We start from the raw sequence: 288,358 nt of genomic DNA, 5'->3' as shown, positions 1-288,358 counted from the left end.
GCACCCAGTGGGGCCAATTCTGGCAGCGTGCTTTCCTTTCAGCTCCAAATGACAGCGTGAGGGCATTGCTAACCGAGGAGAAAATTATAAAGTTCTAATCACTAAATTTGGGCTCCAAAGCAAATGAATCTGTGGCACTACACCAAAGTTAGAGAATTAAATATGTATTTTAAAAATGCCTCTCAGTGAGTTAGTGCTCAGATGACTACAGAGCCACCCTGATCCTCAGTCCCTGAAATTCAGAGGTGTCTAGCACTACCCCCACTCATCATTTCTCTTTCCTCTTCCATAGATCTACTGGAAAGTGGAACATTTGACTCACCTGGCTGCTTATCTTTGTTTGGGAAGAACCACCTGAAACAAAAATACCAAATGAAGAAGTTAAAACTATTCATTTGAGAATATTTTTTGCCCTAGCAGGTAAGAAAAAGGTTGGAATCATCATAAAAATACTATTTCTCACATACTAGTGTTTTTCAGAGTTAAGCAAAAGCACACAAAATAAACATTTCCCTTTCCCCAGCTTGCCCAGTCCCTTTGAACATATAGATGCTCCAAGCTCAGCAATGCCTGCAGGACACCAAGTGTTCAGGCCCCCACATTTACGAAGGGCTGAAAGGAGGTTTAAGATGTGAGGTTATCACTTCTACAGCAGAGCCAGGAGAAGGGACCATGCCACAGCTTCTTCTGTCACTGAAAAATCAGTCATTTTAACTTAAAACCAGCAAAGCAGATGGTATAGACCTAACCAGGCACTGCTCTGGTGGCAGCGACTGCTCACACACTTCTTCGCCCTGGGAGAGCTGCAGCAGGAACTGCCTGCAGACATTCAGACCTTCAGCCAGTCCAGCTGAGCTGGGAAGAGGATGTTTGCCTTCGCCTCTAGTGAGCCACCTGTAATTCGCCTTTGAAAACCTTGTACTGCAAAGCAGACATACCCAGCTCTGCTGAGGCTGATCCCATCTTCCACCACGCAGGCAGATAACCGAGCCCCAGCAGCGCTGCCTAAAGGAATGGACTCGACACTGGGTGAAGATCCGAGGAGACTAACTGCACCTACACCTCTCCTGACCGCAGGGTAGACAATCATGTGTGCACAGCCTGGACACAACTTGAGCATTTTTCCAAGGAAAACAGAATCCATAGGTCTCAGACCACTAGACAGCTATTAAATAAGCCATCAGGCCCAATAAGGCAGGGTATTTGCAAGGCACCAATACGGATACAAAATTAAGAAGTAGTAAGGCAAGGTAGAAGAGGCAAAAAATATGCTAAAACCATTGCAGATACAGTACCAGGTACTTTTCCTGCTTTGCCAGTTCTGGGCACTAAGGTTTTCGGAGGAATTTCTAGTGCTGAGGTTGACTAAGTGGGGCTACATTTTTGTTTTGGTTGCAAATTGGGAGCCACTATTTTTATCCACAAGTCCTCCAAAGCATCTGCTTCTCTCTTGCTATTTAAGACTTCCTTTTATAAAACCTAGTTAGAGGTATATCATTATTTTTAAATGTTACTCTTTGCAGTCACACATTTTATCATCATTACATGTGTCATTATCTATGTGTTTGAACTATGTAATTTGAAGATGAGGAGATAAAATCCTTGCAGGGGGTCTGATAGTTAGTTACTTCCCCTTGAGCAAATATTCTGGGATAATACCTACCATTTGGTACAAGCTAGCGCATCCCCAATGAAAGGAAAAGCAACCCTTTTACAGGTCACGCTTTAAAGTCACCTAGAGAAAGAGACTGTTTGGAAGCATCCAAAGAGTAGGCTAAATCCCCAGCAGAGAAGGAGAATACCCCACTTTTTCCTTGCTTGTAGACAAGGCACAGCCATCTAGAAAAATCTGTACAAATATCGTTTGCTTTCACGGGAAACACTGTATTCACAGCGAGATCTATTTCTCCCAAGGAGTAAAAGATGGGGATGTATCAAACTGTTTCGTGGTTGGACTGTAAGACAGAAGACAGTATGTCTTATTTAATGAGCTACATGGAGTCACAATTACAACAGGCCTGACAGAGCAGTAGTTGTGGACCAATTAAAGGTTCATATAATGGGATGTAAATGCAACTCAGGTCATTTAATTTAGGAGGCCACTTTCCGTTTGCTGTTTCTGTAACTGATCTACCTTGCTGCTACTAATGGCTATGGGGATTTTTTATTGCCTCATCACCGCCGTCCCCAAGTGACAGGCAGGTAAATGAGATCTACTCCAATCTCTTCCTATAGCTGGCCAAACACACCCTCTGGTTACTCAACGGATTAGGTATCTCTTCAGGTTCTGGGGGACTGTAAGGCACCAGTAGTGGGATAGTTCCACAACACAGGCAAAGCAACAAGAAACCAAAAGTCTCAACCTCTGGGTCTAATCCGAGAGACAGACGCACACAGGAGCGATGTCTAAAACTGCATTTCCAAGGGAACAGTCAGATGTGTCATGCAACCAGCAACAAGACATGTAGAATTTCAGTTCATGACAGCAACAGCCCCAATTTGACCTAAGACTGAGTTTGACTTGATACTGTACTTGGATTAAAAGCTGCTACACTGCCCAAGAGCGGGTCAAGTGCACAAAGTAGTGAGCAGAGTCACACATGTAATGAATGGTTTGGGTTACGTTTCACACCTGTCAAGGACTTCTAGCAAGAAATTTTGTCCTCTATGTACCCTACCCTAGAAATCCTAAAGAGAAAAAAATCTACCTTCTTCCACCCTGAAGTCAAAGCTGTAACGAAGAGAGCAAGATAAGCAAAGGCAAATTTTAGAGAGAAAAGCAATGTCAGAAACAACCTTACACAGTTTGTAGGTAAGCAAAACATGGGGGGGACAGTAGATCTTTTCTTCAATTGCTACTATCCAAACCCGGTTCACAGCTGCTTATTCAAAAAGCAGCTGCCACGTGAAAGTTCAATAAGGGAAAACCAGGTCCAGTGTTCTAAGCTGTATAACGCACCCAAGGAATTGCAATTTTGCATTCATTACCACAGTCCCACATGGACAACCATCTTCATTCGGACTCAGCCCACCCTGGCTTACATCGGGAAGGTGCTGAGACCACGGCGGGTGCACGTGCAGCTCACCCGGGCTGCCCAGCCCTACCGGAGCTGCCACTGCCTGCCACATGCCCCCCGGGGAGAACGTGTGCGCACACCTACGCATTCCTTCTGCATTATTCCATGGGAGGTTCGTTCCTTTGGCCACCGATTCACTGAGCTCCAAGCAAAGCAGCTCTCTGAGAGTCAGCGCAAAGACAAAAAGCTTGACTGGCATGTCAACAGATTTGAAAGAGGTTTCCTGAAACACTGCCGTCATGTATATATGACTCCAACCCTTCAAACAAGAAACACTACCCCCCAAAACAGGAGAATTGACTCTGTATATTATTCTAGACACACAAACGTACAAGTACCTACAAATGAATTTAGTATGAAAGAGACATTGACACACCTGACAGAAGTCTCCAGCAACTGCCTTTCCCTCTTCCCTTCCCTCCTAACAGAAAGCTGGCAAGTGTCCATATCAGGTACCTGGGAGACAAACCTTCATCCCCGTCTTCTCCATCAGATTGTGACTGTCATTTGCGAAGTCCTTCTCCAAGTAAGTGGATTACAATAATCAGAACTGCTGCATTTAACACTTATTAAAATATAGCTATGTAGGCATGCAAAATTGATTCTTCTTGGCCAGCCTTTTAGCATTGCTCATGGACATTCATTCCTTGGGCATCTAACTGATCCCAGAGGAAAAACACAGCCTACCTTCATTTCCCAGCATTGCTACCCCTCAACCACTCTGAACCAGGCTCTTTCTCACTGTCATCAGGTTTAGTAAATAACATTAATCATTGTGCCCTTCAAACTTGTCAGAGCTTTTCTGCCCTTACTTTTAAATTTTAAACGGTTTCCCCCCTTGTAAGTGCATGGGGCTAGAGCAATATTTTAAGCCTAAAATTAAGGCTTTCAAAAAATTACCTGTGTCATCGGCCAAGAGCTTTCAGTATTGCAAGTTCACTACTGAAATCATGAGAGCAGAACGTGACGTTTTACGGGCAGCGAATGGAAGCGCGGAGAGAAGAAGCGATGTTCAGAAGCTGACAGAGGAAGTGCACAACAGAGCCTGGAATTTATCTCACATCTCTTGGTTCCAGTCCAAATGCTTAAACCACAAGATCATCCTTCAGGCCCAGGACACCAGCAAGATCTTTAACTCTCGTGTTGTAAGATCCTGAAGCATTTTCAGTAATTGTTTTGTAGCAGAGGTGGCCTCCAGCCTAGGACAGGATCCTGATCTGACTGCCCAGTGTTCGAAGACAGAGAGACAGAGTTTGGGACCTGTCTGCTGGAAGACATCCCAGACAGTTTTTAATATCTGATTTGGGCATTTCACACCCCGGACGTGACGTAGCACTCCACATATTTCTGCCTCAGATGGGCTAATGAGAGTTTGCTGGGATCTGAAAATGGTGAATGAGATTTTTCCAGACGCAGTATCTTACTGAGACAGTGTACCTCGCCGCTCCTTCCCTGTACAACCTCAAAGGGGAAAACAATGAAATAATCAGAACTTCAGGAAAATACTCTGAAGTAGTGAGTAGGATTTTGAAATAATTTGGAAAGAAAATAGTCAGGCACAAACCAAGAAGTTTTCTTGGAGAAGATTTGTGGGGAGGAAGAAGAGAGGTCTTCTACTGTCCAATACATTGCTTTACAGCAAGTATAAAAATACTGTAACCTCATTTCTGTTCAACACAAAGCCAGACAGAAAATAAAGTGAAGCATGCTGATTATCACAGCAAGAGTGATGGATAGGGAGGGAAAGACGGAGGAGTAAGAGACATGTGTCTACATGCTCAATACCAAAGCAAGAAGGGTTGAAGCACAGCAGATGTATCTCTGAAAGCAGCCAGTATTATTGGGGAGGGTGGGAACCCTCATGGCGAGGAGATGGGCAAGCTCTTTGGCCTGAGACTAGAGAAAGGACAAGTGAAACAAAAGGGGTCACAGCTCAACACATATCATAGAGCCACCGAATGGGGAAAAAATTGCCTCTTTCAGCCCAAACGACTTAAAGAGAAATTGTTCCACCACTTCAGCTTTTTGGCTGCATGTCCCCTTAGAATAGAGTGCAGTGAGCATTTCATCTCATCGCCGTTTTCTAAATCTAGGTCACCTCAACCCGTGGCTGTGCTGCTAGTGATACCTCTATGATTTGCCACAGCCCTGGCTTGAAGTAAGTCAGCAGCAACTTAGGGAATGCTAAACAGCAGGAAGCACCTAACTAGCAAATGGAGGGGCTTCTTATAACCCAGTCTGTGCACAGTCACTGAAGGACATGGATTACCTACCTTCAGTGATGGCTCACTTACGGAGAAAAACCTTTGGGCTCACAATCAAAAGCCAAGAAAATCCACCTCTTCAGCTGCTGGACACAGCAACAGGAGAATGCATCATTCATTACCACCGTGCTATTCCAGAATGGCTACAAAGCTTGCCCCTGGTAAGAGCAAAGAGGGACGGAACAGACTGAGAAAGCGGTTCACACCCTGTTGACCAGCTTTCTAGAGATAATCCCGATGTCTCTGAGATACTTGCAGATCTAAGACCAGCGTAATTGAAGTAAAAAAGTGAAATCTGAAACCAGCCCTCACAGTTCAAGAAGTGTAGCCCTTTCCCTTTCCTTGCTCGTGTGGGATCGTCCCTTTAAAAGGCCTAAAGGAAGAATATGTAGAAGATGGTCTCATTTGTCATAGCAACGTCTATTGCTGCAAACTGGAAGACGGAGAAGTGCTTCAGACCTGGTTTAGATTAGGAAGAGACAGGAGAAATAAAAAGAGCATCTGACACCAAAATAAAACTATTTTGGTCACTGCCATCTCCCTTATTCTAAATGAAGCAATTGTGGGCTACGTTTGTTTTGCATTCATAATTAGCAGACAGAACAGATGGCAAAGGCGTCACTTAAAGCCACACGTCCGACAAAATAACCCAGGCTGCCAGTGCAATTTTTCACTAGGAACAAGGAATACTTTCCCCTCTTCTTCCCATTGAAACGTATCCCAAAGAAATGAGGCCAGCGAATGTTTGCATCAAGTAGGGGATTCACCGCAAAAAGGAATCCATTGTGTTTTGGAGTGTGTTGATTACTGGCTGAGTGAGGAAGAAAAGGGCAATAGCAAATGGATTGCTAAGAGAACAAAAAATAGGAATGGAAACTAGCGATACATTGCCAGCAATATAACCAGGGGCTCAAATAAACATATATACTCTCTCCTTCCTTTAGTCTTGTGGTTCAGGCATAGGCTGGAACTCAGGGCATCTGCGTTTCATTTAAAAGACAGCTGAATAGGAGAATCTTTATCAGTGAAGGTATCTGTTGTCCCACGCCCACACCTGACTCCTCCTGTATTAAATGCCCTTAGCCTCTCAATTCGTATCTCATTTAAGGATACTGGAAAACTCATCGACAAGTAAGCAAGGCACAAAGTTTAATACGGACAGTTCATAACCATGGCCAAGAGAGACCTATTTCACTAGAAATCTGGAGTGTGAAACACGTGCGTGGCACTCCCGTCCTATTTCCTCTGCCACAAGCACAGGCAAGGAATGAGATAAAAACAACCCGAACCAGATACTACTTGCTGAAAACATTAAAGCCCTGTTCCTTGGTCTATTGGATAGTACTGTACTGTGTTTGGTTTGTGACACCCAGAATACAGGTATGCGAACATCTCAGAGGAAGAACTTCTTGGGAGAATCTCTCCCGACAGCCCATCTTGTGTGATAAAGTCCCTTTGTTAAGTTCTTAACCTCCTACAAAGCTCCAGCAATTTAATCACAGTGAATATCTGCGCCTGTTGGAAAGAAAAAGTGGGGACAGATACTAATATAGTTTTGTTCCTTTTATAGCCTTGTGAGGTCCTCCAACAGCCTTGCTGATGGACTACAAGAGGATTTTGGCATACCGTTCTCTGAGCACTATGGATAAGCTGTTCCTAGCATGCATGACTGAGCAGCGTCAGGACACAGACTGACGGGCAATATAATAAACATCATGAGCCTTGCCTCACTCATACTGCAAATGTGCTAGCAATTGTGAGCTTCCATAGCTCTTACAGTCTCGAAACCTCCTCTCTGATACTATTAAGATGCTAATAACTGTGAGTCTTGTCCAGCTATTGCAGCCACAGGCCCCTTCTCTCAGATTCTGCAAATGTGCTAATAATTGTGTGCCTCAACAGCTATTGCAGCGTAGAACTCTGCTCTCTCTGATGCTGTAAACACACTAATACTAATGAGGCTCAGAACTACAGAGGCTACAGAGCCTGCTCAGCTGATCCTCAGCAAAAGAACAATGCCTAGAGAAAGAGCACAGATCTCTAGGAAAGAGCAGAGGCTTAGGGAAAAAGGATAGGTATCTAGGAAAGAGTGTAGACCTACAGAAAGAGTCCCTACAAGAGAGTCAAGTCCCTAGGAAAGCATGTAGACCCAGGACAGACCTCAGCAGGACCCAAAGCTACTATTTCCACCTCCTCCCCCTGATCAAAGACCCTTCTGAGAAAGAAAGCCTCTCTGGGGAGGAATACATTGACTAAACCCCATCAATCTGCCAGGCATCTCCAGTAGGAGTGGGATGGACAGGCTGCCTTAACACTCACCCTTCCAGTGAGGCTCATGGCATCCTGATGATTCTTTGAACAAACCCCTTAGCAGTTCTCCCTCAGGCCTTCCCTTCCCTGATTAACTCCCCGTTCCCCCTAAATGCATGCCTCAAACTGCTGTGAATTAGAAACCTCCAAATAATGTCAGCACAGAGGCACTGCTATTCATGCAACAGGACTAACGCACGCTAACAGACATGTCTCTTCCTACAAGGCAGCACAGTAACTTTCTTGGGCAATCACAGTGGAAAACCTCTCCCAAGCATTGCTGCTCCACTCACCATCTACTGGTGTAGGAAAAGGCTCAGAAGTTTCAGCAAGTTGCACAATATTTTCACATATAGTATTAAGAACATTCAACTTAAAACAGAGAAAGCACAGTCACAGTATCTTATGGGTGAAAGGACTTAATACAAAGCAGATATATTAATGCAAGATACAGCTAATTCATCTTCCTAAACCAGATGGTCCTAACATATTTGGACACCTTGTTCCTATTTCCTCTCTGTTGTATAGTGGAGACTTGACTTTGTTTTTACTTCTTTCCACAGTTATCTGATCATGCATAAGCAGAGAGCATTGTGCAAGAAACAGGCTCATCCAAAACATCAGTGTGGCTTCCCCTCAGCTTCAGCCTCAAATGACATTTGCTTTTTGTTACCTCCACTAGCTCTAAGCCGCAAAATCCCCCTGCTTTTGCCAGCTGCTCGAGAATCCAAGAGAAAGACCCCTATATGCTAAGCCATCAGGACCCACAGCCCAGAGGCACAGCGTAACACCCTCCAAATTTAGAGCTGGACATTGGTCCACTGGCACAACTTTTAAACATTCAGCAACTCCTGTAAATTAGGAAACCTCTCCACAAATACTCCTAGAGCTGTTTTGCATCTGCTGGGAATTCCCTTTAGATTTGTAAAAGAGGGAATAGTTGCTACCAGTATAACGCCCCCACCATATCTGTGGCTTGCAAAGAGGCCCATGAGAACTGCACAGGGGCTTCGACTCTCGCAGGTAAAATTCCCACTGCAAGAAATCTGCCCCAATGGTCTCAGGCTCATTCCACAAAATGACTCAGATCCTTGCACAGAAATATGGGCATATGAGGTGCCCAAGAGAGAGATTCTCAAAATATCAGACTCAAGCCTTAGCTGCCCAGTTTGCTGCCATGCATCAAATGCAATGACCACGGCCAACTACAGGCAAAGCCCTGAAAGCAGATCACACCATCCTCCATTTCTGCAGAAGACCAGTGGTGAGAAGACCAAGGAAACAGAGAAGACCGCGTCGCCCATCTAGGCTCTCCAAACCTTAGAGGTCAGTGCCTTGACCAGTTGGCTGTCAGCTGCTTTCTAGTGTCACTGCACTTCCTGCTGAAGTTGTGGAAAAAAGATGGAAAGACTAAGCGCACTGAAAGATGGATCACAGCTCCCCGACGTGCTGCCTGCGGCACTCACCTGGCAAAGGGGAAACCTGGGCTCCCATCCCTGCTTCAAGGACTGTGTATACGTTCTGCATTAAATAGGCAGCAATTAAAATGCACAAACAGTCCTCAAAGCCATAATCTCAATGTAAATAGTCACCAAAATAAAACATTTCACTAGTCAAATCATTAGTACAATCACTGGAGGAGGCAGGAAGGTGAATACCCGCCTTAAGACCTTGCTTCTGTCAATAGTTATTCATGCAAAGTGGAACAGCCTTAACATAGGCTGGAGTTCAGCACACATTCCTGTGAGCTGGATGTGGTTCAAATTTCCTAAAGGTAAGGGAGGTAATCGAACCGGGGCGTCCCACATCTGAGGCAACCGCACTAACTCCTGAGATGCTTGATGGAAAGAAGATGCTACCATGACTGCTGCTGCTGCCTACCACTCTTCTTTCATCTTGCCAAATCCTTCAAAGCTCTGCATTTTGCTTTGTGAAAGTTCAAGGCAAACCTATTTTGTTAATCATCAGGAGAAAATGGTGTGGGGGGTAAAAGTTTCCCTTTTGGGGGGGTGGGAAATGTAGACTTTCCTCCCTTAACTTCCTGACTCTGCCACTGATCTCCCTTACTCCCTCCCCCCTAAAAATAGCCCATTATTCATATAATCCAGGAACAGATTAATCCCACCGAAGTCAAGGGTAGTTATAAGACTTCTGAAAACTCGGTACACTTCTAAATTAGGCGCCAATGAATTCAGCAGATTAACAGGTGTCAACATATTCACGCACAGGGCTTAATAAAAGCAAAAGGCATTTGAGCCCACAATTCAAGAGTAGCAGAACAAAGCTGGTATGCATATTATATTATATTATATTATATTATATTATATTATATTATTCATCAGCTTGCAAGCCATATTATCCTGCTATCTACACCCATATGTGTTACTCGCTATGTTACACAGTGGGCATATGTGCATTCAATATTTAATCTGCAATAGCACTTGGGGACATCAATTAGATATGTGTTATATCTTTTAGAACATACATAAGTAGAGAAATAGAGAGAGATGAATCTCAATGCCATGAGAGGTATTTCAAATCTCCAAAGGTGAAGCCCTTTGCAAATGGATTGGCTGGGTTAATTCACCTTTATGTACAGGGCTCCTGTAAGTCTTAAGCACTGGCTGTTACATGGTGTCCTACCATTTCTTCATGGTGGGAATTCTACCTGCTATGTATAATACCTCTCACTTACACAGCATTCATTTTTGCCCACAGGCGAGATTCTCAGAAGTACCATAAAGTATGCAGTTACCTCATTCCTACTGTCTAATCAGAATTTCAAGAGAATGAGGTAATCAATCTCACCACCGATAAATTTATTCCAATTTTCCTCCTTTTTTTTTTTCATTTATTCAGTTAAACCTATTTACATCTCTGGTCTTGTATTAATGCTATGCATTTATGGCACTTCGAATAACGATTCCCACAGTGAGAGGCACCTCTCAATTCCATCTTGAATTCCAAACCTCCTGCTGCAAAGACACTAACTTGAGATGAGATGTCTGCAGCCAATTACCAGCTCAGGAAAGAAGGGCCGCGTACCACCACGAGCAGTGCAGAGGCTCCTGGTAACTTCCGCAGAGCTACACGCGGCACCTTCGTGGCATAGGTCAGGTAGGCTGGAAGTCTCTCTCTTGGGCAACTGGGCTGAGATGCCTTAAGAATGCCTGAGAAATTCTCACAGCCTCTTGAAAAATCAAGCTTTTTACTGATTGTTGCATTTCCGAGCATGTCAGAAAGCCTCAGGACTGCGTATTACCAGTCACTTTTGACAATGTGACTGTGGTACTGCTTGGGGCTTGCAAAATAGAGATAAACATTATCCCGACATTAAGACATACTTTCTGATAACAAGTTTAAGGTTCCTTTGGCTTTCTTTCATCCTGTTACTATAAATTCTTGCCCAAATTTCTCAGGAGGGCAGAACTCAAATCCATTTAGATGTACCCATGCAGTAATAAATAAAATAACAATTAATAGGTTACTTAGATAAAGGCTTTCCATCTTAGGACAGAGGCAAGTATTAGTTAATTAATCATCAAGTTGGCATTAACTTATCTTTTGGCACCTACAATAAAATGTAAATCTAAAAGGAGCAATACGAGGGGGAACAAAGAAATAAGCAGCCAACAATAGTTTCGGAAATGGATGACAAAATCCAAATGTTCTGCCTCACTGCTGCTAAATTAAGCGCAGTGTTATCAGTGCAAAGATTAAAAAAAGAGAGATTTTCCTCTGAACCTTAAGTCACACTTCTTAGCCGCACAGGACATGACAGCAGTAGAGAAGACAAGAGAATTCACTCACCCTGAAAATGAGTGGAAATAAAAAAGGATCTGTTCAGTTCTTGATTTCCCCAAACACAGTTCTATAGAGTAGAAAAAGAAAGAAGGACATTAGTTTATTGTACGCAGCAGGCGAAGAAGCGATCCCCCATGCTCCTTCCCTTCCTAGGCACCATCCAACCCACCTTTGCCTTGCTCTGCCTTCAGCCGTTTCCCCTGCAGGGCACAAGGCAGGGGATTACAGCCAACCTGCTCTTTTTTTATACTGCTAAGTGAAAAGGGCTCTAGCGAGATCCCGGATTTAGCTGAATATTGTTCTGGGAATTATTTTTGTGCAAAAAGGATGAGAAAAATTGTTTTCCCACCTTCTGTCAGAGTCTCTCAGCTGCTGAACAAAGATGAAAGACCCTCACGTGGAATTGACTTTTCTCCAATTGATTTTGTTTAGCTTCCTTTTGAGTAAAACTCACTCTGTCAGAGGTCAGTTCCAGAAACTCATGCATAATGTTCAATGTATGCATCAATTTGAGTATTAAGGGATGCACAGTTCTCCCATGATTCCTCTACCTACAGCTGAACTGCACCTTCTCTGCCTCTTGCTCTGTATGCATTATGAAAAATCAGTTAGGTTCTTATTTGTTCTGTTATGATTTTCTGGGATTTTTGCAGAAGCAAAAGAGGTCTCTCAATATAGCATTACTGATTATTACTACTACACCAGACTGGCAGCCTCAAGTCAAACGGATCCAAAGCCCATCCAAGCCCAAATACTACAGAGTTTCTCCAAGATCTTGAGCAAGCCATGTACTCCTCTGGTGCATCAGCTCCCCACCTATTATGGCAAGACGGACAGCTCTGCTCTCGTTTGTGGTGATGTGGTGCTGTGGGGTGCTTGAGTACTATGGACCTGGAAGTTACCTAGACACTAAGACGGAGAGAGATGCTTTGATGCTCTTGGGCTCAGAAGACAGATCTGCTGTAATGATTTAATCCCAGTTTCTACCATTGACCCGTTCTTGGGAAAATCACTTAGTCAACCTATAGCACCATGTATTTCTCAGATAAACATGATGATATATTCCTCTCAGAAGAAAAATGTTGAAAACAATTAATGCTTTCTAAAATGCTGCTAAAAAGAAACATATTGCATCTGGCACTTTTACCCCAAATCTAGATGAGAACCAGCAGGGGAAATGATTATACACATTTCTTCCAAAACTACAACTAATAAACATTCAGCTCACTTCCACGTCAAACGTTTTGCAACCACCTCTGGGTCTTTATTTGATCAAAGTGACTGTGCTCCTTCCTGCCCAGGCACAGGCAAATCACTGCCAGCTAAAGGAGACAGTAGGATGGATGTGCACTTTGCTCCTCCAGAAAGCCATTTGCTTTCCAAATGAACTGGGAATAAGGAAAGGTAGAAAGACAGCCTTAAACTATCTTTACTGCTGCCTTTAATTCAAAATATCCTAAATGATATTTGCCTACAATGACCTCCCAGGAGTCCCTCTATCATCCAAGACTCTCTAGAGTCTATAAACCCAGTGTTGCCAGAAGACATGAAGGCACCTGCGACGGCAGCTCCAGCAGCCGCGTGACACCTGGGGAAATTCAGGGTGTTCCACAAAACCAGGTTCAATAAGCAAAACTCAATGTATTTCTAATCAGCAGGGCTACTTAGGCACAGCACAGAGCCCACAGCTTCTCCAAGAGACCCTACAATGTCATCCAAATGAAAATTTATTATTTCCATAGATCCATATACCACCCGTAATATTCTCTTTCCTTCTGTTTCCCTTTTGCCACCAAAATAATATGAAGTCCAGCAATTCGGCATGTTCTGATTGAATACACAAAACCTGCCAAGACCTGGCCTTAGCTGCATCAAAGTCCATTCAGAGGCTGCACTTTTTCCCCCTACTTGTCCATCCAGTCACAGAGACTCACAAATCCACAGTAAGGAGAGGTAAAATGTTTCTGGATCTCTAAAGGAAGAGAGGATGCAGTTTTAGATGTCGGGATTTTTTTTTTTCACTGAATCTTGATTCATTAATTTCATTTCAAGAATGAAGTCAGATTTTTTTTTTTAATGTGGCTGGTTATTTGACGAGTGAAGCATTAGATTTGTGAGTTGTTCTGCAAGCCAAAACATGCTCCCTTTCATTCATAACACTGAGCTGCTCTGCGTTAAACAGCCGATTATCATGAATGAAGTGGGTGTAACTTCCTTGAAATCCTCCAAAGACCTGTCAAAGCAGAGCTACTGCAGCTCAGTTTTCTCCTTGAAGCGTACAGATCATTGGTTTAATTGTTCCACGCTGATCTTGAAATATGCTTTCTTGGTTCAAAGCATTAGGCGGTATCATTTTTTGAGGAGGAAAGGGGAAGGGTGGAGAACGGTGCCTCGGGATAAGAGAGAAAAGTGGGTATACGTCTCAACCATCAAATTTAGATTTTCTTCTGGAATCTAAATTGAGCTTCATCCATTTTAAAGTGTGTCAGACAAAACCTTACAAATCAAAGCCCTGGCCTGTTTTGCATGGATAATCAAGAGCCTCTGGCTCTTTTTGTAAGAGGAAACGTTTAACCCTAAAGAGAAGAGGATTGATCTTGATGGTTAAAGTGCTGGCCAGTGACTTAGAAAATTTAAATTTGACTCCAGGTCTGCCATCCTCCATCCCATTTCAAACCTTTCAGTGCTGCCCCAGTGTCACGACTGTTACAAAGGAACATGCTCATATTTGCAAGCTGTGATGGTCTTTCAGCTTAGAGACTGAAAGACTTCACATACACTAATAAATAAATATACTACAATCTGCATCTATGAACTTGTTTAGTAGGAAGATCTTTCGAAGGATGGCCATTATCCTTAAGAAAAAGACCTGCAGCATCTCAGCTATTCATCTTATTACACTTTCGGACACCAATGCATGGATCTTGGCCAGTAATAAATTGTGATAGTGCCACTGGCCTGGGTGGACCCAGTAGATATCTGATCCACATCTGATGTCTTGCCTAACATTTTTAAAGCCTGGCAAGCTAGAGATGACTACAGGAAACTTAGACACGAAAAAGAAAAACAGGAGTACTAACACACTTCCAAGGGTTAGTCTCAGAATAAACTGGGGAAAGTGGCACCAGTGAAAACTATTACAATTTTTGTATTTCAGCTCAGATTTTCTGCTAAATTTCATTATCTCACCCATAACCAAAAAAAACCCAACAAATCTTGATGTTACTTTCATGACAACAGTTTTTACGCATCTCTTAACAGCTATAATACTAACAAAGGCTGGCGCTTTTGGAAAAAAAAATATTTGTCCATCATTTTGGAAATCTCAAAACTAGTAACACATCGCAGCTCCAGAGACAGCGCTGCTTCCCACCTGCTCCCAGCTCCTTTATCACCTCCCCATAAGGAGGTGATTCCCCCCCGGGAGCGTTCACATTTGACTGGAGACCATACTCCCCTGAAACACCGTCCCCTCTCCTTAGGGCTCCAGTGCAGAACGCTAAAGGTGCCCACAGCAGGGCAGGTTCTCTACCAGCTCCATCTTGTCAAAATCCACACCTCTTCCTCGCTTATCAGCAACTAGAAATCACAAGACCATGTCCTGAGGGATTATTCTGCTCCCATTAAGGTGAGCAAGAATTTTGACACTGGTTTAAAAAGCAGCAAGAGCCGGCTGACACAGAAGCAGGTCTGACAGGTTGCATTTTCATTCTCATTACTATTACAGGCATGAGGATTCATTTCTATTTATCTTTAGCTGGCATTCGGTCCTGGATTTAAACTGCATCTGTGGTTGCATTGCTGTGAAATGTATCACTACTTATGACTCACACTGCAAAGGACACATTTGTAAACTGACCCACCATTGACAAAATCCTCTCTTTCTTCATTTGTAGGAGGCGAGATGAGGCATAGGTTCCTTGTCTGATTCATTTCCTGAGGAAATTTTTACTCTATGCATCTTTTTCAGTCCTTATTCAGTCAGAGCGTAGTGAAGTGATTAATACAAAATCCATGCTTGACACAGAGTGGAAGGAGGATTCAAATTCTTTTGAAATCAGCGCTTAATTAATTGCTTAGAAAAACAACCCATTGCCAAAAATGTGTGGGGTTGTTTTTTGGCTTTTTTTTCTTTCCTTTTATATTTTTTTTTTCCAGTTGAGAAAGCTTTTTCAGTCAAGAAACTAATTACAGGCAACGGCACACAGCGAAATGCAAGAAGGACAAATCTGGCACCTTTTGAAATCAGCCCCTCGGAAGGAAGAATTAGCAACCCGGGCAGAGCTCCGGGCTACTCCAGCTCTCCTGCGTCTGGTGCTCGAGCTAATTCACTTACAGCCAGCTCTGGTCCTTTCTCACAGCCCTGCAGAAATCCTAGGAGAGCTGGATATCTAACACCTCTGACAAACACAGACAGTGATCAGAAAATTAAAATTGCCAGAAACAAAAGATAACACAAAGAGAGCCCCGTGGAAACTGCAGTAAGTTTCTTGACAATTTTTATCTACCTGATTATTCATATCAAGACAGTACTAACCAAGTCCAGATCGGGATGGGGTTGTGAACAATCCCTGGGGCTTGGAAGGCTGTTCAGAACTTGGCACTCGGGATCAGGCTCATTTCTCCATCCAATTAGGGTGGACAGTGTTAGCCTACAGGATTAGGGAGGAAAATGAGTGCCTCCTTTCCCTTCATTTCTTCTCCCTCTCTCCCTCTCCACATTCTTCTCCTCTTGTCTTTCTGACTGCGAGCACTGAATGATGGGATTTTTGACATCAGAGGAAAGTCATCCTTTCTCCACTCCCCCAGCTCCTGTCCGCTTCCTCCTTATACACGTCTGTTCGTTTACGTACTATATCCCCACTCAAAGAACGGGATCAGCTGATCCAACCACCGCTTCATCTAACTAAGCATCCTAAATCCTGCCCAAAGTAGACCAGACTGACTGGTTCATTCACCCTGGCAGCCTGCTACCAACAAGGCTTTAAAGCACATTTTGTAACTGCAACATAGCTGGCACCGACTATAGCAAAGTCATTGTTTAGTCAAGGTAAAGTGACCTCTATTTACTTAGACAACTCAGCTGCCTACAGGGAATAACTGGATTTGAGATAAGTGAAAATTTGCTGGGAAAGTTTCACTTTGGCTGGGCTGATGCTTACTACAATAAGCCAAATGTTTGGTCAGTTCATGCCCTTTCTCCTGCCGTTTCTTCAGCCCTTTGATTTATTATCTGCGACTAGACAGCAAATGACCCCATCCAATTTCAGCGAGTCTGTGGTAAGCCAAAGACAGAAGAGAGACTTGTTCAACTAAGTATATTTTCTGATCTCCAATAAATACCCCCTTGATTATCATAAGCTGCCAGGCACCTGACATAAGTTGTTTATTCATGTATTAAAGAATAGCATTAACCGAATCCAGTCTTTTTCTGCATGCAGCTTCTCATTTTCCTCCTCAAATAACGAGAGGCATCGGTGCAGGAGTGTAAGTTAATTCCAGCTGCACTTTAGGGGCTGGTGACCGGGACTGTGCGCAGGGTCAGGATAAGGGCTGGTGGGAGCTGAGCACCACCCCAGGAACCGCGTATGCAGTGACTCAGGCGTGACTCTGAGTCATGGCGCTTCTCCCGCTTCCTCCTTTCTCCGGGGGGGCGGAGGTAGGAATTTCCTGCTGGCCCGTCCTTGTAAATCACAACGTCCTGTTGCAGCAACGCTGCTGGGAGAGTCAGGGAGTGGGAGAACTGGAGCCGCTGCCCTGTCCACCTGCTCTGGAGAAGGGGAGATGGGGCGCATTGCCCCACTCAGGCACGTACGCTGGGAAGACGGCACAGAAAAACCCCAGCAGGACGCTGGGTCCCCTTGCTATGCATCGTAGTTCAATTACAGAATAGCCCTGACACCTTCAGATACCTAACAGCTTGACTGAAACTGCATACTGTCGATCCAGCAACCCAGGAACCCAACTGTCCTCTTACAAACACATGAATTACCCTGATATAACCCAGGTAATTTCTCTGCCTTTCTTCAAGACAGCACCATAAGTGAGAAGAGAATCGAGTCCTAAATGTTTGCATGGCATCTCCTACACCTGTGAATTTGAAGGTGAAAACCAAGACATTTGGTGAAGGTTCTGGGACAAATTCAACCATTAAACACTACCCTGTGAAAGTCTCCCCAGCTGTCCTTCAAAAAAGTTCAACTTAATTACAGTTGTAGCTGGAAGGATTTCACTATCACCAAAGAACTCAAATCATGGATGAGCTGTGCTCTGATAACCCTGAGAAAAGCCAACCTATAACTGTGAGAAAACAGGACGTGTATGATTAGGAAGGAAAGGAAAAGTATCAGCCTTGTGAAGACCCCCGTCCGGAGCAGATCTAACCTATTCACTGGTGAAAATCGGTGTTTGGAGTAAGAAAGAAAACGAAGGGTGGAAAGGAAAAGAAGGATGCTGGCAGAGATGGCACTAAGCAGAATTCCTGGTCATAGACCAGGGATGCTGAGACAGGACCACGTTTAGCTTGCACCAAATACATCTGCAGGATTAAAAATGAGCCCAGTACACCATGGGAGTCATTCCTTCAGACTCCACACAAAGAACCGGACTGACAGACAGCACTGATTTACTCCACGGGCTCACCTGATACAGAGCCACGTGGTACAGTGCTTAATCACTTTACTTAGAGTAACTGTTAAGTACCACACAGTGACAAATAATATTACACAATAACACTAATAGCACCTACCACAAGAGGATTATATCCCTTCAACTATGCTGGTACAGTTATATGACTTGCCACCAAGCGTGGACACAGTGGGTGGGACTTTTTAACCTCTATATATTTTCAATCACGCACCTTTACACTAGTTTCATTTCATCCCTTCTAGGGCTAACTTTGCCTTAGCTATCACAGGGAAAATAGCACAATGTTCAGCCAATGGAGACACGAAGGCATGTGCATGCAGGGAGATCACTGCGTCAGACCAGGACTGTTAAAAGCATTTTATGACACTGATACCGGAGGGGGAGTCTGTGGTTAGTCAAACCAGAATGGATTTTGGCACATTCTTTAAAAAGTATGGTTTTTGAGAGAGATCAAATGGTTCCAATCGGAGTTTCACGTCTTATCTGGAAGATGATGGCTCTTAGAGCATCTTTTGGAGCATATCATAGCTGGGCATCAAAGACTTCTACAAAAAATTTTCATGAGAGCTCTTGCGTCTACAGACAGAGGTATAACCAAAGCAATGACAAGGAAATTAAAGCTAAGTAGATTTTGACCAAAAATAAGACAGTCATTTTTAACAGCCAAAGGCAATTAACCCCTGGAAGCGCTTCTGAAGGACAGTGGGTGTTTTTCCATCACTCAACGTTTTAAAATCAAGGATAGATATTTTTTATCTAGACAGATGCAATTCAGCCAGGGAAGTCTTATGGCCAGCATTACACAGAAGGTCAGAGCAGACTCTGATGCGGATCCTGGCTGCCTCCACAACCTACCCAGCCGTTCACCCACTGACTCCCCAGCGCTGTTCCTGCAGTACATAGCCTTGTTGTTCACAGTCAGTCTGTTTCCCCACGGATGACCAGACCTGACCCTGCTTAGATTACAAAAGCTAAAGGGTTCAGAAGTGAGGAAAACAGGAAATCCAAACAGTGAAAATCTCAGCAATAACGTTTCCTAACAGAGACCTTCAGATCTCACTCTCAGCCAACAGCTGTCTTCGTGACGTCCAAAGAGGACGATGTTCAGTGTGGCAAAGACTGTCTTTCTGCCATTTATTTTTACCCTGTTTATTTTTCTATACTGCGACATTTTCCTCCTTGCTAAAATCTTGGTCATAAACGAGTGCGTTAATCCAGACCTAAGCAAACATACACAAACGCACGTACTCCATATGCTTCAATTACATGGGCTCATAGGATGCAATTCTCCCTATGGAAAACCAAACCAATACCTGTGCACCACTTAAATTCCCCTTTGGGCCACAAAACGGGACTGAATGCTGCAGAGCCTTTTTATTTCAAGAGAACTAAAATGAGATGACCTGTAGCTTAATTTATTGCACCACAAAGCCTGGGACTGCAAAGCAACTCAAAACATTATCCGGTGGGGAAGCGTGAGCAAAAGCTGAAGGGCGAGGAAAGCTTAATTTTGAAGAAAAACATCATGTTTGTTTGCTTTCCCGTTTCTGCATTTTAAACCTTACCCAAATCTCCTGACCTAATATCATATCATATACATGCAAATCACAAGTATGGCTGTGCTATTCACGTGAGCTCTGTGGGCCAAATCTGTGGGTGGCATAAATTGGTATAGCTCCTATGCCATTGGGTCGTAAGGGAAGACCTTGTCCTAGGTCTTTACAGAGAGCGTTACGGGAATTTCAGGAGGTTGAAGAGGCATTTTAAGGTCTGGTTGGTTTGCATTCAAATTTTAAATTTCATCCACTTTTCTAGGTGAAATTTGGCTTTTCTCCCCGGCAGCACAGGCAGGGCAGGTTTTTGCCATCACACTGCCATCTAGTGATGCGAGTCTGCAAGGCAAAACAGCTGGCAAAAGATGGCTGACCAACAGCAAGTGCTTCGGTCAAGTTCTGAAAGGAGGGCCCAGAATGAAATTCAATTCAATTAAACAAAAAAGAATTGCAGAAGGCACACCCAGTGGTGGCCCTCAACCATTTACGTGAACGATAAGCATTATGGTACATAAGATAACAAACAGCTTACAGCAGAAGGGGTTGCATAGCAGCTCATCCATTATCCAGCTGTTACCCATGGTAGGGGACATTCGGGACATGCAGTTTCAACTACAAGACTCAAAGTCCAGCTGCTCAGCTGATACGAGCTGCTATTGCTCTACCCATTTATAACTGCCAAGCTTACCTTCAAGCAAAGCCTGCACAGTTTTTTACAAGAACGACTCTCCTGCACATGCTTAAATGCCTTTGGCCATGTTTCTTCCAGCTTTACTGGATACTTTCCTCAGTATAACTCCCTCCTGCCTTCAGCTCAGTTGTATCAGGCCACCTGGGCCAAATTTATTCTCTTTGTAATTGATTTCAGTGGTTTCCACCATGGACCATTTTGATAGTCTCTATCCACAGCCATTTCTATGGTCAATTAGCATCCAAAAAGGATTTACTAAGCAAGCACGTCATATTGCTTACAGAAAATCCTCCCTATAATCCCCATGCTCAAGGACTGGACAGCAAAGTTAAGGCTTAACATATGAAAGTGCAATGAACTGACCTTTATGAGTTAAAATCCCAGTCCTAATGTTTTACTCATCGTGAGGATATTTGTCCTCAGTGGTATGTGTGTCAGAGGGCGTGAAAGTGAGAGTGTCTTGAGGTTAACAATTGTTCATACTCATAGTGGATGAATCATATGATAACACCACAGCAACATCCTGTATAATTGTCGGGAGCCTCTATTTCTGGCAGTGTGTCCCTAGTCTGTCTCATGAGTAAATGTTATTTGTGCTTTACTATATAAAACCAAAACCAAACAGAATTATCCAACAGGACACTATTCTGCAGGCATTAGCCAAAATCACAAGTGCCTAATTGAGCCTTCAGTTACCCACTTCAGTGATGAATTGTGTGATGAAGTTAATAGGGCCGAGATGGATATCTCTGTTCTTCATCTGATTAGTACATGAGCAACTCTCCACATGTGAGTAACAATATTTGTGTTTCCTTAGCCACAATTGAACTCGGTGGGACTATCACATACATAAAGATCTGGGACATCGCTTGCGAGGCAGAGGGTGCTAAGGGAACAAGCATTGTATTGCAGGTCAGAAGATTTATGTTTTCCTTCTGGATGACTACAAGCAAGTCACTCCCTCCTTTTCTCCCTCCCTTTTCTCTCTTCAGACCTACAGTCTGCAGGGTTCTCTGCTCTTTGAGCTGCACCAAGAGGACACCCAACCTGCTTCCCCAACCTAAACCCAGACGTACCTGTGGAAAGCAAAGCACACCACGGCAGGCAATGCCAGAGCATCACAGCAAATCACAGATTTACAGCAAACTGCCCGGGATGCGGCAAAAATACCACGTACCTGTACCACCCCCAACACACAAAGGCACCGATCCAGCTTGGATCCCCTGTGTGGGAGTTTCAAACATACATCGCTCTGCCCTAAACACCGCGGTTGCCTGGGGCTGTGGCACCAGGGGCTACAGAGACAACATACTGGGCCCCTTTTGGGTGCGTACATGGCTGCTGTCGCGCGTTCCTCCCTCGGGAAACCTCTGCTCTAGACACTCCTGCGAAACGCACGCATAGGGCAGAGGCCAGCGCTTGCTTGGTTTGTCGGGTGATGGCAGGATTTTGGCCCACGGTTTGTGACTCCGGTTCCGAAGCACTAACAAAACACAACACGCTGGCAAACGTAGCTAATGGTTTATCCATAATCACAGAAGCTTCAAGGGAACTGTGGTTGGAATCCTGGGAAAAATCAGGCTAATGGTGCAACAACTTTTTCACATGGAATAAAACTAGGAAAAACCTTTAAATCCTGACAAACTATTCATTCCAAAATTTCAGAACACATTAGAAATAACTTTTTGCTTTGACATTTACTAGCTCTACTGTTATATTTTCATATATTAAAAAAAATTCAATATCGACATAGAATCTTTTTAATCTAGGTATAGTGAATACATATTATATTTTTTAAAATAGTATCTATTTTGATGAAATGCTAAATGTGGTTCAAATGTATTTTTTTCTGAAGGAGGAGAGGGACAGATAGAGGAAAAGCTTCCTCCAGAGAATTTCAAAGTATGGGCCTGCTTCTGAAAATAGCTAAATTATAAATCCTTTGCAAGAATTATCTTCTGTTTAGCTTTATAAATAACATACTTCTAAAATGCCACCCAATTTCACTAAATGATTACCACTATTATTTTTTCATTTTCATTTTCATTTGAAATTCTTACTTTCGGCATTTTAACGACTACTTGCAGGTAGAAATTTACAGGATATTCACACTAATAAGAATTAAACTTTTCAAACAACCTAGGGGATTAGCCACACATCTTCCATTAAAACTAGAGTACCCTCAACTGCTGTAAATTCTCATGAGATTAATTTTAACAAAGTCTATTTAAAATTAACGTAGAAGTGGGCCAATATTAGAGTGTGGGACCTGAAACCCTTTTCATTGTGGTGGAAGCAGATGGGAATTTCTATATCTGCAGCACCGACAAGGCACCGCTCTGGATTCTAAAAAGACTTTAAATTATTTAATTTCATGTTTAAAAAAAAAAAAAAGGAAAAAAATCCCAAAGCAAACCCAAGCAAACTACAATCAGACAAACAAGTAAATGAGAACCATCAGCAGCAGAAAGCAGAAACACTTTATGAAGCCATATTTACTATTTTGGCTTCAAATCTTTAGATCATTTGCTCACATTTTGCTGCTTTCAAATCCCAAGCCTTAATGTGAGCCTGGGTCTAACACAAACCCCAATTCAGGCAAAGGTTTCAATAAACCCCTCGCTGCAGGACCAGCCGGGCCTGAGCATTCCTCCCTACAAAGTAAGAAAAAATCCCGTCAAATTCAAAAAATATCTTCACTGCTGCCTCCTCATTTCCTGGCTGCAGCCGAGATCGGAAATAGCTACATTTCCTGAGCAAGGCTGTTCTCCAGGGAACGACAGCCCGGCTGCAGCAAGAAACAACCACTGGATGCTGGGGCTGGACTAAGGCGTCCCAGCGGATTTTCAATCCAGGCTGGAGGAGCAGCACTGCAGCATTCCTGCTTAGGGGGACACCTAGGAAGATAAGGCGACAGGGGAGGGAGGGAAAGTGGGAGGAGACATAAGCAGCAAAACAAGATGGGAATATAAAAACGTGTTTGAGAAGAAAAAAAATAAGAAAGAAAAGAGGGACGGACAGAGGAGCCAGACTTTGCGTTCAGTGAAATCAGATGTCGCTCCACAGCCCCCCCATTTTAAAGGAGAGCCTGTGCTCTGCACACAGGGTATCTATTCGGTCCTGGTTACTCGAAGGGGGTATTTTCCTGCAAAGCACAGTCACGTTCAACAAGAAAAGCTATTTATTAAGACAACGTGAAGGCTTGATTTCAGCAGAGTGAGAAGAGATTTAACAGCCCAGAGGGAGAGGGGCAAGATGGATGAACACAGATTACTTCTGAGAAACTCTGCAAAGAGGTGGAGCAATTCACAATCCAATAAACCCCACAGGGAAAGCCTTATCTTTCCTTCCCGCATTGGAAATCCATTCTTCCTTGGCTCTTTGTGGCCAGGCAAGTCTCTCATCATCCAGAGAGGTGTAAAGTCCAAAAAAGTCCATATACCTTTCAGGTAGTCACCTTAAATTGCTCTCGTCAATAAAGAAGCTAAACAGGATTTCAGAGTTTTTACCACATTATCTTTGCAACGCCTATGGGAAAAGAGCGCTCATGGTTACAGAGGCCGAGAGACAGCTTGAGTCATGTTCATCCTTTAGCTGTAACCATCTAAAAGTTGAGTTTCAATTCTCATTTAGGTGCTTTATATCACAAATATAGAGATACAGGCACCTGTGGGGGTAAATCAACCAACCCTAGAGCTGAGGGAAATTCCAGACACTACCAGTGAGCAGTGAGCACTACCAACTACCCCTGAGCAGCAGCTTGGTCCAGACAGCTGGATTTTAGATGACTGACTTTAGTTGAGAGAAATCTCACTGATAGAGGCAGTTTAAGGAAAACATTAAAAAAATAAAAATTATATATATATACATATATGAGGGCCTAACTCGCACTGTAATTAAATACTAATCTCCAAAAATAGTCATCAGTGACCTAAGGTCACACAATGAGTTTGCAGCTGTGAGCCACGAATTCCTGAGAGCCAGTCTACAAAGAAGCAGGCTTGGACTTGACCCCTGCATCATCCTCCGAAGAGGATGTTGGTTGATAAAACTGTGCCGAGTTTAATTGTTGAAAATATCACCTCAACCTGACCAATACATTACTCAATCAATCTGCTGAGCCTTCACAATTTTTACCCACAAAACATCTTTGCTTTGGTAATTATCAATCACCCTTATGCAGAAAGGTTCCTCCAATTTTTTTAACTACTCAATCCTTTGAGAGACAGATGAATTTTAATGATTTGGATTATTAACCTAAAGGTTGATCCAGACTAGGAGGAACAGAATAATTTGTTTAATCATTATTATTATTTATAATTATTTAACATAGGGGAGAAAAATATCACCTTAAATGTCATCATGATGCTTTTTAATTGCCTCAGATGAAATTCAGAATAATCATTGCTCTGTAAATGTATACAGATCTAATTTTAAATACCCTAAGATGCTGGATATTTATCTGGAAAATGCAAAGAATGCATATTCATTACTGTATAGGGAGTTACAAAGACAGAAAAGAATTGATCAACCATTTATTGAAAATTAATTCTTTTCCCAATTCACAACCGGGCTGTAATTTGACATGAGGCAGAAAAATAAGCTGAGACAGGTAATTTTTCTTATTCATTCATTCCAGGACTTTAGTATGTGTCCTTTATGAGGAGGTATGTTTTATGGATGCATAAGAACATACTTTTGTGTGGCTATAATTTGTAATACATGTGTCGTGGAGTTATCTGCATTTAGAATGGTCACACTGAGGGATACCTGGCATATGGGGAATTTCAGTATATGGGGAAATATGAGGGAAATTCAGTATATTGGGTACCCAGGCCCATGTGGGGAGTATCAATACACAGGAAACACATGAGACTCAATAGTTTCAAAGGATTTTTTGTTGTTGTTTTAGTTTGGTTTGGGGGTTTTCTTTGCATTCAGGTAGCTACTTCAAGGAGATGCACATGAATGCAAAAAAGTAGGTTTTGGGATGAAGGACAACTCTGTGTAGGGCCATCATCTCAAGGGAATGAATAGCATAAAAATGGGTATGGGATATGGGATTACACAGGGAGGATCCAGACCCATGCGTGTACAAACACACCATAATTTTGCGATAATGCGCCCAGCGTGAGTTACTATCAAATTTCAGTGAAATGGAAACCATTTGGGTCTTTTTTGCCACAATGGAAAGATGGTCTGTTGTAAAAATGCCTCAGAAAGCAAACACAAAGAATTAAGCAATCGTCTTTTCATGTTTTAAGATAATGGCAAGCTTAGAGCCTAAAGACAGTCATGCCAGTAATTCCGACTCCAGCACTGACCCGATGCTTTGGGAGAGAATACAGTTTACTTTGCATCGGAGCTGGATGCAGAACGGTGAAACTGAAGTAATTTGGAAATGCTGTAACCAGCTGAGCTAGCAACATGAAGAATAGTTTGTATAGAGTTAGAAAAGAATAGTCTTTCTTAAATGGGAGTGATGCTAAAGTTTCAGTGGTACGGAGCATTAGGCTACACCACATCGATAGGGAAAAGATCTTACTGGTTCAGAGAAACAACTTGATACCCTCATCATAATTCTCCATTAAAACCAAACTCCAGCCCTGTAGCAGACACAGTCAGCGTCTGATTCGCTGGCCCTGATGTTACTCCTTTGAGCCACCCCCAAAGCCACCCATAAAATCTGGCTCCAGCGTGAGGTGGAAGAGCCCTTGAGACCAAGGGTTGCAGGCTGCAGCAGCACAGACAAGGAAGAGCTCAAACCATCAAGCAGGGTCCATCAACCACTGCTTCAACGACAGCCCTGCCACCAGGCTCCACGCGCAGAAACATCACCGGTGTCTCCCAGCCCGCCCTGTTCATTCCTGCAGGGTGCCAGAGTCTGGGATCGGTTCACAACCTCACTTCTCCCCCAGCGAGACAGTCCCCACTGTGGTACCTACCACCACCCCACCCTCTGGCTGTAAGGATGCGCTCAATGACAGCATCTCTGCACTTCAAGAAATAGTCTTTATGCTGACAGAAAACCTTCTACAGTAAGTAACAATTAAAGACATAAACAAATAAACAAAAACAGAAAGAAAGAGTTCCCCTGTAAATTAGTAAAGGGTCCAATAGTCCAGTGCGAGGTGAGAGGGTAATGGACTTCGCTACAGAAAAGCTCCAGGGTTTGCAGAAGTTCCAGGAGGTACCCTACATTTTGCCCTGGTCTGCCTTATTCACGCTTCATTTTCCAAAGCCCTTTGTTTTCTAAGCTGAGTTAGATCAAGGCCTCCCCATTTCCCATCACATCCATGTCTCCATGCCCCTGCTGCTGCTATCAGAGCTGGGGCACAGGCACTCCAAGTGCCTCGTCTCGGGGAAACATTTGCATTTTCATTGGCACAGGTACAGCATTCAGAATTCTTTCAGGCCAGGCCAATTAAAACAAGCTGAAAACTGCTGAGTGAAGCAGTTTCAGCAAGGATCTGCTTACATTCCCCCTCTGAAAAAAGCAGGGGGCCCACTTTCTGTAACTCTCTCCCTCTCTGCACAGCGTGGGTTTTGCTTTTTTTCCCTTTTTCTTTTTTTTCTTTTCTTTTTAAGGTGGAATAACTTGTGCCCTTTACACGGTGGCTCTAAGAGATGGATGGCAGAACTTGGGAATGTGGCTTCATTTTAAAACCAGAGCCCAGTCTGTAATACCAAATTGAAGCATGGGAAAAAGGAAAAAAGAAGAAAAAAAAACCACTAACCCAAAATCTGGTAACTCTCCACAGATTAACACACTTTACCTCCTTCACAAACCTTGCATGGTATTTTCTTAAAAAGGAATAGAGCCACATAATTAGCAATCAGTTGAAGCCTAAGGCTTTTCTACCACCACAGAGACTATTCAATGCCTACTGGCTCTGCTAACACACTCTTATTACTCTTGGGTTTCTTTTTGGACAGCCTCTTTCAAACCTCAGATGTGTTGTAAATGCATGACAGGTTAAAAGATACCATTTTTATACCCCTGAGCAAAAAAAAAAAAACCAAAAACAAAAAAACCCAAACCAAAATCCCTTCCTATTAGTGCTGCTTTGTTTTATATTGATAATCCTTCAGTGCTAGAACAAGGCACAAGGTTCTGTGAAGGATGAACCACCTCGGAGGGTCGCAGGGAAGGAAGGACACGACAAGGGCCAGGTTTCTGCACACACCCCTCTATCCCAGGAGGCAAAAATGTGCTAACAGCAGTGGCCTTACCAGAGCCAGCTCTGCTAGTCCCAGTGACCGCTCTTCCGATCACCCCCATGCCAGGATCCAATGTCAAACAACGACTACCACAGAGAAAACACCTGCAAATGCCCTTGCATCAATCTGGGGAAAAACGGGCTAATCCAGCAGAACAAACCGCCGCACATGGATTTGCATTTGTTTTCATCTCTGGGAACGAGGCTGTGTCACTCTTAGACTCGGGCTGTATTGATGTGAAACACGTATTGCATGTAAAATTCGGATCCGTTCGGAGTTGATCTGGATTTCAAACAACCATAGGACCCAGAGGAATCTGAATCAAAATTTCTTTCTACCCACTTCCACTTAAAATGATCTCACCTTGATAAATAAGCACTGGGTTTATAAAGCAACCTACACAATACAGTTCCCGTACACCCAGGAGTTGCTACCGTGCAACTAGAAACTAAATCATAATGCAACATTGACAGATAATCTGCTCACCTAATCATCACAGCATTACTAATATCTTAATAAGAGAAGCGCAGAAGAAACAAAACAGGTGACAGCTGGAGTAAACAGTGAAAGATTTGAGACAACAGAAATACCAGATTTCTTAGATCATCCCTGAGAGAAGACAATTCTCTTCTGTTCCTTTCTATTTGCTTTCAGAGCCCTGTTCTAGGCACACGCTGGCCCAAGGGACTCAGAAACTAGGACATCATGACTATTCTGGATCAAAATCCTTTTCTTTTTCAAAGGCGGCCGGGGTGCCCTCTTCAGTGACCTCAAGCAGCTCAACTTGTCACCTGCTACACAGGTGACTACAAAGGCCATTTATTGATTTAATTAGGGCAGACAAAGAAAAGACATAATCAATCCCTGAAGTACATGGAACACGCAACGAGCATCCTGTGATCCTAGCTCTGCCTGTTTAGAGCATGTGGGATTACTGATCTTTAAAAGTGTGAGCAGATCCCCAACTTTAGCAATAACAGATAACAGTATCTGACATTCACATGGCAACTTTTATGTTGGCATGTCCTGAAGTACTTGAAAAGACACACAGCTATACACCTCTCCCTCTCGTCCCGCTTTACAGCTCCACCTCCACAATGGCCTGTCTTCTCAAATAACCTGCAGGTTGAAACGACCCCCATCCCTTTTATCCAAAAGCAGTAACATTTTTTATCTTTCTTGCTTTCTTTCCCTCACCAAGGAACCTCGTTTAGTCTCCATTTTGGTTCATCTCCCCACAGAAAACGCAAACAATAACACGGAAACGTGTATTAAAATATCCTCCATGCAGAGAACTCCTCTCAAGGCATAAGCAAGGACTGGACTGAACAAGCGATCTTCAATGGAAATCCAGGTACCACAGAAAAGAATATAAAGAAAATCTTTGCGACTGAGCTATCTTGGCGGGTCAAGGTTACCACCCACCTGGGACACTTGGTTTTCTAGTGACATTTGCTAAGGGCATCACCCATGTTGGGATTCCCCCGGTCGTGCCCTCCTAGGCACCCTTTCTTCATGGCCCACAGGGGAACAAAACAAAACAAAACAAAACAAAACACCAAAAAAAAAAAAAGAATAGGGGATCAGGAAACACTCACTTGGTCATGTCCTGAGCAATTCCCAAGATGCGAATGAGCCTAGGCTTCCTGCTGTCCCCTCAAATATGTTATTTTCCACTCCCACCTTTCTTCCTCCTACTTATCTCCCTCCCCGCTTGCCTTCTGAGGCTGACTGAGTCAACCGGTGCAGATTAGATGCCAAGCAATGCAGTCTCTGTACAAAGATTCAACTCCCACAGACAGACTAGAGAGATAAAAGCAGTCTAGTCAAACACTGTCCAGAGACAGCGCAGGGAGAGCTGGGGTCCCAGTGGCCCTGCCTGGGTGATGTCTTGAACTGGTGATACTCCAGCAACCGAACTGCAAGTACTAGAGGCGTAGGCACTGCTTTCTAGTGCAAAATACAAATGAAATGGGTCAAAATTTCCAAATTCTAATTTCCAAATTAGATCAACCAATGGAAACCCTGATTCAGGCATCAAAGACCTGCTGCTCAGAGGCATGATGAAACAGCCTCCTCTTTACACCACTTTACCGGGACCTAGCGCTCCCAGGCAGATAACGACAAACACTGTGCCAGGTACAGGAACGCTCATATTCCCTTGCTACTGATACACTCATATGCAAACACACCTCTACCCAGTGGTAAATACACAAAACCATTTCCCCTGCCATTGAAGAGTAGGAATTTCTACCATTTAACGATGCAGATGAACGGTACACAAAACTGTTAGCATTACTGCAGCTACCTGAACCCACACAGAGAACCTGTGGCAGTTTGGAAGGTAATGTCCCACGGGAAACGTGGACAGAGCCTACCTCTGCAAAACCTGCTGTAACAACCCATACTGTGGGTAGGCAGAGCTGCCGATCTGCAGCCATGCCATTCAGTCTACCCTTGTAACGCTCTCCTGTCACTTCAAACAGCACTGTTTTCCCCTTGAATGATACATAGGACATCATGGCATACGCCGGGGTAAACAGTTCAGTGGCAAAGTGCCTGTCCCATCTGCAGACCTCCAAATGACCCTGAATGCAGAGGTACAGAACAGCTTTCCACGTTCGTTTGGCCCATCTCTGGTTACATGATAAGAAATGAAGTTGACACAGCAATATAAACATTATTACTGACAATGTTAAGATAGACGCTGGGTGCAGGTCAGGCCGTAGTATCCAGGGGATACTCTATAACAGTAGCTGTCATATTTATCTCTGGCTTCTTCAGAGCCAGTTTTAGTAGCTGGAGACAGAGCACACAAAAGGACTATTCAGTGCAGTCCATGATCTGAAATAAAACAGATGCGTTGTGGAAGTTTGCAAACTCCCCGGCACAGAAGGTTGGCAGATCTCCGCTCCGTAACTAGGGCCCATCTTCTTGGCAGCATCAGGAGCCCTTCCGTAGCCCTGGTGCCAGTGGTACTGCTCATGCTGTTTGATGAAGGACAGTCTGGAGGACAAAGCACTTAGCTTGGCACTTAACGGGGATGCAGAACTAAACCAAGGCTCAGAGGCCACCCGAGCTTTTAAACGCTTCCACAAATTTTGGCTGGTAAGGGAAGGTTTCTTTTGCTTTTTCCTCTGTTCTGGCAAATTACTGAGCAGAATGGGAAAGCCCATTGCAGCAAAAGCTATCATCTGACTTGCTGATACTTTTACTCTATGTAAAAAACCCGAGAGGTCAAGGTGCAAAGAATGCATACAGAGGTCAGATTTCAGAGACTGCAGCATGGCATGAAGCACTTTTGAAGATCTAGTAAAAGAAGGTACAGTAAATCGGGTATAAGATCAAGGACTGATTTGAACAAGGTCAGTTGTCTATCTGGAAAGCATAAGAAAGATTCAAATCCTTTAATTGGGAAAAAAATTACATCCCAGTTTGACATGAATTTCATACCCATTTTAAAACCAATCCAAAAATGCTTTTGTTCGTAGCTGGTATTTCAGGAATGAGTACAACCAAAGGCACCTGGTCTGGTTTTACGGACTGAAATGCTTTTGGAAAGGAATCAGATACGATTTGGACAAAAACAATGGAGACCCAGACACGGAGGCTGCCCTGGGAGAGTATACCAGCTGTCTGCTCAGTTTCAAACCTCTAATCATATTCTTGGAGAGAAAGCAAGGGGACCTGTTAGGGGTTGCTGAGCTCTGTGCTCGGGGCCAGGTCCAGACGGTGGAGCCAGCGAGCATGAGTCCTCCCCACGCAGAGGCAGCTCCATCGCCTCAGACTTAATTCTGGCACCAGGACAACAGTAAATGAGACGGAGCCTCTGAACAGACACCAAGGGCTGGGAACAAGGCAGAGGGATTAAAAACAGCAGCACGAGCAAAGATGAAATCCTGGAACTCAGGAGAACAGCAGGAGGAAGCTTGGCAGCGCCCAGATAGGCGAGGCACCTGCTGGCACTGAACGCAGAGGACTGCGTTTAGTAGGCAAGAGGTCCCACCGTCAGCCAGCATAAATCAGCCCTGTGTCTCGCTGGCAGCCTGGCCGTGCTCAGGCACAACAGTTTTACGGCCCCGCTCCAGTGCTGATGGCTTGATCCCACAAACAGAGGCAGTGCACTGCCTGTGTTAATGTGATGTGCAGGATGGACAGCAGAGGAATCCAGGCTAGTGGTAATGAGAGCGCTGCCACAAAGGAAAATAAATCCTTGGAAAGAAACGTATAAAACTACTACCATGCTCTCCTTCAACTCTTTAAATCCTCACCCCTGCTTGCAAACTACCCAGCAGCATTCAATGGCTGGCAGACTGCAAACTCTCTGCTCTACAAATCATTTCATGAGAACCTGGTATTCTCCTTTTCAACTTACTTGGGCCATGTGTTGCCTCTCTGTGATGAGTGGACACTACATCTTGGCTTGCACACATCTCAACAAAGCACAGGCAATTAGTTGAGACCCCTTGTTAAGAGCATAGTCTTCTTAGGCTCCACAGCAGATCAGCAGCACCTCCAAAGGTGATTGAGCCCATCCCATCGACTCTGAGAGCTTTGTGCAACTTACTTAGGTACCGGTGTTAACCACCAAAAAGCAGGTGGGGTGAATTAATCCAGGCCTGTGCACGTGCGGTTCTGATTGGTATATAGGGCGTCCTGTTGCTGCTACTAAGTAGTAAAATGCCAAACATGGCTCATACCAATTCCACCTCTCACTAATATGTTTTGTCAGCTCATCTTAATCTGAAAATAAACCTTTAAGCGCTGGGAGGCATCCTGGTTTCTAATTATGCTCAGTCTGATTTTGTGGTCTCATATGCCTATTTAGTCAAGTTAACCTGGCTCACGCTGTTGCTAGCTTCAAACATATGTACTTGAAATCAGTTTTTCCACTCAAAAAAGATAACGTCTACAGTTTCCTCCCCTCAGATAAGCTTAAGAAGAAAAGAAAATGCAGTATGTCCCTGCCACCCAATATACACGTGGTTCTGTATCCCATCTCCACAACAGCTCCCAAACCAGGACACCCCACACAGAGATCTGGCATCTTTCTCTCCAGCACATTTAAAAGCCTGCACAGCAGTGTCCTGAATCCGTCCCCTTTCTGCTATTCCCTTGGCTCTCCCCATGATCAGCAGGAGAGATGGACACTTTCAGAGCAATACTCAATCTGCCTGAGTCACCTTTTGCACCCGTTTATTTCTCTCCACTCACAGGACTGTGACCCAGGTGGCCCAGACACACGCCTAATATTAGACAGAACCAGTCTTCGACTAAGGGAGTTTGCACATACAGTACACAAGAGATATACATAAACTATAAAACACTATGCATCTAAAAAGTTTTCAGTCTCAAAGTAAGCAACGAATATAAAGCACGAATGGTTTACACTGGCACCTGGTCTTCTCAGCAGCTGAATATGCATAAACCATGTTGAAGTTAACTAAAGGATTGATCAAAGCACCAGGAAGCCATCCTAAAACTGAGTTCTGGTTATGGGAACTGTAAGGAAGTTAAAACTTCTAAACAGGAGAAGTAAATCCCAACTGCCAGATTAGGGAATAAATTCTCCTGAAGCCACCAGCTGCAGAACTGGCCCTATTTGAAATTCTTTCAAAGAAAGCAAATTGCATTCTATTTCTTAGGAACTGCCCCAGATCTTAGCTGCATATTACTGGCATCCAAAGACAGATATCATAGCACAGGATGCTGCAAGGGGTGAATCAGAGAACAAAGAATTCATGGATTTCTAAGCCAACACAAAAGATTTTGATAAGCTGCTGTTCATTACCACCATTATTATTTGTATTTTCAGAGATGTCACAGTGTTCTCAGCACTTTGCAAACAACAAGCCAGAATTCACAGACTTTTCCAAGCAAACTACCTAGTGCAGTTAATGCAAAAACCCGAAGGCCATCCAAAAAAGCAGAAAATTTAAAGCTGACTCAGTCTGCCTCATTACAAAGCACTTTCTGAAACTTTTTTTTCATCGACCGTTTACTTAGTACAAAGCATTTGATCTAGTACCATGTTTAAAATCGTTTAAGCCTTACAACTGTGTAATTCCTTTCTGATACAAGTTAATTTCAGTTGTGGCATTTTCATCACCTTTAAATCCATATGCAGGGTCTGACTGAGTTACCATGGATGCTACTCTCAGAACTCTGACAGTGACGCCAGGGAAAAGGTACTGACCTGTCGTGGTGGTGACGTGTAATGCACAGCACTTGTGTTCCCTCTGAATACAACTTGAACCTCGCCTCAGTCTTCCTTCCTTTGCGGTGGCATTCCCTTCTCATCCAGCTGCCAAAAGGAGATCTGAAATTAACAGAATTAACATCCGTCAGTTATGCCTTCTTTTTTTCCTGCTCAGCATCCAAAACCGTATCTTAGATAAACAAACAAAACAAAACACTTGGCCTGAACCAAATCCTGGCTCCAAACAAACCTGGATAAGACATTTGTGGCTGGGCTCTGTCATATTAAACCCAGTGAAGTATATTTGCCTCAGATCTGTCCGTTACTACGATATCTGGACCCCAAACCATTTGGTGGGTTGGGTAATGGCTTTTGGCATCTTTCAGGATGCGGCCCAGGGGTATGACTGCATTCTGGGGTCAGGGACACCCCAGTTGTGTCTGAGACCCAGAACCACTGAGCAGCGCAGAGGACGATTCACTCAGGTTGGTTTTACACGAGCAGTCCAGCTATCGGGATCAGAGCATCTCTGTGACCCTGTGCCGTAGCTAACTGAAGTCAGGACTAGCTTTGCGATCTCTTTCTCCCCATGGAGATGCCCTTAGGCCTGGACAAATCTCACTTACCTTTAGGGACCTGCCTGAGGTACATCAGGTGAGGGACGTCCCCAAGGCACTCATGTGAGAGAGGTACCTTTGGCGATGTCACGCTCTCACCATTAGCTACAATGCCTTAGCGCAATTCAAGCCAAATGGTCTAAGCCAGACAGTGCCTCAGATCCAGCTCTTCCTTTGTGCTGGCTTATCCTGGCTGCTGTTTGGCCCACACCCAAAAATGCAGTACCTGGGGAAGCCTGCATCACAAGCCAGGCTTTCCAAACAGCATTACCTGCGAAGCTGTAAGGACACGTGCGTATCTTCACTTCTCATACAGCACATCTTTCCTTCCCATTGAGTTTCCATCAGTGCTCTAGCTTCCAGGAAACACAAGGGATTTGCTGTGGCATGTGGGACTTGAGGGCAAGACATATTGCTAAAATCACAGAGGGTGAGAGGCTGCAGAGCTCTGAACGGGCTGCCTTGTCTTTTCGGTTACCACCGAGCTCAAATTTTGCCTAAAAGGGATTAATTAACATTGGACAACACCACAGCGGTTCCTCATCAGCTCTGGAGCAGAGGAGCCCGTCACTATTGTGATACAACATTAAAGGGCTGGGCCCAGAACGCTATTCTGGCAGGAAGACGCGTGCACCAGGCCAGAATCTGAGATGTTGGGTGAGCTGGTTGTAACTCTGGTGGAGATACTCCAGGCTTACCCCGGTGTCACTGAGATCAGCCCTGGCCTGCAGCCTTTGAGGAGAGCTCCATCCTGTCGTGCAGATGGTTCGCCTTCTAATTTGGAGGGGCTGAATGACTTTTCAAACCTTTGATTCCTGACTGATGTATTCACTTCAGGAGACACAAAAGTACAAAATCTCAGCATGGAGTGACTCCCGTGCTTTCTTTTTCTTTCCTTCCCACCCCCGGACCCCCGCCCCTTGTCTTTTCTTTTCTTCTCTCCCTGGACAGTTTTATAATTTTGGCATGCAGCCAGAATGTCTGTCCTTATTAGCTTGGGCTGGCTGTGAAACACCTGCAGCCCATTATAGCAGAAGGATGAAAAAAATCAGTTGTCATAGGTAAAGTAATGACCACTTATTTCTTTGTTTTAACATGCTAAAAGGACAGTTGAGAGGAGAAGCAAAAAATGACATAGCTTCACCATCACACCTGCCATTGACTGGACTCAACTGTAGGCACTGGGTCATGGTTTTATCTGATAAGTGACTCCAGTAAATTGCTGTCACTTCACACCAGCGAGGGTTCCAGTTTATTTAATATGACATGCACTTGCTGCATTTGAATAGTGTCTTATGCACCTTTTTCTAATTTATGTCTTTATTATGAACTAAATAGGCACTAGGAAGAAACTTCCCTCTGGGCAGGTTATAACTAGACTGCCTACTGGCATATCCCTCTCATAGCCCAGCTGGTACTGGCTGCAAATACTGCCAGATCCAGCAGAGCCTCCATAATGGCAAGGCAAAAGGGCTTCAGATCGGACAGACACTTCTGAGTCCCACGGGCTCCCAACCAGAGGAAGGGCTGCACATGCAAAACACTGACCAGGGTATAGGCAGTGATGCAGAAGTGGTACTCGGAGTATCACTGGAACTCTTGGTTCTGGCGCTGTGCAAAACCTTTTAATAATAAACACAGAAATTCCTGTGATCTAGGTACACAGCAACACTGGTGAGACAGTGAGAGGTAATACTTACTCCCCCAGCTCACAGCCTAGAGAACTCCATCTTACCTCAAAGACCAGCTAATTGTATTTCTGCAGGACTATCCATCTGGAGATGCGCCCTACTTATGATTACAAAATCCTGCTTCAAAAGATGTATTTGTACACAAGGATGGCTGTTACTCAGAAGAGGTGCTTGATGCCTGCTAAGATGTTGACAGTAAAGAGATCAAGACGTCCTTCAGATCCCCTACTGTTTAGCAGTGCCACAACCAAAACACACCTGGACTGAAGGAAAGGCCACAATCAGACCTCCTGGTACATATGTCTCACTGAAGGTGCGTGCATCATCGTAGGGGATGCCAGAGAGAGGGGATCCGGGAGGACAGCTAGAGGCCTAAATAATTTATCATGCTCTTGAACTCCGACAACAAAGTAGGTAGCTTAAATGCTGCTCCAACAGTTTCACTACTGAAAGCAGACTCGCTCTCTAAGGACTAGATGGTATTTCAATCCCAACAGCCCATTCAGTGAAAATGCCACCGTCGGGACATCAAGAAACCCAGAGTTCCTTCCAAAACTTTGCTGTGTTTTAATCAAACTTACTTGTCTAGCTGCAAGGCAGTTGAGACATTTACCCCAGCAGCCGACATTTTTTGTTCTGCATCAAGTTAACTGCAGCCATTTTATAAAAAAAAAAAAATAGGAAAAGAAAAACTTGTCACCACAAAGGACTCTGCCAAATATTCCCACTGCTCTCCTGGAGCACGGCAACACAAGTCTGCTGTTGCACACAGGTCTGACTATTTGCATTTTTAATAATTCAAGAGTTTAATTAGTATCATGGCCTTAATCAGAGGCTGAAAATACAGCTGAAGTCATCAGAGCTTAATTAGTTTTTAAAAAAAAAAATCTGCAGTCTGAAAATGTCTCTACTAACATGAAAGTCTGTCCTTAGCTTGAAGCTTTGGGTTTCAGCTGAGCTTTTACCTGTTGCTTCTGATTTCCTGTGCCAGCACACCTTGGAGTAATTCAAAATCGCCAAACAATACTGAGTCAAATCAGTGGGCTTCCCTGTTTATTCCTATAAACTGTATACACCTTTCTTAAACTGGACTCAGAAAAAAAATGACCAGATTGAAGAGAACATCTTAAATTAATCCAGGTATATCCCACAAGCTGCATGTGAATTTCCCCTCTACAGGAAATACACCATTCTTAGAACATCAACAAGTATTCGACCTTCTTCAGTCAAGTCAGCAGGAACACAGTCCGGAGAGAAATAACTATGTATGGCCAGAAAAATCCCCATTTAGTAGTGGAACTGCCCTGTGTGGGAGCTAACTCTGGTCCCACTGGTTGGGTGGAGAAGCACAGGAGTTCTGGTGCTGCTTCCCTTCTTGAGTGCAAGGGATGGATGTGGTCTCAAGGGGAATTACCACCGATTTGGGCTGAGGGAATCTGAAGCCCTGGCAACAGCCGTCCATTTACTCGCTGGACAGATTGATAGCATTGTACAGGACATCCTGGATGAACTTTTTCAAACAATATGTGATTTAATGGTGGGATTCATCACCACCCAATGCAGTGGAGGCCAAATATATAAACAGGTTCAAAAATGGATTAGCAAAATGCATGGAAGATAGGTCAATCACAGACAATTAAATATGGTAATCCGGATGCAACTTCCAGTTCAGGAAGTTAGTCGGTCTAATGCCCTTACACCTCTGATTTACTTGTAAAAAGGAAGCCAGAAAAATTCTCCCCATGCCAAAACTGTCCCTTGGCTCCAAGCATTAGCTAGAATCACAATAAATTCTTTTTTTTGGCAGGGGGAGGGGGATACATTTTTCTTTCAGTAATGATATTACGGCATGCTATTTATTTCCCTCTGCAGCTCCTGAACCTCTGTGTAACCTCCCATCTTCCTGTCCCCTTAGGAATATCACAAATAAATTAGTGAAACCTACTGGAAGGTGATAGCAATCACAGATACCACTAAATTCCATTTAGCAAGGAATTAGGAATCCAATCACTTATGTACGTAGGAAAGGTCTGACTGGATCATACTGAAAAAACATTCTGTCTTTGAGAATACTGGACCAGAGGAAGATGCTGGAAACTCAAGATGGAAAAATATAAGTTGGTTTGCCCGCAGAGAAAGTTTCTTGTAACCCCAGGACAGTTACTGCTTGATTTATTCCCAACACATGCCTGTGCAGAGACTAGTTTTATATATATAAAATACACACACAGAGTACATGTCATACTGCACTGTTATGTATCCCCATCCCCTTTGAATCCCGCTAAACTCCTGCAAACTCTTGACCTAAAGAGCAGCTTATGGCACAGGTTATCCGCTCTCTGCTCCCTTGTCTTCTTACCTGCTGCAAGCATTTCTATCCTTTGTCTGGTTTTGAAGGTGTTTAGGGGGTTTGCTGGAGAGCAGAGGACAAGATGACAAACGAGCTAACGTACAGCAATGGAATGTAAGTGAGTCTCAGCTATTTTTAATTAAGAAGCGATGACAGCTGACTAAATTCCCTGACACTGCAGTTAAAGGCTCCCTGACCCAGACATTATTGGACACACTCCTAAGACCAATATATATTGGTCCCGACGGTGCTTCTATTATTGTCCCCGCCGTCTCGACAGATGCAGGACTAACAAAATCTATGTCTATTATCAGCATGCAAATAGTGAGATAAACGTGTGAATGCTTATGAGCAGGAGGAGGCAGCAGGTGAGAGGAGGACAACGAAGGTCATTTTCAAGGGAGTGCTGAAAGTGACAATGTTTGGTTCCAATAAATGTTCAAAAGGTTTGGACAAATTTAACTGCCATTTTCATTTTTGGTTGGTTAAACCAATGATAGATTGACCATGAGAGAGGCAGAGAGACAGAAAGAACATTTCCCGCTGTAAGGCAGATAAAAGATAAGAGGCAAAGCAGTATGGTGCCTTGGACTGGCTTTTCTCAGCCCACAGATCACAGGGAGGGCTCAACTGAGAAAGATTTTCTTCTAATTCCCAGACCAGAGAGCCCAGCAACCTGACGAAGTGATCTGGATTTTGAAGGATAGGGATTCACCTGGCTTCATACAAGGACTCCTTAGCAAAAATGAGAATACAGTCAAGGCATCCAGCTCCCGCTGTCACAACAGATTGGCAAGAAACTGACTTTCAACAACAGACTGTCTTGGAAAGATGTCAAGAGGAAAATACCAACCACAAAAAGACAATGCAAAAGTCACTTTTGTTCCCAGGGCTTGCACAGAAATGAATCCAGCAGCAGACGCCTTTACCTTGAGCTCACTGGTTGGTTTTAGTAGGACAGACAAAGAAAAGATTCCCTTCTACCCTTTCCAAAGGATCATGGAGAAAAGGGGCAAACTGGCACACGCGGCAAAGCCACACAAATCACGTACAAACTTGGCGTGAGCGAGACAAATACATTAAGGAACATCATCAGGAACTTTCCAGCATGGTTGCAGGGTGGGAGGGAGAAAGAGGTGCTTTCTGCTGTTGCTAAGACAGTTCCCCAGCCTTGCTCTCCCCCAGCCCAATCCACAGGCTTTCTCCTCTCATTGGCTCCCCAGCTCCATCGAACGACCGTGACAGCTTTTCCTCCTCCTCGCCCTATTGGCTTTTGCCTATGGGCTATTATCAGGGGAGAGCAAATTGGACACGTAATCAATAGTTTGCAAGAAGGAACAGGGCTGTGCGATGCTACATTTGCATTAAACCTCTTGCCGCCTATGTCTCTGCATTCAGATAAGCAGGGATTAGCCGTGCTGGCCATGCTGGCAGAGGTGAGCGGAGATGGCAGAATGATAGCAAAGCAGTGCTGCAGTGAGCTGCCGGCAAAAGGCAGCCACTGCACACTCCAGTCCTGAACTTCAGGCCAGGCTCTACCTGATGAGAAGCTCAGATCCCGACCTTGCAGGCAAAGCAGCATGATTCAAGGACCATCAGCATCCCGCCTGAGCACTGAGCAAACTGCTGTCCCCAGCTTGGGTAGTCATTAGGCTGCAAAAATAAGGAAAAGGTGTATAGCAGGGGAGAAATCTTGCCTGCAGTACCATAAACGATGCCCTCTCCAGTAAGCTTTTAGAAAGTTGCTTGGTCTGAAGGTATCTAGAGGCCCTCTAGGGCAGGCAGAGAGCATGGAAACGCTCCACAAGGCCAGAGAAAGTTTCCCTGGCTTGAACCAGGATGATCGGTGACAGTCAGATACTGCAACAGTGCTGCTTGCTTGCTGCCGGCCTTCAGAAATTCGGGAACAGTGGTTCCTTCCTCTTGCAGCATCCCTGTCAGCTTGGCCCTCCCCAACCCACCAAAACTGTAGGCAGCAAAACACAGCAGCAGCAGGACACCTCCCCGGTCCTACCACAGACCAGGTCAAGGTCTGGAACCAGATGCAGAGAAGAGGCAGATGAGTTGGAACAAGTTTCCAACTACAAGCAAAGTGGGCTTGAACTGACACCATGCATCGGTGAAACACCAGTGCAAAACAACTAGATATTGCCAATGGCTTGAAAACCAACTGTGAAATAAAACTTACTTGTCGGTGATGGGGACCTCGGACAACAGGGCATAAAGCGCATGACCAAGTTGAGTGTGAGGAACTACTGAACTGTCCTCAGGCCTTAAAGCTTTGCAGTTGAACTTGCCCAAGTAAGGCAGCTGATGAAATATCCCCAGGCACATTGAGACGCTGGTGAAATAGCAACCCTTTGGCTATTTTCTTTCACCACACAGGTGAGTCAGCATCCGGACTACGGAAGAAAAACTGGTGTTTCCTTTTCTGTTCAGGACTGCAAGTGACTGGCAGAAAGAGCTCAGTCCAGTTCCTAGCCTGCTCTTAATAGACATGTATACAGACTACACGAGGTCAATGAACCCAGCTGTGGTTGGATGCACATACATTGGATGTATCCTGTCCCCTAAATACTAGATCTTCCTAGCCTGGACAGTCCACTTGCTCTCTGTCCTTCACGTTACGCAAAAGTTCAGTTAGGAAGAGTTATAAATCAAACTGTTTTCTATGGAAATTTCCACAGCTAATCTATTTGTTTATTTCAGGGGTGAGGGCAGTTGGACACAAAACATTGGGTCGGTTAAAAAAAATCCTAGAGTCTGACCTGAATAAATCCCTTTTTACGAAATCCACGGGGAGGTTTCTTCAATATAAGATGAAGCTTCAAGTTAAAAGGAGGAAAGAGAAGAAAAGAGCGCGCATAAAAATCAGGTTCAAATCCCTGCTTGGCCTCACTCAGTAAAGACTGTGAATTAGGTCTACAGTTACTTAAATGGCTTCAAGTATTTTGGGATCTCTCTCCAGTTTGTATGATCTAAGTTTCATCCTGAGGCACAACAGGAAGAATGTTGCAAGCTCTCAAAAATGTTCATGACTTCGGACAAATACATTATACCCAGCTTCAAAACAAATCTGTTCTCTTTTTGATCTTATGTAATAGTCTAGATGTCTGTGTTTTGATTCCTCCCAATTGTGCACTCAAACTGGTACAGAGCTCCATGAAAGAAAATTAATGGACTGGAAGGAAACCTGCACTTTTTTTATATTTCTAAACCATGTGCCTCTTTTACAGATACCTTTACAGAGAAGAAAAGCATGAAATTTAGCAACAACCGAGATGATAAAAACGAACTCCAATAAGAACTCCTATCATGAGTTAAGCCTGCTTCAACTACTCAAGAACATAGAGCTTATGAACGAAGCCTTTTTGATCAATAAAAGCTTTTTAAATAAAATTAAAGTTCTTGCAGACTAATTCAAAAAGCAACCTGCAATGGAATAGATTTGGTCCCCGACAGCCTGGGATCAAACTTGTTTTCTCCTTACTATTAGTGCCTACACAACAATGTTTATCTGGACCCATCGCTGCAGATGGAAAAATAATTAGATTCTTACCATGAACATGTGGGAAATAGCCAACACAAAGGCAGAGCTGGCATTATAACCTATGCTCCTATGACTATCATGGTGGTCGGTTCGCTTTTGAGCGCTCACTGCACCCAGGGAGGAAGGTGCGCTCTCTTACCTGGCAACATGTTCAGTGCTGAGTGACCGCGTCGTACCTGTCCTCACGAGAAAGGCAAAGAGGATGAACGTGCACTTCTTCACCTCCAACACTCCACAGGCACAACCTGGGGTAACAGGAATAAAACATACATAAATATAAGGAATAATATGACGGATGACCGACAGAAAACCCCAAGCCCAGGTGGAGTAAAAATTGTGTCCATAGTGCTATTTCCCCACCCCATTTCTGCTTATCATGATGTATCTGCTTCTGGTCCAGGGCTTGGACCTCAGGGCCTCCAGGCTGCCATTTGCCACTTGTCTGGCATAGCTGATAGGGAAAAAGGAGCCAAGAAACCTGAGAGCTATCTCTGAACCAACAGCCTGTGCTCACAGATTCAATATTGTTTTCATATCTCCAGTTTGAAGGGTTTTCATAACTCCCAGTGTATTTCTTTTCAGATTTGTCTTGTCTTAAAAATTACTGAAATGTCAGTCGTCTTGTCGTTTTTGTTATAGAGACGAAACTATTTTCCATATGCATTTCAGAATTTTTCAAGAGAAAAAATCCAAGGATACAGCCATCCTCACTTAGCACATTGTATAACTGTCCACGAAGGGATTTGATTTCTGTCTATCTGCTTCTGGTTTGTTTCCCAGCTCCATTTCATTAGTACAATTTCTCAAGAAGTTCATATCATTAATAAAGCCAAACCGCAGGAATACTTCTCATAACTGCTCTATTTCTCTGATGCCAAAAGCTAGTAAAAGGTCTCCAAACTTCAATTTTGTCTTTAAATAGTTCTATGCAAGGTAACTCAATGTTATTAGTCCCATTTTGCTATTAAACAGAGGCACAGAGGAGTGCTAAGAATTGTCCCAGGCCATAAAATAAGTAGAAAAAGACAACCAAACCCTGAGTCCTGATGCACAGCCTCTTGCTCTGTCCCAGTGGACAACATTCTTTCCTATGATTACTAAAAATATTGGGGTCTTCTGTGAAACAGGCTGGGATGCTAATTTTTGAGGTGAAATGACCAACTCAGCATGGGAAATCGTATAAGTGAATATAATACTCTCAACATCCTGAACTCTTGTACAATAAACAGCTTAACAACATGTTTCCCACAGAGACACCTGTATTTTAGTAGCAGATAAGAAATGACACATGTATATACATAGCCATATTTTCTTTTTTCTATCTATACACACACATATATATCCATATATGCACAAACATAAAATACATGCGCATATATATATATATATCAAAGTTATTAAAATTAGAAGGAACTTTGATGTTGGACTCAGCATGGTTTGAAAAAATGCTAATTACACCCCGGCACAGCTGTGGGAATGAACTGCCTGCTCTGTGCACAGCACTTTAGGCACATAAAATGCAAAGACCTATTTGGATGAGAGCACGGAGTGCCAAGGCGTTTCCCTCAAGGTGCTGCTTCTCCGCCATCACACCTATCACCTGCCCACGAAAATGAACTTCCCACATCTCCACGGGTCAAAACTTGAGCCCTTTTCCTGAGCATCTGCCACCCCACGATACTCGTTCACTATCACCACAACACCTGGCTACCTAACAATTAAATTTTTTGTAACTGAAGTGCAGACATATCTAAATAAGCCAGGAGGAGATGGCTAGATGCCTTTGGTACTAATACTAGTGCTCTCATGAACGCTGACTCTTAAAGCAAAACAAGTAAAAAAGAATAAGTAAACTAACAAGTTTCTAGACTCATTTGTTTAGAATGACAGATCGACAAACAGTAATTTTTTTTAATTTTTTTTTTTTTTTTAACAAACAGCTTTTTATAACTCATAACCCAAAATAAGCCCTGACCCAGCTGCGGTGCCATGTTAAACAGTAATTACTCTATATAAGGCTGACCAAATGGGAATATTTGTGGGCCAGCGGAATGAAATTATTTTAGGACTTACACAAACTTTCTCTGGGAGTGGTAAGACTAGCTGTGGGTAATGTGGCGTACCTAAGAAACAAGCGGACACAGGAGGGTTTTTTCTCTTCTTCTTCCAAGCCTCCATTAGAACTCACTGGGTGACATTAAATGACTTTCCCAAATTTCTGCTCAAGGGAAAAGTAAAAAAATAAAGAAGTAGAAGTAAGATTTGTTTACCCCTCTATAAAAGAGGCTTCACTATGTCACTGTACATATTTTGAGATTCTCCCTCAACCTGGTTACCTGTCATGCCTGCTAAACCCCACTCAAACATATGGCAGAGCATAAGTAAGCAAAGGTGCAAAGCAAGACCCTTGTAATATTTCATTATAGTGGGGGGAAAAAAGGAAAAAAAAACAATCAAGCCTCATCTCCAGCTCTTACCTACCATTCACGTTGCTTCACCATGACCTACTGTGCAACGTCAGCTACTGAAATGTCCATCATCAGGCATTTTCCTGGCGAGGACTGTCACAGGCACCTCTCTTCCAACCCAGCCCACACACTACACAGATGGTCCCTTGCCACTTCGCTGCCACAAAGCCAAACCCTTCACGGAGACTGGCCTCACAGCAAGTTGGACTTTTTTGCTTGACCTTTGCTTGAAATGATGCTAAACTACATCAAAACACATTGCAGAGTAATTTTTCATCCTGTCTACACTAAGGATGTGCTCGCACTCCTGATCTTTTGCCAATGTTTGGGTCCACTGAATCCGTTCTGCTCAGGATAAAGGAGGAAGAGCTCATAAATCCAAACTCTCTCGTCCTCTCAAAGACTCCGTTCATCCTTTCAAAGTGCCTGATTTTGAAGCAGGTGAGGCAGCGCAGCCTGCAGAGAAAGGAACAAAAGTCCTCTAACCTGGGGCATGTCCTGCCTTGTAGGAGGGTGGGGATCTCTGTGGGGAATCCTAGAAGAAGAGGCTGACAGATCTTTCAGAGTGGCAACGCTCGGTTCAAAAAAACTGCAAAAATTAGTGGCATGCCATACTGGTGCAAGTGGCAGTTTTCCAGTTTCCAAAATATCCCTCCTCCTTATGTCACGGTAAAACGGAGCAAAAATGGAAAGTGGTTAAGCAAGTAGGAACATTGCAATTCAAAATAGAATCAGAAAGGATTAAAGCAAATACCCAGACTGTTCTAACCTGTGTTTACAGCCCCAATACTGTACCAATTCCTGTTATTTTCAGGGGGTTCTTCCTGTGTTGTAACATTCTCTCTGGGATTAAACTTGGCCCATGCAACATATGACTCATCTGACTACAAGTCCCTGGGCATGTGCTGCAGGTTTTGCAGATGCTTGTCACTGACAAGGCATCCTACAGCTTCAGAGCCCAATGCAGCACATTACACGTGGGTTTTTGTTGGAGGGGTAGGAAGCAAATGACAGCATCTGCCTAACGCTAAATTTTCAGCCTTAATTAAGGACTTCAAAAAAAAAGTCAATTTTCTGAGCAGGATGGTGGGTGGAAAATAAAATAAAGCTAGTTTTTAATGATCTCAGTGAAACTCAAGTCCATTTCCTAGTTAATATGCACCCTTGCACCCAGGAATTTAAAAATTCGTTGCTATGGAACTCACGTTATCTGCAGCACCAAGCACCGACAATGGCCAAACTAATCCTGGGCAGGATCCTCTGCCTTCACTGATGTAAAACAGATTCGCTGTTTTCAGGTTTGCTTTTCATTCTACCTGACTTTCTGCATTCCAGAAGATAACTTCTTTTTATGTCTGCCTCTTATTAGTTCTTTGAATTACCTACACGTTACGTGATTATTCAACACGGAGTCCACCCTGCTGTTCTTCATTCTCTTTCAATGACCTGCACAAGTGCCAGTACCATACTGATACTGACTTAGAGACACAGCGATGCCTTTAGAGTTACAGTGTTAAATTCACAGGTGAGATCAATTTTAGCTGCCGCAAATCACAAGCTGTAGCAGGAGGTAATTCAAGAATAAAAATTCACAGAATAGAAAGAGAGGAAGAAAGAGAAAAAAGATAACCATGCAGAAGCAACAGACTTGTGTAATACACTGCAGCCTTATAGTACAAATATTGCACAAATATAGCAATGAGCTATAAAGCTTCTAAGCTCCTAATTACCAGTTCAATTCACAATTGGTAAGACTCTTCTAACAGAAAGGAGCAAAAAGCTAATCATTTCAGTTGACGGATGCTGAACATCTCACCTATAAACAGCTCCTCCTTAGGCTGTTTGCCAGTGGGAAGGAGCAACCATGAACTGGGAGAGCAGCTTCTGTTGTGCAGTTCAAGAAGGGACTTCACCACTATTGGTAGATCCTGAAAGAGAAGGAAATTCACGCTCAATAGTGGAATTAGATGTGCTTTCCGCATTTTACTGAGTCATTGAGTGCTGGAGAGCCCAGCTCTGTTCACATGCTGGAAGTTTGAAACATGCCTCAAAAGAGAGTGAGGCTAGGCCTAGAGAATTCAGGTATTTCAGGACATTGGTAAGTGCACAAGAGTCCAGCTGACCACAGTGGACATGCCTGTCAGTACAAGTTAATCAAAAGCCAGAGCCTCTGAATTAACGCCTGAGGCCAGAGGGGCTGCGCTGCCTTCTCCAGTGTTTGCCTACGGAAATCAGCAGAGTTACATCGGCAGAAGGTAGGGAGTTCAAGGTATTTGTCAGTCTTTCAGCATATACCTTACCTGTAGAGAAGCAGAGCTTCCTAACGCAGAAGCTGTGAGCCCTCAACTCAAAGCTCTGCTGACCATCAGGAGAGGCAGACTCCCACCTTCGGAGCCCTGATCTACTCCTTGATGCTCCACTGCCTAAGGGCAGCTCCACATTCATATTTCTGCTTTTTCTGGCTAAGACCGGACGCATGTGAATATCATCCTTAGTCTCTTCTTGTTTAGATACATATGAACCTGCAACCTTCCTTTAAACGCAATGAAGGTACACGTGACACAGAAATTACAAGATAATTAAAAAGAACCACAGAAAACAAATATACCCACCCTGTGTTCCATTGGGTTGCTTTAAAACACAATGCTGTGGTTTCTTCCTTCTCTCTCAATCTGTCACCAACGCTCAGCTACATGGGAGAGAACAAATTTAAATTAAACTCAAATGTTATGTTTAGTTCATCACTAACACCTTCTTAACGGTACTGAACCTTTTATATAGACACTTTGTGCTATAACCCCAAACTACAGGGCCAATAAAGACGCAACAACTGAGAGCAGTTACAGACTTGGGCTATGTTCTGAATAAAAATATAAGAAAAGAGTAATAAAACAGCAACAAAACAAAAAAAAAGAGTTCTGCAAAAGTTACTGAACCTCACAAGCCCAAAATCTTTGTTACAGTCTTTAAATCTGAGAGATGCATGTGTGTGACAGATGGCAGTTCCTGCAGATCAAGTAATACTCCACCTTGGTACCAATATTGTATTGTACGAATATTCATTAGTTAATTTCTATAATAACTGTGTTAGGTAGGATCATTAACACCGCCCCTAATTTTACTGATAAGTAGGTTGAGACAGAAGGGTGGAGAGGATTGTCTGAAGTGAATAAGTAAGTAACAATGAGAACTCCAAAGCATCCTCCCATCTCTGAGACCATGTAGGGTTTTTTTCAACTTAAAAAAAAAAAGAATCTTTGGCACTGTTTGACCCAGTGCCAACTGAAGTTTGAAGACTTAAACGAACAAACAAACAAAGGACTTCAGCTCACACCCTAGGTTCATAGCTAATGAAGCATTTATGTCACACTAAAAATGTGTCTTAGCTTAAGTATCCATTTTTAACTATCAACTGAAGTGAAAACATTAATTCATGCAAATCAATATTCCCTAAACAATAATTTTCCTTCAGAACATTTCTTCTTTTTTAACATAAACTCTTATCGAACATAACCCATTTAAAATATTATATCTGCAGAGTTCAGCAATTAGCTCTGTAAATTGTTTTCCTTGAGTGTATGGAAGGTTACATTACATCGTGAAATATAAAGTGTATGCCATAGTGAATGAAAACCTCTCTTTGAACGATGATTATCTTTCCAAAAGGCTGGGAAAAGGGCCAGATTACCAAAACGAATTCAAGCCAGCTATTAGAGTTCTACTTGTACATCTAAAGTCCCCTGTTATTTCATGCAAGTATCCACTTTCGGTGCAGCTTTGGGGGTTTTCAAACGTAATTGTTTATACATAATACCCACAGACACGTTTTCCTGAAAACATGGCCAGAAAAATCCAATCTGAGGAATAAACAAGCAAGCAAACAGGAAACGCATGCAAAGAAAAGCACAGAAATAGAGAAGGGACAGTACATAAAACAGCCGAATGAAGGCAGGAGATGGCACTGAGGGCACTTCGATGCTACTGAAAGTGAGGATAAGGATGAAGAGGCTACACGTCGTCTGTCCACTAATCCAGAATAAATGAGATTTGTAGAAAAACAGTAGAGGTTGTAAAAGACTGATGGAAGTCACTTAAGCCATCCTTCTACTGAAAACCTAGCTAACCTCAAAACTGAATCTGGTGTTGCCCACTCGAGCTCTCAAAATCCCCACGAACAGCAATCCCACAGCCTTGCTGGGCACCTGCCCCAGTGCTGCACCACTCTCCCAGGTTTGGTCCCCCCTCCCTTAGATCCAATCAGAATTTCCCTTCTGGCAGCTAGGACAGACTTTTTTCCCGTTGTTTAAAGAAGGCTTCATTCAGCTCTTCCTCTCAATCAGGTGGTTCACAGGAGACGCCCATCACAACATCCTCTTCGTGGGCCTCCCCATGTTGATCCTGACCCACAAGCTCCCAACCCAAACGCCTCATCTTACATGTTCCCTTTTAGACTGAATAGCCTTTAATGATGCCCTAGAGGGCAAAATGAGAAGGAAAGCTTCTCATGGAGAACAGTCACATAGGGCCAGATGCTCAGCAGATCCAAATCGGTGAACTCCACTGCCTTCAATGCAGCTATGCCAATTTACATCAGTTGATGATGTGACCTATATAATGCAAACGGGCTTGAAGCAGCTAAGGAATGCAACCCTGATTTATTCCAAATACATTATATTTAACGCTGTCACTTATCTTTTACATGCCAACATGCAAGCTCAGGAGACAGACGCATTTGGATACTCTCAGCTGGGAATCGTGTTCTTGCAAGGCTCCTAGATGATGCACATACTGTCTCTATTTGTGTTCACCCTTTCAGATGGCATGGTGCCCACGAAACAAGCTGATTAGCACTTGCCCTGGGCTATCAAGGCAAGGCAATGGTATGTTTAGATCAGCAAACTGCATAACAATATAAATGTCATCTATTCTACAAGAAGCTTTGGCAGTATTTGCATCTTGTGCTTCATTTCATGTATGTGCCAAAAAGAAACTCAAAGACTTGCAAAAAGAAGACAGGCATGGGATTCGCCAGCCCTCCCGGCTGCCAAAACATGCTGTATAGCAGTGGGTGCCTCATTATAATCCCCAAGGACCATCTACCGGGTGTCAGATTGTATGTAACGTGAACACTACTGCTACATATATATGTATAGTCTTTTTTGTTCGGCCAGGCTCATAGGCAGAAAACGAACCACAAACAGCGCGTCTGGCACAGTTCAAGACATGATCTGTACCCTTGCCCAGAAAAGATGGCATCCAGCCTAAACAGAAGAGCCCGGGGTGGTCACTAGCTGGTTGTGCAACATCTTTGCTGATGGGGCAAACTGTAGCAATACCTAGCAGATACAATGGATAATGGGCTAAGGACACCGAGTTTGGGACACTAGCTGGAGTGCACGCCAGGCCTCTAATGGCCTGGCACTCATTAGCATTTGATTGTTACTGGAGACCTATATGACATGAAATGATGGTCTCGCTCCAATTCCTGGTGAGCAAATGTCAGCACCATTATCACAGCAAGCATCCATCTTAGTGGTCTTACCAAAGAAGCCAAGGACTGAATGGAAAGAAAGGCTGATCTATGTCTCATTGTCAGCGGAGGGGACTTTCCAGGACAGAGCTGGGGTGAACTTGCACAGTTCAGAAATGGTGCCTGTACAAGTCCTACTAAATTCTTCAGCAGATGGGACAGGATGCAGAAAGTGGTGATATGGTTCAGGAAAGATGTACCAAAAGAGAGAGAATGCTGTCGGCCAAAGGTAGGAAAGACAACTCTGCAGATAAGCAGAAAAACACCATGGCATGACATGCTAAATGGATAGTGGAATAACACACCCAGACCGTCAGAAACAGAAACTGCGTTGTAAGTACATCACTAAACAGGACACTGTAGCAAATTCAAGGAATGTCTGCTAGATTTCAGAGGTCTTTCTCTGCCATTTATGTTTTGTTCACACACTAGGAAACTATAGCAGTGTCAAAGATAACCCCTAAACCTTTCTGCGTCAATTAATCCAACAGCCCCAGGCAGAGCACTTGGCACTTTGGAGTCTTCCAACAGTTTCCTCCTATAGCAAACCCAAGAGCTTTCTGCATAGTTTGTGCAAATTCACAACCAAATACTTCATCCTGACTACTTATTAATGACTATTATTTGCTTTATCAAGGTTTTATGTTCAGAACAAACATACAAACCACTTGAACTGACTGTTGTTCCAGCCACTGTTTATGAGCGAGGCTCCCATCTCTCTGAGATACTGCTTCATTTTCTGTATAACCTCATAGCATTTCTATTTCACGATACAAGTCTTTGGTCCATGCTAGCACCATAGCACAGACAGCAGGACTACAGAGTGACTCTCCTAAGCAGATTATGCAAAGTGTCACTTAGCATTAAATTTCTATTTGAAAATGGAAGTTTTTTATTCTTGGTTATGCTAATGAAAATCAGAAAAGATCCTTCGTGTTTCTAATATTAAAGTGGAGCCCTTAACTTTTTGAGAATCCTTAGTCATGCCCTTCTGCTATTGCATATTCCTCATAGATTCATATTTGCAATACTTTAACAACTTCTTTTATTTCTGAAAATAGAAATCGGTCTGAAATGCTTTTGTTTGGTTAGCAGTATCCAGATGCATTAAACTTCTATTACATAAAAGGATTTGTACTTTATGCTAGAGTTTTCAGGAGAAAGATATTTAAAAGATTATGAAATATGCTTGTGGGGAAAAAAAAAGTATGTTGGAACATATCCATCAATATTTCAGTATAAATTGTTGAAGCACCAGAATTACATGGTGCAATTATCTTTCAGAATGTATAGCTCCTACCACTGATCTTTACGTTTAACAGAAAAAAACGGTGTAATACTTAGTAAATGAATGAATGTTAATTAAGATGTTGGGAAAAATTCTGTCATAATTGAATAAAGAAACTAACGCACCTTGTGCATTTGTTTAAAAAGTCTCTGCTACTCTGACTGTATCAAGCATAAGCAGCCTTTTATGTGATATACTTGCCAACACTAATCTTTATACAAAGTCTGATTCTTTCTGACTATTGACCGAAGATCAGATTGGGACTCACAGCAAGCAGTGCCACAGTGGATATGAAATCTTTAACAAAATCAGCAGTACTTAAGATGAGCTAGAGAACTGGAGTCTGGCCCTCAGAAAGCATTATGTAAAAGAACTTGGATTTCTCTCAAGGGTTTTGGTTTTTTTAAGAAAAAACAATTACAGACAATTCTGTTAATATGTCACAGAGTCAGTCATTTTTTGTTTGGTTTTTTCCCCTTATATTCAGCCTTTGCAGAAATAGTTCCTCATTGCCTATCCATTGATCTACCTATTTTCCAAAGTGTTTGACGAATCAGTCCGGGGTTTGATCACACACCATGTCAATACTAGGTCCATTTATGGCATGTATATTTAAGATGATAAACAGGGCAGGTTTTGCAATGGTAATGTGGGACATAAGAAGAGCCCGAACAAAGAATCCCATTGACATTGCTGTGTTTTGGATCAGGCCCACTGTGAATTTGAAGGCGGAATAAGAAGCAGGATGGCTATTCCCTTCCAGTAAATATGCAAAGTTCTCTTCTCACATACAATGGAAACAGTTTTACACTGATGTAGATCATGGTCCATGGATAATCAGCCCACTATTCACTTCCCCAGCTTTGCGGAAGCGTAATCAGGAAAGCATTATGAGGAAAAACCTGCCCTGCAGGGATAGACTTGCTTTAATAATGTTTATGACTTGTCCATATTGTATTTATGTCTGGAAGTTGATTTCTTGGGTTTTCCCACCCTTCCCCCACTGTCAGCCCCAAAGACAATTTGCAAGCTGGATCCTTTACCGGGATAAATAGGGGAAGAGCCAGTGACTGATGGACAGTACTCTCCTCTCTATATTCTCAAGATCACATCCAGAAACAATGCTTGATTTTATCTAACGCACAGGTCAAAGCTCATCTTTTCCTGAAGTGACTGGTCCAAAAACAAGCCCATCTTTCACAAATTAACAGGCTTGGACCGAAAGTGCAACGCTTCCTCTGGTCAGCTGCTGGCCTCCTGTCACACTTGTCTTGAAAACAGTCCAGATTCATGCCACAAACAGCAATAATAAAAGAAAATGATTGAAGACTTCCCCAGTATCTGCCAGGCTCACAGTTTTTACTGAGCCTTACAAACGTGTCATCAATACTAGTTCTTTTAAAGTCATCCATCTCAGTCACCCAAATCCATCACAGGAAACAAATCCCAGAGAGGAACCGATCTGCAGAGCAATTGCAGAAAGACAGGCTGTGAGAAACCCATGCAGAAATTTGCTCCGTCTAATGTACTCTCAGACACGTTCTGCAGGCAGAAATCTGCTGGGTTTGCTTTTGCTGTGTTATTCCACTCTGATTTCACTGCTCGCTTCTGCAAAATCTGCCTCAATCTTCCCAATTTTCCAATGCTTTCAAAAGTCACCAAACATTGAAGCCTGATTTGTCTGGTGTGGCACGTAAATTTGATGGCATTCAAAGGCATGCACTGAAATGAAATTTCCAGGGAGGAAGACCTATAGGAACTGAGAGGTCATAGGACCTCATGGGCTTTTTGTTACATTTCACTGCTGTCGAAGTGCTTTGAGCACTGCTGTAAGCTATGGAAATTCCCAGGTACCACTAATTTTGTGGGTGCCTGCTTGCTTAGATCCAAAACGGACTTTATCCCGGATGGCTTAAGTCATCAGGCACAAAACCTTCCAGACACATCTCCTATCCATAGGGCTACTGGCCTCACCTGGGCTTGGAAATGATCAACACTCCTAAAAATAGAGCACAGCCCATTTTAACACAAACACCCCAAAATGAGACAAGGCCATCTTCATCATTTTTGGACCCAACCCATGCTGCAGCATGGATCATGTCTAGGCTCCCCAAACTCCAGGCTGCTCTGTGGCTCCTCCCAAGCCCTGGAGCAGGCTCCTGCTTGCGCACAAGCACTGCGGAGAACAGGCAAACCTGAGCCTGGGGGTGCACTAAGCATCGCTGCAGAGGTTGCAACCAAAATGAGAAAGATGGCTTTTGTTCATGGCCTTGGGGCACTCCCTGACTTCTGCAAGGAGACAGAGCAGCAGTCACTTGCCATGGCTCTGATGACCTCTTCTTGGCAGCAAGTGTGTGCACGCAACCACAGTCAGGTGGAGGGGAGCATCTACAGCTCTTGTGCCTCCCAGCTGCACCGGACTTAAACCTCGGTTCCATTTTATAACACTAAGGTTCTTCTAGAAGACATAAAATAAACAAGTAAGTCATGTTTTCACTCTCCTGTGCACCACTCAGCACCTGTATTTGTCGACAAGAAAAGCCCCTGAAAGCCACAAGGTTTCATTTTTATTTACCTCTTTTATCTTTGCTTATTCTCCATGAAGAAAAGTAACCCAACCTTGGTTTAGTATAAACCTAGCCAGAAACAAAAACCCTCTTGAATTCCTCTTCATTATAAATGGATTGTCAATGTGTTAAATAAATCAGTGAAAATGGAAATCCAAAAATAAATAGCCATCCTACTGTTGCTATGACAACTCAAATTTTTTACCTGGACAGAGATTTTATGTTTCACAGTTAGTAATCACTGAAAAGGAGGGTCACATTTTTTTTAATCCTGGCACATTTCACCACCTACCCCCAACATTAAAAAAAGGGATTATTTTTGGTTACTTTTTAGCAAATGAGGGAAGATCAAAGAGAGGAGCTATTTTTCATTCCAGACAGGAGGGACGAGATACACATACCATTTACAACAACACAGCTTATAACATCTACTCAGCCTAGAAAGGACAGAGAGCACAAAATATTACAGTAGGATTTCAAAGGCTTTAATGTGGCCCTGCTATGCAAAAAGCGCTGCATGTATAGAATAAGATTAACATAGCTTAAAACCATATTTTGGCTCACACGTTAAGGCAATTTCACTGTGGTAAAAAGCAACAACATCTCAGATCGTCAGCAGGGAGTAAGTCTTTTGCAACTTGTGCCACCGTTCATGCCAGTGAAATGTGTGTTTCAATGACCCAGCAGTCAAGACTGCAAAGTTAATACGCTGCCTAGCCCTGAAAATGGTCGAAATCAACCCAAGCCCTCAAAGTCCATGGCTAGGGAAGGCCCAAGCACTGAAGAATCTGGGCTACACATTACAGTGGAATTAACTTCTGGGTTATATCTGCCATGTGTGATGGGAAGAAACACTCTCGTCCTCTGGGATGGTAAATAGAGGGAAACCCAGCAGAGAGGTAAGAGCCACTAAGGGGCCTGCTGGTATCACCTGGGAATCCCTCCGCCAGCCAAGAAAAGTCACATAAAGGTCTTTTATTCCATTTTACCTGCCGTAAATAATCCACTTAGTACCGCCTTGTCTGGAGGCTGGTGGGTGGATTCACTAAGAAAGGGGTCGGATCAGAGACCGCCACCATCTCTTAGCTGGTCCACATTTGCAACCAAGCCTTCCCCTCACCCCGAGGGGTGGCAAAAAAGCCAAATTCTCTAAAAAGTTCAGAAATTCAAAACGCAGTTTAAAAAAAAAATGAATATCTTTAAAATAGTGTCACTTTGGTATGTTTCCATTGGCCAATTTCTTTGTAAAATGTTTACAGTAATAAGATGAATTTTCCAAACAACATTGTCTTGACCAAAATATCTTCTTCAGTTTGAAACTTTGTAACTTGTTTCCAGAAAACCATTTAGAATCGGGGGTAGGGAGGTTGCAGCACAGAACCAAACTACTTCTCCTGAAAAGTCTCCATAAACCAGCATTTTGCACAAAAAATACCTTTTGTCAGAAAATGTCTTGACCTGCATTAAACAGAATTAATTAATCCCAGTCAAAATCTAGCTTAATGGCAATAAAATGCTAAATACTCCCCAAATCAGACACAATATCCGCAGCAGTAAAGTGATAAAATTCTCACAGAATCATACACAATATATCTGGCCATGTTAGATTTTTTTTTACAATCAGATGTTTGCACAGTTTTGTTACTAATGTATGTTCTGTAGCCAGTAACTCTTATTTTATATATAGATATGTAGACACACATACACACACACACTGTGATGGTGAAAGTGCTCTAAACAAATATGGGTGTTTGCATCCTGCCTTGCCCGAAAAGCAAAGCAGACTGTTCAAGCAGCAGCCGGTGAAAGCAAGCATTCAATTCTACTCAGCGGCTCGTTTTCCTCTAAATGGGCCTCTCAGACTCAGTGACAACTCTTAGCTGCCTGAGAAAAAACACTGGAATAAAAAAAAAAAAATAAAAAAAAAAAAAAAAAAGGAACCTATTTTCCAGTGCAAAGTAATCCCTGTTCCATTGCCATGGCACCAGACATCCGTCTCTTTCTTTCATTGACCAGACGAGGTCCTCCTCAGCCCCTAGCTTCTTTTAAAAAAAAAAAAAAAAATTTATTTTTTTTTTTGTTCATGCGTGTGTGTGTGCCTGAATTTGTTTCCTTGGTAGGAAAAGGAGTCATTAAAGTATTAGTTTAGGTTGATTGATTCTTCGGGGACAGCAGAGGGTTCTGGGGCTTTGTAATCTCTGCCGTGATCTCAAAACAGAGGCTCTTCAGCATGATACAATATTGAAATAATAAAAGGAAGATGCAGCTTGCCCCTCACAAAGCCAAACAGCACAGTTTACAGGCTGCAAGTCGAACGTCTTCCAAAAACATTGTGATTTCTTCAAGGTATAGCGAACATTAGTGAAATAAAGGAGTACAATGTAATCTCTTTTTCTTTTAACTTTAGAGCAGTTTATACACATGGTATGATGCTGAAATGCCCTTTACCATGGCAGCAGCTGAGAACCTGGCTGTAGATTGCAGCAAAATATCAGATAAGAAAGGCAAAAAATAATTCACTGAGTCAGTTTAAAATGAAAAAGACCCGTGGCAAAAAAACCCCAATCTATGTTCAACGAAATACCAGTGCTGAAAAACATACAAATACTGTGGAGGTTACCAAAACCACCTAAGCTCTCCCCCCATATTTTTGGATACCCTCCTATCCTCTCCTATTTCCCGAGCTCAGGAAAACCAAAGGATTTCCAGCTTCTCTGGGTGAAGAGAGTAGTACAAAAGTGCTGGGTCATGACTCAGCATCTGTTGCTTTCTTTCAGTAGATTATCGTATTGGGTAAGTTTAAAAGACACATCTGATGGCGTGGCAGTGGCACTGGGGAGCTGCAATTCGCCCTGGATGCAGGGGAAGTTGCAGGTGCTTGGCTTTTTCAGGAGTGAATCAGCACCTTGGCAGGATCAGGCTCTTCGGTGGCAAGAAAAGAACACACACACGCAACTGGATGTGCTGCATGTGCTGGCTTTTCTTTAAGGCAGGAGAACCTGTGTGCGCTGATGGCTTTTGTAGGAAAAACAAAAGAAAATTGCTCTCTCACACAGAAGGATGCATCTTTGGCTGCAATTTATGTGGCTCTTTATTAATGAATAATTCTAAATAACCATCCTGTGTGCCTTCCCTCCAACAAAAGTCCTGACAAGACAGATGGCTCAGAATTGCCTAATGCCATGGTTCACCTTTTTATTTCATAAAAAATCAATTTTCTGTGGCATCCGCAGACCAATGCAGGAGGAAGCAGAGAAAGGGAGCGAATGTATATGCAGTGCACACACAGACTGCGCTGCTGACGGCGCACGCGCCGGCACACACACACACAAAATTGATTCCCCGTGGCTCCTGCAGTCTGATCAATTTTGCATTCAGTGCAGACCTAGAGTGAATTTATTACTCCTCGGAAACTTTCTAGCAGAAAGGGAGATGGATCCATTATGGCAGAGCCCAGGGTTTCAATCAGACATCTCCTGCAGGTTTTGACTCATCCCTTTCCACAGTGCTTCCCCTGAAGGTAAGAGGGCACCTGATTTAGGACCAGCAGGTTCAACACTAAGGGTCACTCGAATGTTACTGGCATTATGGCATTTCCCAGAGGCACTGTTTGGCGCGGAGGCCCCATTATACCACACAAATTTTGATATTTAGATTGCAAGACACAGCAAGAGGAAAGGGAGAAGGAGAAACGGAGAGGTGAGGTGACTTAAAACACACTAATGACATCAGCAGCAACAACACCGAGACACTCTGAGTCCAAACCACCTACCAATCTGTAGCCCATAGCCAATTCCTCCTACCCAAGGCTATCCTTTTCTTTGACATGTGGGCCAAAGTTACCTTGCAAGGTTCTGGATGCTTTGGCATTTACATCTCTCTTACATCAGCTCCTACTCCAGGAAGGAAAATATGTCTCCCCCAGTTGACACAACTGTGAAACTAACTTCTGTCTAACACTTCCATGTGTGACAGGAGCACTCACAGCAAGCCAGAAGAAACCTTCTTCTATGATAGGGCTCCATTTCAGGGCCAGGATTTGTAGGGCCTTAGGAGAGGATATTTTTCTCTTCCAGGAGCATCTGGGCTCCAGGAAGATTCTCTGGCTCATTTTATATGCAACAGTGGGTTCAAGATCCATGTTCAATCTCTTTCGCCATGTGCAACCAGGAATTACAGTAAATTGAGCCCAGAAGGGACAAAAGAAGAGCGAAGACACTTCATGTCATCACTCTCCCTGGAAAGGATGGGTAACAGTAAGGGAATGCTGCTTCCTTAAGCTGGGGGGGCATTATGTGATCTCTCTTCGCTTTTAGTTCTTTCTTTCAGTTTAAACCCAGTTTGTAATTCAATACCTTCTCCAGAATATTTTCCTGCCTCCTTTAAAATGTCTGGGTAGAGGTTATGAACTCCAATGTGATTACCACTGCAAAAAGGAAAAGGAATACCGGAATACGACGGAGCAAGATGGCAGATGTTAGACAATTAGTCAGGAACATGTCTGTAGCTTTATGATTAGATACAGTTTCGTTTCTGGAAGATGAAACTTGGAAGTGGATATAAAGTTGGCTGCTTACCCCTACCTCTGGTTAGAGCCAAACAAAATCTTGGTACCTACACCCAGAAAAATATTGCAATACTTCCAGCCCAGAAGTTTCAAACCTGATCTCCCATTTAATTTTCTCACCCCCCCATACCATGATGGATTTGCTCTTCACTAGCAAGACCATGCATGGCAGACAGATCAGGCACCTGATGGGATTTCTTTTTGCCTGTTGGCTACTTGTGGCTCACACGACCCCTCCTGAGGATGCTCTAGGATTGGCTCTAAACTGCCTTCTACCCATCATGACTTTTATGTAGACAAATAAAATTTAAAGAGCTCACAAATCAGAACGGCAGCGTTTAACACCTTGACTTCTCTCATAGGCACAAACGACGATTCCAGGTGCCAGACAGAGGAGCACCAGTCTCCCCCATTGTCAGTCCTGCAAGATGCACTAAAAATAAAGCCACATCAGATATAGCTGAGCTGCACCCGGTTGCGCACACCCGACTTGGCTCCCTTCCCCAGCGCGCAAACGACTTACGCCGGGGTGAAACTGATACACAGCAAAATTACATTCTGCTATATAATTCAAAAAAAAAAAAAGGTCTTTCACCCAGGACAATGAAAACGATACCCCTGCCATAGGATTTACCAAAGTCCTATTGTCTGTGCTACTCCACACTTTCCTCCGTAGCCAATTCCACAGACCACCAGAAGAGGGGGATCACATACAGTACTGACCAAAAGGTGAGTTTACCACCAGAATCACTTTTCCTTTAACAGACTTTTTTATTAATTTAATTCTGTCCTTTCCCCCTCCAATTCCCACTGGTGACAGAAAAATTGTAAGGAAAAACCCTCCTTTCCAAGAATCCCTGCACCACGTGAACAAAGCTGCAGTCAGTGAGGTAAGGTGTTAACATCGTAATTTATTGTAATTTTAGTAGGAAAAGTGTGGTTTTAAGTTAAATCACACTACATTAAAAAAAATAGAAATATTTATTTCCCGAGACAAAGCAGTAACAGAACAAAAAGGAACAATAATGGAAAATAATGGGCCTCTGAGCAGCTTTTATGGATCTGATTCAGATTCCACACATAAAGCTGCAATGAAATAGTGCAATGCTGACAAACAGCCTGGCTGAAGTAAGCTGGTGCAGAAATCATTCCTATTGATCTTTTTCTTCATTTTTTGGACAGAAAATGCAATCCAGCACACAGAAGGAACTGAGTAGAAACTTTACCAGTACTACCTGAAGTTGGGGAGAACCCAACCCCTGGATTGGCCCAGACTTCACATACCCCACAAGCAGTCAAAGTCTTAAAATATACCATCAGAACCAAAGAGAAATCTTAGCATTCAAGGAAAAACCTTCAACTCTAAAGCCATTAGTAGACTATGAAGAATTTATCAGCTTTTCCTGCCCCAGGTTGCAGTCCCATGAGCTGTTCTTTAGGTAGCAGGTTGGCTGCAATGAGTTCCCACTCCCTCTCTGCTGTCCACCTCCTCTCCCTACGCCCATGTTCCTAACTCAGACACACCAGGACACTCCATCGTAGCCAGATCCCTGCTTTTTCAAACATCCCAAAATGCTCACTATAGCAGTGTACCCACAAGGTATTCCAACACCCTAAAGGAACCCAAAGAATTGCAGTCATATTGACAGAGAGAGCTCTCACTTTGATTTACAGTTATCTATCTTTTTTGATTTGATGAGCAAGAACACTGAATTTAGCAGATGCTAGCATAAGAGAGAAGTGGATCAGGCACCCAAATCCTGTCGGCTCCCACACAAATCCCTGTCATAGTCCGTAACTTTTTCCCCATCCCTTCTAGCAGGTCAATGCAATGCATTACTATGCATTGACTGAAAAAAATCTCTTAACACACTGTGGGCCAGATTCTCTCCTGATGCAAAGCAAAACCAAGGAGGGATGTATGCTGATTTAGTCAAGGTGAGGCCCAGGTGCATCCCAAAAAACCCTACCGAAAAAATGAAATCTATTTTCCCTGGCTTACTTTCACAGAAGAAAGAAGCCGGCTTCAGAAATAATCCAGCCGGACCCCTGGGGAGAAGGGGAAAAAAGCAAAAGCAAAGCAGGCTCCTTCTGGCGTTCACAGCAACCGCGGGACAGACTGGGGGCAGGGGGGCAAGTCTGGCCCGGGAAGGGCTGGGACCCGGGACCCCAGGCTGGACGGGGCACAGCGGCTAACCTCCGAACAATCGGATGAGCAATCTTTGTCAGGAACAAAAGACATCTGCTGAGTAAAACAGGAATTGACTCAGAACAAGGACAAAGCCAGACAGTATCACATGACGCGCCAGTCTGTTCCAGCAAGATGCCAGGGTCAACGGCAACTAATGCACCCAATAAGTCAAGAGGAATCAATAATGCTAAATAACTCAGGGTCTTCTATATGAAGCAAATCAGTGCAAATGCAGTTAAAACGGGCTCTGCGCGCCGCATGCTGCAGACTGAAATCTGATTGAAGCCCGTCATGTGACACGTCGGCATTGGCAGTCTGAGGTTCCCACAGCTGCGGCAAAATGTCTTTTCAAGCTTGATACTCGCATAAGGCAGGTTTGAATATGGATGTTTGCTATCCATCTTTCTTTTTTTTTCAGAGACCTAAAATGGGGAAAAGAGCAAGGAGACACTGGATTTTTAGCAACACGTACATATTGCCCACGCAAAGAGGCTGTTTAATAACAAACCCCGCTTCCAAGCCACCCCCTCACCATTAAAGTCTATTCCAGTTTCTAAATGCTGTCTGTGCATTTGTGTGTGTATACTCACAAGAAATACATGCCTACCCAAATCATCCATCAATAACCAGCCAACAATACAGATGTTGCAAGCAGAAGCGACTGCGCCAGGAGGAAAGTCTGAGCCTAAAATTTGAAAGGGTCCTCATTCGAGTCCCTAAAACGCCACCGTGCTCTGTTTAACTTTGGGTCGGGTCACTTAACCCCTCTGTGCCTCAGTTTCCCACTTGTAAGACAGGACGCCACCACTGCATTCTGCCTTTGGGATGCTATGAGAAGAATACATTAGCAAAATAGGACACACCCTGATATTACAGTAATATAGGCCAGGCAAGAACCTAGATTTACCTGAGAAGAATTATTATATGGCTTAACCCAGTTATTATCAAATCATTTTACTCAAAGTTAACTACGACTCAAGAAAGTATCAAACTTACATTAGCTAATATTTCAAGAGGTCTTACTCTTTCTCCATGGCAGATTTGGCATGCGGATGATTTTGCATCATCATTCTGCAAAATGGCTCACTTATTTCAACCTCTCATTCTGAACTGGCAGGTGATACCCTAACTATTGTCCTCAAAGATAACACTAAGAACAAATATCCCCTCCTTACTTTGGATTCAAACTCAGATTACATCCCTCAGGGAAGCAAGCTCAGCTCCTCACTTTGTAACTTATCTGACCACCTGTAATTCAGTACAATGATTCCATTTCTATATATTGAAAAAAATGAACACTAATTTTCCCTGAATAAATCTCACAAAGATGTGGAAAGATTAAATGCCCCTTGGAAACACTTTAAAAATTCTAAAATTTATTGTGTTTTATACTTTGGCTTTTTTTTTAACTAGATTTTCCTTCTAAAACCTCTTGCTCCAGTTGACAAAGTTTGCAGAGAATGTAATATTTAGAAGTTTCATTTTCTACTTTTTAACACTTTATCTTTTATTACTAAAGACTGCTATGTGCATCTTTCTGTGCATGTTCAACAGTTCAGTCCACCTTGGCAATTTCTGGAACTATAATGCGAATTTTACTGATAGATGGCACAGCACTGGAGGGAAAACCACAACCCAAAGTACATGAATGAATTCTAACCAGTTCACACCAAGAAATACAGGAAAGGGAGGCAATGGAGAGGGAGGCACTACTCAGCAATCCACATCTAAGAAAGTAACTGAATAGAAGTAATCTGAATCACAGTGTAACAAAATAGCACACATTACCACTTTCCCTGGCATCTCTCTCTCAATCATCTAACTGGTTCATTTAACCTGTTCCGAAGTGCCTCTGTGGAAGAAAATGCAAATTTTTATGCAAGTAAAAATGACTCATCACTTAAGCAGGAGGATCTTCACCCAAGTCAGCAAATAAGTTGAAAGTAAAATTGGTAACTTAGATAAGCTGGAAAGCCGTGAGCACAAATGAGCATACATCAAAGGGTGGCAGAGAAAACGCATCTTAAATATGTTAACGAGTGCCAAAAAGTCATGCCTTGGCCTGCAAGAGTATACAGTTCAACACAGAGACCTGCTACCATCACAGCAACCAAGGACAGAAAAACAGATTTCCGCAACCTGCAGCAAAACTCCCTCCTGTGGGAGCCAGCATGCATGTGATGGAGTTCTGCTGTCCAGAGGGCAAGGTAGGAAGGGCTGAGACTTCTCCCATTTGCTTTCCCACTTCCCCATCAGTTCCACTCTCAAATATCACAAAGCATGGCTGGCCTTGGTCATTCATACACATTTCTCTACCGCACAAGGAACTGAGATTCAGGTAGAGAAAGGCAGATGAATGCTTCTCTACACTCCAGACATAATGAAGCACAAAACACCGCACAGAGGCTTCTATAGAGCAGGAGAAGAGAAGGAATTAGGGAAGCTAATACCAAAGAGGCCCCCACACTACTTTGAGCTCTGTAAAGCAGCTAGGTGAAGTATTTCAGGATGAACAGGACTAAGCGCAGATATTATTGTTATTATTTATTATATAACATCCCATATTGCTGCATTTTCAATTCACCCACAACCACCTCCTGGAGCACTTACACTGTCACTCTGTTCTTATGTTGCCCTAGTTTTCCAGCTTTCTTCTATCTAGGTAAATACAGAGGCCCCATCTCCGAAGCAGCTGAGTACCTATTATATCCTGCTGTTTCTCCCTCGCACTTATCCTATTATGCTATTACAGCTGGTGTAGGGTCGTGTGTTTTCTATTTTGTGACATAATATTGTGGGCCCAATTCCACCATCACTAATACACCATATAATAAGGGTGAGACACGCAGGAGTGCTGGTAAGAGCCCTTCATGTGGAAGGAGTCAGGGCTACAAATGGTTAGGCTGCTATCGCTCCGCAGGAACCAGGACCTGCTCATTCCCACAGACACTGTTATGCCTTCCCTTTATATATAAATTACCATTGTATATATAAGGACAGTACCGAACTAAAACAACCACCATAGGAAATACAGCCAGTTACTATGTGTAAATAGAGACAACCTGGATGCTTATCAGAATGAATAACCTCTCTCTCTCTCTGCCTTTTAAGCAGAGGGAAAAATTATTTCAGACTTCTGTTCTTCTCAGCTCCTTCCACCTTCTGCAGCTGAAGGTACCTGAGCCCCGACCAGCAAAACGGGAAGTGAGCAGTGCCAGTGATATATGGGTCTTTCCTTCTCCTGGACTCTTTGTGCAGGGGAATTTTTGTGACCTTTTGTCCTTAAAATCTCCACTGATATTTTTGTTCTTGGAACGAAGTCAAAGTGACCCTCTGGGATGCTCAGCAGTGGTCACTGGGTCCAGCAGCCATTTGTTGTGCCACTTTGAGCCAGCGTCCACGAGGGTTTTGAGCCTACATACACTGGGCACTTGAGGCCAGGCTAAATTTCAGCCTACTGCCAACCCAGCACACTGTGGATGGAGAATAGCTGATCAGGAGAAGCTCCAAGCCAGATTAAAAAGCATTGAAAAGAGAGAGGATTTAGCAATTCAGAGTTCTCCACTAAAATAGCAATGCCATTTTTCAGCCTAAGCTGGTGTCTCCTTGACATCAGCTTATGTAGAACAAAAAAGTAACTCTCTGCTGCACATCGAATAGCAAGAAGTAGCAGCTACAACAGCAAACAACGGAAAGTCAAAGAAGGGTGTATACCTGTGAGCGCAGGTACAACACACAACAAGGCAGGAGGACTGAGCAGAGATGCAGGATCTGGTGACAGCAAAGGCTTCAGCCTTTCATCTCTGCCTGAACAAAATACAGCTCAGGCAATGAGTATGACTTGCAAAATTATCACACAGTTCTTGTGACCCATTCCATAAATATCCGGGGCTTATTATTTCTATTACTACACATGTAGAAGGTACTAAGCATGACTGGGTGGTAATTTACTAAGCTCAGTATCAACAAAGAGTAAAAAACTTCAGATGCAACAGGAATTAATTGCTTCAAATTAATACCATCTTCTGAGCTGAAGCATATGTTATTTTCAAGAACAGAGTAGGTTCCTAAATCTCTTTTTCAAATTGCTGCTTTCAGGGATTTGCCGATGGTGACAGAGAAAAGCCGCTGCAGTGCTACCACACCCAGATCTCAGCTGCTTCAATTCCAAGCCTTGGCAACAAGAGCAAAGGTCCTGGACCAAGACTGACATCATGGACAAAGAATGATGAGTACATTTCTATCCTATTTAAAGTGATCAAATGATTGCAAAATAGCACAATTATCGATTAATTAGGGCCTTTTGTCAAAACCTTCATTTTTTTAGTAAGGACTATAATGATAATATAAATTATATTATAAATATTGTGTTGTATACATATCTTCTGTTATGGTTATAGCTAACCTTCTTATCAGAAAAACAGAAGAGATATGCAAGTTGATGAAGAGCAAATTCTACTTTTAGGTTCCTTCTCTGCCTTTTAAAAGAGGCTGCTCTAATCTGTCTCCAGTGCCACTGAAATAGTGAAATAAATCAACAAGGCTAATTCTTAATTCTGAAGAGTATGGAAGCTGCTGAGCCAAAGGGGACCAGAAGAGCATTAGAAGAAACTGTAAAGGCGAAGGAGGGACATTTGTGGTACACAAGGGCTTTTGCTCAAATCAGCACCATCCCTAAGCTCAGAGGATTATCTGCACTGAGATCATTCTGTAAACTTAAATACAATAATAAGAAAGTCCTTCATAATTTTAGTTCAGTGTTATGTGAATTAAGACACCATCTGTCTGGACCAGACTAACCCAGGGAATGGGCTGAGGTATTCCTGTATCTCTTCCTGCGAATGGTCTTAAGGACTAAACCGAAACATGGCTCAACTCTCTAGGAAAACTCAATAGGAAATGAATGCTGTTGACCTGGCGATGACGTTCCTGGCATAGCTGAAACAGGCTCCCTGAATAACAGCAATGCAAAATGCAGTATCAGTTTACTGAGAAATATTCCAAAGAGTCCAGTGCGTTTCAAAATAATGAGATTATCCCAGGGAGCTCACTTTTGTCTACTGTACCATTTGGTGGCTGATTTCAGCCAGCAGCTTCTTGTTTAGAGGGGTGAAAACCCCACTGAAAGTAAGTAGATATAGGATAATCCACATATTAGGAAGAGTTTGATCCAAAATCCATTGGAGCTCCCTGAAAGACTCCTACCAGCTTGTTGGCTGTTGAATCAGCTCCCATGAAGTTAAAGCCTTTACAGTTAAGACTCTTAAGAAGGAAATAATTTTTTTAGTAAAGATTGCCTGGATTTGACTGAGATTTGACTGATGTGAAAGATGTTAAATCTCATGTTATTTATCCAGAACAGTCCTACTGGCAGCAGTGACACATATGGAAAGTAGAGTCATTCCCCTCAATCACCCCGTAAACCAGACTGTCAGCTGCGTCAGTCACGATTTCAACCATGCCATCCTGGGTGAGGATCCAGCCCAACACTCTTATGGTGTAATGCTGCTGAATTTTTGCCACAAACTATGCAATTCTACTGAAACATCACAGCTTAACAAACTGTACCTTAACATAAATTTCCCATTCTTTACTTTTGGTTTGCACTTCTTGCCGGTGTCAGTCAATCTTTTACTAAAGCCAAAAGCAGTTCCCAACACAGCAAGTTTTGGACTTCACTGAAAGCCATCCAGGCGACATCAAGAACAAATTCATAACTTACAGTAGTTTCGTAACTTGAGCATCTTGTGTTTTGTTCAGCAGTTCATGTGGCAAGCACAGCCTCGTAAACCGAAGGGCAAAACCTGCCCTGCATTCTAGCTAAAGGATTCAGTAACAGCACAAAGAAGAATGCATTTATAAAACTCCTGCTTCTTGAAAGAGCAGAGATTTTAAACCTACTTAGGCAAATTCCAGTTTGTACAACTATCCCATCTCTTTTTGATTCTTTATATATATATTTTCCAATTCCCTACAACCTTTGGGGGAGTTCTGCGTCACTGTGATCCACTTTCCATAATATCATACATTCCTTTGCAACTGCTCTCGTATCCTTGTTTTATAGCCTGTAGTGGAGAATCCCACTGAATTGAAATGACGTTACAATGACAGACAAAGCAGTGACAGATGAGAATTAGGTTTACTGTTTCTATTTCTCTTGTAATAAAACCAGTTACTATTATAATCAATGCCCATCTTTATGGTGGATTAGTTCGTGAAGACACCTAAAGTCACCTCTTCTTATAGTCAGCCTGTAATGTCACAGAAACAAAAATATATTAAGAGTTCCTACACTTTTTATCTACAAGTGTGCGGCCTAGGGCTTTTTAGCTTGCTAGTTTGTCATAGTCCCTTGTCCGGCTATCCTGGGACAGCAGCCAGGGCCTCCAAAGTTAAACCAACAATTCTTTCCAGCCTGAGCTGCAGGGTCTAAGAGTTAAGACAGACCCACGTCCCCTGAGATCTGGGCACTCAAGGGATGCACAACACACACTGACCAACAGACTATGCCCTTCTCTGGACAGTAGAGACTGCTGTGGGGCATCTCTGTTGAGTTTCCACTAATTATGATGACTACAGTGCTGGCCAGAACCTTCACCTAGAGTTGGGGGACTTCAAGCAAGTCTTCAAGCAGCACTGTGTCACATATCTGAGCTAACTCCGAAAGACCCATTATGCCTACATATCTCAGCACCGCTCCAAGGAGAGATATCGTCTCAGGACTTAAAAAATATAATGTCACATTAACCTGGCATAATTAGCCTCTGCATCAGCCAGGCTGGTCCTACTTTGAGCTTCCAAACAAACCAGTCTGCAGTTTGTTCCATATATGTTACAGATCCCCACCGAGCGGAATAGCCAGCTGGTGAGTTCAGGGGCCAGATCCAGTTCACGAGGCAGAAAATCTGGTCCCTGGGGAGGCTGGCTGATCAACAGGCCAGACAAACTACTATTTCTGTGTGCCTGCTTAAGTGCGTGAAAGGGCAAGATGCAGGTCAGCAGCACTTATTAAGCTGCCAGTAAAACGGAACATCCATCAGACGCATACCAGTGGGTTACACAAACATGTGTTTGCAGAACTTGACTCACGTGTAAGTTTCAATAACTTCAACTGGACCCTTCACACCAGCACAGTCACACCAGTGCAGAAGTATCTGTAGGATTACGGACTAATCATGTGCATAGCCGGCCCCCATATGATCTGTACATTAAGGGAAAGATTAGCATTTGATGTCTGTTTCAAATTGTAAGCAGCCCTGCTGCAATTAATCACAGCTTGGTTGATAAAGCATACTGCACTGAAATGACAACATGCATCCTGGGAAACTAACACTGTCATCTTTAGCCACAACAAGTTTATTTTAAACCTCAGAACAATGAAGGTTTGTCACCGAGTCCCTTGTCTGATCTACTCTTCTGAATGCAGCTTTCTAAACAAGTAAGAAGCAGATGGCCAAAAAGACCATTTACCAAGGTTTAGATTTCTCTATCACCTCCTGGACAGAGGCTTCCAAACCTGGGATCTGTGTCCTCAGAAACAAAATATTGTCTTAATGACTGAAACCATGAGGCCAATATATGGAATGTAAACATTAAAGAACACTCATTCATCAGCACTCAAGGAAGAGGGTATATGCTATGTGATGCGTTACCTCTCTTTACATATTTAATTGCTGAACACTCACAACATGATTTTACTAACTACCGAATTAAACTATATACTGGATTAATTACTGCTTTTGAACTAATGCTGGCATTTCTTCAAGTGTCTCTCTCCCCATTCAATTTTTCTTTTTATAGCATTTTACCCACTTTACCTACAATAGTTAAGTCCATCCTGGAAAGTATACAAAGCTACATAACCACTTTAAATCATGTGAAATGAACATAAATGACTGCTTTTTTCCCAATATTTTAAAACTTTATCAAAACTGAACTCTTTCTCCCTTTCTTTGCAAGAAAATATTTTACAAAAACCTCTCCCAGGATTTAACTCACTAACTTATTACAGTTTTCAATGGAAAAATGTACTACTGAAAAACTCCTGATCAGCTTTTGCTTTAAATTAGGGTCTTAGTTTTTATCATGGGCTGATACTGAATACACTGCTAAAAACTGGAAAATCATTTCTCCTTTGACACAGTTTCTTCAGGTGTAAAAGAAAAAAAAAAGGCTCTAACTATATTTTACGGGCAGCTATGACAATGAAGAAATGTTCCACGATCTAGACTTATTTCCTAAAACCCGTCTTTACATCAGAAATCAAAGAATCATAGAATTGTTAAGATTGGAAGGGACCTTAAAGATCATCTAGTTCCAACCCCCTGCCCCGGGCAGGGACACCTCCCACTAGACCAGGTTGCTCAGAGCCCCATCCAGCCTGGCCTTAAAAAATTCCAGGGATGGGGCTTCCACCACCTCTCTGGGCAACCTGTTCCAGTGTCTCACCACCCTCATGGTGAAGAATGTCTTCCTAACATCCAGTCTGAATCGTCCCATCTCTAGTTTTCATCCATTCCCTCTAGTCCTACCATTGCCCGATATCCTAAAAAGTCCCTCCCCAGCTTTCTTGTAGGCTGCCTTAAGATACTGGTAGGCCACTATAAGGTCTCCTCGGAGCCTTCTTTTCTCCAGGGCGAACAACCCCAACTCTCTCAGTCTGTCCTCATAGGAGAGGTGCTCCAGCCCTCTGATCATCCTCGTGGCCCTTCTCTGGACACGTTGCAAATGTCAGATTTGTACAGCCAAATTCTCCCAGAAAGCTAAATCCAAACGCTTTGCTCCAGAAGCACAGGCCGATCATCGAAGAAAGACTGAGTCGTGTGATTTATACGACCAGTTGCATTTAAAAAAAAAAAAAAAAAAAAAAGACTTTTGGATGTCAAAAAGATGCTGTCTTGTTGTGAGACCCCTTCTTCTTCCCCATCACAGGCTTGTCTTGTGTAGACACCGTGAGGACTCTGCCACTACGCTGTGTGGAAAAAAAGCAGCAGCACCACCAGGCAGAGAAGTACAGGCAGAAGGTACCTTCTGCAGCTCCAGCCATGGGGAATTTAGTAGGTATGGCTAAAAGAGGTTGTGTAAGGGAAAGACCAGGCAAGTTTCTCCTGGGTGGAGCTACAAACCCATAGCTTATCCTATAGGATCTGTAACAGAAATTCTTAAGACATTTAATGTTTGGAAGATTATTTGATCTACCAGATATTAATATGTTGCCTGATAATTCAAAGAGGGAACACATGCAATAACTAAAACAAAAAAAAAAAAATCCCAATAAAAGATAAAGTATGCAAATAGAAAAATGCATATTTATCAAATAGGGAGATAGGGGCAGCGTGACATTTGCACGCAAGGCAGATTTCAGGACCTTTAGATATGAGAATGCTGTCCAAAGAGAAAAAAGAAATTAAATTAATCAGATACGTTACTCCACCCAAGGTTCTGACCCTTTCTTGGCTTGGTCTCAACCTATGATATGTCCACAGCCCTGCCCCAGCCAGCCTCCCACAACAGAGCCCACGACAGCATCGGCTGGTCGCCCATCTATCACGTCCATCAACCTGGAGCCTAACGAACGGCTCCACAACAATTTAGCCTCACCTCAGTCAGTGCAGCTGGAGAGTCATCCTCTACCTAGATCCCACACCAGCATGCACGGTCACTTGGTGAGCATTAGTCTGAATCACTGTCTCATACCAGAGATGAGGCTGCTTCTAACGGATTTGTCTAACATCATGCACAGCAATAAGGAGCTGCCAACAGAAAAGGTGGCACTACATACAAGTTCAGTGCTCAGAGGTAAAAACCGTCCGCGTCTTCAACAGGCCACATTTCAGAAACCTGCTCCTCCCACTGGCCTGAGTTAATGGGTTTGGATGGTCATAATTTCCCAGCATCAGGCCACCTACGTCCACCAAATCATAGGATGATTCAGGCTGGAAAGGATCTCAGGAGGTCTCTAGTCCAACCTCAGGCTCAGTGCAAGGTCAGCTCTGAGATCAAACCAAGTTACTGGGGTCTTTATCAAGTTCCTCGTCCACCCTGTTGCTTTCAGCAAGACATAATCCTCCACTGATAATCATCACCACTATTTGATTTCCATTGCCCACTCTGTGTTGCTGAATCTTAATGCCAACCAGGCATTTTTCTGAGCTGCAGCTTGTACCTGAATTAATTTTTTTTACCATTTACCTATTATTTATACAGAATTCAAAACGTGTAACAAGAATAAAGGAAATCACTTGACATGATGTCCTAACTCAAGCAGTTTATCAGCTTATTTCACAACAAAACAAGGCAAATGAGAAAGTTAAATAAATGACAGAAGAAGAACCACAGATACAGAAAAAATACCACACAGTTCATTCAGATATGTGCCTGCTGTCTACCTAATCTATCTACAGCCTTGACAAACATGCGGATATATTAGAAGAATAAATCATTTCTTGTGGTCAATACTGAAGAAGTGAGGTTTCAGGAAGGACCTGCATGTTGAGAGGATGTGACTTGGCAAGGACTGGAAGGATTTTCTATGCACAGGTGGGAACGTGAACCAGAGCTGGATATCAAGGTATGTATCAGCAGCAGAATGGAGGGAGGTATAACCAGAAACGAAGTCGGAGGTAAATTCTGTAGAAAGAACATGACTTGCAACGGGTTTATTGCTCTCTCAGCACTTAAACCTAACATTGGCACGTTCCTTAGGCACTCGCGGTCAGATTACACCCTCATTCAGTGCCCTCTCAGCTAATTACACCTTCTCTCTACACAGAATATTATGTAGTCTCTTAATCTCATTCCCTTATCGTTTTGCCAAGTAATACAGGATGAATCTGGATAAGACAATGAAAAACTATGAAGGATGTTAACAGTGCAGAGCTTGATTTTTGCTTTGATAAAAGCCTGAAAGACCTCTGAACCTTACAGAAATGAGTGCTTGTTCTGTAGAAACTAAAAATACAGACCAGGACCTACAAGGTGACAAGTGCCTTCCCTTAGACTTCAGTTCCTTCTCAAACCACAGACAAAAAACATTGAAAAAACAAAGGAACAAGTGGCAGTTGAAAACACAATCTGTGTATTGCCCTTTTTAAACTTATAACTCACATCCAGGGGAAGTCCTTCATCACAGGCAAAGTCAATGGAAAGAAATAAAACAATGTCCATGATTTTCAGCACATGCACATTTCCACATGGATTACCCTGATTCAGAAAAATGTATTCACAGAAATAAAAGTGGGAATTTCACACACAGGCTGGAGTAAGCAGTTGAGTAGACTTCAAGCATATAAATAAAATTCACGTTAGACCACAAATAATTTTCCTACTGAAATCACCTTGTGGTGAAGTGATGCCCTGCAAAGCTGAAATGATGTTCTGAAACGTGAATTAAGACTGATATTTGAGCATATGAGGCATTTCTGACACAACATCAAAATATAGCAACTGCCTTGAGTTAGAAAGAAAACAAAAACTACATAAATTTTTTTTCTCTTTCTTGTCAATATTGTCACATTAAAGTTTTCTGTTGTGCTAACATCCTAATGGCTTTCAAAGTTCTGTTTTTGTTAAACTGTGTCACATGTTTTGAATAAGGAAGAATGAAATCTGCCAGCACAAAACTGCCTCAACCTCAGGGAAGACCAGTGCAAGCAGGACAGAGTCCCTGAGAGTTTTACACAAGAACTTCAATCTGCCTCACATCCTGCAGCTGAAGCAGATCTCCAATTGGTGTTGAACACTGTGGCACTTTCCTCAGGTAAGAGTCTGTCCCCTTACACCCTCTCTATTCAGAATCTTTTCAACAGACATAGGTAACTACAGATTTGCACTGATTTACTGAAAACCAACATAATCTTACCCATTAGTAGAATAATTGCCTGGCTAGTCTTCCACTCCACACTTCTCTCCCAGCTTTCCCTGGCTAAATGAGTCCCTCCAAGCAGGCTTTTCCCAGTGGAAGGTAATGTGTCTGTCCATGTCTTATTTCAGATGCTTCCCCTTTTAACAGGGCTGTAACCATCCTATTTTCTACCTGTCAAGCTGAAATCGCTTTGTTCCTATTGAATAATACCTAACTCTATAAACAAGCATATGGAAACCTGTGACAATCCCTGGGGAAGATGCTGCCCATGACATGCAAAGTCTACCTGGACACAAAATCCATTGCAATGTCCTGGTTCTGGTGGTTTGTAAAACTCAAAAGGCCAGTAAATGCAGCAGGTTACCTAATCAGTGATTTAAAGCAACCATGCTCTACCTATGTGCATCTAAAGTGGTAATGGGATACGGATTGGGAATTAGTAAAAGGTTAATAATCCCATGGTTCAGCTTTTCCTGATACAACTCACTAAGGTTAGCTCTTCTTGCATTTTGGACTACAGAAACTGGCCATATTCATGAGCGTGTAATGCCACATAGGCCAGTGGCAGGGTGGGAAAGAACACACTGGCGTACAAGAAACATCCCTCAGATTCATTACAAAACTTTACTGACAAAATGTATACGGGCGAGAAGCACGCAATTCTAAGGACTCAACAGCGAAGCTTCAACCAGGGGAAAATGATACTTGCCTGCACCTCAATGCGGGATGGAGTCTCTGGAGAAGAGGTGGGATCCTTTTCTTGTGTCTTGGGTAGGTCTTTCATGGAGACTTCTGGCCCTGACTCTTGCCTTCAGAAGAATCCAGATGACCCTGTCTCTTTCTTGTTTATGAGCAATTCCCACTGAAGTTACTCCTATAGGGGGGAAAAAAGAAAAAGAGAGAGAGAAATTTATTCCTATGTAGAGCAGGACTTATAAGGGTTATGCTTCACAGAAATCTCACAGGAAAAATTTACACAGGTGCCTGGGTCTTGAGCTGACACTGTACACAGAGGACTTCCACCTCAGATTACAGAATGGATCGGGGGTGGGGGGAAAGCCTTTTCCCCCCCCTAATATTAAAAGCAACATGAGCACAAGTTGTCTTGATAAATAAGGAGATACAATTCATTTAAAAAATTAAACACAAAGCAAACCTTTCCCTTCTCTACCCAAAACAGTTCTCTCAATCTCACGGCTGTAACTGTTCTCCCTTCAATCCCCGATTCACCCTTTTTGCAGCAAAATACATCTGCAGGGCCAAATATTGCCGCCTTTGCTCTGAATAAACTTCTTTTTCCTCCCAGGTAGACCTAACATCTCAGCCACCACCACCACACTCCCACTGACACTGTGGAATGTCCAGACATGCAAAATTCCACCCCAGTGCTTTGGAGACGATAATATTTCCCTACCCAGACCTACCTAAAGAAAAACACATCAAGTTACTCAAATATTTATTCCTAGATTCTGGAAGGTCAGACTGATCTCACTTCTACAAGCGTGAGTCCGGAGTGGTGACTGAAACTCAGGATTTACACCCGCGTGTTTGCAATCAGCATGAAGCCACTCAGTGGGCATCTATCATCAGAAGTGTAAAATGAGAGCTTTGCATGCATAAAGCACTGCCAGATAAGCCCTCAGTCTCAAAAAGCAATGAAATGAGCCAGGCCCGATTCCGATGCTGCATCAGTATTCAGGGGTGGTTTCGGTGGGACAGCTCAGTATTTCCACTGGAGTAAGGAAAATCAGGATTAGGCACCATCTGCCTCAGAGTCAAGCGCCCAGAATTGCTCTACACATTTGAATCCCCCTCCCCATTTCTTTACTCTCTTACACATTCCAGGTTTTCCATTCAGCTCCGACGACAAAAGATTTTACAAAATGACAGTCCAGATTGAGAGAACAGAAATGACAACCTCTGACAAAAGAGATACCAAACTTTTATCAACGATAAGTGCTCCTTGCACACAGACACTGCTCTGCAATGGTAAATATAAGGCAGATGTCGAATGGAAATTAAACATTGTGCTCCCAGGGTGGCCTCGGCTGCATTCAGAGTTTGATTTAAAACAAGGCCAGAGTTCTTTCATCATTTCTTCAAAAAGTTTCAATTCTAAAGATATTCCAAACAGACACATACTTGACCTAGAACTTGGCAATGCAAGACAATATATATGTGTAAAAAAGACTAATGTGGAGAATAAAAGGCAAAGCAAGTTGTCTGTAGGACGGACTAAGAGACTTTGTTCACCAAATCACTTATATTTCAGTGCTCTGAGAGTTAAAAGTGAATTCAGGTGAAATATCTTTTCCCGTTTCTTTCAAAGTAAATTCATAGCAAACATTTATCATTTGGGAGACTCAGACAACTAGATAATCTTGAACATAACCAAACCAAGGAGTCTAACTATTCAGCAGTTTAAGGAGTATTTCTCTGCAAGCTTTTTAAGACTTAAACCATATTTACATCTGTGAAAGCACTCTGCCTGTTATTATTAGACATGATAAAATAGCACTAGATATTTGCAGTGGCTTAGATATTCAGACTCAAGAAGCACATATTTGAACAGTCTGTAGTGTTTTCTTTTTATAATTTCTGATAATATAATAGCTCAGTCAAAAGACTGCAATAATAGTCTTCTAAAAATAAAATCCCAAAACTGCTAAATATACTGTACAGTTAGGAGAGTAAGTATAAATTTAAGGGTTGAAAAGATGCTCATATTACAGAAACAGTTAAAAGCATAAAGCAAATTGCATTTGCTTCTCTTTTACTTTGTTAGATTTTTAAGACAAAAAATGACTGAAAGTGAAATTACTAGCTTATTTACAACTTGAATACGTAAATATGTTTCTACTTTTCTTGGAAGCCATATTTTAGAAATAATTTCTTTTTCTAAGCAATTTCATATCAAATGCAGTAAAACAAAAAACTTTTGAGGCCATGACTTTGTAACCTCCCTAAAGTTTTGAACACCGGAAAAGCTGGCCTGTTCACACAAGACAATCAAACACATACTTAAATGCCAAGTAAAGTCCTCTATGCATTTTTCCCCCCATGAAAGGAAGAAATTGTGACAAGATTTTACTTTTAGATGACCTGACAAAGCAGCACTTTCTGGCACGAGCAGGACAGTCATTCCCCCTTCATTTCCCAGTACAAGATTCAATCATCTGAAACACAAACCTCATTCTACACTGAGATATTTTCAAATAAAACCAAGTTGCAAACAGTCTCTCTGGCCTTTTTAAAAATCATTTTCAATTGCTTTAAAACATAAAATACAGATGGATGGATGGATGAATGGACAGCTAGAGAAATGCTTTCAGTCATGCTTCCTCCCCCCCCACACCTTAAAATTGAAAAGCATCAGTATCCAAATAGCAACAGGAAATTTTTACCTTGTGGCTAAATAGCTCACTGTTCACTTTGCAGCTGCCTCTATTTTTTTGCTGGGCAAAACACCAATACAAAAGCCTTTCCTAAGAAACCAAGCTTTTGACATAAGGGCAGCGACAAACGCAAACCTACAAAGAATTTTTCCCCCGTCCCGTCGTTATAATTCCTAATTTTGTGGGATGTATTGCTGGGCTGTTTATCATAACAGTGTGCAATAAAAAGGACGACTAACTCTTGCAATTTTCTCCCTACTCCTCCCCTTGACAGGGGCCACTGATAGGGAAAGAGGCTCGGAAAAGCAGAGCAGTGAAAGGCTAAGAAACAATAGGCAACCATGGCTTTGACAATGCAGCCCTGAACCCTTTTTGCTCCCGCTGTGACACTTGCATTCAAGAGCAAGGGCGGCTGCCATCATAAGAATGGACAATGGCATGAGGAATACAAGGGAGAGGGGGGATAAAAAAAAAAAGGAAATCAGATGAATTCAGAGCTAAGATGGCAGAGCTCTCACCTTTTCCGCTTTTTTCGAGTAATCTGGATGGAGACGTCCCGCAGAGAAGAGATAAAAAGGGTGTGCTGAACTGTTGGATGGTTCTGAAGACTTCTGCATTTGCAAACGCATTTTAGAACTATTTGTAGGGGTATATATGCTGCATGCCATCTCTCTGTCTCTGTCTCTCTCTCTCTCTCTGTGTCTCTCTCTCTTCTGTTTTATGTCCTGCTATCTCCATCACACACCTCTAATAGTATGAAGACTTTCTGCCCATGTAAGTAAGTGAGAGTGTGTGTTCCTTAATGTTTGAATCAAGACACACGTCTGCATGCATTTCTAATCTAAGGAGCCTATAGCAGTTACTACAACTATCAATTAGTCAGCAATAGCTTGAGATCCCCATGTGTCTGGGTGAACAAAGGTGAGAAACACATGCAAATAGTACTACAGCACCTGGGTCACGTACAGTAACTTAGCTAGCAACAAATAATTGCATCTGTTTCTGCCTTTTCGATGCTTCTTGCTCATTGTTATGTAAAGTTACAGGTTATTAATGTGAATAGTAACACAATTAGACATGGCATTGTATATTTTCATTTGAACAACGCAATAAAAGGAAATTAAGCTTAACTAGATGGAAATAAATGGTGACTTAAAGGCTTAAAACTAAAAGATTCTCTGATCTGTAGCAGCACTTCCATTTTTTGATCAATTGTTCCTGAGTTAAAAATGCAAATGATGTAGATGTATTTGGTCATTTCATATATATTAGATAAGAAACTGATTATTCCAAAGGAGACAGAGAGGATGCCTAATTTCCTGAAGTTAAGCCATAAAGAGGGTAAGCTAAATCTGTTCCTACTTTTTTTAATTAAGCGACTGTTACTTTTAAGATCATTTTAAGGGTGTTTTTTCAGATGTCTTAGACTTAAGCCAAACAATTAAGAAGAAAGATACGGTACCTTTTACTCTCTCCTTCTTCTTAACCTCAAAAAATGAGCCTTACCTTTAAAAAACTGTCAGAGTCAAAACGGACTAAAAAAAAATTTAAAAATGCCCTGAACAAAATCGAAAACAATAAAATGAAAAAGCTCCAAAATCCAGCACCACCCTGACTCCACCACAAGAAAAGACAGAGCTAGGTCGCTATCCATGAGCAGAGAGCATTTCAGAGGTGACAACACAGTCTGTGGACAATGTTATTTACACAGATTTGATAAGAGCGACCAGGGCTCCAAACCGTAATTTAATTTGCAGAAATTATACCCCACGTTTCGAAGCGCAGGGAACTCCGAAAATTAAGCGGTTTGACAGAAAGAGTTTGTTGCTGAGAAGTAAGCATTTTTTCCTCACATACAATATGCCCACAGAGTCCTGCAAGGATGCACGCTGCACAACCCTCTATCGTTAGCTCTCTTTCTACTTATATCAGCTTCCATGGGAGGCTAATTAGTGACACCGAAGGAAAAACATTCTTCCCGATTTTGGGCTCCGAGAAACTGTCAAGTTTATTTAGCTGTAGACGGCATAAAGAAAAACAAAAAAACAATCTTAAATTTAAAACAACAGAAATACCTCCTTAAAGAAATAACTCCCCAGCTCCCTCACCTTTTAAGAACAGGCTAGTGGCTAGAAGATTACAGCCGGCCACTGCTAACAACACAGAAGGTGCTCACAATGAAGCAAGATTAAAGAAAAGCTGCCGTAAAACAATGTCTTTGCCCAGAGAAGCCCTGAGCGCGAGCGTCCCAGAGCTGACTGTACAGCGTAAAATAAAGCAATAACGGGCTTTAAAAGAAACGGTGCTAAATGGGTGTTGTGCTGACCCGCCATGCAGTTTCATTTCAAAACTTAGCTGTTGGGAATTGCAGGCGCTATGGAGACAGAAGATTTCCAATATGCCAAGCGCAGAGTTTATCGCAGGCTCTTTGCTCTCTGAAAGAAAAGACACCGCATAGAGGACCAGCACAACACGGAGAGCAGTGGCCGCCTCTGCAACTCCACCAGAAACAACCACGCTCACCGTCCCTTTGCCAGAGGTCCTACCGGGCAGACAAAAGCATAACAAAAACTACAAAATAATCTCGCCCTTCGCTGAACAATGAGACCTTAAAATATACGTACGCCAGGGTATTACATGCAGAATAGGCAGGGGGAGGGGCGGGGGGATGAGAACAACATTTCCCATCAATGCGTTTTATTTCTTAGTGCCTGAAAAGGCTGTTTCCCACTTTAATGTGAATTACTCATCTCTTTTATCGGGCCAGTCTGTTGCCTGCAAATGTACATCTCAGGTGAAAAGGGGCATTTGTTTCGGAGTTCAAACAGAAACTAATCGCTCGATACTTATCTGGGGTTGAAAAGTAGTTAAATAGAATAGCAAAGACTGTAATCATTCCCGTGGCTATCTATCCACTAACTGCACTTGGGCACGCAGGTCCGTCAGACGGTCAGGTAGCTAAGGGAGGAAGGCAGTTAAACCAGAGAGCCGGGTATTTTTACTACTGTATTTTATGCCCAATTCTTCTAGATCCTAGTCTAAGTCCCAACACCGTCGCCCCTTCAAACATACCACATTCTGCTAAAATAAGTCAGCTTTCTTTAAAAAAAAAACAAACAAAACACCAACAGACGAATAGACACCGCTAATCAGATGTAATGTAATCGAATGCTCTTCTTCATCTAATCTGCCTACTCTGTGTAATCTAGCTATTCTACCAGCTCCGGCATTTGTAATAGGCATGACGTTGATTCACATCTCGTATAATGTTATTTCAGTATTTTATTTTTAAATGAGACTACAAGTTGGGTGGCTACTTTGCATTCAAAACTCTTCATCAACTCTGTAAACGATATCATGTGTAAAGCAAAGCTGATCTGCACCTTCCTGCCACTTTTTAATTGTTACATTTCATAATGCTGCAGACAATTCTCAGTGCACGGCACAAATTTTTAAACGGACAAAAGAGCAACAGGAATTTAACAACTGAACTGCTCAAGACCAACAGCAAAAAATGAAAACCACACAGCTATTTGATAAGATCTGCCTTGAGACATAAACTGGAAAGAGATGAAATCTTGTCAGCATACAACACTGATCCATTTTTATGTTTTCTAAAATGCAGAATGATTTCCTTAAAAACAAGCGTTTAAACAACGTCTGCCTAGGTTTTCCCCAAAGAAAAACAAAACCTCGGCTTATTTTACAGGACAAGCAGGATTCACAGATTAACGGACAAATCGGTCTGCTAGGTAAATGACAGCGGTGGAAAGAACAAACAAGCCTTCTCGTACAAACAAATATATTTGAATATAATAAAAATGTTGACAACAGTTATGTGATTAAAGCAATTGTTTTTTTCATTTAAGGCCTTACCATTGGAATAATTTAAAATTAAGTGAGAAACATCAGCCCCTTGGGTTTTGCAGAAGAGATTTAATTTGTAGAAATAGTTGTGGGTTTTTTTAAACGTAGCTATTTTCAACGTTGCAAGATAAAGCTTTCTTTTTTTTCTAATTTTATTTTAAGAATAGACCCCATTTAGGATTTCACATTGTAAATCTCCCTATGTCTGAATGCTGTTACAAGGTTTGACAATGAAAGAATAATTCATGTCAGACAAAAAGAGCCCTTCAATCAGCTTCATGCAGCTTTTCTCCTGCAGGGCTATGCCAAAACGAATGTGGAATCCTGAACTGAACCATCCATCACATTTCCCGAGTCTTTCAATTAATGACACTGCAATCAGATCGATGGCGTGTAATAAGAAAAGAGCTTTGCATTTCTATACCTATTAATTCGCTGAGTAACTCCAGTGGTAAAACGTGACCAGAAAGGGAAAAGAAAAGAAAATTTCATCCTCCTAGCAAGATTTTTGGGGATGTTTAAGCCACTCTGTACAAGCCTTGGTTCTACATCCCTGTCTCACCCCAAGAACTAAGTGCTCAAAGCAAAAATCACACAGGCTTTTTGTTTGCTTGTTTAAAAGCAGGACAGTCTCCCTTCCAGACAGGTATTTTCTCTTCTGCTGCTAAGCACACGGAGCACTAAGTGTTTTCTAGGTAGACACTCTAGGTTATAAAGAGGAGTCCATTTTTCTTCCAGGCTCAGACTGGTCAGCCCGCACCAGAAATGCCCTCGACGAAACCTGAGCCATGGAGGATCGCAGTCACTCACAGGGCAGGACTCTGCAGACTCGTTCTCCAGTGCGAAGGCAGTAATTAGCGACAAAATTTCCAGCTCACAGAACATGCCAAGGATGGAGTTACCTCACGCAGTGATTAACCTCCAACAAAACGAGGTGGGGGAGAGAGCTGGGCAGGGGGTGAGGGCAGCCGGGACAAAAAAGTCTACCAGCAACCACGGGATGAAATTACAGTGACCTCACGTCAGTGAACTGGCATAAGATTTTGGATCAATGACAAAAATTATCGAGGCTTTGCAGAATGGAGCTGCCAAGCACATTTCAATTCCCTTACTGCAAACGTTGTGGGTATTGTTTGGAGAAACTGAACGCTACAGGAAAGTGAAAACTGCAATTAGCCAGAAGACTGCGTTTGTTAAAGTGATTTAATTCGGAATTGTCTTTTGTTTTAAAAGGTAGCTTTTTGGCCTTAAAAAGCCTGACTTACAAAATACCCCCTCTTTCAATATTACGCAGCTGCGCATTTCCTAAAAAGCTACAGAGTCTCTCGTTTCTGGGTCACGCGGGGAAATAAGAGCTCAAACCAAAAGGCTTTACCACCTTGCGGCTGCCGAACAGCTTAGAAGGAAGGAGTGATTTGGAGGACCTCCCAGGAGACAAGGGTGGGTCACAGGCGATGAGAGACACAACTTGCCTACAGAAATGATCCCGTTGTGTTGCTCTGGACAGGCAACTGGACATGAACTGCCCCTGCCAATGTTAACCCCTTCCTCTGGATCAGATGAAGCGTTCCATCTCCAGCACTGATACTGATTTCAGCAGCTTTGGCTTTACCTCAAAGGAAAGAAGCTGCGGCTGTGATAGGAGACGGACCCAGGTCAAAACCTACAAGACCTTCTTTTCGAAGCAAGAGACTTTCAGTGAGGTTGTGTACTTCGGAAGTCTTCAGAAAGGGAAAAGAAATCTTTATGAGAGAAAACAAGAAATGGAACAATAGAAAACAAGGGAGGTTTTTAAGGTTCACTTCATCAGTCCTTTCAAATATCAGAGAGTGCTTTTAAAGGATCGTTTCTGGCTTTGCCTCTTAGCACCTTTTATGATCAAATTTCATCAATTCTGAATTTCAGCAGCACCCTGAAAAAAAGCCTTGTTAATGCTGCATCTGAACGTGCCCATCCTGCCCCACAGGGAGTCAGACATGGTCTGCAAGCTTGCGGGCCAAGAAGGGGAACTGAACACACCACGGCAGTAAGGGAAATGGGAAAATGCCCATGAGCTGGCTTGCAAAATAAGTGCAACTAAAGCACAGTGAGCGATGCCCACTCACTGGTAGACAAAGAACAATAAATAAATAAATCATGCAGAAGCAAAGACAATTCATTTACAAATAAAACATGAAAGTTGAACGCAGGCTCAAGAAATAGAAAAAAAGAAATCCAGGATGAGAAACCTGTAAAACTTTGACTAGGAAGCCAAATGCAAAATATTTATATTGCATGGCACTGGATCTTTCTCTATAGAGCACCTAACTGCTCGGTGTCTCAGGGTCCCACCACGTTTCAGAAGAGCAGGTTTCAGAGCACAGTTGCAGCACACGCACCTCAGTGACCTCCAAGGCACACTCGGGCTAGAAGTCAGCCCAGATCAACCTCTCCCGACTCACAGGGCACATCACATCGCCAACAACCCCAACTACTTTTTGTGCTTATTGTCAGCATTGACACACAGGGAGGTGTCTTTAAGCCCGAGCAGGTTGCGGGAGTTGGGGGTGGGGGGGATATTTCTGACGTTATACAAGATTCTCACAGCGAGTATGTGACTGGAGATTTACAGCTCTGAACAGCGCCCTGCACTGCCCAGTTGCAAAGCACAGTATGTGCTCCACAGCTTAATAACCTACAAATGTCTTGTCTGCTAGCAGGTCAGGGAGAGGGGAGAAAGGGGTGCTGCCTCGAGCCATTATTTCAGCACTGGCTGCCTTCCAGGAACTAACAGAGCTTCAGAAGGCACGGGCAGGCTTGCTTACATCTGCTTCCCTCTGCTGTAGCTGCAGACAGACTTACACACTGGTATTTTATTTCTTTTTTTTTTTTTTTTTTAAATGGGTTTGGACAAGCTTTCAGTAGGTATTCTCAGGGTTCTTTTCTTCATCTCTCTCAAAGGAGCTTTGGGAGCGACCACTGCAAATGAATTTGATAAAGAGAAGGCTTCTATAATTGTTTGTCTTGTTCGGTGGCTGGGGCAACGGCAGCATCTGGCCTTGTGGTAATGCATCTGTCTACAAAAGCTGTGGAGCTTTGGTTAGCCCCTGTCGACAGAAAAAGTCAGCTACCTGCCTTGCTGCCATACAGACAGGCACACAAAAAGTCCACATGGACTGTTCAAAGTCATGACCAAATCTCAGCTTTGGGAGTCAGACCTCGTCCCATGTGGTGGGATGCACTTCTGGAAATTTAGCTACAGAAACACAGGCCTGGGTTCAATCCCTACTGATCACAACACTTAAATAGTCATCATTCAATTTCCTTCTTTCTACTGAAATAGTAACTAAAAAGACATCTTCGCAATGTTCCTGGTGCTCTAGCACGTGATTAATACTACAACTAAATTTCAGCATTAAAACAATCAATTCAACAAGGACGCTGCTAGTCAGCCACCACCCATAAAAACTCCCCTGCGTCGCCTTATCTAGGAATCCTACCCCTAGCTTTCTCCAAACCCCTGTTCAAACTGTAGCACTGCAATCACTCCTTTCCATCAAAATAAAAGTATACTTCGGTACCTGCATTTTACAAATAATTATTTGACTATACAATATTATCAAAAGGTAGATAAGAAAATTAAAGGAAAACCTGAAGGTAAGTGAGATCATAGAATCAAAGTATGGTTTGGGTTAGAACAGACCTTTAAAGATCATCCAGGTGCTAAAACATTCCGAGGACGCGTATTGGATTACAAGGCTAGAAGAGGTCAGGCGTGGTTTAAGTTCTCAAGTAAGGGTGAGGATTTCCAAAAGAGGCAGGGACGTATATGGGACACTTCTACATTTCCTAGGCACCTAAATGAGACAGAGAGGCACAGGGTCCTTTTGAAAGGACAGTGTGTTGCCACTGGAACGAAAAAAGGTTGAAGACCATTGGTTGAGGAGTCATGAAGATCAGGGTGGGGTGGGGTAGGGTGGGGGGTGATCCCAGCTTCACACTCCTCATGATGCCATGGAATCAAAAAGAGCACTTTAGTTTTGTTCTGGGCTCTCCCCACCGGCTGATCTCATCCTCAAATAAAACAATAGAATCACATATACAAATATTGGCAGCGCTCAGCCTTGTTTTTCACTGCAAGCCCAAAGGGCACGCGGCAGTAAAATTGCGAGCTCTTCTGAGCATGTCTAATCAGCTCTGCCTGCCAGAGTTTCAATCTCTGGTGGCCAGTTCTGTTCCCAATTTATACAAAAATGCAGCTTCTAGTATGCGTGGTGTTCTGAGGACAAGCTCCGGTCCTCAGTCCCATCTGAAACAGGAGAACACCACACATGGAGGGAGTAGGCACCGAATGGAGTTTATTAATTGGCTTCTCTTGATCTCCCTGCTGGGAACTCTACCCAAAACCATGGGGCTTGGTGAGAACAGCTCTCCAATGGATTTATTTTTCCACCGTGCCTCCTGGAGGTATAAGCTTGGAGATGTAGCACAGAAGGTGGAAGACTAAACCATACCAGGACTCCCGGCTGCTCCAAAAGTCAGTGAAATTTGGAGGCTGCTTCATAGCAGAAAGCAAGAAGAACCACCCTACACACTCCTCAGTCCCACCCAGCTCAAAAAGGAGGGGACAATAGTCCATCGTCACCCAGACAGAAGACATTAGCTCTTGCTCCCTCATCAGGGGTGTTTTCTCAGTCATTTAATTAACACCAGTAATTCAGTAGTGCCAACTTCTTTTAAAGAAGAACAAGCGGGCTTTTTTGCTCTTTTTTCTTTCAAGAGTTGTGTAAGTGCCTACAGATGCTACAAAGACTTTCAAAAATATTCAATAAGTGGGCTCTATTTAAAAGAAAAGAAAAAAAAAACAGTAGTCCTAAACTACTAATTTTTAGACATTTAAAATTACACAAGATTAATCTTCTACAAAGTGTCTAGCCCTTGTATGACTAACATTGGGGTTTCCTACAGGGATGTAGCAGCCTAAAACTGATAAAACCCTTGAATACCCTATGTCATTTGAAAACAACACCTTTCAACACATTTCAAAAGCCCTAGCAAGTATCTCAACTGTCCCACACAACTTTCTGACATACAAACTGATGTGTCTCATTAATTCCTCTAGCATCTCAGGAGTGGAAACTTGGGAGAAAAAGGTTATGCACAATGTTATTTATGCTACTTAAGCAAATCTCTTAATTTCAATTGCCTAATCATTTTCTTGTGTCTGCTACCTTGGTTCTCACCTTCTTCGTGCTCTTCCTCGTCTACTACACTCCTATACATACACACACATATACATATACATTTGGTCTTGACAGATATGCAGATAGCTCTTACAAAAAGGAGCTTAGTCTTAAATAATGCCAGGATACAGAAAAGAAAAAAAAACCTATTTACATTTCTGCAGGCTAAGAAATAAGTCTTATTCCCTCAAAAGCTGAGAAGCGGGATAATTTGAGGTACTATCAGATGCTTACCAGATTTATGCCAATGGTTAGTGAGCCTTAACTGCAAACACAGACATATCAGTGTTCTTGTAATTCAGCTGCTGCATGTTTTAAAGGGAAGTCGCCTCTTCTCCAAGAGTACACGAGTCACATGTAAACTGTTGAACCTGGAGAAATAAAACTTTCCTGATGGTCACAGTAGTTGCCTTATGGAAGACTTTATTACCCTTACATTAGCCTATAAAATTACCATTATTATTGAACTCAAAACTAACCACGGGTGTTTCGACTCAGCAGCCTTCTACAGCAGAGTACAACAGGCTGACCATGCAACTGTGCGTATGATTCATACTTTCAAAGGCAGAATGTAAGGATTATATACTGCTTTGGCTTGCTGGAGGATGTGCATGAGTTTAAACACCTGTGTATTAGAGCTCAAGAGAAACAGTTTTTTGGTTCCCGCCAAAGTATTCTGAGACCAACCATATCTGGTCTGAAGTGGATTTATTAAAACTTAATATTCTAGTGGAAATCTGATAAAACTAATATCCTCTAAACAGTTTTTGGCATCTAAGTCCCCACACAGGAAAGATGACCCTAGGGAATAAATACAATTTAGCTTAAGCCCTTATACAGAAATCAGAGGCCAACTACACTAGAGCAGTTTGATACAACTCCACTGTCTCTTTCCTGGACACTTTCAGCTATTTATACAAGCACTAAAACCAGCTACTGGGCTACTGTATGATTTTCCAAGATTTACAACTCATTTTCTTTTAGGAATTCACCTTCAGAATGTTTGGTGAGAAGATACTGTAAAAACAGTGTTACCCCTCTGTAAGTCATATTACCTATGAGCTTGCTCAGACCTCAAAGAAAATGCCTGAAGAACCCCTCATAAACCAAGTCTAGCCTGGAATAAGTAGGTGGTTTCACTAACAGCAGTGAGGTTTTGGCCCATTTTTTCAATTGAAAATCTGGTACAATGAAGCCTGAAGAACTGAAAAAAACATATACAAACCATGATCAGAGACTTAGGTTTCTAAACCGTATTGAGGTTGCAAAAACAAATTGACATCAACATATGGGGAAAGTCTGAAGTTGCAGCAAACATTCGCATATGTGAGAAACTTTGGCATGTAAGAGTCCCCATTAAATTCAAATATACAATGCACAAGATTAAAGTTATTCAGAGGCATTAGTGTTTGCAAGATCAGACCCCGAGATTTCTCTGTGTAATAACAGTTACTTTAGGTTTAATCTGTTATTGCATTAATATCTATAAAGAGCATATATAAATACAAATCAGATGGCAGCTGCAGTCTCACTAAAGAAAAACAAAAAGATTGGAGGGCTAAGGGGGAACTAAAATTTCCATGATGGCAATTTCCAATGCCACGTATTTTGGTATTATCACCCTGCTCAAACTGCAGCTATTTTTTTTTCCATACACAATACACACACATATACATATGAGAACGAAAAAGGCAAACATATGAATTTGAGAAAGAAGAGAAGGACAACACTGATGGGAAAAATTGCTTCAAAATGGACAGATTGCCCTTACACAGGCGCAAGTGATAGTCTTAAGTATGGCAACCCCCCTCAGATTTCTGTGAAAAGCCTGATGTGCTCTACTTAACGCTTAAGAAAACTCACTAGGGAATAATGACCTCTAATTTATTTTGACTACAGCGATCTTCATCTGTGCTTCTGTTAATCTCACTCTGAAGATTTCAGGGCACTTTTTAACTAGACGACTGACTCATTCTCTAGCTGCCCGGTAGTTAATCTGCTCAGATATTTCCCCAAATAACCATCTGCTCTACCTTGTATTTGTTTCACTCTCTGACCATCTTAGTTCTTGGTCTGTCCTGCTGGCTTATTCAGCACTCTTTAAATTTCTCCTCTGGCCTTATGTCTGGTTGCTTATGTTTTGGACAGACAATAGAGGTGATACAGGCCATTATTCATGAGAAGCTTCAAGTGTAACGTGAGAAACATCTCATCTCCTGACCCCTGTTAGCATAAGAATTGCTGATAAAATTCTGGACTGAAAGAGAAGAATCTTCTGGGAAAAATATAGGCAAAAGTTTCACTTGAGAGATGTGTTTTGTAAGAAGAATCCAGATTAATTCTCTGCCTAAGGACCAGATCTAACTCCTAGTACAGATACTGGGAATCTAGAGAGGTAGTGCAGAAGAGAGCTTACATGCTTGCGAAGTTTTAAAGAGAAGGATATTCTTCACCACTCCTACAGCTCTTTGCTCTTGTATTATTTTTTTTATCCAAGGATCACAACGTGATTTTGCACACTTCAGTGAATTAAGCCTTACAACGCTTCTGGAGAGGGTGTAAAAGTAGTTCTATTGATTCCACTTCTGGATCACCTAAGTTAAAGATCGAAGCTGGATCATGCATTTTCATGCATCATCAAGTTACCAAGTTTTAACCAGTTTCAACCAATTTTAACAGAGTTACATCTGAAAGAAGCTGGGGTGACGCAGCAGGAAAATCACACATTCTGAAAACACTGTCTCTGTCATAGGATCATCAGACACTAAACTGAGAGTACATCTGATCACAGAAAGCAAATTTTGGTAAGAGTAGAGCATATATCTGCAATTTAGAAGCAAAGGCAGGAACTGACCCACCCTACTGTCTGCTGATCCACCTATGGAAAACCCATAGACAGACAGATGCATTCGTCCCGAAGCAACAAATGCCATGCCACTATATACCTACATAACACGCTTAAGGCAAACTTCTTTCTAAGAAAAATTTTCAGACTTTATTGACTTTACCCCAATTCATTCAATTTACAGATGTATCGTCAGCTCCAGCAATTCTCTATCACATTTGCTACAGGAATCAACGCTGTTAACACCGCCCTCATGGAGAACAGCAAAACACAATGTTGAACTCCAGTGGAGTAACCTCAAGGGTATCAGATAGGACTGACAAGCAGTCACATCCATGGGACAATTTTCAGCAGAAAGAGGTGCTACCCTGCTTGCTGAGACAGGATAAGACAAGCGTTTAGGAAACCCATTCCATCCTGTGTCCCCTGCAATTGGGATAAATCACGTGACTACAGTTTTTCCACATCTAGCTTTGGTGAATCTTATCACAGTTACTTCTTCCTTTTCCTTGTTCGCTTTGAGACACTGTATCACTCCCAAGTAGCCTCATAAGCAAAGCTTTGATGCTGTTTGTACTTCCGCTGGGTATTATTTCACACCAAAGTTGGCACAATTGGCATCAATAGGGTTGCTTTAGCAGAACTAGAGCACTAGGCCTACCAACTTAATTTTATTTTTATGAGACATATAGACAAGATAACGTGTCATACCTCAAAGTGGCAGAGAGATGTCTAGTCTATCAATTCACATGCTCAGCTTTAGCTAGTGGAACTGCACAAACCAAAACTGAGATGGTTTATGTGCCGATTCACCATGTAACAGAACATAGGACCTGCACGTGAACCTTGCTGAAGCTCTTTAGCTGAACACTTGTCACATCAGAGCAAAACCCTTCAACCTGTTTCTGCCCTCCACAAATACTTAAAGTTTGATCATGCATCCATACTCAACAGAGTAAGACCTGGCATGGATGTAAGGGATGCTAATGAGTCAAAGCAGCTTGTAACAGACGGTCCCACTTCGTCTAACCGGAGCCCAAAGGGTTTGTCATCCAGCCGTGCATGAGATTCAAAATGCAGGTGCACTCCCAGGATACACTACAATTTTAATATCATATTGTACTGATTATATTTAAATATTACCACATTCATGAGGGGGAGGTGCTACCTTCCTCCTTCCACAGTTGGGTGAAGTGAGATGCAGAGGGGCATAATTTGACCCAGGATATAAATCATGTCTGTGTCGGCCACAGACCACAAGTTCACAGCTTTCAGTGAGTTTTCAGTGCACTAGGTGTTACTGGCTTTCACCAGAGTACTCGATTCAGCACAAACTAAACCAATACTACTTTAAAGGAAAAGTATTTAATAAACGGCAAACAGCAAACCAAATGGGCAATTAATATTCTTGGACGGATCAAAGGAAAAAATCTACATGTACATACTCAAACTATTCCAAAACGAAATCTAAGCATACTGAGAAATGTTTATAGATGTTCAAACTGCTAATGGCATGCAAGAGGCTTATCTTTCAAATATCACAGGTCAATGAAAAGGAATATGTGAATTTCCAAATGTTCCTTGCTTGGCTGATCCATCAATATGATAACTAATACATACTTAAACTCCTCAATGTACTCCCTGAAATTAAAACAACCAGATAGCTCAGCAAGAGCTTAAATAACCATTATCAATGGATTTCAGATAAAAATCAAGAAATAATTTCAGAAAGATCACCCAACACAGTCAAATGAAATAGCTTTGGAAATGGGTCAGGGAAGTGTGAGCTGGCAACCAATCACATTTCGTATGCAGAGGCAGTTCAGCAACAAAAAGTCTCCTCAGATTAAAAGCTTGACAAAGTTGGTCCAAGCTTTGCTCCTCACTAATTGATGGGGAAAAAACCTTCAGTAAACTACCAACTTTCTACTTGCCACTAGTGTTCACGATAGAGTGGATGTTTGCTCAGAGATAGGGTTTGGGTAGAGGCTGCACCTTTTCTCTCCTCATTTTGGTAAATCGGAAGCAGTTACTTAGTGGTTCTCAGCACCTCCCAACGCACACATGGCACAAGCACAGGGCAGGCACACTCCCCTCCTTGACCCATAACGTGTCCCCAGTAAATGACAGCACCGTAGGCAGGATTGCTGGGCATCCTTGTGCCGAGTACAGGCCAACAGGAGCTCGGGGAGCCTGTTCCATTGTGTTGCCTGCACAGCCCACAGCACAGCAGTGGCACTCCTGATGCAGGAGTTTTGACATACAAGTTGAGTTAGGCAAGACGACTACCTCTGCATTAAAGCTTAAGGAAGGAAACAGAAAAAGCCTGGAATGCTTACATAGGTTTACAAGTCACCATCAGTTTAAAGGTATTTAGGATCCTAAAGATAGTGCCAGGAGCCTCACTGAATCTTCTGCAACACTGGAACACTAAATTCCTGTTTATTTCAAGAGACACTAGACACCAAGTCTTTCCTTTGTTGTTTGCTTTTATCTCATTTTCAACCTATCCCTGCCATTATCAGCTGAATGCCTTTCAAATTCTGGCCCTTAAGCACTTTTTTTTTGTTGTTTAAAATAGGACTTGGAAGTCCAAATCATTTAGATGCTCTTGTAAATGCTATCCTGCTCTCAGCAAAGTAAAAGGAGAGTCCTAGAAGTCTGCAGTACGGAAAAGAAACTCACAGTATGGGAGAATCGAAAGAATGCCATCAAGGAATTACAGTGCTGTCTGCATGATAACACTTTACAGGTTTCATGTGTGGAAATGCAGAAACACTCCCACTTTCCTTTATAAATGGTGGTGTTATTTTAATTTTAGTATCATTCACAAGTTCCAACTGGAATTAGGGACCCTCAACGCTAATGACACACTCCTGCCACTCGTCAATCCAGGTCCTTAGGAAAAATATCAAACATTACTCAATTCACCACGCAACACAGGAGCACTGGAAGAGCAGTCTCACTAACTAGTTCAAGGGAGGGCATTTCCAAACAAGGCAATTGAAAGCACGGGTCAAGGTTAGCACTGAATTCACACACGTGGAGTTTGAGAGGAAAAATCCTTCTCTCTGGGCGTCTCTTCCTGTTAATCTTGTTTCGGTGCTGGCTGGCCCAGCTGCCTCTCCCGCTCTCCTCTCTCCTGGGCGGAACCCTGCAGTTCTTTGATTTCCTTTCATATTTGCAGCTATGTCATTTCTGGCTGACCCTTCCCAAACCTCGGGTGTTTTCCTTTTGGAGCTGCAAGAGTATTATGTATGCTTATCAAGAGACCAGCCTGGAACTGGACTAGTCTTAAGGCTTTGAGGGTCTTTAGCAACTTTTTGACAATTCTGAGAGGCTGGGGAAACCAGGAGGAAAGATGGGAGCCACTTCCCCCATAATTTTAGCCTTTATTTTGCTTTCCCCAACATGCACCCAGAAGGATAACACCACATATTTTTCTGGCTGTAGAGCCATTACTGTCTTGGATAATGGGACAGTTCCTCACAAACATCAGTTACTGGAAATTGTGTACAAAATTGTCCTGTCTCCACTTCCTGCTCTTCTCTCTCCCTCCACACACAGTCTCTTCTAAAACGAGCACAAATGACTATCATTAAAGATGAAGCTTGTGGGTTGTGAAGTTTTGGCTGCTTTAAAAATCAGACAGACCAAGTCATCTCAGCCCAGCTTAAAGTACAGAATCACAGGCGATGGCCAGGCCACCACAGGCTTTCGCAGAGAGGAGCCCAAGCCACACATCTGCACTACGGTTTGAAACCTCGGGGTTTCATTTGGGGTTGCTCAGACCTAGACTATACGGTTTAGCCTCTTCTCCCAAAGGAAATGTGATTCCTGTATGGGTGTTGCATTTGGGGGTTTAGGGGAGCTATCAGGATACCTTTTGGTTACTGGGCGAGAAACCCCTGATAATTAGTATTCCTCATCTTGCCCAATTCCCAGCACATCAAAAGTACCATCTTATCAGCTGCTCCTGAAGCTTCCCAGCAACCCACTCTGCTTGTGCCTGGGCAGGACTGGTCAACAGTACCACACAAAAACCTCAACTGGAAACACTACGCACACCAGAAGACAGATCATGCACAGAACCTAGAAACACCACCCATAAAAGCCCAGAACACCCTCATTTCATAAAAATCAAAGTTAAATGTCCTTTGTTAATGTTACTAAAGCTTACTCATTTAAACACGGTGCCATCCATATTACACTCAGAAGCCTACCAACACCATGCAAAAACACCACTTTTAGGTGTTAGCTTCTTTGAAGGGGCTGGAGCAACATAAATTAGTCCTAAACATCTTGGATTTTCCAAGGAGAAATATTTCCATGAACAAATGAAGAAAACAGACTCCCAGGGCCCCTCATAAATTCTGGCACAGAAAGGCATGTGCTTCCGTTGAGTACATTTCAGAACAATATTTCCTGAGGCATTTCTGAACGGTATTGATTTACATGCAAAAGATTATGTCTGCAGCCACGCAAAAGGACTGGCTGACAAAGGTGAAAGAACAATGCATCAAGAAACAAATGTAGACCTTTTTTCTTCAAGTTAATTAAAAGAAACTAGGTCTGATTCCCTTTGTTTGACACCAGTAGGATACCATTCACTGCTCAGGAGTTAATCCTGATTTACTGCAGCAAATCAGAGCGATACGCGCACAGCATATGAGCCATTCTAAGTTGCAATCAGACAGAGACTTCAGCACAATGCTCCCTACATCTGCAACAAACTCGGATCAAATTTTACTAATCACCTACCTCTTTTCAATCCATTATGTTGACCATTAAGATAATCATATGAATTTGTAAGTCTGAGATGGGGGAGCCATGTGAGCCTCCATGGTTGTGTTTCTATGGAAACAATTCCCCTGGCATCTTCAGTCCACATTCGGTATTCCTGTCTGACTGTTTTGTCTCATTCACGCACTCAAAATCCCCATTTTCCAAACAGTCATTTCGGGAGGGCTATGTTTTCTTCTTTTTTCTATTCACCCGTTGAGCTGGATATCACAGGGATGATGAGGTATCTGGCAGGTCACTGTGCCCCACTCCTGACCCAGAGAAATCAATAGGGCAGCACAGTATCCACAAGCCCTTTTAGTGCTTTTGCTTTTTTGGTGCAACTGGCAAGGCTGAAAATTAGTCCTAATTACGTTTTAGAGGTTTTGCCGCTTTCATCCCTCAGCAAAGATCACACATGAATTACAATGGAAACTGCTATTTGTAGCAACTTCCATCCAGAAGCTACTGCATTCCCATCTCCTTCCTCTGCTTCACCCATCTCATAAAAGCAATCACTTATGTGAAAGGTGGCAGCTCCTGAACTCCATCCACAGCCAAATCACAGCGCACTTCAGCCCTGGGACAGGATAACTCCCTACCCAGCTGGAACAAGGAGCATGCAAAGGAGCCAGAAATTAACTTCTCGGTTAAAATTTGGCCATAATGCTTCAATTAACACTCCATCCTTATGAAAGGTACCACATCCGAAGCAACAGGGCCTCCATCACTTCCCTTCTGAGACTATTTCACAGTACAATGGGCTTCACACTTCATTCTCCTAAGAGTCAGAGCACGTTTTTAATTGTTCAGTCTCACTGTAATTCAATCCCCGTGGACCATCGGGAACAATTCGTTCCTTGTGTCTGCAGAGTGGCCACCATCTTGATCAACTCAGCAAGGACGGAACTAAGGGTTTCTAAGGTTGAAAACATGAGCTGCTATACCCTATTCCAACATGCTACACTCACTAATTGGGGTATTTACAGACTGCTCCTCTGTCCAAATGTTGCACAGAAGGAGGCATGTCGTATCCATCCAGTAGTGGATTACACCTGCAGCTTCTCAGGACTTCTCATGGCAACATTCCTCCATTTTCTGGGACTATGTTAGACTTTTCTCTACTGGCTTGAAAGCTCTCTGTGTTTCTGCAGGAGCAATTAAAGAAAAAGGTAAAAGAATTGTCCTTTCAGTCCATCCTTTTGCCAACGTTCAGCTGAAGCATTAAACAAAATCTTTAGCTTTCTGGAACCAGCTCTGCTCATTAGCACTCTTGCCCCAGAATGGGCATTAGCAAAGGCAGAGGCCCTACAGAAGGAAGACGTCCAAAGGTCTTCTGCATTTAACCACTCTGTGTTCTGAATATACCGGGAATTAACTTGCAGGAGTTAAAACAACGGTTGCCTCCCTAAACTACTGCTTCCACGCTTGCTGTTGGCAGTTTTAAAAAAGCGCAAGGCCCACATTTTTAGACAGTATAATTTGGCACAGATCCCTTAGCTCCATTGTTTTCACTGGAACCGTGGTAAGTTACACCAGATGAGGATATTGCTCTAAAAAGATTTTGCTTTAAACAAACACACAAACAAAAACAGGTTTAGACAAGACCGGGGATTTTGAAGCTGCATTCCTGTCTCCAGAAACTTCCAATGACTTGCAGTAGTCTTTGCTTCACCAAGCCACAAATTTGTAACGCCTTTAATCTTTCCATGTAAGTCAGTTCCTCTACTCCCTTAATCGTTTTTGTTGCTCTTCTCTGAATTCCGTCCAATTTACCACACAGTACAGACTACATTACATCTGAAAGGCCAGAAGTATGGTGTACAGAAGCTCATTTTCAAATTCTATGACCTCAATTCTTGGGAGGATTTCAGAGACCAGACACCAGGCTATAAATGAAGAATGTGTGCCCGTATAGCTGGGTAATTTAAATGCATTTTCTGTGAATAAATCTACCCAGTACTTTCTTGATCTGTACAATCTTCTGCCATAGGGGCCTAACATAAAAATACTTCAAAGGCTCTAACAAATTCCCTCAAGATGTGATCTTCAGCATTTCAAAAGCTGAAAGACATAGACAAGGTTTAAAGTGATCATGATATATTTTCAAGGTAACACTCTTCAGCAACTCCTGTTCACCCATTTCTTGAAAGTGAAATTATATCACCTCTCTCTATATATATCTTTTTAACTTATTGACGATCTTATAAGCAATGCAAAGATGAAGCGAACTTGACTTTTGGTTAGGGTTTACTATACCTCATTATCTTTAAATGAAGCACAGCAATGCTTCCTTCCTTCAAATACCTACTAGACAGTTCCAAATGGAAATCCCCTAGCCACAGACCCTCACCACTTCCCTTGCCTCTTGCAGAACTGAGAAAGTTTAGATTTGGATTCAAGTTTCAGCCCCGATCTCTCTTCCCATGCTGAGCTGAAACAAGACCCTGCGTAGTAACACTTTTGTGAAAGATGATTTTTATGTTACACCTCAGTCCCATCTCTGATATTAATTATACAGTTTGAGCTTTAAGCCAAAAGATATTTTGAAACTGATGCTCTTGGCTGAAACCAAGATTCCTCATGTCCTCCAAATACTTTCATAACAAACTCTCCTCGACTGCGGCATATTTAATGAGAATGCAGATGATCAATTGCAGCCCGCCTTGCACGGTTAACTCAATCAACAAACTACTAATGACTCCAGCATGTTACAGCTTTTCTGGCTAATGAGAACCGTATTGACCAGATTTTTCCCGTTCTCCCAGGATCAAACGCCAATATGGAACGAGTTCTTGTACAACTGTAACATTAGCCTGCAAGCAAAACGCTGACCAGCAATAGCAGGACACAGCCTGAGTGTCATTAGGGAGCAAAAGATCTCCCAGACGTGTGGGCCGGCCTTTCCGAACCCTGCCATAGCATGTGTCTGTCTGCCGAAACCAAAGCCCTGAGACACAGAGAGCCGCAGCGCGAGCACGGAGCTCCCACCTTGGCGCGCAGCGTTTCCAGACAGAAAAGCCTTTTGTTCCCGGCACGCCGGCTGCACCGCCGCCTGTCCCACCGCTCCTCCTCCTCCTCACCGCCTTCTGCTGCCATTGTGCTGCAGGATAATTTGTAGCAGGTGAGAAGTAAATACTCTCTGCTTCCTCTTTCTTTCACTTCTGTGCTGCCTGTTCCTGCAATTTATCCTCACACTTCCATTTCTTCTTCCCTCCTCCTTCAAATGGAAGTCAGTGGACCATTTTCTGTATGGAAATCTAACAACTGACCATGTTCTAAGTGAAGAGCAGTATTTATTGCAGAGCCGGAAGAACTGAGATGGGAAACAGTTCGTCGGGTGTTATCTTGCCTGTTACCAACCACGATTAAATAAAGATTTGCTCCCATGGAAAGCAATGGAAAGAATTCCAGTGACTTCAGTCATCTTTGGACTCAGGCTTTGTTTCCTTGTAAAATAACCTTCAGTTTCCGGTACGGTCTGATTTCTAAAATCACCAATTTCTTAAATAGACTTTACATTCTGTACCCTGGAGAAAATGCTGCAGTCTGACCAATTTCTCTCCATCAAGAGGAGACCTTGGTTCCATTTTTGTCTACACTACCGTTTCGGTGGGTGACAAGTCACTTCCTTTCCCCAGTCCTTCACTTCCGTCTATCTAACAGGGAAAACACAGAATGCTTTGTCCTCCAGAAAGTAAAACTGCTACAGAAAAAAAAAATACAGGTATTATTTTGCTTTTGATAAGGTTCACACTGCACCACCTGAGAGCGACGCATTCTGCCATCCCTGGCTTCAACCAAACCAAAGCAAAAAGTAAAAACACATTGGGTAAAAAGGGGAGACAGAAGGAGTAACTGGCACTTGTGAATTAACTGGAAAACAATTCTCCAAAGCTTCTTTTCAGACTAAGCTAATTTGCCAGTATCATTTTGAACAAAAATCATGGAGAATGCACACGGTTCATCAATAGGGATTGTGTTCCTTCCTCTTTAAGAACTGCTCCTACGCAATTCTCTCCACTTTAAAAGGCTTAAATATTAAATATCATTCAGCCAAGTCATAGTGGGGGTCCACGGTTGACTTCATTCCTCTCTTAACAATGTCCTCAGGCCAGCCGCCAGGAATTCAGACACTTAATAACTTCCCTGGGCTGAGAACTCTTCACCTCAGGCATGCTCTCCTCTTATCTACAGTGGGAAACGTTCCCATTCATTTCATGGTCCGCTTTGACCACAGCACTCCTCACTTCACTGACTTTCTCCTGCGTTATTCTTCAGGTTCAAACTTCCCAGCCTCACCTGCAGGTCCACACACACCCTTATTCTGGTAGCTTCCCACTCCCTCTTAAACATAGCCTTAGCTTTCACCCTAATACATCTAAACCCTTTGTCCTCTCCTCCTACCCTGCCGTACCACCATCCTCTCCCTTGCAAAGGCTGATCCACGGAGCTCTATGACTGTGCTATGGTGACCAATTCTGATAAAGAATCTTTCACTCAGCCTTGCATTTTTAGTGCCAAAGGGCCTTCTTTCAAAACCTTGTTTCTAACAGTATGTCACCCTCTTCTCATATGCATTCAGCTTTGCAAGAGCAATTCCAGTGCCTTGTGAGTAGAAGCTGGAGCTCCACATTTTGCAAGCAGGTTTCTGCACTTCCCTTCGAGCGTGCTGGAAGGTCCCGCACAAACACTGAGCGTGTGTCTCTCCTCCAACCACTTCACACTCCTTTCCACCCTCCTTTTATTCCAAAGGACACAAGCCAGCTAGCTAGAAATGGCCACTGCAGATGTGTTTTCTCTGATTTCCTCAGTTTTAGTCTCCTTCCTCCCCTGGCCCTTGTACAAAAAATTTACACAGAAAAAATCAGAATTTGGTCCCAAATTGTGTCATTTAAGACCATTCTTGTCCACTGCTAGCAGATGGGAGCTACTCCCTACCAGCATGGTTTAAGAAACATCCAAGTCACTCTAGGCTTTATTCTCATGGGCATCCAGAAGCCAGTTCTTGAAATATAGGACTCGATACTCCTGTGGCTGGGGTCTAAAGTAAATTAAAGTTCCAGTAAAAATAACTTGCCACTGCTCTTGGTTTTCTTTTGTAAATGGAACAGGGCATTAGCACAGCCAGTTTTTGTACTACAGGACTCCTTCCTCAGATTGCTTTTAAGTTCATTAAGTTCCAGCTTCAGGAAGAAAATGGTAGCATTTGATTTATTAGTACAGGGGAAGAAGGATGAAGTAAGCAATAAATCTAGCAACAGTGGTATTACTCCAGCTCACTGCAAGCCAGTCCCAAGGAGCACCCAGACTCCAATCCAAGATTAGCACATATGGCTGATGTCCAGGGCAAGTCCTCCCCTTGCTCTGTGCCTCAGTTTCCCTGCGCAGAATGAGATGATGCTAACTGTGAAGCTGAATTCTGTTATATTTGGCAGAGACATAAAAACATAAAATCATGTACTCGCAAGCAAATCCATGGAGACAGTGTTATCAAGCAACATGCTTCTATATAAAGTATGTCTCTAGGATACGTGCAAAAGAACCAGCGTGAAGGCATTAGGATAGTCCTACAGCTATGACACCGTCTTAGCCCTCGAGGTATTTTGCTCTGCTACCCACTCTGCCACAGATTCCCTGTGCAAGCCTGGGCAAATCATCAAATCTTTCCCCATCCGTACAACGGAAGAACAATCCATCCTTCCTTGTTTTCTTTTTCCTCTCAGGGCTACTGGCATTACAAGTTCTTAGGGCCAAAAAGTAACTCTCTCTGGATATGCTTGCAAACTGATCTGACAGAGCCTCAAATTCACCTGCCGCGCTACCGATACAAACGATGGGTCAGCAATACAGGTAATATTGGATAGACACTGACTTAGTGGCAGAAAAGAAGGGAACTGCTTACCTAGAATGCATTATTTGTGACTTCAGAAGTAAATATGAGAAAATTAATGAATTTTCTGCCTGTTTTTTTTTGTCCTTTTTTTGCCTTCAAAGAGTGGAGAGGAATGACTAGAAGGTTCTCTGGACAGATCAATGAAACTAACACCCAACAAATGACCTTTCCTCAGTGTCTTATAAGTACCTGTCAACTTCAGGAGTGCCACCACAATTGAACGGAGAGATTTAAAGCCCGACTATTCATTAGAGAGCAAACTATTATTCTAGAGACTTAAATGAATTGGCTAGTGGCCAGCCCTCCTTACTGTGTAGGTACCACTGGTAAAATGGAAAGTGGCTGCTATTCGGTTTGCACAAAAGCACAGAAGAGAAAAAAGTCTTTTAAGAGGAACAAGAACTAGGCTGTTCAACTGACGATGGTCTGACATCTTCACAAGATGGCATGAAGAGTAAGCAGATATACAGCATAATCAGGGAACCATGAAAACAAGCAGAAGTCTGTAAGCACCAGGGATAGCCTCTATTTTATGGCATCACTAACAACCAACCAACCAAGCACACTATAATGAATGCATTCATAAAATAAAGAAGCTGGGAAGGTGTCTCAATAACTCCAATTTTCTTTTATACAGTAGACACTACTGACTTGCCATATGCAGTTCTGAATTAAAAGCCAAATTATCATCCTCTCTGATATAGCTCACATTTGCATTAAACGCTAACATTTCAAAATAGGAGTTACAAACCTCACCATTAATCATCTGGTTTGTATCAAGTGATATCTTACCTTTATCTCCCTAGAGTCTTTTCTCAGGATAACCTTCTTCTCAAGTTCCACTTCTCAAATCGCTATTTATGATGACTAGGACAAAAGTAAAGGAGACTAACACCAGCTCTGTTATACAACACGTGTCTGTACAGTACAACCAAGAGCAGCACCTCAGTTAGCAGCAGGCGAGCCAGCCTGTGACAAGAAGAGCACAGCTGTATTGGTTCTTCATCACGCTCAAGTTAAGCAATGCCATTAGTATACCCACACTATTGAAACAGCGCTCTTATTATTATATCACTACTTAAGAAACCACCTACAGGAGTAACAGAATTAAAAGTCTACCATGCAGAAAAATAGGGGCGGCAAGAGTAAGTAGCCTCACACCACACCTTTTTCCAGTTCCCCATCCACGCTTTGCCCCTTCCTCATGGTTAGAGTAGCTAGAAACCCTTGGGATGGCAACACTGAATTTTGCTTAGCCTCCTGAGGAACTCTGAGTTCTGGGTTACTCTGCTCTGCAAATACACCAGAATCTTACAAGTTTACTTTCTTTGGTCTCATCATGAAGGCAGCAATTAAAACTGTGTACAAGTCATTTTTTTATCAACAAGTATTGAGCTACTTGGACAGAGATAATTTTTAATATGTCTCCTAGTGCTTCTGATGCACAAGAGTGGCACATCATTTTCTTTTTCATTAAAGTTGGCTCTAATACTTGCTAACAGCCCTTGGTGAAATATTTTAACACAGTCTCCGTAACTTCTGACAAATAGCTGGTTAAGATTTACCCTGCTATTCCTCAAGAAGTAGAAAGACCATCGTATTGGGCAAGAAGATGAAAAGTTATTTCAGCAAGAGAGCATTTCTACAAGCTAATCTCCCAGTTTTGCTGCTGGCTGTGATAACGGTCAACTTGATCAGGTCCTGTGGCTCGAATCTAGAGAAATAGTATGCGAAATCCTTCCGCATTTGATGACTCTGAAGATCCATGCCTTCCAAAACGTTTTCTTGTGTGAAATAACCTCCTTTTGCAGATGGCAAAGTTTGAAATATGAAGGAGATCCCATCACTTCATCACTATATCCCTCTACAGACCTTATCTACGTCCTCAACACCACCACTACAAATATCTGCTAAAATATGTCCAAGACATTCTTGATATTATCCATACAAGTGTCTCAATTTGCATTAAAACATGAATACAGAGAGTTGCCTACCTTTCCATAACCCATTTCTCTGGCAGTGACACACAAACTGCTCTAAGGCAGCTTGATGTTTCTGCTGCCCTCCTCCGCTCCCCAACACTGCAAGATTTGGCAGATCACAAAGCAAATAGCACCTTCCATGCTCTGCTCCTAATGTCTTTGAGAGTGTGTGCTTCAAGTCCTGCCCTCCACATTTAAAGTGGTGGGCTTTCCTGCATTTGTGTTCTGTTATCTCAGCATAGGTGTTTTTCAGTGCAGTTGGATGGCTAATAGGCACATATACTAATAAGGTCTCTGACAGATGCCATCTTCCCTTTGTTTTACAAGAGGTTTCTGCTCCATTCCTGCCACTCTTATTTACTCATCGGTCCGTTTGAAAACTTACTGTTCGCTGGCACTTCAGCGGAAGCTCGTGGTTACTTGTGGTTTTCAAAAAGGAAGGGTGCATTTGAGATGACACACAGTAAAACAGTCTGACCATGTGTAAAAATAAGATTATACCGCACAGCCCATGGTTCCAAGTAGTCCAGCTTTGCCACAGATAAGGCAGTCTGAGGAGGCTTAGGATGCAAACTGAGCACTTTTTCTTCAAAAACTACCCAGCTGCTGAAGGCGCAAAAGGCAGAGTTTTAGGATAAGCTTTATGGTGCAATTTGTTTCCATCAAACTCTGCTTATGATGATTTAGCTGAGTGGATCCAGAATCTGTTACAGTAGAACAGGTCAAAGTGGATATGGAAAAAGATATTTCCATTCTTCAAAGGCAGAAAAACAATTTTTCATCTTTTCTGACTGGATACAGTTAAAGAAGATTACAGCTGGTATGACTGCTTTCGGCAACCTAGTGTTTGACCTATAATTCTGTAAAAATATAACTAAGCCTTCATATATTGACTGTCAAGAATTTTCCCCCACATGGTTTTTGTTCTTCTCAGGCTGCTTTATATGGAAAATCTGCCATATTATAGATCTGCATATGAAGACTCTTTGGCCTATTTCATGATCAGATACAACAGATCAAACTAAAAAGAAGATAAACACAGCTCAAAACTATGTTTGGTCATCTTAACTACCCAAGAGAATGTGCCTTCAAAACAAACAGGGTAAGGAAAGGACAAAAAAAAGAAACTTCCTTGTGTCCAAACAGCTGAGAGAGCATTTCAGTGGCCTGTTTGTCAAAAGATGCCAAACAGCAGCAACTCTGAAGGACTGAACGCGCATTCACCACTTCCAAAAATGAATCCATATTGTAGGAACACAAATGGGGAGGCATCAAATCAATCTGCCGGGTCTGTCCCCCAACAGGAGACAGCACCGCTTCGTGAGCTACAGCAACGTGCTGCACAGCAGTACCACATTACAGAGCTGCCTTCTTCACACATGGACTTTGAAGCTCAGGGAAACATTTGTGCAGAAGCCCAACCTAGTGTGAACGCGTTGACAAAGCTCAGAGGAAACAGCTATCCTGCATAGAGACTTTTTGCTCCCGCCGCAACAAAGAGGGAGGGGAAAAATGCAGATTCTGAAAGCTGTTTCCCAATACTGCTGCTGTGTGTAACTGTAGCAGCTTTCAGAGAAGTGTCAATGCAAGCACAGAAAGGTAAATTAACTCCGTCATGTCTGTGATGGAAGAAGTACAATATTAGCCTTACACATCACAGCAGACGCAGCCTGTGCTTTAGGGAGTCGCTGAAGTATGGATTGCTAGGAGCTGGGAGGACATATAAACCCCACCTTTGCACAGTCTTTCCCTAAGCACGTGCCACTCGCCGCTGACAGTGACAAGGTAGAAGGCAAGGCCCGGTGTAACAACCCTTACCTTACTGCTGCCACCACCACTGCAACACGGAGCAGCTGCACATCACACCCTACCATGCCACAAGTAAGGAATATGGATAGTCCTACTGAAAGCGAAGGGAAGCTCCCCAAGCATCTGAGCTGTACCAGGTCCCACACTAGTCCAAGCATCCCTGCTTCTTCCATCTCCCAGGAAAAATCCCCCGCTCTCCTCAAAACGCCTTTGTTCACATGCAGAGCAACCTCAGTGCAGCCAGTTCACCAGAGTTGACAGGAGCTCAAGAGCACGTGGTAGACACAGGGATTGCCTTGTGATTTTTGGTGGCACATTGTCGATGACAAAGACCCTGGCGGATGATGGAGAAGCAAGGTTAATGCAGCGAAGCACAGAATAGGTCCTATGCAACTCCTTACTTGCCACTTTAAGTTTAACTTTCTCAGTTTACTTTTTAATTTAATGTATTCTTTTGATCTCTCTTTCTCTCCTTTCTCTTGTCTCCCTGAGTTTGCTGACATAGTAGAAGCATGACAAGCTCAGACAAGATAACCTACTTTTTTCTTTTTCTCTTGTACATGTTAACGCTTCCACTCCTCTACCTAGCATATGAAAGCATATTGCAAGTATCATTATAATGATACTTCCAATCCCCCTGTGAAGTAATTCCCCCAACTGACAGGTGAAGAAACTGAGACACACAGAGCTCTTAAATTACTTGCCCCTCAAGCTTACAGAGGAAGCCAGCGACACAAGTGGAAATGAAACCCAACAGATTTCTGTTTTTCTTGGTCCCAATCTATATAAAATTATTATACCTCCACCCATCACAGGCCTGTCAAATACCTCCATTTCTAAATACAGTACTAATAGCAAAACTTCAGGTCTCCATTACAGAGACTTAGACATTTCTATGATTTAATTGCAGCCAAGGAACACCCATCGCCATATCCTGTTTGCCTTCAGTCTGTACTGCCACCTGTTAGCTCAGGTTCCAGAGGTCCATGCGACCTCTAAACGTATGTCTTAATGGGAAGAGGCTACAGCCTACCTGCGTTCTATAGCCCAAAGCCTGCATACTGCATGGAGCAGAGTTTGTTTACACATTAAGCCATGTAATGTGCTCCATTTTTTTACTTTTAGCCTGGGCTTCCAAATGCTCTGGACTCCCTTCCCTGTGTGTGCTCACGTTTGGGAGTCTCAGCTGGACTCGGACAGGCTCAAACCCACACCTAACTGAATTTCATCACAACCATGGATATCGCTCAGCCAAGCTGTTTTCCCTCTACATATGGAATAATTCAGTGCTAAACCATGAGCTCAATTTTACAGAGATTAGATTTCCAGTTATGACACTGACTAGAATTCAATATCCATCACTCCCTCCAGGGTACTGAATAATCTTCAGCATTTACAAACCCGAACTTTCAAACACAAGTACACCTTTAAAATTAGTCTAAAATTACTTGAATTCAGATATTGACACCTTTGGGGTTAATATTCTCAAAGATGTTTCCCTGCAACAAATCATGCCTTTTTTATTGTATGAAAGCTGAAATTAGCACATTGTATTGGTGCTCAGTCTTAAAAGGCAAAAAATCCAAACAATAAAAGAAGTAGATGATAAAATCAAAAGTGGACTTTGGAGAAAGCATATAACATTTTTGTGCCACATGGTCTGTCTACACCAGAGCACTCAAAAACATTAAACCATATTAATTTTTGAGGTAAGTTAGTTGAGCACCATTTAAATCCCTGCATAGACTTTTTACTTCACAATCGAAGTGGCTTTAATTAGGTTTCACTAAACTGACTTTGGAAGCGAATCAAGTTTAAACGAAAAGAAATCACTTTCACCACGAACAAGAGTGACCACAAAGGGGTTCAGTGCACTTTGACTAATACATTTTATATATGCATCATTAGTTTAATACTAATTAACTTGCGACTATTCCAATGTAGGCAAGCCCACAGTTCTTTTACATCTAAACATGTAATAATAGCCCCTTTGTCTTGTCAGTTTGAATGGTGAGCTCCCTGGAGGAATTACACTGAATGTACAAGAGACGCTACGCCTAGGCCAGGATCTCTTGGGGTGTACAGCTCCTGCGTGCAAGCAGTAAGTAGCCTCTTTGGACTACTCTTTTGCATCAAGTTACTCACACACGTACCTGCAGCACCGGATACAACAACCGAAAACCTTAAGCCGTCTACCAACACAAGCAAGACATTCTCACATATGCACTACTTACACCCAGAAGTTTCATCCACAGTCTCTCACACCAAAACACCAGGGTGGATCTGTCTGCGTGCACTGCAGTTCTAATGTTTAATCATCTTGAACACAGTGATACCCACACCACTCTAGAAAGAAATCAATTCTCCCTTTGCTCTGAGCTATAAATGCATGTATTCCATAATCAGCCTAACAGAACAGACATATGGGATTGTACATCTGGGAAGCATATGAGAGGCCTTCTCAGATATAAAATTGTTTTGCAAAGCATCTCTCAGACCCAGCTTTAGGTATTTTTCCTTCATTTGCACACTGGAAAATTTGACTGATGTTTTTGGTTTATAACATATTAAATAATAACCACTCAGTTGCATTACTGGAATGCTTTTCACTCCTAAAATCTCCCACTACACCTTATACATCTTATCTGCAGTATTTCTTCGACATGCTAATATTCTCTGTTTCTGCCATTAGCCCTGGGACTCATTTCTCCCATCACTGACGTGAGGCTGCCTCCGGGCTTAAACTGGGCACACAAATGCCCTTTCCAAGACGGACAGTAAAGGATGAAAAATCACAAGACTTCTAGAACAGCAAGCAGACATGAAGCAAATGTGAACTGGATTCAGAGGTGTTTTCAGTACTGATAGCTCTGAAGGGTTTCTACAACCAAAGGAGGAGAATTCCTAATGCAAAGCAGCTCCTCAGGAAGGCACTGCCACCACCAGCGACTCGGAGAAGCCAGCAAGCGCATTCCTACAGAAAACTCACGGCAGCAAGCAGAGCTGCAACACTGCCTGGTGACAGACTCCAAAATGATGGTGGCCCATCACAGGCTCATAGGAATCCAAAAAATCTCATCATCTTCCTACCTATGATCTGATTTTCCCTTCCTGGGCACCCTGGGCAATTCTTCATCTGCAAACTGGCAATAATAACATTTCACTTTTGCCACCTCCTGACTGCCATGTCTTCAAGGTCATGGACTCTTACTCAGTTCGTACAGCACTTAACACAATGAGGGGTTAAGCTCAATTGAGGGTATTAGGCAATCTAATTATTGAATTTTTCTTTTTGAATTTCCAAACCTGTCCAGTGGGTGCCATCCCACATGATAGGGAGAAAATACAAATGAAATGAAAGGCCATAATGATGCTAAGATGAAACTGAGCCTCAGAAGAAGCCAGAATTCCACAGCAGAAACCTTTATCCTATCCCACAACCCCCTCTGTGATAAAAACTGAAGACTTCCACCAAGACTCAAGTTTCATGGAGGGACAGGCACACAACAGTAACCAAGCTGCACACGTTGATCTATACCTGAAGCACAAAAGCATTTTGATGGTGGCGACACGAGAGTAGAAGCAACATCGGAATCTTAAGATCTCCCTCTAAGCTGTAAACTACCCAGTATTTTCCTACTTCAATTAAAAATGCAACCCTCATGGAAAAATTGGGGAAATAACATTTTGGGCAACTCTTCTCCAGTGATTTGCTAAAAAAACCAAACAACCATGAGGTGGGTTCTAGGCACAATTAGTCTCTGAATCTGTTACTAGTGAGAAATAAATCAAGACCCCAAGGCATTGTTCTAAATCACAAGGGTGGCTGCTACCATGTTTCAGTTAAGCATTTGTATTTCTCCCTCTCTCTTTCAGGTTTTCCTTGGAGGCCCAAGAAATCATTTACAGGAGCACAGGGTCTTTTCTGTGCCGGAACTTCCTTTCTTTTCCTCCCTCCCTCTGTTTTAGGAGAGTGGCAATGCTATGAAAAGACCGGATCTTGTTTTACTTTATTGCTATTAGGGGCAAAGTAAAAAGAGTGAGACCTATAAACACAAAGATGCCAAGATACAAGGAGACTACATGCTTGAATGCCCAGCCCTGGCTGCTTTGTTCCGTGAGTAATAACCAATATGTTGGCGGAGGTCATATATATACGTTTGCCACAATGCAGAAAGTGGAGGTGCGAAAAGATACGCTTTATACCAACAGACCATTTCATTTCCTATGTCACAGCATCCCTTTTTCCCTTGCACAAATCATAAACCTTCTCTTTATTCACATTTCTCCTCTGAATTGATACCTCCTGTTCCACTTTTCCTCTCTACAGCAGTAGGCGCTACAGAAATGCTTCTCAGTGATTCACTGCAGAAAATGTGTGGGGGAAGAAAAACAAACATTTATGTCTGCGTGACATGGAGCCACTTGGAACCCAAATCACATGGCAAATAGCAAGATTTAACTATAAACTTTGAATTCAGGCCAAACAGGTTGAAATTTCACTAAATTCAGTTATCCTGGGGTAATTTAGTGCTTTCTGCAGCAGCAGCTCCCAGGAAATCACCTGGAAATCTCATACGCTTCAACTCCAGACAACTCTGCATTCCTCTGAAGCTTGACCTGCCCAGCTGGCCTCGCTGCCCTGACCCACAGCAGTAACCCCGGGCCAGGTACTCCTGGGTCAGCTGTTCTGAAGTGCGAGCATTAAAGTTCCAAGGAAGTCAGTAACTTTGCTTTATGTGAAGCTCGTGTTTTGATATAGCTCCTTAAAGCTGCCTCTCCACTGCTGGAGAACTCAATGAACCCAAACCTGAACACCAAATTCTGGTCTGAACTGCAGAGTCCAACCAGTCAGTCCGTGATATCATAGAATCATAGAATCACAGAATGGTTTGGACTGGAAGGGGCATTAAAGCCCATCCAGTGCCACCCCCTGCCCTGGGCAGGGACACCTCCCACCAGCCCAGGTTGCTCCAAGCCCCGTCCAACCTGGCCTTGAACCCCTCCAGGGATGGGGCAGCCACAGCTTCTCTGGGCAGCCTGGGCCAGGGGCTCACCACCCTCACAGCAAACAATTTCTTCCTAATATTTTATCTAAATCTACCCTCTTTGTATATATTATCATCATCACCATACTGGAGGATCCAGGGCTCACTACTTTGTGCCTCCAATTTCAGAGGATTCAGCGGCTATTTACCAAAAATCCAAGCGAGGTGGGAGGAGGGGGTCCATAAAGCACCGCACGATCTATCCCAGTCCTCACATGCATCCCCAGACCACGGTACCAGTCCAACAAAGTTTTCTGACAAAGTTCACGACCCACTGCAGCACACGATGCTCAGCCTTTCTGTGGGGGAACTTGGAAGCAAAACGTTTGCCCTAGAGAAATCCTACAATATTGACGAAGTGCATGGGGCAGGAGGGAAAGACTTCAGCTACACAGGCAGGTCATGAGAGCAAAACACGCTTATTTCAATAGAATAATGAAAGGAGCCAGGTGTTTAAATTCGGTATTTGTAGAGTTTAAATTTCTGTGCCTACACATCATTTAAGTTTCACATTTCTGTCTATAAAAACTGAACAAGGAAGAATATGCGATACAGTGTAAAATAAAATAAAATTTAAAAATCCATCCCCCCACCACCACTATGGTCCAAAATGAGTTTTCAGCATAAAAACAAAGTCTTTGTCCATCCACATTCCACAACACAAATTTCACTAGATTAAAGCAACAGTGCTCAGATCCGAGACACTTCTAGGCCATGAAGGTGAGACTTGGCATTCAGGCTCATAAAGTAGGACGTCATTGTAAATGGTTTAGAAGCCTAGCAAAATTTTAATATACATGCCAGTATGTGTGACCAAAGGGATTACCCCAGAATGGCTTACCTGATTAGTTATACAAATGCCTGCTTTTTTTTTTTTTTTTACCCACTTTTAATCCAAGACCGTGCAGAATGCCAAATGGGAGAATGGAGTGGGGTATGTACTGGAATGTCTGAAGGCTACAGACTTGGGATTTATATTCCATGTTGAATTCATTGTTCTCTCTCCTACCCCCGCTGCCCTCTAAAAAATGCTGCGGCCATGACAGAAATAAATTAGCCTGAGGTACAGGTCACACCTTCAAGGGCAGTAAGCATTCTGGGTAAAATCAATAGAGAAGATGGGAGTCTCTAACAGCTGAAGCAGAAAGAATGACGCATTGATAGCTTTACATATACCCAAACAAAGGCACTTTGGAGAAACCCTAGTCCCTGCTGCCTTGTGAACACAAAGCTCATTTTTTCAACCACCTGAACCCCAACAGCAACACAGAGGCAATTCAGAAAGGCACCCATTTCTTGGGAGAATTTGCATATCGATGCAGAAAATTCTGCTTGTTTGCGTCTCTGCCTGGGAAGGAGATCCAGATGCTGAATTCTACCCAAGGCTGCAACTCCCACAAACTTTTACAGAGACCAGAATCTGCACTGAACTTCAGTTTACATTTTGCAGCATTCTCCAGCCTCTCAAGTGGCAGAAACTAAAGCCTCAAACAAAAAATCGCCTGAACTTCGGTGAACACAGAAACGAGCCTAGGAGGCACCAAGAGACACTATGTGGTGCATTCATTATTTTCACTTGTGGTTTTAAAGCAATGGATAATATATTCAAAATCACTTACATCCATTGAGAACCTTAAACTCAGGCTTCATATTTATGAATCACGGTTCCTCCGAAATGAGGTGATGTAAGATTTATAAGGATATGGGATACATGAAGATTCATGCAGAAGTCTAGTGGCTTTTACAAACGCCCCTATGGCGAGTTAAGTATTAACTCTCAGAGTGAGGCACATAACCTGTTCAGACACTTCATAGATCCCACGGGGTTCCTACCTGCGTTTTCAGGTTCCTAAAAGCTTTAAAGCCTGATTTAAGCTCCCACAATACTTCTAAAAATAGGACTTAGACTCCTCAGTCCCGCAGGAGTTTCTGAAATTGCTACCCAGGAGGTTTCTCAATAGACAGAGCTAAAAGCTTTTCTCCTCTTCTGTCCCTCCCAGATTTCTCCAGAGACAACTTTGGCCCAAATACAGCAGGATCTAAATCCAAATGAACCCTGATTTTGTGCAAAGCCAGCAAGAGAATGTCAAATATGTAACTTTCCCCTAGCCTCCTTGTTTGTTTGCTTTTTTTAAAACCCACACAACATTAACATGTATATTGTTCTTTGATCATTAGACTCACATTTCCACCTATGGTGAAATATAGTGCAGTTTTGAACTATATTTGTACTTACATTTGTGGAGTCTGTGAACAATATCGCAAATAGAATTGTTTTCATTTCCACTGCTACCTGTAAAAATAAACGGAGGAATTCACCATTAACACCAGTGCTCACTAAAGGATTGTCTTTTGCTTACAGTCACTGTCCTATGTCTCAAACGCGTAGCACCCACGTGGCAATACCTGAAGCATCTCTCTGCCTTCTAGGAAAAATTACAGTGAAATCAACGCCTTGAGGAAAAGCGTTCCTCAGAAATCATCCCTGTTTTGCTGCTTCTGCTCTCAAAGAGGCAAAGATGGCTTTGTATCTTTGGATGGCTCCTTGAACCCACCAGTGCACAGAGAAAAGAGATTGTTTCATGTCCGTTGATGGAGAGGAGGAGGCACTACTTAAGCTCTTCAGCAGAGCAGAGCCCTGGCTCTGCAGCTGGCCCTACAGCAATCCTGGCCACTGACACTCCACCTGTGGCTATGGCTGGCTCAGGAACAGACCTCAGCGAGAGGTGACTGAGGGGACAGGGTCAGACATGGTTCCTCCAGAGTGGTAGAGCTGTGAAAACTGCACTGGTGAAAAGGTGTTACTTGTAGACATGCAGCCTCCGCCAGAAATTATAGGCAAGGGAATCAGCTTTACTATGAACTTGTAAAGATGTTTTTAGCCAGACTGTAGGCTTCCAGCTCCTACATGGCTCATTCCCGGCAGCTACTTTCACACACTGCTCTTGGGGACAGGGACAGTGGGGAAAGAAAGGCACATTCAAGATCTTCCCAAAAATGACCAAGATCATCTGCCTCAAAATAAACATTAGACAGAGCAGCCTACAATGACTTGCCCTGCTCTTCCTTGGTTCTTCTCAAGGACAAAAGTACAGGGCAATAATCCACATTACTGGCTGTGATATTCTAAAATACTGCCTGAGGTACCATTATCAGCTTTTGCCTTGCGCGCTTCTATGCTAGACATGAAAAAATACAGTCGCACATTCTGACATGTAGTGCAAACTCTGTGCTTCCTCAAAAGAGGCGCAATGTCATCTAGTGCAGCTTTCTCTAAAATAAATCATCCCCTATTTGTTTTATACTTCCCCGCACTTAGCGATACAGAAAGTCCTGCCCAGTTTTGGAGAACATTCCAATAATCGCAAGGGTACATTATCTGAGCAGATCACATTTAGCATCTGTAGGTCAAGAATGACCCACTAGAGATACACCCATTTGGGGTCTGTTTTTCTCCAGCAGTGCCGGATACCAGCTGGCTTGCTTTTCTGAGTGACTTAGCCAGGGTGTTTCAGACGGGTCTTGACATCCTGATATTCAAACTGCTCTGAGCACTCACCATCTTCAAAAAAGGCCTTAGAAGGATGTCCCTATATAAGCACTGAAACAAGGAAGCTGCCACAATTAACTGCTCCAGAAACCCAAGGCCATTGTGCTTCTGCTCTGCACATCCCGGGACAGGAACAGACTCACAGCAAAGGTAACCTACTGCTCAAGGCGATACAATATATCCCATTCCTCCACCTCCTGCTTTCTCTATTCAAATTTCACCTCTGCCTATTGATTATGGCTGGTTTCAGAAGATATGCCTTCATTTCAAAGAGCGAGATCACACACAGAACTGAGAGAGGAGAGACACATTGTTAAGTTTTTCCCCATTTAAATTGTTCAAAAAGCCAGGATTCAGAACACAAATGAAAGACAGACAGAAAATTATGCTACTGCTACACACATTTGCAATGGCTTGATCCACTCTGGAAGTAAATGAAACCTTAGAAAGACCTGGGCCTTTCCAGGAACTATGGAATGCCCTTCCTTTGTTTTAAAAATAAAGAAGGATTTAAATTCATCCAGTGAACTATAATAGACTTGCGTTGGGAATACTTGGGAAGATGAAGGATGGAAATAAAAACAGGCAAGAGGCTAAACAGTTTATTGGCCAAAATCTGGCTGATAGTCATTTAATGGACTTTACTACTATACATCACAGGTAGGGTTGTTAAGATCTGGGCTCTGTGGCCTAAGAGTTGTTTTCCACTTATAACTTCTGCAAGCCTATAAATTGCAAAAATCTCAACCCTAGGAGGGGAAATGAAATAATCCAAAAACATTTCCTGTCCCTAATTATATTTTGCACGTGAAGTGGATTCATACAAAACTGCTGGAATTGGATACCTGAAAATGAACAATAGCATGGGGGAAGCCACGTTGTTTGTGTCTGGGTTAGGACAATATTTTGCCTTTCCACTGTCACTAAAAGGATCTAAGCTAAATATCTGGACCTGAGGTCCAAACATTAGTGTTCAAAACTCAAATGAGGGTGTGCAGTTTTGCAGCCTGGGCTTATCGCTTCTCTGAAAGTACAAGGCATTTTTCTTCTATAAATATGCAAAGTACCTTACAAAAGACCCTCCCGGTCACCCTCCCCATTTCCCAGCTAAGGAAATGGAGGTATAGCACGCAAAGAGGGGAGAGACTAGGCTGTGGCCACACCAAGTCCGTGTCCATCTGCAGCACAACCCTGCCTGCTTCCATAATCCCCCCCAGGTTCCTAAATCAAAGAAGAAGAAAAATGCAAAGAAATTTTCCCAGCCTTCTCTCATCAAAAACTTGGATCTCAGGGGATAAGCGTAAGGAGAGATCAGAGAGCTTCACCTTTGGTCATTTGCAGATTCCTTCTGCCTGGCATAGCTGCTCCCTGTCCCTCCATGTACACGCAGCAGGTAATCCCGGTGGGAATAACCGAGAGCCCCAGTGTAACCCAGTCACTTCTACTTTTGCTCTGCTCTTGCCTTTTGCAAAGAAGAGATGCAGAGTTTTCAGCTGAGAGCGGTGAGCACCACCATAACCTGTTGTAGTTTGCAAAGATATTACGCACTTCTAATCCCGTGACTTGGAGTATGCACCAGGACTAACCTGCTTCCCTTTTTTCTTAGTGAGATCCTTTGCATGGGAAATCAACTTCCAGTTCAAAAATAACCAAACAATAAATATGAAGGCTTTAAACACAAGGATTTTACATTTGCATATAGTTATTTCTTCCATTAGATCAAGTTTATAAAATTCATATAATTCAAATATCGAATGCTGCATGTATTCTTTGCTCTTACAAGATTAAATGCTAACTTTTCATAAGCAATATAACTCTGAATACAATTCTGAAGAACATCGGAGGACAAAATTTAACACCAGAAACTGCCAAATGTTTCTGACCTACTCCAAACAATCATTAACTACAGTCAGTTTCTAATTATTTGAGTCCATTTCACTTCTTATTCAGTGGTCATTTTGTTTCTTGACCATTTGGCCTATGTTCAGAAAAATATCCATTAGCCAGCACAAAGTCTCAAAAAAAATTATTCTCCTTCCCCTTTCTAAGGTTGGGAATATTTCAAAACCTCACGAGACAGGAGTTCTAAATATGCCTTTAAACCCCAAAAGTAGAGAGCACTTTAAAATTTAAAAGCGCAATAGTCTATTACATTGAAACATGTTGTTATCAAGTAAAATTGCTTTCTCTCACCCCTCTGCTAGCAGTTTTGCAATTCATTTTCCAGAAAGAACTGCGAACATATTAAAAGGCAAAACATCTATGCTCAGGCTGGAAATGATCACATGAACAAGCCACAAGATTTGCTTGATAACATACAGAGTTTATTATTCAAGACCGAGTCTCATTTTCAGCTCTAAGGGAGAGGGCGGGGAGAGAAGGGGGAACAGTCTTTTAAAAGACACACACTGGAAGCAAAGGATTGCATTTATAGGAACCACTAAAAAGAAGAAAGAAAAGAAAAAGTAAAGAAAACAAACCTCTACACTACCAGCAACTCAAGTTTTTAAAAGCTAAGCTCAGCTCCCACAAACCTCACAACGTTTTCACTTGAAACAAGTTTACCTTATCAGAGAGGCTGAACAACCAGAAAGCTGCTAAACTTTTTGAAAAGTTCAGCTCTGCTAAAGATGGGAAGGGATACAGCAGAGCAGAAAACAAAGGCACAAGTTAAAAGTCAAAAGCTGCTCGACAAGTTAGTTTCTCTGCACCCCTTACTGACCTAAGAAGTCTTCATTTCACAGGTAGCAAAGTTTGTCTTCCTTCTCCCCTGCAAGATTCACACTTGCACGCAGGCACATCGCATTACTGCAAGCACGCTCATCATCAAAAGAATATTGTTTCCAATCTTCCGCTGACTGAGGAGGGAAAGAAAAATGCAGTCCAGCCAGGTACTGTTTCTTCGTGAAAAGTAAATCCGGCATTCTGGAATGAGTTCAAACATAGGGCTTGACAGGCAAAGGAGAAAAGCTTTTTCACTGAGCATGCTTAGTCCTGCACTGCCTGCACACTTAATGAACATTACTTCCTTCCCAGTGGTTACTCCTAGTAGAAATCCACACCCCCTACTCTTTCAGAAGTCAGGAATGCAGCTGAAACCAAAGTCCAGAAAACATGCCCGACACCCAGACAAGGCCCCACAGATCAATAAACTCAGGTTGTGACCCGCAGGTCAGTTTGTCAAACAGGACATCAGGGTGAGTTTTTTCTACACTTGGTATAGTTTGCTTTATGCTTCAGCTAATGCTACTCGCTCCCCAGAGAAAATAAAACTGCACCGGCTTTTAAAGAATGATTAAATGCTTCAATAACAGATGGGAATTCTCTTTCAAATCTTGTCTTTCCAAACCTGCTTTAAAGTGAGGAAAGAACGCTGCATAAAGAAGTTTTTCAGACAAAATAAGGTCATTAGATTCCTGAGCAAAAGTTATTTGAATTTGTCATAGGTAAGGAGTATCTGGTGACCAAAAAAAAAAAAAGGGGGGGGGGGGGCTTTTATTTAGTTAGGGCCTAATCCTGTTCCGTTTGCAATCACATGGAGTTTTGTCATTACCTTCAATGGGAATAGTGCTGGGGTTTTAGATTACAAATGCTTTCAGGCAAGAGTTGTGTCTACTTCAGTGACCTGTACAGGACAGACTGGTTTTGGCACTTCAGTTTGCAATTTCCACTAGTGCTGTGTCTGTGTTCGAACACTGTGCAGCAGAAGTCCCTCTCCTCACAAAATTCACAAGAGTTGCAGAAGAAAAGCAATTCTACAAAATCGCATGTGTTATTTTTAAAGCTCTTCATTATATTTCAAGCTTTTACATTGCTTTCCAGTTTTTCTTTGCTGTTACACTTAACTCCCACATCTCAATTCTCCTCCACAATAGGACTAGAAATTTAGCCTTTTTGTAACAAAGTCCATGCTGGCCGCGACTGCCGTGTCACAGCCTTCATAAAAACACAAAGTGTCCTAAGAATTATAATGGAATAACAAAAGCCGTAATATTTGCAGAGTAAGGAGCACTAATCAGAATTACAACTGGATGGGCCATTATCGGTCTAAGACCTCTAAGATAATGAATATCGCTCTGCATTTTAAAATAGGTTAGAACTCGATCATGACCTCAGTGTCTGAGTAACTCCAGACTTCACAAGGCTGCGGGTCCTGATTTGAACAGGACAGATCATGACAAAGATTAAATCGCTGGATTCCAAATGGCCCAGACCTTTAGAATATACACCCAATTTAGCTTCCAAATTTTAATAGTGCACATTAGGACTGTATTCACACAGGTACATTTCAGAACTAGTGTGGGTCCTTTGCTCCTAAGTACAACCAAGTGGGCTTTTAAAATATTTTAATTGCCCACACATCCCTGCTCTTCCTGATTTCATTCAAGATCATAAAAGGAAATAGTCCCAAAACTGCTTGCCAAAAACAAGCCATGCTGTATTTCCAGTGTACTGAACGTGAAGAGATTTTGGAAATCCCCAGAGAAAGTGTCCTGCAGATTTCGAAAAGCAGCCTTGTTAGGCTGATTAAACAAAAACGCACTAACCAAAAGACTTTTTGCTTTGATACGTTTCCACTTCATATCCCAAAACTTTGCTTTGGTCAGGGAAGTCCCTAACAGGGGACTTTCCTAACAGGCAGCTAAATTGGAATTTTATCTCTGGACCATTTCAGGACCATCTCTCAGACACTTTTCTTGGCTGTGCCACGAACTAAACCTATTAGGTGTTCACTGAGCCCGAGACATCAAAAGCAGGTGGACAGTGCATCTTATTGATGACTAAAAGGAATTACCTTAAAGCTCTGAACTGATGAACCCAAGGCTTAAACATATATTCACTTAGCAAACAGTTGTAGTGATTTTAGACATCCTTGTCTCCCTCAGTTCCTCATTCCCATTTCTGCAGCCCAGCTGGAGGAACAGGGCACATGCAAACTTTGACGTGCCATCCAGGAGCTTGAATTGCCACCAGAAGTAGGAGCCAAACCAATGGCCACAGCAGTGAAGCACCTTAAGAGCATGTGTGTGTGCTTCATCGTGGCATGACTCTGGGACAGTAACTTGCTAGAGACACGTGAACTCCACAGCTGTCCACAAAATGAACAAGTGTTTCAGCCCTCCCTGGCACTTACTGCTGCATGAACTGCTTCAAATATTCAGGCTGTAACCACGCACCACCACCGCAGGTCTCCTCCCCATAACGCTAGTGACAGAGCTGCCGAGTACCTCAAGGCTGCTGTATGGTCAGGATCCGTTTTTCTTGCGAGTACCACAGCACTGAAGCCCTGGAAGCTAAAGGCACATTGCAAATATGCCGTCTGTGAGTCACAACGGAGGGAGCAGACTGCTGATTCCCTTCATGCCTAATTACCCATAAGCCGCTGGCACGATGATTTATTTAGCACAGCGTTGGCCTAGCTTTCAGACGAGTCCCGTGTCCAAATGGAAAGCACTCTACCTCCAGTTTTCTTCTTGAAAGAAAATTCATGCAGGGCATTCAATTCCACAAAACTATTCTCTCCCATGAATTATTCGACAACGATATGTACTGCTGGGTGCCACAGCTACGATGTCTGTACCTGAAGAGGAGTTCAGCTATTCTGTCCTGACACAGGATTACTGTTTTCTTTGCGGGAAACGGGGATCCATCCTACCTGTAACTATTCAGCTGCCTTTCAGCTTGGACTGCCGGATGACATACCAGGTAACAGTCCAAACTGAATTTAAGTGGGAATGAGATGCTTAAACACCCTTTAGGCTCTGTAATTAGGGCCTTTAAAGAGCAAAGAGTTGGGCAGGATCGCAAAGGAGCAGAAAAAAAGAGACACGTCCTATGCCTAGAAGCTATTAGGTGACTTACAGATGGACTGTCAGCAACAGAGAGAGGAGAACACAGTCTCCTTCAGGCATCCATGAGTCAGGACAAAGACTGGAGAAAGCCTGTGTAAGTGAAAAGCCTATAGGGAACAGTACATGCTTTGGAGAGAGAAAATACTTGGGTTTTGGGATGCTGCCCACATATTCTGTTTAACCAGTAAACTGTGCCCAAAGGCACAGACCTGAAACAGACTTTGGCGTGGCAGCAGGCCTTCCTGGGGTGAACGACAGAGCCCACCAAGGCACATTTCACCAAGATCCAATAGGGCACTATTGTTACTTCAAATGTTGCCACTTTTAATGGGAGCCAAATGGCTGCCCCTCCCAGAGCTAACAACTCCAGCTGGGGCAGCTTTGCTTCTCTTTTCCCCCTAGGATGCATAAAATGCATTTTTGCTCTCCTTCCTGACACCAGAAAAGCCTGGATCGCTTCCCACTGTACTGTGAGAGCTTGAAACTTGGCCATGCTATTTACAGCATCTTCTTTGCCCGGAGGAATTGGAGACGCATCATGATTTTTCCACCATATGCAAGCAGCAGGCACTGCTGTATGTGCCAGCACTATATGACGAGCTCAGCCCTACCTGTCGATGCTTCCTCGTGGCAACTCGAAGCACTACAGTGAGAAAGAACAGGATTTCCCAAGGGATGCTGTCTGCTGGCTCTCATCTTCATTGTTCTTGGTTTTCAGATGCATCCATCCTTCAATTCTTAGTGGGAAAGGACAAATTAAAGAAAGACTGTAAAGGGTGGGGTCCCGTTTCTGGTCCTCTTAACTGTAATATTAGCTTTTGGCTATAGACAAGCTTTTCAAAAGGACTTAAGTGACTCAGAAGCCTCAAATCTATTGGTTTTCAGCAGGAGTTGGGCTCCCAGGTTCCTGCTGGAACTGCAGAAAAGCCTGTTCTGCCTGTGAGTGTCTGGAGAAACATCCAGTCCTTTCCGCTTCCCATTTAACAGCGCTGAGAGAGGCTATGGGCATCCCGGGGTGGTCTGGCCGATGGAGTAAAACTCAGGGGTGACTTTTAGAGCCTGTCGTGCGGGGCTGACCTTGTCCAGCCAGCTGCTAGATGCCCACCTAGCTGCTCTCGCACTCCCCCTCCTGAGAGGGACAGGGGAGAAAATCAGAGCTCATGGGTTCCCAGAAGCTGCAGCCCTTCGGGATAAACCTGCTCCAGTGTGGGCTTCCTATCAGGAGGCCCTGCAGGGCCCAGCTTTGCAGGAGACACGGGCCCGCACCTGCGAGCATCGAGCTCTGCAGAGAAGAGGTCCTCTACACGGCGGTGAGCCCGAGCCATCACACCGTGCAACAGCTGCGAGGGAAAAGCAGCAAAGGACAGTGGATCGGCACAGCTCCATGAACAAAGCAGCCACAGGGTGGGCGTTGAGTATGTATCACATAACGCCACCACACTGGAAATCTCCCAGACAGCAAACCACAGAGACCTCCGTTGGCAGAACAGGCAGATGTGAGTTTCACAAGATGTGTTTTTCCTTTGCTTCCCATTTACTTCAGCAAAGCTTATTCCTACCTTGCGCTGAGAAAAATGTAACCCAGAAGACCTTATTCCGACAGACACCGGGGCAGCAAGCAGGCAGCCCATACAGGTGGAAGAGCTCAGCCTGGCTTTAGATAATGGTGTGTACACAAACGTCCCCAAGAGAGGTGTCTCCAGGACATCACGTCACAGGACTAGAGGTACCAGATAACGGAGCAAAGGATGCTGAAGGAGGAAGGTTCAGAGCTGCTACCAGAGGCAAAGCAGTCTGTCTCAAAGGGAGAGTGATACAATACTGCATTTTGACCCTATCCTTCCCCTCACGGTAGCCACCATAACATTTAATATCCATGTTACAGAAGGGCTATTTGTGGAGCTACAGTGAAAGCACAAATTGGACAGGCTCATTCAAATTTGGGCAAAATGCTAACCACTAACTGTTACTGTTGATAAAGTATTAGACTATTAAGACTACATATCCTGCTAAAGATATGCTTTGTTCAAAGCCAAGTAGCTGGACTCAGAGGGAAGAAACTGAATGAAACTGTGTGATTGTATACAGAGATTGACGAAACTGTCTAAGTATCTCTTACAACTTTAGGATCTACTAAAATACTGGACTTACTGCCCTCATTTTTTGATGGAATACTAAATATGAGTAGCTGGCACGTTTTCCAGAATGCAGCAGGTAATCTAGTCATATTAAAAGTTAAACCACAAGAAAGTTTAACTTTGAAGATGGTGCAAAACTCTTGCTTTGCTAGTACAGGAGGACAGGCCAGTTATTGTGAAGCACAGCAATTTCCAAGTCTGTACTACTGTCCCACTGATCTTCCACACAACTCGGGGCAAGACACTTCACATCTCTGATTAAAAGCAATCAAAAGGAACTGGATGTAATTATTACAAAGATTGCTATAATAAATCTGAGACAGCTCTGACAAAAGGGTACAAATAATGCAGGAAAGATCCAGCCACAGCCACAAAAATCCAAGGGATTCAAACTCAACTTTACATAAATATGCAAAGCAATTACACATCAGAGAAAAAACTGGAGCAAAGCAAGCATGCTGTCATATCACTCAGCCATTGCTTTTGAAACTCCAAACGAACTGGCTGCAGGCTTTTTTGCAGCAGAAACATTTTCAAGCAAGTGATTCAAGCTATGGGTGAGGGTAGTGACACTGCGAACGGTCTCCCAGCAGAGCAGAATGCTACCTACCAGAAATGACCCCCCACACATGTGGCTCAGCCTTCTACAAAGGGGTGTAGTTCTGCTAAGGTCAAAGTGACCGGCTCTCGCTGAGCCCACCTTGCTCAGCACTCCGGCATCTCGCATTTCACAGGAATTAGGAGCTGTGGTCACCTTCGCTCGCTGACTTTTCTTTTGCATTTATCAAAAATTTGGACTGTTTGTTTCTTCCTGACCTATAATACTTTTCAATTTCACGAATTAGATTAACTCTGATTTTTCAGAGTCTTATTGTAGGATAATAAATGACAGCAAGCATTTCCTTTGACAACCTACAGTTTTCTATTCCAGGCAAAATAAAGTTTATTGAGGGAGAAGAAAAAACAAACTGCATGAGCAACAGCATTGAGCTCAGGGAATTTAATTTTTCCCCTCTCACAGGAGAGAGCTGTCTCAAGGCTAAATGTTTTGTGTGCATAGGTGCATATGATAAATACTTGTAGAGCGATGTTGGTGAAGTGCAATGCTTCTGAAGGAATTGAGCTACATCGTTTGTGCTACATCTCTAACCTCAATACCACTGAACTTCAATAAAACATGATACTTAAGAAAAAAAAAAGTCAACTTTTGTTAGTAATTTCTGATGCAAGGCAAAAAGGCTTGGAGTTTTGCTTCTCTTCAAGTATAACTAAAAGCCATTATATCTTACTGCAGGGGTTGGATGTGTTTTTGCCAGTATAAAAGGACTCACCATCTATCAATCCTTACAGGATTAATCAGCTTGCTGGTACCTAATGCCAGCAAAGCCATCAGTCTGGTAGAGATCTCTCAGTTGCGCATAACATAGTGCTGTGAACATCAGCATCTGAACAAGGAAGTTAAGAGCAGATAACAACCACCAGGAGCACTGCAAGGCACAGGTCAAAAGGCAGGACTCTTCAGACATCACACTGGCGTAGGAATGAGGCTGGACCCTAAATCTAACTGTAGCTCCCACAAAATCCAGACAAGGTCAGGGCTTTGCTTTTCTGCTCTCCTTGATCATACAACCTTAGCAAAGATGGAAGATTTCTTTGAAAGGCAACTGCTCTTCCAACATATATTAAACACCCTAGTATGTGGCTAGCCAGAATTAGAACCTCAGTCTACCAGTTCCCACATGCAAACCCCCAGACTTAGCATTTCCCAGGCTCTTTCCAGGAGCCAACAGCAAAAGCAAGTCCATAAACATCTCAGAGAAAAATGACAACTGTCTTTATGCACAACAGAGCCAAGACATTAAAAAACAAGGCAATAATATCCATCCCCTTAATCATCTCCCTCAGCTAAAAGCCAGCACAGTCTGCCTTAAATTTCAGCTCCAAGTGCTTTTCACAGGATACGCATCATCCCCATGAAACAAATGGATCCATTTCATTTTTTCCACTTAAAGTCGCTGGTGAGTTCAACTTTGGCACTCCAACAAAAAAAGTCTTCATTGCCAGCATGCGCGGTGCTCTGGAATCAGAGTGGTGTGAGAGGAGTGGAAAGTCATTTATAAAGCAAATTTTGCAGCACTGAGAGAATTGCTAAGCTTTACCTCTGGATTTTATATTGCGTTTCTTTATGTAACATTGTGTTTAACTCATAACGGTCGGTGGCAGAGAGGGGGAGAAAGGTGACAGTTTAATTTTCTCACTTCATTTTTGAGATTTACAATAACAGAACCATATCAATGTTTGATTTTTTTATGAGATTTTTCTGAAGTTTTCACATATCTAGGATTATAACAGCTTGCCTCTGGGGATGTCATTGCTTTGCTAAGGGTTCCCCAAGCATTTTTCAAAGGCACGGAACAATGTGAAAGTCAAGAGACTTCCCCCAGGGAGCATCTGTGATTTAGGGGGTCCCTAAATCTTGTAACAGCCACACAGCCTCCCCGTGAGCAAGGTGGTCCCAGGTGGAGTATTTCAAGTGTGACCACCTCGATTTGAGGAAGCTTGGTATAATGTAACAGTATTTTATTTGATCAGATTGAGAAAGAGAAAGCATGATTCCTTACCATCCCATCTGAAAGAGTTCTTGAAAAATGGCATTAAAACTGACACTATGAAAACTTCGATTTTGTATGTATTGACACTTTATTACCCAAATTTCTTTATCCAAAAATTCCCCGACAGCTTTAACTTGCACCAATTGATTTTTAACTTTCACCTGAAAATATCTGCTGGGGTTTTTATCCCATCAAATACACATTCCTTCCCCTTTCAGGCCACTGCCTGATAGCTGATTTATTCCAAGAACTCTCCTTTCTTCTTAATATCTCCCTCATCCTTTCTTTGGCTGTTGGTAACTTGTCTTAGCTTATCCTGTTTAAGTAGTTTGCAGGGTCAAAGCGAGTGTCATGGTATGTTTGTCTTATGTCCCATGAATTTAAAAGTACCCTGTCCTGCAAATGCTGTTGTCTATTTATGTGGCTTTCACCACCGCTTTAACGGTGCGCTACACCACTGCACATAATAGTTTTTCTTTTGATCAGCCCCTTTAGTGATTTAGTAGTTTTTAACTTGTCTGGGTGAATTCACGTATCTCCATATCACTACAGACCTTGAAGTAACTACCTCGGTAACGGCGAGGGAAGTGAAAGCCTTTCATTTGTTACAGAGGTAAATGCAATAAATACATACACATCTCGGTAAAGCTTTCATGCGAGCAGAATTTTGTCTTGTGTTTACTTGGAAACCACTTTAAAATGTACGTCTGTCATAAATACATAATTGTAAAAAAGTCAGCAGGACTAAAACTCTTGGTATTGAGTGCTACACCTAGTGGTAAGTGTTTGCAGGATTTGTAGCTTTTTTGACATTTAAACAAATAATTACACAAAAACAACGTTTAGAGAAACAAGTCATAATACTAGGAGCAGGAGAGGAAGAAACACTCCAGCATGCTTCAGATACTTATGCAGGGGGCCTATTCTTCTATCAGCATGCAAGAAATTTAGGCAATTAAATTATAAACATTAATGAAACTCGCCTATGAATATAACCTATACATCAGAAGAAAAAGCCCAACTACTTAAGATGCCATTTTAATATAACAAAGCAAGAGCAATAGATGGTGCTCTGCTATTCCTGTTCCATAGTACAAGGAGATGCTATAGTGTACTTTCTTGTTTACCTGTCTACTGACCCGTGACAACTCTTAAGGTACCTCAGAAGTAGCAACCACGTGAAAGAAAGAACAACTTACAAAGCACACAGTATTACACACCTGTGTGGTTTAAAACAGATTTCTATTATGAACTTATGCAGAAATTCACAACTGTCAAAATAGAGTGAATGTACATTTTAAATGCAGTGCCTTTAAAGACAGATATTTATCACATATATGTGTTTGAAAACGCAGTAGGCTTAATTCAACAATACTGCTTTTTACTTTGCATTAAACAGGCAGAGGACAAAACCAAGACAAAGTGCTTGGAACAGGGACTGGCACCTGCATTCCCCCTCACCAGGGGAGTGTCACAGCACTCAGCTCAAGAGTCACATTTCCTCTCGCTGGATTAGTGACCTTTAAAATCTCTTCTGCAGAGTACAACACCTTCCGCAGGCAGGCAGAGCACTGAGTCAACTCAGGCCAAAAGCTCTCATTGCAAATAACTTATAAAAAAAGAAAACTAATTTCAGGAAAAACTCTCTGCCTTCCTTCTTTATTAGCAGCTTATTTTCCTTCTGTTTGAAACTTCCAGGGGAAAATAACTGCCTCCTGAAGGAGCCTCCTTCAATCTGAATGCCCTGACTGTTTCACAAGATCAGTGCCCACGTACATAACAGAGCACAGAGTGATGCAGACCTCTCACAGACAACACAAGTTTTGCCCCTAAGTTATACCTGCAATTTGCAGATCTCAGCCTGCTCCATAAGCCTCAGTTAAGAAAGCATTCCCTAAACACTTGCCATCTCCAGTTGGCTAATTAAAGCACGCGTAGACTGAGTGTTCCAGTTCCTGGGGATGCTCAGACTGGCTGCCTGCCCCTCACCTGAGCTGGTGGAGCATCAGGTGTTGAAATGTCGCTGCTTGCAGCATGGCCTTTCTAAGTCAACCACCAGCACCTTTCAACACTTTGCTGTTAAGTGAAGCGGTTCAGCAGGGAGCTCACGCATACCGGAGGGCCGGGATAGAGGAATACACGGACAGCTGGGAGCCTTCACCTCAAGACATCCACTCCCACTCACAAATGAGATTTTGCAGTTATGTGCCCAAGGTTATGCATTGAAATTAATGGAAGAGATGAGACCACAAATCAGGAGTCCCCGCTTCCACCACCAGTCAGGCCCACAGACTCCACACTGCATCACATGCAGTGGCACACACAGTCAAGATAGGATATGCAGGAAGGGAAGAGGCAGAAGGGTCTGAAGCTTCCTCTCTCCTTTCTCTACAGAAAGCAGAGTGCTGCTGGAGAACTTGGCAAGACAGACCCGGCACTGTTATATGGTTAGCACTGTTCGCTTGCCAGTTGGAAGGAGACACAAGTTTCAGGGGTCAAAACTCTTAAGTAACGCTCCAGTTTCCAGCTCATGTCTCCCGAGATGAGCAAATACCATCCAACTCACTGTGGACATCATTTCCTTTTTATGTTTCTCTATTTTCAAATTACTAAGTAATACAAATGCTTTTAACAGCCATTTCCACATGCTTGATGTACTCCAGAGTTTCTAAAAAGATTTCCTAATAACCCAAGCTTATCTAAATCACTTACTGTTGGTTTTGTTAACAGGCAGAAGTTAAGCAATTGATTAAAGAGGAAACAACTGTTTGGTGTCTGATATGAAACGAGCTTCCAGGTCTCAGAGTATCGAGCGAGTTCCTGTCCATACCAGAAAAGAAGGGAGCAGCAGGTCTCCACAGGGCAGCCATGGCTTGGGTAGACAGGGAGGATCATTTCTGATCAGCTTGCTGGGACACGGTGCTCCTTTCCCTTTATGTTCTACAGCTAGAGAACAGCTCCAGTTTATAAAGCTCCATGTATGAAGAGTTAATACACCATTAATACATAGGCATTTCCATATTAAGTAGTAAAGAGTTTAGCAGGTCAATTTGTTGCTTATAGCCATTTCTGACATACACTATATGCTGCTATTATTCCTAGCACACAGCGTCTGCCATCCTACTGTGAGAGATATTCTGCAAGTACAGAAGTAAAAACAGACTGGAAGATTTTGGAGCAAAGACTACCGGTGGTATTCATGTGGCCTCACATCCACTTTGTTTAATGTTACCTCTTGGCTGGCTTCAGGTGTTCAGAGGAACCTGTGCCAACTGAAGACACAAGCTTTGGTGACTAACCACAGGGAAGAGCAGGGAAGACAAAGACAATGACAACATATTTAACAAAGTGTAAATAGCAATGGGAACAGTCAGTCAAACGCTGCGTCTGAGCCCGGACCATGTCTGTAATGGGCAGTGGTGAGACACAGCCTCTGACCTTTCCAGTGGAGGGCTGATGCCACAGACTGCAAGCACAGGTATTCTTGTGCTGTGGCCCCTTCTTGCACAATTAAAAGCCTTTGAACCTGAAACACTCAGCAGAGGCCTCTGACACTTGAGTCACAGGCATAACTCCATCGGCTGCTAACCCATAATATGCCATTATTCCTTAACCTGACCAGCCATCAAATGCAAATACACTTCACTTTTTCACTGCATCGTTTTTTCTTATTGATAAAGAGATTAGAGATTTAACCCAACTTTTTTTCTTAATCTCACATTCATATGTCTTTTGAGATTTAGAGGAAGGTTTAGTGACAATATTATCCTGATAGATCTCAGCCTAACTTCCAGGCATCCTACATATGAAAAAAAACAGAAATCTTTTATGATACCACAACTGGAGACACTTAGACAGCTGACACTTTAACATCCTTAGGAATATACAATCATCTTCACTTCAGGCAGTCATGCTTTTCAGGCAGTAAACCATGATTTGCCTTGTCCTTCACCTGCAACAGCAATTTAATCCACTTCACTCAATTTAGCAACGGTCCTCTAAAAAGAAGAGCTGGAAACCCAGGTAATTAATTAAGAATAGAGTCTGAACTTGTACTGGAGAGGGAAAATAATCCTAAGTATTTATACGATATTATTGAAAAATTAAAGTTTCTAAACTACAATGCTGGGGAAAAAGCAATCTTGTTACAAAAATATTCCAGGACAGCAAACATTGCATAGATACACAATAAACACACAAATGGGTAACAAGATTATGAGACTAAGCACTCCAGAGTCAAAGACTTCACAAAGAGATGGTTACTACCACAGCATTAATTGAGCCATATTTTTATACCTTTATGTTTGATGGTAATGTTACTGACAAATTAATACACTAAGATTTGCATATCACAAGGCAAAGAGGAATGGGAAGCATTGTACCAATGTCACGTGGTTGATATAAAATTGCTAGACTAATGTTAACTTTCAGTAAAGTCCCTGACTCCTTTTTTTCCTTTGTCAAAAGGTGGTATTTCTCTGAAAATTCAGGGGAACTCCAAAAACTGTGTTCAGTTGTAATGACTGAAGTGCGGAAAGCACATGAATTTCAGGGCAAGCTACGTGATAACTCCAAATAAATTATATCAAAGCATGGGAGATATGGACAAGTTTCATGTGGAGCTTCGAGGTTTGTCCAGTACCAATGGTTAACATTTCGCTGCCAACCCACACTAAGCAAAACAAGCCTTGTAAGCTGAAACAGCAGAGGAAGCTGCTGAGATGCCACCTTGAGCAGGTCCATCCCTGCTCCCCCATTACAGATTCTCTGCCCTCACCCCAAATACTGGCAATGCCTGGAGCTGAAGTGAATACCTGGGAAAAAAATCTGAATTGACTTGCGAATGGGTCTTTGAAAAGGAAATGCATTATCTCTCGGTTACAGCAGGTGAGAAAGTGCCAGCGCTCGTGAGTTCTGCAACACATACTCAAACCAGCTGGGGAAGAGAAAACAGAGTGTATTAACCTAAGCAAAATTCTGCCACCCTGCTTACTGGGGCTACCACTACAAGGACTCCTCACTGAAAGACTACAAATCATTACATTTATTTTCTATATGCAGCACATCTGGGAAGGGTTACTTCAATGATAAAAGGTGTGGTGTTGGTAAGCTCTTCTGAGCAGGAGCTATTTCTAGGTACAGCTGTACATAACAAAATAGGGGCTCTTTGCAAGAAACTCCTTCTTGGCCCAAAAACTTAAATTAATACCTAAATACTTAGGGATACATTTGCACACAGTCACTCACAGTTTTATACAGAGCGGTGATCCAAGTGTGGCACGCGGCAGAGACACCTTGAGCTGGCCCCATACCAGCACAGGTCTGGTAGGGTAAAGCCAACCACAGGGCTCAGCGCACGTCTGGAGCAAATAAACCCTTCTGGAACAGAGAGAGCACAACGCAGGGACACTCGAGTGGCACCACGTTCAGTCCCAGACTGGATCTGGTCAAGGTAGTGGAAAATCTGAAATAATCAGCTCCTCTGCACCTAATTTGCTGCCACATGCAGCCATTCACGTATTTCTGCTCTGCATCCTTTAGTAACCCTATTATCCATGTTTTCCCATTGTCTGGAGTTTCAGTCGCCCCATTATTTCGGACAATGGAAAACAGTCTGCACTATGGTACCTTTCTTGACATTTTAACACCCACCCCTTTTCCTTTCTCTTGAAAGAAAGGGCAGAACAAAGTTCAAAAAATGAAATTAAATAAAAAACATATCTTGGGTTCTGACCCTGAGCTCTGATCTGCTTGGGCAGCCCGACAGCCTGACCAGCTAAATGATCTGTCAGAGAAAAGAACTAAATACGTGTATATATATTAAGCTTTTATTTAACAGTTACTTAATTAATATTTCCATAAACATATACACCTCTCTTTCCAAAGTTCTGTAAGTCAGCACATTTTTTCACCGCAGACTGTTGCAGCCCCTTTTTTTTCCTTCAAACTTTATTATAAAGCCCCAAAAGTTCACATAATGTCTCACTATTGTTTCTTTAAAGAGGAATTCTCCTCCCCGCCTCCTTCTTTCTCTGTATCTCTGAGGCACCACATGGCACAATAAGAGCCCTTTCATGTTCAAGACTCAGAGTTGTTGCTGTGGTAACTCACCCAGCCTCACCGAGTATCCAAATAAATAGTTAAAATTAAAAAATAAAATCAGAAACCCAGTGGCTCTGACTGCAATCTTATCTTTACCGTGATGGCTTCGAGGGACATTAAGAAGCAAAATAATAACCTTTTGCCCAGATTAGTCACCTAAAAGCGGCGATTATTTAAGACAGAAGGACATTTGTGCTGTTCCAACAAGTATTTGGCTGAGGCGGGAGCACAAAGACAGAGAAGACGCAATGCAGAGCACTAGTAGCCAGTGGCATAAAAATTATGGTGTGGAGTTTTTAACCACTTGCAGACAGATTTCTCTTCCCCTCCCTCGCTCATGTAACAGCTTTGGGATGGACACTGTAAGGAAAGCTTTTGAGGGATTTTATCTAACGAGCAATATGCAGCACAAAGTGTCATTAATTGCTACCTTGTAGGAAATGCTGCTACAAAGAGAAACCCATGCTTTCTGCATGAAAAAAAAAAAAAGGGAATTTTTTTTCCCCTCCCTCTACGTGCTCAGACAAGCCACCGCTTGAGGCCCCCAAGTATCTGCTATTATCAGTTAAGTCACGTCTAGTGCCAGGCAAAAGGTCATTTCAGGTCATTCCGGAGATGAAAGGAAGGGGTAATGTATGTGAGAATGCCTGAACTGGCAAGCAAAGAGAAAAAAGGGCGAGGGGGGAGAGAGAGAAAAAAGGGAGGAAGGAAAAAGGATGCGAGAAGAGGAAGAGAAGGACAGAAAGAGGGAGGGAGCAGATGAGAGGGTGATATCAGACTAAAAAGGAATGTTCTTATTGCCAGGAAACAAATAAAAGACCAAATCACAGCACCTCTGGTGACACACTCTATGAACTTGATTCCTCATCAAATAAAAAGGCTGCCACATTTTCCGGGGCCATCTTTTTAATTCATTCCTTCAATGAGGTTTTTCTGGTTCGGGTTTTTTTTTTTTCTTTTTTCTTTTTTTTAACCTTAACTGCTGAGAAAGGCAAATGCTTAAGGGAGAAAGGACTAACCATTGTCTGGGGTGTCTGCTTCAACTTCCTTTGTCTGGGAATTAGAGAGGTAGAGGATCTTCCCCCCCCCCCCCCCCCCCCGGCTTTTTATGCATCTGAAAAAAAATCAATTTTGCATTTTGTGGTGAAAAATAAATATCATGATGCTAGAGCAGACAGCCCGGCCTTTCTCCATTTGCCTTTTCTCACTTCTCCCCCCTTCCACTTCTCAGCCCCCTCCACAAGGTAGTAGTCGGATAAAATTTGCAGTCAAGCCCATCAGTCATTCCTGAATCCATTCCAAGGTTCCCCCTCCACCCCGACTCCTTCCACCTCCCCCTGCTCTCCACTCTGGCTATACTTGTCTAACAAATCATTTTTGTAGGACAAGCGACTGGCTCATGTGGAGATTGCACACATAACCCAGGCACTGCCGACAAACTGTCAGGGGAGGAAGAGCTTTAGTGGATTTTTTTTTTTTTTGTTCCTTTATTTGTAAAAACATTCCTGTTCTGGGATGCCCTCCTCCTCTGTGCTCTCCCCCAGCCACTTCAACCTCAAGCTGACCACACTGATTTTGCCTCAAGCTTCAGCGGAGTGCAGACCATGTTGGGAATTACATCACATAAAATTATCCTTTTATCAGTGTGTGGCGGCATGGTGGGATCCCTTCAGTGTGCAGCAGCCTCGCCCAGCCTCATAAAAACATCTTCTTTTGTGCTTTATGCCTGAGAATGGGTTTTCTGGCTACACATGCAAAAGGTGCTGCTGTTTGCCCCCTCCCCATCTCACACAGATTTAGTGCTTCCTAAGGCTGGGGAGAAGGGAAAATTACCTGGGGAATGACTACAGTTTTCTTTGTTAGCAGCAGGACGCTCAGTTTATTGGGTTGGGGAGGGGAGGACGGTTGTTAAACTACCTGCAGGTTTTTGGGGGGGGCTGCGGAGAGTCTGGGTGGATGGCAGCCACGTTGGGGGGTGACACAAAGCTCTGCCCAGCCTCATGCTGAAGAAGGCTCTTTCACCCCACGCTGGCCGTCTTCTCCCCTGCAAGCGCCAAGGAGAGCCCCATGGCAAACACACACTGCCTGCAGCGGTGGGGATGGCAGGCCACACAGACCCCACCTGCCTCCCCCAGGGAAAAGCATGCCTATTTTAAATAGCACAAGCTATTTAAAGTGCTAAAACCACTCTGGACATGCAGAAAAATGCCCAGGTGAAGCCTCTGGAAACTGCTGATAATGGTGACGTTCCCACACAACGTACCTTCGGAAGGTTTTTCTTGGTTATTGTTCTGGCAGACATTTGAACTAATCAAGTAAAATTCATCTTAAGATTTTGTAGTCAGAGTCCAAAGTCCTCTGAGATACCAAGTGACTCTGTGGCTAGAGCTGTGGAAGACCAAGGTTTAAGTCCCATACCTAATTAATCGGGATGAATTAGGTTCAGTCTCTCCTGCTGATGGTTCTTCATTGACAATAAATTACACTGCGCATTTTTTTCATTCAGTCATGCTAAGTTTCTAGCAGACACACTATTCTTCCTCATTTGTCACTTTTATTACAGCACTATCTTAGGCGCATAGTTGTAGACACTTAATCAATCCTGCTGAGCTGTTATGTCTGTTTGCAACTTGCTGCAACTCCAAAGAAGATTCTTACATGATTCAGAGTCTTTGCTAGAAAACCTTGGGACTCTTGCTTGTCTATGCATTTTCTAATGCTGAAAGTTAAGACATTTCATAGTGCCATCTGCCCCCTAAGAAGAGCTCATTGCCAAACAAAAATCACTCCCTACTTGGCTTAAGCACCAACTCCCCAAATATAGGGATAAAAAAAATAAGTCCCTTCTTCACACAAAATTCACTCCAAATCCAGAGACCTGTTTCCCACATATTGACGTTTCTCCAGCCGTGGCCCTCCAAAGGGTTAAAGCAATGGCACATTTGTAGATGAAGACCACACTGCAGGTGTGAGTGCACTAATTGGATAACTGAACAATAACGAAAGCAAGAACAAGGGATGGTGGAAAGGGGGTTTTGCAGTAGACTAAACAATTGCAAGTGCAAGATTCTGTGAATGAAGATAAAACCACAATGAAGTTCAGTGGCTTGCCACTGCCCCACACCCAACACATCCAATTCTCGCTGAGCTCAAGGAGAGTTATGCCGCCAGTGAGGCTGATTCCATACAGCCCTCATTTGTTTGCCACATCTCTCTGGAAGGACACGTATGGCAAATCTCCAGATCCATCCTAGGTTCTGCTGTCCCACATTACTTTGGGCTGTGAGCCCAACCCAAGCCTCCCACTGAAAAGGGACATGAATATTGGGGCTGTGATGGAACTTAAAGTTTTCAGCAAAAGCCCAGGGCAAAAAAAGTTTGTAGTCTGGCTCAGGTTTCAGTGCTAAGGAAACAAAGGTAAATATTATCAATGACTACAAACAGATAGGCAAAAATGCCAACAGAGAAGGATAAAAATAAAATCCCCAGTCCAAGTTCCTTCCTTGAAGCCTGGCTCTATTAATGCAAGAACTCCAACAAGAGCAATGTAATTCAGCACACACTTGCTAACCATTAATGGCCCTCCAAGCTTTCAGCAAGCTATGAAAAAGGCAGACAAATTCAAAGCAAGAGCTAATGCTACAGAAACATCCCAACCTTTGGTTTGAACGCCCATAGTGGTCACCTCTAGGGCAGAATCACTGAATCTATTGGAAAGAGTCAACGTGAGCATTAAGAGAAGATCTCTTGAAGCTACAACACACAAGAAGAGACTGAACGACTTACTGCTGGATTGAAAGATGGATGACTTACTGTTTTTAAAAGAGGGGGGCTGAGGGTCAGTGGTGGGATGGGAGAGGACCACAATTACAAACACCTAGAAGGCTGGCACAAAAAGGAAGATAATAATGATCATTTAGAATGAGAGTTTTCCTATTCTTAGTACAAGGCACACACAATTTGCTCACCAAGGGATTCAGTAGAGCCTCCAAGAAAACTCTAGTGGGAACACATCTGCCAAGGGACAATCTGGGCCTTGCGATCCTGACCTGGAGAGTGGGGATGGACTGCAGAGCATCCCCTCTAACCTTATGATTATAAAGGAATTTCTAATTCCTCCATTCTGCAGAGTTGGCAAGCTTACGTACAGACAGGTACAATCATGAGAGACACCAAGTCCTGAGAGGGGCTTTCATTATGAATTTCCTGGGTTTTTTCCTCAGATGAGGAAAGCAATGCAGACCTCACACAGTATTTGTTCATTACAGCTAACTGGGAATGAATATCAGAGACTTTTAAAGTGGAAATAGCAAAGAACTTTCAGTGAAATTAAAAATGTAAATGTATTTCTCATATCAGTTTCAGATTCCTTCCCCCCACCCCACTTCCTGAAAATTAGTGTATAAGCCTCTGCCACCAGATTTCCCAGATAGCTTCCTGTAATACGACTGGAGGCATATGCCATCAGCACCTGAATATTACTTTGTTGTTAGAGACCTGCCATATGTTTCCTATTTTAAAAAATTACTTTATATCACAGGAAGCCACTTTTTCTAGCAACAATAGTGGAGGTTCTTGTAACCGTTTCACCCATAGAGGGAAAAATAATGACTAACCACCAACTATAGCAGCTTTATCAAAATCACAAGTGTAACCTGTTTTTTGAGTCTTCATATTCAACAAATCTTATGTTCTGATTAATTTATTCAGTGAAATGGTGCTATTGCAACAGCAGCCAGGGGAAATTAAAAGACTTCAGGATATGAACAACATGTTGGAATAGCATTGGCTTCCTCAGTCTCTGTGCCTCCTGCCTGAAACTAAAACTCAGCTTCATATAGGGACAGAAAACTTTAAATCTGACAGAACGTTTGGCTCTTTGACAAGGGGACACCTCTCCATCATGAAAACTGACACCCAGTCACTTGACACGGAATTTCCAAAATCATATTAAAGATAGTTTCTGATACCACACACAAAACCATAACATGGAATATCTGGAATGGAAGGCAGATGGGAGTTTGCCAGAACTATATTACAACTATATTATTATTTTTCAAACAATATTATTTGCAATGACAGTGATTTTCCTCCTGAAAAACATCTGGAGTACATTTCAATGTGATAGACCACGCCTGAGACAGGAGGCTGGGGAGCATCATGGGAGAAGGAGCAAAGTGTCTCCCATATAAAGGGGGACCAAGAAGCATTGCAATAACAGTTCATAAGACACCATGATGTCTTATTTCTGGAACCTAAATCATTTGGGTTTTCAACTACAATATTTAGTATTTGATTTCTAGCAGGAAAAAAAAAAATTTTTTCTTCCTCAGAAGCTCTTCTGGAAAAGCTCCACATCCCGTTCCTCCTTTGCCAGCTGGCCAAGCATTCAGAAACATGGCACTAGGCAGCAGTTGCTTGTGGGTATTTATTTCCCTTAGATATTGAGGTAGACATTTGATGCGCCTCTTGACAGAAATTGAAAGTGTAAAAAGTTTTAAGATAAAGTGACAAGGATAAGGAAAGCTTTCCAAAGATGGAGGGTGCAATATTTCAGTATTTTCAAGGTATTCTGATGGTGGCACGTACATCTTCCATCTACTTTACAAGAAGAAAGGTATCCGAGTCTCAAATTCCGCTTTGTGAGGAACAACTTTATTTCACTTTTCACTCAATTACAGCTGGGATTTTTCAATCGCCAATGTCAGAAAATTTCCAGTCAGATGCAGCCAAGTGCTAAAGCTGGTTTGTCATTGAATTTAGGTTGTCACAACATGTACTTGAATTTGAGTTGAAATTCTCATGATATTTTTTGGAAAATGAAAATATATGACAAACTCTGCCTTGTTCTGAATATAAGCATTTTAGCTTTTACACTCCAATCTAAAAGAAAATCTACTCCAATAGATTTTATACTCCAATCTAAAAGGAGTAAAAGTACTGCTTATCCTGTAAAACTCCAGCACTCACCGTCTATCCTGGTCTCACCACACTGTAATTCAAACTTGTCCCTCTGAAATGCCCACAAGTTCAGAGTCAGATACGAGATACCCTTTCAATCAGAGCTTTGGCTGAGCTTCTCTCAAGATATTTTGATGCTTCCAGTCCTAGATGAAACCACACCACTCCCAAATGCGTGAAAATTAGCAAACAAATACTTAGGGTTAAAAAAAAAAAATAAATTACTATTTTTCTGCCAAGCAGATATTTTGGACAAAGATTCTGGTTGGCTGTGGGTGCGTGCGAAGTGGTTCAAACTGCCATCTGCGTTAGAGACAGTAATGGGATGTGATCGGAGCGCAGACACAACACGGCGAAGGCAGCTCTCCCTCGCTCACGCTATTGTCTTTCAGCCTCTGGGAGCTCTGCCTGCATCTGGCAGAAAAGTTGATCAACTTGGGGTAGCTAATCAGGCTGCTGCAATTTCCGGCCCTTTCTTTCCCAGATTCCTCAGATCAAAGTTCAAGTCCCAGAATTATTATTCCCCGAATGCTTAATGAGCTCCAACCGAGGGACACCAAAGGCAAAGCTAAAACATTGACCGTGCACTTCATTGAGTTTGGCCAATGTGGCTAAAAACAAGAGGGTGGGATCCATAGCATGCAAAATCACAATATACAGATTTGTATTTTAATCCAATTAAGATTCCTACGCGCGAGCGGGGATGGCAAAGGGCTTCAGTCACTTCGTAAAGAGACGTCTGCTTTCCTCATTGGTTTCCCCATATTAAAATTTTGCAAAGGTAGAAATTGGCCTTGTCGTCAATCATTTCTAAAGAACTCTCTTTTGGGAGAATAGCAGAGCCCCACAAGCACAAAAGCTTCCTTGAAGACTAAAGTTCAGGATGTTGAAATGCAAAAGTCAGATTTTGCCAGGAGGCACGATTTCTGAAGCCAGATGATTCCACCTCAGATTAAGTTATTGAAGATCTTTGCATGCAGAAACATTTCTTTGTTCTGGCAAACACTCCCTGAGTTTTCTATTCACAAACGTGACCCCTAGGAAAGCCAGCCAAGATTCTTTCACGTTATCAGGTCAGAATGTTCAGGGCCCAATTATTTTAATAGTTATAAAAAAAACCCCGACAATGGTTCAGTACGCCAGTGAGAACAGTATTCAGGGACTTAACAAGTCACTCTAACATCTGGCATGTTCTTTCGAGAAGACTAAACACATGGAGAGTCTTGCTGCAAAAGTCAATGGAAAGGAATGATAATTGCTCATTAGAATGCCTCCTCCACAGGTTATTTTTAACTTCCCCTACTCTTTCTAATCATGGTGCATGCATCAGATGATACTGAAAAGGGTCAGTGCATAGGTTTCTCCTCTCCAAAAACACACTTATAACAAAGCCTTTTCATGAAGCTGAAGATTCACATGCTACACCAGTGGCACCTGTTTTGTTTTTAAACTACAAACAGGGGCGCAAAGAAAATACTCCCAAAGCTCCATGCCCTCAGCCAGCAATCCAGATTGCAAAGGCAAAGACACCAACCATAAAAATCAAAAGCTTTATTTTAATCTATGATGAAGACAATCATTTTCCCTCTCCCTCAGCTTTAAGAGTGCTGTGCATGGGAAGAATGTGAGATGCCCTAATGCAAAGGCATTAGAAGATGTAAGAGACGGAGAACAAGGACAGAGTCCTAATATCAGGAGCCCGGTGTCAACAAAGCAATAAAGCAGAAGTCACTAAGTGTCAAATGAAGCAAAACAGTTATTCATCTATTTTTGAAGGAAGAAAAACTCTGGCTGAATTTCCACAGCGTATTTCACCTCATGTTTTCAAGACTGAGGGCTGCAGGTGCTTTGCATTCTTAAAATCAGCGTTACCAGAGCATACCCACGAGTATGCAGAGAAGAGACAGCAAACTGGTCAGGTCTGCACACTGTTCTCGAAAGGATGGACTGCATTAGCCCAGCTTGGCAGGGACCCCACTATATCCCTAGCTGTGTCTCCTCTGCCTTTCAGCCACTGCAATGCAAAGACATCTCAGCTCAGCCCTGTCTAAATGAGTTCAGATCTTTTCGCTGAATCCATCACCATAGCGTCTGAGCCTTTGTAAGTGACACAAAAACTATTTGCATGGGTCACCCCACTTCCTCTCAACCTAGTTACATAAAACTTTTTTTTTTTTTTAAATGGGGTTCAGCAGAGCATTAGGAAAAAGGGGAGATTCTTTGTGGTGTAACATCAAAGACTGCACACAAGGAATCTTGTTCTGAAGCCTCTCACCAGGAAAAGCCAAACGAATGAAAAGCTCGCATCAGACAGACAGAAGACAGCAAAGGCAAGAGACCTAGAGGCACAAGGAAAGCACAAATCCAAGAGTTAAGAGCCAAGGCTCAGGAGGCTATGTCCTTATTTAAGGCTTTTTAAAACAGCGAAAAACTGTTTGAAGAGGAATTGAAGGACATGCTCATAATGGGCTGCAATTTGTTTGTTTATCTGTCTGTTTTTAATGAAGGAACCACAGAGCCTACTGGAGAATATCTGAGTTTCACTTCTGTCACTGTCCTAGCCATTCTCCAAAAGCACTGCGACCACATCAAATAGCTGCCAGAGCTCCCTAGGAATGGGCCTTAGAACATGTTTCAGAGCACTGAGCCCTGGGGGAAGGCGGTGGCTGGACGCTCCTGGAATGCAAATCTTCTCTCAGCAACCAGCCACGACCCTGACAGTAGCCGTGCAAGCATCCCTCGCGCCTCCTGCGCCAACCTGCCCCCAGACCACCCTGGAAGGCTGAATCACTGGCAGAGGAATTGAGATCAGGCATAGAGGGCTTTTCAGCCTTGATAACTGGAGCGAAGCTGACGACAAGCTGGCCACCTGCACAGCAGCCATGTACGCCGGGGTGTTGGACACCCTCCGCTCCAGCTGGCCTGCGTCTGCCAAACCCCTCCACCTCCACCAAACAGCTGTCTGAGGCTGCAAGGAAAAGCCTGGGCCAAAAACAAGGCAATGATCTGGAGGTTAAAGCCTGCAGCTCCCAGGACCAATTCAGCCCTGAGCCATCTAGCGTCGGTTCCCAGCCCCCTGCCTCCGCCAAGGCCCCAGATCCCAACCACATTCCTTTTGCGGTTTTCCTTTCACACTTGTGACAAATCCCCATTCCTTCCAGGAACATATTCCTCACCAACAACGGGTTTTGCCGAACACAGAAGTAAACCAGGGTGGCAAACTACCCAGAGCTGCCCAAGACGAATTAACCCTCACTTCTGGGTCAAGTTTTCCTCCAAGGCCATGCTGCCTTCTTGCAACCACATCCACAGTGCAACACTGACCTCCTGTGGCAGTCGCTCCTCAGCCACGACCCACAGCTCTTCCCTTCATCCCCAGCCACCGCATTATTTAGACTGTCTGGGCAAAAGCAGCTGAAAAACTCCCTCTGTGCTCATGCCTCTGCTTGTGTCATCTTCCATGTGTCTGTCACCACAGAGAGGCTGAAGGAAAGCTGGCCTTTACTCAACCCCTGGCGCCAGTCTCAAAAGAAAACCTACCTTTAGGAGATAACGAGTCCCTGGCAGAGGGACAGAGACACGTATTTCTACAAAATCAGGCTTGCAACTGTTCAGGGCCCTTGTGAAGTCATCTACCAACAGATGAATTCCGTCCAGTAGCATCCAGTTCAGTGGCTACGTTAAAGCAATTTCTGTTTTTTCTCATGGCTGGCCAAATCGAAACAGAAATGGCACCTTGCCTGTGTCAGGAGGGGGTCTCGGGAAGCCAGGATGTACAGTCATTCTCATAGACACCGCTCTTCTGAGCAATGGAGCAGGAAGGCAGCTTGTTCAGGTTTCTATGCTTGTCACAGCTAGCAGGTGTTGAAACAACTTCCATAGTGTGTTTTCTCTTCCTGCAAGCTCATGCTCTTTTACTGCAGGCAATATGAAAATCCCTTCTGGGAGACAAATGCAGGTTGTCTATGAGTTTGCCCCTGAGAAATCATGCTGACCCGCCATACAGCTCAGAGCTCACGGAAGCAAGGAATCCCACAGCAAATTTAAGTGCTTTTAAAAGGTCACTTTCAAAATCTAAGTCCTACTCAAAAAATGTCTGGCCTGCATTCACAGCATTACCTGCTTTATTTCGCAAGCAAGCTTGCTCATGAAGAAGCTCTGTTTTCTGGCTGGCACCGCCACAGAGCATGTTGGGAGTGGGGAGAGCCTCTCAGCAGCAGACTAATATCCCCATACGACAGTCCTAAAACACATGCCTCAACTCCCCGAGAGCGCAAGATGAAGAGGGCTCTGGGATCACCTTGCAGAGGGAGATGCAGAGAGACAGCAGATCCCCTGGAGAATTTCTCCATTCAGGACTATGGTAAGCCTGGCTACACAACTGAGCCGTACACAAGCAGGCAATGTTGGCCTCAGCCATCCTCTCGGGTACCCTCTGGGATGCTCAGCAGCACCCAGCCCTGTACTGTCCGACTCCTATGCTCACAGGAGCCACACACATGTTCCCAGGAACCACAGTTTGACTATCTACAGAGTGTACTATCTCCAGATATCACCAGACACCTTTTGTTGTTGCTGTCCCTGCCTTGTCTCAAATATTCTAGGATCCTCTTTAAAACAGCCTGGCATTGTCAGGCTTTTATGCTGATCAGCAGCAACATACCACTCAAAGACAAACAGCTGCCTCCTAGATGCAACGGGAAATCAGCAGGGACCACTGTGTCTCACAGTGAGAAATTTTACCTGTTGGATCACTCTGGGTGACCCCAAAACCCAACAGGGTCCTGCAGGTACGGCTTGGAAGCTATACAGAGGATATGCTCCGCTGACAGCAGTAACTTGCCACAGTGAAAGGACATTTTCTCTGCCGTGCCAGCAGGATGCGAGAGGGAACCAAGAACTGCTGCCCTTGCCAGAAGCTGTTAATCAGTTGGGTTTTGCCCTGGTGCAGAGCAGTGGCTCCTGCTGAGTTGAGAATTATAAACCTACATTTTCACTCCCACTGCCCCCAGCTTGCCCCTCATTTTGAACACTGGGTTGTAAATGATGCATAACCCTTCTGGGCCTTCTGCCTGGGCACAGAAACTTTCCCATATCGAGGGAATTAAAAACTAGGTTAAACATACTTGTCACTCCAGTACGTTCCTTAAAGCAGATGCAAAAGACTTTTTTTGGTCATTTCTCATTAGAGTTTTATGACAAGATTCCCTGCAAAAGCTGGAGGTGTTAAATCACAGCTGAAACACAGCAGAGAAGGGCTTGTGGTGGCCCATCCGGACAGCCACCTCCATGTGTTTAACAGGCTCATTCCCCAACAGCTATCAGCCCTTCCAGAATTTATCAGAATAAAGCCATAAAAGTCACGTAAGAGATTAAACTGACAGCATACCTGAGTGCACACATTCATTACCCTGAATGCTTGATCCTTAACTGAGCATATTGTAGCTCCATTACCCCTAAGGAAAGCTGGATGCCAATACTGATGTTTGGATATGAAGCATCCCAAAATACAAAAGATCGGGTTACCACATGGGGCATCTTCTCTGCCAGCTCCACATTATTTAAAGACAAGGTAGAAGCATTCAGAAGATTCTTTTTTAAAGGCCTGTTCTCAACACATGGTGTACATGTCATTGATACACAATTAACTGCATGTGTGCAATGACGGAGACATTGGCAGAAGAAATGTACGTCTAAAGGAAAAGAAAAGCAAAGAGACATGCCGTGACATGTTATCATTAGGGAGTCATAATTTCCTTCCTGTAGTCATACAACAGCTGTCACTAACATCTTGAACACAGACCATGTATTAGAATACCATAGCAAATGCCTTTTCAGGCAAAAGAAAGAGAGGGCATGTTAACTGGGTGAATAGCAGGAAGAATATTTTGACAGCTTGAATGCATTAACCTCCCCGTAGAACGCCCACAACCTTTGCTAGAACTTGGCTTGGTAGATACCTTCCACATGCTGGGTGAGGAGCGAGGGACTCCAGCAGCTCTACTGCCAGCAGTCCCAGAGGCCTCAGGTGTCCAGGGGCCCGTTTTGGTAGACAGGGAAGATGCATTCGCCCGTAGTCACCTCTGGGGTGCATCTCTCCATCTCCACCCGCCCAGCTTTGCACTTTTACCTTGGACTCAGAAGCGCTGAAGCGCATGTCTGAAATAGTGCGAATGTCCAGTCTTGTAGACAGAGGGAATGACACCACAGGTTGACCTTACGCATGAGAATATATCCTCTAGCCTTGTCTTCAGGAGGAGGGAAGGCATTTTCTTACCTACTAGCTACGACTGTTAACCACCACAGAGGTCCCACCAAAGATGCTATAGTTGCTGTTTCAAAATGTAAGTAATTCAACTTAAGTAACTAGATTTCTCATGGTTTCTGCCTTGATCTTGTAACTTCTGAGAAAGCTACGCATCACCATCTTTACTAGGAATCTGCCTTCTCTTAGAAATGTCAGCCAATGCATCTTAAGAACACATTTTCCTCACATGGATGAGGTCCTCAAAGGTTACCATGATAGGACCATGTTCAGGCACCTTGAATGTTTGCCGTAAGTAGTTTATCTAAGGCAGACTGATTATTAAAGCTTTCAGTGCAGCTTTTCCAGGAACAGTAGTTCTCATTACAAGGCAGGCTGCAACAACTCATCAATCTTGGGCAAAAGATAATTAATCAGCACCCAGAGCCATTTTTGCAAATACAAAGCCTGGTTGAAACACAACAAAATAAGGGGGGGGGGGGGGGGGGGGGGGGGGGCAGAGGGATGACCATGACAGAGCTGTTGGCACTTGCCAGCTCCTCTTGATTAAACTTATTTTCACCTCCAGGTGCATACACAGGATGAGTTTTGTTAATTAAACCTGCCAGTCAACTCATTATGCATTCAATTAAAAAAGCCTGATGCCTTGATTTTATGCAGCTGGTGGGCTGCGCAGTGACAGGCCGTGTTGTTATAGTGCATAACTTCTAATGCGGAATGGAGACAAGACACTCCAAAATACGGCTAAGTAGGGTATTTGCTAATTGGACATCCTCTTGGTGTTTTGTCTTTTTTTTTGTCTTTTTTTCTTTTTTTTTAGGCTATAACGGATGGGGTTGTTTATCAGACATACAGCCTGGCTGTGTAAAGTGAAAGTCGAAGCAGAGAGCGGAAAAGCGTGTTCAACTCATTTGGAAACCCATCTAGATGCTCGGAATATTCATGATAGACTCTGGCAAGGTTAAGAGATGAGGAGAGTGGCACCTAGATGCCATGGTGATGAATGCTATGTGCATAGATTAGACAGAGGCCCTGAAGCTTCTATAAAATTGTGGGGTTTTAATTTAGATGAAAGATAGCCTTTATTCTTAAGGCATCACGCTGAGAGTTGGCAGATCTGGATGCAGGCCCTGGCTCTGTTACAAACTCCTTGCATGACCTTGAATAAATCGCAGAGGACCATGCTTTAAAGGTATCTACCGTTATATCTTTCAAGTGGCAACCCTTAGCCACCTCTGTGTTCCTCGTCTATCCACCAGTTACTGAAGCTATTGCTTCTGCTGTGCCTACCACTCTCTGAGCTATTTATATTCAACTTCCTAAGAACAGACAGTATCTCTTGTTATACACTGCAAGAAAATCTGTTACAATGGATCTCCAATCTCAGATGACAGACACAATGAAAACCTCTAACATTTGTGACAAAAGAATTTGTGGTTGCATGCAACAGTTTTACAGTTACCTCACACTGACATTTCTAAGTCTGCTTCATGCTGGCCACAAATATGAGAAATGACCTACAACAGAGGTGACCCATCTGTTGTGCTCCAAGGCAGAGAATTAATTTCCTTTCCGCTGTTTCTGCTGTTTTCTTCAAGTTTGCAGGCTTTCGATACAGCTGCTTGTACGGACAAGAGGTATACTATTCCAGTACTATGTTAATATGTTAATGACATCTCCCTCTCAGACCATGCTCCAGTTCCTGTGATAACCTGGGAACTTTATTTCATACATATACCATCAATGGAAAGACCTTAGGACACCGGCAACAGCATTGATTTCCTCCTTTCTTTTTTTTTTTTTTTTGTATGCAGTGCTTTGTGATTGTGACTTTTCACATCTTTACCGCAGCTCTTCAGTTTGTTACTGTATATTTTGTTAATGACGAGGAATGACCAAGATGTTCTGTGAAGCCCTCTGAACTACACCTCTATTCCAGAGTTGACTGTAAGTGTGAGGAACTGAACTTTGACCAAGGAGATCCCTTGAGTCTTGTATGTTTTATTAGACCACGAAACAGAGAGAGTTTTGTTATTATTATTGTAACCTTCTTTGCTATCTGGTTTCAAGCCCCCTGCAACTGCTGGAAGCAATAGCCCAGATTCACAAGGATGTCTAATGTCAAAAAAGATGCACCAAATACTTGGGTAAATCCCAACAGATATCTCTAGTGACCTGAATCCCATTGTCCACCAACATATAAGAATTGGTCCAAATCCAGAATGACTCTTCCAGACTCCAGCTAAATACAAATTAATAGTCAAGCCTCTTTTCCCTTGCTGGACTTTTTTTTCCATTAGCAGCTGTGTCCCTATCAAAAAAAACCTAGCAAGGCAATTAGTCGTTGGCAGCAGCTATTGCAGCTGGTCTGAATTTTTTATTACAACTTTCATTGAGAAATACTAGTTTGTCAGAACAAAAAAAAGTTGTGAAGGATGTTGAGTCGGATAGTCTCTGCTGGGATGAAACCATGGGACAGCTCCTAGTCTCAGGGAGACACTGGCTCTTATCCAGCCAAATGCCCTTGTGATTGAGTCTGTTATTTGGAAAACGCCACGCTTAGGTTCAGATCTGTTTTCTGACTCAGACTTGGACTGGAGCCTTCCACATCCCGGGTGAGAACCTGGCCCACTGGGCCAGCAGCTGCTCTGTTCAAGGAGTCTCATTTCCCTATGAAAGTTTTCTAAAAGTCAAGGCTTAGCCTCACATCTGGATGGAAGAAAGTGATAAAATCTCAGGCTTTTTTAAGCAAACTGTCGGTTTTGAATTCCAGCCAACCATAGATGTTTATCACCTTTTCCAATCGATGATGGTTTGCAATTCACCCATGTGTGAACAGCTTATTAACACATCCTAACACACACAGACCAGCAGCTACTGCTAACCAATTTTAAGACAGAACAGAATTTTCTGCCCCTCCTCAAACTTCCAGTACATGAAAATAGTTAGGTTTTCATGGGAGATCTTTCCATGCTCTGTCTTTCCAGCCTGGACACCAGCACTTTAGGGATTTTCTTAGACAGAAGTTACAGCAGGTTAAGACTTGACACCTCAAAGGAAATTCAAAGTGAATATAAAATAAAAATAACAGATAGTCCAAGAGAATTTGGAAAGCCTTTTTCCATCTCATCAGTGTAATTGCTGCTGTCCTCTACTCACATTTATTTGCAAGGATAAAATAGAAAATTATTGGTCTACAAGTAATTGCTTTCTTCCCCTGACCTAGAAAATAATAATAGTTTGCATTTCTATAGCTTCTTCCATCCAGAGATCTCAAAGCACTTTGCAATCACTTACTAATCACTGCTCTCAGACCCCTGCAAGGTAGGTAACCAAAGTACAAAGTACTTTGTATGTGGAAAACACACGGCACAGCCACAAATAAGCAACAGGGAATCTGACAAGAGTCCCCCTCACTGAGCAATAAACTATATACCCAGTCAAACTGAAGCAGCCCCATTCCCCTGTACGCCACTGCCAACTAGCAGCACAACAGGAGGTGCATGTCCCCTCTCTCCAGGCTGGAGCAGTTTAGGGCATGGTCCATCTCCAGCATCCATGAGAATGGATTTGCAAGGCTGCTCCTCAAGTCCTTGGAAAACACAACAGTTCTCTTGGTGCTGCTCATCTCTCATCTGATCTTGCTCTCCACTCTATGGACTAGAAAGCTGGATGGTGTGTGAGTTTTATGTCACTTTTGCAACGAATGGGGACGCTCTAGCTGTATGTTCAGCATGCCTTCCCAATGATCAGCCTTCGGGCAACTGAAAATTGAACACAGGATCCAAGAAGGGAAAGGTAGGACGTGTCCAGGGTCTGCATAAATTCGTCTCATCCTCTAAAGACCTAATGTTGTTATTTCCGTTCCCTATTCCTGTAGGCAACAATTGAACACACTGCCTGTAGCACAGGTCATCAGCAGCAAATTACTGCTTTCTAAAGATGAGGAAGGTGACTTAAGCAGCAAGGAAAGATTAACATAACCAGAACAAATTCAGAGTTACTGCTCTTCACAATGGTAAGTCCTCATTCCTCTACCTCTTTCCTACTTGAAACACTGTTATTACCCTTATGCTGTATTGTGTCCAATACTTAAGCAGATTAAAAGTATGCCTGAAAGAAGACTATCTGTTTTAGCATATTAGAGTAAATGAAATAATAATTGTTCCCCTACCACTCTGACTTTTTATCCAAGAACTGTAATAATATTTTACATGTATTAAATTAAGACTCAATCTCTATAAGGTAGGAAATATTCCCACTTGGTGGAATCAAGAGACAAGGAATCAGACACTGTACATAATGCCTCTATGCACTCTGCTGGGTAGGAAACACAACTGATTTGCAAGTGTTACTGAGTCATTAGCAGAGCAGCTTAGGAAAGCACAAAACTGAACTAGGAGCTTCAGTTCTGTTTTCAGAAGCGTCTCCAGACCTTGCAGTTCATGTTACTTTCCAGTGACAGTGGGGTCCTTAACCACTGTGTGGTCCAAACCACTTTTGGAAGTGAAGCTGTCCTCCTAACCCACAGTCACTACCCTCAACCCTTGCACCACACTGATTACGCAGTTTTTTCCATTTAAAATCCTCTACCGACCCTCAAGCCAGATGGCCCTTTAGTACCAACTGACCTCTTTGGGTCAGGAACTAAATGTGTTATTAAAATTTCTTGCAACAAATATCCTTCTCTCTACTGAGGTCTGAAAATTATTTCTCCCCTCCTGGCAGATGGCAGAGCTGCCATATAATTCCCATCTTGGCACCACTACAGGCTGGCCCTGCCGGGCGTTTTCTGGAGCACAGGACCATTACAAGCTTCACAGAGAAGTTTGGAGGTAGTCAGTGACACAGAGGAAGATGGGGAGGAGCCTCCAGGTCTCAGATGTCAGTTCCATAATGGTATTGCAAAATACCAAACAACGTTGAGGTCAAATAGGGCATTTCAGACATTAAGCACACTTACAGCATCCCCAAGAAAGCAAGGTTAATTTTGTGCCAGCATTTTAATAGTTTACCCTGGATCCAAGTAAATTAGCTTAACAATTAAGAAAACTATTTAATTCTTATTTATTCTCATAAATGCCAAGAATAGCCCCATTGCACACTGAAGAGTCCCCTTGCACCATTTAAAACTGCAACATGAATATAAGCCCTTAGCATTAGCTTTTTAAAGGATGGACCTTCTCCATGTGAGAAATAGCTGTTCTGGAAAACGGATGAGGAAGGGGAAAGACCTCTCCAACCCATACATGAGGGAGAACATGCAGGACTGATACAAAGACCAGGCTACAAAAGCTGCAGCCCAGGAACATCTACCTTGTCTGAGCCGCCTCCAGTGGACATGATCAACTGATCCTCTCCTCTTTCTGTCCCTCACTAAGGTCTTCTGGGACTTCCCAGCTCCTCCTCGACAGGCCACGCGCTCACACTAAGTAAATAGGACAGTCACATGGGCCAAAGGACCATCAGAGCTCACAACTGCCCTCCTGTTGCAGTTGGGCAGAGGTCAACAACATGGAAAGGCTCGCACACCCCCTGCTCGGTCAAACAGTTGCTCTCCTGGCCAAAAAACAGGGTTCTCAGCTTCATGGTCCAAATTCTCATCTTCCCTGCAAGCCGAAGGGCAGGGAAAGACCCATAACACACTTTACATGTCTACGGTACATCCCTGTTTTCCCCACCTTGTCTTGCCTTTTGCTCTGAGGCACAGCAAACCCTTATGTCTTCAAAAGCAGAACACATTCAACTGTGGTACACACCAGAGTGTCACCACCCCGGCAAGGTTACAGCCAGAGCCACCAAGCATTTGTCATTTCAACATCCTTGATTAACAAATCCAAACAAGAGAACTCTTCCTCTGAAATGCATTGGGTTGGAAAGGCACGTTTTATATTCTCTAAGCATCCTTTTGGTTTGTGCTTTCCCAGTTCTGTACACCCATCCTTTTAAACCCATACCTTCACCTAGATAGTCTTAACATTTTCCAAACTGTTCGCTTTGTAATCTCAGTCTGCCAAAAATCGTGCCCTATTTGCTCACCACTTCCTTTCAATAACTAATACTTCAGCTATTTCTCTGTGTGAGAACTAACTCTCTCTGTGTATTGAACATGTACAAGTATTGCTCAAACAGCCAGAGGGCAAACTAAAATTGGGGACTGAGAGCTGCATGAGATAAATTTAATGTTGGAATTAAAATACTACAACTCCAGGTTCAATACATAGTGCACCCACTAGATGGGGCAAAAAGCTAAATTCTGTTTAAAAAAAAAAAAGGCAAGCTGTCCAGGTGCTCCTTTCAGGACAGTTTCGCCTGGGCCATCCAACTAGGGGGAAGAACAAGGCAAAAAGAGCTCTGGGCACTAAACTTCTTTTTTCACTTCTAAAACTGCTCCAGGCTGGCAGCCCAGCACCTTGGCTGTGCCCCCATATTCCCCACATACACGCTGACCTGCCAGGCCTGAATTACTACAGCCAGGAATTAAATAACCCAGCCAAACCTAGCCTCCACGTCAAAGCCATCGCACAGGACACAGGAAAGGGATCCTCTGATGAGGCTGATGTGCAGGGGATGTTGCAGAGGAAGGAAGGGCATGATCCTTTGAAGAAGCATGTGTCCATGACACAGAGCTGCCCCGACTGACAGCTCAGCGTGTTGTAAGTGCCATGAACCCCATGCAAACCCTCAGCTCCAAAGAAGCTGAAAGTAGCTAGAAGTAATAAAAGGACCTTAACTCTTCCCCTGCCAAAAAATTTCCCTTCTGCACAAGCGTTTTACATAGCTCAATGCACCAAACCATTTGCTGAGCTTGGACCGTGGCCTTCGCTTTAAGGCCCTGCTGCTTTGGTCATAGGAGAGCCTTTTGTCCAGCCAGTGTTGTGTTAGGGAGTGTTTTAGGCTGGGCCCTGCACTCAGCTGCACTGCATATGGAGTAACTCTGTTCACCCCTGCGGAACCGCACCAGCTTCACACCGATGGCCCTCTGGGTGGGATCAGGACACCTGCCTCATAGGCAATCGCTCTGGAAGCTGCATTTCTCCCCCCTTCGGCATCACAACTATGCCTTTCACGGAATGTGCATGATATTCTAATCAGAGCAATTTCAGGTACAGAATAGAAACAAATTACACATATTCACTAATACTGCACTAACAAGATCCCAAAGTACGCAACCTCCTCTGGTTTTTATGCTTCTAGGGCGTAGGAATTTACACACAGCAATGTTAGCAAATGACATATTGACGTGGTGAGGCCACAAACACAGAGCACAGAATCCTGATCCAAAGCCCAATAGAAACGAGTAAGAATTATGGAAAAACTTCCACTGATCTCCCACGGGCCATCCAGAATGAAGCTCAGGGTTGCTGACGCACTGGGAGGGTCCTTTCCCAAAACCTTCCTGGAAAACACGTGGAGGATGAAGTTCATGATACCTCAGGTACATTTTGCGGACTGAAATCGCATTACCAATCACACCGTAATTCCAAACCCCACAGTCCCAGGCCAGTACCTTGTTCAGCATGTAGAAACCAAGGCTTTACAGGCACGCTCATCCCTTATCTCTCCTCCTAGCAATTTCTGCAACAACTGGAGTCGACATTAGACCCCACTCTGTACATAACGAAATAATGTCAGTATTTGCTATGACCACATACTACAAATGAGCTTTCTAATCACCACAGTCTCCTCTCCAACGGAAAGGCCATCAACCCACACCCAGAATTACCAGCCAATTAATGAAATTTTCCCACCTCACAAGGTTTCTGTTCTTCTTTATGCTTTAATGAGACCACGTTACAAGAAATGAAATAAAAATTGGCGAAGCTCCATGAACAAAAACAAATAAAACCTCAGTTTGAGTTACTGTGAACTTCCACTCTCCGAAGCCAGGAAGATCTGATTCACCAAAACAGTTGCTGTGTCCCTGTAGCTCTTTTTATAGCACAGCTCTAGTCTCTGCTGGATGCCTGATTGCCTGTTTCTTGTTATACTGAACACCTGTGCAAAACCTGGCACAAAAGTTAACTTTTTGCTTCCTTCAACATGCTTCGTGCCTTCTCCCTCCTCCTGCAGTGACTCATCACTTCCAACACACACTTCTTGAAAACGACCCGTTTGCACGGAAAAGCCTGATTCAGCACCCAAAATAGAACGAGTCAACTCACTGTAATCCTGTACGTCTCACTATCGAAACGCAGCTGCTCCTGATCAGAAGTACGCTAATATTTTAATAGGGGTTTAAGGCTGGGAATAAGAAATCTTCAGTCCAGAGCCAGTGGGACTGACGAACAGGCTGACTGCTAAATCGCAGACTGAATCAGAGCACATATGAATGAAGCCAGTTAATTTAGTTTGCCTTGCCTGTGGCTCAGACTGGCTTGGGTTTCTTATTTCTGTGCTGAAAGCTCTCGTGTACCTCCAAGGATGGCAATTCACCGCTAACAAGCCACAACCCTTTCTCCGCCGCTACCAAAGCACCTTGCAGTACTCTCAGAGGCAGCATGTGGCTCACCATCTCATTCTAGCTAAATATACTAATGCAGTCCCATTAAAGGTCTCGCATCATGTCTAAAAACCTCATCTTCAATCACACACTTGGCCTGCAGATACTGTACCTCGATTCATTTTTTCCCCTCCTTGTTTTGTAATAAATAATTGCCAGGCTTTCAAGGAGGAGGATAAATGGAGACAAGTCATTTGAGGCCTGCATTAAAATGAAGTGCTCTCATCTCTCTTTACCTGACCTGCTGGAAACTTCCTCTTCGGCCCTGCTCCAAATCAATAGCTGAGAGCAGCATGATGCACGCTAAATGGCATCAAGCAAACCTACTTTGTATGGGAAGAATAGAAAGAAAAGTCCATATTTAAATGCCCTAGGGGAACTTTTGACAAACAGGTAACTGCATCTCACCACAGAGACAGATAAATTTCAGCAAAGCAACTCCCAGTCCTTTGAAGACATGACTGGAAGATATTTCTATACAATATTCAGTGTTAGAAGTCCCTTTCAGCATAGTTAAGTAAGGGAAGCTGGTCCCAACTCATATGTCTGCCTGCCTTATGGTGTCAAATCCAGAGCTGAGGGAGGGAGACAGGCATCTGTCTGTATATACTCTAAGGATGCCTGATCTTGTGTGCCCCATCTGCTATAAAACGATGCATTTGGATTTGTTGGGGGGTTTTGATTTGTCAAAAAAGTACCCAAACATTGTGCAGAATGCAGTGAAATCTTTCAGAAATAAAGCAGAATTTCCATAAATGCCATGGTAGCTCCCCCTCTGTGGGAGTACTGCTGGTCTGAGACCTTAACCTCTGGCAAATAGCTCAGGAACAGTAAAACCAGGAAAAAAAACACTATTAGACACCCTGCAATTAAGCAGCTCCAACCTCCTCATTCATCCTGGTGAGAAATAATTTACTGGAGCCACCGTAGTTCTGGGTTTTTCACTATTACATGATTTTTCTTTAAAGCAAAAGTTAGAAAAATATGCTGGAACACAATTGCTGATAGAAAACCTCATTGCTTCATCTCTTGCCTAAAAAAAAAGGCTATATATATATATAGGGTATACAGGGTATATAATCATACTTCAGACTTAATAGCTCTGGGACCAGATCCTGATTTTGCCATTGTCGACTGGCTGGTTTAAACTCCATGGACTGGAGCGTGAAAGGACAGACAGGACCTTGCCCTCTTGAGAGAAATCAGTGTTCCCTTAAATGGACTTTTCTGTCATAAAAAAGTCAAAATGTCACCATCCCAGGGCAACTCCTCTTCTTGTGACCTCAGCCATATGGTACACAAGCTGGCCAGAATTATCTCATGCTATATTCAGCACACAAAACCAGGGCTCCCGCCTCAGGAAAAAAAAAAATGGCATGGGGAATAATTCAATTATTCCAGCAACTCTTAGGAAAGAAGAAAATCAAGGAAGGGCTCACCATTCACCAGGATTTGGGGGGACACCCTTGAGGAGTGCTTGCCTTGCAAGCAGGAGGGAGGAAATACAGTATTATCAGCAAACACAAGAGGGAAGTGCAGCACCAAAATCCAGCCCGCCGCGGGGAAAGAGCAACAGGCTTCCAGCCTCAGCTGAGAGGTTTGTGCTTGCATGCTGGGGCACGATGGCATAAAAGAGGGGTCATTTCATGGTAAAGTCTTTTTCCCCCTCCCCTTGTACTGATGCCTGGACCCTTGAAGAACCTCATTTGCTTTACATGGCTTTAAGGAGGCCATTTTAGTGAACAACATTGGAAGCTCAGGCTGAGTGCAAGGTGTGTTATAGCCACAGTCTCCCACTACATCGGCAAATGCTGTCATTTAAGCCCAAGGTTAAATTAAATTGGACAGCATGAAAGTACACTTGTAATTACCCATATTTTTCTTGTCTAAACTCAACTCTTTCATCAGCTACTCTTTGACATAATGCCTCTAAAAAGACAACATTATGAGACCTTAGAGCAGGAATCTGAATCCAGCCACTTAGGACTTTGTCTTCAGTATTTCAGCGGTTGATACAGGAAATCCTACAAGATTTAATGGAGATAATGAGCTTTCAGACTGTACTTTGAACACAACAACAATTCTCCATCCTAATGATGGAGAGGTTTGTTTTGGTTTTTTTTCATTTTTAGATTGTAAAGAGGATTTCTGCAGGTTCCCTTTGCGTTTCGAGAAACCCCAAAGGACAACTGTACTCTAGGAACTCCAACAGTTCTCCGAAGACCCTCTCTCAGAAGATGAACATCCCTCATGGAACAAGATGGTCTTGAAGGTTCCTTTCAACTCAAACCATTCTATGATTCCTGCAGGGCCATGGGCCATTTACAGAGATCTGAGAGAAACAGGAATCCAGCTCAGAAGTAGGAAGCTCAAAGCGTTCATCCAGACTTTGTGTTCTTTAAAATGAGATGTATACAGTGTGGAAATGTTCCCTGGAGTCAAACAGAATGAGAAACAGATGGGAAATTATTTGCAAACAGGAACTCTTTTCTTTCCTTGTTTGCTTGCCTTGTTTTGTTTACCCCTCAAAATCCTAACAAGAAACACAAGTAGGATAATATGACTGCAAGCTACTCCATACTAGCAGAGCTAGATAAACAAAACTACAAAGCACTGACAAAGCAACACATTTATTTTTACGTGATGTGTTGAGTAAGGCGTCAAGTCTTACCTTGGGCCCCAGTCCAGCAGACGCTGATGCATGGACTTAATTTCATTGCTGGGAGTACAATGGGGCTACGCTGAGCAGTAAAGTTAAACATATGTGTACACTTTTAGGACTGTGGCCTTAACCAGTAAATCTTAATTACACTTTTCGCAGCTGACAAGAGCAAGCTTTATGCTAAGTACTATTAGTAGAGATTAAAGTTTTGACTGAGCGTATTTAATTCAGTGCATCGTTCAGTCCTATAAAGACAGTAGCAGCTGAAATCAAAGCACCATGGAAATTTATGCTCTAAGTATGAATGTAATATTTTAGTAAATGATTGCAAAGAGTTACACATGGAGCCACATACGGTGGAATTTAATTTACAGAGAACAGCCTCTATCTTTTAGCCATTCATATAAAGAAGATTTAAATATGAAATAAATTGCAAACACTTGCAGCTGAAGCAGGATGTTGGATGATGTTCATTCATATTGAAATTACATCTTTAAGTTCCTCTCAAGCTACATAAATGTGTCTATTATGGACTTACACGTACATGTAAAACAAGCCTCTTCTGTAATAAAAACATGTATTATTAAAGTGCTGTTTTCCAGATAAAATTCTTATCGTAAACATTAAAAACTGGTCTCTCATGCTTCTAAGCATATTTCATGACTGCATTAGAAACATTTTTTCAAATGTTGTTTATCTCTACCATTCCTGCTTTATTGCTCTTTTATTATTTCTATTTCAATGAACTTTGTGAAACTTGATTAATCGTTTTAACTTTTGCTTGGAAGCACTTTCACTCTTCTCAATTCAAAGGCTATTGCTGTATCCAAAGAGATGAAAGTTAAAAAGCAAAAATAACTAAAGAAAAATGAGAAAAGGAACCACAGCAATCCTCAGCGTCACTCAACTGCTCTTAGTTTGTAACTGCCTGTCTTTGAGACTAAACCAAATCACCAATCTTCATATCTTTTCAAACAATTCTACAAAAGAATTAGGAAGATTACAAGTGACCGTAAACACCCCCTTCCCTTCCTTTTCAATATTATATCAAATGAATGCATTTTTCTTGAAGTAATCTGACAAGGGCTCCCATTAACGATACAGGAATGCAGCTAAACACATCACAACAAAAAAAAATAATTACAAGAAAAGCAAAAGTCAAAAAGAAAGGCCTTTGCAGAAATGCTGCAGACTTTGTACAACCTCCTGCAGATCAGCATATTTTACTGTGTGGGAGTGGGGGAAATCCCAGCAGCTTTCTATTGTATCATGTTATTTCTTGGCCCATTCCCAAGCAAATAAATAATCATTGTAATGAACTAGATTCATACAACGTAGCAGAAGTAGACATAAAATCCAATAGATAAGATAACCAATGCTCAAAATGTTTCTTACACATGGGCTAGAAGTTGCACATGGCTTGCCTATTAATCTTTCATTTGCTCAACTGTCCTTGCACTAACAAAGAGCAGGATTACAGAGAGCAGCCCATGGCAGGAACTGGCTAACCATGCTTCCCAAGCCCAGCCTAAGTGGATTTCATACTGATACGCTAATTCATCAGTGGCTTTAGTTCCCTTTGACAATCCCACCTATGCTACTGAGCAGGGACTGGAAGCGTTTTCCACAGCACATCGTACATGCACTTCCCCGATCAGCTGCGCTGCTGCAGCAAACAAGTCTGCAAGGAGAAATTAAAAGGAAGATTTGCTGCCTGCAACTATTTGTCATATATATGAAATACTCAGCACTGCACAGGTTAGGAGAGGGTGAAGCCTGTCTTTGCAAAGCCTCAGCTACTCACTACTCCTACCTTTTTTAATGACCCATGAAAGGCCATTCTGCTAAGACTGCCAAATGAAGCTGCCATCCTTCCCAGCAGGCAAATGTTGCTCTCATGTACACTGAGCACCCTCACTCCACAGGGCCACCGAATCAAGAGAATCAGGGCCTCCAGAGGAGAAGAACTGGCACAGTAAATCATTTCCCAGGCATATCCAGCGAGAAAGCCAGGAGTCCTTCCTCACACAGAATCCCCTGTTGCCTTCTAACCAAAAATAGCTCAAAGCTTTTTAAAATACAGATGTTATTTCATTTTTCTTTTCACTACAAAATGGGCCTGAAAGTTAGGCAAGCCGCACTGGATGTCATCTCCTGCCCTCTGCTCTCAGAGTGAAATACCTGAAGGACACTTTGCCTCTTGGCTCATACCTGACGGTCCTGCTCGACTCCACAGCACACATGAAGGGATTATGATGAAATCAAAGTGGATTTTGTTTGTAATGAGGAAAATACACTCCAAATTTGAAGGAAATCCAAGCTAGAAAAGCACATTCTCCTGTGCCTGTGGCCAGCTCGGATCCTCCAGGCCCAAGGCCCAGCTGCTCTCTAATGAAGCCAACAGTGCTGTGACCAGCGCTAGCCCCGAATCCACCCCCACACCTCCATGGCTGCAGCAGGGCTTCGACTTACAGCCTCAGGGCAATAAAAACTGGAGATGGATAAAAAATCCCTGCTCCTTAGGGAGTGCTCTGCAGCCCTAACGAATCCTCACAGAGCCCAAATCTCCTGGCAGGGGTTTGAGGTGAGGTGGATATGGTGAAGGGTGAGAAAGTCCTTTCGCGGCCTTCTGGACAAAATGCAGAATCCCATTCTCCTATAAACCAGCTGCTCTTTCTATTTTTAAATACTCTGGAGGGACTCAAATATTGCAGTGATGAGAGAAGAGGAGGCTCATGTAAGTACCTAGGCAGATGGATGCTTAGCAAAGGAAGGAAACTATCCCTGCGGGACAGAGCCACAAATAAAAGTTCATTCCAGCTCAGTTATTGAAGCCCAAACAGGTAAAATATCTGGACAAAGGTGTTTTAGGCTTTAAGACTAAGCTGCTTTCAGGAATGCTGTTCTTCCACTTTCAGCAAGGCACAGCAGTTGTTAAAAACGTGCTTAGATGGGTGTTATAACACAAAGCCCAAGCAGCCACAAAACACTGCCCACAGAGCAATTACCCACAACATAGGAAACGGGCTGAAGTTTGCTGAAGTTTCTTTGGTCGTAGCTTTGTAAAAACTCTGACTAATAATTTTTGACTGAATTTTCATGTTGTTTTGAATCAAGTGTGAGGCAGCTGTTCATTTTTCTCAGTGATAAATCACCGTTTCTTGACATTTGGAAACTTGGGAGACAAAAAAAAAAAAAAGAGGGGGAAAAGTGCTGAGGGTGGACTCAATTTTAGTTATAATCATTTAGCGCATTCAGATGCTCAGCCTCAAAAGTGTGTTGACACCATGTCGACGTGCAGGCAAATAATGGAAGGATGGACTTGCCAAAGCAAGATGAGGGGGAAGGCGGTAGCCGTCCTTCCCACAGCTGCCGATGGTCCTGGAGTTCCCATGCAGAGTACCTGTGTATGTAAAATGGCAGAAGCATGCAAATCCATGCAAGATTAGCCTCAAAGTCCAGGAAACGGCGATCTTGCTGTGTCCTTCATTGTTCAGCTTTTACTCCGTGTTTGCCTTACGGCAGACTTCTCTCTTTTGCGTCTCTGGGTTTGGGAGGGAGAAGGGACAATCTTTTCCTTGCTACTCCTACAAAAGAGATGCTGGCCAAGGAGGAGCTCCACATCCTGTCCCTGTCCCTCCCTCCCCCCCGGGGCAACAACGCAATTCAATTGGTAATAATTCAAAAACAGAGTCTTGAACAAGGACTTTCTGAAAGCATCTGACCCCATTTTCAAGAGAGGAAAGTTAGGAAAGCAAAACCCCTGCTCGGTTTCCTGCTGTTGTGCTGTTTATTTCAGAATATTTCCATTGTTAGAGAGCAAACCCTTTGCATGCGAACGCGAGGAGGTAGCATCAGCCTGAAAAGATGGCTAAATCTGGCTCAAATTCCTTAGGAGCCTGACCTCTTCCTATTGAAGTACATAGCAACACTCCCACTTGCTGTCCAGTGTGGCATTTTTACACCCCTATCCCCCAAATTAATTCTGTGTCGCATTGAAGGAAGTGATATAAATAATCCCCTAGGAACGCATTTTCCTATAGGTAAAGGGATAATATTTGAGTTTCACCCAGGAAAAGTGGAAGAGTCACAGAACACACGCAAGCCTGTTGCTGCAGGAACTCACACGCTTGCCAGGTTCCGTGCACCCGAAGGCCGTTGCACTGAAGTGAGGAAAATGATTAGCAGGAATAAGTTAAGCACAGATATAAATTTCTAGGACCAGGCCAGCAGAAGGAACGGCACGTGAAAAAAAAGAGAAAGGTTTTATGTGAAAATCTGACAGCATTTTAAAATAAACTGCAATACCACAGGTTTCATATAGGCACAATTGTTTCATATATATCAGTTTTTTCATTAAAATTATTGTTCATTTCAGGGACTGAAACAATTTTCTGGGTGTTTGCTTTTCTTAAAATCTGCTTTCTACTTTTATTTTCTTTCCTTTTTCCTAGTTGATCAGTAAAACAGCTTCCATTTTCAGCTTTCCATCAAAAAAAAAAGGTGGGAGGAAGCATTATTTCAAGGCACATATTTAATTGTTGGGAGGGAAAAAAAAAAAGGACTGCTTCCCAATGAAAGGATTTTAATGTAAAAAAGCACAGTCAGATCAAATGCAGAGGCACTCACCGAAGTTACAAGGACATGAGGCGGTTTCCTTAGCAGGCTTGAAAAATCATTTCAAGCCAGTACGCATCCAGTTTCACTGATGGAACTACGAATTATACACTCAGCTAGCTTGGAAGTGTAAACATCCTATTTCTGTTCCTTCTTGTTTGTTGTCACATCTTTGATACTTCCAGTGGAGTTAGTTGCAGCAATTCATCCAACCAACAGAACTTCAATATTATAACTCCTATAGTGTGGATTTTTTTCAATTGCTCATGTGAATCTGTCACAGCTAGAGGAAAGTGATTCTCATCTGGGCAAAGTCCCTGGAAGCTACTTCCATAGCAAATTACATTTTTATTGTTATTTCCTGATTGAGTAATACAGCTGGAGCAAAAAAACATGCACAAGTGAAGCACATCGAGTTAAGTCAAAGCACAATAATCCTCGCAGATTTCTCTTGGCTGCAAATCCCTGTCCATTGATCAGATTCTCCTGGGAACAGCCTGCTTGTGCTTGTTTGGGAGGTAGGAGGGTGGGGTCAGCATTAATCCCGGATTTTCATCATCCCTTTTCACAGATCCAAAACTAGCTGTATCTTTGTGGTCCTCCCAGCATGGCTGGGTATGAGTTCGTCGGTGATGAACACTTCTGGGGGCTCTGGCAGTACATGTTTCAGTGCAAATATTGTTATTAATAATTCTTAACTCTCCTCCTCTGTTAAAATGGAACAGATTAGGTGCCTGATCCTGATTTCACGGCTGTGAAATGGCTAACACGGCTGAAATCCATGACTAAACGCTTCTTGGTTTCACCCACTGACTTTAATGAAGTTCTTGCCAATTAATAGTGGGAGTAAACGACAGAATCAGTGCCTCAGCAACATCAAAGGAATTAAAAGTGACTTAAAGAAATGAACAAGTGTGCTTTGTGCAATGCCCTTCTGGAGCTTGAATTTTCATGGCGCTTGTTAGTTCAGCCAGAGCGAGGATGACTTGCCGGGCTGTTGTCCCTGTGGGAACACAGACCCCAGTGTGGTACGGGAGCGCTGACTGCAGCATGTGGCCGCTTCTCATCACGCCTTTGGATAAAGCGGCTGAAAATAAACTGGCACGGGAGGGGAATAAGCAGATAGCTGGGAGGGGATTTTTTCCCATCTCTGGCTTCATTGATACAACAAAATGGAAATGGGCTGTTTGTTTTCCCTAATGCTTGTAATAATAACTGTAGTGATACATTTGTCATTGCCAACATTGCTTTCCTTCCCCAACATAAACTATTGTATTTTTAAAAAATGTCTCTTAATGGCTTTTATTTATTTGCAGGGTTGTAATTTCATGCTGTTCTCCACAGCCCTGTGAGCTGGGCCCACTCTGGGGAGATCAGTAGTGGTATCTGCTCGTCTTTAAAAGTGAAGGGGAAAGCAGGGAGGCTGTGGGGTGTGTGCTGAAGGAGGGATGAAGGGGATGTCAGAAAAAAGATAGAGAAGGAGGAGGCCACATCTACACCCCAAACATGCCAAACTGAAGTCTGAACTGAAATACAACTAGGAAGAAAGCAGCATAGGAACATGGAGCTTTTGCGTGGGAGGGGAGCAGGGGAGAGGAGCAGAGCTGTGTGTCACAGCAGACCTTACACTGGGTAGGGCAGTCCCTGCCCTGCAACCGACAGGCTCTGAGGCCATTGATTCCAAGTGACGGCCTGGAGAGGGACGAGAAGGATGTAGAAATACAAGATTGAGGTGGAAATTTTGGAGCGCAACTCCTTCGCCTCTAACTACACCTACTTTAACCATTAGTGCTACCACATCAAAGTGGCGGACGAAGCAGCCCCTGACACCATCATAGAATGGTTTGGGTTGGAAGGGACGCTGAAGATCATCTAGTCCAACCCCCCTGCCCTGGGCAGGGACACCTCCCACCAGACCGGGTTGCTCAAAGCCCCGTCCAACCTGGCCTTGAACCCCTCCAGGGATGGGGCAGCCTCAGCTTCTCCGGGCAGCCTGGGCCAGGGGCTCACCGCCCTCAGAGTGAAGAAGTCCCAGCGTTATCATGCAGAGCACCCTACCTCCCCTTTGCTCTCTCCCCTGCGTGGTCAGGTCACTATCACACAGAGCTTTTTCTCAAAAAAACCCCACCCAAACTAAGTCAAAAACCAAAATAATTGTGCACGTGCTTTTGTTTTTTAAAGTAAGCCTTCATTTCTCCTGCCAGCTCCAGCCGTGGCCCTGCTCAGCGCATCCCCCCGCTCCCTGTGGGGCAGCCCCAGAGCAGCTCCCGCGGCGGCTGGGCACCGGGACATCCCCCCAACTCCCCCCCTCCAAAAGTCCCACGCCCCGATCCCCCGTGGACGCCGTGGGGCTTGGCTGCCGGCCGGGGCTGCACCCGCCCTCCCGGAGGCGGCTTTAAGAGCGGGGGCGGGCTGCTGCGGGGCCGCGGCTTCTCCTCGCCGCCCGCCGAGCCTTTCGCGAAGTCGCCGGTGGCGGCGGCGGCGGCAGCGTGGGCTGCGCGGGGCGCGCACGTGTGGCGGGGCCGCGGGTGGGCGCGGCGGGGCGGCCCGGGGGCGGCGGGGGGGCCCTGCCCCGGCCCCCGGCGGGTTGTGCATGGCCCTGCGCGGGCGGCGATGGCTGCGTGAGGATGGCCCAGCGCGGGCAGCCCGCACCGCACGCCATGGCTGCCAAAGAGGAGCTCTACAGCAAAGTCATCCCCCGGCGGAACCGGCAGCACCGCGCGGGGACCATCAAACATGGCTCGTCGCTGGAGATCCTGCTGTCAATGGGCTTCCCCAAAGCCCGGGCGTAAGTCGCCTGCACGGCCCCTTTTTCCCCGCGGCTCTTCCCCCCCCCTCCAACACCCCCCCCTTTCGTTTTACGGCGGCGAGAAGCGACGGGCGCCTTTCTGCTTCGCTGCTCCAGACCGCCACAGGCGGGCGGCGCGGCGCCGAGCTGCGGGAGGGGATGCCGGCCAGCGGGGGGATGCGCTCCCGGAGCGGCCCGGGGATGCTGTACGGGCCGAGGGATGCTGCGGGTCGCATCCCTCGTCGGCCACAGCAACCAGGCAGGAGCGCTGTCACCCCGGCTCCCGGGGGGGACCGAGGGAGGTGGCTGGGGGGGCGCGGCAGGTGCCGTCCCCGCCGCCCGCCGGTGCTGAAGGGCCTCGGAGCATCCCGCCTGCACCGCCCGGCAAGCATCGCTGCAAAGTTTGGGATCGGCAGGGAGGCAAATTTTTGCACCCCCAGCTGAAATCAAAGCCCTGTGCTTTGAAAATAAGGAGCCCTTTGGCGCAATTGCTGTGGCTAACTCGGTCACCCGGGAGATTTTCTTTAATCCATGTACAAGTAAACCAAAAAAGGAACGGAGCTATAGAAGAAAATTTCCGTAGTCCAAAGTGGTAGGTTTTTCTTGCCCAGTTTAGCAATGCCCTGGTGTAATCTCCCTGCATGTGCTTATGCTTTAAATTAATTAGGCAGCAACCTAATGATAACTTCATAATGACTCTCACAGTTTTAAACATAGTGGCTCCTGAAGTGGGACTGTGCGCTTCAGGATGCAAATTAAACCAGCGGGGATTTGGATGATTCCTTGATCTGCTTAAGTTTTACTTTTGCTGTTGATACCAATCAGAACTCAGTGGTTTTGCAGCCTGGCTTTGTGCAATTTTTTATAAACGTAGAGGTACACACATGCAGTTTTAGGGACATATGTCATCTGTGGATTCATGAGGTTCCCTTGGATCCACTAGCACATACAGAAAATCTAGTGTGTATTCCATTGTCCTACTTACGCTCCTCATGTCTGTCAGTGATCTATAGTTATCTACCGAAATCAACATATAGCATTTATATACAATGCCTGCAAACGGAGATAGTAGGAGACCGGTGACTGCATGCGCTGCACGTTTGGAAAAACAGACGTGCAGCTTTCAGTGTAGCTAGAGAAAAAAGCAGCTTGATACTATGAATGAAACTAGTTATTACCTGTACAACAATGCCATCAAGGCTAACAGTCAGCCCTGGTCTTGCCTAACCATTAGCCGAGGAACTATGTCTATCGTTCACATTCTTGCCCAAGAAAATGCTAACATTTGACAAAAATGGACCCAAAGCTTCATCATACAAGACAGGGAACGTTAAACACAGAGAGCAAGCCACAGAAAGAGGTAAAATATCCCCAACGGCAAGGAGTACTTATAACAAATATAACCAGCCAGATGTTTAAAACTGTCTTGGTTCTAAATTCAAAATACTGTGATATAATATAACCCTGTTTGACACTTCAGCTGTCTGCTGGGAGGGGGACCACTTTCCCAATCTGAGGTAGCAGTTACTGCCTCTATTCCAGCCTGCTGGAAATACTACAAATAATTCATCATTAAGATTGAGATAAGAAGGAAAAACAGAAACAAGCCCAAACCCTAAGTACTGACACCAAGGGCACACTAAGGAACGGCACACAGGTTCGGAAGCGTGAGAGACAGGACTGCACAGCAAAAGGACATTCCCTAAAGGTCACTGCTTCCCAGGAGCTAATTTTCAACTCACGGCATATTACTCTGCAAGTGTGAAGGAAAGAGGTCACAGAGTCACCAAGGAGGTGAAAACACTCTGTCTCCCAAAGATGTTATTGAGAAGTAGCCTTAGAGTAAAGCCCTTCTGAGTCTTCTCCCAAAACTCTCCAACTCCTGTCTTCTACCCCAAAGCCACAGTTATAACAAGAGACAGAGATTTCAGCGAAACAGGAGATTTCAGATCTGTGCCTGTAGATCCTGCGTACAAATACAAGCCGGGCTGATACTTAAAAAGTGGTGACCATCTGTTTGGATGGCTTATGCAAAACAAAGCTCCGAGTTGTCAGACTAGTCTGTCAGGCATGTCACAAAATGCCATCGCTGTTGGCACCAGTGGCCTCCCAGCTTCTTGTCAGAGCCAGGGGGATTAATTGGGGCAGGGGACGGAGAAGACTGTTGAAGCCAGGGTAAGAGACACAGGAGCTACCCTGAAGATCACGAGTGCTGTTTTCAGATGTGGTATTGAGACAGTACCGAGATCCGGGGGAGTACTCACATTGCCTAACTTTCATCTTCTAATTCAGTTCGAGTAACTTCACGTGCCTCGCACCCCTACCAATGGACAGGTCAGCTTCTGTCTCTTCAAAACAGAAATCATTAATTATTTGATAATATTTATCCATGCTTACAGTTTATAACAGCAATAAGAGCTCAAATGGCCAGGATGATCCTGGGCTTGCGCTGCTGACAGGAGCTGAGGATTCTTGTGTTCATTTTATTTTCCTGGTTCTATGTGACTTTGGGCAAGACACTTCCACACTACGTATGCTAAAATAATCAAAGGTGAAAGACTAAATATGATTCCCAAGTACTACTGGATGGTTAGTGAAGACTAGCTCGGGTAAAGGTAGAAAATAGCATGAGACAGGCTGAAACCAAGAGAGGATGTCATAGGCATTTATGCTTCATGTATCAAGTGCAAAACTGCCACGGATCTTTATTCAAATCAAGGCGTTATTAAATAAGCCTTTATTTGTCCATCTTGCATGTGGTTTATGGGGACCGGGGATAAAAGGTCCGTCAAAGAAGGATATATCCTTCCTTTCTGAACTAAGATAAGATTGAGAACTGGTATTGAAATTAACCGAACTCCACTGACATCAGTGTCCCATCACATAGCCTGAGACCCTGGAGGTTTTCCCCAATCCCCCACTAAGTCCTTCTCAGCACAGGTAGAAAAGCAGCTTTGCTGTGTGCTCCTGGACACAGCAAAGTCTGTCTGCCTCTTTTCCTCCTTCCCAGTGACAGCTTCAATTCAGCTGGGCTACTCTAAATTACGTGGTGATGCAGCGATGTACAAACCACCTTTGGATGCATTTACCTGTGGCTGGCAATTGCTGTAGTATGTCACTGTAGTATGTCATCGCTTTGGACTATGACCGTAAAGAGCTGTTCTATTTTGTTTTGTTTTGGTTTTGTTGTCAGCACGCAACCATTATTTTCTTTATTTTGCAATTAGCCCATTATATTACGTACTGTCTAGTCATGCAGCAGGAGGCTGTCTTTATCCCAAGTAGTTTCTGATTTAAATAAGGAAGGCAAAGGCAATATTACAATTGCCATTTTGCAATTTGGGCACCGAGAGAAACATTTTACCCGGGGTCACACAAAAGTCTAACCAGATCCCCAGTATCTCAAGAACCTACAGACAAGAACAGGCTTCATCTAGAAAAAGATTTTGCGCAATTATTATTTCCCAGTTGTCCCAAAATATTGTACCTCGTCTTGGCAGTGGTTGCACCCGCACATCTAATCTGACTGCCAGCACCTCTCATTCTTGTGTGATCATCCCTATAAAGGGGCTGATAGTCTTCCTGAGAGTAAATGGAAGGGGAAGCACAACGTAGCTCACAGGCCATGGAAAACACAGGGGATCACTTAAAACCATTATACATATACAAGCAATTTAAAAAATCTGTGCATAACATGTATCTCTGTAAAATGCTAAACATAGGAATATTTAGTGACGGACTGTTTTTTTCAGGATGGAAGAAGGCCTTTGACCAAACTAAAGTTGTTGGAACTAACATAGGGATAAGCAGTTGAAATCCTCTAGCCTGCACACAAATCAGTGTGGCTCCAGAATCTGCAAGTTCAGGGATTCAGTTTTAAAAGTTTCATGCCAGAATTTAAACTCCTCCAAAACATCCTCAAAACCAGAAAGTTAAAATTCTACTTTGAGAACAAAATCCTCCTTTCTTTGTTGTAATTCTGGGTGTGTATATGTTCATGAATATGTAAATATATAAAATTTAAAACATTACTTGAGTTTCTGTATACAATTCTGAATTCAAGCCACAGCCCTGAGGTACTGTTTTATAAGAGATCCAGACATAGAAAAATTAAGATAATTCTCTGGCCTCTGTCATTACTCAAACCAGGTAAATCACTGTCCATAAACAGAACACTTTTATTAGAGGCATCGTGCTTTTTTGAATGCCATGCTGTGTGTGATAAGCCTAAGAGATGAGCGCTGTTCTTGACTAAGGTGGCAAAGCTTTCCAAAACTAAACTGATGTTCCTTCCCATCATCTCAGCCTGAAAAAGGAGGACCATCTTCTACAGACAGGTCATAATGCTGGTTCAGTGCGTAATGCTGTGCTCCTGGGTGAATCTGCTGACGCTAGACATAATTGCAAACATTTCCCCCTCATAAAAATGGGATAGACAGGAATATTATACGTTTTACCATGAATCAACTTCACTGCTTCCCCTATGCTACACATTTCCTCCTTCCTCCCTCCCACAAAAGACCACCTGGGTTTAACTCTGTGTTCGTGGGCATGAAGAGAAGTTAATTCACAAAGCCGTACCGCATTTCCCCCGGTCCTGAATAGAACCAAGCCAGCCTGATTTTGATTTGCTTTCTCAGTAACTATGAGAATTTAGGAGTATTAAGAGTTTCATTATTCTCAAAGAAAAGAAGCTCAGATCCAGTTTACAAACAGTAAAATCTTCTCTTGTGTTTTGAAAATGTTTTCGAGGCTGCTAAAACATGTTTTGCCTAGTAACAGACTTAGCAACATAGCAGTACTTCAGCACAGAAAGGCTGTGAAGTCTCTCATTCCTCTAGGGTTTGAGCTGGGTTTGGGAAAATACTGCATGGAAAAAAAGTGCTGCAGATAATCTTTCAATTTTGAAGTGGTTTCTGTTCCTTCACGGCCTTGCCTTCAGGGTATTAGTTTTCTGCAAATACTCTTGGCTGAAATTCATCCTACTACAAAGGACCAGCCCAAAGCGTAGGCATCCCCTAAGTCCCACTTAAGCTCCTCAAGCTTTAGAAAGGTTTTCATGATTCAGTGACTTGTGTTGGCCTGGTGTGGGGAGGGAAACCCCATCCCAAGTGAAGAAGCTGGTGGATAGAAATGTTTCTAGAAGCAGCAGTTCAGAGGGCTACGCTGAAAGTGGATTTCCAAGTTGGTTAACAGCACTGGAGGAAATCTTCAGCTACCAAATAGAAATTCCAGGTGGTGTAGCCGCAGGGGCTTAGCAAAAGCTTCCCTTAATGATCTGTCTGTGCCCATGACTGAAGACAGTGGGTTTCAGGCTTGGATAGAGCCACTGGATCATGCAGTGGAGAAACCATCTAACCAAAATACTTCCATTTCCAGTACTGCATATCAGCCATCAGACCGATGGACATTTTTAAGTAGGAGCTTCGTAGGAAGTGTTTGTGACCTATTTACACTCTACGAAGAGTACAAGAGGAAGAACTTGCTGGAAGTGAATCCTTTGGCAGATCACTTGGACAAGACCTGCTTCCCCTACTGTGACCCTCCCTTTTCTATGTGCCTGTCAAAGCTTTGGTGAGAAGTGGTGGGGCAGGCAGCTCTTTGCCCACGGCGGGGTTTAACGGATGAGAGTCTGCATTGTAACTTAAGCAACAGTTTGAGCAATTAACTGGTCTAGTTCATGTATTGCAATTCCTGGGTTCAGCACTGAGGCCTCTGAACAATTTTGTACATCTGTGCTGGAAGGGCTCCAACAGGTCTGCACTGCGCCGTGGAACATGGATACTGCAATTGAGTTAGCAGCTGCCAGGAAGGTGCACTGGAGAAAGGCAGTTGAGCAAACATACATTTGGGACTGAGTCCCGTGGCTGCTCTGCTTACGGATTATTTTTTTTACATTGGCTTTTTACAAAATTTTACATTTTACATTTTTTTACATTTACAGATTTCTGCTGTGGGACTGAGAGATGATTACTGCATTATTCAGACTGTTACGTGCCAGCGGCTCCATTGTGTTTGGTGTGGGGGAGATCTCTATCAGATAGTTCCTTACATTAAAGATCTAAAGTGATAAAACATAGAGGGCTTTTTATTTCCACTGCATAGTCTGGAAACTGAGGCACAGAGAAGCTTAGATATATGAATCAAATCTGTAGTTAGGCTGGCACTGGCACCTAAATCTGTACAGTTTCAGTCTAGTAGCTTAATCACAAGACTTAGATATCTAGTCTAAGTAGAACATCTATTTCCATGTCATTGTATAAAAATTTCAAATGGAGAGAGACCTTCTCTTATCAGAGGCTGAAGAAGTCATTCCTATGATAAGATCACACTCTAGAATGATAATGGCAGCAGTAAAACTCTGTATTACCTCAGTGATTCAGGATACTGTATACAGAACTGCCATTAATCATATCTGATATTTGGGAGAAGTGGAACAATCAGCTATTCAGGTCTGATATCGACAAAGGAAATGCTTCTGCCACAAACATCGAGAAAATTGTTTAAGGACCGAGCATCCCTATACAAAGATTGCTGACAGTAGAGCCAAGTTCAGCAAGTCACTGCAATGCTTGTTGTTTAAGTGCTAGCTACCCAGAAAGCAAGCTTGTACGTGTTCAGGGGAGAAAAAAAACACCAACTGTGCCTTTATAGTGCCTTCACACACCGCGCTTCATCGGGATCTCGTATTTAAATGTCTAAGTAGCATCACTGGTAGCAGTGAGTTCCTGGTTCAGTGGCAAGTCAGCCAGAAGACGGCAATCCCTGGATTTCTGAGATGTGTTTTTCAGGGCTATCTAACTTCGGCAAACACTGTAAGTGCTGTCAGAAAGTTTCCTGATGGTCCCTGAGTACTTAGCTCGTTTTGGTATTAAAGTGACACAGTGACAAGAAAACATTTGCTTGTGCTTCTGTCTCTTCGATGATGTTTTTGTCTTGGAACAAAGGTCCTGAACTTGATCCTACCCTCTACACGAGGAAGGAGAGGAGCTTCAGAAAGCGCGACCCAGACCCCACGTGTCACTGGCAGAGCCCAAAAAATGTACTTTGTGCCTTCTGTGTCAAAAACCCGTGGAGTTAATAACTTGATCCTTAGTATGCAATTCCCTTTCAAGCTACATATCAATTCCAAGTGATACAGATATCACTTATTTTTTCGTTTTCTGTCTCTTCACAGACTTCACTTCACAGACCTGATACTATTGTCAGCAGCCAGTCTAAATTTACTGACGAGATTCTCAAGACAAAGACTCGCTGGAGAAACCCATGATTTCAGATATCCAGCATGGACTATTTGAATGGAGCCTTGTTTGCATAAAATGCTGATTATTCTTCCCCTCAGAGGCTTGGTGACAGTGGCAGTTTGTTGGCCTGTTTCTGCAGAATTCTGCAGCACTTCCTTCGAAAGCAGTCTGGGAGTTTACCCCTAGATCACTGCTGCCACTTCGCTACGCAAGAGCCCATGCTCGAAGGGTGCTGACAGCCCTCGGGACCTCCTGAGTAAATACACTGACAGAAGTCAGGGGGGAATCCCGCTCTTTTGAAAGATCATGAGCAAAAGTTTCAAAACAAAAAATTTGGTGGTTTTAAATGTCAAGTGCTAACCCTGCTGGCTCCTGATGAGACTTGCGTTTTTAAGTCACCTTTGAAAGTGAATCTTAGACTCCCGAGCCTTGCTCACGCTTGAAAACGTTGCCCTAGGTTTTAACTGGCGCTCATAGTGGATTCACAGCATGTGCTCTGCAATTGCAAAAAGAATAGAGACATCCGTGTGTGTGTCTGTACTGCACCAGTCTAATTATCCTCAACAAGCAGAGTCATCAAAAGCGCTGTAGTTTAGCAGCTGACAGCGTTTTGGATTCCATCACCAAGACTGGCTGCAGGCTTTGTGCATTACAATGGGGTGCGCCGCAGCGCCTGTGTCTTACTCACCCCCTATATAAACAGACCTGAAAAGAATAGGCCTCGGCTTTGCTTGGCATTATTCTCTCCTCACCATATCCTACACTGCCAGGTCGTGCACAAAGACTGAATCTAGAGAGCAGTGTAAAGTGGAGGGGAAAAAAAACAACAGCAAGAAATAACAGGATGGGTTGAGGGAATTGCTAAAGTCACCGCAACGAAGCAGCTGACAACCTACATAAACAGTGTCTTAGACATCCTGTAAACTCTTGTCTGTGTTCATAAGACACAGGTGCTGCCCTTTGAAGTCCACTCTCCCAATATTTCTCCTGAAGCTTTGACAAGTCCCAGCAGCCAGAGGCGCTTTCTAAGGTACTCCTGAAATACCCACAGCTCAGTATGCAGCTACGAGATGTCGATCTCGCAGACCTCAGGAGCAGGAGCCATCGCTCCTCTGTTCTCTGGGAAGCGTCAGCCTTCCCTTTTTTTCCACAAGGATTCCCAAAAGAATAAAAACAGGCATGGAGAGCAGAGTTGCACGTGCAGATATGACAATATCCTGACAGGTATTGTCAGGACCTGAGTGGTTTCTGTCACCCACTAAACATCAGTGTAAAATTTAAACAGAAAGCAAGCAATTATAAACTGGAACCTAGAATGAGCGACGGGAGATGCGTCTGATGTCTTTGCTTTCCCCAGATACCAGATTCAGGTCCTTGGGACTGAAGTCCCCTGTCGTTGCCAGCACAAATACCTTGGTGGCCAGTCCCTGTCAGCAGGAGATGAGCATGGAAACGCTAGCGAAAGGTTACGCATGTGGCTGAGCAAACAGCAGCCCTGGGTAAACATTGGTTATCTGTCTTCTGTGCCAGAAATGCAGAGACATACCCAAAGACAGGTAACTGATAAACACCCTGGCCTTACATAGCCTGACACTGAAAGAGGTTTTAACTGTATTTCACTCACACCCATCACCCCCCTGCTATTAGCAAATGCAAGGCAAGTGCCACTTTTTTGCCTTTCGTGTAGTATTAGCTAGGCTCTGCAGTTCATGATAGTGCAGAATTAATCATTCGTGGTCGGTGACTGTGAAATAATTGCCAGTGTAGAGGCGGGTGTGTTTCAGAGAGATTTCTCATCTCCTGATTGGTAAAAATGACTATTTTCTTTCTCCTCTACCTAATGAAATATAGCAAGTTCTTACATGATACAAATTTCATTAACGGCCTGACTCAGCAAAGCCCTTGAGCATGTGCTGCTCTTGAACGGCTGGGATCAAGATGTTCGATACATTTCTACCCAGCATGCTGGGGGATGCGTCAGATGGCATTGGAAATACCTGAAATAGATAAAGTGGTACTGTTTTTCTTCTAAGCTGTTCCTCATTTTATTGAGAGCGACTGAATCAGTTTCGTGACGCAAATTTCAAGCCCCGAGTTTGTGCTGACATGAAGCACTAGTATCGTTTTTCCCTTGTATGGCACCAGTGCGTAGAAGCCTGACTTTTAATGCACCACAGTCCTGTTGTGCTGGGGGCTGTGCAAACAGAAAAGGAAAACACCATCCCTGCTCCAAGAGCCGGCAATCTAAATAGGAGCCAGAAAGAGCACCTGTCTCCAGAGAGGAGGATAGGGAGAGGGCACATGAGGAAGCAGACAGTATCATCTCCTGCTGACAGGCAGTGATCCCAGCGCTGTCTCCAAAATCCTGTACTCCCAGTCATTACCCGTAGTTACAGCGAGTTAGATTGATGGGTGAAATTCACAGCTGCATGAGAATGGCACTGTTACGAACAGTGGCTTTGAAATAAGTATCATTCCCGTTTTACAGACAGAAAAATTTAAAATGAGACAATACATCAAGTTGCTTGATGCCAGAGAGGGCACCTTAATTAACATTTGTCATCCACTCGAGACAAAGGGCGCTCCAGAATTGCAGGCTGTAAACGGTGTCAATGATGTCCTGCTCCCTTGTTCCACTATTATATTGAATTTATTCTTCACAATCAATATTTCTTTCTGAGAGCAGCTGCCAAGTCCTAGCAAGTGTCAAATCACAATATATTACCCATGAATAAGTTGTAGTCAGTTCTCCCAGGCACCGTTCAAAGAAATCCCAAACTAAACAAGAACTGGATCTGGTTCATATTCACACTAGTCCATGGGCAACGAAAACAAGCCTTGGAATAAATGTAACTTACAGCTGCACCTTACAAGACACATGTATATTCCGGTCTCTTTGACCCCCTCCCAATGCGTAGCTGTATCATAAATGCATTCATGTTCTAAAGGGCAAAGCCTCCGGTAATCAGCCCAGCACCATTTACTTTGTTGGAGCGACACTAATACACACCAGCCGAGGATCTTGCCCAGAAATAACTCGACTTTCATTGCTACGAAAGCTTCCTTTAGAGACCCAGTTTTTTTACACCATTCAGGCAATGCAAAGAGCCTGTGTGTAAATAAGAGTCAGTACCAAAGCCTCTGGGAGAAAAATATAAACCTCAGGTGTTTCTCGCCTATTCACAGCCATTTTTCTGTTGGGGCCACAGAGTCTTTTATAACCAGCGACTCACTGCTGTGTGCCGAGGGAGCACCGGGGTTCACAGCGCTTTCCAGAGCTGGTGAGTGTAACCATGTTTTCCCAGGCAGCGCGGGTGCAGCTGGCTCCCCAGGTTATCCTGATTTTTTGGGTCTGAAATGCGTCAGCCAAGCGCGGCAGGCTGAGGAGGGGATGGGTCAGGATGGGTCCACTGAGACCTGAATCGTGCACACACCCCGCAGCAGGCAGATAGCTTGTGCTGGGATGGCACAGGACAGCTGAGACTGTTTCTTTCCAATATTACAGTGATTACAGGTTCGGTGCTCCATGAGCATCCATGTCTCTGCTGTTTAACCCTGTTTCTTCTCAGAGTTAGCCCTGATGCGTAGCCTCCTGTGGGGGAGAGTTGCACAACTGGGACCTCTTACACCAACCTGAAACCAGCTGTACGGGGGTATTTAAATCTCACTGACCTGCTCCCCCATGGTGTTCCCTCTTTTCTCCTCAGGGTAAAATTTTCTACTTGAAAATGGGAAGGTCAGCCTTTATAAGAATTCTCTATTTCATCATCCAGCTTCCCAAAGACACTCATCAGGTGCCATCCCTGAGAGAGGAATTAACTCCCTATGAAGACCCTGACTTTGGGGGTCAATGTATCTTTCCACCTTCCACCAGTTCCTGCCCCAAAGCTGCTGATCCTCATCGGGATCAAAGGACTTGGGGGGAGAATGGTGCATTAGATGTGCATGGTTTGACTGGGGTTTTGTTTGATTCTCATAGGCCTGTCAGCATTTGACAGCCATCATTCGCACAACCCTGAATTCCTCTGAAAGTGCATCGCACAGAAACTTCTGCTGGGGCATCGCCCCTGTGATTTCAGCCTAGGCTGTGTCTTAGCGACTCGAACGCCCAAGAAACGTGTCTTGCCAGGCTTCTTGTGTGAGTCAGCCTCACCAAGGGCGCTGGGCAGCCTGCTGCGATCCTTTTCATGTTCTCCTAGGAAACTCCTGTGACCAGCTGCTGATTTCTTTGCTTGCGCTTGGTGTTTAGGCAGGCCCATCTGCTGCAAAGTGAACTTTAAAAAGGGTAGAGCCAAGGCCGCCCAGCTAAAATGTGACAACAGGCAGGAAAAAATGAATAGGTCTTTTAGGATGATGCAGAAATGGGCTGCAAAGAGCCTGGGGCCAGGTTGGCAGAACACCATCTGGAAGTAGGTACTGGGCTCCTTCAGGCTTAGAGATCCCTTAGCATGGGAAAAGAATTGCCATGTCTTAACGGTCCTTCCTCCCTCCACTCCGTCCCCACCTCCACTCCACCAGTCTGCATTGACAAAGGGGGGTAAAATTCTCCCGCTGTTGCTGCTGCCACTGCCTCTTTTTGAGCATAGGACCAGGAGCTTGCTGAGGTGTCATAGGATTTCCCTGTACAACAGCTTAAGAATTTCACATACTTGCTGTCAGCAGCTTGTTCTAGGGGAGAAGGGTGACAGAAATGTCATTTCAGTCCTTCCTGATGGCCAGTGGGGTTATGCAGATATGGGATGGGATGAGGGCAGTGTATGCCAGCGCGTGCAACCCAAGCTGAGCACCTAACACCCTCTCTTACTTCTGTGGGAGTGGGGGGCAGTGGAGAGGACAGTCACCAGGGTTTGTTTATCATCCTTTTCTGACATCTAAAGGTCACTGGAAAACCTTGTCCCATCTAACAGGAAGCTGAAGCGAGTAATGCAGCAAGAGCCGCTGCAGAGCAGCCCGCCCAGCAGATTGGCTGCTGCCTTAAGAGAAGAAACATCTGCCTCGGCTCCTTGCACCACAGCCAGCTTCAAGGGCAAGGTGCTGCCTTCTTTTGGCTTTAGGTGCCCATTGGTGGAGGAGGATAGCAACTCCATGTCTCACAGGGGCTTCCAAGCATAAATACATTAAAGACTGGGAATATAAAGGGGTGAGCTATGATAGCGATGGGGTACAGGGTTTGTATATGGACCACAAAAAAGGCATGATTTCCCCCAGATCACCAAAATAAAAAAAAAACCAACCCAAAAAACATTACTTAGCAGCACATGGGAGAAAGTTGTATTGCTATGTTTGGGGGATTTTTTCCTTGCAAATGAGAGTTGATTCGCTGAAAGAAACTAACTATGAAACCTGAGTGCTTTGCTGCGTCTGGAAACCAAGCCCTTCTCAGAGGTCCAAAACAGATTACCTGAAGTCAGCAACCACTTTGGAAAATCTTGGCTAAATGATGCTCAGTGTCTCTGCAAATTAAACACCTCCCAACAAGCATGAAAGCACTGTAAGGTATTCGCCTGAGGACACAAAGAGAGTCTCTTGCAGTACTGGGTTTAGATCTCGGTAATTTGGATTTGCCATCAGGCCATAAATAACACCAAAATGTACTCTTATGTGCAAATTAGATACTGTTTCAGGCGTCTAGCTCAACTTTTCACCTACTAAATATTATTTCAATTTTGCTGCAGCATATCCCCAAGTCTTACAGGACCTTTGATGTGACTTTCATTTCAGTAATAGACATGAAATTTTGTGGTTTCTTAGGTTGGGTAAGGAAGGAATCCTTTTTCCATGCTGCTTTATCTTTCCCTTACTTGCAACACATCAGTTTTGAGTGTCAGGAACATGCAGTCAGTTTATTTGTGGAGTATCTTTCTAATCACAAAAGTATTTGAAGCAGTTGAACAATTTAGATGAGATTATGCAAATGGGATTGAATGTTGTGACTAGATAATTGTGCCTTTGCTTCAAGGTACGCGTCAAAGCAGAGACAAGTTTTCAGTTGGAATGAAAATTCCTGAAAACTATGGCTTTTTTGTTATTGTTGGTGGTGGTTGATACAAAAACAAGTGGCGAGTCCTAGAAGCGTCCTGTCTACACCCTGCAAGGTCTGGGCAGAGTTGTTCCCACTGCTGAAGAGTAGTTTAAGGCCTGGTATACAAACATCCCTGCGGCTTTCGAGGTTTAAGGCAAAGCTGAGCTTTGCAGCAGCACGCCAGGCAGAGGGAACGTCATCCTCTGAACAGCGCGCTCCGAGGAACCACAACAGGTTTCCACAGGTTCAAGGAGGAAACCGGGATGAATTTAGGTGCCAATCTGGCAAAGGATTCAAACGTGTTGCTCAAGTTCAAACACATGAATAATTCCATTGGTTTCAATTGAGATTACTCAGGTGCGTAACTCCATGGCTAGCTTGTGGCCTTTGAAACAATTTTGTTTTTAAATACTGTGGTGCAGGGTGGAGTTTTGCTGATAGTCCTTAGCTGCTGTTGTTACCATTAGCTAACTGCCATCCCACATTAGAACTGCTCGATTTGGTTATCTGGATTAGCGTCTCTCTAATTTCATTTCCTCTTGGGTGTTAATCAAAAAGGTTTTTTCTCTTATGTGTCTATGTGCATCCTGTTTGTTCTGAAATGTGCAATTCCATTATTTGGCTCTAATTATGGCTGTACCCACTGCCCATGATGTTGCCCTTGCCCCTGATATGCTACTTCTGAAGGAACAGGGTTTCAAGTACAGACATTGCCCTGTGATAACTGTGAATGTTCTGCCGCCCACTGCAATGTAAGGAAGGCAGAGAAATTTCTGGCAGCTTGCTTTGCCATCAGCAGGGTGATAAGTGTTATCGCCATCCCCATTTCACAGATATGGAAACTGCAAGTACAGAAGGATTAAGCTTCTGTTTTCAAAACTGGCTTTCAATTTTTTTGTTTTAAACATGTAAAAACAGGCATGTGTGAGCACTCACACATCCAATCCCAGATGCATCATGCTCACCGTCTTTGAAAATCCTTGCACAAGTGAAACGGAAGCATTCAAAACCAGCACTTGCTTTTGACAAACTGAGTCTATGTAATTTGTTGAAAGCCAAACTACCAGTCCAATTTGCATATACAACCTAGTATGACATGTCTAACATAATCTACGAATACAATAGCTATTTTCAAAAATAATTTAGGGCTAGATTTTCAAAAGTATTTAGGCATTTAGACACGCAACAATTCCATCTTGTTTCCCACTATCATTTTAAAAGAAACTGCAGGTACAATCCTGCCCTTGTCCCCATGCGAAACCCAGGAGCAAGCTGGGATGGGTTCAGCCATCGCCTCCTGTTCATTCTCAACGTTCTCTCGGCACCGTCTTGGCTGCTACCACATACCGTTTTGCACTTTCCTGCCTGCCAGATTTTGCTGTACATCTGAAATGGCTCCACTCATACCTGTGGTGTTACATTGCATTAACGCAGCATATAAATCGGAAGAAAAAGAGACTTATATTCTACCTTATTCAGGTTAACCTTTCTTTTTCAATACTAGAGCCTAAGATCTAATCACGTGGAGGAGGCAAGGGGATCTAACATCTAACAGAAGAGCTTTCTTTAAAGATGTAGATTGCATTATAGGAAATGAGACGCAATAATCAAAGGAAGTTCTTCATTCTCATTATCAGTTCTCACCGTCTCTTTTCTCACAGTAGAGTACTTCTGTATATCCAGGACAGCCCCTCTCAATTCTCTTCATTAGGGACTGGAACCTGCCTGCCTCTCATCATCGCAACCTCTGCACAGCCACAATCACCTTCTCCAAGCCAGCATGGATTTTGCCTTTACTGTTAAACAACTCATTTTCAAACCTAGCAAAAGACGCAGCTCCTTTCCCTCAAAAATCAATCGCTATCAAAGCTTTCTTTTGTCTAGCCTCATTCAGAGCATGCTGGCTTGAAGAGGAATCATTCCCTTGGATTCAGCAGCCTTTGAATTGGGTTGTAAGCATTGATTTTCCTCCCTTACTTGTGTGCTAGTGATACCCAAGTCATCTATAAACCAGCTTCAGCCAGGAAATGAGATTAGCCTGGCCAGTGAGATTGGCATGGCTTCAACTGGTCAGAAGACCAGGCTGAGAAGAGAACGTGTAAATGTTTGCAATAATTGGTGACAATGAATCTTCTGTGCTGATGGCTGAATGGGATCTATTAAGATGTGCAGAGAAGGACATTTAGGTTCCCATTCAAGAGAGCCCTAAACACATGTTGACATCCCATTGATTTCAGTGAATGGGATGGACTGAGAGAGAGAAATACTTTGCTCTCCCCCTCCCTGTGCAAGCTGACACAGCGGGCAGCCTGGCAGGGTGGGAGTCGTTCCCCCACTTTGCATGTGTTCAAAATGGCTGCGTTAAGCAAATGGCAGTAGGAAACCCAGCCCTCCGGGTTTCAGAGAGCAGTGTGCTTCACTGATACTGGTTGGAGTTTTCAGAAAGCACTGTAGTAACGGGTGGGTTTGACTTTTAGGAGGTTTCTGAGTCACAGTGAGCATCCAGCTCTGTGCCATGTTCGCCCCCCTGGGGCTTGCCGTGCCAGCTGACATATTTGCAGAGGTTTGTGTAAGTGAGCGACGTTTGGGGAAACAAGAAGCACAGATGTGGAGAGGGCCGTAGCCATCGCGACCTCCCGTCCAACTGCAGAGCCTGTCCCTCAGCGCCTTCCCTCCCTGCAGAGGTCGTTCAGCATTAGTGTAAACACACGGCAAACCTTTCCTCCCCATTGTGCTAACGCTTTCCAGGCATGCTCCAGCGACAGCTTTTGCTGGGGTTATTGTACCTATAGTTTCCCTTCTCAGGGTCTCTGCTTTTGCAGAATATCTCATGTTCCCGCGATGTGGTAGCTCATGGCAAAGCAGCACTGAACACGTCCCAGAAACACAGGCCCTGGCTTCCTTCCCATCCCTTCCCTCTCCCAGGAGCGCGTCGGACAGAGCGCAGCACGCAACTGCCCTTGCTCTGGGCAGGAAACAAAGGTCAGAAATCTGGAGCTGTAAATCTGGCACCAGTGGCCATCTCTGGTTTTAGCTCTGCTTACAGAAATATGCTCTGGTGACAGGTGATTTTGCTGGCCCACCTTAGGTGAAAAGAAATGTGGAAATACAGGATTTTTGTGTCTTCCTCCCCCCTCCCCTTTGTGATGAATTCAAAGGAGAGAAACAATAATTCTCCCCCCCGAACTCTGCCAGTTTAAAACTGCTATGACTTTTTATAAGTCATATTTTTCTCGTTTCTTGCCAAGGCCAGCGCAGCCCCTGGAACACATCTGACTTTTACCCATTTCCATAATCTTTACAAGCCATAACAGGAGCACAGAGTATCTAGAAGACAGTGGAGGCCCCTTCCTCCACCCAAACACTGGTACTGGGGTTTAGTACCTGCTCTGCCTCCCCTACCATCCTGGGGAACTTGTCTTGACACAGCACAGGCACTTTGTCTCCTGTCTGTTTCTGAATCTGGAAAGGGAAGGAAAGGACTCCTTCCATCTCTGCAACCCTTCTGCAACTATGAAGCTCACCCAAAACATCTTAAGGCAATTGCATATCTATTCAAATACAACATATCTATAATGCTAAAAATCCCCGAGATTACTTAGGGTTAGTAGCTGTAAAAATACACAGCAATGTACCTACTTACTATATATATACAGACATATGCACACATTTGTATACACATACACAAGCATATGTTCCTACAATATATACAATGAAGTATGCAGGGTATGTACACTTGAAGTTAGGCAGCAATTTGTGGAAAATATGTGGTTTTCTTTCTTCTTTTTTTTTTTTTTCTCCCTCTCTCCAATACAAACCAAACCATCACAATTAGCAGTAGAAGCCAGGAGAGCTTGCTGGTTCAGAAAAAAACCTGTAGACTGACGACAAACACCGCTTACAAAAGCTGAACGACACATCCCAACCAGCCAGCCAAGTATTGAGGAGGGTCTGCAGTGTTAACCAGAGATTCAGACCACAAGCAAAGTATGTGGAAGGGCTGGCACTAGAAACACAAACCTGTCCTACAACATATTTGTTCTGATGAGGTATGTCTTCCTGACCACACTCGTGGGAACTTGATGCCTGATTAATAAAATCTTACGTTTGCACAACATATTACATTACTATTTCATCCATGCTTTGCAAGTTGTGGCCTGGATTAACAGCTATTGTCAAACAAATATATGGGACAGGACTTAAAAAGAACAGGACACTCAGACCCTTATTGAGATGAAGGGTGCTTTGGGGAGAGTGGTGTGTCTATATTGTCTTGCAGGGCCTCATTTTCTGTGGTTTCATCTAAGAGATGCACACCATTGCATGGCTGAACATGTACAGGATGTGAGCCAGTGGTTTCAGGAAATGAATGGGCTTAATTCTGATCACGTTTGCACAGTGATAAATGAACAGTCCAAATCCCCTGCTGCCAGTGGGGCTCTACCATGGTTATCATGCTGAACTCAGCGATCAGTCCTGGCCTGCTATGACACGAGGGATATCAGAAATCATTCGTCCACACTATAAAGAATAACGGCTTGCCCTTCCTCTAATGTGCATGCATAAAAATATAAGACTTGCACAGCCCGTTAGATGAAAGGTTCATTTAGTTTAATACGCCACTAAGCAGTTCTTCTGTTCTTAGTCTGTACTAATCAGCAACTTGGAAAATTCCTGAGCCAAACTTTGCATTTGGCCCAAAATGCTTGAAAGCCACCATTAAGCCAATCCTAATTTATATTTCCTTTTCTTAATGCATTTATACTTTAACCTCTGCAACACTATGTGCCAGTAATTTCCACCACTCGCTAATGCATTATCTTAAAAGCACTTGAGTTTGTTTGCTTACTTTGTATTTTGTATTTTAAGTACAAAAGACCTTCAATCTTTCTAGCTGAGACCATGGGTTGCCTGAATAACCATCTAAATCAACTCCAGAGGGTGCCCAAGACTCCTAAGCTTTTATTTTAGGTGGCTCAGTTAAACTCACCTAGTTATGTGAGAAGCATGCAACCCTGAGTTTAGCAAACAAAGATTCAGCAGAGGACTGAATTTTACTGGTACAAAAAGGCAAACATCTGCCTTCGCAATCTCCCCAAAGATATCTAAGCCCTTTATTCCTCAGCAACTTGTGTGGGTGCTGCTTGTATATTTTTAGAATTGATAGACCTGGGAAAAAACATGGACGTGGCATGCCCTTAGTTCTTTTAAATGCATTTGACAAAACTTAGTTATTAATCTTAGTATCAGTTTTGACAGCACAGAAAGTATTGGGTCACATACATTTTAATCCTGGCCTTCAATGTGCATTAACAAATCCATCGTTCATCTGGGCTGGGCATCTGCTTGCTGTAACTCCATCAAGTACTACGCTGAGGCCATGACCATGTCATGGAGAGATTTCAAAGACAGTACTGCAAAGCGACATGAAAATCAACGGGAGCACAGTTCTGACTTGTAATCAAATCATAGTGAATACAGTTTAGAAGAGTCCAATCTTACTGATTTTTGAAGGAAATGGAGAGAAACGAGGATGCAAGTTACTGCAAGAGTACAGAGATCGGTGGCTATTATTCTACAGCTGCATTCTCTTTTAATGGGAAGCATCCAGTTGAAATGGGAAATCCCCTTTCTCCCTTTCAGATAAAAACATGAGCTTAAAGTTTCAGCGTGAGAATCTTGTCTCCTGCCTGCTGCTCGGTATTCCCCTATTCTCCAGTCTGCAACGAGCCCTGTGTAATACTTCACTATTAAAGTATTCTGAACTCAGCCTAGGTTGACCACCCCAGAAGTTCGTCAGGAAGACCAGGAGCAAGCCATTATCAGGCAAGAGAGTCATGTGTTTCTTCTTTGAGCCAGCTCTGGGATGAACAGAATTATAAACCGGTTTACAGAATCACATAAAAGTGTGATATAAGCAAATCCCAGTACCTAACTCCTTTGATTCTTAGCTGAGCTTATTATTGCATGGATGATAAAGGTTAATTGAAGGTGGGGGGAAACAATACAGGAATAGTAGGAAGCAAAGTCTGCCCCTGTTGTCTGTGCAGTTTATCCAGAAGAGAATACCTCCATGTGGCCTTACGTCTACACAACCAAGAAACTGGAAGGGCCTCGCAATTTGTCCTGCAGTTAACATAAGAGTACAATCTGAACAAAAGCCAAATTGTGAAATCACTGGGATCCCTGCCATTCCATTTCCTTCAACCTGAATGGGAAGGTCACAGCCTCTACATTTTAAAAGCAACTAAGACTAATAAACAGCTGGGCTATCTTTGGGTAGCAGAAGAAGGTGTCATTGTATCTGCTATGTGGGTGGGAAAACTCCTTACTTCTATTTGGTGTCTCTTTTGTCTATTCATTCATCCTGGATGTTTGATAACAGAGCTTGCTTTAAAAGCCGTGGCTTGTCCCCTGAGCAGCAGGCAGCATGTGGACCCTCAGCTGGGCCTGCAGGTGAGCCCAACGAAGGCCATAAAATCATGCTATAACCCCCAGTGACTTCATGCTAGCTGCACTTCTACCCCTCTTTCTTCAGAACAGGTCACTTAATTGCATGAGGACTTTCCCTGAGCATAGTTTGCACGGTAAAGATGATCCTTGGCAAAATAAAAGAGGCCAAAAGGTTGAGGGACAATTGAGGGACCAGGATAAGGACTCTACCTAGAAGAGTTCGGGCGGAAGCATTTTGACAGTGAAGACTGAAATCTGCATGTGTAGTATGAATGAACCTTTATTCTGCAACCAAATGCACACCAGATGCTGGGATTAAAACTGAAACTTTTCCCTACGGTCCTAGGAAGGCAGGATAAAATCAAAACATGGGCCACTTCAGAGCTCATCAGCGTCTGAAAGCTACTTTGCTGTGATCTCTGGTGGTTCTGCTCTTAGCAGGTGCATCGGTTGCAGTTGACAGGAGATTCGGCTGCTGACGGTATGGAAAAAGCTTCACACAAACAGGTCATTTTTCAGTTTGGGGGTGACGCTGAAAGTCATGTGAACGACCAAGTACTGGGCAGTTTTATAACCACTGCCTCCCCACCACCACAATCACACATCCTGCACACATCTTACACTGGGGCGGGGGGGTTGCCAAAATCTACAGGATTACAGTTTGGGGAAATACTGGAGGCAGAAAATTAGTCCATTGGCTTCTCTTACAGCCTGCGGCTGAAACTATAGATTACAGCACCACATAGCCCACTTTCTTGGATGTTTGTACTGAGGGATGATAAATCGCAATATTTGCCATATAAAGTCCCTCTACCTATTGTTGAGAGTGAGTCCACTGACACAACTGTCTTCTATGCAAGAGCCTCAGAGCATTTTACAGTACTGCTTGACCAGTCCATAAGAGTGCTGCAAGCTTTGCTTTCAATTCTTTGCAGCAACTTCAGGCATTATGGATTTACCTATTTGGTGGCTTGTCGGGCAGCTGAACACTCCCAGATACAGCCAAGGGCTGTGCTAGTTTATGTGGAAGGGGAATAACCAAAATGATAGTGCTACTGCAGAAATTACACTGCTTAGTGAAAGGGAAGCTTGGTAAAAGAAGGGCCGAGACCTATGCAACATATCTGACCCGCTCCTTCTTTGATCCTAGGAGGTCCCAAGGATGATATACTGTTTACTCCATTCTCTTTCTTCTCTGTTTAAGCTGCGAGTCCTTCAGGGCAGGGATTGTGCTTTATCCTTTGAACAAACAGCACCTCCGGGCCTGAAGGAAGTTAAAGCATCTCTCTCAGCCTGCATATTTTAGCATGCCTGAGGAGCCTGGCTGCGAAAGCTCTGAGGAACGGCACACCGGGATCAGCTCTTAAACTAACAGAATACACGAGAAGGGAGAAAGTATAGTAAACAACACTGGGTTAGTACTATTTATTTGATAGGGGTTTGGGGGATGTAGGTGGTGTGATATGGGTTTTTTTTCCCAGTCAAATCATAGTTTCTTGACTATTGGGTTGTGCTATGTTATAGTGAGAATTGATGGTTTGTTCCTGTGGAAATAGATGGAGCATTCGAAGAAACAACACCCTATTAGTTATGAGCAGATTTAACACCCCTGCAAAGCTACCATCTGCCACCAAGAAAGGGAAATTAAAGCAAGATGCCTGAGATTCAGACAGCTGCCAGGGCTCAACTGCTTCCTTGCCTTCTGCTTTCCCTGTAAGCACTGATTCGGTCTAGGTAAGCATCAGCAGAAAAGAAAGCTGACACATAGTTCAGGTTTTGTGCCATTAAAGAGCATTGATGTAACTTCTTGAAAATGAGAAACTGTTGGGTTTGTTTGGGGGTTTGTGTTTGTCATTGGTAATTGTCAGCCTTGGGGCTATAATTAGCTTTTCCGTACCATGTATTTTTACAGGGGAAAACGGTGCTTTAAAGATCATGATTTTCCCTCTGTTAACAAAATGGTTGTACCACATACTGTTTGCTCTTTGCTGAGTCTTTCAGGGCTCGGATGAATGCAAAACTAGCAGTACCGTTCATCTCACCCCATCGATAGCACAGGAAGTGGTTCTCTGAGTACTTCCTAGACAACTACAAGAAGGACGTACTCACCAAGGCAAGAGTCCCCAAATGTCACACTCCAGGTCCAGACCAAAAGGCAGAGGGGAATTATATTCATATGGGGACACCCACAGTATATCCCAGCCTACAGACAAGGGCAGTGCCTATTCCATAATGATCTTAATCTAAGCATGGAGGCAGAAGAAGGGAGCAAGAATCAGGTTTTATTCTACAAGTCAGATGGATTCCCTGCTGGCAGAAAGAAGAGATGCGTTGGTAAAGGCACGCAAAGGGACTGGTGTGAGCAGAGGCAGCGTTTGGATAAAGGAGAGAGGAATTTAACAGGATTTGAGGAACTTTGCATGAATTTATAAATATCTGTGTGTTTAGACTGTGATGCTTTTCGGTATTTCCAGAGAGGGTTGCCAGACTCCAGCCACAGCTGGAGACTGAAGGACACATCTGTGGCACTGCACTGGGACATTATCTGTGCTGCGATATCTCCGCGGTGCCTCATTGCGCTGGAACACAGCATCCCACCATGAGGGCACTGAGCTCTTTCAGGGGGATGGGGAAAATGGTGCCAAAAGTATAAGTTTAAGTCTTCTCCCTTTTCTGGGGGTGTACTGTCTCTATCAAGCTGCAAGCACAGAAATGACCAACCAAGCTTGTTCAGTTTTTAGGTTTTTTTTCTCTCTTCCAAATCAGTCTACATGGTGTGGTAAAAAAGCAAGCATGCCAGGTCTTGGTTTTGTCAGCTCTCTTGCCCATTTGCAAGGTCAAAATGACTGGGCGCCCATAAAAAAACTCACATTCGGGATTATTTCTATGCTGATAAAACCCAAATTAATTTCTACAAATGTACCGATATGCTCAGTACATGAAAATCAGAATTTCCTGAAAGTAGCTGGACAAACCGCGACCATTATCAAGGTGATGATCTTTACCGAAAAGGACAGACAATTCTGGAGACGTGAACTATTCACCATTATTAATAAAATTCACAGCAAGACTCAGTCAGATGTTTTCATCTCTAATGAGCTTAGGTAATTCCAACATGATATTTTTACTGTATAAATGTCCCCATCATTCTGCCACTAACATTCCTGGTTAACTTTTTGCCCTTAAGTCCCTGAATATATTATTATCTATGAAAAGACAACTCTTCAGGCAACAAACAATAGGAGCAGAGGAAAGATGAGAGATATTTTTATTCTTCTAATTTTCAGTAAGCAGGACAGGGGAATTAGCTCATTCTTTGTTCTCTCACTGAATTACCGTGTTCCAGGTTTAGTTACTAAGTGCATTTGCACCGTGGTTTTCTCTCTGTTAATAAGGGTAATGACTACCTGAGACAGCAGCGTAGAGTTTAATCCTCTGAGCGCTGTAAAGCATTCTGAAATTCTCGGAGAACAGGGTGCAGGAGTAATGCTTACCTTCAAATTATGGAAAATTCAAATTTATTCTGAAGCGAAACACTGTTCCTTTAAGTCATTAAATATGTAACTGCAATACAGACACACTTAAATAAATTATTTAAAGTTATTTCTAGTTGTGTGTGGGAGGTGGGTGGGCGATGAAGTTGATACTTCGTGGTTACAGCAGCCTTTAGCCTTTACGTTTCTCCCCGCTTTTGCACGGGTATGTTTTTTTGTTGTTTTTTAACTCCTCTGATACAGACAATTGAGCTGGCTTTGATCAAACTTTTTGGGGAGTTGCAAGAGGTTATTCTCATTCTGGAGTTTTTTCAGGCGTATTTATGCACCTTGAAAATGTTGGTTTGCAACAACACAAAAGCAGCTTTGCGCTGTCCCCTCGGTGACACGATGACAGGCCAGGAAGGACTCTTCATGCTTCAGAAGGCTTGTCAGGCTCTCGGCTTCTAGACTTTTATTTAAGGATTAAAACATACCATTTCCATGGGATCCTAGTGGCTTTTTTCATGAAACTTCATCTGTCTACAACCAAAACTCAAAAACTGTTCCTACGCCTGAGTTACAGCCCTGTGAATGGTCCTTAATGAACCCAAATTTCAATGCCAATTTCTCTCCCCATCTATCACACATCTAATCACTGCGATACCCAGGTACAAATGTTTCCACTGCAGGGGATGGAGTAAATTACACAAACCTCAACGCTGACTTCTCCATTTTGCCAGACTTCTTTACCTTCTATTTCTAACTAGAATTGTTAGGAAAAATTCTTAGCAATTTGGCCTTTTGCTTTTAAACAAGCAAACAAAAAATAAGATTTTAGTTTTGCCACTAAATTTAGTATGAATAGGATTTAGTTTCAGAGAGAATCAGGCACACAGAAATGCTAAGAAGATGAAAAGCCATGATTCACTGAAAAAAAACAATCAGAAAGGTTCCTACAGGACTGAAAAATACAGTTGCAGTTGACTGAGATCTGGACTGAGAAGGAACTAGAGACTCACGCACTAAGGACAGACACATACACTGACACCTTGAAAACTGAATGTATTATTCCTGTAAATGGTTCTTCATGTGTATTTGTTTATGAGTTGCCTCCCTCAAACCTAAAATGAGCCTAACATACATTTTCTGTCGTTCTCCACAATCTGCTAGTCCCCATACAGCACAACCACAATCAGATTTTGTTGGCGGGATATAAAAAATGCTCACCATTTTAAAAACAATTTCTCAAGTTAGTAAGAAAATCTATTGAAGTTTTGAAAATGCCAGAGTTTTAAGGAGCTCTAGTTTAGACACAGCAAATGAAGCCGCTTGATCTATACTTTATACACCATAGTACAAGGGAAGAAAATTCTGGTTCCTCGCAGCGAGTTGTGATGATATTTGCATTAATAATGCATATGCTGGGGGAACCAAAAAGCCTCCTTCTGACATCAAGGTCACAAGCTAGTAAGCACTGTTCATACATTGCATACTGATGCCCTTTACTCCAAAAAGCTCCACCTAAGTAGCAGAGAGGTAACATCGTGTGAATACAGACAGGGAAAAAGCAAGGAAAGGTGGGGACTGTAGCACAGGACTGCCCGCTTCATCATCCTTTACAGAGATGGGCTTTGTGCGGCAAATGGGAGTGCAGGACTTCCTAGAAAGACAGAAGCATTAGCGCTTGTAATGTACCATGTACATATAATGCAATTCATTTCCCTCTGCAAGTTCCTGGCCCCACACTGAGCTGCATTTCAGCATGCACAGCATGGATGTTATAGATGAGCTCTAACTTACGAAGTCTTTCACGGATGGGGTTTTCAGAGGAGGCTAAAGAAGTTAAGCAATTTAGATCTTTGCAAAACAAGGTGATTTGTAAAATCAAGCTGTTTTGGGAAGCTCACACTTCAGGGTGCCTGAAAAAATCCCAGCTCAGGTGCTCCAGAATGCACAGAAAGAAAAAAAAATCATCAAAGACTTCATTCTGCTGAAGTACCTACAGCAGAGAGCTATCAACAAAGCAAGGAAATTCAGAGAAAAGCTGCAATGAATGAATGGAGGGAATAAAACGTACGTTGGCTGAGTGACAGGGATGTGAACCTCCTGCCCTTGCTGGAGCATCACGTGCTGGGGAAGTGGTGGGTAGGAAGGACTAACAGCCCAGTGCTGTTACCGGTTAGTGGGGACGCTCCCGTGATGTGACTGCCAAAGCTCTGGCTCCGAGGACCCTGGCTTCAAACCCTGCCTTCAATCCAGGCAAAAACAGTCCTTCCTTAAGCAGCCAGAAGGGAATGCAATTAAGGTTGCCTCATGAAGTTCATAAAGGCTAATGCAGGAAAATGAGCAAAGACAAATTACAGCGGAATATTAGGAAGAACATTTCTAATTGTAAGGTCGGCTGGCCTCGTTCCTTCAGCCTCTGAACACTGAGCTGAAGAAAGCAAATGAGACCATACTACCGGGAAGAATTCTGTGCTGTCTGGGAGATGGGCAGGATGAGTAATATGGAAACTCCTTCTCTACAATATAATGCACTTTTTCAGCCTTTCTTTAGAAATCCAGCCACAGTTTCTAACACTTATTTATGAACCTGTGTCCTTCAGAAATTAAAACCTTTTTTTGTTGTTTTTGCCAAGCTGTTTTCTCTCCCCACGGGCATGTTTCCTTAGCATAGTTTAGGATGGGCTTTACTGATACAGGAGAAAGAAATATCTCCTGTCCTTAAACTCTCATTCGCTGCTGGAATTGGTCTCCCACTCATGTTAACATACTTGGTTTTGGTTTTTTGGTTTGTTTTCAGAGATTGCCCATGACTTCAGCTTGAATTACAAAAATACCACATGCACACACTGAAAAAAAACCCATGTTCTCAATGTTTCCTGCCATGAAGAGACAGATATTCTGCCCATTCTGGCCTTTCCAAGCAGCCCTTGTAGGCTTGTGTGGTTCTTGTAGTTCAGTTCAAGAAGGGAAGCCTGGGAAACCATCACTTTGAATCTATTTCCAGTCTTCTCACTGCTTAGGATCACCCTCTAACTCCTTGCGTTTCCCCTCTATCTGTTTTCCGCACTGTAAAATGGGAATATCCCATTAGTAACCCAGGCACTCTAGCAAAAAACGGCAAGCTTTTTCATGAGTGTAACTGTGGGAACTAGCATATTTGTCACAAATGTACCAGTGATTAAAACTGTTTCAGGGTTCATTCATGCCTCAATGGGGAATGTGAGCTGAATATGAATATGTATGTACATTTTTATTCTGTATCTCATATCTTCCGAGACAGCTGCAGGGCAGGGGGATGGACAAATAGTAGCATTATCCTGAAGTACGTGTGAGTATATCTCACACACTGATGTACAGGGAAAAAAATCACAAGATGGTGGTTAAATAAGTCTTTGTGTCATTTTTATCTATGATTTTCCACTATGAGTCACCATAATTTACATGTTATCTAACATTGAGAGTCCCAAGTTTATGTTACTTTCTGTTCTTTCAATGCTCAGTGGGAGAAATCAACTTCTTGAGGCTTATCCAGCCAGCTTGGAAAAGGTCCTCTCGGGCTGAAGGAGTTAATGGTTTGCTAGAATAACTGTCATCAGCCGATTGTGTTATAAAGAGCAGCAGTTACCAAAATACATTTTAGCCTGCAGCATACAAGAACAATACAGCTATTGTATTGTAACCACAGAACTTGGCACACAGATAAGCTTGAAAGGGAATCATGTTTTGTTTATTACGGAAGTGATGGAATCCATTGAAAGGTTATTGTTTGACTCCTTTTGAAGCAAATTCCAGCCCCTTTGTGAAGGGTGTTTGCAATCTTTGGGTCAAAGGCAGAAGGGAGTTTGTTCAGTGGTGTTACCTTTCTTCCACCAGAGATAGTCTGGAGGATAACAAAATCAACGTGCCTCCAGGTGACCCTTCAGAAACCCCTAGTAAACCATAGTTTCTATTACAAAGGCAAGGAAAAGCTGAAATGTTCAGTAGAAGAGTTTATCAGAATTTTCTATTTGCATCAGAAAACCCACTCCCTAAAAATAAATTTGAAAGCAGAACATTTTCAGCTCTTTTCAACAACAACAACAAATGCATGTTTTGTTGGCAAACTTATAGCTCTCAGGCAGGAAAAAAAAGTTGATTTTTCTACATAAAATGCTTACTCCTCATGGTAATGGACAAGGTGTGAGGCTGTCACTTATTTGGCTTTTACCCAGGATCATGTGTTCTGGTCTTAGTAAAGGTCCTCCATCACTTGATCTGCAGCTCCCTAATGTGTTACACTGACATTCTCAGTTACCTTTTTACACATTGCTTTGGCCACAAGGAACATTAAGAGGCTGCTTGGGTCCTACAGCTGGTGCAGGAGGTAAAAGGCTTAAAATAAGCTCAAGGAAGAACTTTTTTCATGCAGCAAATAACTACAGTGTAGAAGTCATAGGGGCAGGGTTGTAAAGGGAGAAGGCGAAAGTGGGTTCAGAGATCAGCTATCGCAGTCCTTCCGATGCACTTTTTGGCTCAAGAAATATTTAAACTGCCAGCTGCTGAATGCTGGGAAAGCACAAAGGTATGAGCAGAGGAAGATGACTTCTGTCTGCCTGCTTTTATACTGGTTTTAAGCACTCACTGCTGGCCACAGAATGGGAAAAAATAATAATCTGTAAGGGCCTTTTATGTGATCTACTATAACACTTCTCAAACATCACAAAGATCAAGTGTCAAATATTGCAATAAAAACAAAAAAAAAAGGCAACAACAGATTAGAATGATTACAGAGAAGGTTTTTTCAGCAAGTACAGCCTTTTTTGCACTTTCTGTATAAGTAATGTCTGAATTAATTCAAGGCACCTTGATTTGAGAGAAGAGAGGAGGAAAATAATGGGGACTTCAATATAGTGAGGACATTTTTAAATGGTAGTGGATTGCCCCAAAAATGCTTTTGCAGGTCTCCCTGTTAATGGGACAGAGGGATACAGAAAATTAGCCACATCATCACCATAAACTGCTATATACTTTTACTTCGTGTGGGGAGCTGCCACAAAGTTTGATGGATGGAAGAACTTGAGTTTCTGAGCCCTTTTTCTCTCCATCTTGCACCTGCTCCAATAGAGGACTGCAAAATTTAGGGCTTATGACTAAGGACAGAAGCTCATGAGGCTGGCTTAAAGTGAGATTTAATAACCAGAACATTAAAGCCTGAACATTTTTTCGTCACAGTCTGTAAGGTTTTAGATACATGTAAGTTGTTTTCTTAAGCTTTTCTCCCCAGACTGGAAGGATATGGATTGACTTAGCTTTTTCTAATGAAACTCATTGATTCTGAAATAATCACTTGATATTAGGAGCTGTGCCATTAAAAAAAAAAAAAAAAGGAAGTAAAATTACAGGATTGAGGAACTCTAATAATACGAATATGAAAGGGCTTTTAAAATTCTTCAAAGGTTATTATGCCCTCAACGCTTTGCTGATTTTTTAAAGTGCATAATTTCATTTGAGTCACTTCCCCTATAAATTACATACTTAAAAACCTGCTGATGTTGCCTCCAATACTTAGAAAAAAAATCCCATTTTAGATTTTTTTCCTTCCCCCACTATATCTCAATTCTAACTCGACAGATAATTTCAGCCAATTTTTCTTTTTTTTTTTTAACCTCAGGAGCAGCACGGATGAACTCCGTTACAATTAGCTATCACGTACAATGCAGAGACATCTTAAATCTGTGATTTTAATTAACTTTGGACATGGTACTAATAATTTTAAGCCAGGTTCAGTAGAGTAGTGGCATTTCATACACTGTGGGATCTCACCCAAAATGCCTACACCTTTAATTAGAAATACTAAAGCCAAAGACACTTAAGCTTGGGTTTGTTAAGTTGAGCAGCAACATCCGTATGAAGCAAAACAAAAGCAACCCGGTTTGACAAAAATACTGAGTGCCTGTTGGTCCTCAGCCTGTTGGTCTGTTGGTCCACAGATTTTAACAACACATTTGAAAATCACGGTGATTTTGTTTAGGTTCCTATTTGAGATGCCTGACCTCAGTGACTGACATTTGAAATAGTTGGCCCAAATAATCAAAATTCACAGTGCCTTGTGCAGCCCACAGCTTATAAAACCCTCCTCCATCTTACAGATGCTGAAACCAAATGCAGAGAATCAGCCCCCTCCCTCCGCGTAGCCGCGTTGAAGTGGAGCACACACATAAAACAATCCTTTATCCCATCCTGAAAGAGTCAGACCAATTTATATAGAAGTCCCAAAGGCTTTTGTAAGCCACTGCAATTTTCTTCTGTGGGCTTCAGCAGATTTTGGAAGAAATCTGTGGCAAGCTAAAGCAGCAGCCAGAGACCTCACTATCTCTATTTTGGGGGCAGTATAAAATGCACCCAGAAATACATAGATTTGTCAACATCAACCAGCAAAAGAGAACCACATCTAGCACTCGATCTAGCTACTCAAGCCCCCTCCCAACATTAATAGTCATGTTTATCCTTGCGTTTTGCTTGGCCTTCCTCTTCTGTAATGAAGAAGCTCCTCCATTAGAAAAAATGCTACTTCTAATTTCTCTTCCATCCATAGTCCATCCATCCATTCACTCATCCATCCCTCCATCAGGGTACCACAAAGAACTGTGATTTCATGACACAGGTGATGTGCAGCGGGAATTCATGAGTTCTCATCCGTGTTGGTGAATTTCCAAACAACAGAAGTGTGTATTCATGTAAACGCCCCAGAGACAAAAACAGGGAAAGCTCAGAGAAGTATAAATGTGTTTATATCCAGTACAGCCTCCACAAAGAATACTTTGTACAGTTTTATTATTGTTGTTTTTTCCCAGAAGCATCATCAGTTCCTTAGGCATGTAATTCAGAAGAGGCTAAAATCTAAATTATGCATCAAAAAGGGAGAGATGCAACTTGAGGGTAATAACGCACTTCAAAAATAACTTCAAATGCGCAGTTCAGAGCAGCAGCCTATAGCTGGAAATGAGTGCCCAGTCAGCAAAGGCAGCAGAGGAGTAAAAATGGCTCTTCCCTACATGAAAAAAAACCTGGTAGAGTCCTTTATTTTTAAATCTGGCAGCAGCAGGGATGTATCCTGGAATTCGGAATCTATTTGAAGGACTTATCTGAGGGGCGATCCTTCAGAAATACTCGATACAAACTACACAATGAGGCTTCCGTGCGGGGCAGCCAGGTTTGCAGTACTGAACTCTTCCTTCATACGTGACCCAACAATGCAGGAACTATCTGAAATTATATTTCAAACCGAAAAGCGTCCCTTCTTTTTAACAGACACACCACTATGATACAGCCCAGGGCAGACGTTCGTACAAATACGCTGTCGCGTTGAAATCTCAGAGAGCTCTGCAAGAACGTGATCCCTTTTAGTCCTCCTTGAGCTGTTCTACACCAATCTACAGCAGGGATATAACTTGCTACTAAACTTCACTGAAACCTAGAGATGGGTGCTCTTTTACTAATAATTTCTACCAGGCTTCTTACAAGGGGTATTTAGCTGAGGATAAAGAAACTGTGAGTCACACCTACAAGCTGCTTGCATGGCTTGAGGTAAAAGAACTTCCCCCTCGGCTCTTTTGCTAGCTTAGAGACCACACTATGCATAGTTTGTCTCTCACAACTGATTTTTTTTTTTTTCCTGTCGGTTTGTACTGATTGGAAAGTATTGTACTGTTATTTTTGTGACAGTACTGCTGAAAGATCCCGAGATACCGTCACGCTGACGTCACGCGTTCCAGGAGTTTACAGCGCCAAGGGCAATTTGTGATCTAAATATACAGGAGGAAAGGATAGAGCGCACCGACAGGAGACGGAGAATAGGCACAGAAAACCAGAGGGCGAGAGTACTTTCACATAACCTTACATGTCAGGAGGCGATGCCCATGTCTGGACCAGTCATCTCACTCTTTTTCCAGGCAGTGGGGAGAAACAGGCACTTGCAGAGCGTGAGTCATCTGACCTATTTTAAATGCCTACCCTCGCCAGAAGTAAACATGCCCTACAAGTGCCTCCATTGACTGTAAAGAGGAGTCTAGATGCAGGTATCTACAGTATGAATAACTATATTTAAAAGGAAGGATGCCACCACCACAAGATTCATTCACTTCCCTGAAACTACCTACAAAGTGAGCAACCGGTGCCACTGCTGTTGGTTAGATGGAGCGAATCCCCCTCAGTCTTTCCTTGAGGCAAAAGTCCGTCCTTACCCTACTGCCCTATCACAAGCCTTTTTAACTGTCCACATTTACTGCCACAAAGAAACAGATTCAACCTGAAATTCAGCCAGACAAAGGAAAAGTGCAGAAATCTAGGCATAGAATGATGAGAAGCCACCAGAACGGGATGATACAGATTCTCCTTCCACGTTGTCTCACTGTTTCCCACTAACAGCTGGCACCCAAAACATAAACCAGATTCTGCTCCCGGCGACCCAGATGGAGTCACTCCAGATTTGCTGTGAATCCAGCACAGCTTCTGGGGATTCCTGCCAGGATAACTGAGAAGAACACATCCTCTTTAGCTCCCTTCACAACGCACTGCAAGAGTAAAAGTGTGAAACACTTGTTTGGGAGGTGGCAAAACCCTGTGCTCGCAGGTGGCCACCTTACGCTCTCTTGGTAGACCAAAAAAACCCCAATTCTTTGTATTTGGGAGTGCTAGATACAGAACAATAGAAATAGGGAGAGCAAATAGCTCTGAGAGATTACTTTGGACGTGCAGTTTCTTGTCTCTCGGGCTTTAGTTTCTCGTCGGGGCTGTGTTGCAAACTAAGGCCTTGACTATCACAGTGAGTAAAATTTTATCTTTCACCGATATCAGGGCTCCAGTTGACAACACAGTTTGGTGTCAGGACAAGGACTGAAGACGGTAACAGATTGTTCCCTTCATTTTTTAATGGAGTTTCTTATTCTCCTCCTGTGACTAGGATTACTGCTCCCAGGGAACACAGTCACATTGAAATACTACCAGAATATGTGACTGTAATGTAAGGAGATACAACAATAATCACTGATTAAAAAGGAAGAATGAAAAGAGTAAGAGCTGGTGGCAGGATTGCTAAATGCTGATCAGTGCTGTAAGACAGCCTTTGATTTTTTTAATTAATTATACATTCCCTCATACTTTGTACTGCTGTTGATTTAATTGGACTCCTTATTTTTAGAGAACTACAGCAAGAGGAAGATAGGGTACAGCTTTCAGAAGCTCAGTTCTAGCCTAATTCTGCCTCATTCAATACCACTGGGAGCAAAATTAGGCTAGTGCTGAGCTCTTCTGAAAGCCTCGTGGTCTTGATGCAGTTTAGTATACTGCATGTTTATCTGTCTTGCAGGAGGGAGTAATTTCCATGCAGTTCAGTCTGTCCACACAGGAATCCATGCAGAACTGGGCTTAGCATCCGCAAACACCCAAAAACCTTAATGCAGAAAAGAGTAAGTGTTGAGCAGCAGAAAATGGTACCGAGGTCTGCCTCCTGCCAACAGAATTTACCCTGATGTTCACTGTAGCCTCACTCCATGCAATTTATTTTCGCCCTATATAGAAACATGTCTGCCAATATGCTTTGCAGAGATAAAGTGTTAAATGTTAAACTGCAGAAGGGACAAAGAGGAATGCACCGAGGAAGATCTGTTTGCAGCTGCAGCCTGAAATCATGTATTGCTACATGTGAATGGGAGAGAGAGAAAATCCCTGCATGCACACAATAATTCATATTTCATGGAACCTCCTTATCTGCCCTTCCCAAGGGTGTTTAGTGAAATTGTTGAGAGAGGTAGGAGCAGTAAGAGGCTAGCAGAAGCAGGTCCGTTCAGAGAACGGGGAAGGACTGAGGAAAGGTTAGGTTATCTCATGTGCCTGCACGCACATGAAACAGCAGCCGCCAGCACTGGGAGCACCGGAGCCTGCAGATCTGCAGCTAGGAGGCCATCATCCTGCAATATTTGGTGACTTTCTCTAAGCCTCAGCTCCTGGAGCTGTGGGATCCACCAGACACATATGTCTTGTTGAAACATATATTCTGTTCTTTTGGCTTTCCCAGGACAGTAATTTCTGCAAAACTTTCTCAATATATCTGCAACTGTGGCAGTATAAATGTGCTCGTGTTGGTATAGTTCATGCACTTTCAGATCTGAACTCCTGTCCAGTCCCGATCTCACTTGGGCTTTCACTGTCTGCACAAAAGCCCTGCCTACCCTGATGAATCTACGGCAGAAAAATGTGTAGAGCATGCTGTAGCTGCCTTTGAACCTTCACTGTCTTTGAACAACCAGCTCCCGGAATGCCAGAACTCAACAAAGCCTGGTTTTGTGCACATGTCTTTCTGATGGTTGATGCTTTTCTTATGACTGCGGCATTTCTTAGGGCTTGTTTCTGTGAGGATCCTCTGATGTTGAGTAACGAGTAAGCTCACCTTACAATCTTTTCCAGCTGGTGCACTCCTAAGGTTACTTATGGCTATCCAGGAACCTGTATTTACAGAAGCTGCAAGACATGAAATATCCTTGATAGCCCTACATCTCTGTCACATGGGGTTTAAATATACTAGCAGGTTCAGAAGTTATCATAGGAAGTTGGAGAGACTCATAGACACACACATGGACACAGCACGGTCCTATAAGCCTCAGATCTTTTGAGAACTAGACTAAAGAAAGGCCTCACTACCAAGAAAAGCTTGAAAAGTGTCCCCAGGGTACCCTCCAATTTTAAAACCTAGGAAAAAATGCAAGAAGAAATCACAGCGTCTTCCTTTTTGATATTTTTGAGAACTAGGTTCCATTTTTTTGCCTCCTTCAACTTAAAATTTCGTATTTTCATTTTTTTGCCTTAGTCTGAGGATCTCTAAGCCCATCTCCTGGTTTGGTGATGGCAAGCCTGCAGCTGACTTGGGCTGCAGACTGTAGGGCAGTGGCTCAAACGGGCAGTGGCTCCCTAAATGCGTTTGCATTCAGAAGGTAACGCTGGGCAGGGATAAAAGCTGGGCTGCAGCGTTCTGTTCCTGTGAGACCCACTGGAAAGAGTTTGTCTCTTGGAAGAATGTGATTCTGGACTCCAGAAGGGCTCTCGCACTTCTTACAGCACACTTACATGCATGATTTACATATGTGCCTTGCTATTAGCCTCTGAAATTTACTGCAAAGAATTATTCTGAACTGATACCTAGTATTCTCCTTTCATGCCTACTTTTAACAAGGCAGCTCTTAAGTATTTACCAAAGGAAGCTCCTGTCAATCTAGGTCCTCTACCATAATCACACGAGCCTGCATGACAAAGTACTCTTTTGAAGCCAAGGGGACTTTATAACTGATCCTTATCCACACTAAGCACCTGCCATTCATTTAATTTATAGCTCTTTCTTATTTCATCTCCCAAGACCCCACTCTGCCAGGGCAGAGAAAGGGGGTCTTGCTGTAAGCACAGCTAGTATTTTGCAGCACCAATGCTGCAAAGTGCTCTACCAGGGTACTGCCGCTGACGTGCCGCACTTGCTAACGCTGCTGTTCGTGGCAGCTGCCTGGCTACCAAGAGCTGAAGCGCATCAGTGACATGCAGCACAGGACAGGCTGCCTCGTCAGCGTGATAGAAAGAAAGGCCGCAATATTCTTTCCATTCCTTCTGCATTTAAGAAAAAATTGCACTTTTAGTATGCTTTCAAGATATCAGACACACACACAAAATAGATAAGATGGGGATCAGTTGTAAAAGATATGCATCATGAATAATTTTAGAAATACACCCCCACACCAGTACTTATACTCCGGCGCGGGGGAGAGCTACACTATGGAAATGAGGTGATGCTAGTGTGTATGTGTGTCTGTCTGTCTAACAATACCTGCCTGAAAAGATCAATCTGGATAACAAGGTCTTCAAGGCAAGCATCCAAGACTTGGCCTCCTACACAGCCCTGGCAATAGGATGAAGTGTGCCTCCACATGGGAGATGCTTCTGGTAAAGTGCTAAGGCGAAGTGATAGCTGTCTTTGGTGACTGGCAAAGGAAAAATCATGAGAAAATAACACTTTATATTCAGACAACACATCTCATCTGGGAATCCTGATGGTCTTCTCTTCACTAAAGGGAAGCCCCAAATCTCCCACCATTTAAGTACCCAAGCAGTCACAAAATACCAGTAGTCATATTGGTCAAGCATATGAATAGAGGAGGCAGAGGACAGGCCAGGTTATGTCTTGATCCTCATACACATACACAAGGAGCTTTTCTCAGGCAAAAGGAGCGAGGACTAAATCCTTACTTAATCCCAGTCCATTGCTCCCAGTACCCGACTTCCTAGGTGTCAGAAATTAAAATGACAATGCTGAGAGGAGGGGAAGGAGGGAGATATAACTAGACTGTGGGACCCGCATGTTGATTTTTTGATGTGCAATGCATAGAATAGGAGCTGAGCATCTTTATGGTCGGCACTGTAAAGTTTGCAGAGTTTCAGCAGTGCTTAGCCCCTGGGAATTCCTATCCCTTGCAGTCAGATGAAATTGTGTGCTGAGCATTTTTTAAGACCTAATGCTGCTCGCGCTTACTCAGATGGCTCAGAAGAGACTGATATGATGGGGAGAGAGACCTGCTGAGCTGATGTTTTATGATCTATACTGTGGTTGTGCCCTACTGAGGTCTCTGAGCTCCCCTGTGCCAGGCACTGGAGAATGCTGCGGCTGCAGAGAGCATTTTATGATGTTTAACAGGCATCTTGGAGCACAGCAAGGTGAAGTTATTCTTCCACAAACATCAGAAGTGAGCGCTTGAGTAACCAGTGCATCACGATACCCGCTAGATTTGGGAGCCCTTAATTGAAGGCTATGAACTGGGTCAAGGAGAATCCCACGGCGAGGGGACGGAGCGGGGCCGTGCAGGTGCTGTGCTGTGCTGAAGGTTGCACAAACCTTCGGTCAAGTATGCTGCTTTGGGGCTTTTTTGGGTTTGGGTGGGGTGTTAAGTACAGACCTGCTCCAGAAAATACATATCCGTTTGCTACTTGCTAGCATCAAATCCCCAGGTTTTCAGCGAACTGAAAAAAGATACTTTTATCATGGCAAACACTTGTTTTAAAATCCCTAGAAATTCTGCTGGAAGAAAGAATAGACCCAAAGCTTGATTTGCAATAACCTTTCAGCACATGCTTTGCAGAAGAGCAGTTGGCGTGTGCATATGCCTCGCTGAAGTCTGTAAGTATGTGCTTGAATTTAAATATATGCATAAACACTCTCTGGTGTAGGGATAATTACTAAATCCAGGTCTCATTAAGGTCTTCCTATTTTCTTTTTTTGTAATTCACTTATTTATTCTGCAAAAATATGATCAGATACAGGAATAAAGACTGTACAGTTAGAATTGACAGGCCATAATCAGCAAAGTACGCAGCGAAATATTCCCAGTCTGTGGTAAAGTTTTCTCATTACATTCTCAGATCCTTCTTTATCTCATTGTTTCTCAGTTTATCACAATTCTTCATTTCCTGTTCCCTTTTAGACTTCAAACATATATATTTTTAATGTGGCTTTTTTTAACCCTTCCATAGTTGCTGTTTAAACCACTCAGAGACTTTTGGCTAGACCTCATGTAGAAACTCCAGATAACTTAACCAGACACTAAAGGAACATTTTTAATGTATAATCTGGTATTAGAGTTTAAACTCTGGCCAAGATTTTATCACTTCTCATTGTTATTAATATTATAACAGCAAAATAATTGTACTGCACATCTTTACAGCTTCTGCCACTTGAGGCTGGTGACAGATACAACACAGCAATACTTCATTCCAGTTTGGATATCTTGCTTTACTTTAGCGTACAGGACCCTCAAAAGCATCCACATTTGTTTAAATTTCTTCCTCTTGCAACAAGAAGTAGAAGAGGCAAGCCAAAATGAAGCTACCTTAAACATCTCCACCAAAGTTTTTGTTACAGTTTCATTTGACTGGAGTTCTCCCGATTACTGTAGAGAGTTCACCACAACTAGCAAAGACTTACGTCAGCTGAGGACTACAGAGCGATCTGAAGGAGACAAAATACAGTCACCCAAATTGAAATTCAGACCAAAGCTTGCTAACTAACTTTTTTTTTTTACCTTTTTTCCCCTAATGGAAACTTTGACATTAGCTTTGGCTTACTGGTTTAACCACACACTTTAAAATCTCTGAGGCAAGAGGCTGAAACCTCTGTGCAATTTCTCACCCCAAGACGGGACTTCTAGTATCGTGGCACTCCCAACCCCAACACTGTTGGGGGGGTGTTTTAGCCTTAAGTCAGTGGCAAGTGTGCCTCACCATCTGCTGCATTAATCCTCCTTTCCCCCACTTCCTACAGCATTCTGGGGTTCTTGAACAGGTCTCCCACATGAATATTAATATTGACATAACTTGGTCCTATCTAGATGTCAAGAAACAGTAAGCAAGGAATAATATTTGAAATATTTTGAAATATTTATATTATTGAAAACAGCAAGGCTTAAAAAATTTCCTGAACAGAGCTGTCTAAAGCAGGAGGCTATTTTGAGTATCTCTTTTTTGCCTTTAACCCAACTATCTCAGCACCCCACCCTTCTTCCTTCCACCTTCCTTAATTTCTTAGACTTCCTTCTTGTTGCTTTGTGTGAGTCTATTTTAGGTGTGAGATCACAGTTAGCTTCTCACTAGGCATCTGCTTCCCATTTTCTTTCTCTGAGGTTTGCCTTTTCAGCAAAGTTGTGACTCCATTAGTACATACAACATATAAGATTCCTCATGATAAACAGACATGACCATAAAGAAGAGAAAATAACCACTTGAGATGAAAACACGATGTCAGAATGAACACAGTTAGGCTATTCCAAATGCAGGAAATAATGCAAAAACTGACCAGTGCAAAGAATACCAAATTAAGTTGGCCAAGTCCTGCTGTCAGGACATGGGTGTCTTAACTCTTCCATCTCTGGCAAACAGATATTCACACTAACCACAAAATATCATTGCTTTGATATTAATCATTGCCTTTCCTCTTGGTAGAAAGTTATTCCGTCTCATGTACTGACCAACTTGAACATTAAATTCCAGATAGGCCCATGAAGCCTTACTGTAGAGACAACCATGGGATTTAGTTGTGATATATTCCCTTCCCTCTACTAGATGGAAACAGACTGAAACAGTGAATGGATTTGGCTATGCAAGTCCCAACCTGATGCTTCACCATCTTTGAACAGTACTTTGGGAGCGCTTGTTGTTTGCACATTAAGTGGACGATATAGTCCAAATCTAAGTGGACGGTATAGTCCAAATCTCACTGCTGCCGAGTCAAAGTAAGTTCAGACAAACATTCAAACTCTCCCTCTGAGAATGTGCATGATACAAAGACCAGGACTCTAACCTAGAAGGAAGTTTGCATCACAAGTTTCATCACAAGATCCAAACCAAGCAGCTCAATGCTTTGTTTTCAGTCTTTAGCTACACCATGTTGACGTTGGTCTATGTTATCTCTACCCGCTTCCTCTCTGTCAGGCTGGGAAAACTTCCCCTTAGCACTGGGGTTTACTCTGTCTTTGGAGAAAAAGTCAACTCTCCACTGGCAGTCAAGATGAGCTCAAACCACATGGCTCCTACTAATAGGAGCAGCATGTCAAAACCTCCTCACATCGCACTGAGAATTAGTCCCAGAAAATGAGGGCCTTGGTGGCCTGCAGGGCTCCAGTTCCTGGTACAGCCCAGTGTCACCAACTTCACAGAACAGCAGCTTTTTGGCAAATTGTGCAACTGCACCGCCCCCAAACTTCCTGTTTTGAAACCCTAAGAAGCTGGAAAATGTTAACACCGGCACTTTAAAGTGCTAGTTGTGGCTTTTTTTTTTTTTCCTTCTTCCTAAAGATCTACATGATACTACACAATTCTACATATGAAGGAGTAAAGTGGGGCTGCCTTAAAGAACTGGGGGCAAAAAAAACAAGCGCATGTCTCTCCAGAGAGACCCAGGCCAGGAAGAGCAAGGCACGTTAGAGCATCCACAGCAAAACCATCCCCTCTTCCATTACCTGTGTGACATTACTGTCTCTCCACCTCCCATCTCACCCTCTCCAAATGAGACTCTATGGGGTGTGCTCCATCATTAGGTTTTTGGGTAGCGTGTCCTGGTGCTTCCCGCTGGAGCTTTGCTGGACACTGTGGACACTGCCAAAGCGGCGGTTGCCAAAGGCGAGCTGTGCCACTCGGAGTAAGCGGGGAGGTGACAGATGGAGAGGCAGGTGCTGATGAAGTGGCAGCGAGACAATTGCAATTCACGTGTCGAGCAGCACTCACTGGGCACCACGTGCCATGAGCAGCCACCTGGCCCGGCTTCCTGCGCTGGCAAGCCGTGTGGCAAATCCACGCTCTGCCCAAAACCCACCCCCATGGGAAAAAGAGGCCCTAGCAATAAGAGGACCTTGATACAGAAAGCAGAGATACGGCAAATCTCTGTTCCATCCCAGCTCATTTCTATATAGGAAGAAGAGCAATTAGAAAGAAGAAAGCATCGTGTTTGCCTTGAATGCTGCGAGGGAACTTACTTATTTCCAATCAGCATGACAACTGCTTCCTTTTCTGGCTATCACTGAAACTCCAGATGGTACATTTGAGCATACTTAAACCTCTAACTTGGCTCCTTGCAAAGACATTGTCTTCCTGGTTAGCTAAAAATGTATTAATAGTATTGGGATGAAAGCTCCTGCTCTCCTGCACTGCGCTATTTGAATAATGAAATCTTGGTCGTTCTGCTACATTCCAGCTAGTATTAAAATTAGGCATTTGAAGGGGACGAGCCTCTGCTGATTGTGCTCCAGTTATAACCACTTTCTATCTGAATTTATTTGTATTAGCTATATTTGACTATATTGCTAATATTCAGAATTCTGCAAACCCTTTACCAGCAGCGGTTATTACCACTGTCTTCCTTAACCCAGTCACTGTTTTCCAGTGATTGCTCTGCATCAAAATGTTGAACCTTCCTGAATCAGCCAGCTGAGCTGCTGCCAACTCTTAAGGTTTTATTAGGGAGTTGTGAGACATCGTTTTCTTAAATCTCCAACTTCAGGACTCCTGTTATTTTCAGACACCACTGCTCCGTTTGAGCAGCAGTATGTTTCTAGATTCACATAGAGGGAGAAAAGCTTAAGCAAGTGAACTAGGAAGCCAGACAACAAATAAAATCCAAAACAAACACTGAAAAGAAAACAATACCATAATGGTAAGCAAAAATAATGACAAGTTTTTGCACCTTAAGTAGGGAATAGAAGGACAAAGAAATTTTGATGGTGGGGGACCAGTTCAATCGGCCAAAATACCTGCACCTCGTTTCTCCTCCATCATGCGGGGACCTGGTAGAGTGGCTAGCAACTGCAAGCTCAGGACTTTGACATCTAAGCCCATGCCTCGTAAAACGCTGTACTGTTATTGTTCTGAAGAAAATAATATCCTGTTTCCTTTTTAAACTGTGTATCTCTTTAAAAATGTTAAATGGCTGCTACATTCCTGCCTTTATCCCGGACACTTTTTATGAGTCTGTACTTCCCTCTTCTTTTGCTTTAACAAGCCGGCTAAGCAGAGGATTAGGGGAATGACTTAGTGCACATGTGCTGAAGAAGGGGGAAAAATCCGCCTTCAAAATCTTACATAACTTAAAAAAAAATAAACATGTAAAACAGAGACACACGCCCAAGACCTCACTCTTTGCACTTAAAAATAATCATCATCATCATCATGTGGCCAGACTGCAGTTTGCCAGCTGGACTGTCCTCTGAAAAAATGAATATTTTAAATGATGGAAACTAGAAATTCAGAGCAGCGAGCTTCGCAAACTTATTTCTAATGGCGTTTCCCATTTCTCTCTCTTTCCAATGACCAGAGCTTGGTATTCAATAGCTGGGAGTAAGAAGCCACCCCTTGGGAAGGAGGAGGAAGAGAACTACCGAGCCCTATCATGCTGTCAGGCACCTTCTATAAATATTTATGTGACCTACAGGATATAGCACAGTTTGAAATCTTGCAGCCTCCGTAGCCACTGTGCAGTCAGGCAGTTCCCCGTACTCCTCTGAAAGTTCCTGTATTTCAGGCAAGACCTGAGTCTTTTCTTAGCTGTGATCTGCTTATAGCATTCGCTGACCTAAATTGGGGATGTTGTACCGAACAGCGTGTTCCTACGGGGATCTCGGCGTATAGCAATGAACTCGCGTTTTGCGGAGGATGTGGCTGCAATTAGAGTCACTCAGTAAACGTGAGGAGGACTTTATGTCCTCCATCATGTGTGGAAAGCAACAGAAGGATAAACTAAGGTAATACTTGAAGGATTGAGCCAAAGCTCAAGGGAAAAAAAGAAGGGGAAAAAAAAAGTAATTCTTCTGCCATGCATTTATGTTAAGAGTGGTTTCTGTCTTGTAAAAAGAGCCAGGTTTTTGGGTGTTTTTCTCTTAACAAACTGCAGAAAAGGAACCTACCCAGCCCCCTACCCTAAACAGGAACTTGATCCCTAGTGATACCTTCCTGTCCTGTCCCTATTTATAGAAGTAAGGTCACCCAAATAAGAACAGAAACAGGATCATATGATTTTTGGTGACCAACTGAATTCTGCATATTAAGAATTCCGAGGAACACATTTGAATAACCCACATCAGAAACCATTTGGAAAGAACACCTCACTGTGGCCATTTTTGTATGTAGAGCAACTAAGCAGTTCCTGAGACATGCAGTCAGTTATTTGGAATTTGGTTATCTTTCCCTATATCAAATAATCAAGTCATTAGATGGACAGAAATTTTGCTTGCAAAACTGTTCTTCAATGTGCAATTGTTTATTGAAAGCCTAAAATAGACACATTGCCACTATTGTACTGTTAATGGTATAAACAATGAAAACTGAAAAAATTAAGGAATCTATAAAGTCAGTTGACAGGCAATTTGGAAACAAACACACACACCAAAAAAAAAAAAAAGCAGGGAACTTTACTGTTTGCAAAGAATTTCTAACTGCTTCCCTATACATATTGCTATACAGCAGGGTTTGGATTCAGGATGTCCTGCACCAGGGCTGAGTTCCACATGTAAGCTAAGGGGGAATTAACTATTATGTTTCTGACTTGTACCTGGACTCACAGGCATGCTCCAAACAGCAACTGCAGCCACATCTAGAAAAGGCCTATCTTTTGTCATTCCCTGGAGCCAGACAGCATTTTGTTTTCTATTCTTTTACCATAAACCAGCACAGACTGAAAAAAGTCAAGCTTTAAATAGATACGTATACCTATTTGAATATATGTTTACATAAATACATATTTTATACGCACACGCAAGCAAAAATAAAGGTGCCTATTTTAGAATCCTAAGAAAAGTGTTCTATTTGACAGCATTCTTCTTTCAAACTCATTTGGCATAAATTATGATCCATAATTCCTATCTTATCATGTCAGGCAGTCCTTTGAACTGAACCTAATGATGAGGAGAGCCAAGTACTTCCATCATGTTTAATGCAGTTTCCAAAATAAATCTTTATTTACACAGCTAAATATTTTATGGGCCAAAGATTCAGGGCTACTTGAACTGATGAATTCATCCCTCCAAGGGGTTTTGTTCACGGATAAGAAGTTTGTCTAGGCTGGAGGCACTTAATGAAAGGGAAGATTTAGTCATTCCCTTTCTTTTAACAGGCTGCCCCCATCCTTCCATTGCTCATTCACAAATCCCTCGGTGCCTCCGTAGGCAGACAACTCGTAGGTGGATCTGAGGTAGAGGCTGCTGCTCGCATTTTCTACAGCAACACGCAGCAGAGCAAGCTCCCTCGTACAAACAGAGAGAGGTCAGCCCTGCCGATGGCAGGGTTTGAATCTCTGCTTATTATAGCAAAGGGAGAGCTGATGGAAACGGGGAAATTCAGTCCTAAACAGCAGCCAGAGGGACCAACTTTCTATGAATTAGACATTGATTCTGGACAACAGTCCTTTTCTCTCAACTACACATATAGATAGGTGTATAGATATATGGAGCAACAGTGGGATATTAAAGTGGACAATTAAGAAGTCATGGGAAAAAACAGTCTTCCCACCATGGAAATAATGTGGTAGGTATGTTCAATCTACACTGTTAGTACAGGCTATCCTTTTCTGTCTGCCCAAATCTGATCTTAGAAACATACATCTTATATGTATATAGAAATAAATATTCAGCTAGACAGTGTTGATATGTTGGTATAAGCATAGATGAATGGGTACGTAAATATGTGTGTGTATGTGCTCTCACAGCACATTTGTGAAAGGGTTTACTACAAATACAGCATAATGGATGCATTAAAAAAACCACAAAGCCAGGTTGAATGGGGCTTTGAGCAACCTGGTCTAATGGGAGATGTCCCTGCCTATGGCAGGGGGGTTGGAACTAGATGATCTTTAAGGTTCCTTCCAACTCTAGCCATTCTATGATTCTGTGATTCTACCAGACAGACTCTCTTGGCCCCAGGGTTCAGGCTCAGCCTTGCTGTATTTCAAGGTGTGAGTGGGACAAGATGTTACCGGCAGCAGTCTCTGTGCTGTGCATGCCTGAAGGGCCAGCGCCAAGGGCTTGAAGGTCCCGGCCCCTGCAGCCCAGGCTGGCCGCAATGGAGGCTGGGGACCCTGCATGGCCACAGTGCACAAAGGCACCTGCCTTCCGCACCCCAGCACAGAGCCTTGCACGTTGGCTGGTCCCTGCTCTGGGCATCAACACCCCAAAGTTTGCATACCTTTTTAGTGATAAAATATAATGCAGGTGCAGATAAAGAAATATCTCAAAGTAGTTCCCCCTGTCCCTTGCTCTTGTGCTGTTTGCATTAACTTTCCTGCACTGTCCCATGCACTACAACACCATCGGCAGCCACACACCCCCTCCTTCATTAAACTGGATGAGAATAAGAAAGCTGAGCACTTACAGAGGAAGGATTTCTGTGTGGTGCTTCTGAGACTGAAGGTCCTCTTTATGGTTAATGCATCATTCCCCATTACAGTCATTTCCTCTGAAGTAAATGGGATTTTGCCATTATACTTTATGTTTATTGATATATATTTCCTATCTGAATTGACATTGCCCTGCCTTTTTTGTCTACCCTGAAATTGCAGGAAGCCAAAAATCCTGCAATAGTAATGAGTTAAGTTCTGTAGCATGCAGAGCTGTGCGCTCTCCCATTAAGTGGGCTGGGGTTAAAACGGGCACCATTTACACATTAATATGTATTCCAGGGCAGCAACAAGGGTTCTGCTGTAATGTTTCAGGCTAAGGGGTCAACTGTTGAGCTGGGACGCTTCCTAGCAATATTTTGATACTGCTTAACTAGCGATTGAGTGTAGGAAGACTTTCCCTGGGATCTGACATTGAAGAGTGTCACAGGGAAGCCTTTAAATTGAAGAATCAAAAAAATCTGATTCTTTGTGGTGGCTTAAATACTTGCAGTACTTTTGGAAGACACTGCTGTTAGGATCTTCTTTCCCCTTCCCTAAACTCTCCATCTCCAGACCTGCAGTTGGACATAGCACCTCCCTTGCTCTCTATTCAAAATTGCTATTACGCATGGCTGTGCGTTGTTAAATCAACTCCCTGTACTTCATCTCAGAGGCTGCAGAATTTAAGAGATGGAGGAACAGGGTGGCTCAAGGGACTAGTAATGCTGCATAAAGCTTTTTACCCCCTATCTGAATCCAGCTGCAATTTTTGCTTGACCAGAAATGGTTACTGAGCGATGCTGGTTTGGTAGATTCTGAAAAATAAGTTATTTTCTGGCCCTTTTTTCTTTTCTGGTGCATCTGCATCACAAAACCACTTCTTAGCACTAGCTACAATACTACAGTCAACACTTGCTACCCAGCATGAGTAAATCTGAGCACCTAAGCCATAGCTAGTCACCTAATTAAGTGACCTGATTTTCTCAGGAGCAGAATATGTCTTCCAGCTCCCACTGCACTCAGCAGTTGTGAAAATCAGGCCACTTTTGTAAGTGGCCAAACATAGCTGTGACTAGTTTTGAGTACTCAACTTTTAAAAAGTTGATCTTCCAGGGACGGGGGGAGCTGGAGCACCCGGAGGACAGGTCCTCTCCAGGTTCTGATGGTGCTACAGAGGCAGGTATTTGGGAGGGGTGCAGTGCATGCCCTGTTTTGTGACTAACCAGAGTCTATCAATCATCATCACCATTCCCAGCACTAAATAAAAAAGGAAAAAAAAACCAGTGCCTCTCAGCTTCAGGTCCCATGATAAAAATATACCTTGGCTTTTATTTGTTTTATGCAGTACTTCCTCCTCGCACTGAAAATTAAATTGAAAAGAGAGTTTATTGTCCCCATGGAAGACATAGGCACCTTTTGAAATCACTCATGAACAAAAGCATGTGGGGCCCAGCCTAATGTTTTCTAATGCCCTTTGGGGTCCCGGGAGCACAAAGGCAGCAGAGAAGGAGCTGCAGTCAATTCCAGCAGAGCTCTATTGTGCTATTTGTTCCAAGGAAACATCAATTCATTAAGGGAACAAGTCAACAAGGGTGGGTGGCAGAACCGTCTGTCCTGCTAGATTGTGCATTACTCCTTCAGAGATCTGCTCTGGGGACTGGAGGGAGTAAATACCGAGTGCGAGCCAGCTTGTCTGCCCTCACTTTGCAACGGGAGAAACTGCTCATTTCGAAGCCAGAGCTTTACTGGGAGGACGGTTTTAATTCACTGCCATGGATGCAACACAGACAGACACACTTCAGTGGCAAGATGTATGGTTAGGAGAGTCACATTTTAGTGGTGTTTTAAAGAGCATAAACAACCCAGGCAAAAGCTACTTAATAGAAATGGACGATGAAACCAAGGCCAGGAAAATCCATGGACGGCCATTGCTCTGCTCAAGGAGCAGCCTCCTGAAAGGTTCCCAGCCTGTGCAAGGGGACAGCTTTTTGCTTTTTGCTCTTTGCTCCTGTCTGAACTACTTTTCAAAGCAAAGCAGTGGCTGTTTTGCATAGTGCACCTGAGCCAGACTAGGGAAAGGTCAGCAAGACAGAACAGACCAAACTACGATGTTGAACGTGCAAGATACATCCTTCCAGAAGGCAGGTGCTTGGACCAGCGCTCTGCTGATCTCAAATGAATGCTGGCAGATAAGGGCAGCAAAATGCTTCAGGAGGAAGTATTTTCATAATCACACATTTGCAACACAGCCCTTTTTTGCAGCATTATCTTTCTGCCTTCCTCTTACTCTCAAAATGAAGAAAAATATGTATATTCAAGGGGTGGGGAAGCCAAGGGCAGAGCTGAAACACAGCTGAGTCAACAACACATGTCTACGAGCTGGTGGGTAACGTTGCATACTCCCGCATGGTTATCAGAGTGCTTTCGAAAGTCATCACTGCAGACAGAAAGGGCAACAAAAGCGCCGTAAACATCCTATACAGCACTATGGGCAGAAACAAGAAATGCTGGAAGGTTCCAGCTGCCCTAATCCTCGAGCCATGGCCCTTCTCCCTCACTTGGACCTGCTTCCTATAACCAACCAGCAGCAAATATCACAGAGTGTACATTGATCTTGTCTCTTTGGTCAGACACATTCCCTCTAGCTTGAAGATGTCAGCAAGTCTTTTGCACTATTATCAAGCTGTAACATACCATATTTAGTAAGATTAGGTTACGGCTTGAGGCCAACCGGTGTAAACTAGAAGTTTTCCTGTCCTCAGTCAGATTTTCTGTCGCTAAGAGCAGGCAGCTCTGAGACACGGCGTACAACCCACAGAGCAAAAGGGAGGCAGCTGCTTCAGCCAAATTAACGACTGGAGAATACAACTGGCTGTCGCCTTTCCCAGTCCCTGGGCTGTATCCCTGCTCGTGCTTCACATGCCGAACCGCAGCCAGCAGGGCTTTGCCTTTGGTGGGAGCTGCACTGATGCCTGAGCACATTCCTTGCTGTCTAATGCTGGGAAAGACACATCTTTCTACCAGCAGGGTCTGTAGGATGTAGATCCTTTTCTGGCACTGTCCATCTGTAGGATCGCTTCCCCTTCCCTTGCTTCAGCTCCCTGGAAACCCCACTTTCGCCTTCTGCGAAGGCTTCTTGCCCTTCAGACCTTCCTCCACCCACATCATTTTGCATGAGTGTGTGCTGGTTAATTAGATTAGACCACCATCCCATTCGTTTTGGCCTCCTTCCTACCAGATCCACTTGTTTGAGAGCAATACTGCCCCTTCTTCCCTTAAGTAGGAACCTCTGAAATCACCTATTCATGGGGAATTTGCCTCCTGACGTCCAACTGAGGGCCTGATTTCTGCCCCATGACCCTAATGTTTCTATCCTTTTCTGTCTCCTTCATTCATAATTTTTGCTAAATATTTAAGCCTTTGGATTCTGGGTGAATTCCTCATGTTGGCAGTCTCTAGTGCTGCAAAGCTGAGCTGATACACAGCTGCATTTCAATGCTCATGTCCAGCATTTGGAAAACACAATTACATGTCTACAAGTTAAACAGCACTGTGCTGGTTTATTCTGCAACTGGAAAACTTGCTAAACAGACTTAGGTCTTCCTAGCTCGAGTGAAAGGGAGGCATCCTGAAGGGAAATAAGCAAAAGAGCATCTTCAATGTAGCAAGGACTGAAGGGAACTAGCAAATTTTGGCAGGTTATCGTAACCTGAAAAATCTCTGGTTTGTGCCCCCTGGTGGCAGTTGAATTTTTCTTGTCCTCGGTGCTATTGCAATGTCTGCACTTCCAGACCCAAACCTTTTGATTTTCGTGCTGAGGAAACGATCAGCAAAGAGGTCCTTAAATGCCAACAGGCGGTGCTTCACTAGCCAGAAAAGCACCAGGCCAAGCAGGGAAAACCCAGAGGTCGATATCTCATGCTTCAAACAGGCTGCATGACTTTGCCCCTCAAACAATTTGACAGGCCACTCATCCGAAAGAAAGCCCCAGGGCTGAGGGAATCCGTGTGGAAAGCGTACCCCGCAGGTTTCTAAACACACCGTTACAGCCCTTCCCCAGCAAGGAACCAAGGTTCAAGCAATAGATGTGACTATAGCCATAAAATCCAGCATCACTGAAGTATTTTTTTTATTTTGTTCTCTCTTTAGACAAAAAGCACTGGCATCGACAGGTGGAAGAAGTGTTCAAGCAGCATGCGACTGGTTGGTATGAAGTAATAAATGTTAAGAAGAGTAAAAAAAATTAGTGAATTTAATGTCTAAGATTTTAGCCATTAGAATGTGGGATGTTTAAACAGGGGCGTTATCAAAAGGCACTAGCAAAATTAGTGAGACATCATTTAAGTGCTGTAAATAAGCAATCCAGAAACAAGCCTTGTCTGGGAGTTTGTGATCTCGAGTAATAGCAAAAAAAGGTGAGAGAAAGGAACCACTTCTCTCTCCACTCTAGCACCTAAACAGAAAACTGAGAGCTGCCTTTTCAAAGATGTTGAGCAATTTCTAGTGCTCTCCTCCCTGTGTTTTGTACACCAAAAGTCAGAAAGGCAGAAGCAGTGACCCAGGTTAGATCTTCAGAGCCTCAGACTGAAACTAAAAACCAATTTTCTATATTACTTAGTAGTGGTAATGGGCTGCAGGTGAGACAGTGCACCTCTCTGCCTGACCTGCCAGAGCTGATTGTTTCCATAAAGGGAGAGTGAAAGGGACTGAGGACAGGGGAAGCTGATGTTGCTGAAAAAATATGTGTCTTTATCTGTCCATCTAACAGTTTTTTCTCCCTCTCAGGCTGTTCTCCCATGTGGGTGACCCATTCCTCGATGACACCCTGCCCCGGGAGTACGTCCTCTACCTGCGCCCCACGGGCCCCCTGGCTCAGAAGCTGTCTGAGTTCTGGCAGCAGTCAAAGCAGATCTGTGGGAAGAACAAAGCTCACAACATTTTCCCACATATCACACTTTGCCAGTTCTTTATGGTAAACCAGAGCTCCTCTTTCCGTTGCCTTTATGCATGCATTCATGAGCAGCCCTTGCCAGCTCCAGACTGGAGACCTTACATGCTTCATTCAGGCGCTGCAGAAGGGGCTGTGCTCCGGAGTTCGTGGCAGGGGGGGTATTACCAGAACCGCCTGATGCCTGGGCTTGTTGAGGAGGTAATTGGTTTTTAAGCGGGTTGTTTTAAGGGAAGAGAGGCAGCAGAAGACCAAATTCTCATAATCTCAAGTGATCATTAACATGAGAATAGATGGGGGGTGAGGTTAAGAAGGTTACTCGGGGATAGCTGATCCTGCTTTGAGCACAAGGGAGGGGCAGATGATTTCTAAACACCCCTTTTTCTATGACCCTGCGCTTTTTCTCACTGCATTACCATTCACTCCCACCCACCCAAGCCTTTCCTTCCTCTACACTGGAGAGCTAAGCACAGGCATAAGGAATGCTTCTCCACCTGAGAAATGCTTGTCCCGTTTCCTTTGGCAGTGTGAGGACAGCAAGGTCGATGCTCTCACTGAAGCTCTGCAGGCCACCGTGATGCGGTGGAAATGCAAATTCCCTGCCCCTCTACCTTTGGAGCTCTACACGTCCTCAAACTTCATTGGGCTTTTTGTCAAGGAAGAAAGTGCTGAGGTCCTCAAGAAGTTTGCTGCAGACTTCGCTGCAGAGGCTGCTTCTAAAGCAGGTGAGTGACTATGCTGTCAGTCTCAAAGAGCTCACAACGTGGTCAAGGCTTGGGCATTTTCAGAGAACAAAGTTTTGATGGCACAAAGAAATGAAGCTTGTGAAGCCAATACCTGATTTTTAAAAGTGTCCTGAAGGCTAAGAGCCCGAGAGGAACACCCCGTCAGGTGCTTTGTGTTTCAGTGCTTTTTCAGTTGAAAGATCACCTCACACTTAGTCTCAAGTGTTATCTCCTGAAAGGGAAGTTGACATTTGGTGGTTCCTTAACCTTTCAGATAGACGCTCTGTCTGCAAGGCTGAGCATTTCCTGCTCCACTCGATGCCTCAAGCCACTGTCACAAAACCTTCCCCAGCCATGTAAAGGCTGTGTTCGATTTTTCACTGCATTTCTGAGATGCAAACAGGGTTCTGTGAGAAGACCTCAAGTGCCCTGGCAACATAGGAGGGAACCTTCTCAAATAGCCCTATCTCAGTAACACCACAGATGGCTCTGTCACCCAGTCCTCTGCTGCTTCTGGAGGAGGGAACCCCTCAGGAACTGGGAGGGGGAAATAACCAGAGCACCCCGTGCCCTGACGGTCTCTGCCACTGATCAGGCTCTCCAGGTGTCCTCCGATTACCTCCAAACTTGGAAGTCAGAACAGCATCAGAGCACTATAATAGCTCCCTGACTAATCCTCCCACCCTCCGTCACTGTAGCGCTCAGCCCAGACTAGTCACAACACAACCGGTTTAGTCCTTCAGTATCACAGGCTCATCCTGGAGTTTAAGTGCATCAAGATACAGCACCTTCTGAGTCCCTGGGGTGTTCCCGTGCTAGACAGGCACCCCATAATGACATGTAGAACAGCTACAAGTCTCTGCCCCGGTTCAGAGGAAGAGATACAGACGTGACGTAGGTTCATCACACCTCTGAAATGCATTGCTTTCACCTGACAGTGACCTAGAACTTTTCTTCCCTTTAGAAGAGGGAGGAAATGGCTGTTATATTTCCACATGCACATTTTGGAAAGCAGCAACAAGCACAGAGATGTTAGGCGGGTCCAAGGACTGCTGCAGCCATGTAAGAATGGTACAAATGTCCCCCTGCACAGCAGAGACATACCCTCCAAACCAACACAGTCAAAAAGGGCAGGTCTTACCCCAAAAACAGAAGAAAGAAGCATCAATGGCTGCCAGCAAGCTTCTGCCCCTGCGACTGCTCCAATTCAGACCAAATTGCTTATTTTTTAGGGGAAGCCAATTGCTGCATTGCAGTCCACAGCTTGGTCAGGTTATCACATTAAAGTCTCTGGGGCTTTTTCACAGATACAGAGCACATTTTTTCTTGCTAATCAAAAAAAAGATGGATGAGCTTGCAAAGCTACCCCTGGCTGGCACTTGGAGCCAAGTCTCTGAATAGCTGCAATTTTGACTGAATAATCAGTCAAATTTAATTGCAATTTTTGGTTGAATAAGCAAGAATAAATTATATGCAAACAATGTATCCTATGATTTCCACATCTACTGGAAGAGTCTCAATATTGCACATACTTTCACCTTTCTGCTTCCTGGAGTCTTTTCCTAATACAGGTTCTTTTTCTGTAGGATCATTTTGAATCATTATCATATCGATGTCTGTTTCCACAATTCTGGAATACTTCACCCTCAGTGGGCAATCTGGTAATCCTACTAATGTCCAGGGAAAAGATTTAATCAATTCACATGAACATGTAAATTCCACGGATTTGTAATTACTACCGTAGGAGAGGGACCAGAGGAGGGAGAGTAAAAATTCTGATTTTTACCTTGCTAATTTTGGAGAGATCCTAATTTGCTAATGATAGAAAGGCCACCCTTTTCCTGGAAGAGTGTCTCTTTTTTGCAGAAGATCCAGTGGGTTCAAAATGGCAATAACTGTTATCACACCATCCAGAAACCCATTGTTTTCTGAATGCAAGTGAGCTTTGGCCATTTAGCAAGGATGCCTTGCCTACCGCCCTGGTGTGACTCAGGACTGAACCAGACCACAAATCTTTAATAATTTGATCCAAGGTGCAACATACATAGGGAACTCATGTTTGACTTCCCCTGAGCCTTTTCAGAAACTGGCCTACAATTTGTTCCACTTAAGCTATCTTTAAAAGGTCTGCTCCCAACTCCTGTTCAGAGCCGATAGACACTCTTACACCTTCAAAAAGCTGCTAATCTCGACAGTCACTTGTTGTTAACGGACATCATCTCTTTGCAGATGTTCACGTGGAGCCCCACAAGAAGCAGCTCCACGTGACACTGGCCTATCACTTCCAGACCAGCCACCTGCCCACGCTGGAGAAGTTAGCACAGAACATTGATGTTAAACTGGGCTGCGACTGGGTTGCTGCGATATTCTCCCGAGACATACGCTTCGTTAATCATGAGGTAAATTTTTGGAGCTTGTTTCAGTCCAAAAATTTGAAAAAAGAGGATGTAGCAGAGTCGCAGGCTGTTCTAGCTGCATTTGCAGCTCACAAGTGCTGACAAGGAGCGAGCTGAATAAGGACTCCCATGTCCCCTGCTGAGAGTTGTACGGATATGCAGCACAGATTATACAGACATGAAGGAATTTGCCTCAGGTCCCACAAGGACACCCAGAACATAGACCTCCCCACATCCCACCAGTCATCTTAACCAACGGACCATCTTGCATTTTTTTTGCTTTTTGCTCATACTGCCTGGACTTGCTATTTTACCCACTTCATTTCTTGCTTCTTGCGGGAACACTGCCCTGCTGGATTAATTAATTCTAACAATGACTGTCCTGCTAGCTTAACGTAAACTGGTCTGATCTCTCAGGAACCAGGCCAGTATCATAAACCTGACCGCTATCTATTTCTTCTATACAGGCTTGACATTATTATTAACCACAGCATTTATTTTAATTGCGTAAGAAAAATTTACCCTCGTGGCCCATATACTTCAGTTACTCTTATGGATTCTATAACTGCAGTATCTAAGTGTCTTAACATAGTTTTCTTAATAATGTTGTTCTCCCACACAATATACAGAAAAAAAATATTCTATTTTGTAGATTGGGATCTTGGGCATAGAGAAACCATGCATGAAATTCATCTTACCTCCCTGTAAATATCCCCAAGTTAGACCTCTAAGTCTGAGCTGGTCTGTGGCTCCCTTTGCACTGAGGCTCAGTGCGGAGAAACAGGCACCTCCATAAAGTGAGTCATCTGACCCATCTAAGATGTCTATCTCAGGACTAAATGAATCAAATTCTGGAGGAGGGAACCTCCAAAAGGTGCCTGCTCAGGCAGCAAACTAGACTCCTGAGGCTGAGGTGATTAATCCTACCGAAGAGCATTGTTCAGAATCATGCACACAAAACCTGTGGCGGAGTGGAAAGAAGTGATTTTAGTCCAGCACACAATGCACCTCAGAGTAAACAGATGCCAAAGCCTCCAGAGAGCTGAAGTCTCTCACACACGGTGCTCTGACCCAGCCCAGGCCATGCTTCCCATGTGAGACAGCCTCCTTTCCTATCCAAAGAGTCATCTTGTCCTTTAGAAGCTGCGAGTAGTCAACACTACCGCTGACTGCAAAGGGAGTTGTTGATGAAAACCAGCTCACATCTTTGCATATCAAACTTCAGGCAGCCATGTGTGAAACTTTTGGCCTTGTGGTATCAGGTGACAGTGACTAGTTTCCATCTTCCTTTGAAGATGCCACAAATAGTCTAGGAGGATTAGTGAGTAAATGGGCTGACACCATCAGGAGATCAGAGCTGCTCAACAGATTACGGTTTTTCTTTGCATGATGCCATTGCAGAAGTTAGGCTTGGCCAGGGACAATAACATGTTCTCCTTTAAAACAGGGGACCGCTGTAGCCATTTCCAAGGAAAGTTACTGATAGACATTTAATACATGTGGATTCCTCAAGCTCCAGTGAAGAGGTTACAGAATTATACCCACTGATCTTTCCCCCACCTTTTAACTTGATCCTGTTCATGTTAGGAAATACAAAGAAAACAATGTGGCCAAATCCCAGTATTTCTCACCACCTGTATTTTTTCCTGTGCATTCTCATGAACAGCTTTGAGAGCAGGGTGTCACTGAATCAAACCTGTAACCCCCCCAGCAGTGTCTCTGCCTTGTCTTCACAAGTAACAGCAACAAGGAGAACTGCTCTTTCAGATCAAGCACAAGTAGGTAAACCAAAAATAGTCACTAACCGCTAGAGCTGTGTAAATTCCAGGTCCCAATAAGAATTTGGTTAAATTTTTAACAGGGCACTTAGATATAAGCACACAGTCATGTTTTTGCTCGCTCTAAAATAATCATCCCCCCTTTCCCTCCTGGTTATCAAAGACACAACTGGAATCAAAGAGGGAAGAAGGAGTAAATACCTAGAAAAGCTTTCCAACAGCAAAGAGTGGGAAGTGGCAGGAATTCCTTGAAGGTAAAGCTTTACTGGATAAAGCACAAAGTGATGCATTATAAGGAGAACTGTTCACACCTTGCTAAGGTTAAAGGTCTGGTATGGGAGTGCTCCTTCACTTCATTCATTTGTCCTTCTCTTTCTCCCCCAGACTCTGCAAGTGATCTATCCTTACACCCCCCAGAATGATGATGAACTCGAGCTGGTCCCAGGGGACTTTATTTTCATGTCCCCAGTGGAACAAACCAGTACAAGTGAGGGCTGGATTTATGGCATTTCCCTTGCAACTGGCTGTTCTGGGCTACTGCCTGAAAATTACATCACGAAGGCGGATGAATGTGGGACCTGGGTGTTTCATGGGTAGGTAAAGCTGCTCAGTCCAGTTTCCATCACTGTAAAACGGGGGCTCAGCACTGGGATTTCACCTGGGTAAGTGAAGAGTCTCCCAGGGCTGCTGAGAAGGTCACTTGGGGAAAATGTACTGGCACACAAAGCCCCGTCTCATAAGCAAAGGAAGAGCAGATGCTATCCCTGTGCATGGGATTAGAGGATGAAGTGATTTATTTAGCCAAAATGTTACAGCAACTATTACTCATAGAATCACCACTGCTGGTTAATGGAGCCGGAGCAGATGGCCGCTGTAGAGCCACTGCTGTGTAGACACCTCTGTGCTGGGACTAGGATCAGAAAGGTTTAAATTTGAGCATTAATTTGGGAAGAGAGATCTGCTGTATATAATTCCCTGGGGAAAGGGACTTGGGATCAGCAATGTTTCTTAAGATACTTAGCAAGATTTTCAGAAGCGCCTACTTGCCTGCCTGCCATTGGCTTCGATGAGAATGCAGACCTTACCTTCTGAATAAGGTTATGCCTTATGCCTCTTGATTTTTATGGGAATTAGTTAAACAGCAATAAAACACTAGTGCTTGAGGGGTGGGTCTTGGCACTCCTGCAAGGCTGTCTGCATCTCTAAGCACCCAAACACCTTTGACAAATCTGGAGCATTGGGAGTAGTTTGTATGTAAGAGCACAAGGAGAGGGGAGAGACACGTTCCTGCCTGCTGCCCCTCTGCTAAGCAATGTACAGGTACAGGAGTTTGGTTATGGTCACACCAGTGAGCAGGTTAGTTACAAAGGGGAGGGATGGAGATACAGAAGAAAGCACAGACAGTTTGCATCTCAAATTTCAGTGGGCAAACATGACCTGTGAGGAGAGAGTCTGAGCAGAAAGGGAAAGCATTCGGTAACCCATGTCAGCACGGCACAACCAGAGGAATTGATCTAACTCGGCACTTAATAGAAACAGATCTAACAACTCTTCAAATCAAGCAAAATGCAGGAAACAAAAAAAGCAAAAGGGCAAGCAGTCTTTTTCTTTGCCTGTGACTTTTCAGGCTTAACACATGCAACGTGGTGAATGACAGACGGAGAGCAGGCACGAGGCAATCGTAGCTTGCAGGCTGGCTTCCAGATGCGACTGCCACCAACCACTGCCCTTCCATAAACCAGCTCTGGCCTAGCCCTGAATTCTGTCAGGCAGGGACAAGTATAGCAAGAGATCCTTCATTTACCCCTGCTGTCACAACCATCTATTCGTTTTTTGCCTGCCCTCTGAGAAATTAACACCACTAATAAAGGGCTTTCATCCATATGGTAGCCAAACAGAACAAACCTATCTATACCGAGTCTGTCACCATCAAACTTCAGCTCACCTTTCATTACGAGAAAAGAAAAGCCCTCCAGGAACCAGGGCTTAAAGAAATGAAAATCAAGGCACACGGGCAAAGTCAGTTAGAGAGTTTGCATGAAGACAGGACTTAATCCAGATCCTCCAACCTCCAATCCAGCAAGACCATCCTTTCTTCCTCTAAAATTTGCCAGCCAAAATGGTCTCAGGTCCACATACACTGACTGCAGCAGCCTGCCTCAGTGGATTCTGCTTTTTTTCCTTCCAGTGCCTGGAAGGGTTTTGAGGCCTAGGGACTAGCATGGGAAAGAATTCCTACGGCAGCAGCAACTAAAAAGAAAGCCAAATGTTTTTAACTCCAGCACCTTTGCCTCCAGACAAGCAAAGAAAGGAAATGCCCCTTCCCTGATTACCGCGAAAGACTATAAATCATGAATTGGAGCATGCAATATGGAGCATTTATCAAAAACATTATTACATACCCAGAAACAGTCTTGTTTTACACAACAGCTTCCCGCAGGGAATGTTACAGAATGTCATTTGGTCAAAACAATATAGCAAGCTAAAAGTAAGCCCCACTGCCATCTAGGCCACGGTATTCATGGTAGGATCCTTGTGGCAAGAGATGAATGGTGCACAGATACCTTCATTTCATAGACCTGAAAGTGAGCATGGCAGTACTCACCAGGAGTGCAGGAGAATCGCCATGGTGCAGGAGATGGGACCCAGATCAGGGTGTTGGACCAAGGCTGCTGCTGGCAAGCGATGCTGTGATCCTGGGGGTTGGTTTGTGCTGCCTCTGTGTATGCTGTGTATGCTGCCATGTCCTGTTTCATCCCTGCAGAGTATGAAAAAGAAATAACAGCCATGGAGCTTTCCCTCCTAGTCACAAGAGACTGCATTCTTCAAGTGAAAAATCATACATTATTGAGATCGTCACGAAAATACAGCTCACTCTGGGCTGCAGCACCCTGGCTATACCACGCAAGAGATATGACAGGCAAAATGCTATTTTGGGATATTTGATCAAATCTTTAATACAGCAAAATTAGATTGCTAGCTCCTGCACATTTCACCTGAAAAAGGTTTCCCTGTTGCACTGCTCAAGTGAGGCAGTAGCTGAACTGTGGCCTTTGCAGGACATGCTTTTTATGGCTAATATCTAAATAGTGCCTCAAAAGCCCTGCCCAGCACACAGACCTTCCTGGCTAACACTGTACAAACATACAACATAAAGATGTCCCTACCCTATAGTAAGGTCTCTACCTCAGCTGCAAACCAACAGGCTGCCATCACTAAAAAGAAAAGCCTGATGATCTATTTAATAGGGGAGAACAGGCTTTGCCTTCGGGGCAGAGTGACTGCCCATGAAACCAGGTTGTGTCTTGAGAGACTCCAGGTCTGAATCCTTTCACTCTCTACTAAAAATAGGAATGGTATCACTTCTATTCTGCAAACCCCAAGGATTTTCTGTACACCTAAACTACATTTCTTTGCTGGCTGTGGCACATCCCTTCATGATTTCTTCTTATGCCAAGGACTGGACCTGCTGGTAACAGTGAGGAGAAACTTGTTTCAGCATCCCACACAACACAACCCAGATCCTAAGTCTGTGTAACCCGTTCTTGCCATCCCCTCAGTGAGAGTATGCAAATGAAAAATAACCTTTCTGAAACAAGCCCTGGACCCTCCTTAGGGGAGGAACTGGTTGTGTTTGTATCAATGTCAGGAGATCTGTTCTGACTGAGCCTCGGAGAGGACCTGGCCATTGGTATGTTAAAAACAAAATACTTTTTCCCCTGTATAGTATCAAGGTGGAAATCCTCTCCTGGTAGCAGTAGAAGCTACTGATGAGCTGAAGCTACTTGGAATGAATCCAAACTACAGATCCAGTATTAAAAATATATAGATATATATATGTATATCCACCCTAAAGCCCCAGCAAACTGCTTGCAGGGTATTTTCTAAGTTGCCTTTCGTGCCTGAAAATTAGTGGGCTACCCAGTCAAAAGAAGAAACTCTCCACCCTCAGCACATGGAACCCAGAGGAGGTGGGAAGCCCAGCAAAGGTATAAGAATTTACTTGCCCCACAGAAGCCACAAAAAACAAGCATTCAAGGCCACGGAGCTCTCCACCTATGCATATAAAGGCATACAGCAGAAGTCAGTGTGCTATCTTTGTATCTGTGGACCCAGCACCACCCTAAAGCTAAAACTTGTGATGGTTCCCTGCACTGCTTTTCCATTACCAGCAGAGACAGGAATAGGCACCTCCTCTGCCCCAAAATGGATAGAAGCACTGTAGATATTACACAGCCATCTATTTCAGCTCCCTATGAGATGCCAAAGCTATTCCTTGCCCCTTTAATAAGCCTGCAAAATCAGACTTGGCACAAGTACCAGAGGGAGGAAAAACAGCCCTAATTTTTCAAGCTATATTTGGGCCTCAGTAGGTTTTTTTCCACTCTGTCTTCCTCCTGTTCTGCAACAATGGCTGGTTCATTTTCTCCAGGGATCCCTCTCCTCTAGACAATGATGAGTGATGCAGCAGAGGAGCCTTTTCCTACACAGAGCTGAGGACCAGCGCTGTTATGCCATGACCCTTTCTCCATCCTCTGCTGCAGCACCTCCATTCTTCAAGGGGCCTTTCCTGCCTGGGAGAACATTACCTCCAGGGACACACAGTACCACTGACAGACCACTAAAGGCAAGGCATCATGCAGAAGACAGTAGATGTTGTTGTCTGCCTTCAGTCCCTGTTTGCCAAGCAGAGGAACCACAAGCCTTTGGGAAAAGCTTCCAAACAATGACCTATGCTTAGAAGATGACTAAGCTGAAATAGCTTCAGCAGTTTCTGTTTTCCAGCAACATCAAGGAGATACCACTGAAGTCAGACTGATGGCTCTCCTCCAGACACAGCAAGATAGTATGCCTTTGCCTCATCATCATTCGCAGCGAATCCTAGCATCTATAAATAGATAGTAAAGCATTCATGGCCTTTTAATAAGGGCTTGGAGAGAAAGAAAGTCTCAGAAATTGTGCAGCAGCTCCTGAGGGCAAAGGGAAGAAGGGTAACCAAACAAATCCTTAGTATCCTGCAGGCCAGTGTCCTTAAAAGACCATCATATGGGCAAAGCAGGAAAGGGCTGAGACAGGATGAGGGACTGGAAGCTGCAACACAGAACTAAAGGCAAAGAGCCACTTTGTACAGCAACAGCGATGGGTCCTAGCTAAGAAATTCAGATTCTTCTCATATTGAGATATTCAAGTTTTCAGGTCAGTGAGGATGTATCTGCGCTAGCTGCACCCACACTCCAAGCTGACCACTTAATTCAGTGATAAATGTCTGTTTGTGCTCCCTGCTCAGGCTTAGCCGCCCTGGGCTTGGCACACGCGAATGCACTCAGGCAGCTTTTGGATCAGAGTTGGCCTTATCCTGCCAGCTGGAAGTGTGGTGTGACTGTACTTCTGCCTGCAATATATTGCACGCATATATTCTGAGGAGGAGGGTTAGACAAGATTTTTCACCCTAGCACCCAGTAATATTTCCCTCAGCCTATCCACAAAGCTCTCCTGCCTACATTTAACTCTTCTTCAAGATTCACCACCCCTGTTGTGCCTGAGAGTCGTACCATGCCTAACTCAGAGATGTTTCCTGCCCCGACCTCTGATGCTCTATCTGCATTTGGGCAGTGAGGGGGGCAGTTCCTTGGAGCAAGCCCGGCCCTTGTTGGGAGCTCACCATGAGTAAAGTAAATACAGTTACGAGAATCGGTAATGCTAGAAGGTCAGGTCTGAAAGAGTAAGAGCAACAGGCTGGAGAGGTTATTTGCTGACAGAGGGCTGTACCCACGGTGGCTGTTGGATGGGGATCAACAGTGCTGTCCCCAGCACAGCGGGTTCCCACCTCCTGCTCCCCTTCCCTGTCAGCACTCCTCTGCATGGCATCTTCACTGACCGAATAAGCCAGTAGCTCGGTCTCACCCTTGCACCCTAATTCCACCAGATAAGGGACCAACATCGGGACCAACAGTGGGGTATTTTTTTCTTCTTTAAACTGGTGCAAATCATATGATCTCACAGAAGATCAGTTCTTTACAAAAATGCAGATAACCTATTTTTGTTCCATTGGTAGAGGCACTTGATGTTATTTTAACAGCTATGAAACCCCTCTGAGATTTTGTCCTAACTAGGTGCTAGTCAGGAAGCAACTTCTGACATATTTAAGGCACTGAAAAGTGCAAGCAACAGCAACTATTTCTGTCAAAGTACATGACCATATACATTATTTGACAATGGGGTTTTTTTCATGACTAAGCAAACATAACCCATACAACGCAACTGAATCAGCAGAGGGTCACTGCAGATTCTGTAATTGCCTGTCAGAGTTTACTCCTGAGGGTCGTGGTTACAGTCCTTGAACGCCTGGGCATGAGAGCTTTATTCAGAGGCACCATCATTAGATAAGCCCCTTGAGGGAGAATGCGATCTATTATATCCCTTTGGCTACACTTACCAGGAAGCACTGGTGAGAATAAATTCCCACTGTAGATGGGAAACGGAATAGACAGCACTGAAAAATGTAGAAACAACAACTCAGACTGAATATGCCCTGTCCCTACCAGGGGATACAAGCTGTTTTGTGCACAGAAACCCTGAAAACTGTCCAGCATGAGAGGCAGGGCTGTGCTCCAGCTTTCTACTGAAGCAATAGCTTATGCTACAAAGGTGAGAGAAAACTCCCTGTAGCCATTAATTTCCAAACTTTGGTCCACAAGACCATCATAAATAACGTGCAGCTGGTTCCCAGATGATGTTAGTGAGTACCCTGTGGCTCTGAGGAAGGTCTTGGCATTTTCCATGAGAATATTTGAGGGCTGACAGAGCCTCACAGACCAAAGTTTGGGAACTGTTGTTCTGTGAAACTGTTTCTAAGGAAACAGAAAGCCTGATGAGATGGGATTTGTCCCTTCATGTGTATACATCACCTAGCAAGGTGCTCTCTAGGCAGCACTAAAATACAAATAATAACATAATAACATGACAACAGTAATTATCATCAGTTCCTGAAGACTACAGAAATGTCCTTATTGCAGCCTGAGTGCATGAAGTCCAAAACATACCCAAAGCCAACATCCTTCTATTTTTGGCAGGTCCTACTCAATTCTGAATACTACGTCTTCCCCGTCCATCCAAGCCTTCACTGACGGAGCTCTGGAAAGAAGACAGCAGGAAGACCAAGGACCCGGGGACGCGGGGCCACTCACTATCATCTGCCAGAACGTGCAGGTAGGGACCCACGCACACATAGAAATCACACACAGTTTTAGTGGCAAGTTTCCAGCAACTGGGTTTTCCCCAACAACTTATCCTCTGGTCTCCCTGCACTGCCTGCATCAGAAGTTACAAGTTAAAGTTCTCTACAACCTTTTGAATGACACAATTAACCACAGGCACAGAAGACATTGCTGTCACCAAACCTACTCTTAGCAGGGGGCAGCAGGGCCCCATCCTCTGCTCCCTTTAGTAGCTTTATACCAGCATAAATTTACCAACTTCAGAAGAGTTTCCTGTACCCGCATTTACACAAGGGTGAAGCAAGCGGTACCTGGTCCTGACTCCCGTTAGTAAATCAGCTCTCAGAAAAACCCTTGCACTTTGATGAAGGTCAAACATCCTGTAATTTTTCTTCCAGCCCCTGAGAATAACCAGCCAGCCAGGGCCTCAGAAACGCTGCCTGTTCGTCTGCAGACACGGGGAAAGGATGGATGTCGTTTTTGGGAAGTACTGGTTGTCACAGTGTTTTGATGCCAAAGGTGAGTTGGCTCCCACCGGTCCCCTGGGCTCTAGGTTTAGATGAAGGAAGGAGAGCTGCAACTGCCTGGGGCAAAGCTTAGATGGAAGCTGTGATTTCCTAACACAAAACATTGCTTTGAGCAGCTACCAGCTGCAGAGCACCTCAGTGCAGAGCTCTGCCATGGCAGAGCTGTGAAACACAAGCCAGGGAATAAATACTACATTTGCTAATATTTGGAAAACTATTGCAAGAAAAGATTCCATCAAAGTAACATTGCCCAAGAGCATTTTCATGGAAATGAAGTGATGGCATTGGTAGTCAGTGTCCAGCGCAAACATCGACTACAGTCAGAAAAAGCCTCTTTTGCCTATTTGGCTCCCAGTCCTAAAAGAAATAACAACACTACAGGTATATTTCAGAGTGCCTTTTGGCGCATAAATTGCAATTTGCAACCCAGTAATATGCTTGAGTTTCAAACTATAGTTAACAGACTATAACTTCAGGCACTATTGGCATTAGAGCTGATTGGGAATATATCAAAAGTCTTTTTGCGATTAAAAAAATGCCAATATCTTGTAGCCAAAATCATTGGAAAAAAGGACGACTTTACAACTACTTTCTTTCTAATTTATATTTGAAGAGCTCTGACATTTTAGCCTCCTGTAAAAGTGTCACATTTGAGGTTTCATTTGTTGTAGGATGGAAATTACTTTCCTTTGGGGCATTAAATGTGTCCTAAAGATAACTTTTAAAACAACTAGCAACATTCTCTGATGATTTTGGACTGATACTTAATTTTTTCAGATTCCTGATAGTTCTACAGGGGAAAAACTGCCTGACAGCCAGGTGTAGGCATCGCCTGCAAGGTGCAGACATTGTGGTGAAAGAGGGTAGAAACGGGTGATACCCTCTGCCTCTCGAGTAATTCCAGCAACTGCTTCTAACCTTTCCCTCACAGGAAGGTATATGCGTAGTAACCTGAATATGCCTCACAGCTTACCTCAAAGAAGCGGCGGTTTCAGGGATTATGAAAAAGATGCGCCAATCACCGTGCTGGGCTGTACACAAGCAAGGCTTGTTGGTAAGTTGTCCTCAGCAGAGGAGAGCTTGCCCGGGAAGCTTTGCTAACGTGGATGAATCAGGTGCCCTGAACTAACAGGGTTTAGATGTTTCAAGAACCTTTGCAAAGTCCCTTCACCTTCCCTGGCAAGCCCCCCCTTTCAAAGGAAAACTTGTCTCCTTCAGCTGCTACAGCTGAAGAAAAGACAAGGCACAAAATCCAGGACGTGGTATGAAATCAGAGCCATCAGCATTCCCTACCGCCCTGTAAACGTGCCACACTGGAAGACGCTGTTATTACCAATGTTGGTGAGAAATGCAGCAGCATGATGCTCACCTCGTGCAAAATATGCATTTTCCTTGATTATACAATCTTAAATTTAGACCTGAAGTTTTCTACACTAATATACTTTTATCAGCCTGTCTGGCTTTACGTTTATTTGGCAAAAACACATTTCAAATTATTTCCAGTGTTCTCCCCCCCTTCCCCGATCCTTGTCGCTGACTTCTGAGCCTGTTGGTTTGTGTATACACAGAAAATTATTCTGTAGTCAAAGAGCACATATTGAACATTGTGATTAGGGGAGCCCAGCCCCTTAAAGACATGAGCTTCAGAGAGCAGTACTTAACATTTTCTCCAATTCAAATCCTTTAGAGTACTTCATGTTGGTCACATTCAAACTAGGGCAGCTAAAATTATACTTGCTTTTTAAACAAAAATAAATCACTGTACAACAGCAGGATGCTCAGACTCCCGGCCACATGGCATCGGGGTTCGCAATATGCACGTAACAGAAGGTGACTCTGGGAGCAATCACGGCACACTTTGCTGGTATCATTAAATGGGTCCGAGTACGCAACTGCATACGTGACCCAGACGCCACCAACCTGCCAGCGCGGGTGCAGCGTGCCAGCCATCTGCAGACAACCGCTCCCCGCCGCAGCGGCTCAGGCTCGACCTTGACAATTGCCGGAGCTGTAATTCCTCTGACGACTAAAGCATCCCCGTGACGGAGGGCTGTTAGATGTGCCACTCCTTCTAAATTACACCACTTCTCTCAAGAGATTTATTGATCAGTTTGACATGGTTACAGCCATCATTAAACATATGAAGTCAAGGTTAATAACCCCTTCTTGCTCCCACTTCTTTGTCCTGCCTCTTCAAATATAACAAAAATATAACTCTTACTACAAGTCTGTGCAATGCTGAGCAGATTCCTGTTCTCATTTGGTTCCCTTAGGCATTGCAAGAATATTAATAACCCTAATAGTGGAGTTGATTCTTATCTCATTTTCAGTGATCTTCCACCTGTGTAATGAAATGGTAATTTATGCTAGCGCAGAATCAAGCCAATTGAATTAAGTTGGGTTTGAGTTAAGTTGAATCATTCTGATTTATGGCTTATAAATGAAATTAAATTAAATTCAAGCTCTCTACAATTTTTCTCAGCACACTGTTTGCTTTTTTGGCTAAATCTAAGAGAAGCAGAAACTGAGCAAAAGCTGCTGTGATTTCTTTGCATATGGGTTAAGTACCTAGGCGCACGTGGAGCAACGCATACAGAACAATGTATCCCGGTTCCACAGCTGTGCACATCACAGTGCCCAACACACCGCTGAAATAAAATATGACGGGTACACGTATTTCCCCAAACACAAGCAGTGCAGCTGGGAAGCTGCTTTAGCTCCTTGCCAGGTTGCAGATACAGATACCCTGCATGCTGCTGTTGCTGTTACATTGCCATTTGTCTGTTTTTATTCATGGGTTGAAACTTGCTTGCAGGTGAAGCCTTGCTAGAAACTAATACCATCGTAGACTACATCTACAGCTCCCCATCCCTACGTTGTGTACAGACAGCGCACAATATCCTGAAAGGTAAGAACGCAACGAGCAGGAAAGGCTGCATTCTCCTCACTTTCTGGGAAAAACACTGCCAACCAGATAAAAGAGAGCCTGCCATGGGAGACCCAAGTAAATGGTAATTTGGGGTGAGGACTATTTCCATGGGAGTATACTTCCCATTAGCGCAACACTGTCCATAAGTAGCCCTTCTCTAATTGCATGGTGTGATGAGTGCTTAGACAAGCAGCATGCTGGCCCTAACACCAGCTGCCGGCGAGGGTGGGGTTTATTGCCCCCCCTGCAGAAACCAGATGTGGGTTTGGGGCAGGTGGACACCTCCAGCTCAGCATGCCCCGCACCCTTGCCTGCTCACGCTCCTGCAGCTGCTCGTTGCACGCTCCCACCGCAATTGCTACCAGCGAGAAACTTGCTACCCCCAGTAAGAGTAATTCACTGCATAAACTGGGAAGGGAAATAGCAATAAAGCCATGAGACACCCTGGCATTGGAAACAGTTGAAAACCAGCTCCAAAATACAGTCACGCCTAGGTTCAGTATATTGCATATAGCTGCCACCCAGAGGTTTATGTTCCTTGGCATATTATATGCTAAATACATATATCAAATGCTTCATCTTTCATACCTACTATTGATCAACTGACAACTTAGAGAGAAAAAAATATAATTTACAATCAAACTTAAGTATTAAAGCTGCAAAGTCTTGCTGCTTTCCTCCCCAGCTACTTCCAGTGATATCTGGTCTCTTTTCTCCCTTTTCCAGGTATGCAACAAGAGAACAACCTGAAAATTCGAATAGAGCCGGGCTTGTTTGAATGGACCAAGTGGGTCTCTGGGAACACACTACCTGCCTGGATACCCCCCGTGGATTTAGCTGCAGCTACTCTAAGCGTCGATACAACCTACAGGTAGCAGAAAGGGGGGTGACAGGGTCTTGCATTGCTATTTGGCGTTCTTTTTGAAAAGTAACACTTTGCTGAGTTTTAAAATTTAAGCAGTGACTGGAAGAGCTGCTGAGGCTCCTAGAATAAACTTAGGGCAGGCTCGAGGCTGCTGCATTGAACATGACCTGAGAATGGCTTTTTATAAACCAAATTTCCCAGACCACCAGCAAGGTCCAGCTATATTGCTGACCATGGAGGTCCTCTTTCCAGTATTCCTTCCACCCTGAGCATCTTTCAGGTGTCCAGGAAACCCTCAAAGTATTTTTGTTTGTTTTAACCCTTTTCTTAAAACTTAGAAGCTTGGTCTGAGCTAACAGAACTTGTTTTGCTGACTCAGTTCCCTGAACATCATGTTCACGGACTAAACTAGACCCTGGGCTCATTTGCACCCGCCCTTCCCTTCCCCAGAGAAAACGCTTGTCTGTCTCTCTGTTATGATTAGTATGGTGATGGACCTTAATCGTAAGTTTTGCATCACCCTGGGGAATATGTTTGCATCTGTCAGGAATCCAGTGTCTCCTGTGACATCAAAATTCAGAGGTTTTCTATCAAAGAGCTAACCACTAAGCGTTTACCACTTCTCAGCAATTACATTTGAAAAGTTTTTAATGGAAAAAATTGCAGGTTTCTGATTCACATTTTCATGGTATTCAACCCAAAAACAGTTGGTGAAAGCAAACAAAGTAAACGCCTGGTTAAAAAACATTTGAATGGCAAATGCATAAGCACCACTGATCTTTCCTCCCACTTTGCAGAAAAGGGAAACGCAAAGATAATTCACTCAGCTTTCAGGGTCCCTGACAGAGCTCCAAAAGTGCAGAGCTGACCTTGCCAGAGCTTGGCATTTTTGTCAGTCACCCCTGCGGCTGCACAGACCACTCCTGGTGCCTGCTTAGGCTCCACATCCCAAACTCATGCCCTTGCTGCCGGCCTCTGCTGCTTTCCTTTTCGCCAGCCGCATGGCTATGCCTCTGCGTTCCCAGCAGCATTGCCAGCAAACACTGTGGGGCTGCTGGGAGCAACCTGCAGCCAGGGTCCAGAGGGAAACTTAAGACTCCTCTGACTCCCCGATGAAGCATCGCAGCCGTGGTGCCCTCCAGCCTAACCCACAAATGCTTTTTACTGTAAGCCACCAAGAGAAAGGCTAAATAAAACCCAACAGAAATAGTCATGTGGCAAAGAATAGACAAGAAGATCTGTTCAGGCTTCCTGCTCTCAAATTTATGATTCATTTATACAAGCCAGACTCAAAGAGCTCCCACAAACAAGGAAACTCCAGAAAGGTCACACAGTTCCAGTTTTCCACTGCACCTCACTGCTGAAATACCTGTATTGCTATGACTTCTTGCAGAGACTAGCACTTTCTGTCTCAGTGTGAGACTGATCACCAGCTGAGCAAACTCAGATAAAAACAAAACATTTATGATACGCACATCGTATACATACACAGGAGTTCCACCTACGTGTGCTCTGTGACAAATACTTTGTGGCTGGGCTTTTGTGGTTTATGGTATCACCAGAAATGCTGGTGTTTCCCAGTGTCCCAGTGCACCCGTGTGTTTAAGAGCCCTCAAGTGCAATAAGCAGTTGAAACATTAGAAAGAAAAAAAAGAAGACAAATGTAAAGGAAAAAAAAACTTATTTTTTTCATAGCTAATTATACCATAAACCACTTTCATTGCATCCTTCCCGCCTGCAGCTAAAATTCCAACTTAGATACTCTGCGGATATCTAAATAGAAGTCCTTACACTGTATTTATCCCTGAAAGGGTATCACATGGCTAGCACTGAGCAGAGGAGCTGGACCACAGGAGAGTCTCTGCTTCAGAAAGCACGTGCCTTCTGGGAAGTCCGTAACAAATATTCTCGGCACAAGAAAAGAGCCTGCTCTTGTGTGGTCAGCTGCTGGGGGACTGGGAGACAGCCCTCCTGCTCTCTGTCTCCTCTCACAAGCATAATTCCTGTAGATAGATCAGATCACTGGACGGATGGAAGAGTTAGGTCTTTTCCTTGCACCACAGCATGAAAATACAGCCTTCCACTTGCTATCCCTTGCTTCTCTGTGCACATCCACCTACTCCAGCTGATACAATTGGCCGGAGTCCCACCAGGCAATTCACTGAAAAGCCCTGGCCCGGGAGGAGGCCGGCTAATTCCAGGCATTTCCCAGCAGCGCAGCTTCACAGATGGCCAAAGCAGCAGTTTGCCTCTGTCCTTCACCAGTGAAGCCTGAGCAGTGAAGAGAGCCAGCACCTGCCTTCCCCATGCTCCACATTTCTCCCTGGACCTGCCCAGTCTCCTCAGACAGACACAGATGTTGTCAGCCCAGTCGCTGAGCTGGAAGCCATGGTAGCACAGTGCAGATCTCAGTCTGCAAAGACAGCTTGGGTGATGGCTTGTCACCTTGTCACCTGCTGGGACCGCCTGTCCACAGGCGGCTGCATCAACACTGTCCTTATCCCTCTGTCCCCTCCTGCAGGATACAGATCTTGTTCTCCTGCCACTCGCTAACTTTACATAGGTGGGTGAGCCCTGGAATCTGCCGATCAGAGGGCACAGAACTAAATAAACACAAAGTGGCATTAGTATTGCTGCATGCTGTTGCAAAAGTCACACAAGTATAATCAGCACGTCGTATGCTGCCTCCACCAACACCACCAATTAGAGGAAGCAGTTACCATTTTCCCCAGCTAACTGATATACCTTAATGCAGGAATGGTAAACATCTCGGTCTCAAAGTTTAAAAATCATCATAGCGGTCTTGACACAAGATGCAGTTCTGGGGATTGGGGGAATTAGAAAAGTTAAAGAAACACATACTTGCAGATGAATCATAACTTGCACTTAAAACTTTTTCACTTCTTCCAATTCACCGCACTTGTTTTTCTGCTCACAGACCTCATATTCCTGTCAGCAAGTTAGTGGTTTCCGAATCTTATGATACATACATAAGTAGAAGCTACCAAGTAACAAAAGAAATCATCAGTGAATGTAAAGGCAAAGGTAAGTGCTACAGAGGGGGTGAAAACAAGACAGACTGTCTGGGGTGTGAATGCCAGTATTCCTGACCAGTCTTTCCCCATTCAAGGAGTGAATCCCCATACCTGAATCCCTCATCTCCTCTCACAGAGATATTGGAAACTCCTGGATGTGTCAGAACTATGAATTCAGATACGCTCAGCTTACAAGAAAGGTCCATAAACTTAAGCAGCCCAAGTATTTTAGGGATCCCTACCCAAATGCAAGCTATTTCTCAAGGGAACAAAGAAGCCATTTGTACTCTGCTGTCTGTTACCAGCATCAGATGGGGCACCTTCCATCCCCCATCTGAGCTACTCTTCTGAAATATATTTCCCATAAAGACTGTAGAACATTTCTCTAAACACAATATTGAAATATCCCTAGCTTTTATTTTTCATTCACAACAAAGAAACAGGATGTTTCTGAGTTCTGGTTATTTCACTAATTTCATTTCACTGTTCCGTCTCTACATTGTAAGTGTTTATTTTAATAGTTTGCACACAAAGCTCGATAGCACACTGTGGCATTGGTTGTAAAGGATCTTCGAAATGGAAATCTAAAGCTATCGCTGTGGAAAACCAGCAACTGAAATTAAAGTGCTTGTTTTAATCAGAATTAATTTTGGGGTAGGAGAAAAGCATTTGCTTCACAAGTCAGCTGAAATCTCGCTGGAATTCTTGTTTTCTTCTGAAAGCCACTTTAAAACTAAGCAGCACTGAGTTAGCCATTATCCTGAAAAATGATAAATGCTCTAAATACGTTAATAAACCATGCTTTTTTCCCCCTAATACACATAGTTTAATGTGTTGTTGTATGATAAACCGAACCCACTTTGAAAATTTAAATGGTCTGCTTGATCTTGGGCACCAGGTTTAACCTCCCGCCTCAGCCTGCATTTCTCACTTTATTTCAGGAAATAACATCCTGATCGTGGCACACGCATCCTCCCTGGAGGCTTGTACCTGCCAGCTCCAAGGGCTCTCGCCGCAGAACTCCAAGGACTTTGTACAGATGGTCCGAAAGGTAATTACTGCCAAGGAGTAAAGCTCGCTGGCTTTACATACAGAAATGAAATTTGCAATCTGCTTAACCAGGCAGAGGACAATTTGTTCCTCTTGTCTGATCATTCCACCTATTAGAGAGTTTCCCGCATTTCAGAAGTCAGGAGAATAAGGCAGATTGGTTTAAAAGGCGTATCTTATCGTGTCACTTCTGTAAGACACATTGTGGGATCAGATGCCCACCTAAAAATGGGCTTGCAGTGACTCTGCTTTATGCTTGGACTGTACAGAGACTCACACAGTGCCCTCCAGTGCCGAAAACACCGTAACCACAGTGAACAGGGCACTTCTGCCCTACACTTCCCCTTTTCATTTCACTCCAAAGAGCTCTTAACCATCAGAGAAAAGGACTGAAAATTATAATGGGGTCTTCTGCCTTCATTCCTTTACTCCAGCCCTGGCTAAGGAGGTGGCATTGTCCACTGCCAGCCTTGCAGATGCTCTCAGGAGTATTCATAGCTGATACTTGATCTGAGGACTATCACCCTCAGACTAGCATCCATATTTCTCCTCCATACCTATGCTGGCCTTCAGATTTCAGGACCATGTCAGCCAACAGGACATCTTTGGTTTGAACTGGCACATATTTAAACTATGTCACAAGGGTATATAATCTGTCTTTCCCACTGTTTTGCATGTACAATGGTGCACAAAATCTGGCTGTCACACCCGAGTCCTACAATCCTTCTTTGAAAATGGACTTTGGGGAGACGGAAAGAGAGAGAAGACAGTGAAATGCTTCAGTAGCACAAGAGGACTTCAGCCCTTAGGGAAGCTCCCTCCTTGCACAGCTCGATCCCTGCTCATTGCCTTTATTTCCATCTCTCTTCACACAGATTCCATACTTGGGGTTTTGTTCGTGCGAAGAACTGGGAGATACAGGTGTTTGGCAGCTTACGGACCCCCCCATCCTCCCTCTCACACACGGACCAACTGGAGGCTTTAACTGGAGAGAAACCTTACTACAAGAATAGGCAGAGCTACACAAACAAGGAAAACCCATGGCCTTTCTAAGCGTTTGAGAACGTCTCTTCTTTCTTGTGTTTATTGACAGTGGAAAAATAGTCATAATGTGTTCAGTGGATCACACAAACAGCTGTTCTAGCATATCTCTTACACAGCCACAGTCATGCAAAAATTCTCATATACAACTAGGCAAATACAAAATAGAATTATTTGAGGGAAAAAATATTAAAATACAGATTGAAGCTCTTACACTGCAGGGAGTCTCTGTTTAGTCAGTAGCTTGGGAAGATTTTCTCGCCTTGAATGGAGCTCTGATAACACCAGTAACTTTCACTGCCTTTTGCACCGCGTTAGACACCACTAGCACTGTGTAAAAGTCGAGCATTCAGGATGCTGAGGGTTTTTTTCACTACTATTTTTGCAAAGCATTAGCAGGCTTGCTCAAGACCATGTGCTGAGACACCCCCCACACACACTCACCACCCCCAAATTCTCAGCACTTTCCATAAAGTGTATGACCAGCAGCTGGAAATGAGAGTTCAGCATTGCCTCTCCAGCATCAGATTATCCCTCTCCTCTATTTGAGCACTGTGTTAGGGGTGGTGTTGGGCATACCATGGGTGCAAAGACTGACTGACGCTGATCTGCGTCAGAAGAAAATTCTGAATTTCACCTCGGTTACAGATAAAGTTTGCACATCAAAAGACAGCACCATTGTGAACAAAGACTAGGACCAGTTTTAAGTGGAGATGAAGTATGCCTTTTCGAACCAAACCTGAAGGATTTAGAAAGTTGGGGTTTGTTTTTTTTTTCCCTTTATTTAGGTTATTGAAATCCACCCTTGTGCACAGACCCAGCCTAAAGTGTTTGTGTCATTTAAATTCTCTTCAGAAGACCTTGAAAAAGGGTTTTCCCTTTTATACTGAGATTTTGTGCTGGTCATTTACACAGTGGTGGCTTTCCGTCCCTTGTGCGCTTTTCCGTCAGCCCTGGTGAGGTTCTGCAGTAAGCAGCTGTCTTCAGGAGCTAATGATGAAATCCAAAAGACGCTGAAATTCAGCCGCCGCTGCATGCTTTGCTTCCTTTTCCTTAATTCCTAAGTGCCATCTGTCATAAAGACAAAGCAGAGCTGAAAAAACAGTGCACTTAGATTTAGGAGCAACATGCTTTGGCCTATTAAGATGCTGTTTATCTGGTGGAGAAAGCGTTATGTTTTGAGGAGAAGGGGAAGAGAAGGGTTTCCATCCGTAGCTAGTATCTTTGAAATCACAAGAAGTGTCCTCTTAGTGCAACAACCTGCAAGATCCCAATACCAGCTGCTTCACAGGAGAATGCAAAATGCACAGCAGTGGGTAGTTTATGTATAAACTGGCCTCAGAGCAGGTTTCTTTAATATTATCTTAAGTCATCAGCCTTGGGTCAAAGAGTTCCTGCAGACATTTGTACAGATTTTATCAGCATAGGCTTACTTTAAGAAGGTACTTAAAAGTGTGCTTAAATGGGATGAAAGAGATTTAGGCATACTCCTTCATTGGTTTGGGCTATAAGTCTGAGTATTCCCATAAATACCATCACAGGCAAGTTCAGAAGTACCAGGAGAGAAATTCTAGCATCCTAGGTACCCCTCTTCTGTCCAGCTTTCCCTCTGCAGAAAGCGTGAGCATCCTCATTTGAAATGTGTGTATGGCACAGAATTTTATGCTGGCCAACTCTGACAAAGGCTTATTCTTCATAGCAAGATCAAAATTTGATTTTGGCTGGGTTTCTTTTAACCTCTCAAGCCTTCAGCAGGACTGGTCTCACCTTCAGTAGGATATGACTGCACTTTCAGCAGTCTGAACAAACACGGAGTGATAAACTGCAATCCCTTCTTCCTAAATGAGGCAAAACACTCAGCAGTTGCAAAGTTAACTTCTTAAGGGGTTTTATCTTAGCTTGTCTCTGGGTTTTATTGAGCTTGCCAGGGAGAGTACACCACATTCTGTACAGATTTTGAGTCAGCAGAGAGCTCATCCTGTGCAATATATACATTGTCATGATCCGTAACGATAGTCCATTATTTATACATTTATGACTATGTAATACACAGCAGGCCATTCATAAGTGCATTATTATACCAGGGATGTACGCTGAAAAGTCAGGGAGATAACTTATGAGATGACAGAAGAAACTGCTCCCGTGCAGTTACGCTGCTGTCACTTTAGTTTTTAACTGTAATTTAAACTATTTTTGGCTGTGTACAGTCATTCTGAAGAGCATTTCTGGCTTGTTTTCCTCCATGCTTACTCACTGCAAATTTGCAAAGAGTTTAAAACTAAATAGATGACAATCACACCAAAACTAATTTGCTTATTGATGCACATGTAATTCTCCAGACCGCTTTTTGTTTCACGCTGTGGGCCGGCAAGATGTAATCTGAGGCAACATATATTGCCTATACAAAACAGTGAAGGCTGCTCAGGTCCTACTGCAGTTAAGCGACATTACAAAGAGTTAATTTAGACAGAAGCATGAAAAAGAGGGAACAAAACCTGAATGCACAATTTGAATATTGTACTAGCTGATCTTTGCATATAGTAAGTAATATAGAAAAGGTTGTTCTGTTTGAGAAGGTAGATGTTAAAATAATCTCTTCTTAAAAAAAAAAGTATATTTTTGGATGTTTGGGAAAGTATTTTGACAATTGTAGTCTTATCTCAAATTAGATTTTTCAGGTGTCAAGAATCTCAGAAAGAAAAATCTTATTTTCTTCTAGCATTTTGATTTCTCATAGGGATTTTGTGTTAAGTAGTCTGATGTTGATAAGGCTTATTGGGGGGGAAAAAAGGAAAAAAAAAAGATGTTCCTTTTAAATTTTAATTGAGATGTTAAGAATACAAAGCAATTGCTGCTTCACTTTCACTCCATTGCTGCTCACTAATGTGTATTTAATGTGTCTTGTCCCAGAAGAACATTAGACCTCATCTATCTAAAGTGTGTGCAAGTCTTTTCCTTGACATTACTGTGAGCTGCATCAGATCCTGACAGTTTAATTAGGGTACAGAAGGTAAATAGGAGGTAAATAGCAGTTCCTAGATTTTTCCCTCTCTTCCTAATTAAGGAATAAAGCTGGAAATCTGCCAAGAATAAGTTCGTCATCCAGCATTTTCATAAACTGCAACTTAAGGGTTGGGCTAGAAAAATACAAGAATCAAAGCGCAGAATCAATTTCTAGCCCAGCAGCAGCTGACAGGATGACGCTTGGGCACCAGAAGGCCAAACCCAAGGTATTTGAAAAAGTTCAGGTTTGATTACGAGTTTTTGTCCTTATCCCCCAAAGAGGGACTTTGTATCTCCCTCTGCTGAAGCGGATGGGAGGGGGCTGCCACGTGCCCTGACCCCAAAGCTTGAGCTCTGCTTGGGGATGTCTTTCTAGGTTAATGCAGGTGCCAATTCTAAAGTTTCATGCATTTCCCTTACATTTAGTGCAGTGACAGCTACAGCCAAATACTTAAATCCTCTAAGCATGGAGCCAGGTTTTCCATGAGTGTAAATACTCAAATCAACAGATCTTTGCTTGTTTATGCAAACGGAGAATCCAGGCCATAACTTCAGAAGAAAAATGTATTTCCCTTTTCACTCAGTCTCAGAACAGTTTCAGAAAGAAGTCAGCTGATGGTAGGAGCCTCCTTCTCTCCTCTGGTGTTAGCTTCTAGTGTCACCCTCATTATGAAAGTGACAATTTACATCATCAAATAAGTGGTTGTTCACAAGAATTCTGCAGGAATTATCATTAGCGAAGGCAATGCAAGCGGTAATTCTGCAAAACAAAGAGGGTACAAGGGATGCTAGAGCACTATGTCCCAGAGTATTATTTGATATCTGCAGCCCTGAGCCCCCCCAGGTAGCAATATCTCAGGGCCGTGGGTACTGTCATCTTTGACTGTGTGCTGACTGCAGCTCTTGGGAAAAAAGGTCAGAGGATGGGGAGGGGGTGACACTCAGCTTCTCTGCTCAGCTCCTGCACTGGGCTGGATTGGTTGTAAACTTCTCCCTCTGGGTCTCGAGGGTCCTTACAAAGGCCTGATCCAGACCCCAGGGAAAAAAAGAGGAAGATTTCTCATTATTTCCTCAGGCTTGGGATGAAGTCACGCAAAGCCTGGTGCTACAACAGGCTGCTCCCCCTCACCCGCCACTGACTTAATGAGGAATTTGGAAGACTCATATCTGTGCAGGGCTGAGCCCTTCCAGTCCTGATTTAAGAAATGCATGCAGAAGTAGGGCGAGATTTAGTGTCCGACTGTATCCATGCTCATTTCAAAAAGAAGGACGCTAGATAGTTGAATTAGGCTGTAGTCAACTAACCCTCATTTAAACCCAGAGCTGGAAATTAGTTTGCGATGCTTCACGACTTAAGACGTATTGAAATTCTGTATGAAAACTATTGCTTAGAGAGGGAGCCTTAAGAGGTTTGGTTTGTGGGTTTTGAATTTTTTTTTAAAAAGAGTGTAATCATAGGGGATATTGTTTGAATTTTAAAAATACATGTGAGATGATGGTGGTAGCAGACATGCTTAAAATGGTGAATGAATTTTAAAAAAATAAAGCAGTAAGCCTGATTGATTGCATACACTCTAAATCGCTACTTACTTCTCACCACTCCTGAAGTACTTGTTCCCTGGGGAAAATTCATGAACCATACATGCTACATAACAGAAAATATACAGCCAGTTCCTTTCTATTACTTCCCATTAAAATGTATTTTCTGAAGTTTCTCTCTGTGGACATCTCTTAAAACTTGATGTTATCAATGGATACTTTTTTTTTTTCCATTTTAAACATGTATCATTCTGTTTATTATGTTTTTTAGTGTGAGCAGATTGTATTTATTTGAGAAAAATGTTTGCTGTTTAAAAAAACCAATAATTGTATTGCCAAAAATAGCTGTAATTACCTGTGACATCTGTATTTTTTTATTTTGGGGGGGGGGGGCTGGTTGGTTGTTTTTAATCTCAGTTTCAAGTGCTAACAACTGTTAAAACAACCACTGCATTTTAATTTGCTTATTACATTAAATGGATTTCTCGAAAGTCGGACAAAAATGTCTCGTAGATGATTTAATAAAGATGCCACACAGCCACACCTTGCCCTTCCTATTTAAATTTTCCCCTCAAGTGTGTTGGACTTTGACGGAGTGAATATTCTGACACAGACCTTCAATGAAGTGTCCCTTCAGAGCGGCCTGTGCATTGCTGGGGTGCACCTGAGTGGTATTTTCAGTGGCTCCAGGAAGATGTAGGCAGGAAAAAGCGCTTGTACTGGGCATGTGCCTAGAGAACAGCTGTACTGGGACCTTAAAACAAAAAGGGATCAGGGCTGTTTCTCAGTTGGGGTTGCAGTGCCACCCTCACCACATCCCAGCTGGGGACGCCCACCTGGATGGGGTGTAATTTGAGTTACATTTTTCTTCCCTCCACTAAAGATGAAGTTCACTTATTTGACAGCAGATGGCACAAAACCATCTCAAGTTTGGTTTCCCTTCTACTGCACAGGGACGGAGTTTTCCCTCTGGGTTGGAGGCAGGTGGCTTCCGCGTCTCTGCTGCTTGATGGCTTTTTCCCCCAGAGTTATTTTACTGTCAGGTTTAGATATGCAGAACTGGAAGCACAACTGTTAAACCAAAGTAGTGCTTACCTTTACAACACATATTTTATTTCTTGATCTGGATTTTTTAATCCAGCAATAGTTTTATCAGACAGTGAGGTTCTTTCACACCAATATCTACATTAAACTTTATAGCCTACAGCTCTGTTTTCCTGTAAAACTGATTATATTATGATTAACCTAAAAGCCATAGCTATTATCAATCAAGTAGACACTAACAGAGTGACGCACTTCCATGCACTTGAAAGTGTAATGGAAACAGGTTCTAATAACGTGAAACGCATAATGTATTTATAATTAACCATTTTGTCCAGTTCACTCAAACCCGTGTCCTGCAAACGCACGCAGCTTTTAAACCATATATCTTATCTTATTAAAGTCACCTCATTTTGACAACATTAGTCATTTGCACTAAACGTTGGGCAGCTGCAAAGAAGTGCCAGAAGAGGATCTGCCAAAGCTGTTTCGGAAATCAGCACATGTGGCTGCATGACAAAAAGCGGCTCTGTCTAAAATAGGCTTGGATAAATCTTGTGGTGTTACTGGGCAGCACACACCCAGGAGACACAAAAAGCTTCCCTATGCCCCAGACTGCTCCTGAAATAATTAGACCTGCAAGGGGACACGGGAAACCCAGATTTTGCCACCAGACCTCTGGGACCTCCTTGTTGTAGTCATCCCTCCACCCCATGCTCCAGTGCTCAGCAAACCTTTCACAACCACCTCACCAATGGTCTTCATTCCCCGGAGAGTCACAAACCGCACACAGCGCATCACCTTTCTCTCGTCATTTGTTTTGCCAGGATCCCTGCAAGCAGAGCAACGCAAACCTCCCGTGCGCACGGCGGTACAAGATGCAGAGTGACACAAGACTATTTTTCCAGGGATTTAAACTGCACAGCGGGGTTTTCAGGCAACCTTGTCAATGACGGCACTACAGCAGTGTCCACCAAATAAGCTCTGCCTTCCTGGGTGCCTCCCCATCTTGGGGAATTAAATCCTGTGCACAACACTGCAGCTGGGGTCCCCAGCGGGGTTAGCCCAGGTCCCCAGGGTCCATGTTTCTCTTTACCTGCTTCCATATACATCCCCCCAGCACGGATGCTGAGCTGGAGGGGGTGCAAGGTGAAGTTCCCCCAGTCCTGTCGCCCACCAGTTCCATTTTAGGGACTGTGAGATCACTGATTTCTCAGCAGTCACCAACGCGTGGGAAAGGTGAGATGGGTGAGAAGAGAGTGGAACAGCAGAGAGGAGGAGAGGAGGCAGAGACCCTGGCAGCGATGAAGTCATGGTAAATCTGCTCCCCCCGTGCTGAAAAGGGACAGGCTGCACGGCAGCCCCGGCAGAGAGAGGAAGCCAGCACAGACCAACCTCCTGCACCTACACCACAACATGACTTTCACCAGGGTGCTGCACGTCGCGGCTCTGCTCCTGATGCAAGGTAAGCGATACATCTGCTCTTACACCATCTCCCCTTGCCGAGCAGTCCAGCTTGGAGAACTCGATTTCCAGAGCTTCAGCACACCACACGCAAGGCAGCTTTGCTGTTGTGTTCTTGTTGACAACACTGTTTTGTTACCCAATTTCCAAAGCACGCTGCTGCTGAATTCCAGCTGACTCCTAAACCCATTATCAATGAGACTAATTCACCTCCTAGCAGCTGGCAGCACGCTGGAGATGGTGAAGCATTGGGAAATCAAAATATTTTTCCCTTAAATTTAAATAGCGGATCACCGCTTACTTTCCCTGGCTTAGATATCTATGTATGCCTTTGTTCACATCTTGTGTAAAAAGAGGCTCATATAAAGAAGTCAGAGTAATTTAGAAAGCTCTTGCAAAGTACTTTGAAAAAGAAAAGCACTTTAAATGCTCAATCTCCTTACTCCTACTAGAGGATGTAGCTTATCCCTACTTTGCTAATCTCCTCTCCTTCGTACACAGGAGACTGTGTAAGGTTCATATTTGACCATGTCAAAGAGGGAAAGACTTAAGTAAGGAAAGCAGCAAGACAGCTATCTACAGCAGGCTTCACTCCCGACCTTTGCAGGAGGAATGCACGCTCAAGCCTTGTGCTGGCTGGAGCAATAGTCCCTCTCCCTTCTTAATGAACACTGGAGCAGAAACCATAGCAGTGCTATTGCTGACACTTTGCTAATACTCTCACGCATCAAGGTTTTGTTAATAGAGGCCACATCAAATCCCAGCGTCTAACAGCAACAAAGCATTCTGTAATACTGTATGCTTAGGACATTTTATTACCATTGATTGTGTTTAACAGAAGCCAGGCCTTAAGGAGCTGTCAATTATATCCCAGCTGAACTGGCACCTTTAGACTTGCTCCAAATCAGCAGCTTCCACTCTGTTTCAGTGTACAACCCCTCTTCCCCCAATATTGCCACAGGCTCCTGGCATGATGAATTTGTACCTGGTGACAACTGCTAGCTGCTCTTGGCTATCAGAATTAATTCAGACTCCCACTCGCAGGTCTGCAGCCAGAGGTCAAAAATAACTCATTAAACAGGATGTCTCATAGACTAATAAGTTCTCTATGCACTTTCTGATGGCTAAAATAATAACAACCAGAGGCATGAACCATTCTGCCTAACTGCATCCTGCAATTTCTAGCAAGAAATTTTTGCCCTTTCTTGACAAGAAGGTGGATGTATCACTGTAATTGATGCCAGACTAATTTTTCCAGGTAGTCAGGGCACCTGGGACCCACACAGTACAAGAGCCACTGTCCTCTGGAGCTGGCACGGGAGCATCTCCCACACCCCAGTGACGGTACTGTGGTAGGCTACAGTGGCTTGAAGACCACAGCCACGTCAAACTGCCCCCTAATTTGAAATTTGACCCGTGACTCGTAGTCTGAATGAAGCCATGGTCTCTCATGGAAATTGCAAATATGCCCTGTCCTGGGTGCTGCTTTTTTCTGTTTTAGAAAAGCAAGCAACACCCCCACCTTTTCTTGTTCAGTCTTGCTGCTCTCACCTCAAAAGGTGCGACTTGAAAGACCCCACACTGCTGTTAGCGACAGGAAACCATCGCTACAAAAAAATACAGACAGGCCTCATGGAAAACCACAGAGAAGGCCCGCTTGGCTGCCTTAACAACATGCACCTCCTGACACAGGTTTTCTCAAGTGAAACCCATGCAAGGAGCTTTTCCTTTTGCTACCGCTCCCCTGCAAACTACTCCCACGTGGCACAAGCTCCAAGAAACCAGCTGGGACACTAATCATAGGAAATGGAGGTGGAATCAAGAGGAAATACCCAAAGGCACTGATGTGATGGTACACCAATTATGGCCACTCTAAGTTCAACAGGGCTTCCCTGGTGTACAGTGATTCTCTTGAACTCGGCCTGTGGCGTCTCTTGACACCGTGCAGTAAGGACAGACAGCAGATCTGTATCACACAGTTTCTCCTTAGCTAAAGCAGCATACATTGTATTACAAATTCAGAAGCAAAAATACTAAGATACTACAAGGAAATCTCTTCGACAAGCTTATAGACTCTGAAGATTAGATAGTGAAGAAAGATAAAAGGTCCGTGGTGTATTTGTGGAGTCCCAGACTACATCACTGACCATTTTTCCGTGCCACCTCTGGCCCAGGAAATGTCAGGTGTGCTCAACTCAAGGGTGAGGCGTGGGATCCCATGGGAAACTACTGTCTTACAGGGAGAGAAGTCCTTTCTCTGATTTGAGTGGTAAAGGATCAGGTACAGCAAGACTGCCATATGATAGCTTAATTTCTGGTATATTTTTAAATGTTTTTAAGAAAATGAAAAGCTTTCCTGAAGCCCAGAGAGATTCATTTCCCCAGACTGCAGTGCTCATGTATGCAGTGGGAACTTGCAGCAGACAGTAAGCTGGAAAATAAAATCAAAACACACAAAACAGGAATGAAAAATAAAACCTTCCTACTGCCTATTTACTTAACTCTGACCCAGGCACTGCTCTTAGTAATTTCTCCAGGGCATGCTTTTTTCTGGAGAAGGCAATTCATTCCAGGTCATCAAATATTTTCACAAAGTGTATTATATATCTGAGAATGTCTGGAGAGAAAAACACACTTTATTGCCTGTCTGTAAAATGAACTGGGAGAAGAGAGAATGAAATTTCATTTTAGTAACCTGTGCCAGGTTTGTGGATCCTATCTTCGAAGTAAGTTCCAAAGCCAGTTCAAAGCAGTTGCAGCATTACAATTTCTGAATAAAAAAGCCTCATTTTTCAGAGGTGCTGATCATCCACGGCTCAGTCACACACACTCGCAAATCAGGTTCAACAGCTCCAGAATGAAACATGGAATAATGAAAAATTAATGTTTGCGTTAACATACAGGGAGAATGTGCATTAAACAGGTCTACTATCAATACTTCATTGACTCGTGTGGAATAACATTTAATAACAAACTGGTTGTGCTACCAGCTGAAGAACACAAACCTTTGGTATGTGTCTTACACAGTGACTGTGATAACCTGTCTAATCACTGTGATTTATTTATATCAGTACAATCATATTGGCAAATTTCCTAATATGGAAAAAACTTCACACCCGTGAAAAAAGTAAAGTTGCCATCTTACTCTGTCGAAACATTGTCACTTTACTTCATGTCATATTTTAATACTTGTTTTTTCCTCTCATCTCTGGCAGGGGATTTTCCAGGAGCTGGCAGTGAAACCGTAACTCTAAGGGAAGGAGAGGACCTAAATCTCCGCTGCACCCTCAGCAGTGACGAGGGTTCTGCCCGGCAGTGGTTAAACCCTCACGGGTTTGCCATTTTTCTAAACACCCAGCGGGGTAAGTGTGAAAACTGAATGCAGCACTTTCCACGTGGGGCTGGAAGGTCACTCCAAAGTGGGCTTTCCGAGCTCCCACCCATGGCCAGTCTGACTCACCTGCTATCCGACCACTCGAGATGGTTTTACGTTCAGCCCCTTTCTGGCAGGAAGCTGATGAAATGGAAACCCCCACAAGAGTGGTCAGGCACTAGAGCTTTTAGCAATGAACTGTAGTTACCACCAGCACCAGGAGATTAGCACAAAAACCCACTCTTGCCTTACAAGAGAGACAGAAGTCTGAAAGCCCTGGGTACATTTCTGCTCATCAGGGAATTCAATGTAGTGCATCAAGAGGAAATTTTTAGAAAACAGATCCAAATTCAACAGCTCTGCAAGATGAGGACTGCCTTGGTCATACCCATTTGTACAGTACCTCATCAGTATCCCTGCTGGTTAAAGCCTTTAGGCTTTAATGAAAACAATGGCTGGGATTTATCCAATTGACACTGGGTACTCAACTCCCACTGAAACTGACCAGGAACCAAGGGTCCTCTTCAGTTGCTCTGGGAATCCCAGCCACCGGGTCTTGGCACCCACATCAAACCAGCCTACTAATATTTCCTTCAAGTATTGCCATTATTTCTATATGGAAAATGTCACGAGTAACTGTTGCTCCTATTTACTCAGTTACAAGAGCAAGTGGGATGACTGTTCTTCAGCATGTTTAAATGACTCGCACATGTATGTATGAGGAACTGTTTCCTGTGGAATCCCAGATCCTAAGTTCAGTAGTCTCAGTATAATGCATATGAACCATTAGATTCAAATGGGATCCAACAAAACTCAGTGCTGAGCCTCTGACAGCTAATGGGTATGGGAAACAGGGCTATTGGAGCCCGTTGTGCTGCATTGACATTCAGGCTTCCAAAAACGACACCAGGCTGTGGCAGGGGTTCCTCTCTCCTGTTGCAGTCTATTAGTCCGATCATGCACCCAAGAGCTGCAGGACCTAGGAGGAAGTCACCTCTCCATCAGTTATCTCTAATTTTGACCTATATGTATCATCTCAGTATTTTACACCATAGAGGTAGGTGAGAGTAGCAAGAATTCCTTTGTTTATGCAAGTTCTCTATGGCCCTGGCTACAGCCACAAACTCTCTCTTTCTACGCAACAGTTTTGGACTGAGACACTTTATTCCGCCCATGCCCAGTTCTAATCATCTCCATCTTTTAGTGGCTCTGTCCCTTTTGATGCTTAAAGTTTTGCTGAATTGACACAGCAATTTAATAGGCTTAGAGAAAGATCATATCCACTGGTATCTATAGGAGCAGACTCTAACCCAATTGAACAAAATGTTACCTGCCTTAAATCACCTGAGGATTCAACCCATAGTTCCAACATTCCACCATTATCCTTCAGTAAGATGCATGACGTAACACCCACAAGGATTAGAGTTTGCAAAGCATTTGGATCTTTGATAAGTCAGGTACACTGAATATTTTCCTTTTGCAATACAAAAGAAAAGATTCCTCATTTAGAGAATCACCACTGTCAATCTCTGTCACATTGCCTCTCCAATAAACCGCTTTGTGAATCAGTTCCCTCCAGTCTCACTGTAGCTAAAAAAGAAATGACAAGCTAGCTACAAGTCTTGAAATCATGGTGATTTCAAAATCCTTTAACATTTAATCACTTCCATAAATTATAGTACTGCTGTGATTTTCTCCCAACTCTGTATTTTTACAAGACCTCAGCTAAAAAAAAAAAAATGGAAAAGATCGTTTCTGAGGTCTTTTTCTCCCTAATGACTGGTACACTTCCCCAGTTTCAGTTCAATTTAAGGGCAGAAAGTTAAACTTTCTGTGCTGTGATTGTGGGAAAAGTCCATGTGACTTGCTGGCCTGACTCCGAGCACTCCCAGGGGAGACCCAGCAGGAGGAATGAAACAGAGACTAGAAAGTTGAGAAAGGGGACTGTACTGCAAAGTACAGATATCCTAGGAAATGGTCTCATTAAAATCAATGTAATTTGACAAGCCAATTAGTACGTAGTAAAGAGGTGTGTGAACACCATAGTGTTCATTTTTATATCACAAAATACACCCAAACAGGGGAAGTGATTTTTTCAAGGCCAAATAAAGGCTTGGGGAATAGGGAAGGGAAAGGTCCTCAGTTCAAAGTTCCTATTACTTTTCTGACCACATATAATGTCCTCACACCCCAATGTTTGCTTATATTTATCCATCTAGACACTTAAATAACCCAACTTGCTATAATACCTGGTAACACAGGAATAAGACCCCCTGAAAATAAAAGCGAGAGAAAACGTGTCATTTTCCCAGCTGGCAGCACATCCCCTCCTTCTTCAGTTTACTGTGGGCTCTGCACTAGCGCAGCACCAGCCAGGAACACTTTGTGATAGAACTGCTCCGTTACATCAAGTGTTGATGAATTAAAAAATGCAATAAAGAAAACTATCCTCATTCATTACTGCTTTGATTACCTGTCTTCCTCTTATGTACCGACACACATAGCATGCTGGGATTTATTTTCCTTACAGCTTTAAGAGATGAGAGATACAAACTTATCCGTTATTCAAAGGATGAATTATCAATCCAACTATCTAACATAACAGTGGACGATGAAGGCGTATATAAATGCTTCTACTACGGCATCCCCTTCAAAAGCAAGAACAAGACTGTTAAGGTATTAGGTAAGTTCCTTCACCTGCTTTGCTCCAGAGGAGCAGAACAACAAGGCCAGCTCCTCAACTCCAGACCTGCATTTTTGCATGCAAGTGTAGGGTGCTTAACCAACATAATCCTGGTTTTAGCTCAGTCCCCCCCAAAACAATGCTGTGTATGAGCCACTCATCAAATCGAATAGAAAGATGTACTATAACTGATTCTAAATCTTCTTGCTGCAGCTGCTCCTTCTAATCCAGTGCTGGAAGTATCCCGAGACACAGAAAGCAGCATTACACTGTCCTGCTATACCCAAGGATGTAAACCACAGCCCCAGATTACCTGGTTGTTGGACAACGGGATAGAGCTCCCTGGTAAGTGTTACAGGACCAGGGATTCACTACTAACAATTTCTTCTTATCAGCCTTGGGCACGTTTAAAAATACTGGCGGGTGAAACACCTTCTGCAACACATCAGCTAGGACTACTACTCATTTAGTAAAACTTGGCCCCTGTGGTGCAGGTTTGGAGGGAATTCAGCCCTAAATTCCAGTGTTTGTGCAAGGGACAGCGCTCATTTGCTTTGTTCACATTCACTGCAGAACACCACCACCTGGCATCAAAATCCCTTAAAAGTCTGGAGTGAAATTCCACTGAAATAAAATCCAAAACTCTGGAGGAACGCTTTTCAAAGCCCCAGTACAAAATCAGTTAACAAATCCATTATAACTATTTCCATGTTGCAACCAGTAGACAAGTTTTCCTCAGCTTTGCTGAGCAGCTCCCAGACACACCAGCAGCGTTTCTCTTTCATGAGTCTGTTAGAGAAGGCAGCTCATGAGCAGAAGCAAGAGCAAAGCCCAGGAATCACAGCCCAAGCCACCCTGTGAGGCTCCATGCATCTGGGTGGACACACAAGGAGGAAAAGAGCCACCACATAGCTCAATGTAACTTGCGCACTATATAAATAGCTGCTTGGAAGGCCACGTTCTAATAACAACTACCTTATTAGCTGTTAACTGTAGCACAGAGAGGAAATACACATCTATGTCCAAGTGTGAGGAAAACACCGATAGATGCAAATGTATTTTCCTTCACCTATTAACAAGCTCTTATGTGTACTTTGCATCATCAAAAGCTTAGTTTTTTAATCTCCCCGCTCCCCCACAAGATGGTTTTTTTAACTATGAACTCCAGAAAACAAGAGAAGTGTGCTGGCCTGAATACAGCTAGAAATTAAGACTAAATAAAAAAAACCAGGCTGCCAGATACACAGGTATTAATGCAACCGCATAAAGGCCTGTGCTTAAAGGAACTGCGCTCCGGGGAAGCGGCAAAGCTGGTAAGGGAGCCACACGAAAGGCAGGGCAGAGAGCCGTCTGCCATTGCAGGGGCAAAGGCGCTCTGGGGCAGCGCGCGGGCCTGGGGAAACAGCTTCTAAAATCCTGCGTGTCTTTGGGAAGCGCTGGGCTCTATGGCACTGTAAGGGATTAAGGGAATACCAGCTGTGAAGTCATGGAGAGCTCAGGGAAGCGCTGTATCATCTCTGAGTTTTTATATGCATTTTTCCCCGGTGTTCTAGAAACAGTGGTTTCCTTAAACTTGAAGCAACCTCAGTTCTGGTCTGATAAAGTGTGTTATTTGTAACATCAGAAGACACAACTCGGCCGCTGAACGCCTCCCGCAACACACAAATCCAACCCTGCCTTTCTCCACTTATTTTAACAAAAACCTGTGCTTACCTTTCTCTCCTCCCGGCCCTTGTAACACGGAGCCGGTCAGCCATCACGGGGCCCCTCACCTCGCCCCCCCTGCACCTGGGAGGGCAATTTCGCCGCACCAGGCCGCTGCGGTGGCTGCTCGGCTGGTTTCGGCTGTGGCCGCTTTTCAGGGGAAGGAATATTTGCATGAAGAGGCGCTAATTGCACCCTGTGGCCTGCTAGTGGCAGACACCAGTTGAAATGTTAAAATTCAGGCTTTCTGCATGTGCCTTTCCTTGTTTTGAAGGTGACTGGGTAACATTCCTTTCTCCCCCTTCCATTCTCGGCTTTAATCACTTACTGCAAATATTTATACTAATCAGAAAATAGCTAATACATCTTAATTACTGGCAGCACCTCAGTTCCACCAGGGCTCAGCGGGGGCGAACCAGCTGTAATTACTGAGCCGTTGCTGACAAAGATTATTTTCTTCCTAGCAAAAAACACTTTGAAATCATTTTGAGCTGTTGCATGACCCCGCTGGGGATGGAAAAGAGAGTTGAGGAATACTGGTCTATGTGATACAGCAAGTTATCTGTAAAGGCTAATTTGGAAACAAGGAATTTCTGTCATTTAAGAATAAGGGTGTTACCAAGGGCAACAGATCAAGAGAAAGCATCGGTTTGTTTCCAGAGAACCTCTACATTATAAACAGACAGTAGAAATTATTGTGCCACCAGGGGCATTAAAAGTAAACATCTGAAAAAAAAACTTCTCCACCACAGCTGTTCAAACATGTCTCTGTGTCACAGGAAATACACCTTTATTTTTCCATATCATATACACGAGTAGAAGTCAGTATTACCGAGAGGACTAGGAACTGCATCAGACGAGTTATGTGGCTCTAATTCATTATAGCAAGGCAATTAATCTTTGTGTTTAACTTCCCCCAGCTGCAAAAGGGGAAGAGTCAAACCTGCATTGTGGGGATGATGGAGGACTTGCACAGGATTTCACAGTTATATAAATGTTTATTTATTACAAATGTAAATATGGCCCATCAATATTTATTGTTCATATTTATCAATATGCACAACTATTTCACAAATTATTTTTATGTTCGGGGTAACAAATCCACAGCTATTAAGACTCAAATGCAATGCTCTTGGATATCACATAGCAGAATCAGAACTTTTCTAGGCCTCAGTCGCGCTGCAAACCAGCAGGTCCTTGCCCTGAGGCTCCCCGCTGCGGGCTGTGCGTGGCTATGGCACACAGCAAAGCAATTTATTCCGTTCAGTAAGGACCAAAAGTGACAGTGGGTACTTGGACATTTCACCACAGTCCTGCAGGGGAATTTCCCCGTGCGAGTCATGTCAGGGAGCGGAGGCTTTGGGTTAAGCACAGGAGGTGCAGCGAGGTCTGCACTTAAACAACTGCCAAGGAAGAAAACATGACCTTGCTGCCTTTGGGCTCCCATGTAATCCATTTACACAATGAACCACTTGTGCGAAGTAACCATGCACTGCTTTACCCCAGCAAAGTAATGCAGATTGCGCCTGGAAGGTTTTTCATTAAATTGCTCTTCACTAGAAAGCACTTAAATGTTTTCTTCCAATGGGTATATAGGTGACACTAAGCACAAGTTAGAAGCTAATGGGAAGAAATGGACCGCAACCAGCACGCTGACAGTCCTCGCCTATGGGCCCAATTCAACAGCCAGCTGCATCGTCCGCCACCAGGCACTAAGAGAAGAGAAGCTGATGGCATCCTTCCGGTTTGAGGACCTCCCTAGGATAGGTACGGCAGGCTCCTTCAGCAGTGGCTATCCCATTTTATCACTCTGTGGTGGTGAAAGCTACGCAGATACACATGCAAAGCTGAAGCCCATAAATCTACTTTTAAATGAGGGCTACGTGGGGCAAAAGAAGAACTCCGAACTAAGATTTGGGGGCTTTTTCCTGCTTCTTAACTACCTTAAAATTCATTAAACATTAAGCCACAGCAGCAGAGGCAGGTCTGTTCCCCAGTGCTGCTGCTAGAACTCAGGTGATGTTTGTCATAAAGCTTTAAACGTAGTTTACAGTTTATGTTCTCAAAAAGCTCTGAGCTTCCCATGTATTAGACACATCCACCTGGAAAGGTAGCAGGGTGTAAATGTTGTAAATTAACACTGAAGCTGCTTGTCTAGTAATTCTTGGAGGAGAGTTTGCCTTCTGTCCATCTACTCATCCTTAAAATAGATCTAATTATTCTTACCTTGTTTTTCCTTACATTGCATGATTCAACAAATGGTTATGCTCTAAAAGTTTTACCGTTGTTGGGTTTTTTTCAGTGACAAATACAAGTCCTGCACCAGCAGCACTAGAAGTGGATACACATGTGTCTGAGAACAGGGAATCTACAGGTAGGCATTTATTGCTCAGCCTTTTTTAAATTACTGCATAGGTCAGATAAATACAGCATCTATCACAGAAAATATTGTACAGTGCCTTTACCTAGAGGTAGGGCTGCAAAAGAGCAGTTGCCATCAGCTCTGGGGGATATTTTGCTTGGCCTTCAGAACTGCTTTGTTTTTTCCCCCAGTGACCGCAGCAGAGTCAGATCAGAACAGCAGCACGGCCTCCGCTCCAAGCTACCCACAGCATACTGGTGAGGGTTTCACTTTCAATTTTTCCCCTCATTTCATAGCTTTAAATATATTCAGAGGACAGGGAAGTCAAAGGTGGGAGGGTAGGACTGTAAGTCTAACCACAGATCAGACAGAGCACCCAAACAGCCCGAACCATGAGGCATACCAGAGCAGGTTCCTTTTTTCATTAATCAGTTCAATGGCAAAGTGTCGCTTCTGACTTTTGTCTTGTGTTTGGTGGTGGTGGGGGGGGTTCCTTTAGGATCCAAACAACCAGCTGTCCCTTCTGCAGTACCAGAGGATCCAGTAGTTACCAGCTCAGCGTCAACAGCAACCCAGCAAAACCTCCAACCCGATGTCACATCTACTTGTAAGTTTGGTCTTAGTTACATGAATTTACCAAACCAGGACAGAAATGCTACCGAGAACAGTGTTACATTCCAGGTTACAAACAAGCACGTACCATAAACCACAGAGTTTCTTGCCTGGGCGGGGAGCCCTAGGTTTTACAGCCATGAAAGCGGACAAAGTCTCTCTCGATAGATGCAGAAGAACATCAGCATTAGCAGCAGCAGACAGACCGGCCACTGTCGCAGGATGCTGTGAGCCCAGGCTGGGCTTTCTCTGGACGGTTGCACTAGGTGGCACTGTGCAACAACAGTTATCTGTGCGCAGGGCAGGCTGCAGGTTCCAGTTGCTGAACTGAGGAGTTGTTCCCAGTGGAATGATGAGCTCCACTGCCCAAATTGGTTGGCCAAAACCCACCAAGGTGGGCAAAGGTGCCTGCTTGATGTGACGTGCCCTGCAGTGGAAAATCAATCGTCTGTTTTAGAAACACATGAACTCTTGCTTTATATTTGTTTAAAAGTGCTACACCAGTGATTACAAACATCGCAGAATGGCTACATCCTGATAAACAATTCGTACTATGTTGATAAACATACATTGAAAGCTTGAATCTTTCAACAGGACTTTCACTAGGTGTGCTTACATGGAATCATACAATGGTTTGAGTTGGAAGGGACCTTTAAAGGCAGTCTACTCCAACCCCTCTGCCATGAGCAGGGATATCTTCCGCTAGATCAGTTTGCTCAGGGCCCCGTCCAACCTGAACTTGAATGTTTCCAGGGACGGGACATCTACCACCTCTCTGGGCAACCTGTGCCAGTGTCTCAGCACCCTCATTGTAAAACATTTCTTCCTTATATCTAGTCTAAATCTTCCCTCTTTTGGTTATGAATGTTATGAATGTTATGTTTTAGTTATCCATGTTATGAATGTAAAATTTTGTTAGGCACAGCACGTATTATCATTTTAGTTTTTCAAGTCAATGTTAATTATAAAAGGATATATTGTCTGTGTGTCTAAGAAAGTCAGAACTCACCTGTCTGTCTGCACAGGGTCTGAAGTACCACCAGCTGCAGCAGGAAAGGAAGAATTGGCTGGATCGTCAAATTACTATGTCCCCAACGGTACGACCTCACATCATCAGACATGGCGTGGTGGTGGCAAAGGAAAGGGATTCTCACACTGAGTGACTGCACCACTGTGAGCTATGAAGACAGTATAAGAGTAGTCAAGGATATGAATTTAAAAAAAAAAAAAATCTTCCTTAAGGAAAAGGATACATGCTCATTCCCATTTTTGCAAGCAAGTAAAGGAAACTGGTAGACAGGGAAAGCCCCAAAATGAACAAAGAGGCAAAGGTCAGCTTTGTTTTAATTTGGCTGTAAATGGGAAGCCCTGAGTTCAACAATGTGTAAGAGGCTCTGAGGATTTTCTGTTTTTAAAGCTTAGGTGGTCTTCAGATTAAAACGAAATACCGTGTTAAGGAAGTGAGCATAGAGCTTTAAGTCAAGGGCTCCAGAAATCCCTTTCTGCTGCAGTACCAGGTGCCCTGGACTTCAAAGTTTCTGGGAAAATACGCATTTCTTAAGCATCCCTTTGCCCTTCAGAGAAATACCGTTCTCCTTTCCATTCCTCCAGGGACTGAAACAGCATTCAATGGCAATGTCACAGAAGAGGAACTTTCCAGGACAGAAGCCCCACTACCAAGTGAAAATGTAACTGTGATTTCCATCATCACCTTCGGTACGAACTCTTTAATGGCAGCTTCCAAACATGCAATGAGTTTTCTTACACCACACTGGTTCTCTCTGGCCACATATCCACCTCCAAACCTTTTGTCAGTACACTAGGGTAGTGCTGGCTTGCAGTCTTGGGGAGACACCACAGAAACACAACCATTTTTATCATCTAGTAAAAAGCTAAAAGCTAAATTTTACTGTTTGTTATGCCAGAGCACAAATCCACTGATTTCAGTACATTCTTCTTGTTCATACAAGAAGAAAAAAATTGACCTCACATTCTAAAATTAAGTCCAATAAAGTGACTTCTGCTCTCCCACCGTGTTCATCTGGCCTGATCCAGGACCTATCGTTCTCATCTTAATTACCAGAGACTCAGAGGAAGCTATTTAACAACACAAACATACACCTGCCTCTTTTACAGAGCAAGATCTGAAGTCTGAAGGCATCAAAAAGAGAGAGAGTAATCTCCTGCTGCCAATCTTGGTGGCTGCTCTGATTTTCGTGCTGCTTATCATTGTCCTGCTTTTTATGAGGAAGCTGAAAAAAGCTCATGGAGTGTGGAAAAGAGGTGGGTGATGACCCTGTCCGAGCATCTGCTGGGGCAGGACAGCTGAGGAGCCTGTTAAGCAGAGACAAGACACGGCTCCTCCAGCCACCGCTTAAATGTCCTTCTCCCATAGACAGTGACTGGGACTTGTTGCAAGCAACTGTTGAAGAGTCCCTTCAGCTGACACAAGATGCCACAAAAGCCAACGAAATTGTTGTCTTAGGCATCCCTCTTAGATGATCGGGATGATTGAACCCCCCAACTAGTCTCTCAGGATTTTTATGCTCAAGGCAGAAAGCGAGGAAGAGTCATGGAAAAATCTCTCATCATCTTAATAATATTTGTTTTCTGCACAGAAAATGATGTTTCAGAGCAGACACTGGAGAGTTATAAATCCAAATCTAATGAAGACAGTCCGGGCCACGAGAAGAATGGACATGGTAAAAAGCTTTAACCAGCATAAACTAATTCCTATTAGAGCGTTGCTACTGACCACAGCCAGAGCAGATTGCAGTCAGTCTTACTATACAGAGATATTCACGAATTGCACATTTTAAACCTGAATATTCTAAACCCTTTCATACCCAGAGGTCCACCACAGATATTATAGCTTTAGAAAGAGTGATGCAGGACCATACAAAATGAAAATCATTTTCGACAGGTGAATAAGCCCAGAGGGCAAGAATAAGGGAACTTTGCCAACATCTTTCAACATGAGATTATTGAAGCACCTAAAAAGTATTAGAAGAGAAGGGGGCTCATAATTATTGTAAAAAATATTTTCAAAACTTTCCTTCTTTTTAAAATATTTTAAACTACAACATATTTAAACCACTCTTGTACAAATTAGTGCCTTGAGTATTGTGTAACCTGCATTAGATCACATCATGCATCTCAGTCTTTGTTGCAATGGATACCCTAACAATTTCTAGGAATGCATGTCATCTTTTATTGTTCTGTAACAGTCTAATTAATATGTATTTCAATCAGGTACACACACACCCTTTACAAAATCAGTAATAAATGTGTGTTTATCTTTCAGTTGTCAATCAGAAGTCCAACGTGCAGTATGTAACAGAAGGATATGTGGAAACAACCCAGAAGAATCCAACAGACAAAAACATTGCGATCAGTGAGAAATTGTTCAGATGTGGAAAGGAAACAGATGTGTAGCAATGGCAAACCTGTACAATGGGCAGAAACACCACTGTTCCCTGATATTGATACTACAGCACTCAGATATCAATACGATTTCAAGGAGCAGAAGTACAAACAGCTACCCTCAACCCAAAAGCCAACTGGGACTTTTCCTTAAACAGTGGGACAGGTAGATGGGACCGGTGCTCCTAGAAACCTCTTAGCAATGAACACACTGACTTACCTGTAATCCTCAGGGGAGTTAACTAACCCCTGCCAGAAATAGAGCTTCCCATCTCGGGTCCCATCAGCAATTAGGGTCCTGGCAAGGGAACATGCAACTAGCCCCAAGGACCACAGGATATGAAGATATTCATGTGATGCTTCGGCCAGCTCCTCTGCAAGCGTGGGAGCTGCAAACCAGCTGGGACTTGTATTACCTCATTTTTACCCCAAACCTGGACAATCAGCTGGATTTAACCAAGCAGGAAAGCACTCTGATGTCCAAAATGCTAAAAAAAAAGAAGGTTGTTCCCCCTTGCTAGGACTTTGCCGCAGTTCCTCAGCTGCACCATGGTAACATCACGCTCTGCTGTGCAAGACCGCCTCAGCACCAGTCTCCGAGGGGCTCTGACACCAAAGCATGTGGGTGCTGCAGTCTCCCACACCGCCTCAGCTGCCAGGGGTGTTACTGAGAATATGGAAGTCTTCAAAGAAGGGGTCGGCAAAGGTGAAGAGGACGCGCAAGGGACTCCCCAAATCCAGGGACAAACTGCAAATGGGCAAGCTAGGAGAATCGCTGAGACGTTCCAGCTGCAGAGCCCCGCCGAGCCACCACCGGGAGCCTTTTCTGCTGCAGAAAGATAGAACCGAATTCCTAAAATAAAGGAAATTTATAGAAATACAACAGAAAGCTGCATTTATTTTTCTAGTTAGAGATCATTATTTCCCAAAATGCTGAAAACGGGTTTTGAATGGGAAATAAATAAACGCCCCTCAAGTGACGGCTAGGAATAACCTCATTTTTAGGTGGAAAGTGGCTTCGCCCCGCAGCCCCTCGCCAGCCCGGCCGCTACCACCCTCCGCGCGCGGGGGGGAGAAGACGCGCTCCCCCCGCCGCCCTCGCGTCGGTGGGTGCGGCGCGGCGTCCGCCGGCGCAGCCATGGCGACGGGTCGGGCGGCGGGGCTGGGGACCGGGCCTCGGGGCAGAGCGGAGACCTGCGAGGGTGAGGGGGTTTGGGGTGAGAGGGCCCGCGGTGAGGGGACCTGGGGTGAAGGGAGCTGGGGGCGAGGCGAGGCCTCTGGGGAGTCGCTTCTGAGGGGGGCTGAAGGTCTGCTTTCAGGCCGGGGAGAGGCTCCTGGGCAGGGGTTACGGGCACGGCTTCGCTGCCTCGCGGAGGGGCAGTTTCCAGAGAAGGCTCCCTTGCCAGCGCCAGGCTTTCCTCTCCTGGCCGCAGGGTGTGCGCCCATCAGCGATAGGACACCGGCGGCCGCCGAGGGGTAAAAGGCCTCCTGGGGGGTACACTTGTGTGTGACAAGCAGTGCTGACCCTGAAAAATTAGAAGTTATATTTTGCATTCCCATATCTTAACAGTCACCCGTGTACTTAAAGTGCAACTCACCACGTTCCTTTAAACAGATCGGTCACACTGTATGCACTGGAACTGACTCCTGCATTTCTTCACAAAACACTGCCTTTTTCCTTCCTCCCAGACACTTTACCTTGTAAGTATCTGGTGGTGCAAATTACTTAGGAACGCTTAAATGCAATCACATTAAAAGAAACTGTCTGTCTAATCTAAGAAGTGTTTGGTTCTTTTCACTGTGTTCTTCCCTGTCACACAGACTTTCTTACTGGTAGCTTACATGTCAAAATGGAGTAAAGTTGAATAAAGAGAACATACAAAATTTCTCTTACCTCTTAGATGTTAGCAGATAAAATTTTGTTGCTTTGACTTAGCTTCATTTTCTTTTTTCATAAGCTGTTTATACATGATTAGCTTTGTTACCACTAATAGTTTAAGGTAGATTTCATAGCACTAAGTTATGCATTTATTGTATAGGGACCTTGACACTAACTGCTTACAGGAAAATCAGTGTAATGGATGAGAGTAAAGAATTGTTTTAACTGTAGAAGATCAAATTCTGCGCCCAAGCCAATGATACTACCCACAGTTCCAGCTTTTAACAAATATAATCATTATCGTAGAGTGAACAACCTTTATGTGTTTACTCTCATGTTTTCCAAATACAGGACTGGTGTGTAACATCAGTGCAAAACATGGAATGAATTCTTCAGGTACGAAGTATATTTCAGTTTCTTCTCCACACACTTGCAACATGAGTAAAAAACATTTTCCCAGAAGCGTACCCATGCAATCAGATTTTCGTCCTGCAAACTGGAAAAGGCCATCAGTAAACGAAAGGGGCTTTGCCTCGAGTCCACATGACTCCCAAGAGTCTGATTCTGAAAGCCTTGTTCAGGAGAGACAGTATCAGTTAGAACTCCAGCAGCGGATTCGTGAAAACGAAGAGCTGGTAGGACTGTATTCTGATGAGTTGGAGAATGACAGCTTAGAAGAAGACAGCTTGGAGGAGGGGAGTTTAAAAGAACAAGAAGGAGCTGACACAAATCGATATACAAAAGGAATACAGAAGAATGATGCTACTGGAAGGTAAGGCATAGGATTTTAGTAGATAAGTAGAATAGTTCTGACACTTTAAAACCTATGCTCCTCAGAATATACATTACGTATTCAAGACCAATTTACATTGCCAAAATGCTATTAGGAGCACCTACAGACTTAGTTACCCACAGAAATGCACTATTTCATCTTACCCACATTCATAATTATTATACCCATTTTGCCAACATAGCCTTAACTGTTCATTATGTTGGCTGAAACACCAGTTGTAGGAGGGGTAAGATGGAAAAGAAAACATCCCTCACAGACCTGTATAGGCTCCCCACATACTGTCTCTACACACTTGCATACCGAGGCGAGTGCTACATGCCTATTTAATTACCTTTAAGAGAGGCAGGCAAGAAGGCAGGAAGTGGTGAACAGATACATGCTAACCCCTCTCTTAAGCATTACCGGGTTAGCTAGTGGGGGAGCATTTAACTGCAGTTTCTTCTGGAAAAGACCTATTAAATACAGATCCCCTCTTATTTCTGTTTACTTGATCCAGAACTGCAGTCAGTGGAAGGAGTCCTGTGTCTAATGGGCTGTGGACCCCACACTACAATATCTAGCAGTACGTGCTGGCTGCCGTCTCAAATAGGCAACCATTGCCATGAAATTGTCAGACCTTCAGATGGTGCAGCAGTTCTCAGATCATGGGCTGGAGGGCTTCTGGAGCTGGGCTGTGGGAAAGGACCAGAGAGAAAACAAGGACCAGTACCAGCACATCCTCTTTTCGTTCCTTATTGAAAGACCTGTGCTGAGCAACCCAGGCCACTACCCGTAAGAAAACTTATAGGCAAAAATTGATCGATTGAATAAATGCAGTTTGGTTCTTAAATCTAAAATTAAAATTTTCAGGGTTACCATCACCTTTAAACATTCTTTAGAAAGCGTTAACTTGGTACATAACATAAAATTTAATTTGCTGTCAGATGCATAAAAGGTTTAACACTGTATAAATTGGGAATAATTCTCAAGTTTAAAGGGATTAAATTAAACCTGAAGTAATAATAATGTGCAGTTTCAATTTAATTGTCTACTTAAAATAAAATGGCAAACAAATGAAGGCTAAATGATTAATAGCATGCTTTTATTCACCTCCTCAACAGGCAAAATGGCCAGTTATTGAATATTTTATTGTGAGTGCAAATGATGTTAATTGTACTAGAAACATGCTCTAATTTTTAGTAATTTTTTTGACTGAATACTGTGCTGAATGTGAGGCTCTTCATTAAATGGAAATTTGATTTTATTTTGTTTGAACTTAGCCTAGTAAGTACTCAAATACAGTCCATTAACCGGAGCAAATATCACAGCATATACATATGAAACCCCCTCTCTACATCCATTACTAACCTCGGAATTTGAAGAGGAAACGCTGCATCTGTTGTCTACATACAACACTTTTGTTGATGAGTACAGAGTCCATCTAACCTTTATATCAAGTTGGGGGGAGGAATAAAAGGTGCACTTTTTGTCTGCAGATGATTAGAGATGAAGGAGCTCTTCACACTCATTTTGTTCCCGTGCGGTGACCTGGCCTGCATAATACAATTGAGCTCCTGTGCACACATTTCAGCACAATAGAACTCTTTGGCATTATACTCTGTAATTTGAATCATTGCAATTATATCACATATTTCTGTACTCATTTCAAAATATGATCACCTATTTCTGTTTACCTGTGGTGTATGACAACTAGGAATAATAATGTTTTCACCGATATAAACCATCTAATCTCTAGTATACAGGATACCACGGCACCAATGCTTACCTGAAACAAAAAGCATTGCTAGAGAAACAGGTTATTTTATTACTAGGACCCACTTGAAATAGAGGCATGTAACTAATTTAGAAAGGATGAATAAATGATTTCTGGAAATGTTAATATAATTAACTATGCCACAGTTTGGAGAATCCAGCAGATCAGTACATTTCTTTTAATTGGGGCTGAAGAGTCAACCAGGTTTCAGTGCCATAAATGTCACTTTGAAAGGCTCACCATTTGTCAGTGTCCAAGAAACGAGGACTATACTGCAGGTCCAGCTAAGAAAAAACAATCTTAAAAGCTTTTTTTCTCCCATGCTCCTTACTCCTGCCACTGCCCGCACGTCTCCTGAAAGCCAGTTTGTATGTATTTGGCTCCTGCAGTTCGTTTTCCTCCTGCTGGATCAGACCATCAATCATAAACAGAATCAATTGTGGTATTTTTAAGGCAGACCATGTTTGTTTGCTTTATGCCAAATGTAGTTTTGAGCAACGCTTTGGACACTTGTTAAAAAAAAAGCTAAACCCACAAACATTTCTGATTTGTGTTTTTCTACACTTATCTCAATTACAGCCTGTTTTTTAATGAGAAGTTAATGAGAGTCTTTTACAGAGAGTTTTTTATTGAAACATCATGATGTTTCAAAGGAATGAGGAGAGAGAATAAAAATACAGAGCTGTAAGCTGTTCTTGCTTAGATAGTCAGTTCTACTGACATGTGAGAGAGGGATTTTATCAGAAATATCACTTTTCTTTCACACAGCAGAGTCTCTGAAGAATAAGCAACACGTACTGTCTTTTGTAGGCTACATCATTTTAAAGGAAACTGGTTTTATGAAAAAATATTTGATAAAACTGTTCTGATCCCGATCCCACAAATGGCCATGCTGTTGTATGCACTTAAATAATTCACTTGACCGTATCTGCAGGACATTTGTTGGCTTAAGTTGCACACTGCAAAAATATAGAATTTATACAATTTACACATAAATAATTTTGTGTTCCTTTTTTAAATAGGAAGCAACAGTCTGTGGACAAATATTTCAGCCTAAGGTACAATCCTAATTGGAAGAACACAAAAGAGGTAGCAGAATTTTCTGAGGCAGAAAAAGCATGTCAAGGTGCTGGAGGAACCAGCATGGACTTTTCACAAGATTCATTTTACCTCCATTCCAATGGCTCCCCTGAAGGAAAGAATCAACAGGAGGCAAAATCACAAGATTCATTCTCAGAGTTTGGTACAGAGTTACTAAGCTTTCATGAACCAAATGCCGTGGTCAGTAATGAACCTTTTAGGCTAAATACCAAAGGGAAGGAATCTGCAGATGGCTGTCCTTTCAAAGATAGTCCCAGTACATATGGCAGTGCTTTTTCTCTTCAGACTCAAAAAGATCGACCACAAAGAGCAAAAAAAGACTTTGTGGAAAAAAATAAACGGACCTTAGGATTGTGTTCAGAGAAGACAAATTCCTACCTTCAATTACACAATAAAAAGCAAGAAGTTCTTCAAGAGCAGGTAGGTAATTTTTACATGTTTTCTAATGGTAAAACTGAGGACTGTCTAGTGTTAAAATGGAATAGCTGCATGATCAGGTTTGCAGGGGAGCTAAGTAGATTTACAATCTATTATGCAACTGATAACTTACGATTTCCAATGTGAATCTTGTTCACGCTTTATGGAATAATTGACAAGTCCTCAGTTACTCACAACCCCAGTGACGGCCTTGTTACAAGCCTAGTTAAACTATGTTTATTCTTGTCCATGAAGCATGTCTGCATGGTCACAGAGGTGATCTCTTACTAGGTTTTAATCTTGATGCTAAAGAAATGCTGACTTCTTTCCTATGGGATCTGCATTGCACCTTAATCAGTGGTTCTATTTTTGCAGCCTCTGATTTTTCTCTGCTTGGCCAACATGAGTTTTGCTCTATGCAGCAATGTTTCTCATAGCAAGAACACTCGCAATTTTTTAACTGCAGTAGGAAACCTCGATGCCACCTTTGGCTTAGAAGGCTGTTTTTCCACCTGCATTGATCATAATAAAAAAGTATATGTGAAGTTACAATTGAGTTTGAGAACCAGAAAACACATTGGGGTCACACTGTTTCAAGGGCCATCCACACTTTTGCTTACCACTGTCATTTAGGGACACACATGTGGAAATATCCAAGAAATATGTGGCAGATTTGGGTGGTCAGACAATGCTTTCCCCCTGCTTGCTTTCTCAGCCAGACCAAACCGTATATTTGAAATCAGTTAGCAGATACTAGTCATGTACAGTACTTGGATTTGAAGGGCCTAGCGTTCCTTTGATTGACTGCGAAATGTCAGACAACTTGTATTAAGGATTAAGTGGAAATGTAATTACAGTTCCTAATGAACGATTATACATGAGTTTGTTGCTTCTACTTGCTACTTATTATGCGGGAAGGTGAGAGTCATTGATCACTTCGCGAGTTGTAGCATAGAAAATTCTTAACTTGCAAAACTACAGAGACTTTCTGCTTCAAGTGACACATTTTCCAAGGCTAATGAACAGTTGACACAACACTAGAGGGCATCTGCTGACTATGTTACAAAGAGCGAAACGGTGGACAAGCTTTTTTCTAGCAGAGCTATTAAGAGCACTTGTTTTTTTCAGTTATAATTTGGTTGATGGTAAAAATAATTAGTGTAGATTGATGCTAATTAAAGCTGTGTTGATATGATTATGTTTACTATTTGGGGAATTCTGAAAATCTTTCATATGTAAGTATTGGAGCCAGGGATCAGGACTTCATTGTGTAGACACTATTTAGAGATATAGAATATAAAAAAAATATCTGTTAAAATCAGGGCAATGTTCTAAGATTACCTTGCTGAAGTAGCCGTGGGGACTGCAGGGCTGTGACATAGCAGGAGCCAGACAGCATGTGTATAGAAAGGTGTGGGGTTTTCCTTGACAAGTTGATACAGACGCAACAGCATCACCACCTACTGTCAGCTAGCTTTGTATTTGCTGCAGGTAGGCATAGGAAGAATTACTTACCTCTCTTGCTCTTAGTTGAGACAACCGTTGGTCCATCTTGTTGGAGGGGGAGAAAGAAGGCCTGACGGAAGCATCTTGTTGACCAGAGCTGGCCTGCGAGACAACTTTGGTCACCTCACCTGGAAGACTGTAGCAAAAGTGCAAAACCACCAAGTATGCAAAGAAGCAAACAAGCCATTTGTCTCCTGCTGGAGCAATCAAACATGTTCTGAATACCGTGACTGGATTATTTTTAGCTTTGCAGAATTTTGAAGCTGGTTTTATTATGACCACTGTTGGCTGTCAGGTACTGTGGTAGTGAAATAATGTTTACATTGAAGTAAGTAATTTGCATGCAGCTTTTTTCAACTGACATAGGTAAAATATTTGCAGCCTCATTATTGCAAGATTTACAGCTTTTATCTCTGTGCATACAGACAGCAGTCTGTATGTACCAAAACATACCATAAATGTGTGTTGATCTGTATATTTACTAATTTATATAGCATTTTATAAAGCATCAAATTCTTTGCAGTGTTGCCTGATTCTTTAAGAACCTGATGATGAGTTTCTTTGAGAGAGAGAAAGAGAGAGTAGTAGTGGTCCAATCTAGCTCAGCTGTACTCAATATGAGTTGCTTTCCTACCTACAAGCCCCTTACTTCAAAGCAAGGAACATAATGTACAATTTTTTAATGGCTCTAGACCAAGGCACTCAGACTCTCTGTGCACTGCGCCTTGCCTCAGTGTAAACACCTAATCAAGATTGCCTGCGCTTCAACAATAGCAGCCAAATGCAATTCGAGAACCACAAGCCTTTGAAGTCCTCACTGCAAAGGCCGGTTTTCTAGTCTGGGATAATGACATGCCATGATTGCTGTCTTTGTTGTATCTTTTCAGTAGAGAAGCAATTATGGGCCTCAATTTAACAGAATAGGCATTACACAGCTTATGATGCTCAAAATGCAATTTCATTTGATCATTTTCTCAATTTGATTGGTATTAATAGAATAGTTCACAAAAAATGCTGGCAGAGGTTGTGTCCTGTTCCTCTTTCAAAGAGATAATGTAGAAGTATGCTTTACCTGCCCAGTAAACTATCAATACAGTGAGTCAGTTGGTTCCACCAAAAACGTCTTACTGACTGCAAAGCTGTATCTATCTACAGTTCAGGAAACCTATGCGGTAACTTTTAATTTGTGAACTTTTCTATTTACAACTAATAGAATCTGCATCGCCGTTTGGAGCAATGAGATCACCTGAAAACTCAGCAACAGACCCTACCTACCTTTTCCTAGTTGTTCGAACCTCTCACCCCCAAAGATGAGCAGCTCAGCTCCCCAGAAGGATTTAACACTTCCTTCACACTGATTTCACCATTATGATTTTCAGTGAATAATTCAGTGAATAATTCTCTTGGTCACAGATACGCAAGCTCTCCTGTGTTAGCCAGTGTCACTCTGCAGTGTTCTTCACTTCTACCACCTTCTACTTCTACAGTCCAGCATGTAGTTAGCTGTAGTCTCTTTATGATGAGCCTAACTGCACATTTAATTGAGTCTACACAATGAAGTCCTGATCCCTGTCTCCAGTACTTACATATGAAAGATTTTCAGAATTCCCAGTGCCTAACTGCACATTTAATTGAGGTCACACCTGATATAGTACTTAGCAGAATAAGCTGGGACAACACAAGTATAAATAAAAAAGCATTGTTTTTTGTCAAGTTTTATAGATAGGGAAAAAAAAAGTTTCACGCTTTCAAGAAAAAGTTCATTATTGCCATATTTATGAGGGTATCTCTTGGCTTCAAAATCTGTAGTGCCAGCAGCCACCCTCAAAAAATTGCTTAAATTTGATTTCCAGCCATCGTGCTACCACGTGACTGTGGCCACGTGAAGGTGTTGTTCTTGTTTGTGGGCTTGCTATTTTGCACAAGCTGTTTGATTTTGTTGCCAGGCTATCTGTATTAAATGTTTTATTTCTGCAGCTACTCCTCGTACTTTTCTACCAACATTACTGTGTTTTGCCATCTTTTTCCACATCACTCTAATGTTCAAGACTTTGCTATGATGTGTGTCATCCATCAGTATCTTGGTACACTGGCTGATTGTGTGGACAATGATGATTGTCTAGTTGCTTTTCTGTTATTAGGTACATCCACTGGCTCTCATATAAATGGAGAAGCCCGGACATTTGAGAGTTACAAGTAGGTTTCTGTGCTGCATACTTCCTACAATTTTCTTTTCCTCTCTTCTTTTCAAAAGTAGAAGGAATACTCCCCACTACCACACTGCTGTTGAGTTTTTGTTTCCTTTTTCATTTTCTCTTTTAGCTGTTCATTTTCTTGTTATCTATTGTATGATGACTAACCTTATCATTTTAGCTTTAATAAGAGGCAAACTATTTCTCATTCTTTCCCCAAGACTTTTAAATCCTTTCATCTGGTTGGGCTGGGGCCATAAAGATTCTTGGTTTTTAGGTTGCAGATCCCACAACCGTTGATGAGGAACCAGTTCAGAGTGTCCTACCGCTCCAGACTGTGAAAATGGAACCTGAAGACAAATGGTACCTGAAATCACAGCAGCTCAAGGTTGCTTTTTGATAGAACATGATAATTGAAATATATATATAAAAGCATTGAAGTTTGAATATTTAAAGCTGTAATCTCATTACTTTTAAAGTACCAATTACTGACAATAAATCCTTAGATATATACCAGTAGATTACCACAAAAATTTAATGCATGTGCTGCTTTATATACTCAATTATTTTAAATCAAAATAGATCCCGAATTCTAAGAAATTCTGAGCTCAAAGAATCTTATCTATTTAGGACATTATTCAGTTGGTAATAATGTAAAAATGCAAGCTAGTACATGATCATGTTTGATGGATCATGAGGATTCTGCGCTAGAACTTAACTACTGTTGCATTACTTGTCCCATAAAAGCCCCATGAACTTCAAGGCGTTACCAGAAAACAGAAAATGTTACAAGTAGAAAAGGTTGCACTGACCTCCTCCATACACATAAGTCTATAGATCTGTTTTATGCTGGCCTTTCAAACCGATGGATAGTCTTTGGAGCAATAAAAGAGACCAGGTTATCCTCACTGATGAGAAACCAAGAACTTGAGAACCAGAACTTGAGGCCAACTGGAATTATTATGGGCAAATCTAGTTAATATTTTTGTATTACAAGTATTTGAAGTAATTCAGGCCGAAGGTTTAAATTCCCCACTGTTCACTTAAAACTGGAAGCTGCACTTCTGTAAAGGACCAACAAGATTTTACGCTGCTGTTCATTGTGAGAGATGTGCTTTATATATGGGATTGCAGAATGAAGGAGGTATTTTACAGGGCTACTCATTCCGTATAAATGGGGAAACATTGGCCTGGTCCCAGTTTGGCAGCAGTTCGTGCTTTCCACCAGTGGCACAGTATGCCAGAACATTAATCGTTACAGCAGAGGTCGAGCTAACAAATCATCATCTTGGCACCAGGAGTCAGGATTCCCCAGTGCTAAAGCTTTCGCCAAAACATTCTGCTCTGTATGTGGATTTAATACGTACCATTAAGTAGTTATTCTGAGTGCATATGCTATGTAGTGATTGCAAGTGTTGCTAACAAAAGAACCCTAGAGAGACAGGAGGATGAAATGGAGGATTTTAGCGCTGACGGAGATTAAATGGACTGAGAATGGATTTGTATATTCCCTAGAAGGAAAGCCATGTTTTTATGTCTTTCCTCAAAATAGGCAACGCCTGATGCTGTAATTGGAAAGTGATAAATCTTAAATAAACTCCAGATTTAGAGTATGTTAGTGTAGCTCAAGACAGTAGTCCTGGTGTGCTTAAATTCTTAAATTGTTTCTTATAATTTGGATAACGTTTCACAGGATACAGGGCAGGGAGGAGTACTTGCTTTAGAAATGAAATCATTTGATTCATTGACATCAGTCTGTTTCTACTGTGGACCAGTCTAATAGTGTGTACGTAGCCATCTTTTCCTGAAATTTAGTACAGTTTACTTTCATGAGAGGATAAAAACCAAGAACTGATTTGATTTTTGAAACATTTTCCATAGATGGTTGACAATGAGCTACCACTTGCCTACAGGATTAGAAACAAGACATCCTGTGCATTTAAGGGCACCTATTTTTTGCACCTCATTCAGATAAAACTCCCTCATTCCATATTTAACACAGCATCATTTCTTAGATATGGTCTGCATCTGTAAAGAACCATTTTTATATTGTTCTGCTTCAGAATTTGTCTCTGGCCATTAAGCAAAATTTTGATGCAGTATTATGCATGTCTTTGCAGCACCTGAATAGCATGTGTGCTTCTGTTCTTGGCTAGGGGTTCCTACATATTTTAATTTTGGATTAAGTCTAGCCAGGCCACCAGCTGGTCTAGCCACAAGCATAATTTCCTGAGTCAGGATTAGACTCTGTGGAGAGCAGGTCGGAGTGATTTTGATGGCTCTAATCAAACTTGTGCAAACTGGCCTAACTCATTATCAGAATGTTAAAGACCTGTTATCATAGTTGTGAAGGACCAATACCATACTTAATTCTCTTTAAGGGCCCTTTTACAAGACATGTTTTGTTAATTCAAACCCAAAGCCTTACAAATGCCACAAAGAAACGTTGTTCTCCATATCATACTAGACTTCAGGACACAGATGCTTTTCCTTTTACACTTCACTCTCTGATGAGAACTCACTTTTAAAACTAATTTCCATTGCAGTACTCATTCAGATGTCTAAAACATTGCTATAAACCTTTTCTAGTTGTGAGTGTACATTAAACAGGGATGGCTGGCTCCATACTTCCCTGATTTTTAAAGAGAGAAATGATTACACACTCCAGCCTGTTCAGTCCCGTTCAAGGCACCACATCAACACATGTTCAAAGTTCAGTACATGTTCAGAACTCAGCTTCACTGTAACCTGCACAGCTATTTAAGGGCTAAAATAAGAATGTTGTCCTGAATTAGAATCCCAGAACATGATGTAATCTGGTCAGAACATCAGTTAATCAGTTAATTTGTAGAATTCTAAGAAATAGCTACACGAAAGGCATTGTGACAGGCAAACTTGTATGTTGTTGATCTTAATGAACATATGAGATAGCAACCACTGAAATTCACCCCACTTTTGATAACTTGTTTCAGGATCACCAAAATAAGTTCTCGCAGAGAAATAAAATAAAATCCAACCAGAGTATCAAGGGGAGACCTTTCCCAAAGAATGATAGCCGACAACCACCAGGGAGACCAGCAGAATCAAAGTCTTGGCACCACAGGCACCACCAAATACCAAAATGTCAGACTGCTGCCATGCAGGCAGTGGAGCAAGACAGCAGCAGCGCACAGCAGAAACGGCTGTATCAAGGTCCTTCTGTTGACCCTGACACTAACACAGCAGCAAATTCAGACACTTGCTTAAATAATTTCCCAAATTCAAGACATTTTGTTAATCAGGATTTTACCACATCTTCGTGTCCTTTTCATCCAACATTATGTAAATTTAACCCAGCAGGGGTTATATCTCCAGCATATACCAGCCAGGAGAACAAGAAATATCAGCATGATTCTCCAAATGGACTTCCACATGACCAGCAACATTTGTACAACTGGGCCACTGTGCAGCATTTGGCAAGAGATTATAGTACCAATGGTCAAGCACATCCAAATCAGAGGAATATTTCATCTACTTTTAATGCCAATTTTCAAGAATTGATGAATGATCAAATATCACTTCAGGATTGCAAAAGACGCATTTATGCGGATAAAAGGTATCAGAACTATGCTATCAGTAGTTTATGATAAGGATATACATGTTGAAACAGTATTATTATAATGCTGTGATGCCTGGAAAAAACAGAAATGAACAAGAAAATGTTTTAAAGTCCGAAGTATAAAATTCTTTTGCTACAAACCCGCCACTATTGATTACTACTAACTTAAGATTCATTGTAACCATTGATTTTTAAAAATGGCATTGGAAAAGGACAGTTCTGTACTCCAGGCTGTCTTGTACATCAAATTTTCCCCAACTGAACGTTTCCTTCTGAAAGGCTAGAAGGTGAAGTTTAAAAAGTAGATAGCAAAGAACCCTGTGCATAAGTCTGCTGCTAGCTGCATGGAGTTATAGCAAAACTTGCCCTGCAGGGTGAATATCCAGAGTCAATCAAGTAGCAATTCTGGCTCGCTACACATGGGACAGGACATGGAAATCCGTAGTTATATAGAATGTCACCTGCTTCAATAAAAATTAAAGTTTTATTTCACATAGACAATTAATTCTTTCACCTTGAGAAAAAAAAAAAGGTCAGCAGGCCTGATCCAAAGCCTGTTTTCATTTGGCTTAAGCAGGCTTTAAAGGCAGTTTTCATTGGCTTAAGCTAGCTTTGCATCAGGGTGAAAGTTTCCCTGTCTGTAATTTTTCGATTTATTTAAACAGTTTCCATACAATTGGGTGCGACCAAAGTCAGTCATTGTGAAACACCCGTCTTTCCATGTGCATGTTCCCAGTATATTCTGTGAGCAGGGATCATTCCATGTACAGATTGCTTGTTGAGCTATCTGCTATGTACAAATAAAGATTCTTTTTTTTCCCCTCCTTCTTTTTTGAGGCCTTCTCAATCTTCTCTTCACCATTCACCACCAGCCCCTTGTACAACCTCCCAATTTACACAGGCAATGGAGCAACATCACCAAGAAATCACTCGTTTGACAGGAGCTCACTTAGCTGACAGGCACTTGTTCAGCCTACTTCCAGCTATAATCCCACTGGTAGAAAGTGGTTCAGAGGTAGATGCAGAGAGCGGTGACAGAAATCAAGTGAAAATATGCCGAAGCAACTCAGAAGGTTATCTCATGCAAATGGAAAAGCAAAACCAGCCTAAAGTCAGCAAGAAGGTAAGCATATCGATGTGGGTTGGATGGTTTTACATTTTTTGCATTTCTAATTCACCCTCTGATTAATATTTTTTTTCTTAATAATCCAGAGATCTTCACCCAAAAAAAAAAAAGGAATGGGGACTGAGGAATATGTCATTGTTACAGAGAGCACACTGACACACATTGACTTGCTCAGAACATTAAAAACTAAGGAACAAAGGTGGAAACAGACACTAAAATAATTTTGGTCTGAAGAGCAAGGCAGATCACCACCACCTCTCCCTATGTCACTTTCAGTCTTGATTAGCTCTAAGAACACACAGAGCAGTGTTTGTCTTTTAAGTTATCCAGTGATAAAATGATTTAGAATAAAGCTATTTGTATAAAGCAGCAGGTAGCCAGGCCTCAGATCTGAGCAAACCATTATCCTGGTCATGCTCATTTACTATCCAACTCAAATCTCTTGGTTTCCAAGGCAATCAAACTGAACAACAACAAACTTAGAGGATTTGTAAAGCTAACAGCATAAACATTGGTACAAGTCTCCTGATGATCCAGTTTTGGTCCTTATTAAAACTTGGTTCTTTTTGTCTTTTCTGCGTGTCCAGTTTCATACTGTATGAACAGTTAACACAGTAACTGTGTTACACTATGTAACCAGTTAACACAGATGCAGTGGAACAGCATAGAGATATCCCTGTGTGTCCCTGACAAATTAAATGTTTAAGAAGTTAGCTCCAAGTCTCAGGGCAGACAAACTAAGCTGGAATAATTACTCATGTGTTTCATCTAGGAGGCAGTGTGTGTATTGCTGCTTGAATGCCTCTAAGAAGAATTAGCTGGATTATGATAGTAACTGAAGGGCAGATTTCCTTTTCCCTTTCTGCTCCTCTGAGTTCAAACCGTTGTTGCTGTCCTGTATTTTCAGTAGCTTTCTCACACTTCATATATGAGGAGCGCCACAAAGAATAAGACTGTTTATGTCTCACAGAAAAATCCCCCTTTTCCTAACAAATAAATGCAGTCATGCTCATCACGTGAAGTGAGAAAACCCTGATTTTGTTGTAGATAGATAAATGATTAACTCTTCAGAGTACCTTAAATTAAAATATAAATGTAAATATTTCACAAAAAAGTAGGAATAACTGACACAAAGAAATATCAAGTAGAAAATTCAGTGCATAGAATTAGTGTCTTTGTAGTTGAGTTTAACTTGAACATGTCCTGTGAAGACATGCATATTTTATTTACGTATAGAAATTTCTTGGTGTTTCTGCATTACTCTGTGATTGAAATTACTATGTGATTGAAATTACTATAGCGCTGTTCATAATGAGCTTCCACTGACAAGTTTTCAAAACATAGTCCACCTGTAAAAATTAATCTAGTGTTCTTGAAAGAGATTAAAAAGATTCTGGAAGTTTTGGGGTCTGTAGTAATGTCATGAAATACTAAAGTGGCATCACCCATCACTCATCTTCTCTCTTCCCTATGCACTTGTAAAGCTTTTGCTGTGCGGCAAGGCATGTGTTTTTCAACTGTCTGTGAACAACTGTCCATTGCAGTTTTGAGAACAAAGAAAGGTTACGATTACTAACAACATTGGCCTATTTTTTTTACCACCAAAATCAGGTACTTTTATCTGCTTCTCTTAAAACAGTTTCTTTGGAGTTTCATTCTAATAACAGTCAAGTGGGTCACTTTAAGCTGTTTAAAAATAAAGCTCACAAAAGATCATTTTTGACTGAGAAAGTACTGCTTTGTGATTTGGATGATTGGCAATTATCTGCTTAGATTCAAAGGAAATACAGCGTAATTTGACTTCTGCAATTAGCTCAGTCTTTTTGGTCACTTACAGTCCTTGAAATGAGACATGCCGGAGGTAAGACTGAGACCACAAGTTGCATCCTGCTCTTACCTTGGGTGTCCACTACAAGACTGCTTTACGTGAAGTCATATAAAGGAAAATCTGTCACTGCTGTTTGTTTTCCAGCCATGTAGCTCAAAAGCCTACATAAATCTGAACATAAAGCTTGGAGGCCTTGGACCTGACTATGAAGCAATCAAAGAGAAAGTAAGTGTTTCCTATTACATGATCTGCTTTTCAGTTGTGTGAAGCAAACTTAGGCAGGGGAGAATGGCAAAGAAATCGCTGCTGAGAAGCAACTCATATTTGGTACTTTGTGTCCTTGACTCTAGGTCTAGCTTGAGAGCCTGAGAGGAGATTCAAATTGAAGGAAAAGCAGCTGTATCATGGATGATTTTAACCCTCTACTTTTGTAGTTCCAGAAAAAAGTAGTTCACAGACTTCAACAGGGCTAATTGCACATCAGTAAAGTATACACTTATGTGACTGAGTTGCAGTGTCATTCCCAATGCAGTTTACCTTACCTTCAAAGTGGAAGTAAAAGAAGTTGTCCAAACACAGGAGGAAAATAGCTGGATGCACATTACCCTGTTGAAATGCAGACGGATTGTTCAGAACAAGTATCTGAACAATTGCTATCGTTTGACCTGTTCTTTGCTGATAACGAGGGTCTGGTAGCAGCTGTATACCTGAGGTGCTGCAGACTCCATCCTGCATGCTTTGAGACCCTGTTAATCTGACAACAGGTGCCTTATATGGCATTCTTTATAGAAACATGGTAGGACAGAAGGGACCAAAAATGATAAAGCGATCATCCCTTTGGAGTCTTTGAGAAGCCCCTGTATTTTCTTCCTCCTTGCCGTAAATGAAACACATTAGAGATCTGAAATTGGAATGGACAGAGTGGTGCATAGTCCAGGACTCTGTGTGTTTTTAACACCATCTTAACGCTTCTGGAACCTGGCATGCCGCTGGGGTATCATTGCATTGAAAAGAAATAATTGACATTGGCTGATAGCAGGGGCAAGTAGAGCATGCTGCTGAATTTGAGCATAATGAATTGCTGGAAATACAAAGACACAGAATATCAGTTAAGTAAATGAAGCGTGTCATTCAGGGTTTTAACAGTAAGTACGGAGTTTTTAAAAGTCATTGCCAAAGCTGACAGGAATTAGCATAGACATTTTAAAATTGAACAGATATATTGAAACATTCAGAATAAAGATGCATCTGTCGCATTTCTGTTGAGCTCTGTCCTCAATACGGTCCAAGAGAAAGCTCTTAAAAAAGAAGAGTGACTAAAAAAAGCTGTGCCATTTATCAGGATTTCCTGTTGTGTTCTGTTGAGGAATGATCAATAGCATAGCCAGGTTAAACAGCAACAGAGGTGTAAATGGAAGACTCCAGTGGAAAAAGTGTTTCATTGATGGATCCACTGAGTCATTTAATTAACCATACACTTTTTTCCTTTTGTCAGAAAGAGAAGTTAAAACAACAAAAGGAATATGCAAAGCAAATTCAGGAACACAATATGAAAAACATTGTTTCGGTTCAGAGGTTACCCAGAAAACCCCAGGTCATATCTTCAGTGTCAAGACAGAAGGTAAGAATGGAGTCCCTTTAACATGCATGCAGGGAGGGATTCTGGACTTTGCGCAAAGAAAAAGAAAAGCATAAATTTAACTCACAGTAGGCTAAAATAGTCTCTCCATTTTGATTTTCCTTTTAACAACTCTAAGGACTTCTACTCTCATGTGATCCTGACAAGTGCTCATCTGTGCATCTATTCTGTTATGGCTTTACATGTATGTATACCAAGAGTTGCTGATTTCTTTGCCTACAGCAGTCTTCAGTCCATGCACCTGCCTTGCTCTTCGTAAGAGTGTACCAAGCAGAAACTGAGCAGTACTCCACCCAAACTACCAGCACTCAACTTGGCTTAACCAGCTAGTGATATTTTCCTGGGGAAAGGGTGGGAATAAAGGAGAGTGGGACCCCCATAGGAACATACCCAGTGCGCCATATGTTCTGCTTCACATCAGCAGTAGAGGCCACACTACTGCAGAGTGCGCTCTTCTGATGGACCACAGATATCCTCTTGTTAGTCTATTATCCACCCGCCTGTCGGTCTCACTCACAAACTCTTTTCACTTCAGTTGTGTAGCTACAGTAATTGGTCTTATTTTTCAAGCCCATACAACATCACTTTAGCCTTCACTGGCCTTCAAAAATAGCCCAAATGAGCAACAACTGACTACGACAGTGGTATACACAAACAAACAAAGGGAGCACCTTTTCCCTGTTGCAGGAGGTAATAAAGCTCTAGAAATATCATATATTTTATCCAATCAGTTCTATAGGAACTCATCTGCCTGGTGCCAAAAGCGCACAAACAGGTATTTCTCCAAGATGACAAATGAGAATTAAATGCGCCAGGAAAAAAAGTTTTAGAGTTTAATATGAATTGAATCCCTCAGTTACTTGCATTTATTTCCAAACCTCACATAAACCACAAAAAGGTGAAAGTGCATTCTTTGGATTTCAAAAGGGTTTTGGATTCCTTCAGAAGACTTCCCAGACACTCTTTCACCAAGAATGTGAGATAATGCAACTTCAACTTGAGACCTAACAGGTGTTTACAAATACATGCAACTGAAACACAGACACCAAATAATGTCCCAGGTTAAACCAGGGCTCTCTCAGTTTCAGGGTTTCTGTAATACTGTTTCCATCCCCTCTGCAAGACAGCCTTCCAGGTTCCATACATCATTCCATACTATTTGACAGTCTTACAGCTATCTGCTTTACATTCCTCTTTCAGCATGACCCTGCTCAGCTTCAGTGAGACATGTCAGAACTAGAACAACAGCTTGAGTACTCCCGTTTTGCTTTTTAATTTTGATAGTTAAGCCTATCAGGCAGGAGAACCTAAGCCCGATTAAACAGAACTTACACACTTCTTGTTTGCATAGTGTGGTCTTTACTTCTCACACTCACACATGCAAGTTTACCTACATACTGCTACAGAAAAACGTATTTGGAAAAGCGCATGATAACAGGGAACAATCAGCCAGTGTGGGAAGTACAGTTCTTCAAGGTATGCTGTCCCTGTCAGTATTCCATTCCTGCCCACCTTTCCCGCTGCTTAATGCTATATTTGTTCAGCTTATACTCATTCAGAGTGTCTGAAGTAGAAAAGAATTGGAATGGGGGTTCATTTCATGCTGGTGTTCATATTCTCAATAGAGCATGTGTGAGTGCTGCACAGACTGGATGTTACTGGTAAAGAAATTTCCAGTCACAAAAGAATATGCATGGTTATAAAAGAGCTCTGGGATCTCTGTGAGAGGCAAGTCTTTGTTTTACTCTGAAACAGTTAAATGTTGGCATGTCTAATACCATCCTCACTTGTTCGGAAATCTTTTCTTGTACAGAACTGTGTTAGCTTTGAAATTAACCGAAAAAGAATTTGGCAAGGGATTATATTAAATCAGGTTCCAGAGAATTTAAAACAAATACATAGACTTCATTTCAAAACTTGTTAGAACATTTTAGGACATTCAGTATGTCAATTCATTAGAATTTGTTAATGGAGCACTCAGTTTCCATCTTTATCATATTAACCTGCAGAACTCCCTGGTATAAGGTATGACTGACAAGAGCTTAATGAGACTGGGAAGAAAAAAAAAGAATGTTTATAAACTTAATAGACTTGTGTTGCTTTTTGTTATTAAAAGAAAAAACACCGCTTCAGTATTTAAGGTGGCCTCCAGTGGTAAGTGTCAGAAAGCAAATCTCCTTGAGTGAGTTATTTTGCCCACTGCGGAGGTTTCTTGCAGTAGCTGTTGAAGCGTCTAGTATTGAACACTGCCAGAAACAAGATCAGGAATTAGAAGAACTAATAATTTGACTCAACATAGAAACACCTGAATTTTCTTGGAAATATCGGTCAAGTTTTCTCTTAGTCAGTTACCTCAGTTACCTCAGTTTTCGTATTTTTAGGCGCTGGAATATGCTAGGAAGATTCCCAGACCGAAGACCTTCACGGCAAGACCATCAGATGAAGAGGCAAAAGAGGAAAGAATTCTGCCACAGACTTTAAATGGAGACAGTTTGCCTCAAATCGCATCCTTGGAAACTTTGCAAAATAGACACGAGAGGGAGAAACAAGTTGTAGCTGCTTTCAGAACCTTTCATATCTTATAAGTATTCGGAAATTTTTAGGGATATCTTCAAGGCAAAAATGTCTGAACTGTTTGATTATGAGCTATCACCATCACATACTGATCTACCATTCCATTGAAATATAAAGTGGCTTAAGTTCAATCATTGTTAAATATTAGAATCACTTCTACTATACCTAATTTTAAAAAATATAACCAGTTGCATTTAAATGTGGTCATCACTGTTGTTATTTTTCTTTGAAATCAACTGATGTAGCAGTTGCATCTTTCAGACTAATCAGCCGTTGGGTTGTCACAACTGGATCATTTTTAGACGTGTCAGACATGTGGGCACATCCACAAAACATTAAAAATAAACATCAGTTTCATTTGATGATCTCAGTACCAGCAATGTTCCTCTTTTTGAAGTGCAGAGGAGACTTTGGCAGACTCTCCAGAAATAAAGCCAGAAATAATCCATTGCTGGTAAGAAAGAGAACAAAAAAATGTGCACCAAACATAGCAGTTGGTAATGATAAAATACTAATTATTCAAATGTTACTCTGTTATCTGTTAGTGAATAGTTGTCAGATCAAGACCTAAATTTTGAAGCTTTGTCTGGGACAAGAAAATTCAAAACAAGTACTGGCTGATCATGCAGACAATCTGTTATTAGCCAGAAGCAGTTGGAAAATATATTGGGTAACTAAGGATAATTGAGAGCTACATATTTGAGAGGAAACAGCTTTTAACAGATTAAATCTATAAAAATAGTAACAAACGGATGGGTTTCTTACAATGGTTCTGTTTCTTTAACTTAGTAAATTATGAATTAAGTCCACATATGAAATGTGATTAGAACACACAGCAAGGGAATTTTGAAAAAAACACACTAAAATATCTTAGAAAATAGGCTGGTTAAAAGGAAAAAAGCCCCAACAACCTTGTGATTACGTATAATTGCTTTATCCAATTTATTAGGTCCCCTTTTCTGTGGGAGGATAGAATTAGTCTTTGGGCCAAAAAAAGGGTTCGAGTCTCCTTGAAGGAGGCTAACAATGGAAAGGTAAGGTAAGGTCCTCCTGAAGGTTGGTTAGTTGCCAAAATACACCCTGCAGGGTCTCCAGTCAGGCTCCCAACCTAATACGGGAAAAACTGACCATCATACCGCATCTCTCCATTGTGGAGAAAGGACATGTTCCTTTCTTTAAAGCCCTCCTGACCCACCTGAGAGACAGGAAGCTCTCCACCCTTTCAGTTGTTTCCCACCACACGTGCTGAATTAGACTATTAGACTTCACAGGCGGAAGTTTTTGGTGTTTATCATCTTTGGGAGAAACTTTGTGGAAGAAGTGTCTTCCAATGTGGGGAACGTGGGCCAGGTTGCAGGGGAAATGTTTTGCATATCAACGTGCAGCAGAGGACATCAAATGTCCACTACAACTGCTGGAACAGGACCGTCCTCTGCCTCAGCCTCCTTTCTCTTCACCTTTGGGAACTGCGTTTGGCCCCTCTTTGTAGAAGGTGCATGCCTGTGGTATGATCCATCAAGCTAGGCTGGGTAAATGTTTCCATGCTCTGCCAGTTGCTGCTTTTCTACTTTTATTTTTAAACCAAATGGTAACACTTTGAAGCATTTCTGATTAGGGAACCTCAACTTGTTGTTTCTGCCTAAAAGTGATAATCCCCCCTTAATAGAAACCTCAAGTACCTATTTTAATGAAACCTTCAGATGAATATCAAAGAGCTATTTACTCGTATCTAATATTTTAATTAGATTATATTCTCAATTTAACCCATTAAACCCCCTTTGATGATCTCCATGTTTAGTGTTTAGCCCCAGATGCTGGAGGTAATGAATATTGGACCTTTGATTTAATGAGAACTTCTGCCTTTCCAGCCTGACTCCCTTTGTATCCCCCTTTTTTATTTTCCGAGCTATAGAATTCAGTTAATTGAAGAAGTCTCTTACCACCACACATTAAGGAACCTAAATTAGCATCCCTTTTCTGATTAGAAAATGCAAGCAGACATTTTCTCTTTGATCTGAGGATTGAGTTGAAGTAGGCAACAGCCCCCTGAAAATGAGCTGATGGCCTTATTATTTGGCTGACATGCAGATGCGTCCATGTGGTGCAAAATGCTTAATGTCTTAATTGATCACCTTCCTCCCTATCTGTCACCCGACTACCTTTTACAGCTCCCATAAATTAGGGTGATCTTTTTGGGTGGGTGGTGTGTTTCGTTTGTTTTTTGCTTTGTTTTTTTTTTTAATAAAACAATTAACTTTCAGGAAACATTTCAATACTAAACCCATGCTAAACTAGAAGCCAGGGATACTTACATGATGCTACATCTAGGGGGGGTGGATAGATATTTTTTAAATAACACTGATCAAGATCATCTCACAAACCATTTGGAAAGGACTGGGTTGTGGTTTTTTTCCTCCCAGAAAAAGACATTATTTGCCGCATATGTGGAAAGAAAATCTTTTGATCTGCCTCAATACTAATGCAAATTTTTCCTGCACCTAACAGATATGGTGGCACAAAAAGGGACCATACAAATAAATGATGAGCATCCATCTGCTTAAAAGCAAAGGCCAAAACTTAATGTCTTTCAAATTAGGAAGGCAAGAAATTTAAATACAAGACGGGCCTTGAATTTTGCATGAAGTATTCAGGGAGAGATGAGCTGGAGTAGAACCTGCCTGCCATAGTCCTGTGGCTCCAGCACAGCTATCACAGAGCCCAGTGTTGCTCACCATGAGCACAGGCTGCCTTCACAGGGGCAGAAATGTGTTTGTGTACACCACCCAACAGAACTTCTCAACATTTCCTTGGCGGGCCCTTTCTAGTGCTGCCATTTCTTAATATTTTGGATTCAGGAAGTGTAGAAGCTGAGACCACCTTCAGTGGGCAAAGACCCGGGGTCAGTTCTACCTAGGAGCAGCGCTGCTGAGATAACATCACCGTCACGTTCCTTTCAAAGATGGCTGAAGTCAGCTTCCCACCACCATCTCACAAAAGGTACAAACAGCTGCCTCATAGGCTGCTGATTTTGGCAAAAACATACTGCTTCATCAGTTAAAAACATTAAATAAGGCAGAGCCTAAAAGCCACGCTCTATCATTACCTCTCTAAAGACAAGCTGTCAAAGGTGAGGACTGTAAACCAGACGAGATTATGTCTAACTCCTGCAGTCATTGAATACTTCAAAAAAGCATGAACAAGCCATAATGTCCAAACAGCCCACAAGCCAAGCACTTGATTATCCTCATCTCCCGTTAGGGATCACTATAACAGCACAAAGAATATGCCGGGTTTTTTTCTTTTTTTTTGCATGTTGTCCAAACCTAAGTGTCCTCTGTGTGAGAATAAGCCGGCATGTGAAGAAAGGACCAACTCTGGCGACTGCCTCCGTGGCGTGAGAAAGAGCCCTAGATGCACAAAACCGCAGGGATAGGTAAAGGCAGTGAACCTCCACTGGTGACAGCTGGCAAGGGTGAGTTAAAGCAGCCTGCCTTACAGCAGAGCCCGTTTTGAACAGAAGCGATACTGAGCCAAAAACCCGGATAGAGCAGATGCTAAAGAAGCATCCAGCAGCTCAGCGAGAGCTTTGCATAATCGTGAGTGCAGAGCGGGCAGCTGCAGGTAATACCACAGGGCTAGTTTTCTGTGTCATAGGAGCACTTAAGGATTTGTTCCAGCAGTCACAGCAAAGCCAACAAGACACACAACACCGGAGAAAATATTCTACTTTAGGAAAGCAAGTTGAGTGGTCTCAGCCATAGCTGAGCAAAGTGAGTCACAGAATTCTGTCAGCTTGCCTTTGCTCCCGGCATTTCAGAAACCTGTGTCATAGAGTTACCTCATTATCGTGAGTTAAAACCAGCTTCCTCCTTGAAAGACTACCTGCACCCTAGCAGGTAGAAAAGGCACTGCAGGTCACTGCGGGATCACCCTCCCTGCTCTTAAGCAGACACTTCACACCCACCCACCTTTATCACCAAGTGCCATGTACTGCTGCTGCTGCCCGAATACTGACTGTGTCAGAACCTGTAGCCACCCCAAGGCACTTCCAGCAATAGAGCTACAAGTGTTTCATCTAAGCTTATTATGCTGTAGAAACAAGATAAATCCAAGACAGAAATAAGCCACTTTTTAAGCCGAATAAAACCATCCAAGCAGGAGTTTGCAGGTAGTTAAGGTGATGCTGTTTGTTATTGTGACTAGAAGAAATGGAGAACAAAATAATCCGTTTAGGAGGCTACAACACCCAGGAGTTCGCAGCGCTGTAGTCAGCATCCCATCGACATTCACCTCCTCCTCCTCTGCTCCTCAGCGTGGCCCCACGCCTGCAGAAACTTCAGAAAACCCACGGGAAGAAACACGCTCAGTCCATCAGCCAGCAGAGACAAGCAATGAGAGGAGCGTCTACAATTTCAGTTGTAGAGAGAATTTTACACAGTGCACGCAAAGCCTGGGTCACTCGCTGGGCCTGGCCATAGGTTATTTACACCTTCACCAAGCCAGAGCCCATGGTCCTTTGAGGGATGATGCTACACATGTTTAATAGCAGGACTTCGCAAATGATTCACTCTACAGCTGCCCACACTGCCTGCATATCTGATCTGCTTTTACATAGCTCTGGCCATAGAAGGAAAACACTTTGGTTAGAGCGGCTCTCCAGCACCATAAAAGTTAAAAATGTTAAGGAACAAGAAAATGCTCAAAATCAAAACAGAAAGCAAATGTTCAAGGATGGATTTTATAGACCGCTTTTTAATTTTCTTTAATGAAAACAACAACAAACATTAACCACTTAGGTGTTAAAATAAATTAACAGGAAACAATGTCATTTAATAAAAAAACTTACACAAGAATTTTAATGAAAATCAAAAATTCAGTGTGTACCTTAAAAACAGAGGAAATCCACCAAGATTTCCTATTTCCAGCAATTATTTCCTGCAAGTCATTTCCACCCCAGCATTTCCCAAACAAACATGTAAATATTAAAAAAAAAAAAAGAGCTAGACAGATCTAAACAGTCTCCCCCCTAGTCCTCCAGCTTGTTGGGGAGAGCAGGAAAAAGTCAGCAGTTGTCACTGAACAAGGCAGGACCCAGAAATAAAACCTCATTTCACTTATTCTATGAGGAAAAATCTCTGAAATAAACAAATGCCTCTGCAGCCCTTCCTTCTTCCCAGGACCTTCTCCGCTCTCAAAGACATGAAAACCTCTTCCCAAAAGCTTTCCCAGACTGTCTAGAAAGTGCAGCCTCCTGTCACCAGCTCGTTGCTTCCCAGCCTGGAAGGAGCTGGCCGGGGAGGGAGGGGATGTCTCAGGTAGTGACTATTTCCTTCCTCTTTCTCAGTCTTACTGAGACTGAGACCAAAACAAGGTTTTGCCCTTGTTTGCACCAAACTTTTGGGATAAGCAGCCTGTTCTCAAAGCCGCCTCCTGTTGCCTTGGAGGGCTCAGTGTGCGCCACGGCAGTGTCCGGGCTGGATGAGGACTTCCCTGGGGTTGGGTGGTTCACCTTCTGTGTGTATTTGTCACGGAGGTTGCTGGCGATCAGTGGGTTTGGTTTTAAACATGATTGTCATTTTAAATGTTAGCCAAGGTGCCTAGAACCACAGAGAGATGAAGACAGGGGGACGGTGGTGGATTTGATTTTATTTTATTGATCAGCATAAATAGTCTGTGAAGAAGAAAGTTCCTGTAGTGGCCAAGGAGAGTCAGCAGAGACTGGAGTGTTATTTGGTTCATATTCTGACCCTTCCTCATAGACCTGGCATGTCCTAAGTGTGATAATGCTGGTGGCAGAAAGGGGAATGGGCTCTTTGTCACAACTCTGTGCCCCAGAGGAACTGTGACACCTTGCTGCTAAAGGGGTCCCACGGACATGGCCCTGAGGTGAGGATACCTGTGGGTTTTAGCTGCTCCCATGTCACTTGCCGTCATCTGCAGCACTGTCTGGGTTGTGGCACCATGCTGCAGAGCCTGTTCCTGGGCATCCTCGCCATGCCTGCACCCAAATCCCAGAATCCTGCCCTCCCTTGAGAGCCACCATTAGACTATAAACATCACCAGCTCACAGCTGCACAAATGCCCCGGGTCCCACTACTGCAACGGAGATGGGCACTAACTTTTGGGGTGTTTGGTGCAGCGGGAATGTACTTGGTTACGCAGCATCTGCTCACACTCCTCGACCTGCAATGGGAGGGCAGAGCCCGGCACTGCCCATGGGCGGCCACAACCATTTTTTTGACATCCACTGGATGCCTTGCGAAAGAGTGGTGTAAATGCACAGAGGAGGACAAAGTTGCTTTTGCATGTCTGTACCCAAAAGGCTTCTGTCATTTCTGCCCCTTAATCTTCTACTTTTATTTTCTCCTGCCTTTTTTATTTGTGTTCTTTCCAGCTCAGAGTATTTTTACACACCTTAGTAATACGAGAGAACAGACAATTCTTTGCACAAGTAAAAGGAATCACACACAAATGTAAAGAAACGGGATTTTTAATATCCCTTTTCATTCAGGTGCAGGGGTTTTTTAAATGATTAAATCTTTATACTCACTCCTAATATTCTCTCTCACTAAATACTTTGCTGCCCAATCCTATTACCAAAGGCAAGTCCACCTGAGCGTGAAGCCACCGGCCGTCGCAGCAGAGTGCGATTGGCCAGGCCGGCTCCGAGATGGGCATCCATACTGCACCGCTCACTGCGGTGCACAGCGCCCGGCCCCAGCAGCAGTGGACGTGGTCAGAAAAATATTATCATGTAAATATCACGGTAGAGCTTCTCTTTTATATTGCTTCTAATAGTTCCTAATGAAATGTGCACTCAGGGGGAGGCTGACAATCAGCACAGAGCAAAACCAACAAATTACTTAGTGGGCGACTGAGTGCGGATGCAGACGAATAACAGTGTCAAATTGAAAGGTTTGCGCGACAGTTTCCATCGCCTCCCGCCTACGGCTGGGTAGGAGTCGGGAGAAGGGAAGAGCCACGGAGCTGGGAGAAGCGTTTCCAGCCAGCAGTGGGAAAAGACCTGCTGTACCCTGCGCTTGGCTCTCCGCGGGGCTTCAAGTCACACCAAGGCTTTAGGAGGAAATCCGTTGGTTTACCTCCTGAATTATAATTTTAGCAAAATTTGTTGATGAAAGTGATTGTCCTAGAAGTATTTGAAAACACTGTGTAAAAACCAGCTAGCTATTTTCTGGACAGATGGTTGGGTATTGTATATTTCCCCCCCCGCCCAGCATGTCATCTTTATTATTTTATGTGTAAAAAACATAAAGGGAAACCCACGAAAAGGAAGCAAACATACACATTTCAATCATCTGTATTTTTGTCTTAAACAGGGACACGTTTTCCCTCACAAAACTGCATGTCCTGTAATCCAAAATGCCTTGAAAGTGCTAATGACACCACACAACCAAATTAACTTCCCGTTAAAAAAAAAAAAAAAGGAAAAAAAATAAATTAAATAACCTAAGGAGACACTGCCATGGCACCGGGGGCTGCACATCTGAGGGAGACCAGCTTCTCCTCTAGGTTTTTTACCGAGGAAAGCCCCAGCCCTCCCCTAGAGATGCGGAGCCTCTGCCACTCTCCCAGCGCATTTGCCAGACAGCAGCTCACCCCAGAGAAGAAAAAAAAAATAAAAGAATCTTAATGTACCTGGAAATTAAAACCGTTTCCCTGGCAGGAAGATAAAGGCAAAGCGAGCACGGACGGTGACTGCGCTATCGGCTGCGACACGGAGCTCAGGGAGGCGTTGGGGCAGACGCAGGCGGGGTGGGGGGGACAGGAACCAAACGTGGGACCAGCTCTGGGGCTCTTTGGGAGGAAAAGGAAAGTATCCGGAAGGTGATTCGCACCTGGAAGCCATGAAGAAACCGGGCTGCAGATGCAGGTGGTTCTCCAAGCTGCAGAAAAACCCTTTTGCTCGCTGGGATTTCGTTTGGTCCGGGCAGCCCTGGCAGGATCGAGTTATTCGTGGTGTTCCCCACTTCCCTTCCCCGTATCGGAATTAAATAAACGGTTCTTTCGGTCTTACCTGTTTCTTTGGAGGGCGTTTCTACAATTATTTTTTTTTAGTACGTGCGTGCCCTGGGGGCTCTGCGCGGGGTCAGACCCGACCCACAGCACTGGGGAGGAGGCGGCCAGCCCCAGCCCGGCTCGGGAAGAGCGGCGAGATTTTCGGGGGGGTGTCCGGGGAGAGACATGCCTCCCTGCCGCTCCCAGTAACCACAACATGCTGGCACCGGGACACGTTTATTTGAAAATCGAGGAAAGTTCGGGGAACGGAGAAAAGTCCGATATTTCGCAGGGAAAGGGGAAACTTAAAGGAAACTCGCCTCGTTTTGCTCTTCCCCGTCGGATTTGCAGGCAAAGCTCGGGGTGATGCTGGGGGGAAGCCGGCGGTACCGCGGGGTCCCATGGCTGCCTTCGCCCCGGGCTCCCCCCGCATCAACACCCCCTTCCCTCCGGGCTCCGGCACTACCGAAGGCAGGGGCGACTTGCGGGGCCGGGGCTGGGGCAAAGCCGCCCCGCAGAGGCAAGTCCTAGAGACGGTGGGAGCCGGCGCAGAGGTCCCCCTCCTCCAGGATGTCCACCTCGTCCTCGGGGTCCTGGAGGAGGAAGGGGCCGGGGGGGCCCTTGCGGGGCTCGGCGGCGGCCGCCTCAGGCAGCTCGGGCTCGGGGGAGCTCTGCTCCCGGCTCTCCTCACCCCCCGGGTGCTTGGGGTCGTCCTGGCTTTTCCGCAGCTGCTTTTTGTGCTTCATCCGCCGGTTCTGGAACCAGGTTTTCACCTGAGGAGAGCAGGAGGAGGGAGAAAAAATAAAAGAAGAAGAAGAAGAAGAAGAAGAAGGGGAAATCAAAAGATAATAATAACAATGAAAAAAATAAAAAGCGAAGTGGAGGATGCTGCATGGGATAAGGGGTGGTGGCGGTCCCCCGCCCCGGTACCTGGGTCTCGGAGAGGCTGAGGGCCGTGGCCAGCTCCACCCGCTCGGGCGTGGAGAGGTAGCGCTGGATCTCGAACCTCTTCTCCAGGCCGGAGAGCTGCGAGTCGGAGAACACGGTGCGGGCCTTGCGGCGGCGGCAGTGCTTCCCCGGCAGCTCGGCGTGAGCGTGGTGCTGGAAGAGGGCTGGCACCGGCACTCCTGGGGGGGACACACACGGCAGAGACTCGGGCAGGGAGCCGGGGAGGGGGCTCTGCCCTCTGCGGCCCCTGGGTGGGCTCTCCCCGTGCCTCTTTTATTTTTATTATAATTTTTTTCGTTTATTTCGTTTTTGTCGGTCGTTTCATTGGCTTGGGTTTTGGGGGGTCTCGTTGCTCTGAAAACACGGGGCTTTGCAAAGCGCTTCGCTTCTGCTGAACCCGCAGGCAAAGCCCGGGCGGGAGGGACCAGCCCGGCTGGCAGGGAAACCTTCACCCTCGCGGCAATTAAACCACAACGAAATAAAGGCGGAAAAAACAGGAGAGCCCTGGAAAAGGCTGGGATGAGAGCGGGCGGGAGGAGAACGGCCGCCCCGGTGCACAACTTGGGCTGCCCAGTGAGAAACTTTGGAAGAGGGTTTCCTTCCAGGGCAAGGAACGGGCCCGGGGAAGGGCTCCGGCCGGGCGGGGGGAGCTTCTCCCAGCCACGGGGAGGGGAGCGGGCACAACCCGGGCAGTGCGGCTGGAAGGGGAAAAGCGAAGCCCGGGCACCGCCTGGAGGAACAACGCAGGGAAAAAGAAATGTTATATGTCAAAAAATAAAAATAATTTTGAAAAAATAATATTAAAGGCAAAGAGAGGGAAACCCTCAAGACCTCGGTCAATCGAGCGAATGACAAGCAGCACTTCGGTGGGCTCCTTTCGCCCGTAACGAAGCCGGCGCTCCAGGGGCGGCGGGCGGCTCCTGCCCCGGGGGGGAGGCAGCCGCGATTTCGGTGAAGGATGCAAAGGTGCCCCGCCGCCCCGGAGCGGCTCCTCTTTCGCTGCTGGAGCGTGTCCCCTCCGGGGCTGCGGACTCGTGTCCCCACCCGTGTCCCCACCTCGACGCCACCTGGCCACCAAACTCGGCAGGTTCCTCCTGCGAAGGGCTGCACTTACCCGAGGTGGTGAGGAAGTAGGGGTGGTGGTGATGCTCCGGCTTGTGCAGGGCGGGGTGCGGGTGAGGCGCCAGGAGGGTCGGGGTTGGCATCAGGGGGTACCCATAGTCCAAGAGGGGGACGCGGGAGGTCAAGGAGCCGGGGAAGTGCTCGGGGGGCACCTCCCGCAAGGGTTTGGGCTTGTGCAGCAGAATATCCTCGATGAAGAAGGAGGTGGGCCTGGGCGCGGAGACGGGGTGCACGGGCGAGGTGAAGTTGAGGTTCATTTCGGTTGTCCCCCCCTCGGGCAGCGGGGAAAGCAGCGAGCCGGGCTGAGCGCTGGCTGCTGGAGCAGAGAGGGCTGCCGGCTGCACCCCCTGGGGCCGAAATAATAAATAACGATAATAGTAATAAATAAATAATAATTTTTTTAAAAATCCGGAGCAAAATTAAATAATAATAATTCAAAAAATATATTCCCCCAGCCAGAAATAAACTGGAAGAGCCGGGGGATGCGAGACGGGTGGGTTTTGGCTGCGCGGGGAGATGCGCGCCTTTGAGGCGCGGTGGGAAGGGGGGTCTCCAGCGAGCCAATGGCGATCGGGCGAGAGAGGGGGGGACGAGGGGGGGACGGGCCCGCCGGGCCACCCAAACCACCTCCGCGGCGCGGAGGGGTCGCGAAGCGGGCGCGGAGCCGCTCCGCTGACGCGCAGCCTCCCCTGCGCAGCGCAGCCCCCAGCCCCGGTCCGAGCGGTGGGCTTGGGACGTTTTCCCAAACACCAGCGTTTTCTCCTTTTTTTTTTTTTTTTTTTTTTAAAGAAGCAAAAACTTGGGGGAAAAGGGGAATGAGTGGCGCTTTCCCGACCTGTCCCTCACTCCGCTCCCAACTTGTCCCCACGCAGCCTGTGCCATTCCGCTCAGGTTATTATCCCGTTGGGGTTTTGTTCCCATCCATCCCCCGCTCAGTGTTGTGCTAACACTTCTCCTTTTCTTTTTTTTGGTCTTTCCTCTGTTTGTCTTTTTTTTTATTTTCCCCTCCCTAATCTGTAACATTCATTTCCCCGGAGTCAATTTGCTAAAATGAGGGTGATATACCACATCATAGCCGAGATAATTTCGGTTCGCATCTCAGAAAATTGCTCTAATTATTGATGTTAAACTCAGGGAAATTAAAAGAAGGCACTTCTCCTTCATCTCCTGATTTTAAGCTCTAATTTGTTGAAATCGAGTTGTCATCACAATTCCAATCACTACCGTTAATAGTAAAAGTGTTCTAATAGAGCCAGAATTCGCGCAACCCATGCTATTAGATAATTAAGAAAGATGTTAGAAAGGCAAGTGCTAATCCTTGGGCACACAGACAGCATTTCCATCTGATCCAGCAGGTAGAACAAATTAATTACCAGAATCAATTAGTCCTAAAAGTACAGTTCTCAGGGAAGTGTAAGCCATGTCTTCCATATGGATGAGCTGGTAAATGGTAAACAGATGGGGGGGGGGGGGAAGAAAACAACCCTTTAAAAGAATAGAAATGGCAATCGTCGGGTTTTAATGAACCTGGAACTCGGAGCGCCCGAGTTTTTCAGCGGTGCCGTCTATTCGCCGCCGCCGCCGGGCACGATCAGGCGCGGGCGAGGGCACGGGCAGCCCACGGCGGGCACAGCAGCGGGAGGCGCCCGCTCGGGCTCCGACGAGCAACCGGTTATAACGCGAGGTAGCTTTGAAAATACAGGTGTGGCTCCTTCATCAGTTCCAGGGGGCCAAAATTCCGGGTGGGACACCAGAGAGCTCCCTGCCTCACCGGGAAAACCCACGGGAGCATTTTTCTCTCTACATGCAGGCAGTTACAGCCACGCACACGCTTCGTTTTACACGCGTAGTGCCCGGGCGCGGGCAGGCACCGCTGCGCTCATCACGCACTTAAGCAACATGCATGTGTATATATATATTTATCTATATACATCTATCTATCCATGCCCACACAGTATGGATGCGGGTGCAGCGTTACACCGAGGCAGGAGCGCTTCGGGAGGTGCAGGGCTGGGGGAAAAGCACCTCTCCCGGTGCTGCCGGCAAAACTCCCTCTTTTTCGCCGGGGGGCGGGGGGGAAGAAAAAAAAAATCTGTTGCAGCGTCCCCTCCTGAAATGCCCATTTCGGCATCAGCCCGGGATTTTGGCCGGGGGTTTAAAAATACAACAGGCTAACAACTTTCTCTGAGGAGCAAATGAGTAAGCAAATGAATTAACAGTGATGAAACGGGTCTAACGCCCGACTTGTTAATGGAGGGAGCGCAGCCACGGGCGTGTAAGCCGCTTGACTGGCCATTTCGTCAGCTGAGATTGCTTCTCCGGGAGGGCTGGGGCTTTACTCAGCACTGGCGGATATATATATATATATTTAAAGCAGATCTGAAAGATTAAAGACGTATTACTTCAGCCAGATTGGATCAGAGCTTTAGGATTCAGGCATGAGCTTGCCTGACAGCCACTTTTCGGGGTCCATCTTTATTTAGGGTACTGCTGGGGAGGACGGACTGGGGCTGCTGTCTCGGTGTTACCTTGCAGCAACAGCAGCAAAATCCGATCCCAAACTGGGCACTGCAGCCTCTCACTGGTGCTAATTCAAGGACAAGAAGCAGAGGTGATACCCCCCACCTGTGGAGAAGCCCCCTGAAAGAAAGGTAACCCCCAGGAGGCGCGGACCTCTCCACTGCAGTCCTCACACCCAGGGATTTTTTAAAATATAACATTTTCACGGTGCTTTGTGACAGGAGGAAGGTGCCAGGTGCTTCCCATTGTTGGCAGGCAGTGTTGGCAGGGTGGCCTCTTTGTCCCCTTAAATTATTTTCCCCCTTTTGGGCCTCTTCTGCAGGTCCCCACGGTGATGGGGACCCAATGGTATGGATCTCAGCCCCGGACCCCCAAACACCCCCAGTCCTCCCCGAGGACCAGCCCCCAGATCACAGACTAGCCCATTTTTCTGGCTGGCCAGACATATGCACGCAAGCAGATATGCCTATGTATTTTGGCATACACACACAATTCCATTTACTGCCAAATTCATGGGTGAGTCAGGTCTCCAAAGACACCCTCTGTGGCCTCCTCTCAATGGAGCGGGGTCCCCTGCTGAGGTGATCCCATAGTATTTCCCTAGTTTTGGCAGAAGCTGCCCCAAACCTGGGCAGAAGCTGAGGTCTCGCTGGGCTGAGGGACACATCTAAGAGAGGAAACAAGAGGGGCTGTGGTGTGTGTTTTCCTTCCCATGGTGGGTGGGACCAGAATTGGCCCTCGACGCTGCGCTCTTGCATCCTCCCCTGAACGCCTTGCGGGACTGCGTAACGTCTCAGCCTGCAACCCCAAACGATTCAGACCTCCAGAGGTACCCATCTGTGGGCCCAGGTAGCCACACCACTGTGGGGTTTGTTCGTTGTGTGTTCAATAAATTAAAATGATTCCTACAGGCTCGAAGAGCTTTATAAACTTTGCTGACAGCGATGCACACATATTCCCCCCGTATATACACACCTCCGTTGTGATTTAATAACATGCATAATACACAATGTGCTTTGCTTACATAAACACCAGTTGCCATTACTTGCACACTTAAGATCATTTGAAGTTGTTATGGGGAAATTTTGCCCAGGAAAACAGAAATTTATTTGACTTAAAACCTAGGGGGTCATTTAAAAGGTCAGTGCAGCTACATTGATGTTAGTAGCTTTATTTCAGTGTGTTGCATTAGCGATAAATTTGGTGCGGTTTGAAAATACATGCACTTACCTTCCCATGGCTCTTGAAGAGGTAAGGTAGCTTGGGAGCCCAGCCTTTTCATGCCTTTCAAGACAAATCCACTCAAAAAGGAAGGGTTAAACTAAAAACACAGCCTTGATACGATCAAAATGGGAGCCTGGCTGCAGGAAAGAGGTCTGAAGAGTGTCAGAAGAAAAGAGGTCTGAAGCGTCAGAGAAAAGTTTACCTCCCAACTGGAGTTGAGGGCAGCAGTGGGAGAAGATCCAGCCAGGTATTCTAAGGCTCACAGCTCTGCCATCCCTTGGCTTTTGCTGCCTCGAAAATACGTCATCCCACAGCCCACGGACGCACGCTCTCCTTCGTTTGTAGCTGAGATGCAGAGAAGACAGAATGAGAAATAGAGAAGTAATCAGCCTGTTGATTTTGTTCCCAGACAATAAACACTCGGGTTAAAAGCTGGGTCTGTGTTATTCTGCCAGAATCACTGAATCTACCCACAAACATCACGGTAATTTCAAGGCTACAGTTCTAGGTAAAAAGCACGGGGTGGGTGGAATTGTTCCTGATGTGAGGGGACCACATTAAGAAGTGACTGAGCCAGAAAGATACTTCGGAGGCTTGTATCACGACCAACAACTGCAAGAATTTGGGGGATAAAAAGAGATATGGCATCAATGACAGGCAAAATAAAATTTAAAGAGCAAAAGCTTAGACTGTAGCTTCCTTACACAGCTCCCAAATGCAACTATCCATGCATGGACTCAGGGCCTTCATTCCTAAATCCAGAATTTTATCTCTGTACTGAAAATTTGCCTCATTAGGTGATAATTCTGAGCATTTTCTGAAGGCACGGTACTTATAAAAAGAGAATGAAAGTATTAACATCGACAGGTTTGGTCTAAACATTTCCCTTAAAATAGTGACTCTTACTAACTGAGACCTAGGATCTTTTAAATTATCTGTTTTCAACTTTAGCAGGGTTTTCTGTACTGTTCCAAAAACACAGCAAGATCCTTCCTTCCTTCCTTCCTTCCTTCCTTCCTTCCTTCCTTCCTTCCTTCCTTCCTTCCTTCCTTCCTTCCTTCCTTCCTTCCTTCCTTCCTTCCTTCCTTCCTTCCTTCCTTCCCTCCTTCCCTCCTTCCCTCCTTCCCTCCTTCCCTCCTTCCTTTCCTCCTTTTTTTTTTTTTGGAACAAATCAGAAATTGGGAGGGAGGCTTAGAAGTTTCCCTGGGACCTGCATTCAATTAGTCTTCTCTTCATTTGGTTACATATCAATTCCTCCTCGTCGTGTGGCCAACCCATGGGCATTGCATACTCCCTCGAGGCGGAGGTGATTACTTCACCCAAGACCATCTGTACTTTGGGATCTCAGCTAATCCTTTGCTCTCAAAAAATCCATTCTTGCTGCCGTAGACACTGCTTTGCTGTCGCCTTTAGCACATTAATGCTTATTCGTTTGCTTTCATTCCAGCTGTGTAACAATCATCTGCACAACTCAACATTTTGATTCACTTTTTTGTGCTAATGACTCAGAACCTCCCATGTTTCCCTAATTTCATGACATATGAACCTCGTACGTCCTTGCTTTTAACCTTTGGGGCAGGATAATCCTCCTTTTCTCTTTCTTATCCATTCAACCTTTAGTTTAGTCCCATTGTTCTCCTACTGTTCTTTGTGGTTTTCCTCTGATTATTTGTCATACTCTTTCTGTAGCTCCTGGTTCCTCATGAAAACCTCATATGCCTTTTCTTCTTAGAGGAATACTTTGAATATACCCCAAGTCTGATCTCAGGCTGGCTTAAGTCAGGAGTAACTTATACAAAACCAATGGAGCACATAAATGTAAATGACGCAAATACTTTGATTTTTTTTTTCCAATTCCACTCTCTACTTTCCAACTTTAAAGTGTCTCATTTTGAAGCCTTAAAAATAAAAAGCACACAAATGATGCACTCCAAGGTCAGAGGAAGCTTTTATGACCACCCAGTCCGACCTTCTGAATCACACGAGCCAGAGTTTCATCCAGTAACTCCTGTATCAAGCTCAGAAAAAACATCCAGCCTAGGTAGCCTGTGGAATAAGAATACCAGTTTCCTGACTCTTTAAACTATGTTTGATACATCACAATGTATATGTAGGCAAGACCTGTTTATAAACAGGGTGAATGAGCAGCTTTCCCTTATCTCTAGATCTCTAGCAAGCCTCTCCATTCTTCTGTATTTATATTTTGACTAGCTCCATTGAAAATCTGTGATTATTTACAAACTCTGCACTAAGCTTTTGTAAATATGATTCAGCCTTCAGTTAAAAGGTCGATCTCTGCTAGTGAGTAGATTTTATAAATCGCTTGGGACAAGCCTCAGCATACTGGCTTAGTTTTGCCTCCGAGTTTAAATACATAAATTGTTGTATCATTTTACGCTGAGATAAAAAACATAAACAAATGTCATATATTACATACACCTCTCCCACCGTGTGTGTCACACGCACAGTGACGGTCACAAACTGATGCTGTCTTAGCCGATCATTTTGCTAAAAGATAAGGAATCATTCTTCATTGAAAGATAATTAAATCTTTTTCTTTCATGTTTGCTCCAAAAAGATTGCAAAACTAGTTGGACCTAGTTTACAAAGGATCAAAGGAAGAGATTGGTTCCATTACTTGCATTAGTCAGAGTTGTCTGTGCTGTGGCCTTCAGAATAAAGGAAGAAATGTACTTTAGAAAGATCTGAGTAACACACTTTACTCGAAACATTTTTGTATTATATTGCTTCTTGACTGTTTCAGCTTACTCTGTATCTGTGCACTTTATTTTAAGCACTCCAGAAGTGGATGACAGGTCTGGGGGAAAAAGAGAGAATCTAGTCAGCATCTCGCAAATGCATCTTCAAATAATGCTTTAAAACTGGAAATTACATTTTGAAATGGTATTTTGTACATTTCCAAGGACGAGGTATTCAAATGGCGATGTGATGTAATATAATATTGTCTAATGTTAAAAACACTTTCTTGCCTTTGCCAATGTTATTTTTAAATGGAAATATTAAAATGCTCTAGGTCATCTGAAACAAGTAATGATGCAGGCAGATGCCTCATAATAAATTACTAAGACAATATTTGCATTATTTTCACACACTTCAAAAAATAAACTCAGTTTATGGAGTTCAGCAATATTTGATTCAGTCCAGCTATTCCTTGCTCTTTCTGGTATTTTATTTTATTATGATTTCCTGCTTAAAAAAAAAAAATAAAGCTTGTACATCCCTCCCTAACTTTCCTTTTTCCCCTTGCCATGGTAAGGTTTTATCAGAGCAGCCAATTTCATTCCAAGTAGTGGGACAATTAGCAGTCTCAAACATGCACTTTCCCCAAATGTTTCCTAAGTGAGTGGCTGACCAGAAGGCAGCACCTTCCAGCCATCCCTCGCTGCCGAAATGCCCAGCACAGCCAACAGGTTCCCTCTTCAGTTACTGGAGAAAGCAGGGCTCCTCCAGGGATGGGGGCGGTACGGCCAGGGGCTACTGAGGCACTAGGGCAGCACTGTAGCATCATCTTTAATTTTTCATGAAAGTGTACGTGTGCTCCTAGCGGGGAATGGTAACTTCCTGACAAATGTCACTGGACTGTGGGACCAGTTTTGCATCTTGTATGTGTGCTAAAGAGTTCTGTATATGGGCCAAACACACTCTAGATAACAAAAACATTTACACATTACAAGTTTTTCAAGACTTCCCCGTTTTGAAGAAAAATCATTAAATACAGAGTTTGGTATTTGTTTTAGAAGAGGAGAAGTGTGATGGAAAACTGCACGGACTTAGAAACGCACTATGGTTTCTCACTTATGGGATGCATAAATTTGATTTTTTTTTTGGTCTTGATTCAGCTTCTACTCAGCTAGTGTTTTTAATAATGAGTTATGGGGTTTCCTACTTCATAAATATGTTACCTTCCCTTCAAAGCT

The 288,358-nt window shown here is 43.4% G+C and overlaps 4 protein-coding genes across 5 annotated transcripts; 3 read left to right on the top strand and 1 right to left on the bottom strand.

The window, feature by feature from the left end:
• The first annotated feature begins 158,067 nt into the window (after positions 1–158,067).
• Positions 158,068–231,764, top strand: UBASH3B (ubiquitin associated and SH3 domain containing B). 2 transcript variants are annotated; one of them, XM_074561160.1, is made up of 14 exons: positions 158,068–158,345; positions 206,619–206,672; positions 207,255–207,441; positions 207,944–208,142; positions 210,372–210,541; positions 212,701–212,909; positions 219,390–219,525; positions 219,932–220,052; positions 220,992–221,114; positions 222,876–222,968; positions 223,716–223,860; positions 226,793–226,899; positions 227,831–227,940; positions 228,815–231,764. In XM_074561160.1, the coding sequence occupies exons 1-14, from the start codon at positions 158,185–158,187 to the stop codon at positions 228,950–228,952; spliced, it is 1,953 nt and encodes a 650-aa protein (XP_074417261.1). In that variant the 5' UTR covers positions 158,068–158,184; the 3' UTR covers positions 228,953–231,764. The 2 variants fall into 2 exon arrangements, with proteins under 2 accessions (XP_074417261.1, XP_074417262.1); XM_074561161.1 differs by having other exon boundaries at positions 158,153–158,345; positions 206,619–206,676.
• Positions 231,765–235,937: 4,173 nt separating this feature from the next.
• CRTAM (cytotoxic and regulatory T cell molecule) lies at positions 235,938–251,066 on the top strand. Its single transcript, XM_074561143.1, has 13 exons — positions 235,938–236,028; positions 239,243–239,389; positions 241,931–242,083; positions 242,297–242,428; positions 245,384–245,554; positions 246,090–246,161; positions 246,341–246,406; positions 246,649–246,756; positions 247,787–247,858; positions 248,373–248,477; positions 248,898–249,044; positions 249,380–249,463; positions 250,066–251,066. The coding sequence occupies exons 1-13, from the start codon at positions 235,980–235,982 to the stop codon at positions 250,194–250,196; spliced, it is 1,437 nt and encodes a 478-aa protein (XP_074417244.1). The 5' UTR covers positions 235,938–235,979; the 3' UTR covers positions 250,197–251,066.
• Positions 251,067–251,292: 226 nt separating this feature from the next.
• Positions 251,293–270,793, top strand: JHY (junctional cadherin complex regulator). The gene is made up of 10 exons (XM_074561093.1): positions 251,293–251,386; positions 251,800–251,885; positions 252,415–252,835; positions 255,632–256,130; positions 260,103–260,213; positions 262,798–263,420; positions 264,261–264,546; positions 266,522–266,602; positions 267,873–267,998; positions 270,398–270,793. Exons 3-10 carry the CDS (start codon positions 252,447–252,449, stop codon positions 270,599–270,601), a joined length of 2,319 nt encoding a protein of 772 aa, XP_074417194.1. The 5' UTR covers positions 251,293–251,386; positions 251,800–251,885; positions 252,415–252,446; the 3' UTR covers positions 270,602–270,793.
• A 6,568-nt stretch (positions 270,794–277,361) lies between these two features.
• BSX (brain specific homeobox) lies at positions 277,362–281,998 on the bottom strand. The gene is made up of 3 exons (XM_074561094.1): positions 280,669–281,998; positions 279,537–279,733; positions 277,362–279,379 (listed from the first exon to the last, which is right to left on the bottom strand). The coding sequence occupies exons 1-3, from the start codon at positions 280,931–280,933 to the stop codon at positions 279,134–279,136; spliced, it is 708 nt and encodes a 235-aa protein (XP_074417195.1). The 5' UTR covers positions 280,934–281,998; the 3' UTR covers positions 277,362–279,133.
• Positions 281,999–288,358: the final 6,360 nt, after the last annotated feature.

Source organism: Larus michahellis, chromosome 17, assembly GCF_964199755.1.
Source record: "Larus michahellis chromosome 17, bLarMic1.1, whole genome shotgun sequence".
Taxonomy (NCBI): domain Eukaryota; kingdom Metazoa; phylum Chordata; class Aves; order Charadriiformes; family Laridae; genus Larus; species Larus michahellis.
Note: the sequence above shows the minus strand (reverse complement) of the source record. Positions and strands in the feature narration are given on the sequence as shown.

Excerpts from the sequence above, each read along its gene's own strand:
- UBASH3B (XM_074561160.1), top strand. The coding sequence starts at position 158,185 with ATGGCCCAGCGCGGGCAGCCCGCACCGCACGCCATGGCTGCCAAAGAG. Across the intron at positions 210,542-212,700 it reads TACGCTTCGTTAATCATGAG|ACTCTGCAAGTGATCTATCC; the intron begins GTAAATTTTTGG and ends TTTCTCCCCCAG. Across the intron at positions 212,910-219,389 it reads GGGACCTGGGTGTTTCATGG|GTCCTACTCAATTCTGAATA; the intron begins GTAGGTAAAGCT and ends TATTTTTGGCAG.
- CRTAM (XM_074561143.1), top strand. The coding sequence starts at position 235,980 with ATGACTTTCACCAGGGTGCTGCACGTCGCGGCTCTGCTCCTGATGCAA. Across the intron at positions 246,407-246,648 it reads AAGCTACCCACAGCATACTG|GATCCAAACAACCAGCTGTC; the intron begins GTGAGGGTTTCA and ends GGGTTCCTTTAG. Across the intron at positions 246,757-247,786 it reads ACCCGATGTCACATCTACTT|GGTCTGAAGTACCACCAGCT; the intron begins GTAAGTTTGGTC and ends CTGTCTGCACAG.
- JHY (XM_074561093.1), top strand. The coding sequence starts at position 252,447 with ATGAATTCTTCAGGTACGAAGTATATTTCAGTTTCTTCTCCACACACT. Across the intron at positions 263,421-264,260 it reads CGCATTTATGCGGATAAAAG|GCCTTCTCAATCTTCTCTTC; the intron begins GTATCAGAACTA and ends TTCTTTTTTGAG. Across the intron at positions 266,603-267,872 it reads ATGAAGCAATCAAAGAGAAA|AAAGAGAAGTTAAAACAACA; the intron begins GTAAGTGTTTCC and ends TCCTTTTGTCAG.
- BSX (XM_074561094.1), bottom strand. The coding sequence starts at position 280,933 with ATGAACCTCAACTTCACCTCGCCCGTGCACCCCGTCTCCGCGCCCAGG. Across the intron at positions 279,734-280,668 it reads CTACTTCCTCACCACCTCGG|GAGTGCCGGTGCCAGCCCTC; the intron begins GTAAGTGCAGCC and ends TGTCCCCCCCAG. Across the intron at positions 279,380-279,536 it reads TCAGCCTCTCCGAGACCCAG|GTGAAAACCTGGTTCCAGAA; the intron begins GTACCGGGGCGG and ends TGCTCTCCTCAG.